This window comes from Ambystoma mexicanum, chromosome 9 (genome assembly GCF_040938575.1).
Source record: "Ambystoma mexicanum isolate Mex_15411 chromosome 9, UKY_AmexF1_1, whole genome shotgun sequence".
Taxonomy (NCBI): domain Eukaryota; kingdom Metazoa; phylum Chordata; class Amphibia; order Caudata; family Ambystomatidae; genus Ambystoma; species Ambystoma mexicanum.
Window position 1 is genome coordinate 1,498,671,409 of NC_090931.1, and position 288,358 is coordinate 1,498,959,766.

Genomic DNA, 288,358 nt, shown 5'->3' on the forward strand with positions numbered 1-288,358 from the left:
AAATGGGGGCTCCGACCACATATACATTTCTTGGCATTTCATTCGTGTTAGAATGCCTGTAAAACATTCTGTTAATTTGGTAACATATGCATGCTTCAAATAGTAAGCCAAGTATCCTTAGGGAGAAGAGATTTTACTGCGGAATCAATCCAAACATAAATCGTAGAGTATTCATATTTAACTTAGATTCCTGCTTTATTATATTGGCAGTCGTTTTTTTGATGGCCTTGACATTGCTGATACCATAACTTCACTCAACCTTGACTTCCAAGCAGTCACCGAGACGTGGCTTCATGCTGCAGCAGGGCCCTCTCTCACTCGCCATCCCAGACAAGTACTCGATCATGAGACTCTAACAAGCCAAAGATGGAGGCATCACCTTCATCTCAAAACCTGCACTAGGCCTCAGGCCTTTATCTAACCAAACACTCCCATCAGCCAAACTATTATCTGTCAAACTACCTATCTCTGCCTCCCAAACTACTACTATCCACCTCGTATACAGACCACCTGGGCCTGTATCTACATTTGAAGAAGATATTAATCTTCTCCTCTCAAACAACACTAAGCCTGGCTCAGAAATGATCCTACTTGGGGACCTCAACCTTAGGTTCCAAGATGCAAAAGACACCAAAGCTACAACCCTTGCTAGCTCCATCTCGGAATTAGGCTTCACACACCGAATCACAGAACATACTCATAACAAAGGCAGGACCCTAAACTGGCAAGCAGACCTCAATTGCAACAACGTAACCAACTCACCATGTGCCTGGACAGACCATCACTTGATATAATTCATGATAAAGGATGAAGGCAATCAAAACAACTCTCACAACCTTGCCCCCCCCCACTCTAACTAGGAATACTCGCAGTATAACAGTGGAAAGGTTGCCTCCCTTACTTCAACCGATTATCAATGCCACCAATAGTAAACACTCAGACCCTACGGTCCTAGTGAACTTGTTTAACCAAACTGTACTCAATGCCATAAACACTATCGCCCCGCTCAAACTACGTAAGGTCAAACCCTTGGCGCATCTAAACTCGTGGTTCACCCCACACCTTAGATCATTACGCAAATCTAAAAGAAACGCAGAAGCTCTTTGGAAGAGTCATCCAATAGCCTGTAACAAAGATAACCTTCTAATAGCCTCCCTTAAATACAAAGAAGCAATCCTACAATCCAAAAAAGACACCTATAATACCCACATAATTCAAGCAAAATTAAATACTAAAGAACTCTTCAATGTACTTAGAGAGTTAGAATCCACAGCTCCACCGCCAGGTACTTGCATTAAAGACACCACATGGTGCACTAACATTCAGTCAGCACCACTGAACAAAATAACCATGCTACAAAATAAAAATGAGTCCCAAAAACGTTTAGTCTTGGATACCGCCTCTAAAGACACAACTTCTCCACGCCCCTCACAAACCCTCTGAAACCTTTCAACTTCTCTCCTCTCAATACCAAAAAGGTAGAGGACATCATTTCTAAGCTAAAACCTTCAAGATGCCAGGGAGACATCCGCCGTGCGCCCATCATTAAAGAGGCAGCCAAAGAATTGGCGCTCTTCATCACCTCCCTAATCAACACTTCATTCGAAACAGGCATAGTGCCCAACAACCTTAAAGATGCCTGGGTCCTCCTGCTACTTATTATGCCAACTCTAGACCCTAGCATCCCCACGAATGATAGACCCATCACTACAGTGGCATTTCTACTGAAAATGATTGATAGAGCAGCTTATCGGCAGATTCAAGAGCACTTAGAAACTACCAACATTCTTGGCCTTAGGCAATCAGGATTCGGGCCAAAAAACGGCTCTAATTATCTTAAAGACTCAAATTGAGGAGTTAAAAGACAAAGGCAAAATCGCCCTCCTCTTCCTACTAGAATTGTCGGCAGCGTTCGACTTAGTAGACCACAAAGTTCTCTGCTCGCACCTAACTTCACCAGCACTATTTTCCAATAAAGCTACCACGTGGATCCAGTCATTCCTCAACAATAGATCAATGAGAGATTTTTCTCCATCAGCCTCGGCTGACCCCGCACCAGTCACATGCAGTGTTCCCCAAGGCTCATGCGTGTCCCCTTGTCACGCCCCTGCGGAGACCATGGTCACTGTGGCATAGATGGTCTCTTAGACGGATTGCGGCCATCTTTACTCCCAAGATGGCCGCCTCTACGGATGGTGTGGGTCTAGACATTCACCAAGGCCGCGCGGTGAAAGGACCGCCCCCCTGCTCCGGAGCTGGTTCATCTGTTCCTGCGGACAACGCGTGGATGCGTTGCTACTCTTCCACAACAGCACTTCGTGAGTTCGATACTAGGATCTATTGCTTACTAGTTTCTTTGTCATTCCTTCTGTGTAATTCTACCCTTTCATTCACCTGTTTCAGACTTGACTCCTTCTCCCAACTCTTGCACAACAGCGGAGACTCGAGTGTACTCTCTCAGCCACACTCGTTACGAGCTGAACCTCACTGATCGGTTCGCTAGTGAGAATTTCTCCCTGGCGTGCGGTACGTGAGAATTGATAGTCAGTCCCAAGTATATCGGGGGTTAGAAGAAGAACCAGAATTGACACCTGATATTATTTCACCTATTCAGAAGCAGAGATATGCGGGATCCGATCCGCAGCATTGAGATTTGAGAATCATTCTATTCCTGGGACGTCCTCGAGGTTACTCCTATCCGCGTCTCATCGGAAGACTTAAAATATAGCCCGATAAGTCGTATCCCCCTTCCAATCAGGTACTCCTCGTCTTCTCTACCCATATTCTGCCTTCTACTTACCCTTCTTAAACTTACCACATTCCTCTGTCTTTATCCAGACGGCTCCCCTCCAGCAGATAGTCCGGGTACCAAAGACCTCTCCAGACAGACGACATCTATCCAGTGACCGTCGACACAGGGTTTTCTTCCCCAGAGGGTTTCTCCAGGGTCCTTCCCCTCCTTAATCCTTGTATTGAAGGCGGAGGAAGGGTCTCAGGGAGGCACTCATTCTCTACTCCTGTCGGAACCATTTCTGAAGAAGGAAGCATAGGAGGGAGAACGACTAGTGTTTCTCTAAGGTAACCTTTCGGTGTATTCAAATTCCTCGTAATTTGTCTAATTATTACACCCCTACCCTATACAATGTATTTACAAAACCTCTGTTCGATGACTTGGGCCATCTGGGTGTCACCTACACTAATTACGCAGATGACACCCAGATACTCATACCCGTCACTGGAGACTAGACACAGACGCCAAAGTACTCAATGACATATACAGCATCATACAAGCTTGGATGGCTAAACACGGACTTTGTCTCAATGACGAGAAGACAGAGCTTCTCCTATTAGGCTTTAAGCTCAAACTCAACAAACTAGACACACAATTTGACGCATTTAATATTGATGGTAACTCTATCAAGGTTTCCAAAGATGTGAAAACTCTTGGCATCTACATCGATTCATCTCTAAAACTATCAAGACAGATTAACACTTCAGCCTCCTCTACAGCATACACATGCAAGTTAATTACGGCCTGCAGACCGTATCACTTTACACCCAACTGCATCTCCATAGCTAGAGCTCAAGTACTGTCCAAGCTAGACTACTGTAACACACTCTACCTTGGAACCAGTCTACAAAATTTGAGAAAGATGCAAGTTCTGCAAAATAATGCCATTAGGGCAGCTCTGACTATCCCTAGATCTCAACATATATCTGAGGTAAGACGCAACCTGAACTGGCTATCGGTCAAGCAAAGAAATGCCTTAAAAACCCTCTCACTTACCCACAAATGTCTTGCCAAACTCGCACCTAGATAACTGACCAAGAATTTTGCATGCAATATTTCAGACCGCCCCTGAGAGTGGCACAAGCACATTGCCTTAAAGTTCCCTGTTTCAAGCTACAAAAGCCAGTAGGGAGTAGTTACACCACCTTGCAGCCAAATTATGGAACACTCTACCCTTACCACTAAGAACTGAACATGCCTATCACGCATTCAGAAGGAATGCCAAAACTTGGCTCCTTGCCCAAGAATCCTATATACCCTCTGCCTTACGTTCTTGACTGTAAATTTTGTAATTGTTTTTTTTTATCTCAGTCAAATATTTATTTTGGAAGGTGTAAGAAATGTACTCATGTAATTATGTAATTTCTGTAAATCTCTCTTCTTCCCACTCACTCAAATGTACTGCCTGCAATCTGTGTAAAGAATTGTACTTCTGTAATTATGTAAATTCTGTAAATTTCTGTTCTTTCTGCCCATTCAAATGCACTCTTTGCAATCTGTGAAAACTTTATTCATGTCAAAAGTACCATCTGTAACATTCTATGTAAGAAAATGCGCCCAGATGCCTACGGGCTTGGAGCACCATACAAATAAATTAAACTAAACTAACTAAACAACCTATCTGTTGTAGATGTTTCTGTAGAAGGAAAAGGGGAGTTCCTTCCTCTAATAAAATCTATGTAGGAAAGGCATACGCTATATTGTGTCAGATATTTTCTGGATCCTGATGCAACTGGTTTACGCCCTCGCCCCTTCCTTTTTTTTAGGGGTCTTGTTGTTCCCATCTGTTTACTTGCCCCTCGTCTCTTCAGGGGGTCTTTGCTTTTGATTCTCTTCTCTTTACCGGTCGTGGTGTGTTGCTGTTCTCTTGCAGGGTCCTGCTTCTGCCCTGGTTTCCTTAACAAGGTCTTAGCAAGGTTGTGCCTTAGCCTCTTCCCAGGCTTCTCAGGGGATGTTGCAGAGTTACTCTCCTTCTCCCCCCCGGGTCCGTCAGTTTCCTCCAGGCAGCTTCCAGGCAGGCAGTGCTGCAGGGTAGCCCAGGCTCCTTCACCAAGGCAGCAACTCCTCCTTCAGGATACGGCTCCTCCAGCAGCTTCCAGGCAGGCAGTGCTGCAGGGTAGTCCAGGCTCCTTCACCCAGGCAGCAACTCCTCCTTCAGGATACGGCCCCTCCAGCAGCTTCCAGGCAGGAAGTGCTGCAGGGTAGTCCAGGCTCCTTCACCCAAGCAGGAACTCTTCCTCCTTCAGGATACTGCTCCTCCAGCAGCTTCCAGAAAGGAGTGCTGCAGGGTAGTGCCGGCTCCTTCACCCAGGCAGCAACTCCTCCTTCAGGATACGGCTCCACCAGCAGCTTCCAGGCAGGCAGTGCTGCAGGGTAGTCCAGGCTCCTTCACCCAGGCAGCAACTCCTCCTTCAGGATACAGCTCTTCCAGCAGCTTCCAGGAAGGCAGTGCTGCAGGGTAATCCAGGCTCCTTGACCCAGGCAGCAACTCCTCCTTCAGGATACAGCTCTTCCAGCAGTTTCCAGGCAGGCAGTGCTGCAGGGTAGTCCAGGCTCCTTCACCCAGGCAGCAACTCCTCCTTCAGGATACAGCTCCTCCAGCAGCTTCCAGGCAGGCGGTGCTGCAGGGTAGTCCAGGCTCCTTCACCCAGGCAGCAACTCCTTGTTCAGGATACAACTCTCCCAGGCAGCTTCCAGGCAGGCAGTGCTGCAGGGTAGTCCAGGCTCCTTCACCCAGGCAGCAACTCATCCTTCAGGATACAGCTCCTCCAGCAGCTTCCAGGCAGGCAGTGCTGCAAGGTAGTCCAGGCTCCTTCACCCTGGCAGCAACTCCTCCTCCAGGATAGGGTTCCTCAAGCAGCTTCCAGGCAGGTAGTGCTGCAGGGTAGTCCAGGCTCCTTCACCCAGGCAGCAACTCCTCCTTCAGGATACAGCTCTTCCAGGCAGCTTCTAGGCAGGCAGTGCTGCAGGGTAGTCCAGGCTCCTTCACCCAGGCAGCAACTCCTCCTTCAAGATACAGCTCTTGCAGGCAGCTTCCAGGCAGGCAGTGCTGCAGGGTAGTCCAGGCTCCTTCACCCAGGCAGCAACTCCTCCTTCAGGATACAGCTCTTCCAGGCAGCTTCCAGGCAGGCAGTGCTGCAGGGTAGTCCAGGATCCTTCACCTAGGCAGCAACTCCTCCTTGAGGATACAGCTCTTCCAGCAGCTTCCAGGCAGGCAGTGCTGCAGGGTAGTCCAGGCTCCTTCACCCAGGCAGGAACTCCTCCTTCAGGATACAGCTCCACCAGCAGCTTACAGGCAGGCAGTGCTGCAAATTAGTCCAGGCTCCTTCACCCAGGCAGCAACTCCTCCTTCAGGATACAGCTCCTCTAGCAGCTTCCAGGCAGGCAGTGCTGCAGGGTAGTTCAGGCACCTTCACCCAGGCAGCAACTCCTCCTTCAGGATACGGCTCCTCCAGCAGCTTCCAGGCAGGCAGTGCTGCAGGGTAGTCCAGGCTCATTCACCCAGGCAGCAACTCCTCCTTCAGGATACAGCTCTTCCAGGCAGCTTCTAGGCAGGCAGTGCTGCAGGGGAGTCCAGGCTCCTTCACCCAGGCAGCAACTCCTCCTTCAGGATACAGCTCTTTCAGGCAGCTTCCAGGCAGGCAGTGCTGCAGGCTAGTCCAGGCTCCTTCACCCAGGCAGCAACTCCTCCTTCAGGATACAGCTCTTCCAGGCAGCTTCCAGGCAGGCAGTGCTGCAGGGTAGCCCAGGCTCCTTCACCCAGGCAGCAACTCCTCCTTGAGGATACAGCTCTTCCAGCAGCTTCCAGGCAGGCAGTGCTGGAGGGTAGTCCAGGCTCCTTCACCCAGGCAGCAACTCCTCCTTCAGGATACAGCTCTTCAAGCAGCTTCCAGGCAGGCAGTGCTGCAGGGTAGTCCAGGCTCCTTCACCCAGGCAGGAACTCCTCCTTCAGGATACAGCTCCACCAGCAGCTTCCAGGCAGGCAGTGCTGCAGGGCAGTCCAGGCTCCTTCACCCAGGCAGCAACTCCTCCTTCAGGATACGGCTCCTCCAGCAGCTTCCAGGCAGGCAGTGCTGCAGGGTAGTCCAGGCACCTTCACCCAGGCAGCAACTCCTCCTTCAGAATACGGCTCCTCCAGCAGCTTCCAGGCAGGCAGTGCTGCAGGGTAGTCCAGGCTCCTTCACCCAGGCAGTAACTCCTCCTTCAGGATACAGCTCTTCCAGCAGCATCCAGGCAGGCAGTGCTGCAGGGTAGTCCAGGCTCCTTCACCCAGGCAGCAACTCCTCCTTCAGGATACAGCTCTTCCAGGCAGCTTCCAGGCAGGCAGTGCTGCAGGGTAGTCTAGGCTCCTTCACCCAGGCAGCAGCTCCTCCTTCAGGATACAGCTCTTCCAGGCAGCTTCCAGGCAGGCAGTGCTGCAGGGTAGTCCAGGCTCCTTCACCCAGGCAGCAGCTCCTCCTTCAGGATACAGCTCTTCCAGGCAGCTTCCAGGCAGGCAGTGCTGCAGGGTAGTCCAGGCTCCTTCACCCAGGCAGCAACTCCTCCTTCAGGATACAGCTCTTCCAGCAGCTTCCAGGCAGGCAGTGCTGCAGGGTAGTCCAGGCTCCTTCACCCAGGCAGCAACTCCTCCTTCAGGATACAGCTCGTCCAGCAGCCTCCAGGCAGGCAGTGCTGCAGGGTAGTCCAGGCTCCTTCACCCAGGCAGCAACTCCTCCTTCAGGATACGGCTCTTCCAGCAGCTTCCAGGCAGGCAGTGCTGCAGGGTAGTCCAGGCTCCTTCACCCAGGCAGCAACTCCTCCTTCAGGATACAGCTCTTCCAGCAGCTTCCAGGCAGGCAGTGCTGCAAGGTAGTCCAGGCTCCTTCACCCAAGCAGCAACTCCTCCTTCAGGATACAGCTCCTCCAGCAGCTTTCAGGCAGGCAGTGCTGCAGGGTAGTCCAGGCACCTTCACCCTGGCAGCAACTCTTCCTCCTTCAGGACACAGCTCCTCCAGCAGGTCCAGACAGGCAGTGCTGCAGGATAGTCCAGGCTCCTTCACCCAAGCAGGAACTTTTCCTCCTTCAGGATACAGCTCCTCCAGCAGCTTCCAGGCAGGCAGTGCTGCAGGGTAGTCCAGGCTCCTTCACCCAGGCAGCAACTCCTCCTTCAGGATACAGCTCTTCCAGCAGCTTCCAGGAAGGCAGTGCTGCAGGGTAATCCAGGCTCCTTCACCCAGGCAGCAACTCCTCCTCCAGGATACAGCTCTTCCAGCAGCTTCCAGGCAGGCAGTGCTGCAGGGTAGTCCAGGCTCCTTCACCCAGGCAGCAACTCCTCCTTCAGGATACAGCTCCTCCAGCAGCTTCCAGGCAGGCGGTGCTGCAGGGTAGTCCAGGCTCCTTCACCCAGGCAGCAACTCCTCGTTCAGGATACAGCTCTCCCAGGCAGCTTCCAGGCAGGCAGTGCTGCAGGTTAGTCCAGGCTCCTTCACCCAGGCAGCAACTCCTCCTTCAGGATACAGCTCCTCCAGCAGCTTCCAGGCAGGCAGTGCTGCAAGGTAGTCCAGGCTCCTTCACCCAGGCAGCAACTCCTCCTTCAGGATAGGGTTCCTCCAGCAGCTTCCAGGCAGGCAGTGTTGCAGGGTAGTCCAGGCTCCTTCACCCAGGCAGCAACTCCTCCTTCAGGATACAGCTCTTCCAGCAGCTTCCAGGCAGGCAGTGCTGCAAGGTAGTCCAGGCTCCTTCACCCAAGCAGCAACTCCTCCTTCAGGATACAGCTCCTCCAGCAGCTTTCAGGCAGGCAGTGCTGCAGGGTAGTCCAGGCACCTTCACCCTGGCAGCAACTCTTCCTCCTTCAGGACACAGCTCCTCCAGCAGGTCCAGACAGGCAGTGCTGCAGGATAGTCCAGGCTCCTTCACCCAAGCAGGAACTTTTCCTCCTTCAGGATACAGCTCCTCCAGCAGCTTCCAGGCAGGCAGTGCTGCAGGGTAGTCCAGGCTCCTTCACCCAGGCAGCAACTCCTCCTTCAGGATACAGCTCTTCCAGCAGCTTCCAGGAAGGCAGTGCTGCAGGGTAATCCAGGCTCCTTCACCCAGGCAGCAACTCCTCCTCCAGGATACAGCTCTTCCAGCAGCTTCCAGGCAGGCAGTGCTGCAGGGTAGTCCAGGCTCCTTCACCCAGGCAGCAACTCCTCCTTCAGGATACAGCTCCTCCAGCAGCTTCCAGGCAGGCGGTGCTGCAGGGTAGTCCAGGCTCCTTCACCCAGGCAGCAACTCCTCGTTCAGGATACAGCTCTCCCAGGCAGCTTCCAGGCAGGCAGTGCTGCAGGTTAGTCCAGGCTCCTTCACCCAGGCAGCAACTCCTCCTTCAGGATACAGCTCCTCCAGCAGCTTCCAGGCAGGCAGTGCTGCAAGGTAGTCCAGGCTCCTTCACCCATGCAGCAACTCCTCCTTCAGGATAGGGTTCCTCCAGCAGCTTCCAGGCAGGCAGTGTTGCAGGGTAGTCCAGGCTCCTTCACCCAGGCAGCAACTCCTCCTTCAGGATACAGCAGTTCCAGGCAGCTTCTAGGCAGGCAGTGCTGCAGGGTAGTCCAGGCTCCTTCACCCAGGCAGCAACTCCTCCTTCAAGATACAGCTCTTCCAGGCAGCTTCCAGGCAGGCAGTGCCACAGGGTAGTCCAGGCTCCTTCACCCAGGCAGCAACTCCTCCTTCAGGATACAGCTCTTCCAGGCAGCGTCCAGGCAGGCAGTGCTGCAGGGTAGTCCAGGCTCCTTCACCCAGGCAGCAACTCCTCCTTGAGGATACAGCTCTTCCAGCAGCTTCCAGGCAGGCAGTGCTGCAGGGTAGTCCAGGCTCATTCACCCAGGCAGCAACTACTCCTTCAGGATACAGCTCTTCCAGCAGCTTCCAGGCAGCAGTGCTGCAGGGTAGTCCAGGCTCCTTCACCCAGGCAGGAACTTTTCCTCCTTCAGAATACAGCTCTTCCAGGCAGCTTCCAGGCGGGCAGTGCTGCAGGGTAGTCCAGGGTCCTTCACCCAGGCAGCAACTCCTCCTTGAGGATACAGCTCTTCCAGCAGCTTCCAGGCAGGCAGTGCTGCAGGGTAGTCCAGGCTCGTTCACCCAGGCAGCAAATCCTCCTTCAGGATACAGCTCTTCCAGCAGCTTCCAGGCGGGCAGTGCTGCAGGGTAGTCCAGGCTCCTTCACCCAGGCAGCAACTCCTCCTTGAGGATACAGCTCTTCCAGCAGCTTCCAGGCAGGCAGTGCTGCAGGGCAGTCCAGGCTCGTTCACCCAGGCAGCAAATCCTCCTTCAGGATACAGCTCTTCCAGCAGCTTCCAGGCAGGCAGTGCTGCAGGGTAGTCCAGGCTCCTTCACCCAGGCAGGAACTTTTCCTCCTTCAGAATACAGCTCTTCCAGGCAGCTTCCAGGCGGGCAGTGCTGCAGGGTAGTCCAGGCTCCTTCACCCAGGCAGCAACTCCTCCTTCAGAATACAGCTCTTCCAGGCAGCTTCCAGGCGGGCAGTGATGCAGGGTAGTCCAGGCTCCTTCACCCAGGCAGCAACTCCTCCTTCAGGATACGGCTCCTCCAGCAGCTTCCAGGCAGGCAGTGCTGCATGGTAGTCCAGGCTCCTTCACCCAAGCAGCAACTCCTCCTTCAGGATACAGCTCCTCCAGCAGCTTTCAGGCAGGCAGTGCTGCAGGGTAGTCCAGGCACCTTCACCCTGGCAGCAACTCTTCCTCCTTCAGGATACAGCTCCTCCAGCAGGTCCAGGCAGGCAGTGCTGCAGGGTAGTCCAGGCTCCTTCACCCAAGCAGGAACTCTTCCTCCTTCAGGATACTGCTCCTCCAGCAGCTTCCAGAAAGGCAGTCCTTCAGGGTAGTGCCGACTCCTTCACCCAGGCAGCAACTCCTCCTTCAGGATACGGCTCCACCAGCAGCTTCCAGGCAGGCAGTGCTGCAGGGTAGTCCAGGCTCCTTCACCCAGGCAGCAACTCCTCCTTCAGGATACAGCTCTTCCAGCAGCTTCCAGGAAGGCAGTGCTGCAGGGTAATCCAGGCTCCTTCACCCAGGCAGCAACTCCTCCTTCAGGATACAGCTCTTCCAGCAGCTTCCAGGCAGGCAGTGCTGCAGGGTAGTCCAGGCTCCTTCACCCAGGCAGCAACTCCTCCTTCAGGATACAGCTCCTCCAGCAGCTTCCAGGCAGGTGGTGCTGCAGGGTAGTCCAGGCTCCTTCACCCAGGCAGCAACTCCTTGTTCATGATACAGCTCTCCCAGGCAGCTTCCAGGCAGGCAGTGCTGCAGGGTAGTCCAGGCTCCTTCACCCAGGCAGCAACTCCTCCTTCAGGATACAGCTCCTCCAGCAGCTTCCAGGCAGGCAGTGCTGCAAGGTAGTCCAGGCTCCTTCACCCAGGCAGCAACTCCTCCTTCAGGATAGGGTTCCTCCAGCAGCTTCCAGGCAGGTAGTGCTGCAGGGTAGTCCAGGCTCCTTCACCCAGGCAGCAACTCCTCCTTCAGGATACAGCTCTTCCAGGCAGCTTCTAGGCAGGCAGTGCTGCAGGGTAGTCCAGGCTCCTTCACCCAGGCAGCAACTCCTCCTTCAAGATACAGCTCTTCCAGGCAGCTTCCAGGCAGGCAGTGCTGCAGGGTAGTCCAGGCTCCTTCACCCAGGCAGCAACTCCTCCTTCAGGATAAAGCTCTTCCAGGCAGCTTCCAGGCAGGCAGTGCTGCAGGGTAGTCCAGGCTCCTTCACCTAGGCAGCAACTCCTCCTTGAGGATACAGCTCTTCCAGCAGCTTCCAGGCAGGCAGTGCTGCAGGGTAGTCCAGGCTCCTTCACCCAGGCAGCAACTCCTCCTTCAGAATACAGCTCCACCAGCAGCTTCCAGGCAGGCAGTGCTGCAGGGTAGTCCAGGCTCCTTCACCCAGGCAGCAACTCCTCCTTCAGGATACAGCTCCTCCAGCAGCTTCCAGGCAGGCAGTGCTGCAAGTTAGTCCAGGCTGCTGCAAGTTAGTCCAGGCTCCTTCACCCAGGCAGTACCCCTCCTTCAGGATACAGCTCCTCCAGCAGCTTCCAGGCAGGCAGTGCTGCAGGGTAGTCCAGGCACCTTCACCCAGGCAGCAACTCCTCCTTCAGGATACGGCTCCTCCAGCAGCTTCCAGGTAGGCAGTGCTGCAGGGTAGTCCAGGCTCCTTCACCCAGGCAGCAACTCCTCCTTCAGGATACAGCTCTTCCAGGCAGCTTCCAGGCAGGCAGTGCTGCAGGGTAGTCCAGGCTCCTTCACCCAGGCAGCAACTTCTCCTTGAGGATACAGCTCTTCCAGCAGCTTCCAGGCAGGCAGTGCTGGAGGGTAGTCCAGGCTCCTTTACCCAGGCAGCAACTCCTCCTTCAGGATACAGCTCTTCCAGCAGCTTCCAGGCAGGCAGTGCTGCAGGGTAGTCCAGGCTCCTTCACCCAGGCAGCAACTCCTCCTTCAGGATACAGCTCTTCCAGGCAGCTTCCAGGCAGGCAGTGCTGCAGGGTAGTCCAGGCTCCTTCACCCAGGCTGCAACTCCTCCTTCAGGATACAGCTCTTCCAGGCAGCTTCCAGGCAGGCAGTGCTGCAGGGTAGTCCAGGCTCCTTCACCCAGGCAGCAGCTCCTCCTTCAGGATACAGCTCTTCCAGGCAGCTTCCAGGCAGGCAGTGCTGCAGGGTAGTCCAGGCTCCTTCACCCAGGCAGCAACTCCTCCTTCAGGATACAGCTCTTCCAGCAGCTTCCAGGCAGGCAGTGCTGCAGGGTAGTCCAGGCTCCTTCACCCAGGCAGCAACTCCTCCTTCAGGATACAGCTCGTCCAGCAGCCTCCAGGCAGGCAGTGCTGCAGGGTAGTCCAGGCTCCTTCACCCAGGCAGCAACTCCTCCTTCAGGATACGGCTCTTCCAGCAGCATCCAGGCAGGCAGTGCTGCAGGGTAGTCCAGGCTCCTTCACCCAGGCAGCAACTCCTCCTTCAGGATACAGCTCTTCCAGCAGCTTCCAGGCAGGCAGTGCTGCAAGGTAGTCCAGGCTCCTTCACCCAAGCAGCAACTCCTCCTTCAGGATACAGCTCCTCCAGCAGCTTTCAGGCAGGCAGTGCTGCAGGGTAGTCCAGGCACCTTCACCCTGGCAGCAACTCTTCCTCCTTCAGGATACAGCTTCTCCAGCAGGTCCAGGCAGGCAGTGCTGCAGGATAGTCCAGGCTCCTTCACCCAAGCAGGAACTTTTCCTCCTTCAGGATGCAGCTCCTCCAGCAGCTTCCAGGCAGGCAGTGCTGCAGGGTAGTCCAGGCTCCTTCACCCAGGCAGCAACTCCTCCTTCAGGATACAGCTCTTCCAGCAGCTTCCAGGAAGGCAGTGCTGCAGGGTAATCCAGGCTCCTTCACCCAGGCAGCAACTCCTCCTTCAGGATACAGCTCTTCCAGCAGCTTCCAGGCAGGCAGTGCTGCAGGGTAGTCCAGGCTCCTTCACCCAGGCAGCAACTCCTCCTTCAGGATACAGCTCCTCCAGCAGCTTCCAGGCAGGCGGTGCTGCAGGGTAGTCCAGGCTCCTTCACCCAGGCAGCAACTCCTCGTTCAGGATACAGCTCTCCCAGGCAGCTTCCAGGCAGGCAGTGCTGCAGGGTAGTCCAGGCTCCTTCACCCAGGCAGCAACTCCTCCTTCAGGATAGGGTTCCTTCAGCAGCTTCCAGGCAGGCAGTGTTGCAGGGTAGTCCAGGCTCCTTCACCCAGGCAGCAACTCCTCCTTCAGGATACAGCTCTTCCAGGCAGCTTCTAGGCAGGCAGTGCTGCAGGGTAGTCCAGGCTCCTTCACCCAAGCAGCAACTCCTCCTTCAAGATACAGCTCTTCCAGGCAGCTTCCAGGCAGGCAGTGCCGCAGGGTAGTCCAGGCTCCTTCACCCAGGCAGCAACTCCTCCTTCAGGATACAGCTCTTCCAGGCAGCGTCCAGGCAGGCAGTGCTGCAGGGTAGTCCAGGCTCCTTCACCCAGGCAGCAACTCCTCCTTGAGGATACAGCTCTTCCAGCAGCTTCCAGGCAGGCAGTGCTGAGGGTAGTCCAGGCACCTTCACCCAGGCAGCAACTCCTCCTTCAGGATACAGCTCTTCCAGCAGCTTCCAGGCAGGCAGTGCTGCAGGGTAGTCCAGGCTCCTTCACCCAGGCAGGAACTTTTCCTCCTTCAGAATACAGCTCTTCTAGGCAGCTTCCAGGCGGGCAGTGCTGCAGGGTAGTCCAGGCTCCTTCACCCAGGCAGCAACTCCTCCTTCAGGATACAGCTCTTCCAGGCAGCTTCTAGGCAGGCAGTGCTGCAGGGTAGTCCAGGCTCCTTCACCCAAGCAGCAACTCCTCCTTCAAGATACAGCTCTTCCAGGCAGCGTCCAGGCAGGCAGTGCTGCAGGGTAGTCCAGGCTCCTTCACCCAGGCAGCAACTCCTCCTTGAGGATACAGCTCTTCCAGCAGCTTCCAGGCAGGCAGTGCTGCAGGGTAGTCCAGGCTCCTTCACCCAGGCAGCAACTCCTCCTTCAGGATACAGCTCTTCCAGCAGCTTCCAGGCAGGCAGTGCTGCAGGGTAGTCCAGGCTCCTTCACCCAGGTAGGAACTTTTCCTCCTTCAGAATACAGCTCTTCTAGGCAGCTTCCAGGCGGGCAGTGCTGCAGGGTAGTCCAGGCTCCTTCACCCAGGCAGGAACTCCTCCTTCTGGATACAGCTCCTCCAGCAGCTTTCAGGCAGGCAGTGCTGCAAGGTAGTCCAGGCTCTTTCATCCAGGCAGCAACTCCTCCTTCAGGATACGGCTCCTCCAGCAGCTTTCAGGCAGGCAGTGCTGCAGGGTAGTCCAGGCACCTTCACCCATGCAGCAACTCCTCCTTCAGGATACGGCTCCTCCAGCAGCTTCCAGGCAGGCAGTGCTGCAGGGTAGTCCAGGCTCCTTCACCCAAGCAGCAACTCCTCCTTCAGGATACAGCTCCTCCAGCAGCTTTCAGGCAGGCAGTGCTGCAGGGTAGTCCAGGCACCTTCACCCTGGCAGCAACTCTTCCTCCTTCAGGATACAGCTCCTCCAGCAGGTCCAGGCAGGCAGTGCTGCAGGGTAGTCCAGGCTCCTTCACCCAAGCAGGAACTCTTCCTCCTTCAGGATACTGCTCCTCCAGCAGCTTCCAGAAAGGCAGTGCTTCTGGGTAGTGCCGGCTCCTTCACCCAGGCAGCAACTCCTCCTTCAGGATACGGCTCCACCAGCAGCTTCCAGGCAGGCAGTGCTGCAGGGTAGTCCAGGCTCCTTCACCCAGGCAGCAATTCCTCCTTCAGGATACAGCTCTTCCAGCAGCTTCCAGGAAGGCAGTGCTGCAGGGTAATCCAGGCTCCTTCACCCAGGCAGCAACTCCTCCTTCAGGATACAGCTCTTCCAGCAGCTTCCAGGCAGGCAGTGCTGCAGGGTAGTCCAGGCTCCTTCACCCAGGCAGCAACTCCTCCTTCAGGATACAGCTCCTCCAGCAGCTTCCAGGCAGGCGGTGCTGCAGGGTAGTCCAGGCTCCTTCACCCAGGCAGCAACTCCTTGTTCAGGATACAGCTCTCCCAGGCAGCTTCCAGGCAGGCAGTGCTGCAGGGTAGTCCAGGCTCCTTCACCCAGGCAGCAACTCCTCCTTCAGGATACAGCTCCTCCAGCAGCTTCCAGGCAGGCAGTGCTGCAAGGTAGTCCAGGCTCCTTCACCCAGGCAGCAACTCCTCCTTCAGGATAGGGTTCCTCCAGCAGCTTCCAGGCAGGTAGTGCTGCAGGGTAGTCCAGGCTCCTTCACCCAGGCAGCAACTCCTCCATCAGGATACAGCTTTTCCAGGCAGCTTCTAGGCAGGCAGTGCTGGCTGCAGGGTAGTCCAGGCTCCTTCACCCAGGCAGCAACTCCTCCTTCAAGATACAGCTCTTCCAGGCAGCTTCCAGGCAGGCAGTGCTGCAGGGTAGTCCAGGCTCCTTCACCCAGGCAGCAACTCCTCCTTCAGGATAAAGCTCTTCCAGGCAGCTTCCAGGCAGGCAGTGCTGCAGGGTAGTCCAGGCTCCTTCACCCAGGCAGCAACTCCTCCTTCAGAATACAGCTCCACCAGCAGCTTCCAGGCAGGCAGTGCTGCAGGGTAGTCCAGGCTCCTTCACCCAGGCAGCAACTCCTCCTTCAGGATACAGCTCCTCCGGCAGCTTCCAGGCAGGCAGTGCTGCAGGGTAGTCCAGGCACCTTCCCCCAAGCAGCAACTCCTCCTTCAGGATACGGCTCCTCCAGCAGCTTCCAGGTAGGCAGTGCTGCAGGGTAGTCCAGGCTCCTTCACCCAGGCAGCAACTCCTCCTTCAGGATACAGCTCTTCCAGGCAGCTTCCAGGCAGGCAGTGCTGCAGGGGAGTCCAGGCTCCTTCACCCAGGCAGCAACTCCTCCTTCAGGATACAGCTCTTCCAGGCAGCTTCCAGGCAGGCAGTGCTGCAGGCTAGTCCAGGCTCCTTCACCCAGGCAGCAACTCCTCCTTCAGGATACAGCTCTTCCAGGCAGCTTCCAGGCGGGCAGTGCTGCAGGGTAGTCCAGGCTCCTTCACCCAGGCAGCAACTCCTCCTTCAGGATACAGCTCTTCCAGGCAGCTTCTAGGCAGGCAGTGCTGCAGGGTAGTCCAGGCTCCTTCACCCAAGCAGCAACTCCTCCTTCAAGATACAGCTCTTCCAGGCAGCTTCCAGGCAGGCAGTGCCGCAGGGTAGTCCAGGCTCCTTCACCCAGGCAGCAACTCCTCCTTCAGGATACAGCTCTTCCAGGCAGCGTCCAGGCAGGCAGTGCTGCAGGGTAGTCCAGGCTCCTTCACCCAGGCAGCAACTCCTCCTTGAGGATACAGCTCTTCCAGCAGCTTCCAGGCAGGCAGTGCTGCAGGGTAGTCCAGGCTCCTTCACCCAGGCAGCAACTCCTCCTTCAGGATACAGCTCTTCCAGCAGCTTCCAGGCAGGCAGTGCTGCAGGGTAGTCCAGGCTCCTTCACCCAGGTAGGAACTTTTCCTCCTTCAGAATACAGCTCTTCTAGGCAGCTTCCAGGCGGGCAGTGCTGCAGGGTAGTCCAGGCTCCTTCACCCAGGCAGGAACTCCTCCTTCTGGATACAGCTCCTCCAGCAGCTTTCAGGCAGGCAGTGCTGCAAGGTAGTCCAGGCTCTTTCATCCAGGAAGCAACTCCTCCTTCAGGATACGGCTCCTCCAGCAGCTTTCAGGCAGGCAGTGCTGCAGGGTAGTCCAGGCACCTTCACCCATGCAGCAACTCCTCCTTCAGGATACGGCTCCTCCAGCAGCTTCCAGGCAGGCAGTGCTGCAGGGTAGTCCAGGCTCCTTCACCCAAGCAGCAACTCCTCCTTCAGGATACAGCTCCTCCAGCAGCTTTCAGGCAGGCAGTGCTGCAGGGTAGTCCAGGCACCTTCACCCTGGCAGCAACTCTTCCTCCTTGAGGATACAGCTCCTCCAGCAGGTCCAGGCAGGCAGTGCTGCAGGGTAGTCCAGGCTCCTTCACCCAAGCAGGAACTCTTCCTCCTTCAGGATACTGCTCCTCCAGCAGCTTCCAGAAAGGCAGTGCTTCTGGGTAGTGCCGGCTCCTTCACCCAGGCAGCAACTCCTCCTTCAGGATACGGCTCCACCAGCAGCTTCCAGGCAGGCAGTGCTGCAGGGTAGTCCAGGCTCCTTCACCCAGGCAGCAATTCCTCCTTCAGGATACAGCTCTTCCAGCAGCTTCCAGGAAGGCAGTGCTGCAGGGTAATCCAGGCTCCTTCACCCAGGCAGCAACTCCTCCTTCAGGATACAGCTCTTCCAGCAGCTTCCAGGCAGGCAGTGCTGCAGGGTAGTCCAGGCTCCTTCACCCAGGCAGCAACTCCTCCTTCAGGATACAGCTCCTCCAGCAGCTTCCAGGCAGGCAGTGCTGCAGGGTAGTCCAGGCTCCTTCACCCAGGCAGCAACTCCTTGTTCAGGATACAGCTCTCCCAGGCAGCTTCCAGGCAGGCAGTGCTGCAGGGTAGTCCAGGCTCCTTCACCCAGGCAGCAACTCCTCCTTCAGGATACAGCTCCTCCAGCAGCTTCCAGGCAGGACAGTGCTGCAAGGTAGTCCAGGCTCCTTCACCCAGGCAGCAACTCCTCCTTCAGGATAGGGTTCCTCCAGCAGCTTCCAGGCAGGTAGTGCTGCAGGGTAGTCCAGGCTCCTTCACCCAGGCAGCAACTCCTCCTTCAGGATACAGCTGTTCCAGGCAGCTTGTAGGCAGGCAGTGCTGGCTGCAGGGTAGTCCAGGCTCCTTCACCCAGGCAGCAACTCCTCCTTCAAGATACAGCTCTTCCAGGCAGCTTCCAGGCAGGCAGTGCTGCAGGGTAGTCCAGGCTCCTTCACCTAGGCAGCAACTCCTCCTTCAGGATAAAGCTCTTCCAGGCAGCTTCCAGGCAGGCAGTGCTGCAGGGTAGTCCAGGCTCCTTCACCCAGGCAGCAACTCCTCCTTCAGAATACAGCTCCACCAGCAGCTTCCAGGCAGGCAGTGCTGCAGGGTAGTCCAGGCTCCTTCACCCAGGCAGCAACTCCTCCTTCAGGATACAGCTCCTCCAGCAGCTTCCAGGCAGGCAGTGCTGCAAGTTAGTACAGGCTCCTTCACCCAGGCAGCAACTCCTCCTTCAGGATACAGCTCCTCCGGCAGCTTCCAGGCAGGCAGTGCTGCAGGGTAGTCCAGGCACCTTCCCCCAAGCAGCAACTCCTCCTTCAGGATACGGCTCCTCCAGCAGCTTCCAGGTAGGCAGTGCTGCAGGGTAGTCCAGGCTCCTTCACCCAGGCAGCAACTCCTCCTTCAGGATACAGCTCTTCCAGGCAGCTTCCAGGCAGGCAGTGCTGCAGGGGAGTCCAGGCTCCTTCACCCAGGCAGCAACTCCTCCTTCAGGATACAGCTCTTCCAGGCAGCTTCCAGGCAGGCAGTGCTGCAGGCTAGTCCAGGCTCCTTCACCCAGGCAGCAACTCCTCCTTCAGGATACAGCTCTTCCAGGCAGCTTCCAGGCAGGCAGTGCTGCAGGGTAGTCCAGGCTCCTTCACCCAGGCAGCAACTCCTCCTTGAGGATGCAGCTCTTCCAGCAGCTTCCAGGCAGCCAGTGCTGGAGGGTAGTCCAGGCTCCTTCACCCAGGCAGCAACTCCTCCTTGAGGATACAGCTCTTCCAGCAGCTTCCAGGCAGCCAGTGCTGGAGGGTAGTCCAGGCTCCTTCACCCAAGCAGCAACTCCTCCTTCAAGATACAGCTCTTCCAGGCAGCTTCCAGGCAGGCAGTGCCGCAGGGTAGTCCAGGCTCCTTCACCCAGGCAGCAACTCCTCCTTCAGGATACAGCTCTTCCAGGCAGCGTCCAGGCAGGCAGTGCTGCAGGGTAGTCCAGGCTCCTTCACCCAGGCAGCAACTCCTCCTTGAGGATACAGCTCTTCCAGCAGCTTCCAGGCAGGCAGTGCTGCAGGGTAGTCCAGGCTCCTTCACCCAGGCAGCAACTCCTCCTTCAGGATACAGCTCTTCCAGCAGCTTCCAGGCAGGCAGTGCTGCAGGGTAGTCCAGGCTCCTTCACCCAGGTAGGAACTTTTCCTCCTTCAGAATACAGCTCTTCTAGGCAGCTTCCAGGCGGGCAGTGCTGCAGGGTAGTCCAGGCTCCTTCACCCAGGCAGGAACTCCTCCTTCTGGATACAGCTCCTCCAGCAGCTTTCAGGCAGGCAGTGCTGCAAGGTAGTCCAGGCTCTTTCATCCAGGCAGCAACTCCTCCTTCAGGATACGGCTCCTCCAGCAGCTTTCAGGCAGGCAGTGCTGCAGGGTAGTCCAGGCACCTTCACCCAGGCAGCAACTCCTCCTTCAGGATACAGCTCTTCCAGCAGCTTTCAGGCAGGCAGTGCTGCAGGGTAGTCCAGGCACCTTCACCCTGGCAGCAACTCTTCCTCCTTCAGGATACAGCTCCTCCAGCAGGTCCAGGCAGGCAGTGCTGCAGGGTAGTCCAGGCTCCTTCACCCAAGCAGGAACTCTTCCTCCTTCAGGATACTGCTCCTCCAGCAGCTTCCAGGAAGGCAGTGCTGCAGGGTAATCCAGGCTCCTTCACCCAAGCAGCAACTCCTCCTTCAGGATACAGCTCTTCCAGCAGCTTCCAGGCAGGCAGTGCTGCAGGGTAGTCCAGGCTCCTTCACCCAGGCAGCAACTCCTCCTTCAGGATACAGCTCCTCCAGCAGCTTCCAGGCAGGCGGTGCTGCAGGGTAGTCCAGGCTCCTTCACCCAGGCAGCAACTCCTTGTTCAGGATACAGCTCTCCCAGGCAGCTTCCAGGCAGGCAGTGCTGCAGGGTAGTCCAGGCTCCTTCACCCAGGCAGCAACTCCTCCTTCAGGATACAGCTCCTCCAGCAGCTTCCAGGCAGGCAGTGCTGCAAGGTAGTCCAGGCTCCTTCACCCAGGCAGCAACTCCTCCTTCAGGATAGGGTTCCTCCAGCAGCTTCCAGGCAGGTAGTGCTGCAGGGTAGTCCAGGCTCCTTCACCCAGGCAGCAACTCCTCCTTCAGGATACAGCTGTTCCAGGCAGCTTCTAGGCAGGCAGTGCTTGCTGCAGGGTAGTCCAGGCTCCTTCACCCAGGCAGCAACTCCTCCTTCAAGATACAGCTCTTCCAGGCAGCTTCCAGGCAGGCAGTGCTGCAGGGTAGTCCAGGCTCCTTCACCCAGGCAGCAACTCCTCCTTCAGGATAAAGCTCTTCCAGGCAGCTTCCAGGCAGGCAGTGCTGCAGGGTAGTCCAGGCTCCTTCACCCAGGCAGCAACTCCTCCTTCAGAATACAGCTCCACCAGCAGCTTCCAGGCAGGCAGTGCTGCAGGGTAGTCCAGGCTCCTTCACCCAGGCAGCAACTCCTCCTTCAGGATACAGCTCCTCCAGCAGCTTCCAGGCAGGCAGTGCTGCAAGTTAGTACAGGCTCCTTCACCCAGGCAGCAACTCCTCCTTCAGGATACAGCTCCTCCGGCAGCTTCCAGGCAGGCAGTGCTGCAGGGTAGTCCAGGCACCTTCCCCCAAGCAGCAACTCCTCCTTCAGGATACGGCTCCTCCAGCAGCTTCCAGGTAGGCAGTGCTGCAGGGTAGTCCAGGCTCCTTCACCCAGGCAGCAACTCCTCCTTCAGGATACAGCTCTTCCAGGCAGCTTCCAGGCAGGCAGTGCTGCAGGGGAGTCCAGGCTCCTTCACCCAGGCAGCAACTCCTCCTTCAGGATACAGCTCTTCCAGGCAGCTTCCAGGCAGGCAGTGCTGCAGGCTAGTCCAGGCTCCTTCACCCAGGCAGCAACTCCTCCTTCAGGATACAGCTCTTCCAGGCAGCTTCCAGGCAGGCAGTGCTGCAGGGTAGTCCAGGCTCCTTCACCCAGGCAGCAACTCCTCCTTGAGGATACAGCTCTTCCAGCAGCTTCCAGGCAGCCAGTGCTGGAGGGTAGTCCAGGCTCCTTCACCCAGGCAGCAACTCCTCCTTCAGGATACAGCTCTTCCAGCAGCTTCCAGGCAGGCAGTGCTGCAGGGTAGTCCAGGCTCCTTCACCCAGGCAGGAACTCCTCCTTCAGGATACAGCTCCACCAGCAGCTTCCAGGCAGGCAGTGCTGCAGGGTAGTCCAGGCTCCTTCACCCAGGCAGCAACTCCTCCTTCAGGATACGGCTCCTCCAGCAGCTTCCAGGCAGGCAGTGCTGCAGGGTAGTCCAGGCACCTTCACCCAGGCAGCAACTCCTCCTTCAGAATACGGCTCCTAAAAGCAGCTTCCAGGCAGGCAGTGCTGCAGGGTAGTCCAGGCTCCTTCACACAGGCAGCAACTCCTCCTTCAGGATACGGCTCCTCCAGCAGCTTCCAGGCAGGCAGTGCTGCAGGATAGTCCAGGCACCTTCACCCAGGCAGCAACTCCTCCTTCAGAATACGGCTCCTCCAGCAGCTTCCAGGCAGGCAGTGCTGCAGGGTAGTCCAGGCACCTTCACCCAGGCAGCAACTCCTCCTTCAGAATACGGCTCCTCCAGCAGCTTCCAGGCAGGCAGTGCTGCAGGGTAGTCCAGGCTCCTTCACACAGGCAGCAACTCCTCCTTCAGGATACAGCTCTTCCAGGCAGCTTCCAGGCAGGCAGTGCTGCAGGGTAGTCCAGGCTCCTTCACCCAGGCAGCAACTCCTCCTTCAGGATACAGCTCTTCCAGGCGCTTCCAGGCAGGCAGTGCTGCAGGGTAGTCCAGGCTCCTTCACCCAGGCAGCAGCTCCTCCTTCAGGATACAGCTCTTCCAGGCAGCTTCCAGGCAGGCAGTGCTGCAGGGTAGTCCAGGCTCCTTCACCCAGGCAGCAACTCCTCCTTCAGGATACAGCTCTTCCAGCAGCTTCCAGGCAGGCAGTGCTGCAGGGTAGTCCAGGCTCCTTCACCCAGGCAGGAACTCCTCCTTCAGGATACAGATCTTCCAGGCAGCTTCCAGGCAGGCAGTGCTGCAGCAGGGTAGTCCAGGCTCCTTCACCCAGGCAGCAACTCCTCCTTCAGGATACAGCTCTTCCAGGCAGCTTCCAGGCAGGCAGTGCTGCAGGGTAGTCCAGGCTCCTTCACCCAGTCAGCAGCTCCTCCTTCAGGATACAGCTCTTCCAGGCAGCTTCCAGGCAGGCAGTGCTGCAGGGTAGTCCAGGCTCCTTCACCCAGGCAGCAACTCCTCCTTCAGGATACAGCTCTTCCAGGCAGCTTCCAGGCAGGCAGTGCTGCAGGCTAGTCCAGGCTCCTTCACCCAGGCAGCAACTCCCCCTTCAGGATACAGCTCTTCCAGGCAGCTTCCAGGCAGGCAGTGCTGCAGGGTAGTCCAGGCTCCTTCACCCAGGCAGCAACTCCTCCTTGAGGATAAGGCTCTTCGAGCAGCTTCCAGGCAGGCAGTGCTGGAGGGTAGTCCAGGCTCCTTCACCCAGGCAGGAACTCCTCCTTCAGGATACATCTCCACCAGCAGCTTCCAGGCAGGCAGTGCTGCAGGGTAGTCCAGGCTCCTTCACCCAGGCAGCAACTCCTCCTTCAGGATACAGCTCCTCCAGCAGCTTCCAGGCAGGCAGTGCTGCAGGGTAGTCCAGGCCCCTTCACCCAGGCAGCAACTCCTCCTTCAGGATACGGCTCCTCCAGCAGCTTCCAGGCAGGCAGTGCTGCAGGATAGTCCAGGCACCTTCACCCAGGCAGCAACTCCTCCTTCAGAATACGGCTCCTCCAGCAGCTTCCAGGCAGGCAGTGCTGCAGGGTAGTCCAGGCACCTTCACCCAGGCAGCAACTCCTCCTTCAGAATACGGCTCCTCCAGCAGCTTCCAGGCAGGCAGTGCTGCAGGGTAGTCCAGGCTCCTTCACACAGGCAGCAACTCCTCCTTCAGGATACAGCTCTTCCAGGCAGCTTCCAGGCAGGCAGTGCTGCAGGGTAGTCCAGGCTCCTTCACCCAGGCAGCAACTCCTCCTTCAGGATACAGCTCTTCCAGGCGCTTCCAGGTAGGCAGTGCTGCAGGGTAGTCCAGGCTCCTTCACCCAGGCAGCAGCTCCTCCTTCAGGATACAGCTCTTCCAGGCAGCTTCCAGGCAGGCAGTGCTGCAGGGTAGTCCAGGCTCCTTCACCCAGGCAGCAACTCCTCCTTCAGGATACAGCTCTTCCAGCAGCTTCCAGGCAGGCAGTGCTGCAGGGTAGTCCAGGCTCCTTCACCCAGGCAGGAACTCCTCCTTCAGGATACAGCTCTTCCAGGAGCTTCCAGGCAGGCAGTGCGGCAGGGTAGTCCAGGCTCCTTCACCCAGGCAGCAACTCCTCCTTCAGGATACAGCTCGTCCAGCAGCCTCCAGGCAGGCAGTGCTGCAGGGTAGTCCAGGCTCCTTCACCCAGGCAGCAACTCCTCCTTCAGGATACGGCTCTTCCAGCAGCTTCCAGGCAGGCCGTGCTGCAGGGTAGTCCAGGCTCCTTCACCCAGGCAGCAACTCCTCTCCTTCAGGATACAGCTCTTCCAGCAGCTTCCAGGCAGGCAGTGCTGCAAGGTAGTCCAGGCTCCTTCACCCAAGCAGCAACTCCTCCTTCAGGATACAGCTCCTCCAGCAGCGTTCAGGCAGGCAGTGCTGCAGGGTAGTCCAGGCACCTTCACCCTGGCAGCAACTCTTCCTCCTTCAGGATACAGCTCCTCCAGCAGGTCCAGACAGGCAGTGCTGCAGGGTAGTCCAGGCTCCTTCACCCAGGCAGCAACTCCTCCTTCAGGATACAGCTCTTCCATCAGCTTCCAGGAAGGCAGTGCTGCAGGGTAATCCAGGCTCCTTCACCCAGGCAGCAACTCCTCCTTCAGGATACAGCTCTTCCAGCAGCTTCCAGGCAGGCAGTGCTGCAGGGTAGTCCAGGCTCCTTCACCCAGGCAGCAACTCCTCCTTCAGGATACAGCTCCTCCAGCAGCTTCCAGGCAGGCGGTGCTGCAGGGTAGTCCAGGCACCTTCACCCAGGCAGCAACTCCTCGTTCAGGATACAGCTCTCCCAGGCAGCTCCCAGGCAGGCAGTGCTGCAGGGTAGTCCAGGCTCCTTCACCCAGGCAGCAACTCCTCCTTCAGGATACAGCTCCTCCAGCAGCTTCCAGGTAGGCAGTGCTGCAAGGTAGTCCAGGCTCCTTCACCCAGGCAGCAACTCCTCCTTCAGGATAGGGTTCCTCCAGCAGCTTCCAGGCAGGCAGTGTTGCAGGGTAGTCCAGGCTCCTTCACCCAGGCTGCAACTCCTCCTTCAGGATACAGCTCTTCCAGGCAGCTTCTAGGCAGGCAGTGCTGCATGGTAGTCCAGGCGCCTTCACCCAGGCAGCAACTCCTCCTTCAAGATACAGCTCTTCCAGGCAGCTTCCAGGCAGGCAGTGCCGCAGGGTAGTCCAGGCTCCTTCACCCAGGCAGCTACTCCTCCTTCAGGATACAGCTCTTCCAGTCAGCGTCCAGGCAGGCAGTGCTGCAGGGTAGTCCAGGCTCCTTCACCCAGGCAGCAACTCCTCCTTGAGGATACAGCTCTTCCAGCAGCTTCCAGGCAGGCAGTGCTGCAGGGTAGTCCAGGCTCCTTCACCCAGGCAGCAACTCCTCCTTCAGGATACAGCTCTTCCAGCAGCTTCCAGGCAGGCAGTGCTGCAGGGTAGTCCAGGCTCCTTCACCCAGGCAGGAACTTTTCCTCCTTCAGAATACAGCTCTTCCAGGCAGCTTCCAGGCAGGCAGTGCTGCAGGGTAGTCCAGGGTCTTTCACCCAGGCAGCAACTCCTCCTTCAGGATACAGCTCTTCCAGCAGCTTCCAGGCAGGCAGTGCTGCAAGGTAGTCCAGGCTCCTTCACCCAAGCAGCAACTCCTCCTTCAGGATACAGCTCCTCCAGCAGCTTTCAGGCAGGCAGTGCTGCAGGGTAGTCCAGGCACCTTCACCCTGGCAGCAACTCTTCCTCCTTCAGGATACATCTCCTCCAGCAGGTCCAGACAGGCAGTGCTGCAGGGTAGTCCAGGCTCCTTCACCCAAGCAGGAACTTTTCCTCCTTCAGGATACAGCTCCTCCAGCAGCTTCCAGGCAGGCAGTGCTGGAGGGTAGTCCAGGCTCCTTCACCCAGGCAGCAACTCCTCCTTCAGGATACAGCTCTTCCAGCAGCTTCCAGGAAGGCAGTGCTGCAGGGTAATCCAGGCTCCTTCACCCAGGCAGCAACTCCTCCTTCAGGATACAGCTCTTCCAGCAGCTTCCAGGCAGGCAGTGCTGCAGGGTAGTCCAGGCTCCTTCACCCAGGCAGCAACTCCTCCTTCAGGATACAGCTCCTCCAGCAGCTTCCAGGCAGGCGGTGCTGCAGGGTAGTCCAGGCTCCTTCACCCAGGCAGCAACTCCTCCTTCAGGATACAGCTCTCCCAGGCAGCTCCCAGGCAGGCAGTGCTGCAGGGTAGTTCAAGCTCCTTCACCCAAGCAGCAACTCCTCCTTCAGGATACAGCTCCTCCAGCAGCTTCCAGGCAGGCAGTGCTGCAAGGTAGTCCAGGCTCCTTCACCCAGGCAGCAACTCCTCCTTCAGGATAGGGTTCCTCCAGCAGCTTCCAGGCAGGCAGTGTTGCAGGGTAGTCCAGGCTCCTTCACCCAGGCAGCAACTCCTCCTTCAGGATACAGCTCTTCCAGGCAGCTTCTAGGCAGGCAGTGCTGCATGGTAGTCCAGGCGCCTTCACCCAGGCAGCAACCCCTCCTTCAAGATACAGCTCTTCCAGGCAGCTTCCAGGCAGGCAGTGCCGTAGGGTAGTCCAGGCTCCTTCACCCAGGCAGCAACTCCTCCTTCAGGATACAGCTCTTCCAGGCAGCGTCCAGGCAGGCAGTGCTGCAGGGTAGTCCAGGCTCCTTCACCCAGGCAGCAACTCCTCCTTGAGGATACAGCTCTTCCAGCAGCTTCCAGGCAGGCAGTGCTGCAGGGTAGTCCAGGCTCCTTCACCCAGGCAGCAACTCCTCCTTCAGGATACAGCTCTTCCAGCAGCTTCCAGGCAGGCAGTGCTGCAGGGTAGTCCAGGCTCCTTCACCCAGGCAGGAACTTTTCCTCCTTCAGAATACAGCTCTTCCAGGCAGCTTCCAGGCAGGCAGTGCTGCAGGGTAGTCCAGGCTCCTTCACCCAGGCAGCAACTCCTCCTTGAGGATACAGCTCTTCCAGCAGCTTCCAGGCAGGCAGTGCTGTAGGGTAGTCCAGGCTCGTTCACCCAGGCAGCAAATCCTCCTTCAGGATACAGCTCTTCCAGCAGCTTCCAGGCAGGCAGTGCTGCAGGGTAGTCCCGGCTCCTTCACCCAGGCAGGAACTCCTCCTTCAGGATACAGCTCCTCCAGCAGCTTTCAGGCAGGCAGTGCTGCAAGGTAGTCCAGGCTCTTTCATCCAGGCAGCAACTCCTCCTTCAGGATACAGCTCCTCCAGCAGCTTTCAGGCAGGCAGTGCTGCAGGGTAGTCCAGGCACCTTCACCCAGGCAGCAACTCCTCCTTCAGGATACAGCACTTCCAGGCAGCTTCCAGGCAGGCAGTGCTACAGGGTAGTCCAGGCTCCTTCACCCAGGCAGCAACTCCTCCTTCAGGATACAGCTCTTCCAGCAGCTTCCAGGCAGGCTGTGCTGCAGGGTAGTCCAGGCTCATTCACCCAGGCAGCAACTCCTCCTTCAGGATACAGCTAATCCAGCAGCTTCCAGGCAGGCAGTGCTGCAGGGTAGCCCGGGCTCCTTCACCCAGGCAGGAACTCCTCCTTCAGGATACAGCTCCACCAGCAGCTGCCAGGCAGGCAGTGCTGCAGGGTAGCCCAGGCTCCTTCACCCTGGCAGGAACTCCTCCTCCTTCAGGATACAGCCACAGCTCTCACCTTACCCACTTTTGGTGGGTGGCACCCGCCTTGCGAGCAGCTGAATCACCCGCCAATTCCCTCATATGCCCATTCACTTCTATCGGCTCTCACCCGCCAAAAAGAAAATCGGATGTTTTCACCCACCATGGTGACACAAAAGGTTGGGAGCTATGTACAACTCCTCCAGCAGCCTCCAGGCAGGCAGTGCTCCAGGGTAGTGCCGGCTCCTTCACCCAGGGAGGAACTCCTCCTTCAGGATACAGCTCCACCAGCAGCTTCCAGGCAGGCAGTGCTGCAGGTTAGTCCAGGCTCCTTCACCCAGGCGCGCAAGCTCCTCCTTCAGGATACAGCTCCTCCAGCAGCTTCCAGGCAGGCAGTGCTGCAGGGTAGCCCAGGCTCCTTCACCCAGGCAGGAATTCCTCCTTCAGGATACAGCTCTTCCAGCAGCTTCCAGGCAGGCAGTGCTGCAGGGTAGTCCAGGCTCCTTCACACCGAGGCAGCAACTCCTCCTTCAGGATACGGCTCCTCCAGCAGCTTCCAGGCAGGCAGTGCTGCAGGGTAGTCCAGGCTCCTTCACCCAGGCAGCAACTCCTCCTTCAGGATACAGCTCTTCCAGCAGCTTCCAGGCAGGCAGTGCTGCAAGGTAGTCCAGGCTCCTTCACCCAGGCAGCAACTCTTCCTTCAGGATACAGCTCCTCCAGCAGCTGCCAGGCAGGCAGTGCTGCAGGGTAGTCCAGGCACCTTCACCCTGGCAGCAACCCTTCCTCCTTCAGGATACAGCTCTTCCAGCAGGTCCAGGCAGGCAGTGCTGCAGGGTAGTCCAGGCTCCTTCACCCAAGCAGGAACCTTACCTCCTTCAGGATACAGCTCCTCCAGCAGCTTCCAGGCAGGCATTGCTGCAGGGTAGTCCAGGCTCCTTCACCCAGGCAGCAACTCCTCCTTCAGGATACAGCTCCTCCAGCAGCTTCCAGGCAGGCATTGCTGCAGGGTAGTCCAGGCTCCTTCACCCAAGCAGGAACTCTTCCTCCTTCAGGATACAGCTTCTCCAGCAGCTTCCAGGCAGGCAGTGCAGCAGGGTAGTCCATGCTCCTTCACCCAGGCAGGAACTCCACCTCGTTCAGTATACAACTCCTCCAGCAGCTTCCAGGCAGGCAGTGCTGCAGGGTAGTCCAGGATCATTCACCCAGGCAGGAACTGCTCCTTCAGGATACAGCTCCTCAGGCAGCTTCTAGGCAGGAAGTGGTGCAGGGTAGTGCAGGCTCCTTGACACAGGCAGGAGCTCCACATCTTTCAGGATACAGCTCCTCCAGATTCTTCAGGCAGGCAGTGCTCCAGGGTAGTCCAGGCTCCTTCACCCAGGCAGGAACTCCTCCTCCTTCAGGATACAGCTCCTCCAGCAGCTTCCAGGCAGGCAGTGCTGCAGGGTAGTCCAGGCTCCTTCACCCAGGCACGGGAGCTCCTCCTTCAGGGGACAGCTCCTCTAGCAGTTTCCAGGCAGGCAGTGCTGCAGGGTAGTCCAGGCTCCTTCGCCCAGGTGTGGGAACTCCTCCTTTAGGATACAGCTCCTCCAGCAGCGTCCAGGCAGGCAGTGCTGTAGGGTAGTCAAGGACCCTTCACCCAGGCAGGAAATCCTCCTCCTTCAGGATACAGCTCCTCTAGCAGCTGCCAGGCAGGCAGTGCTGCAGGGTAGTCCATGTTCCTTCACCAAGGCAGGAATTCCTCCTCCTTCAGGATACAACTCCTCCACCAGCTGCCAGGCAGGCAGTGCTGCAGGGTAGTCCAGGATCCTTCACCCTGGCAGGAACTCCTCCTACTTCAGGATACGGCTCCTCCAGCAGCTTCCAGGCAGGCAGTGCTGCAGGGTAGTCCAGGATCCTTCACCCAGGCAGGAATTCCTCCTTCAGGATACAGCTCCTCCAGCCGCTTCCAGGCAGGCAGTACTGCAGGGTAGTGCAAGCTCCTTCACCCAAGCAGGAACCTCTCCTCCTTCAGGATACGGCTCCTCCAGCAGCTTCCAGGCAGGCAGTGCTGCAGGGTAGTCCAGGCTCCTTCACCCTGGCAGGAACTCCTCCTCCTTCAGGATGCAGCCACAGCTCTCAACTCACCCACTTTTGGTGGGTGGCCCCCGCCTTGCGAGCAGCTGAATCACCCGCCAATTCCCTCACATGCCCATTCACATCTATCGACTCTCACCCGCCAAAAAGAAAATAGGATGTTTTCACCCGCCTTGGTGACACAAAAGGTTGGGAGCTATGTACAACTCCTCCAGCAGCCTCCAGGCAGGCAGTGCTCCAGGGTAGTGCCGGCTCCTTCACCCAGGGAGGAACTCCTCCTTCAGGATACAGCTCCACCAGCAGCTTCCAGGCAGGCAGTGCTGCAGGTTAGTCCAGGCTCCTTCACCCAGGTGCGCGAGCTCCTCCTTCAGGATACAGCTCCTCCAGCAGCTTCCAGGCAGGCAGTGCTGCAGGGTAACCCAGGCTCCTTCACCCAGGCAGGAACTCCTCCTTCAGGATATGGCTCCTCCAGCAGCTTCCAGGCAGGCAGTGCTCCAGGGTAGTCCAAGGTCGTTCACCCAGACAGGAACTCCTCCTCCTTCAGGATACAGCTCCTCTTCATTCACCAGAGTCTGGAGAGAAGTCCTGGGAGCATGTCTCTGACTAATCCATGTTCAGAGTGAGCTGGCTTTGCTTTATAGTCAGGCTTCTCCTTCTGTTGGCCACTGAGTGGTGGAAAGGCCGGCTTGCAGGATTGGGTGGCAGGGAATTTCCACTATGGTCCTCCTGTATTAGGCTCCCTCTTCCTATTGCCTGTTTGTAATTCAGTTGTTTCAATCACAGTTTCACGTTAATTTCCTTTTTAAAAAAAAATACATTTGTTTATTATCCTGGTGCCCTTAAAATAATATTTGTCCTACATTCTGTAGTATCTCGTGGGTGGACGCTCACGCTGCCTAACCGGTCACCCTCATTCATACAAGGATACACCGACACCGGAGCTGGGGTGCAACACCTCTTTACTTAACAAATATCAGCATCGAACTGCCTACTAGGCGGTAGCCCCGCCCCCTTGCACTCGTGGGTCACAGCCCACTAATTCACGGCAACAGACAGAGGACTCATCCCCTAAACAAATGAACAGTGGCGACACCACAGCCTCCCGTTACTAAACATTTAGCCCTGCCCTCAGTTCATTTCTTCAATGAGGCGATGGGGTTTCTTTCTTGTTCTCTGGGGTCGACAATCCACTCTTGCCGATGGATCCGTCCATGTCTCTGGTGCCATGTCGCCTTCAGAGTCTTCTCTGTCTCCCTCATAGGAAGTGTCCCATTGAGAGAAAGTGTCATTCATGTTTGTGTTACCTGAGGATGGGGTACCAGGCATCCGTCTGAAGTGAGATGAGTTTCTTGTTATGGACCTGCGGTCTCCTTCCGCGGTGATGAGTGATCCCTTTTTCTTGACAATTATGAGTGGTTCTTCGCTGAATGGAGCTATGTTTTTATGCTGTTGAGGTTGTCGGACCACTACCAGGTCCTCTGGTGTCAGGTCACTTCCTTTGGCCCTGCGAGTGGCGTCGGCAGCTCTTTTCATGTTCTCTTTCATGAGCGTGTCTTTCTTTCTCATTTCAGTGTCGTTCTCATAATGATCTTCATCAGCTGCCACATGTGGTAGCCGCGTTCTAATCGTTCGCCCGAACATCACCTCTGATGGTGACCTCCCAGTAGTGCTATGTGGGGTGTTTCTGTAGTCTCGCATGAGTTGATATAGCAGTTTCTCGACAGGTTCTCCGGTGATGCGCGCAATTTGTGTTGTGCGTTTGATGTTACTCATGAATCTTTCTACTGTTCCGTTTGCCTGTGGCCACACTGGTGTCACCTTTCTGTGGAGAAAACCCATGTATTCTGCGAATCTTTGGAAATATTGTCCAGTGAATGGAGGTCCATTGTCGGACTTGACTACCTTAGGTATTCCGTAGGTTGCAAACATCCGATCTAGGGCTGGGATGGTGTGATGTGCTGAGGCGGACGGGACTATCTGCAGGTCGGGGTATCTAGAATATTCGTCCACTGCTACCAGTATTTACACACCCCCTTCCATGGGCCCAAAATGGTCGACATCTATTTCCTCCCATGTTCCTTCGGGCAGTGCCATCATGCTCAGTGGTTCAGGTGATGTGTGCGGTTTTACGAGTGCACACGTGGGACAGTTCTGCAGTAGTTCTTCCACTGATATGTCTAGTTGGGGGACCATAGTTTTTGTCTTATCATCCTTTTAGTGGATACAATGCCCCTGTGTCCTTTGTGTGCTAGTTCTGGAACTTTCTGTCACAAACTTTGCGGAATTACGAGCTTAGTCCCTTTTAGTAGTAGTCCTTCTTCCGACTTTGCGAGTTCTTCTTTTACGGCTAGAAGGCATGTGATGTCTTGTTTCGTGTCATCATTCATTGTTTATCAGATTTGTTTTACGTGTTTCCATTGCCCTGTTTCTAGGCATCTTAGTATGGTTTGTATTCCTTGGTCTGTATTGGATTCATGCGTTATCTGTTCCATGTCAAGCCCCTGTGGTGTGCTGCTGTGGATGACGTATCTTATATACTGATCAGCTATGGACGGTTCTGGTCCGCACTTTTCTCTTGGATGACGAGAGAGAAAATCGGCAGGGTTTTGTTCTTTCCCTGGCCTGTGTGTGATGGTGAACTGGTAGTCTTGTAGTCGAAGTGCCCACCTGGCTATTCTTGGTGGCATTTTTGCCTGAGGGTTGCCATAAATGAAAATGAGTGCCTGGTTGTCTGTTACTACTACGAAAGGTTTCCCATACAGGAAAAGGTGAAAGTGCTCGCAGGCCCAGACGACTGCTAGTCCTTCCTTCTCTGCCTGAGAGTAGGCTTGCTCAGTTTTGGAGAGGCTTCGACTGGCGTAGGATACTATGTTTTTCCCACTTCCCTCTCTGTCGTCCAGTTGCGTGAGAATGGCACCTAGGCCAACGGGACTGGCATCAACGATGAGTTCCATGGTTTTCTTTGGGTCAAAATATGCCATGTTTCGAGCGTCGGAGATGCAGTCCTTGATGATTTGGAATGCCTCCTGGCATCTGGGTGACCAGACAAATTCAGTATTGAGCTTGGTGAGGGCTCTGAGAGGTTCGCTGATGGACACGAAGTCTCGTATCTATCTTGTGCAATAACTTGCAAGTCCTAGGAAGGATCTGAGGTCTGAGGTGGTAGTGGGTTGCTCAGCTTCTCGAGTGCGCTAACTTTCTCTGGGTCTGGCATCATGCCCTTCTCTGAAAATATGTGTCCAAAGAATCGGAGTGTCCTTTTGCGAAACTCACACTTCTCCTTGTTTAGGGTGAGTCTGGCTTATTCTAAGGCCATGCAGGCTCTCATTAGCGTGTCATCATGTTGTTCCTGAGTCTGGCCGAAGACCAAGATGTCGTCGCTATAGTTCAAGCAGTTGGGCACGTGTTTGATGACGTTGTGGATTTCCGCTTGGAAGATTTCCGCCGCGGAGGATACCCCAAAGCTAAGCCTTTTGTAACGTAACAAACCTAGGTGGATGGCAAAAGTTGTTATGTAGCGGGAGCTCTTGCAGAGTTCCAACTGGTGGTAGCCTTTGTTTAGGTCCAACTTGGAGAATACTGTCGCTCCATTTAAGAGATGCACCATATCTGTTATTCGAGGAGCTTGATGTTGTTCCCTCAGGATGGCCTCGTTTGGTCTCCTCATGTCTACACATATCCGGATGTCGGGGGAGTCTCTTTTCGGTACCGGTACTATGGGGGAGACCCACGGTGTGGGGCCTTCTGCTGGCTCAATGATGTCTGCCTCGAGCAGTTTGGTCAGTTCATTTTCGACTTGCTTTTGAATGTTGATGGGGATACCCCTGTAGTGTTGTGCTACTGGTGAGACGCAGGCGTCGATGTGGAGTTAGATCTGTTTGTCCTTCAGTTTGCCAAGGCCTTTGAATAATGATGGGAAAACTTCATCGATGCTTGCTGTCGAGTCCAAGTATTTATGTACCATGAGGCGGTATAGTATGTGAATGAGTCCCATCTCTATGGCTGCCTGATAGCTTAGTATGCACTCGCTCTCGGTGGCAGCCTCTAGCACATGCATGAGGATGATTTATTTTGTGTTCCTTGTATCGGCATGATGCCATGAAGAATCCCTTGCATGCCAGGGGTGTTTTTGAGCCGTATGGATAGATGAGGGCTCGTGCTGGCTGTAGGTGAGGGGCGTTTGGTATGCTTTCATAGACTTCCTCACTGATTACGTTCACGGTTGCCCCCGTGTCTATCAAAAACTCGGCAGCTGTTTGATTGATTTGTATCCTTAATATTGGGCTGTGTTCTTTTGCCGTGTTGTTTCCAAGAGCATATAGATATCCCTTTTCCGCGGTGTTTCTTGGTGTTTCTCCGGCCTGCGGGCTCTTTCTTCCGATGATGCACTTGACACGCTGTCCAATTGCAACTGTTCTATGAGGCACCGTACATATCTCCTGGGTCTTCTCCTTGTCTTGGATGGGGTGGTTTTACTCTTCCTCCGGCCCTTTTGCCTTGTCTTCTTTCCGGTTGTTCGTCATAGTGTCTGTAGCGCCCTTGACCGTGGGGTTGGTGTACTACCCTGTGGTGTTGGGTGGGCGGGTTTTGCTCCATTTCTGTTGTGGGCTTCCCACTTCTTCCTGTCCCTCTCATTTTGCTGCGGAATATCAAGCATACAGCCTTGTAGTGGTTGTCACCACCACATGCGGAGCATGTCTGGCCCATAGCGGGGCACGTTCCTTCATGGGGGTACTCGTGTCCACACCGCTAACAGAAAGGATCACGGTTGGTTCTCACTGTCCCTTCTAACTTGTTGAGACCTTCGTGCTTTCCGTGCGTGATTTTTATTTCATCTAGGCCCTCTACTTGCGCCGCGAGGGCAGCATCTGATCGTGCCAGACGCAAGATTTCCTCTAGGTTTCACGGCTGTTGTAGTAATCGTTTGCGAAAATCAGTGCTTTCGCACCCCACTGTGATTTGCGACCTGAGGGCCTCCTCGTTGGAGTAATTATTGAAATCACAGTGTTTCATTTTTGATCGTAGTCTCATGACAAATGCGTCTATGGTTTCACCTCTGTTCTGCTTGGTGGTGTGGAATACATGTCGTTCATAGTCCACGTTTGTGTGGGGCGTGAAGTATTCCGTGAGCGTTGTCTTTAATTTGGTGTAAGTGTCTGTGGCGTTTTCCGGCATTTCGTCAAGGATGACTCGCACGTTAGATCCCACGGCATGGTTTAGGAGGTTTAGTTTCTGTTCATCCTCTGGGGGTCCGGCTGCTTTTAGGCATACTTCGAAATCCCTCAGCCACCTTTTCCATCTTGACCCGAGGGTGCCGGTGCCGGTGTCAGTGAGGTCAAAGTTTGCTGTCAATTGGGCTAGGAGGCTGTCTGTCATCTTTCTGTGCTCCGGTCTGGTTGGAGTCACTGGGATTATCAGTGACTCCCCTTCCGAGCCACTCATGGGCTGATCCTAGCTGTTTCTCCTGCCGCTATGTTGTGCTGAGATGGGCTTTCCTTGTCCTAGGCGTGGTGGGGCCCTTGTGTCTGGTGGGGGCGCTGCACTAGATGTGGGTGGCTCGAGAGGCCTACAGTCCTGTGTGCAGCAGTTCTTGGACGCCAGGGGGGGCGCTGTGCCGCGTGCTGGTGGCCCTGTGGGGCCTTGCGTTGGTGGTACGGCCTGAAGCCTTGTGGCGTGGGGGTCTGGATTTCCTTTTCGCATGTTGGAGCTTATGGCGCCAGGAAGGGTGCTGCGCCACGTGTTGTTGGCCCTGTGAGCCCTTGAGTTTTGAGACACGGACTGTCCCGTGTGCGGTGATGTTGAGCCTCCAGGAGAGGTCGCTGCACTGCGTGATGTTGGGCCTGGGGCTATCTTCTCGTCGCGTTGGGGCTTGTCAGCTTACCCTTGTTTTGCTCGTGGAGAAAATGGGACGGCCATGCCTCCACCCCTCCTCTTGGAGTCACTTTTCAGCCGTTGCCGTTGGCGAGAGGCCAGTGCTCCTCAACCTCCCGGGGATGTGAGCAGGGAGCCACTGCTCCCCCTGCAGGGGATTCAGTGCGCCTTCTGTCGTCGTTACCGTCGACGGGAGAGGTTTCCCCCCCCCCCCCGCCCAGAATGATGTTACGCGGGGAGCTGCTGCAGCTGCTCCACCCGCGTAAGACGTGTGCGTTGGATCCTTAACGGAGCTTGCGCAGGGGCTCGTTTTGACGGTGGGGAGCCTTCTCACTCCGGCCCGCTGTCTCCGGGAGTCCTCGACCATGTGAGGTCCCACAGCTCCAGTGGTGCCTGACTGCACACCATGAGCGCTTTGGACCTGAGGTGGCAGGCACGGTGGAAAACGCGTGTCCGCCTCGTCGCCAATGTAGTATCTCGTGGGTGGACCGCCTCACGCTGCCTAGCCGGTCACCCTCATCCATACAAGGATACACCAACACCGGAGCTGGGGTGCAACACCTCTTTACTTAACAAATATCAGCATCAAACTGCCCACTGGGCGGTAGCCCTGCCCCCTTGCACACGTGGGTCACAGCCCACTAATTAACGGCAACAGACAGAGGACTCATCCTCTAAACAAATAAACAGTCGCAACACCACACATTCGGGCTCAGGTTGATATTTTATTAATTTAGGTGTCCCCTTATATTTCCCAAATGTCCTCCATGGGGATTTTAATCCAGGTCTTTCCATAGGCCTAAGCATCCTTGACCTGTGCTGGTGCTGCTAAAGGAACCGTCCAAGGCCTTTCATCTGAGGTCCTGTAGCTTCTCTCTGCCAGCATCTCTCATCCTCTCTCTTGTAGAGCATACCGCTGTTGCATTTCCAGGCACTCTAGTACGGACACGCCGCAGGGTGGGAAACCCACCGTCTCTCCACATGGGGTGAGCCATGCTTGATACTGTCCTCCCCAGCGTCCCACACCAGCAGGCAGGGACAACATCACCTCCACTATTTGGGTGAGAGTCAGATAACAACCTGATCTAGCCAACTAAAAGAGGGAATCATTTTCCTAGGCCAACTTTATGTTATTTATTTGCATTAGTGGTTGGGACAGACATTAGGGTATATTAGGTTTGGACAAAGGATGAATTTTGTGTAAGACATCCTGACGATCACCAATTATGTTCTTGTGAGATTAGGGAAACCATCATCATAGCAGTAGCGACAGGAGATTCATTCTTTCCTTTAAAGAAATTGACACAGTTGAAACATACCTTCATGTCTTCATCCCATGTCTGACTTACCATATCAGTCAGGATAGAGAAGGGCCTGAGGAAGAACATGAAGAACATGAAGAGTAGGGTCCTCCTTCTCCACCAAACCCCCCCGGAGCAGACTAGACCAACTCAAAAGCACCAGCTTTGGGCCCAGCCAGGTATGAAGGCCTGCAGCACCTCAAGGAGAGAGCCCAGAGGAAAAACCCACAGGTGGTAGCAGGCAGGAGACCCCCGGAAACAAATATCTGGCCATTAACTGTGACTTCATGGTTTAGAGACCCTGCAGCCTGAGAGGAGGTTTATAGGATGAGGAGACCCCTTTCTGGCCAATTTGAAGGCACGACACACTCCTTGTGGAGGGAATGCATTTGATTTTCGCTTTATTTTTTATGGGGACTTGGTGGAACCTTGGGACAGGGCAGGCAATCTGTCTTTTTGGATTCAAGCATATTTTTGAGTGCACTATTCTATCAAGATTGAAGGTAGCTTTGAACAGGATTTGTTTATGGTTACCCCCTCACTCTCTGTCTGGCCTCCCTTGGCCCTCCTCCTACCCCCACCTGCGAGGCTAAGAACGTCGGGGTCATCTTTGACTCCACCCTTTCCTTCTCCGCCCACATCTCTGAGGTCTCTAAAAAGTCAAATTTCCGACTGCACCTCCTCAGAGGTACTCTGCCTTTCCTCTCCCTCCCCCAGAAGCTCATGGTATCCCAAGCTCTGGTTCTCTCTAGCTTGGACTATTGTAACAGCCTCTTTCTAAATCTACCTGCCTCTACTCTCCGCCCTCTGCAACTAATCCAGAACAGGACTGCGAGACTTGTCCTTGGCCTCAAGCCCTGGGATCGTATCTCTCCAGCTCTGAAATCTCTCCACTGGCTCCCAGTGGATGCAAGGATTAAATTCAAAACCCTCTGCATTGTCCACAAGGCTTTCTGGGGCCTGGGTCCAAAATACCTTCAGCTATCCCGTTTTTCTAAGAAACGAGCTGGGGGTAGATCTCTGTCTTCGGCTGGGGCCTTCCTCTGGAACAGCCTTCCTGCCACTCTAAAACTTGAGGAGAACCATCTCCGGTTCCGGAAGTACCTCAAGACCTTCCTCTTTTCTTATGCCTTTGCTCCCTCTCTCCCCTGCTGATCTGTTCTCTCTTGGCACCGTGCACCTGGCCACCTGTCACGAAACTCACAACTCACACAACGCCAGCCACATCCCAGCAGCACCATACCTGTGGCCGGAACCCTTTCCGGGTTCGCCCCTCCAGATTCCATGGTGCCGGGGTTCCCGCGTTGAGTAGGCGGCGTGCGGCGTCATGGAGACTATGGCTGCGGTGGCGCTGGGGGGGGGGCGGTCTCCACTGGCCCTACTTCCTGGTCACATGTTTTCCGACAGCACTCACGTGATGATAAGGGAGCGGCCTGCCCGGCCAATCCTGTTGCCGCTTCCCGGTTGCGCGGGTCACGTGACACGCACCACCACTCACGTGGTCCAATGAGAATACGATCACGTGACCCAAGCACTGGCTTAAAAGTACGCTGAAGCTAGTCCTCCGCGCTTCTCAGCTGTTTTCAGCATTACGAGTGGCGTACTGTGTTTCTGATCCTGATTTCCCAGCTTTACGACCTTGTTTTCTTGTGTTCCTGGATTGCCTTTGTTTGCTCCCTGGATTTGGTGCTTGGACACAGCTTCACGGACTTTGGACATTTGGCTTGCATCTTTGGACTTGCTCTCTAAGGAATTTCGGACTCTTGGCTTTGAACATTTGGATTTTGCCTTCCACAGATCTTGGACCTTTTTGGCTTTGAACGTTTTGGACTGTCTCTGGAATTTCCTTTAGGCTCAAGTTTGTTTTGTGGAGCTCAGCTGCATACCACGTCAGGTGCCAAGTTAAGGGAGTCTGGCTCCAGTGCTCTCTGATATCATCCCGCCATCAGCATTCAGGCTTGCCCTCAAACTCCAGTTATGCTAGGCGGCGGGCCCTCCATCCTGATTCACCTTACATACTAGGTAGGTCTCATCTCTTCTTCTATCTTGTTAATCTGACTCCGGTTTCTTGTCATTGTATTCACACTTACCCACTCTTTCCTTACAGCACCTGGTGCCCGTGTTCCTGACCCTTCGCACATGTGGCCTCAATAATTGGTGAAGGAGTATTATATATCTCTCCTTCACTGGTGCTTGGGGACGGAGGTATTCATAGACATCGCAGAGGTTTCAACGTGACACCACCCTCTGTCCTTCGGGCCCAGATACCTGCTCATCCTGCCACCCTCCCGCACTGCCTCCGGGCCACCCCTTGTACTGGGGTCTGTATCTGTACCCATACAGCCCCCCCCCTTTTCTTCCTGCACTTATCAGACCTACCCTGTCTGCTGCCTTAAACCTAGTACTTGCAAATTGCTGGCTGCATTACCACTGTTTGTTGCCTTTATTATTTATTTATTGTTATTTATTTTTATTTTTTTATTTTTTTAAGATGATCTAGTTTATTTGTAAACTTTTTCATCATTTTCATCTTTATCTGTAGGTAGTAAGAACTAGTGGTTTAAATTGAATCTCATGGTGTTCTTTTGTTGAGTTCCAATATAGTGCTTAGAAAGAGGGTGATTGTGTATGTATATTTGTTGTTATGTCCACTGAGTAGGGCGGCCCATCTTTCTTGAATGTTCATTTGTCTTACTGAGAGTTGAAAGAAGGCTCCAAATTGTTTACGCTGAGAAGAGAGTGATTGGCATTCCATGACCAGATGAAATATGGTTTCTGGAATTGCTTGATCCTTGCAGAATCGATAGTAGTTGTTTGTGATGTCAATCTGCCTCGTTATTGATAGGTATGAGTTCACAGGTAGAATGTTCAGACGTAATCTTAAAAATGTTGTTCTAATGATATGGTCTGGGAAAATTTGAAGATATGGAGGTAGCTCATGAATTGTCCTATTATCTTTGGTGGATTGAAGATTCTGTTTGTAGACATTCTTTTTTTGAATAGTTTATATCCAATCGTTCTGGAGAAGTTTTATTTTCGTGTATTGTGGGCGGTGAGTTAGAAGTTCTTCTGTTATCTCTTCATTTTCCATTTCCTTCCTCATTGAATGTTTCCAGATGAAATATGGTTTCTGGGATTTCTTGACCCTTGCAGAATCGACAGTAGTTGTTTGTGACGTCAATCTGCCTCGTTATTGATAGGTATGAGTTCGCAGGTAGAATGTTCAGACGTAATCTTAAAAATGTTGTTCTAATGATCTCGTCTGGGAAAATTTGAAGATATGGAGGTAGCTGATGAATTTTCCTGTTATCTTTGGTGCATTGAAGATTCTGTTTGTGTCATACCCTCTGCTCATTCCACTAGTGAACCCAGGTTCCCTTCAGCCCGACTGACCACACAACCCCCACAACTCACTTCACGCAACTCTCACGGTTTCCGGGGCTCACGTTGGCAATCCGGTTTGGCCCGCGGACGGGCGCAACATCGGCCCAAGGTTTGCACCCTGCATTCACGCCTACGACCTTTTCTTCATTGGCAGTTGCCCTGGAGACTAGGAAGCAGCACACTTCGAGGAACGCATCCTCGTCGCGTTGCCGTTTCCATCCATTCACGTGACCTGAGTCTCAGACACGTGACGCGTTCTCACGTCACGTGACCAGGAAGCGTTCAGTACAAAGGCCGTAATTTGCTTTCGTACCGCGCTTCACAGCTGTTTTTCTTTCGGAAACTCTGTTTGGCTCTTGTGCTTCCTGTATTTGCTCTTGGAACCTGTACCCGGCTTCGTCGCACGGATTGTGTTTGGATTACCCTTGGCTTTGAATTGGAACTTCAAAATTGTTACTTTGCCTGACGACCTCGGACCGTTTTATGGACTTGCTTTTGGATTGCCCCTGGCCTTCGTCCTACTGACTCGGAATTCTACGGACTCTCCTGCTATCACGTGCTCTTGCCAAGTACTAAGGAACCCGCTCCAGGAACGAGCCCAAGTGGGGTTTCTTGGATCTGCAGTTGGCTTTCCTGCTGCTTCCGTGGCATCTTGAACCTGTCCGTGTGAGTCCTAGAACCCTGCCACACCCCTAGGTTTCCCTCAGTTCTTCTGACAACACTTGGTAAGGTCTCTTGTTTTACCTACCTTTGCACGAGTTATTCCTGCTTGCCTGGTATTTAACCTACGTTTCTTTTCAGCTTCCTTGGGGTTTCCAGCACTCGGCGGCATCGGACTTCTCCACCTGTGGCCTCAAGGTTTATACAGGGAGTAGATTTATATCTCCCTGTGTGACAGTTGGGGATGGAGGTCTCACATATCTGCACGACGGTCAAGGTCTAACAGTTTGTAGACATTCTTTTTTTGAATAGTTTTTATCCAATCGTTCTGGATAAGTTTTATTTTCGCGTATTTTGGGCGGAGAGTTAGAAGTTCTTCTGTTATCTCTTCATTTTCCATTTCCTTCCTCATTGAATGTTTCCAGATGAAATATGGTTTCTGGGGTTGCTTGATCCTTGCAGAATCGACAGTAGTTGTTTATGACGTCAATCTGCCTCGTTATTGATAGGTATGAGATCGCAGGTACAATGTTCAGACGTAATCTTAAAAATGTTGTTCTAATGATCTGGTCTTGCAAAATTTGAAGATATGGAGGTAGCTGATGAATTTTCCTGTTATCTTTGGTGCATTGAAGATTCTGTTTGTAGACATTCTTTTTTTGAATCGTTTTTATCCAATCGTTCTGGAGAAATTTTATTTTCGCGTATTGTGGGCGGAGAGTTAGAAGTTCTTCTGTTATCTCTTCGTTTTCCATTTCCTTCCTCATTGAATGTTTCCCTTTTTGTAATACCGTGTTGTTGAAGGTATTTGCTTGAGCTCGCAGGATTTGAATAGCTGGGGTTTTTTGGTCGGTAAGTATTTTTCGGAAGATGTCTAGTCTTTTCCATAGTACAATGGATTCAATTGACTAAGTTGCCATTTCATATCGTATTCTTGGCATTGGATATGACTGTGGTAGAATTTTACGCCAGAATATTGTTTCAAATTTCATCCAGTTTATTGTGCGGGCGTTCAACATTGCTTCTGTTCCATATGTTAGTATCTGGATGTACTTTTGTCTGTAATAGGCAACGATGGGTCTGAATGAAAACTGGCTGCATTTCCTGTGAAGTATACATCCTTGTCTTGCAAGGGTTTGTGCAGTTTGTTCAATTTTATCAATCCATTGTTCCTCCGATTTTGATTGGTTTATTAAGAAACCAAGATATTTGAAAGTTGTCACATTTTCTATTTGGTTTCCATTAATATTGAAGCTCGGTTGGTATGTTTTTTTGTGAGTGGTTTGGTTAAGGTCATTGTCTTGGTTTTTGTAACGTTGATTGTTAATTCATTTTTTTCCATATAGCTGCTCGGAGCTGTCAGGGATACTTGTAGTCCGGTGGCTGTTTTATCCAATAGAACAATGTCGTCTGCATATGCCATGGCAGAAACTGGTGTAGAATTTATTTTCGGAGAATTGGTTTGATTGCTTCTTAGATGTTCCTCGATGTCCGCTGTGAACAGATTGTATAAAGTTGCTGCCAAGGGGCAGCCTTGCTTTAGACATTTACTGTTGGAATGGCGTTAGTGGTGGCTCCCTGTTTTGATAGTCTCACTTTTATGGAAGTTTCTGAGTAAAGTAGAATGTTTGGCTCGAGGATGTTCGGTGGGCCGTTCCATGCTCTGAGTTTTGACCATAATTTATGCCGTGATATGGCATCGAAGGCCATCTTCAAGTCAATGAATGCTGCATGTATTGTGGTGTGAGAGTTGATGGCTTCATGCTTTATTAGATGGAGTAATATCAGATTGATGTTGGTTCCGACATTGGCAGTGAAGCCTGTTTGCCTGATCGAGAATTTGCCGTTTTCAATTGCCCAAGTAGTTCGTTGTTTCAGTAGTATTGAGGCGAATAGTTTTCCAAGCAGGTCCAGTAGGGCAATTGGACGGAAGTTCTGGGGTTCGTCTCTTGGTCCTTGCTTATAAATTGGAACAATTATAGCCAACCTCCAGGAGTTTGGGATCTGGTTGAGTGTGTTTACCAAAGTTATAATGTGGCACATGAAATTCGCCCAGGCAGACGGATCTTGCTTGATGACGGCATTGGATAGTCAACCATGCCAGGCGCTCTAGACGTGTTCAGGTTTTTGATGAGCTGCATGAAGTTGTCATATTCTGCATTTACATGCCATTTCGGATCGTTTCTGGGCATTTCATCTTGAGGTTGCGTTGTTCGGGCTCCATAGATGGTCGAGAAATGCGTGATCCAAGTTTTTTGCGCAACGTTGGCTGTTAGTTTATGCTGTTTTTGCAAGTTGTCATTGAGCAAGTTCCAGAGCTCTCTCTTCTGTGTGACTTGTGTACTTTCATTATGTTTTCTGCATCTGCTTGTTGAAGGATTTTGTGTTGAGATTTTCTCCAATTGGCGTATTTCTGTTTCAGATTTTTGATCTGTGTCCTGTTTTCTGCGGATGTTATTTTCTTTAGGTGCTATATTGTTCATGTTAGGCATTTTTTCTTGTCAGCTATTTCCTCATTGTAGGTATGGCGATGACGTAAATGTGGGCGGTTTTTGAGTGTTTGCCGGAAGGGGAGTAGGATCCATTCATAATTGAGTTTTTCAGGATCTGCAGGATCTGTCAAAATGGCAGCATGAAGTTTCTTTGGTAGGTTTGCCATGGCTGGTTGTGGGATCCTTAATCTTGATGATGTGCCATCGAGTTCTAGGGAGCCTACTGGTGTTAGTTCTCTTTGTTCAGTTGGTGACCGCAGAGAGTTCCGTTCTGAGTGAATAGATTGATGTTCAGGTCCCCACAGATTATTATTTCTGGTAGTTGATGATTTGTCACGACCTTGTCGATTGCCAGGAACATTCCGTCAATGAATGCTTCCGTTGATATTGCTGCAGGATTCCAATACAGGTTTAATATTGCAACTGTTGTGTCATATTTCTTTCGGTTTGAGTGGTTCTTGATGCTCATTAGTTTTGTTAATTGGGTCCAGGGGTTGATGTTTTCACTGCTCAGTACTGTCCAGTGGGGGTTTATCTTGATTAGGGTGAGGAGCCCTGATGCTGATTTTTCCTTGTTTTTTGACGATAGCAGGGTTGAGAAAAGTAAGAAAGCCGTTGCAGGCTGGAGGTTCGCTGAGCCAGGTTTCCTGAAGGCATATGATTTGATAGTGTTCTAGATCTTGGGAGGGGTTGGTAAAAAGATGCAAGTTTCCTCTGGTATTCCACAAGCAGAGTGACCACGTGTATCCCAGGTTTGTTGATTGTTATGAATGGGAGTTTGTTGAGTATTCTAAGGATGCAGTTTCGGTGGATGAAATTTCCGAGTCGTAGGTTCTTCTGATCGGTCGTTCGGCTCTGCGTGATTGTTGTGTTTGTGGTGATTGGCTCCACTTTCTGTCAACTCCAGGGTGGTCGGTGGTGTAATTATTCATTTGTGATCTTGATTGGTGTTGCCAGTTGTCATCTCTCTCTCTGTCATCTCATCTCTCTGTCAGGCTTTGCTCTGTATTTTGGTTTGTTAGGTGCTCTTTTGGTTGTGGCAGCCCAGCATGTGAATCTGAGCTTTTGTAGCTGGGGATGTCTTGATAAGATCAGTTCCTGATTGTTAGAGTCAGCTAACTCAATGACAATCTTATCTAAGTTTAGATCGTCTTTGAATGTTATTAGGTCGATGTCTTTTGTTGCTATTTTGTTCAGGTGCGGTATTGCTCCAAAGAGGCGTAGAACATTGGTTCTGTTTAGAATTAGTGGTTCCGGTCTATTAGTTTTGTTTTCAATGTGAATTTCGTAAATTTGGTTTTGTCGTAGTGGGTTGACAAATGATGGGAAGTTGTAACTGTTTTCGGTATAGTCTTGTGATCTTGTTGTGAGTAAATCCGATGAAATTTGATCATAGATTTCCTTTGTTATTTCATCCATTGTATCACTTTCCAGGGACACATCTGAGATTTCTTCCAGAGAGAAGTATGAGATTTCTTCATAGTTATCTATTGTTGGTTGTTCATGTTCCAGAGGGTATTCATCTATTATTATGAAGCTCGCATGGCCTGTGGGTTTTATGGGTGGCGGTATGTTATCTGGTATTTGGTCTTCATGGGTAGATAGATTGAATAATTCTTCATCTATGGGTGATGCATCTGGTGATCTTCGTGGCACTTGAGGCTGTGTCTGAGTTTTAAGTCTTTGTTTTCCTTGGATTGGGTGGTTGGTAGTGTCAGTAGACTTTGAATTTTGCATTTTGGAACTGTGTGAAGTTGGTCGGTTGGTTTCACGTTTCTTAGGAATGCTCTAGAACCCGTTTGTCGTTTTTTGTTGGTTTTTGGTTGTGTTGGTTTCTGGTCATTTGAGTTTTTTTCTTTTGCAAAAATCTGATATGCCTCTGTAGGGTTCTTGTTTGCTTATTTAGGTTCTATTGTATCCAGTTGTGAGATGGTAATATTTCCAGCTGTTTCTTTCAGCACATGCTGTTCGTGAATCGGTGCTGCGACAGTTGGTTGTTGCAGTAAATTCGCAGTAGGGAGAACTGATGTTCCTTGATCGGTAAGTAGGTTCAGTTGTGAAACTGATTGCTGTGGTTGGTGTACTTTAAGCAACTGTAGTAGTTCTGTTGTTAGCTTTGTTTTTTCTTGGCGATCGCCTCTCGCTATTTCAGCTAGTCTTTGTTGCCAGCGATGTGATTCTTCTGCTTCTGCAGTCAAGCGAGATTCGATTGACGATACAAAGTTCTCCATGTAGATCTGTTTGGAGTCTATCAGGCCTAAGAGAGTTGCTTGGTCCTTGATGCTGTCTTCCATATTTTCTTGTAGTTTAAGGAATCATCGCTTGAGAAAGTATTGCAATGAGCATATTTTGTAGGTCTATCATCGTGGTCGGAATTCTCGGGTTATTGTTTTCCTCAAAGTCTTGGTCTTTTGGTGTAGTATTGGTGTTCTTGTCTTGTAAAGGGATCGGTTTTGAGTTCTTGGTTGTAGGATCTGGGGTGTAGTAGGAGTCATCTGAGTCGTAATTGAAGCGTTTTGGGAAGGTTTCTTTCTCAGTATAACCAGATTGGGGTTCTGTTTTAACGGGTAATTTTTGAGTATCGTGTGTAATACACGGAGTGGAGGTTAGCTGGAGGTGATGTTTTTCTGTTAAGTTACCAAATATTTCCTTTCTTTTTTCAATGCTTGTCATTATTGACTCAATTTCAGTAATGTCCATTGATAATCTTGCTGCCTTGATTTTTGTTTTGCTGCCGGCAGCGTCTAATGGTTGTGCGAGCTTAATTGAGTTATGAGTTTGTAGCCACGTGATTTTCGCTAGTCTTGCTTTTTCTTTCTTCGTTTGTTGAGATATCTTCCATGATGGTTTTTGGAGATTAATGTTGTCTCTAGACTCAGTTGATTGATGTATTGGGGTGTCTTTTCCAAGTATGTAGTTATTAAGGTCTTTTGTTGCCATATTATGTGTTTCTTGTGTTGCGGGAGTGGGTTTAGAAGGTGCTGTATTTCTTTGTTCACTTGACGTTTGAACTTCTGTGTTTGCTGTCTTGATTTTGTCGCTGGAGTGATTCGAATTGTTGTTTGGAAGTTCACTGTGGTCGGGTGTCGTTGTTTTAGGTTCTTGAAGGTTAGGGTTGTTTTGGATGTGAGACATTTCTTCATTGCGGGGTATAGGTAGTGGTGTTCCATCTTGTGTCGTATTACACTGAGGACTGGTCTTTGAGGTTTGCTCCTTGTCGATGGACTGGGCGATAGTATCGGTTGCCTGATTACTGGGAAGTAACAGGGAAGTGTAAGTGGTTGGAAGTGGTGGACCGTGTTGTTGATTTGCAGTACAAGGATTGTGGATTTGTGCTTGTGTTTTGATTTGAGTAGGTATTGTTTCTTCGAGGTTGGGATGATGAATAACCTCAGCAGTTTGCCTCTCAAATTCAGGTTGAGGGTTATCTTGGAGTGTGGTAACGATGTTGGGAGGGTCATCTGTTCTGAGATAATCTTCTCGTTTGCGTTCGGAGCTCTTTGGTAAGAGTTTTGCATTTCCTTTGGGATTTGGTGCTCTTTGGAATGATTGTTCTATGGTTAATTGTGACAGGTCTTGGTCAGAGGAAACAGCAGTAGCAAGTTTAGTTCTTTGTCTTGTTTTTGGCCGTTGAATGATTTGTTGCTTGGTGATTCGGTTTGTAGACATTCTTCGTGAGTTGATGTGTTTTATGTTAGGATCCAAGGCACAAACCCTTTCGGTCTCCTATCATTGCTTGAAACTGCGTTGAGATTGATATGCAGTTCAGGATCCAAGGGACGTGCCCTTTCGGTCTCCTGGGCGTTAGTAAAACGAGATCTCTGATATGAATGTAGCGTGAATTGATGTGTCTTCTTTGTTGGGATCCAAGGGACAGGCCCTTTCGGTCTCCTACCAGTATTAGGCTTTGTATTGAGATGGATGTGTAGCGCAGGATCCAAGGGACGTGCCCTTTCGGTCTCCTGTACGTAGCTGGCACCGATCTCTGCCAGGAGTGTCACGTAAGTTGTTGAACCTTCTTTGTTGGGATCCAAGGATCAAGTCCTTTCGGTCTCCCAACACGGAGGTATTCTGTTGTTTTGTGCCTGTTTGCAGCAGTGAGTCAGGTAGACTGGTGGTGAAGACCACAAAGGGTGTGCTTCTTGGTTCCCTTCTAGAGCGTTGTCTTTCGAGCTTCTCTCTGGCTTCGTATCGTGTTATGGAGGGCACTATGGTTTGGAAAATATCTCTATCCGTAAACAGTGTTCTTCACTAATTGCGTGGTTTCCTGTAAATAGAGTGGCGAGGGAGGGCGGGTTTGAGAAAGAGTTATTTTGCTCTCGTGATGAAAGTGGAGTCCAGTGAGGGTGTGTCAGTGGGGAGCGCTTCAGTGCCACTCCTCTGTCACTTCTCTGATGCCGTTGCGATAGGAGTGACCTAGGTAGGAGTAAAGGAGGGGTAAGCCAGAAAGCGTATCCGCAGGCTCGGGGGGAGACACGCTCTTGAGTTGGTTCTAATTTCTTGCTGTTGGGATGCTCCACTGGCGCTCGTTCTCACCGATCCTCGTTCATGCCACAGCGGTAGTGCATGCCTGCTCAGAGTTTCAGGTTTTATCGGCAGACGGCACTCTGCTCGTGCAGATGCTTCGTGGGCAGTAGTTGGATGGCAGAATGAAGGGGGGCACTGTGCAGTTCTGGAGATCGCAGGTCTGCAGGAATCCGGCGGCGCGTGGCTCTCACTGGTGTTGTGAGGGCGCTGATGTGGTGAGCCGCGTGCGCCTCCAGGAAGTGAGCGAGTTGTTGTGGAGGTTCGTGGCTATCTGTTGGGCTGTGTGCTCTGGTGTGAAGGCGCTGGCGTGGGGAGCCTCGGGCCTCTCCCGAGGGTGAGGAAGCTGCCATAGGGTCTCACGCTGAGGCGCTGCACTCAGTGAACGGGGCAGTGTCGGAGGTCGATGTTTGGCGGCGCCGGGGCATTGCGTCGCCCTCTGTGGATCGAGGCAGGCGCGGGGGGCTCCACGAAGGGGGTATGCCGGATGACAGCCGGGACAGAGACCGGGGGTTAGGGTCATCACTTTCTCAGTTTCCCGCTGTGCAGAGGTGATTGAGCGGATGAGTGGTAGAGGTGGTGTATGGGGCCAAGGGTTTTTAAGCAGTCGTGCTGCGGGGGGGACGGTATTCCACGGTATTCTTCTGTGGAGGGATTTCAGTGGGCCAGGCGGCGCACCCGCTAGCTCCTTTGTGAGTTTTGTGAAGGTTGAGGGGGGCTTGGGGTGGGGATGGTCGGTGCTTCTTCTGTGTGCAGGGGGGGGAGCGAGGGAAGGGCTGGCAGCTGCAGGGGTAGAGTCAGATTCTGCTGATCACGCAAATCAGTGGAGTCTTGCAATGTCGCTCACAGTGCCTGAGGGAAGCGGGCGGGCGCCGCAGAGCCCGCAGAGCCCGAAGACCCAAAGGCTCTGCGACCAACTCCGCGGCCGCTCCACGGTGTTCTGGGGATTTTAAGTTCTTAGGTGATTGCAGTGATTGCAGTAGAAAGAGGACTGTAGGCAGTCCAATGATTGTAGTCAGCAGCAGCAGCCAAAAAAAGAGTAAAACCTTCTCCAATGCCGGCCATAAAGACTCTGCGACCGACTCCGCGGCCGCTCCGCGGTGTTCTGGGGATTTTAAGTTCTTAGGTGATTGCAGTGATTGCAGTAAAAAGAGGACTGTATGCAGTCCAATGATTGTAGTCAGCAGCAGCAGCCAAAAAAAGAGTAAAACCTTCTCTAATGCAGACCCAAAGACTCTGCGACCGACTCTGCGGTGTTCTGGGGATTTTAAATTCTTAGGTGATTGCAGTGATTGCAGTAGAAAGAGGACTGTAGGAGTCCAATGATTGTAGTCAGCAGCAGCAGCCAAAAGAAGAGTAAAACCTTCTCTAATGCAGACCAAAGACTCTGCGACCAACTCCGCTACTGTTATTTATCTGTTTCTCCTCTGCTTCGCACTTTCCACTTCTCCCCCTTCCATGCACTTTTCCCCTCCCCCCTCTCCCATGCACTTGCGCATTCTTAATGTCAATGGGCCTAGTAAGATCGCTGTTTTGTTCTCCCTTGTTCCCCTCCCCTCCCTTGCCTTGTCGCGCCCTAAAACACTTGTGTACGAGAGCGATAGAAATAAAATCAAAAACCCATCATAAGGAAATTCAACTTATTTAAGTACTTGCAAGTTTTATTATTTCAATGTGCCGTTTGGTGGAATCGGTATATCTTTAGAGTGTTCTGAACATGTTTCAATCATACAAAAGGAAAACTTTGTCAAAATGCAGTCTGAAGAAGGAAAATATTTCAGTCACATAAAGTGAAACTGCCCTAGGTGTGAGCAGAGGTAGCACAGGTTTTCATTCAATATCTAGGTCACGAGATTTCATGTACCCTCTTCCTGTCAAAAACCTCTCAAATAGGGAGGCTCTCCTGCAGCTAGAAGCAGTTTACGTCACAGACCTGGTGAGCAATTTATATACCCATTATAATCATTCAGACTTTTACTGGTTCATCCCCACTGGCTTACCCCATTATCGGGGGGCTTCCTGATTCATTTATTTATTTCCTTCTTTCTGTTCCCTGGACATACCATAATGTACTGTTTTTCTGATATTGTATATGATGTGATGAATCTGACAATATCATCACTCCTTTCTCAGAGGTAGCCTCTCCCCATGTGGCCAGGGGACAGCAGCCGCTGCCTGATCCTGACCGTGCCGGCGGCTATATGAGGGAGGACCACATGGGGGGAGGCAACCCTCAAGGGTATGACACGGTATTGTCAGGTGAGAGCATATACCTCCCTTTCCCTTTTGGGGAAGTCCCCTACATATCCCAAGCCCTTATGGCTTACTGTGATTGTTCTCTTCAAACCTCTACTAATTACATTTTTCAATACTCCATGAATAAGTTACCAAGAACTGCCTATCAATCCCATATGGATAGAAGTACTGGGACGAGGAGACTGAACAGAGTAATGAAGCTCACTCTTCAAACCTCCCCCAAATCTACTAATGACATTTTTCAATACTCCACGAGTAAGCTACCAAGAACTGCCTAGCAATCTCATATGCATAGAAATATTGGGCCGAGGAGATGGAAAGGAGTAAGGAAGATCAATGAGTCCGAGAAGTACATCAAGCGCTCTAGTGTTTGCAAACCTGTGATGGTTGCCGGGCCATTTAAAAATCCTAATCAGCATGGAGAGCAAGGAGGCGCTGCCTTCGAAAGCTTCATCCTCTAAAGTGCGGACCGAGGGACAACTAAGCCACAAAGCAGCTCGTTGAGCCAGCCGGCTCAGAGGGACAGTGATGGAAGGAAGACTGCAGGTGCTGGTTTGCCGTATGAGAGCCACGACAGGAAGAAGAGTGAAGTCTGCCTGACAGCTTGTGGAGCAGAGCAGCAGTACCGAAGCCACCTGAACACGGAAAAGGGCCCAACAGCAAAGCAGGAGCCGCGAGGGACATGGGAGCAGCTGAACAAAGCCAACGAGTCTGTGAAAGGAATGTGGGACACTGGAATGCTGCAACCCATTTACCGCGGAAGAGGTGGAGAACGCCATGGAAGGCCTGTGAGTCCTGAAAAGGGAAACTAGGACATAGAGGCACTCTATAAACTTTATGGAGGACAGATGAAACCAAGCAAAATGAATAAAGGGAATTTGAGAAGTAATGTCTTTGGAATAATAACAAAGTGAATGCGAAAAATATACGACAAGATGAATGCAAGGCAAAGTCAAGTTTGCAGGTGCGTAAAGTGAATCACATGAGAAAAGCCACGGCAGAAGAGTATACCAGGCAAAGTCAATCAAGTTTGCAAGTGTGTAAAGGGAATCACACATGTGAAAAGCCCTGGCAGGAGAGTCTGTTGTGAAAAGCCTCTAGGGGCTTGCAGTAAACTGCACTTGCACTAACCGACTGAGCTATCTTGTGTGTAATAGAACTTATCGAAACGTGGAGGAAAATGCTGAAATCAGCCAGGCCTCTCGAACTGGGTGAGCCCGCATGCTTGTAAGGTGTTAACTGCGAAGGCCCTTCTTGAAGACATAAACATCTAGTTTTTGCAAGAGGCTCTACGCAGCCTTTGGGAGCCAGGCACAGTTTTGCACAGCCTTGCTCTTCTTCGCGCTGCGATTCAGGTGCACTGATAACACAGGAATGCCAAAACAATGTACACGGAGCCTGGGAGCCAAAACTGGCTGTTTCTGAGTTGCAACTTTCCAGGCGAAAACATGTTCTGCCGCAGAAAGGCTGGGCCCAGAAGATTCGCGAAGAGCTAGTACTCATAGTGATTGACAGTCAGCCCCTAATAAGAGAACTTTACCTGGGCCAGCTAGGGAGGGACACATCCTGGGCTGTTGGTGAAAAGCGCGCACGAAGAGGAACAGCGCCTGGACGACCAGCCGTGCACTATCTGGGCCAAGACTCCTAGCATCACATCCCCACTCTGGTGCAGGCCTTTGGGGGCTTGGCCAGTCCTCCCCTCCTCTCTCTCGGGGTGCCGGGCACTTCGAGTGGCGAGGGCCCTGGGTGTAATCCAATCATATCTCCATCTACAATATCTAGGAGCGTAAGTTAAATAATTGCATATTCATCTGTGACTGACAATTGGTATTATTCAGCTTGCACTTTCATTCCCATATTATTGTAAAATGCTGCTTAGTTCTCATTAGACACGGTAGAAATAAATGCAAGCATCATATATTCTGTGTGATTGGCTTTCTTCCAGAATGAGTTCACAGTGCTTCGCATAGATACTTACTTGTGTGGGAAGGTGATTAGGAGTGATTATTGCACTAAGGGCTAGCCCCAGGGAGCGTGCGGGATCCCCCTTTTCACTAAATTTGGCGTAGTCGGCAGGATTTCCGAGTACGATGCCTTTCTGGAAGAAACAAGCAAAGGATGAATGCAATGTGGTGGATAGTGCACTCTGTCAAATTCCAGGATGGCCAGCAACAAATGCCTGGTCGGGTGTGGCAGACATTTTGCATCGGTATTTGGCACCAAGGGCATGGGACATGCTTGAAAATGATGTTTCCCCGGCGGTAATTAGTGAGTGCTTGGAGAGTTTACCGCTTGGGAAATGCAGACGGGAGCTAAAAGCAGCAGGAAACATAGGCTGGTTATTTCTGCAGGCGCTCAGGAAGTTGCATGAGAATTAATTGCTTAAAGATGCGCAGATTTGCAAATTAACCAATGAGATTTCCCTGCTCCAGGAGCAACCAATCATTATGAAAGAGACCCTTGAATCGTCCGTTAAGCGGGCCGATCAGATGGAGGACAGGTGTGCCTCCGTAGCTGTGTGTGTAGGCACACACAAGCGCAGACAGCGGCGGGGCAATCCGTCAAAGATAAGGATTTGTGCACTAATTAGGAAAGATAACGCGGACCCACATTTATGGTCACTTGAAGTTAGTGACAGTGAAACTGAACAAACATTTGACTGGAATGAATCAGTTGAAGTCAGGCTTGCAGAGTTAGACTGCTCTGACGAAGAGGAGCTGGAATGTGCTCCAAAGAAATGTGTTTATCCAGCGCAGCCGTTAATAGCTAACAAGTGAAAAGGCCAAGCTGGCGGTGGAAACATTCATAATACTAGGATTGTCCGCGATTATACACAGACGGAGCTTTTAGACCTTGCTAAGTTGTTTAGACAGAGGGCAGGTGAAGCACTTTTGAAGTGGTACCTACGTTTGTGGGATACGGGTGCCGATGGGATCTTCTTAACCCCAGAAGCAAGGCTCGCATTCCTTGTTTAATTGGCTTCAGACTGCCCTATTGAATCTGTATGCAAGTCCGATGGATATGGAAGAGAATTGGGGCCTTTGGGGGTCACTAACGGAAGCGACAGATCAGCTTAGAGAGATGAGTTTACAGTGCGCACTGTACAGTGCAAATTTTGCAGGGCCTGACATGGAGTTGTTTACAGCTGGAATGCGCGCGCGCGCTTGTTGAGAAATGCTCCGAGTCATATGAAGGGAGCATTGCTTTCATTGCTGGGTCCAGCACAGGGTAAAGCCATTGGTGAAGTGGTACTGCTGCTAGGACAATTAGAAGGGCTGGATGTGTGCAAAGCAGCGCGCCTAGTGGCAGCGAGTAATGACTCAGAGAAAAAGCTTGGCAAGAATGCAAAGTCTAAAGCGAAAACTGACACGATTGAAGTCACGCGCATACAAATGTGGGTGGACCTGCTAAAAGCGGGAATTCCAAAAAAAGAGATAGACGTAAACCCACACCTGTGCTGCTTGAGAAATGGAAAAAGCTGAAAAAACAGGGATCAGGAAAACCTAGGCCTTCTGCACCCTCTGAAGAAGAGGTGTTGAAACCCAAAGTGCGAGCAAAAGGTTACCCTGATTTGGCAAAGGACAAGTGGGAGATCCCAGACCCCATTTTTGATTGAAGGGCTGGCTCTGTCTTTGAGGTACGGTTAATAAAGAGAACCAGTCCCAGAACAGACGCCCTTTTGTGCCACTAACATTGTATTTGGATGAGAAAGTAAAACATGTCCTGGCTCTATTAGACACGGGAGCTCAGGTAACCATTTTGAATGACAATCCCAGTAAATTATCTGGTCCCAGAGTTTTGGTCAATGGTTATGGGGGAGCAGAAACTGTTGCAAAAGCCTTTAATGTAAAAATGTCAATTGGCGAGGGATTGCCTTTCACAGCAAATGTCTTGATTGCAGAGATACCGTAATATATTCTTGGCATGTATGTGTTGTTGGGCAAAAGCGTGACTACCGATTTAGGTGAATTTGTGTTTGGCAATCGGAAAATCCATGTGAGAGTTGTTAACCCTGTGGTGGTTGGGGACGCAAAATGGTCCCATTTGCATTTACCTCCTCCTGCTGAGCCAGTGTGCGTGAAACAGTACAGGTTGCCAGGAGGGCACTAAGAGATTGGTGAAACTATTGAGTCATTGGTGAAAGCTGGCATAATGAGCCCGGCAGTCAGTCCATTCAACCCGCCTATCTGGCCTGTTCGCTGTCCAAATGGGGCGTGGTGTCTGACAATTGATTACCGCGTTTTGAATAAGAAGGAGCTGCCCTTAGCTGTGGCAGTGTCAGACATCATTACTCTGATTGAAAACCTTACGAAAGAAGTGGGTGAATGGCACGCGGTCCTTGACTTGGCCAATGCATTTTTCTCCACTGATATTGACACTGAATCACGAGACCAATTTGCTATCACTTAGGCAGACAGACAATTTACCTTTACTAAATTGCCCCAGGGGTATTTGCATAGTCCCACTCTGTGTCATGGATTGATTGCCAGAGACTTGAAGATGTTACAGTTGGATGATGCGTATGTTGCTCATTACATTGATGATATGCTGACCAGTGTTGAGAAAGAACATGTAGAAAAAGCTGCTGAAAAGTTGATCACACACATGCAAAACCGGGGGTGGGCCATAAATCCCAAAAAGGTACAGGGACCCGCTCAAGAAGTAAAATTTGTAGGTGCAATCTGGTCTGGGTCAGTTAAGAAAATTCCCAACCCTGTAATTGACATGGTTCAGCAGATGGCTTCACCAGCAGATAAAAAAGAGGCACAAAGGTTCATTGGGTTAATGGGTTTTTGGAGAAATCACATACCTCATTTAAGCCTGATACTGAAACCCATCTACAAAGTCACCAGAAAGAAACATGATTTTACCTGGGGCCTAGAGCAACAGTCTGTTTTTCAGCAGGCTAAGGACGCTTTGCAGAATTACATCACACTGGGCCCCATGACGAAAACTGATCCTTTTGAAATGGAAATGATTGTCTACAATGATGTTGCTGTGTGGAGCTTGTGGCAAAAGCAAGGACAGAAAAGAGTGCTGCAAGGTTTCTGGTCAAGAAAGCTCATAGATCCTATGACAAGATACACTACGCTTGAGAAACAAGTTGCTGCAGTGTACTGGGCTCTAGTTGAGACTGAAAGGATCACAGGCGAGCAACCAGTGACAATTTGCACAGAAATTCCGATCATGGGCTGGGTGCACGACACTGCTGCAAGCGGAAAAAGTGGCAGAGCACAAGACGCCACTCATGGCAAATGGAAATGGTATTTACAGCAACGTGCGAAAGCTGGCCGCACAGAGGTTTCCAGACTGCAAGAACAAATGCTGGAGGCAGTAGATCTGGATGTGATGCCTGAACCGAGCACCTCCATGGTGCTGCCATAATCTCCCTTCAAAGTCGCACCCACCTATGATAGATTGATAGAGGAAGAACAAAAGTCTGCATGGTTCACGGACGGCACCGCAAAGTATGATAAAGGGCAAAGACACTGGCAAGCTGTTGCATTCCAGCCCCACCGAGAAACACTGCTGATGAGAGAAGGTGTGGGAGGATCCAGTCAATATGCTGAACTGCAGGCGGTGGCCTCCGTGATTGAACAGGTGAAAGAGACAGAGACTGCATACATATATACGGACAGTTGGGCCACATATCAAGGCCTGATGCATTGGGCACCGGCATGGAGAAGAGACGGCTGGCAGATCAAGAACACTCCGATCTGGGGAGGGCCGGACATCTGGGAAGAGATGTGGTGCAAAGGTGAGAGGTGCAAAATCTGCATTGGGCATGTCGATGCACACATGCCCCCTGACACCTCACTGGCTGCCCTGTTCAACAACGAAGTGGATCAAATGGCAAAGATGTGCCCAGTGATAACACCTGAAGAAGCTGAGGTACTGCAAGGAATGGCGGACTGGGCACACCAAACCTCAGGGCATCTAGAGCAAACAGGAACCTATCAATGGGCTAAAAGGAGACAATTGCCCATTACCATGGATCTAGCCAAGCAAGCTGCCTCCCAATGTTCCGTGTGCTGCGAAGTGAAGCACTACCCTCTGGAGAGGAAGCCTCAAGGCCCTTTGAGAAGAGGTGAAAGAGCTGCTAGCGTATGGCAAGTTGACTACATTGGCCCTTTACCGCCAGAGAATGGAAAGCATTATGTGTTGACCATGGTAGACACATACTCTTGACTGCTGTTATCTTATCCAGTCACCCATGCAGATGTATGGGCTACCTTGCAAGGAATGGAATACCTCATCAGGCACTATGGCATTCCGGATGAAATCCAATCAGATCAAGGCAGCCATTTTGCTGAACACAATGTGCGAAACTGGGTGCTAGAGCAAGGCATCAAATGGACACTGCACATCAGTCGGCACCCAGAATCCTCTGCTCTGGTGGAGCGCAGCAATGGGCTGCTCAAGCAACAAATAAAGAAGCTGACTAAGACTCACACTCTCAAGGGGTGGTCCAAACACCTGGCACAAGCACTGTTTGAACTGAACAATCGTCCGTTGGGAAACCATCAGACCCCCTTTGTGAGACTGACAAGTGAGAAAGTGGAATCCACAAAGACTCTTGTTGTGTGGAAAACCGACAAAGAAGCAATGCTGCCTGTGCAAGCCACTGCAGGCAGCATTGGGCTTGATCTATCTACCTGTGAAGATGATGTTATACCAGCGGGGCAAACCAAATCCATATAGCTGGGTATTGGCATCAAATTGCCGGCTGGCACTTATGGACGCATTGCTGTACGATCCAGCCTGGCGAAAAAAGGCATTGACATTCTGGGAGGTGTGATTGATCCTGATTATAGAGGGACTGTTTCGGTACTCTTACATAACGCTGGTGCATCTGCAGTACCATTAACCAAATATGACCGAATTGCACAATTTATTTGTGAGCAAGCAGTTGTTCCCCTAGTGGTAGAAAGTAAGCAATCCCCAGACACTACACTGAGGGGGGAAGGAGGCTTCGGTAGCACGGGAAAAAGGTGTGGGTTCACCATCCAAACAAAAAGCCTGAGGCTGGAGAGGTGTTAAGTCAAGGTGTTGGAAGTACTTATGTTGTACTTTTGCAGAATTCTGACATGCCAGTTTATATTCCCACTACTAGGCTCACATCACAAACGTAGAGCAGTATGAAGGGGATGGGACTTGCCTTGCTGTGGGTGCTCCTGGCCGGCCAAGCAAACGCTTTCTCTGTAAAGAATGGGTTGATGCAAGACGCTACATGGACTCTGAAAATCACATGCACTACACCTGAGGCTCCAGTCCTGTGTGATAACTACAATCGCACCGTAACCTGTGAGAAAAGCGCTACAAATAAGTATCCACATGGAACTGCAAAAGTACTAGCTTGACATATTGTCAGACACCTTTTGTCACTGACCCATATGACTGGTACTTATGGAATCTTAGGCCCAAACGTTTCAGTGAATGGATCCAATAATTTGTTTGATGTTCCATGTTTCTTCTGCCCAAAGAACTGCAGTGAGTGTACTCGCCAAGATATTTTGGACTATAACTTGACTAAATGCATTTCATACGATTGTGCGTTGAAACAGCCACTACCGGATGGTAGTATGGTGTTTGTATCTAAAACTAATATTGTATATGGCAGGCATCCCACTTGGAGAATGGAATCCTTCAAGTCACACAAAGTAGAAACTGTAAACATGCTATATTTTCCAGTGGGGAGACAGCATTTAAATTGCAAACATGTAATGCACGCCTCTATCATTACAGAAGTACACTTAGACATAGATTTATCACGAGGCAATGTTTCCTTAGTGCTACCAAGCTGCTACAAATGGAGTCAATTTCTATGGCCCATTGCCAAATTGCGCGGAGCTAGGTGGTTTAGATTCCTTGATTGTGGGAGCAACGGGGGTGGGAACGGGAGCTTTACACGCTTTTGATATAGAAACTGCGCAATAAGTTAGCCACTATGGGTTCTGATGCCAGCGCTGCTATAAAACTTCTAGCCCAGTGGGGCCCATTGATAAGCCCTACCCTGCGCAACACTGCTACGAGTATTGGCAACCACTGGAGATGGCAGAATTTTAGCTATGAAGACATTTTTTCTGCCATAGGGTAGGTCAATAAGACTGCTAAAGACACATAATGCATTTTATGGCAAACCTTGTTAAATCAGCAGGTGTTGGCTTTTCGCTCTGAGTGGGGGCGACTATCCTCAACCCACTGGCACACAAAGCTACAGTTACCAGCAAACATATGGATTAAACCGCTTGCTTTTGATTGCATGAATAACACATGTCATGCTTTAATGCAAGTTAGTAGAACCGCTTATGCTTTAGAAATATGATGTCCTTTTATAGTATTATCTATGAAAATCAATGGTTCCTGGTGGGTTCCGCAGATACGAGGGGAATGGTTAGACAGCCAAAACTACACCATCCACAGTCACACCTGCATGCCCTAGGATCAGGGGTGGGTGTGTCCCCAAACTGGAAGGATTCCGGACCCATGCATGCATCCCATAGCAGGGGAGTGCACCTGGATGCAATATCACATTAATGGGACTGACATTTTCCAGATAGATCAGCATAAAGCATGCGTAGTTACTAATCATTCCTTGCTTATTAACAATTATAGGTTATTGGGGAATCCTCAAGTATTTTGCGTAGATCAGGTTGTGACTATCTTAGACATTGTTACTCACACCTTATATTCATTAACCCAGTGGTCTCACACTACTCTGCATGCCGAGCTCACGCATCTGCTTAACTGGACTCTACCCTATGGGGTGATTACTGCCCGGCTTCAAGCTATTAGACAATTTGCTCAAACTGCTTGGAAAGATTTCCAGACGCTAGCTACCTCAGTTATCTCTGCAGAGTGCAAGCTGATGATAGACAGGAACCAATTAATCAAAACTGCTGACCATCTGCAATCGGTTACTACTCACCACTGGTGGGATGTATTCACTGGATGGTCTCCCTCCTCCACTAAGCTGCATCCATTGCAGTGGCTGCTGGTTTCCCTAATATTTATTCTTATCGTTTTCATTGGGCTCTTGCGCAGAATGTCCTTCCTCTATACTAAAATGACTGCGCTAGAAAAACGCTTAATCGGCCTACAGCACACCGTACATGCTTCTAAATCATGGAACTGAGTCAGCATTTTCAGGCCTCACTTCGAAAGGGGTGGAATGTCGTGAAAAGCCTCTAGGCGCTTGCAGTAACCTGCACTTGCACTAACCTACTGAGCTATCTTGTGTGTAATAGAACTTATTTGAAGCGTGGAGGAAAATGCTGAAATCAGCCAGGCCTCTCGAACTGGGTGTGCCCGCATGCTTGTAAGGGGTTAACTGCGAAGGCCCTTCTTGAAGACATAAACATCTAGTTTTTGCAAGAGGCTCTACGCAGCCTTTGGGAGCCAGGCACAGCTTTGCACAGCCTTGCTCTTCTTTGCGCTGCGAGTCAGGTGCACTGATAACACAGGAATGCCAAAACAACGTACACAGAGCCTGGGAGCCAAAACTGGCTGTTTCTGAGTTGTAACTTTCCAGGCGAAAACATGTTCCAGAAGATTCTCGAAGAGCTAGTAGGTCATAGTGACTGACAGTCAGCCCCTAATAAGAGAACTTTACCTGGGCCAGCTAGGGAGGGTCTCATCCTGGGCTGTTGGTGAAACGCGCGCATGAAGAGGAACAGCGCCTGGACGACCAGCTGTGCACTATCTGGGCCGAGACTCCTAGCATCACATCCCCGCTCTGGTACAGGCCTGTGGGGGGCTTGGACAGTCCTCCCCTCCTCTCTTGAGGGGTGCTGAGCACTTTGAGTGGCGAGGGTCCTGGGTGTGATCCAATCATATCTCCATCTACAATATCTAGGAGCGTAAGATAAATAATTGCATATTCATCTGTGACTGACAATTGGTATTATTCAGCTTGCACTTTCATTCCCATATTATTGTAAAATGCTGCTTAGTTCTCATTAGACACTGTAGAAATAAATGCAAACATCACATATTCTGTTTGATTGGCTTTCTTCCAGAAGGAGTTCACTGTGCTTCGCATAGAAACTTACTTGTGTGGGAAGGTGATTAGAGGTGCTTATTGCACTAAGGGCTGGGATCCCCCTTTTCACTACAGAGTCTACCAGGCAAAGTCAAGTTTGCAAGTGTCTAAAGAAGCCACATGAGAAAGTCCTGGTAAGGGAGTTTACCAGGCAAAGCCAAGTCTAGGTTGTTATGGTGACAAGAGAACCCCCTCAAGGAAGACTCCTACCGTAGAAGTTTCATTTTTTTAAAAGGACATGGGGAAGGGAGATGGCTCCCCACGAGTGAACTGTGATGCCAAGAGGAAGAGGTTAAGTTTGGTTGTGTAATTGATTCATTGTGTTGGTGAAGAGAAATCTGGAGAAGGGAGCAATCCCCTGGAACTGAGAACCTTTATGTTGGAGTTACATTTTTCATTTGATTGTGAACGTGTGCGCACTTTCAAGCCCAAAGACATTATCCTTATCATATCAGAGTTGTAGAGTGTGAGGGCTAGGATAGGATTTCGGACACGGGACATTTTGTTTTGGACATCTTGATATGAGACAGACCCTTAGGTTTTGGTTGAGGTAGGGAAATACCTCTTAGGGTAGGGACAGCTCAATGCTCTGTGTAGATCCAACAGTGCAACTAAAGGAAATTATGGATGACAAATTGTTTGAAGATAACAACAAAGAGGGGGAAATATTCCTAAAGATCTGTATCCCCTGTGACATAATGATACAGTACTGAAGAGTGCAGTGTTCCTTGATGGCAGTATTAACGCCACCTCCATTTTTTGACAAGGACTTACATGTGCCTATGCAGTTGTGGATTACAAATCCACATGATGTAGGCTTACTGAAAGACGTGAACCCTGTGCATATAACACTGAAGCCAGGTGCGGTGCTGCCCAGGGTAAGGCAATATCCATTATCAAGGGAAGCAGAGGGTACTAGAAAGACAATACAGGCCCTACTGGACCAAGGGATCATTGTGCAATCTGCGCTCCCATGTAATACGGCAATATACCCTGTCAAAAAATCAACAGGGGCAATTGGAGAATGATTCAGGATTTGCGCCCCCTGAATGAAGTGGTAAAGAAAGAATTTCCAGTTGTGCCAAATCCTGCGACAATTTTATGTAGCATCCCCAAAGAAGCCAGGTATTTTAGGTTAGTGGATTTAAAAAAATACATTTTCTCAATTCCACCCTGAGTTGAGGTACCTTACAGCATTTACACAGGGCCAGGTGCGGTTTGAACACACTAGGTTACCTCACAGGTATTGCGAGAAGCGAGCATCTTTAACAGAATACTGCATGCCGATCCTGGGAATATTTAGGTGCTTAGTATGATTATCCAGTATGTGGACGATCTGCTAGTGTGTAGTGATGATGAACAGCACTGACAAAGGGACTCCATTGCACTCCTACAGTTGCTGGCCTGTAAGGGGTACAAGGTTGACAAGGCCAAATTGCAATATTGCCAACAGGAAGTGCTCTATTTGGGGCAGTTCATATCAGCAAATGGTAAAAGAATACTACCAGACAGGGCAGTGTTAGTAGCGGGCACCCCCAGATCTGCCTCAGTTAAGGAAATGCAGAAATGGGCCTGTGTAATTCCTGAGTTGCTCAGTTAAGGAAATGCAGAAATTGACCTATGTAATTACTGTAGCGCTTGGATTCTAGATTACAATAAATACACAAAGCCACTTTTACAGGCCCTTGGGGAAGCACAAAAGACAAAGGACCATAAGTTACAGTGGATGACAGAAATGATCGAACTGTTTGACAACTTAAAAAAGTCATTAGTTTGGCACCCGAACTGGCCACCCAGATTACATGCAGGAATGTTATTTGTTTTCATATTCGGATGGCCAGGTTATGACAGCAGTGTTGACGCAGAAAAGCACTATGGGCCATAAGCCATTGGCCTACTATAGAGGTACCTTGGATACAGTGATGCACGGGCAGTTTGCGTGCAAACAAGCTTTAGCAGCTGCTGCTTTTGCAATAGAGAAAAGTTCTACAAGCGTAATGGGGTGTTCAGTCACGTTGTATGTAACACATTCTTTGTTTGCCATTCTAGAATGTACAAAGTCTACCCTGACCTTTGCGTACAAAGTCTTCGTCATATGAGATCATTATATCTAGACCCCATATTCATGTGGTTCAGTGTAAAACAGTGAACCCTGCCACCTTTTTAACAGACATGCCTACTACAAAGGACTTGACGGTGCATGACTGTGCCACATACTAAGGGGGGATGATGCAATTCCCAAAGCAAGGTACTGGGCATTGACAGAGGGTGAGATACCTTTTGTTGATGGGTCTTCCATAATTGATCATTAGGTTGGGCAAAGATGGACAGGGGCAGCAGTGGTATGACTTGAGAAAGGGGTGTACAAGACGGTGGGCATGCAGAGTTTGCCCATGTATTATTCTGCAAAGGCAGCGGAACTCGTGGCGCTCATCAAAGCACTGAGAGCGTCTCACGGGTGCCATGTCACAATATATTCTGACTCGGCGTACGTTACAACAACGGTACACGCCGGTCTATCCCGCTGGAAGAGGAGATTTCGGAGGGTGGATGGATCCCCAGTGCAGCATGCAGCATTGTTAGAAATACTGATAGAAGCATTATCACAGCCATCTGTTGTGGCGGTCGTCAAGTGCGCCGCCCACACTAACAGGCCTGACAAAATATCAATGGGGAACACAGCCGCTGATGCAGCAGCCAAAACAGCAACATACCTGCCAAATGAAATACCCACTGAGTACGTTGTGACTGCCCCACCGGCAAGCAAGCATCCAGTACCTTATACAGCAATGCCGATCTCCCAGATTATCGAACTACAAGGAAGGGCACCTGAAAGGGAGAAAGAGTTGGGGTTACAGAGAGGTTGCAAGCAATCTTGGACAGCTCATTTATGGAGGCAGGAGAGCTCTGGGAAGATTCTAATGGCCCAGGAGCTACTAGCCATAGCCTTTGAAGAATTATACTACCCATCTCACATTTCGAAACAGCACATAGCAGCAGATATACAGGAGGACTAGCTTATACCAAATATTCAGGAAAGTATCACAGAAATGGTCGTACATTGCACCACATGTCAAAGTTTTAGTACAGGGATGACACTACGGACGTTATGGGGCACCTTGCCCCGCCCTACTGGGCCGTTCCGTGAATTACACATAGCCTATGTTGATATGGGTGAGCGTTGTGATGGGTCTAGGTACCTCATTGTAGTGGTCTGTCCTTTCTCAAGGTGGGTGGGAGCAGGGCCATGTGCACACCCGGATGCCAAGTGTGTGGCTGGGTTTTTGGTGCGGGAAGTCTTCCTGCGATTGGGTGTGTGCAAAGTTTTAAGATCAGACCATGGCACACATTTCTACAATGCATTATTTCAGCACGTTACATAACTACTTGGCATCAAGCACTGGATGTGTTCAATTTACCACCCACAGGCCAATGGCATTGTGGAGAGAAAAATTGGGCTCCTTAAAAGTAAGTTATCCAAACTGTGTACCATGTTGAAGAAAAACTGGGTGCACTGTTTGCCCCTGGCCCTCTTCAGTTTACGCACGCAGCCAAGTATACCACCATTTGTCACCTCATGAAGTGGTCACTGGCCGGCATATGCACACTCCCATATCCCCTGTAAGAAGGGCTTCAGACACACATAGGGCTGCACCAGTGCTAGGCAATGAGTTCAAGGAGTATTTGACTACACTAACTAGGGCCATTAAATATGTCTCCCGACAGATTGCCCCTCCCAGGATTGTGACGGCAGAAACACCAGATGCTGAGACTACTACGCTGACAGATCCCAAGCATATGACCACACAACCACTGCTGCCTGGGGACTTCATTTACATCTGCAATTTTGTACGCAGGTGGAATAACCCTTGGTTCCAAGGACCTTACGAGGTGGCGTTTTGTAGTACCCTCGCTGTTAAAGTCAAGGAATTGCGCTACTGGGTCCACCACTCTGACAATCGTAGTGCACCTTCAGAGAACACACTGGTGCATCAGTTACCTTAAAATAAGGGGTAGCAGTTCTTTTACCCCATCTACTTCACCGGCATGTCCAGGGGCGATACGTGTGCGGTGGCACGCTCCAGTTGCAGGCTGAAGATTAGCTGCTAGCTCTGTATCTTCCCTTTTTGTTATTTTCCAGGAGCGCTTTCTTCCTTCTCTCTCTCTCCCTTTCTCTCTCTTCTTCTTTCTCTTTCTCTCGCTCTCTCCTTCTCTCTCGCTTTCTCTTTCCCTCTTTCTCGCGTCCTTTTGCCTTCTTTTTTTGTGTGCAAAGTACGTTTTGTATGTTTTGCCCTTTTTCGTTGTCTTGTGTGTCTGTGCTTTCATTTCAGGAAAGAAGAAGATGGACGTGACTAATCTACATCATTTGTTAAGTAGCGACCTGAGGTGCCGATGCAGGAATGAGAGAATATGGACCTATGTTTATTATTGAGGATCGGCTATGGCTGTCTGTGTGATATTGCTCATACTGGTGGGAGTGTACTGGGGAGGGCGTTATAGGGGAGGTCCTATATAAAGGGGGCAATGAGGTAAACAGGATTGTATATTATCCAAATGGGACAATACATGTACATGTTAAGAATATGAGTAGATTTACATATATTAACACTATTGTGAACACTAACAATAATAATGGAAATTAATTTCATTACTTTAATAAGCACATTATGTCAGTGGGGGCAACAGTGAATAGATTGTTCTCAGCAAATAGGAGATTGTCTACCACTGAAAAACAATATGTTATTTCTGATAGCACTATTAAAGCGGCCATCCCTGAGAGCGTCTATGGAAGAATGAAAAGAGAAGTACGACAAAAGTATGACACGTATCAAGGGATGGGTTTTGATGTGATTGAGGATATTCATCATCCAGAGTTCACCAACTCGTGATATTCTGATACGAGTGGTGTGGGGAGGAACACTGTGAATGGAAGCTGTTCTGTGTGTTCACTCATTCCACGTATGTCAAGTGTTCCCAAGGTGTTAGTACCGCAAGCAGTCAGAATTCTAGAGGTACAATGCTTAGTTCATCTTGCTCTATGCAGAATAAAAGGAACGTTCGAAGCAGATAGTGTGCAACTGCAAATGGTGGGTCCAGATTTTGTAAAGTGCAACGACGATCCAAAAAACATCAAGTGTGTGGAGCTACTCTATCTAATGGTGAAATGGCGGAAACATGTCAATAATAACTGGCAGGACATCACACTATCTTGCTTGGCAGAAGGACTAGTAACATATAGCAAGGAACGGATAGCACGAGTAGACACTTTCTGCGCACAAATCTGGACAGAGCATATCACAAAGCTGGCGTGGATTGCAACAATGGAAAAGCCGGTGCAAGTGCACAAGGAAGAAGAATATAGGCTCTGTTTTCACAGCAAGGGAACAGTCTTTGTCAGCTCAAATGAACATTGCAATAAGACTCTCCTAATCACAGACATGAAGAAAGGAACAGCAGCGCTGATGGATTACTAATGGGTCTGTGGCCGACAAGTTTACTTGCACCTCCCACCATCATTGAGGTGCTATTGTTCGCTGGCCACATTGCACTCAGCGCTATTAGTAATCCCAGAAGAACACCGGCAGGGGAATCACTGCCTGCAAAGGGACCAACTAGTCTCCCCATAGTCAAAAATGAAGATAAGGGCATGGTGCCCACACCAGAGCCCCATACCCAGCCAGGAAAAGGACAGTTCCAACAACCGCAGAGGATGAAAACATCGAATTACATATCCAAACAGTCTTCCACATTGCTTGCTGAAATGCCCAAACAATATAGGGTTTTTAACTCAGCAGAATCCTTTTTTGCATCTTTACTCTTGCAGGGAGTGCAGGCAACAGCAAATGCCATATGTTTGCAAATCGTAAGATGGGAACTGGCCCAGCTCGCGAATGACACAGGGAACGGGTTCAATGTGATCAAGGTTGAGTTACATGCGTTGAGACTTATGACAATGCAAAATCATTACGTGTGTAAAAACAGATATTATGTTTGCCTGTTATGTTATCATTAGTAATTCATTTAATTCCTATTAGTGACATTAGTTATCCATTATCCATATTATTCAGCCATTTTGTATGCATTTGCTAGAGAAAGAGGACCTGTTATATGAAGAGGCCTTGCTTAGACTTGTTTAGACATGGTGTGATGTATGCAATTAGACACACGCATGTATGTGCACTTAGTAGGTACATTGAGACATTATGTAGCGCTTTGGTTTGAGTGAATGTTGTTAGGCACTAATGCATGGAGCTGGCTCTGAAGCCATTCAGAAGCTGTTCGTTCTGTGGAAGGATTGTTATGGTAGACTGTGAATTGAATAATGTCAACAGATAAGGCCGTAGCTATTAGCCTAGCAGAAAGAATGCATCCTTGGGCCTTGTGTTAGCAGACAGCGCAGACAGACAAAAAGGTGGGAGGCATTTGAATGGAGTGAGTGCTCTTGCACACAGGGAGTGAGGGATTTAGGTGGAGAAGAGAAGGATTTTAGCTGACAATGAGGGTGCAGGGAGACTGGCTGCAAGGGAGCTGGAGAGGAACGAGAGGCTTGAGTCAAGCTGAGAGCTTGGGAAGCTCGACCATGCAAATGGGGAGTATTGCTGATTGAGACTTAAGCCTAACTGATTGACTCGCTTGTTGGGACATGGGAGATTTGAACACACTAGAGATGGGTTGTTGACATAATGGCAGAAGGGGAGATAGGCATACACATTGAGAGTGCCATTGTGTGATTGTGTGATGATGAGAGAGAGAAATGTTAACGCTTGCAAATGGTTACTAGGCCGCATTGTTGTTATTAGGCCACAATGCATGTAGAATGGTAATAGGTTGTTATGCACAGAATTTGCATTATAGTTAGAACCCAGAAAGGGTTACAATTCGATTGTGCCAGTAGTGTGTTTATCATGTCTTGCTGTGCATGAATAAATGTATTCCTTTTTATAACTGTACTGACTTTTGTGTGTTTCATTCTTGTGTCTATTTCTTAGCATTAGGGTATGTTTGTGTGTCCATAGCACAGCAACTTGGCAGTAACACAGTAATACAGTGCACAACCGCCCTGAGATATACTTGCAGGGGGGCCAAGTGGTCCACCAACCCTGAGGTACAGTTGCAGTTTGACATGTGTCTGACATGTTAACAGCAATAGAAGGTGGGGTTTGCAAAAAGTTTGGCAATTCCTGCTGCACAATTGTGCTCCAGAGGATGCGCAGAACGCATCATTATCCCACAGTAATGAAATGGGGGAATGTTGGGACCCCCATGGCACTTTAGAGTGAGGGAGATGCATTTGATACACTATGATGGGCCAGGATGGACGGTGAGAAGGGACAACTCCCAGTTTAACAGGGCTCCACTCCGATATAACCAACTATAGTCTATCCACATAGTATAGCATAATGCGCGAGCAGCAATGCACAGATATTTTTGCGCAGATATCAGTAACCATAGGTAGAAAAGAAGGCTTGTGCGGTAAATGCGGAATTGCATGCACTAAGCCCAAAAGTGCGAGATGAGAAATCCCCAGCCATGCCCGAGCTCCCAGGAGGACAGCCCACACCCCCGACCACCACAAACACCTTTTCATTACAACAGTGTTGTAAAGATGTTTGAGAGGAATGTGCCCTACAAGGCCACGATCAGAGACCGGTGCCCTTTGACCACCAACCCCAAAGTCTTCAAATATTCAAAGAGGACTGACAGGGCCTATCGTGGAAGCAACAATCGTGTGATTTGTATTGCGAGGTGCTGGGAGCGATAAATTATCGTTCAAAATGAAGGTAAAGATATTGGAGACGGATGGCGTGGAGGGGAATGAGTGAAATATGTGTGTGCGAGGGTTAGAGCGCCCCAGAACTTCCTTTGTGTCAGTTTTAAAACCTGCCAATGGCACAGTATGTGTGATAAAATATTTGTATGGTAGGAGTATAAGTAATGTTTTCTGACCTTTGACGTGAGAAGATGATGAGCCTGCAGCACCCACGTGATGGAATACGGATGGACTGGCTGGGACCAATAGACCAGCATCCTGTATAGGTAAAGGTGGAACATGTATAGGGTCCATCCAATCGGCCGCATGGGCTTTTACTGTATGCTATTGCGTCATTATGACGTTGTGTACCTTTAAAGGTTTCTGCTTGTACCCCTTTTTGGCAGAATGTTCTTAGCAGCAGAGTCCTTTAATGTTGCTCTCATCTGCGTGTGAAATTAAAACCTTGTTATCCTTACAAGATCGACTCAGGCCTTTCTTCCCTAGCAGGTTGTATTCTCTCTGGTGAGAACGTTCAGGGACTTGCCTTCACACCCGATGGAGAGACGCAGTATCCCCTTCCCAATTATCCCTTCACCCCTTCTCATTCCATGTGTTATTTGACTTTACCCCCCCTTTCCTACACGAACACGAGTAAAGGGACTGAGCGCTCTGGGAGAAGACAGACTTAAACCCAGCCCTTCTGTGCAACATGTTCCAACATCAGAGTCAGGCAATTAACCTTAACAACTCACACCTGATTCCGGTTACCCTTCCCCGCACGGATAAAAGGCAGAGCATGAGAGCACACTATGAGCAGCAGGTCAGCAAGTGAGGCGAGGATCGAAGCAGAGCCAGAGAAGGAAAAAGCTATTTGAGGGCGCCGCTGAATCGAGGACACCAGACAAAGAGTCACAGGGAGAAACCAAGGAGAGAAGTACCCTTGACCTGCTTGACAAACGATTGCTGAGCTATTAAAGACTCGGACACAGCGCGTGTGTGGCAAAGAAGAAAGGCCTTCAGATCATGTAAGGTGCCTCTGAGATACCAGGAGCCCTCCCTGACTGGACGAGTCGGGGAGAAGTGCAGCTGCCGTGGTATCACCCTCAACTTCACGATCAGAGCTGCGAGCCAAACCTTGCATGCAGCCGTTGAGTTGAAGGCAACTGTGTGAACCGGGCTGCGTATGAGCGAAGGTTGCGGGTGGCAACAAAGTGTCACGTAAGGAGTTTGATGAAAGACGCGAGTAAAAGGACAAAGCCGATAAACTTTTAAGAAGTGAACGTTCGATACGAAGTAGCACAGTGGACCGGCACCACACAGGTGCCCAGTCGAAAGATCTCTGCTGGAAAGTATCTTGCAAACTGAACCTTTGAGATTGGATTGAATTTGTGATATGATTGAACTTTTGAGATTGGATGAAAAGGAACAAAGTGGTCAGGCAAGGGTAACAGTCAAATCCCTTGCTCAGTCAAAAGTCTTAAGTTCTGTTATTTGGAAAGAAGGAAGTTGTTGAAGTGTCAGGTCTGAGCCTGATCGAGGGGGACCTAATGTAAAAGAAAAGGAAGGGAATCTGAGCCCGGCTGAGGGAGATTGCATTGTGAAACAGAAAGGGAAGAAACGGTCGGAGCCCGGCTGAGGTAGACTGAAAGAAGTGAACTCTGAGTGTTATTATTTTCGTTGTGTTGATCCAGGCACTGTGGAAGAAAGAGACTTGATAAAGTATATGAAAACGCTATGCTGAAAGACTCTGATGTATCCTAAAGACGGCCTCCTCCTGCCAGAGAAGTCTGTGTGCACTAAGTGCCATATTGTTCATGCTTGTCCGGTGCTGAAACATGGGGAAGGGGAAGCTATAGTTCAGCAAACCTGAACTCCCACACCAAAGTTACTAGTTCTGTATTTATAAATAGATCTGCAAACAAAAAGGAAGGGTGGCAGGGGCGCGTCTCTGGATCCCAACTGCAGTAAGCTCAAACAGTCCAAACATGTTCTCCTCCTAGCATGCTTTCATGCCACAGCAATCATCAGGAAGGCTGATTGGATTCAGGTGTGCAGGGTTGAATTCCTCTGGTAAGTACCAGGATGTGGCAGCAGGGAGTTCTGGTAACTGTAGTGTAGAGGAAGGAAGGCATGGGCTTTTCCAGCACAAGGTTACAAGACCGCTTCCAGTATTAGGGCCTTCTGCGCTTAATTCTCTTCTCATGCAAAGTCTCTTGCTTCAGCGGGCCTGATACGCCAAAACAACAAAAGTTCCTTCGGTTTCTTTTTACGGTGGGCAATTCTTCTTCACCCTTGGATCCCCCTCAGCCGGGCTTTGATCCTTTCTTTTACGATAGCCTCTCTTGTTCGAGCTGAGACCATCAATTCACTGTGACATCCCTCAGTCGGGTTTATGCTTGTCATCACAATGTTCACGGGTATCATACTATTTATTCCAATTCACAGGCATCCCTCAGTCGGGTTCACATTTGCCAATTTCTCACAGTTCACCTAGTTTTCACAAAGTCATATGGCGTTCCCCTCTTCCGGGCGCAAACGCCCCTTTCACAGTTCCTTCCATGCAAAACTTTCACAATGGGTCAAAGAATTTCGACCGTACCAGGGGTTTGCCTTAACTCGTTATGACCACTTTTACGCTTCACGTTTTTCTTGATAGTTTCGCTAACCCAAAGGTTCTTTGTTAAATACTTTCTCTTTCTTTCAGGAGAGGGTACCAGTTAGAGTCTTTCAAATAAGCACCCACGTGGTGCGGGACCAATCTATTGCTGGTACTGATTTTACTGATAAAATACTTTTTTCTGTTATCTTTTTTCTTCACATACAATCTTGCCACTGCAACCTCGCACTTAACACAGTCCGGTCAACAATGAGCTTCTTTCAACTCACCGGCTGTTCTGAACTCCTTGGCATTTCTTTTGCCACTGGAGTCAAGGATGGTACCACAATGGCAACTGCTTCTCCCCGCCCTGGCAATCAGTGTGGGAGGGTTCCACGTACCGTAGACTTCTGACAAACCATTCGCCAGCTGTGATTCCTCATCTTATGCTTCTTTCATCGAAGGCTTTGCGGCTCTGGGTTAAAAAAGGCAAGGGCAACACCCTCCTTGATGTCCTTTCAGATCTCGCTGCCTTTCTCCTCCGTTTGGACTGCCGTCCTGGGATGGCTGCTTCCTCGTGCATTCAGCCTTGCTCAGAGTGTGCTTGTGTGTTCCACCTTTTATCCCATTGGGGAAGCGAAAGGATGGTAAGGTGTGTGCAGTTGTCAGTAATTGCCTGACTCTGCCTGACCCTTGTGGTGGGACATGTCAGGTAAATGGCTTGGGTATTGCTCTCTTGTCATTCACGCTGTGAGAAAGTGTTTGTGTCGGAAAGGGGGGGGGTAGAGTTTCTGAGTATCCTACCGGGCAGGATGGGGGAAAGGTGTCATAAGGAAGGGGATACTGCGTCTCACCCTTCGGTGTCCCACTTCCACTCCCCAAGGACCCCCCATCTAGGAGATGCCCCATCCAGGAGATCCCCGCTTTCTGGGGATTATGAAATGGATTTGGCCTTGGTGAATAGAGTGTACATCATCATCCAGGCATGGATGGCCACACATGGACTATGCCTGAATGATGATAAAACTGAACTTATCATCCTGGGCACCACCTCTAGCCTAAAAAAACTAGGACCCGACTATTCCTCATTCATAATCGATGGTAACAGCAGCAAAGTAGGACAAGAGGTAAAAACGCTGGGCTTTTACCTAGACGCAAACCTCTCATTTGCCAAACAGGTTAATTCTCTAGCATCTTCCACGGCCTACACGTGCAAATTGATCCACACAGCTAAGCCATTTCTCTCCGATACTAGTTGCACGACCTTGGCCAGAGCCCTCATCCTGTCTCGCCTGGACTACTGCAACACCCTCTATCTAGGATCCACCAAAGCTACTATTAGAAAAATCCAAACTTTACAATATAATGCCCTGAGAGTGGCACTAGGCATCTCTAGAAGAGACCACATCTCTGAGAGTAGCCGTCAGAACAACTGGCTCCCTACCAACGACAAAATTCTCCTAAAAACCTTGTCACTCATGCACAAATCTTTCAACAACGCTGCGCCCATCTACTTGGTCGACAGATTCCACAGATAGACATCCCCGAGACCTGCCAGAACAGCTTTCAAAGATTGCCTCTCTATCCCTAATTTCAATTGTTCCACAATCGGTGGCAACAGCTTCCCGGGGAAAGCAGCCAAATTATGGAACTCCCTACCTCCCACACTGAGAACTAACCTCCCCTACCAAAACTTCAGGAACAACACCATCATGTGGCTGAAAGTGAATGATCACTAAATCTAATAAGCAGCCAGGCTTCACTGTGAGGAGTCAGAACCTCCCCTCCACCCTATTGTACATTTGCACTTACTCACCTTACTATCACTTCTACTTGTATACATTGCTGATGCAAGCAAGCTATATGCATCATTTAGATTTTTGCTCTTGTACCTTCCATCTGTAATAGGACCTATTCTGTATATACCTTGTATTTAATACCTGTATGTAAATAATAACGCTGTTGTAACCAAGCTTCGCATATGCATGTAACTGCTGCGCCCTGTTACCCTAGGGTATGTTCACGCATTATAAATAATAAAACAAACAAACAACAAACAAACATCCTCCCCCACTGGCCCACGCCCAGGAACTGGATCCAATATTGATTGCTGTGTCCTGGCCACCTGGATGACATCCCCGGGAACTAGCTGTTGAGACACCTTCAGGTTTCTCACAAGAGCCTGCAGGATCCAATTCTCCCCCATTTTTCAATATTAGTCCTCAGTGGGGAGGAGGGAGTAACCATCAGTATGGCACGCCAAAGTAAGGCATGTGTAGCCGGGGTGCAGCCCCTCTGGAGCCCCAGTCTCCAGTTAGAGCAAGGGTGGCAGGGGCGTGACTATGCGTCCCAGCTGCAGTAAGTTCAAACAGTCCAAAGAGGTTCTCCTAGCGTGCTTTCATGCCTCAGCAATCTTCAGGGAGGCTGATTGGATTCAGGTGTGCAGGGTTGAATCCCTCTGAAAGCACCAGGATGTGGCAGAAGGGAATTCTGGTAACTGTAGTGTAGAGCCTATATGTTTTTACCTATATACCTTTCTTCATATATTGCTTCATTAATTTTAACTGGTCAACTATAGTTAAAATGGTGCTGTTATCCCTAGCCGGATGTATTTGAAATATTTTAATATTCACTCATATGGTAATTTTTGGGTCCTTTACTCGGCACCGCAATGCGTTGCTGCGCCGTGAGCATAATAGCAGGTACGCTCATGAAGCCCCGGGATGTTATCAGTTTTATTTGCCTCATCGGGTGTGCAGAGATTTTCTGCTGCGGCTCCTCGGCCTGTGTCGTATCCATATTCCGTATCTATGTCAAGCAACTCCTTATATTGTCAGAAAGATGTGTTTGCATATTAAATTAGATAAATGTATGTTTGACATAGTTGAGGGCCAACTTTAGAAAACGAGATGGCTAAGCGATTGAAAATGTTATCCTGGAATGTGAACGGTGAAAACAACCCAGTGAAAAGGAGAAATGTACTATCTTTTATTGGTAAAAGGAAGGTTTACTTTTTTTTACTGTTCAAGAAACACATCTTGAAGAAGGGGATAATGAATATATAATAAACAAGATATATAATGAAGTAATTTCCAGGTGTTACATGGGTAGTTCCATGATGGTGTGTATGTTGTTTCATAGAAATCAGAGGCTTTCTATTACTAAAGTGAAGCAGGATGTCGAGGGGCGCTTTGTAGTTGCTGATGTGTTTGTGGAAAATAGGCATTTGACGCTGATAAATCTATATGCCCCTAATTTAGCTCAACACACTTTCTTCAAGAAACTGAACAATATCATTTTGGATGAACGATTCCATGAAATGGTGTTTGGAGGACAGGGGGGTGATTTTCACACAACTTTAGATATCAGTTTAGACAAACTGCGAGGGGGTAGATCCTACTTGGAAGAGAAAGACATAAAAGAATTAGCAGAGCTTAAGTATACTTAGGATTTGATAGATAGTATAGAGAGATTTGCAATCTACTGGTAAGCCATTTACTTTATTCTCTCTGCCCCATGGGACCTCATCACGGATTGATCTGTTTCTAGGAGTGTATTTTGGGGCACAATTTCGGGCAAAATAGGAAGTATAGTAAAAACTATGCAGCAGTAGACCTTAAAATAGACAAATCAGCTGGAGGCAGAAGCAGTAAAAGTCGCCGGAGATTAAGCACATCACTATTGCTTGAAGCGGCTTTTCTTGAATATATTAATAGTGAGATACAGCAGTATTTATTAATGTTAGTTTATTGTTTGTTTGTTTATTTATTTATAATGCGCACCAGTCCCAAGGGTTATCAGGGCGCAGAGGATACAAGAAGTCTTTCAGTTTAGGTTACAAATGGTAGAAAGCATACAAGTTGTGAGAATACATAATATAGTGGATACATAGTGGGTACATAAATGCATATGCTACAAGAAGACATTATACAAGCAGGAACATAATTGAACATATACATACAAGTAGTGAGAATACACAATATAGTGGTTATATAGATACATGTAATACAGAGAAAGCTCTATGCAAGCAGGAACATAATTAAAGGGCAGTTTGAGATCTATTTACAATGCGGGAAGGGTAGGAGGCAGGTGACTTACTGGTCCTTATCTTTAAGCCAGATGATGTGATTCTGTCTAAATTTAATGAATGTTTGGTCAGCTCGCAAAGAGGGCAGCAAGGAGTTCCAGAGCTGTGCTGCCTTCACTGGGAAACTACTGCCCCCGATGTTGAATAGTTTAAACCTTGGCACAGAAAGGCAGTTCGAGTTAACTGTTCTCGTGGGCCTGCTTGAGGATTTTCAAGTTATTCTCTTAGTAAGGTAGCATGGCGCCTCATTGTTTAGGCATTTGTAGGTGAGTGAAGCCGTTTTCAGTTGGATTAATCAATAAAGAACCAGATACAGGCTTGTTTACTTTATGGGATGCTTTGAAAGATACGATAAGGGGAAAGAGAACAATTTGTGCATCCTACATGCAAAAAAAACAAAGATAGAAAAATCGTGAAACTGGAAGATGATTTTAAGGTCGCAGAACAAACATATTGGGCCTCATTATAAGTTTGCCGATCTGAGAACTACGGTACCGGTAAGCTTGCCAGTACTGTAGTTCCCAGACCAGCAAACTACAAGTTGTGCTCGCGGGTGCCTTTCTGCCCGCCAGGTCCGACCTGGCGGGCAGAAAGGCACCCGCGAGCACAACATGTCGGATGCACCGGCACAGTTATAAATGGTGCCGGTGCATCCGACCTCCCCATTCCCATTCGAGCCCTATCGGTGTGAAACAGAAAGGGAAGAAACAGTCCTAACCCGGCTGAGGGAGATCAAAAGAAGTTAACTTAGCATGTTATTATTTTCATTGTGTTGATCCAAGCACTGTGGAAGAAAGACTTGTTGAAGTATATAGAGACGCTATGCTGAAAGTCTCTGATGTATCCTAAAGACTTCCTCCTCCTGCCAGAGAAGTCCGTGTGCTCCAAATGCCATATTGTTCCGCCTTGTCCCGTGCTGAAACGTGGGGAAAGGGAAGCTATAGTTCAGAAATCCTGAACTCTCATACCATATGGTGCTTTTATCTTACACGGTTTTCTTTTTACATTGCAACACCCCACACACTTTTGTTCTTTAGAGTAAGGTTTGGCAATAGTTTGTTTTAGTATAGGCCCTTTTCATTTGACAAGACATGACTAGGACAGTATTTTCTTTTGTTTTGATGGTCATAGCTTGCTCCCATCATTAGAACTTAGGTTTAGATAGGCGTTTTTCCAACCCAATAATAGTTCACTAAACACCCTTGAACTACATCATTTGTGTCTGTCATACTTGTGATACCATGCCTTCCTTACACCAGCCATGCATTGGATTATAAGTTAATTTACAAAGCGGCTAATAGTCTGTTTTATACAAGGCAGGCTTTTTGGGGGCATGGAGAAAGGACTGGTACGCTATTGGTAAAACACCTGATAGGCATGTATGATAAGAGACACGGTTTGCCAATACTTCACACAGGGAATGTTGTAAGGAGGAAAACATGAAAAAATATGTGAGATGTTTATTTGTGAATAACTATATACCCTAGATAGAAGAGAAGACTTTTAGAGAAAGAGGTACCTCTAGAGGAAATGTTAGAAGCTATGTCCCTCATGAAAGGCGGCCCCTGATGACTTGCCCATAGAGCTTTATAGAGCATTCAGTCAGGAACTTGCTCACATAAAAAAAAAAGAATTATAGGCCGATATCCTTATTGAATGCTGATGTTAAGTTGTTTGCTAAAGTCCTTGCCCAGAGATTGAGAACTATCCTCCCTAATATAATTCATGGAGAAACAAGCAGATTTCAGACCAGGAAGATACAGTTCAGATAATCGGAGGGAATTAATTGATGCTACACATCTGCATAGGTCATCGTCAGTGGCTTGTGCGGCTGTAAGCATTGATGCAGAGAAAGCCTTTGATAGGGTCAGTTGGCCTTACGTGCGGGAAGTTCTTTGTAGAATTGAACGTGGCCCTAATTTATTGTGCCTTGCATTTCCAATTAAAAGGGGCACTAGACAGGGTTGACAACTATCTCTATTATTATTATTGATTTATTTATTTATTGAGCTATTGAGAATCTTGATTGGAAACAATAAAGAAATTGAGGGAGTGGACTGTGGAGGTTATACTTCAAATATTCTTCTCTATGCAGAAGATTTGTTACCTAACCCTGAAAGATCTTTCAAAGATTGATGGAGGCAACAGTTAAGTTTGAATGTGTTTCTGAATTTAAGGTGACTATTTCCAAAACAAAGATCTTCCCTTTTATTCCATTATGTCATAGAAATATGTTTGGTGATACAAGACTGCATTGGGCAGAGAAGGGATTTACATATTTGGGGATTCAGATTACTAGGGATGTCAATCAGATTTTATCACCGAATGTTAATTCTAAATTAATTGAATCAAATGTTTATGTAAGGAATGGGAGAGTTTGAAGTTAACGACTTGGGGGAAAATAGGAGTTATCCAAATTACTTAGTTACCAAAACTGTTATATTTGTTTAGTATGTAGACTTTCTAATCACATAATGTCTCATACTTATAAAGTGTTAAATACTTTTCTGTGGGGGAAGCCCTTGGATGTGTTGCAAAGTCCTGTAGAGAAAGGGGATTTTGGTTTCCCCTTGGATTAGAGACTACCATTGAGCGTATTTGTTACGTTCACCTCATTATTGGTTAAATGCTGACTCACATAAGAAACCTGACTGGGTAAAAAATAGAAAAAGAAAGTATTTCACCAATTCCTTTGGCTTGTTAACTGTATATGAATCCAGAACTCCACCTCAGATTTATCTTGTCATAAAGGAATGGAAAATCAATAAAACTCATTCAATTTCATGGAAATGCTGGGATATGGTTCTTGAATCAGGTCCTGGATGGAAAGAAATCAAGAGACTTTGGATTTCTTAAATTCAAATACAAGCTGGAGACTAGAGAGGTTCTCTGATGTGGTCAACTCCAAGAGATGTTTGAAACTTCATTTACAACTTTGGGTGTGAACGTTCATAGTGTTCCAGACCGGTACAGATGGTCTACATCTTCAAATCTCTCTGCCTCAACCATATACTGACTTATCACTGCTTCCAATCCAGATAGTCTGTCATCTAAGGGTATAGATAGATGGGAATTGCAATTAGGGCAGAATATATCTGATGAAGATTGGTCCAATACAAGTGCTGGGTCTTCCAGATGGAAGGTTGATCTATCTGGATTTGAGGAACATGCAACAGAAGATAATTCATTCTTTACATTGGTCTCCATGGAAAATGTGGCATGTAAATCCATGACTGGCTCGACTATTCACAAGTTCTAGGATTGTAAAACCGGTGAAGGCATTTTGGGATGATGTGCTACAGAGGATAGGAATAGCTCTGTGCCTTTCCTCCGGTTTTCTGTATTTTAGGGTTGAACAAAATAGGGATATGGAACATTCATTGTCGCTAACAAACAAATATTGAGATTGTGGAAAAACAAAGCTACACCGTCATGTGAAGATTGCATTAACAGCCCGATTGCACTGTCTGCTAGGGAAAAACATTCCGTCAAGAGGAATGATACAAACGCTTTTAATGATTTCTATGATTGAATTATCAGAACACTTAGGGCCTCATTATAAGCATGGCGGTCTGGGAACGACGGTACAGGTAAGCATGCCAGTACCGTAGTTCCCGGACCACCATACTACGAGCTGAGCTCGCGGGCTCCTGTCAGCCTGCCAGGTCTGACTTGGCGGGCAGAGCGGCACCCGTGAGCACAGCACGCCGGATGCACCGGCACCATTGTGAATGGTGCCGGTACATCCAAGCTCCTCATGCCCATTCAGCCCTATGGGGCCGAATGGGGAGTCCCTTATTGCCGGCACCCTCAAATGGGCAATTACCGGGTCCGCCGAACTCAGCATGACCCGGTTCTTTCCCATTCACAGGTGCTTGTAAAAATGCAACTCCGGCGGCAGCCGTGCCGGTTTTGCCGGCAGAGCTACCGCCGGAGTTGTAATGAGGCCCTGTTCCTGTTCTCCCTCTCATTTTCACCGGAGCTCCATCCTTACTGTTTGTTATTGTGTATAAGCTTTGTAATTGATACATTGTTAAATGATATAAAATATGTTATAAATGAAAATTAAACTGCCCATTTTACAAATTACAAAGCCGTGCAATTTGTGAGACTGTAAAAACATGTATTTTACAGTCTGTGATAAATCTTATCAAAATGACAGGTCATGTTTAACAAATGCTATGTTATGTTATGTTACTTGGCATTTATATAGCGCCTTATATATCATTGGTATGACCTCAAAGCGCTGGTAGGTTGAACACCCTTGGGAACTGTAGTTCAAGTCAGTAGAGAGAGATAGAGTCGTATGGTGCATGGGTGCACCGGATATGTGTGCAGCGGTGTAGTTGTCGGATGAGAGCTGCTTTCTAGCGATAGGTGTGGTGATGAAGATATCAGTTGGATATGTGCAGTCTGGTGGGTGGTCACTCAGACTGGGTTCTGGCTGCATTAAAGGAATGGTTCGGTCAAAAATTGTTATTGCCCCTACGGGTCGGCCAGGTGTTTTTAAGCCTAAGTCGCTCGATTTTAGAAAAATTTCCTATGGACCTTACCTGAGTTTTCGTCCATTAAACGCACACGAAAACAGGCATCAGGGAGTTGCCATTTTGTGATAATCCTATCATTTCCCCCATCGCCCTGGCTGACCTGCTTTTGCGGCACTGCATTGCCCCCCCCCCCCCCTGAGCCTGTCATCAGCAGACGCGTACCGCCCATTTCACAATGCCAAAGCACGTCTCGTGTCAACATTTGCTGCGCTTCAGCTAATGACGTGTCGCCATGGAAATGGCAGGACGCCTCTTTCCTCAATAAGTATAAACAGAGCGTTTCACAACAAACAGCAGAAGATTTTCGATTCCATTCCTCTCTCTGTGTTACTTTGAGTATTCTGTGACTCGTTTCTGTGCTCTGAACACACAATGGCTACAATAATGGCCTACATGTACGAGCCCAAGTATACCGAGGAGGAACTACTGGAAAGGGAAACATGCTAAAACGATGGGTCTTCGGACGGCAGATGGGAGGACGATTCAACAGCTGAAGAGCTTGGACCTAGTCGTATGGACGGTGTTTCCACCTGGTGAACATGCAATCGGTGCAAGCTAATGCCAACCGAAGAGGAGAACTGCTGCTGCTGTGAAAACTCGGGATGCGTGGCCTACATTTCGGAAGGCGAGCCATGACCGCAATGCATCACCGAGCTGCCAGACTTCAGGGCAGCCTGCCTCACACGGTCCGTGTTGAGGATAATGATGGTGCTTATGCACAAACTTTGCGCAACTGTTCGTCCTCGTAATCCGAGTAACGAGTAAGTATACTTTGCTTATCATGCCACTCCTATTTCATGGTCTTCGACTATATCCAAAATTACATATACATATCATTGTAACGCACGAAAGTTGTTCAATAGTGTGCAGTGTCTAGATAGCATTTGTCCGAGCAGAATGCCATTAGTTACAAGAATTGTCATTGACAACAAACGTTTATTAAACTTATCTTGGTCATTTAAAAACAGTTTGTTTCATTCCTTTTCACAGGTGGTACAGGCTGGTGGCCTATCGTTCCTTTACATGGTGGCTTCATGGGAGACTTGGACACCGCGTTCGAAGAGTAATACCCACCTGTGCCGTTCGTGCCATAAGAGAAACGTTCCCGAGTGACAGCGGTCAGTACAGGGGATTTTCTCTCGCTGTGCTGCAACCTGAACTGTACAATGTTTAAAGTCTTGTATTTTTGTGTCATCAAAATAAGATACAAAATAAAACACCACATATATTTTAACAACGGTTGTTTCAATTTTTCAAATGAATCAAGTGTGTCTCCATTCAAGGATGGACGTCAGACATCTGTGCTCGGAATGGGTGAAGTTAAGGTCGCTGTGAAGCGGGGTGGTCACTATCTAAGCTAACATTATATATTATCAATAATGCATGCACTAAATAACACTTGTTCAAAGTCTTTCAGTAGGTTATGTCTCTATAAAAGTCACACTTTTATCTATACTATCAATTAACACACTGGTTGAAGTGTGGGTCTGTGCTCACAAGAATCGCCGGTATGTGGCATTTGTTATTGATAGGCAACGATATACTGCAGTAAGGGTCTAATGTTAGTTGGGGATCTGCTAGGTGGGCATCATGGCGTGGTCAGTGGTCTGGCACATGAAGAGAATACCTTGCAGGGACACAGGGTCAGAATGGCAGTAAGTTTCCACTGGCGAGGGTGCGTGGGCAAGGACACGGTTGTGGAGATGAACGAGATATGTGCTTGGTTCAGGCTGGTTCACATGCAGGACCGTGATCTCAGAGGAAGAGTGATGTGTTACATTTATTAGCTGTTGCAAATACCTCTGGAGTTTTCCAGTCAGAGTGGGAACGAGGGTGTGGGCCATGTGCTCTGCGCGCTGTACTATCGCAGTGAGGCCTGCTCACCAAGATGGAGTGGAAAGGGGGTACAAAAATGGATGCCCCGTATCCTGCTCAGTGTTCCCATCTACGCGAATGTCATCCAAAGTTAAAGGGATGGTCTAGTAAAATTTTTTATTGTCCCTACTGGTCGGCCATGTTTTTTTAAGCCTAAGTGGCTCGATTTTAGAAAACTTTCCTATGGACCTTACCCGAGTTTTCGTCCATTAAACGCACGCGAAAACAAGCACCAGGGAGCCGCCATTTTCTGATAATCCTATCTTTTCCCCCACCGCCCTGCTGACCTGCTTTTGCGGCACTAAATCAATTCCCCCGCCCCTGAGCCTGTCATCAGCAGACTCGTACCGCCCATTTCCCAACGCCAAAGCACGTCTCGTGTCAACATTCACTGCGCTTCAGCTAATGACGTGTCGCCATGGAAATGGCAGGACGCCTCTTTGCTCAATAAGTATAAACAGACCGTTTCACAAGACACAGCAGCAGATTTTCGATTCGATTCCTCTCTCTGTGTTACTTTGAGTATTCTGTGACTCGTTTCAGTGCTCTGGTCAGCTACCTTCGCCGCTTGTAGCCCGTGTGAACACCTGTACCATCTTGGTAAATTATTTTACTCTGTTTACCACACAATGGCTACAATAATGCCCTACATGTACGAGCCCCAGTATACCGAGGAGGAACTACTGGAAAGGGAAGCACGCGAAAACGATGGGGATTCGGACGGCAGTTGGCAGGACGAATCAACAGATGAAGAGCCTGGGCCTAGTCGAATGGACGGCGTCTCCACCTGGTGCACATGCAATCGGTGCGAGCTAATGCCAACTGAGGACGAGAACTGCTGTGCCGAGAAAACTCGGGATGCCTGGCCTACATTTCGGAAGGCAAGCCACGACCGCAATGCATCACCGAGCTGCCAGACTTCAGGGCAGCTTGCCTCACACGGGCCGTGTTGAGAATAATGATGGTGCTTATGCACGAACTTCGCGCAACTGTTCGTCCTCGTAATCTGAGTAACGAGTAAGTATACTCTGCTTGTCATGCCACTCCTATTTCATGATCTTCTACTGCATCCAAAATTACATCTACATATCATTGGAACGCATGTAAGTCGTTCAATAGTGTGCATTGTCTAGATAGCATTTGTCTGTGCAGAATGCCATTAGTTACAAGAATTGTCATTGACAACAAACGTTTGTTAAACTTATCTTGGTCATTTAAAAACAGTTTGTTTCATTCCTTTTCACAGGTGGTACAGGCTGGTGGCCTTTCGTTCCTTTACATGGTGGCTCCACGGGAGGCTTGGACACCGCATTCGAAGAGTGATACCCACCTGTGCCGTTCATGCCATAAGAGAAACGTTCCCGAGTGACAGCGGTCAGTACAGGGGATTTTCTCTCGCTGTGCTGCAACCTGACCTGTATAATCTTTAAAGTCTTGTATTTTTGTGTCATGAAAATAAGATACAAAATAAAACACCACATATATTTTAACAACATTTGTTTCGATTTTTTAAATGAATCAAGTGTGTCTCCATTCAAGGATGGACGTCAGACATCTGTGCTCCGAATGGGTGAAGGTCTGGTCGCTGTGAAGCAGGGTGGTCACTATCTATCTAAGCTAACATAACATATTCTCGATAATGCATGCACTAAATAACACTTGTTCAAAGTCTTTCAGTAGGTTATGTCTCTATAAAAGTCACACATATATCTATACTAACAATTACCATTGGATTATACAGGCCTTAGGGTCTTGACCACTATAATACACCGGTTGAAGTGTGGGTCTGTGCTCACAAGAATCTCCGGTATGTGGCATTTGTTATTGATAAGCAACGATATACTATCATTGATATAAAGGCGATATACTATATATTGATATAAAGGCGGTTTGCGCCGGTGGATGCGCGCTGGCATTGGGGGCCGTCAGGGGCGCGAAAGGCCAAGGTGCCAAACTACATGTACACTTCAAAAGGTGTCCCACGCCAAGGGGCCATTGTTCACATGGTCTCCTCAGACCCCGTGTCTCCAGGCAGGATTCCCTGAGGCAGGCCGCCCCCTGCAATCCACATAAGTGTGTCTCCATTCAGCAGTCTTCCTGTGCCTTATCTGCACGCCCCAGGCCCATCCATCCCACCCCCCTGTATCAAAGGTGGCTTGCGCCGGTGGATGCGCGCTGGCATGGGGGGCTGTCAGGGGCGCGAAAGGCCAAGGTGCCAAACTACATGTACACTTCAAAAGGTGTCCCACGCCAAGGGGCCATTGTTCACATGGTCTCCTCAGACCCCGTGACTCCAGGCAGGCCTCCCCTGAGGCAGGCCGCCCCCCTGCAATCCACATAAGTGTGTCTCCATTCAGCAGTCTTCCTGTGCCTTATCTGCACGCCCCAGGGCCACCCATTCCACCCCCCTGTATCAAAGGCGGTTCGCGCCGGTGGATGCACGCTGGCATGGGGGGCTGTCAGGGGCGCGAAAGGCCAAGGTGCCAAACTACATGTACACTTCAAAAGGTGTCCCACGCCAAGGGGCCATTGTTCACATGGCCTCCTCAGACCCCGTGTCTCCAGGGAGGCCTCCCCTGAGGCAGGCCGCCCCCCTGCAATCCACATAAGTGTGTCTCCATTCAGCAGTCTTCCTGTGCCTTATCTGTCCGCCCCAGGCCCATCCATCCCACCCCCCTGTATCAAAGGCGGTTCGCGCCGGTGGATGCGTGCTGGCATGGGGGGCTGTCAGGGGCGCGAAAGGCCAAGGTGCCAAACTACATGTACACTTCAAAAGGTGTCCCACGCCAAGGGGCCATCGGTCACATGGCCTCCTCAGACCCCGTGTCTCCAGCCAGGCCTCCCCTTGAAGCAGGCCGCCCCCCTAATACCACGACATACATACGTCATTCATTCACAAACACACCCCTGTTTCTAATACTTTAAAAACCACTCGATATGCCTCATGAGAACATCTTTGTGCTTTGCAAGACAACTCCTGAACGTGCTACCTGGGAACCACTGAGATCTATGCTAATCTGCTCGTCGTCGTGCTATCCGTGAACTTCTGTGACCGCTTCGAGCATACCCATCAGTGCGCTACCTGTGGCCATCCACCTTTTCTCCCGCAACATACTGCTCTGCTTGCTGAATCCAACTGTTTGTTGGTCAAGGTAAGGCCATGTATCCTGGTCATATTTCGCAGATTTTTAAATTTCTATCTATTTGCGAGTCGAGTACCCAATAGTGCTATGTTCATTGGTCTCATTGGTATTGACTTGAATTTCCATTGCTATGCTAACAATAGATCTATTTATTTTCATCTGTGTCAATTGTCATCGAACTGCATCCTTCGGGGGTCCAGTCTATGATGTAAGCATGTTTCCTTCTCGTGCAATACAGAACATCCAAGGGATGAGTCACATGTTCAGTTTTTAGTCACATCATTTATACATTTCTGCAATTTATGCAAATACTAAGCCGCACATAATGAACTGGTATAGTTCCTGCGACCAAAACAAACCTTGCATTGATCATTGTATGATTCATTTACTTTTGTATCAAATCTTTATTCTTGAAGATTGTATAATAATGTCGATATTTACTTTTCAGATTTATCAACAATGCCTGCCTGTTCGATTAGCGGTTGCCCTTCGAAGACCCATGCGAAATCTGAAGGCACTACAATGCATGTATTCCCGAAAACTGTTGATCGAATAAGAGAATGGCTCAGACATTGCGGATATCCACTGGATGAGCTGGAAAGTAGAGTCCAAGTCTTACAGGACAAGAGGGGTGATCAATACCGCATCTGCAGCCGGCACTTTTCCTTGGACATGTACACAACATCTTGGGTAATGCAAACTTGGGGAGCTTTTCTAGCTGCACTCTTAAACCTCCGCGACTTAATACAAAAGTAATAACTCAATCGTGTCGCAATGATGTGTGTAGAGAGCGAAGACACAGAGTTCCCCCACTTCGCTTGTCAAAAATGAAACTATAAAGTTCCACACACATCCATTACTGCGCCACCAAAAAAATTATTGTTCAAAAGCAGTTATGTTTGTTCATTTTCAGCCTTATTTATTTTTAGTTGCAGCCCATATTGATGACACGTGTTTCGGCACTCTCACTTTGCCTTTCTCAAATCTGGGCAATTATTCTTATACAAATTACTATCCAAACGATCTTTTGTTGTTCATGGTTTCTCTAAATGACGTGGGTGATACAAATGGAGAGAGTCCCGTCAGACTCGTGGACGAGGTACGTCCTGAAAAGTCACAATTCCGGCATCAAGCGTCGTGTGTTTACTAGGGTAACACTTGGGTAACAAAGAAGAATAATCGGCGAACGACACGGAATTTGCTCAAAAACGCTATTCCCACTCTATTCGTCCACATTCCGCCACCAGTGAGTCAAGTGTCCGGATTTAGCTTTAGGCCTTGCGGTAGTGTGTAGGTATCCGAACGGATTAATTGATATTGTAGGTGTTCTATCCCTTGTAATAATTTCGATATTGATATGATTGTATAGTTTTTTGAATAATGACATTTACCAATATATTCTTTTTCGATTTCATAACCCACAAACGCAATGTATATATATGGGAACAGGGAACTGTGCTGTATTAAGCATTTTACAAGTATTCTGTCTCCTTACATGGTTATTTTTAATATTGGCATTTCATTATCAATCATTAATTTACCTTTACAACTTCTTGACTATCCCTTGAATCTGAAGCAAGAACATTCTACATCCTTGACGTGGTCGCAGTTATCAACCACTTCTAGCGCGTATCAGGTAATCTTACTAGGCTAATCCGCTACAGACCTGTTTTATGCATATCAAGTAATATTTTTATTATCGTGTAATCATTTTACCGAATGTTTGGTTAATGCTTTCCAATTGATATACACCTTAGTTATCGTCCACTGGTGTTTGTTTTCGGTTATAATTAGTGTTATCCATACTAATGCAAGTACTGTCTTTCAGGGAGATGCTGAAGCGTCCGCCACATCTACAACATTTCTAGATGTTCTTCAACAGCAGGAGGTATGGATACTGACAGCTCCATCGAGCGTCATCATCAGAGCTGGAATTCTTTCTGTTTGATTGTTCTACATAATGTTTCATTCGTGGTTAGCCGTTGATATGTACCTGTGCTGTCGACCCCAGGTGTGTGTTATGTTTTCACTATTGTAATCCTCACTAATGCAAGTACTATGTTTCAGGCAGTTGATGGAGCGTCAACCCCTGCACTTGATGCAGAGCCTGACATTCAAGTAATTCCAGGGGAAGTGGAAGCGGGACCATGCGTATACGAATTGGCGCTACAGCTTTCGGAAGTGCGCACTACATTTGCAACATCCATAGATATTCTTCAGCAGCACGAGGTATGGATAATGACAGCTCCATCATGCGTGATCATATAACGTGATTCCATTTGCTATACTTTCTTCCCTATTAACGCAAGTGCTGTGTTTCAGGGAGACGACGAAGCTTCCACTACAATCACAACATCCAATTTAGATGATGCAGATGTAAATAAATCGGAGAAATAAGTCGATGAAATGTGATCATATTTAGATTTTCCTTGATTCTTTTGAACAATGCATCATTTACGGTTATCTCTTTATATGTACCTGTGCGTTCGACCCCAAGTGTGTGTTATGTTTTCAATATTGAAAACCATACAAATCCAAGTACTGTGTTTCAGGGAGACGACGGAGCTTCCACCACAATCACAACATCTCATTTAGATGATGCAGATGTAAAGGAATCGTTGAAATAAGTCGATGAAATGTGATCATATTTGGATTTTCCTTGATTCTTTTGGACAATGCATCATTTGTGGTTATCTCTTTATATGTACCTGTGCCGTAGACCCCAGGTGTGTGTTGTGTTTCCAATATTGAAAAGCATACTAATGCAAGTACTATGTTTAGGGAGATGCGGATGCCTCCTCTTCAATACAACCATTCATGGCAGTCCATGCAGAGCCAGAGGTATGGATACTGACAGTTCCATCGAAATAGATCATCACTAGTCGAATACTTGTCGTTTGATTGTTGCACACAATGTTTAAATCGTGTTTGGCTATTGAGATGTACCTGTGTGGTCGTCCTCACATGTGTTTTATGCTAACAATATTTTGATACATAGTAATGAAAGTACTATGTTTCAGGGAGACGATGGAGCCTCATTCCGTGCTGTCTATGCGGATACAGAAAATATAGTCGTTGCAGCGCAAGAGGAAGGGAGGACATGCGGAAACGAATCGGAGCTACAGCGTGCAGATGTTGAAGGTCGAGTCAAAAAAGTTGCAAAGAAAAAAAAACAAAAAAAGTTTAGTTACAAACAGTTCATAACTTTAAAAAAAATGTTTGTGCTGGGGACTATTTTATGTTATTTTCCAGTCAATTCTACTACACTCCATCTTGTGTTTAAACTGAACATGCCTTTTCCAATCTCTCCTCCAGTTACCCGTGGGTGTCAGAACTATACACACACAGACAGTGAAGCGAATGAGAGATGTGGCTTGCCAGACCGTGTACACAATGGAGGAACTATTAATTGAGGCGAGGCGTGTTCAGGCTCGAGATGCTCATGTCCAATGGCCAGAACATGAATTAAATGTGTTTGGAGACTACAGCAAAGTTGCATTGGACCATAGCTACAGTGCGACCGCACCACCACAAGAAGATGTTATTGAATGTATTGAAGATAGCTCTGAAGTAGTTGCAGATCAATTTACACAATCTACACCCGCCAAAACTTTGCCGCCAAAAAACCTGTCGACATTGTTGTGTTCTCCCATCAATGTTGAAGTAATAGATGTCGAAATGACAGAGAATGAACCAGCCGCAGCATCCATAGACGCATCAGAACTTGATATCAGCGATATTACTTTCCAATGTGTTGAAATCTCCACAACATCACAGGCCGAAACAACATTGACGCAGGATGACAGTCTAATGAAAGAGAGCAAATACATTGTATTCGACAGTTGTTTGATGGAAATTATAAGTATGCTGAAATGTGTGCATTCCATTAGAGGGAAAGTATGTGGGAAGCCATTGATTAATGTGACTCGTCAAATAAAAGGCAGTAACGTCAAAATAAATGCCGCCTGTAGATTAAATCATAGGTTCTCATGGTCTGCACAACCGATGCTGGGGAAACTGCCAGCAGGCAATCTACTGTGTGCAGCTGCATCACTTTTTAGTGGCTCCAGTTTTAGAAAGTTAGAGGCTTTCTTTCAGTTTGTGGGACTCCATTTCCTTTCTAAAGCGCTGTACTACATATACCAACGTGATTATCTGTTTCCGTGCATTAGTGATGCTTGGAAAATTGAACAATTGTCTCTAGCAAGTACATTCGAAGGCAAACGATTCAGGCTAGCCGGCGATGGACAGTGCGACAGCCCTGGACTTTCTGCCAAGTACTGCACCTACCACTTTCAGGACATGGGTAGTAAGAACATTGCGAGTTCGGTGGTCGTGCAGGTAACACAATGTACATCGTCAGTGGCCATGGAGAAACTAGGATTTATAAAATCAGTGGAATATCTACAATCAAGGGGAATGCACATCGACCTCATAGCCACGGATAGACACGTTTCAATTGCCAAGACAATGAGAGAGCAGTTCCCACATATTAAACATCAATCTGACGTATGGCATCTTGCTAAATCAATCAATAAGAAAATCTCGCTGCAGGGAAAAAAAAAGATTTTGAAAGTATTTTGCAGTGGTCACATTCTATCACCAACCATCTTTGGTGGAGCTCAAAAACTTGTGAGGGGTCAGTGGAAATACTACTTGAAAAATGGCGGTCACTGATGCACCACTGTACCAACGTTCACCGCTGGACAGCAAATGAACATTTCCACCAATGTGAACATGGTCCTTTGTCCCCACAGGAGGCACGGAAGAAGAAGTGGTTGATTCCATCTTCACCGACACACAAAGCCATTGAGAAGATTGTTTTCGGCAAAACTCTATCAAGAGATTTGAGAGGACTGACAGAATTCTGTCACACAGGAGATTTGGAGGTGTTCCACAATATGTGCCTAAAGTACAGGCCAAAGCGCTTGCATTTTAGCTTTCGGGGCATGAAACATCGCACTCTACTAGCGGTCTTGGCCCATAACAGCAAAGTCGGACGTGAACAATCTAGGACTAGGGGTAAAGTAAGGATGCCTCGCTACACTAAGGTGTTTTCAAAACGAAGTAAGCAATGGGTGATCAAACCAGTCTATGATGAAATACAGTTCGACTTTGTGAAAGGCCTTATTGTTGCTGTGTTAGAGAAGCACAGATATGGAATTTTGGACGTTTCTGTGCAGAGCAGTGATCAATTGCCACCGAACATTGCGACTGTGCCATGCCCACCCGAAGCACAGCTGATTGTGAAGTACAAATCCCGGTTTAAATAAATGCAATATGATTGTCTTTTTGTAAATAAATGTTATTGTACAGTGTACCTGTAAACCTAACCCCTACCTTCACCATCATGGGTGGCGAACAAGCTGGGTGTCATCTTTGAATTCTCTCTATTCACCTCACATATGTGTATGTATATATTTTTCTCATGTTTCATCTCATGTAAATGTAAATGCTGCGCACTGTTAACAGAGAGGAGGCTTGCGTATTGCAAATAATAAAACAAACAAACAATAAATCTCACTTGTAACTCAACTCCTGTGGTACTTTATACTTTTCCTGACCTTCCGCAAAAAATTAAATGTCTCAATTTGGGCTGCAAAGCTCGCAGACAACGGGGACAAAATTGGGGCACTTAGAACGCGCCAGCCAAGCGGGCCGTGACATTTGGGAGAGAAGCCAGTTCGCATTTGCACATTGAGGCGCACCACATAGACGGATTCTAAACTTCAAGTTCTCACAGATGCCTATACTACGTGATGTTGCAAATAAAGAATGCGAAGGACAGCGCCCAGATGAGGCCCACAAGTCGCACTGGAAGTATAAGGGTCTATTGTTTTTTGACCTTGAGACAGGGACCATGCCGAAAGAACTACATTTGAAGGGAGTGCGCAATAACGTAAGAGACGATAAGGCAGAAAATTAAGAAACTAGACCGAGTTTCATTTTAGTTCAGTATACGAAAAATCGTTGTCAAGAGCACGGTCCGTTTTACAGACTACATTACGAAGAGACACAATGGAAATTTCAAATATAATGTAAGTAAATCTTTACACGCTTTTATACCGGAATGAAGATTTAATGAATGGATGCATGAATAAATGAATGAATGAAGAGCTAGGAAAAGCAAGTACAACGTGTTCGTAGTGGGCACATGGGCATGCAGGTCCACTGGTCTCACCGATCTCGGTCCTTGGCCCAGCCACTTTTCCCTGCACTGCCTACCTGCACTACGGGACTGTCTCTGTATCCTTCAGCCCCTTCTCCTGGCATTTACCTTGCACTTGCCACCAGCTGGCCCTATTATTTAATTTGTATTCAACTAACCATGTACAGCCCTTCACCATGCGCGATCAGAAAGACACCTGGCCTAGTAGGATTGTTGTCTGTCTGCCCTTGTTCCCCACCTGCCTCGTCACGCCTAGAAACACTTGAGTATAGGCGCGTTACAAATGCCATATCATATATCATATCATTCCTCACGCATGTAGACTAACTGTCGTTTATCATTGTGTGTTTGCCTCGATTTATCTCGTTACTTTTCGCATTGATTTTAGAGACGAACATACTCCATTGAACTATCCTTGCAAGCAAATAGTTTCTGATCGGCCGTAATAAATAAAATGAGTAATATTAATGAAGTTCGGCTAGCGAGACTAATTATAATTTTTGTGTTTTCATAACAGGTATTTGATCCCATTCTGCCACTGCCATCTGTTTGAGACACCGGCGGATGGATTCTTCAGCAGACACCTGCAGCTTCGTGTCAACATCTGGAGCACGATCACCATATTATGGGACGATCGCCAAGGGCCCACATGCCCTTACGCTGTACTAGTGGCTAGAAGCAACATATCAACCTTTAGGCTGGACTAGTGCCTAGTTGATGGAACAGCCTTGCGGTTCACCGTGCTTCCAAAGTGATTCTTTTTACGAAAATGAAACAAACTGTGTACCATAAAGGAACAGCGCGTGACTCAAGATGAAACGGAACAGTTATTGCGGATACAGATAAAAGAAAATAAATGGCCTACTTGATGGAACAGCCTTGCGGTTCAACGTGTGACAAAAGTGCTTCTTTGAACGAAAACTGACACCCTGTGTACCATAAAGGAACAGCGCATGACTCACGATAAACTTTTACGGATTTGCGGATGGAGATAAATGAAAATAAATGACGTTCGGAGTTCATATGGCAATTGCTGAATATTCTATAAACATTTAATGTCAAATAAATGTACTTTACCAAATTTACCGTGTTGCTGTTTGATTTTAAAGTACAGTTTCATATTCCGAATTGTGGCGCGCTGTATTGTGAGCTGATCTGTGTTGGTTTCCGGGTTCTGTGTGAAGTCGCGTAGAAGACGACTGGGCACGTTTGCCTACGCAGCACAGAAACGTCATGGAGAGAGGCGGGGAATATGAATGTTTTGATAATGTCAGGCTCAGGGGCGGGGGATATGATTTAGTGCCGCAAAAGCAGCTCAGCCAGGGCGATGGGGGAAATGATAGGATTATCACAAAATGGCAGCTCCCTGATGCTTGTTTTCATGTGCGTTAAATGGATCAAAACTCGGGTAAGGTCCATAGTAAATTTTTCTAAAATCGAGCGACTTAGGCTTAAAAACACATGGCCGGCCCGTAGGTGCAATACAAAATTTTGACCGAACCATTCCTTTAAGCCTGAGGAACGCCTATGTGGACAGCTAGGCTGGAATGTGCTCAGCTAGCTGTGTTTTATTAGGGTGATGAGGTGTTCATGGGTTTGTATTCGTAAGTGAACAGCCAGGCCGAATTAACAGGGGTATAGCTGTGTTCTAGTTGAATGATGGTGTATAGTAAAGAGTAAGCAAAGCAGTGTGATATGGTGGTTATCTGTAGAAGCGCCTGAGACAGGCACGTGGACAGGACGGTGGGGACGTACATATCTTATACTTAGTGGCATGAATATGTCGATACAGGTATAAATGGGGATACGGATATATACGGAGATACATTATATATAGGGGGATACAGATATAAGGCAACAATTTCATCCACTTTGTTTGGTTCCATCCATTCTGTACAGTTCCATCCATTCTGTACAGTTCCATCCACTCTGTCCAGTTCCATCCGCTGGGTTGAGTTCAATCTCTTCCGTCCAGTGCAATCTACTCTGTCCAGATCCATCAATGTATCTGATTCTATTCACTCCATCCATTAGGTTGTTCACTCCACTACTTCTGTTCCGTTCGTTTCATCCAGTTCCATCCAGTACCACCTCTTTCCCTCCAGTCGTCCAGTTCCATCCATGTCATCTTGTTCCATTCAACTCATCCAATTCGATCCACTTTGTCACTCTATCCAGTTAATTTAATCTACTTCATCCATTCCATTCGTTCCATCCAATCCATGCGTTCCATCCACTCCATGCGTTCCTTCCACTCCACTCCATCCGTACCATCCACTCCATCCGTTCCATCCACTCATCCGTTCCATCCACTCTGTCCACTCTATCTGTTCCGTGCACTCCATCCGTACCATCCACTCATCCGTTCCAACCACTCCATCCGTACCGTCCACTGTATCCGTTCCGTCTACTGTATCCGTTCCGTCCACTCTATCCACTCCATTTGGATAGAGTGGACTATCCAAATGATGACATTTGGATAGTCATCAAATGTCTGTTTTGGAGAGAGGAGAAGCTGCTCCCCTCTCCACGCAGATGGGGAGCAGCTACAAGTGGATCTAGGTCACCTGGCCTAAGCCCCGGCCACCTGGTGCCTTCCTGCCTGCCGCTCTTTTTCACCACTTAGCAAGCCCTGCCCACCTGGTGCCTTCCTGCTTGCCGCTCTTTTCCACCACTTAGCAAGCCCCGCCCACCTGGTGCCTTCCTGCTTGCTGCTCTTTTTCACCACTTAGCAAGCCCCGCCCACCTGGTGCCGTCCTGCTTGCCGCTCTGTTTCTCTACCTAAGGAGCCCTCTAGCCTCTTTTCCTTTGCAGGTGGGGAGCAGGTGCAAGTGGATCTAGGTCACCTGGCCTAAGCCCCACCCACCTGGTGCCTTCCTGCCTGCCGCTCTTTTTCACCACTTAGCAAGGCCCGCCCACCTGGTGCCTTCCTGCCTGCCGCTCTTTTTCACCACTTAGCAAGCCCCGCCCACCTGGTGCCTTCCTGCCTGCCGCTCTTTTTCACCACTTAGCAAGCCCCGCCCACCTGGTACCTTCCTGCTTGCCGCTCTTTTTCACCACTTAGCAACTCCCGCCCAACTGGTGCCTTCCTGCTTCCGGCTCTTTTTCACCACTTAGCAAGCCCCACCCACCTGGTGCCTTCCTGCTTCCCGCTCTTTTTCACCACTTAGCAAGCCACGGCCACCTGGTGCCTTTCTGCTTGCTGCTCTGTTTCAATACTTAAGGAGCCCTCCAGCTTCTTTTCCTTTGCAGATGGGGAGCAGGTGCAAGTGGATCTAGGTCACCTGGCCTAAGCCCCGCCCACCTGGTGCCTTTCTGCCTGCTGCTCTTTTTCACCACTTAGCAAGCCCCGCCCAACTGGTGCCTTCCTGCTTGCCGCCTTTTTTCACAATTTAGCAAGCCCCGCCCACCTGGTGCCTTCCTGCTTCCCGCTCTTTTTCACCACCTAGCAAGCCACGCCCACCTGGCGCCTTCCTGCTTGCCGCTCTGTTTCCCTACTTAAGGAGCCCTCCAGCTTCTTTTCCTTTGCAGATGGGGAGCAGGTGCAAGTGGATCAAGGTCACCTGGCCTAAGCCCCGAACACCTGGTACCTTTCTGCCTGCTGCTCTTTTTCACCACTTAGCAAGCCCCGCCCACCTGGTGCCTTCCTTCACCATCACTGTCTTGTGGCCAATGCTGGATTTGACTTTTATGGACTTCATTCATTCACGGTGCGTCACTCTTTCTCAACTCTCATGCTGGACTTCCTTTGCATCTTGTACTCATGGTGACCCTGAATCATGCTGTTCCTGAATCATGCTGTTCCCATCTTCATCTTGTATCCTGGCTTGCAACATTATGTGTTACTACTGACTTCTGCAATTGTATTCGCTCTCCATGCTTGCTTCTCCACTCTTGTTGACTGCTTAATCTCTTTTCTCTCCTCCTTTCCCTTCTCCCTTTTCCCATCTCATTCCCTTACTTTCTTCTATGCACTTACTCTATCAGAATTGTCCCTGGACCTAATATGATAGCAACCACGTCTGTTTCCTCCACCCTCCCATTACTGTTTTTTTCCTCCCCACCACCCCTCCAGCACTATCTGAAATGTCGTCAGGCCTAGTACGATAGTCGCTTGTTTTGTTCCTCCCCTCCCTTGTTGCACCCCTCTCCCTCACCTTTTGTTTTTCTCCGGCTCTACCAGAAATGTCAGCAGGCCTAGTACGGTAGTCGCCTGTCTGTTTCCATTTCCTTCCCACTCTCCCCCTCCCTTCCTTATCTATGTCTTAGCTCTTGCACTATCTGAAATGTCGTCAGGCTGAGTACGATAGTTAATTTCACATCCTTACTGTTCATGGCCTGTAAGAATGTGGTTGTATTTTCCCTTGTTCCCTCCCTTGCCTTGAAGCGCTTTGAAACACATTGTGTATAGGCGCTATATAAATAAACGATCATATCATATCATTTACTCCTTTATTCTCTCTACTCATCAACTCTGTCATTCCGTTTACTTTGTCCACCCACTCCGTTTACTCCATCCATCAACTCCATTCACTCGAATCATTCCCTCTAATCTGTCCATTCTATGCTATAATGTGGGTGAGCATCAGGTAGGACAGTTTCATTGTGTTTTGTCGTTGGGTTGCTGGGGGATTTGGACACATCTTTAGGTGGAAGTCGGTGTTATGGGAAGAGCACGTTTTAGTAGTTTGCGGAATGACAAATAGTCTTCGGTGTTCCATATAGTGGGGGCCAAGGTTGAGAACGAGGATCCTCCTATCCTGGTGGTTGGGATCACTAAAAGGAGGGTGGAGCTTGATCTTAGGGTGCGGGGTAGGAGGTAGGGTTTTAGCTTGTCTTGCAGGTATAGAGGGCCAGTCTTGTGCACTGCACGGTGGGTGATGCACAGGGTCTTGAAAGTGGCACTTCGTCCAACTGGGAACCAGTGGAGTGTTCTGAGAGCTGGAAAGGTGTGGTCTCTTGGGCCCAGTGCTAATAGCATTTTGGTGGCAGCGTTCTGTACTCTTCGCAATTTAATGAAGTGGTATTCCCGGAGTCCGAGATAAAGGGAGTTAGCGTAGTCCAGTCTCGACATTACAATAGACATAACAGCGGCAAGTCTGTTAGGAAAGGAGAGGTAGGGAAAAATGTGTCTAAGAATGTTGAGGTGGTAATGGCAAGACTTAGGTATGTTGTTGATTTGACGAGAGAGGGTTAGGCCAGAGTCTAGAGTGTATCCAAGGTTTTTTACTGTGGTAGTGGGTGGGTGGTTGGCCTATGGATGTGGGCCAAGGTAGAGGGCAGGGGAGAAGCTCAGTGTTGCCGCACACCATGATTTCGGTTTTAGTGGGGTCTAGGAGGAGGTGGTTTGTAGCCATACAACGGTCGATGTCAAGGAGGCAGGCTGCGAGGTCGGGCTGTGTTTGGGTGGGCAGTTGAAGCGGGGTGACGGGGGTGATGTTGGGGATTCTGATTGAGGGGATCAATCCCCTCAATGACATGCAGCGTTTACAATGGATGTAAAGGTAGGAGGGGTGAGGAGTAGAGGGAGATAGATGGGGACCAAGCTTGTTTTCTCCTTATCAGGGATTTCAGTGCAGTCGGTGTGTGAGAGAGGGCGGGGGGGTCAGAGGGCGATGGAGATGCAGCCACTGTTCAGGGCAAGATGGGCAGTTTTTAGGGAGGGGAAGGGATATGGTAGGTGGGGGATGTTAGGGCAGGGGATGGGGGAGGGTGGGTGTGTGTCTCTGCGGGTGGGTAGTTCAGTGGTGGGATAGGGGAGTGGACTCTGAGGTAAAGGGAGGTGAGAGGGGGGTATGCTTGCAGGGGAGTAGGTGGAAGGGACGGAAGAAATAGAGGCCTTCGGATGTTTGGCGCACCATTGGCTCCTCTGGCTTGGGAGTTGGATAGGGGGCGGGGTGGTATGGCGAGGGTTACTGGCGAGTTCATGATGGTGGGTGGAGGTTGGGTTGGGAGCGGTGGGATTGTTTGGGACGTGAGGGCGGTGGATTTTTGGGGAGCGAGGTGTGATGCGCGCCAGGGTGAAGCTCTCATTTTGGATTTAGATGGGAGGGATGGAGTCATGGCGTGGCACAGTGGCAATTATGGCTTGATCGTAATATCTAGATGTCGAATTCAACACAGTGAAACTTTTAGAGCACTTCCCAGAGTGGTTTGGTGATACTATCTAGAGGGGGAACTAAACAGTAAACCTTTAGGGCACACTCAATATCGCTTGACCATAATATGTAGCTGCAAAATCAACAAAGCAAATTTTAATTTGTGCTATGTTTTGGATCGTCATGTTCTTTGTTGTATTTTCATAATAAAGCAAGCGAAATAACAGATAAGTGTGACGCATTCTCATCTTGGCAGAGCACAAAGCAATAATTTAACAAAATGATTTGTATGCAAACACAAGTTAGTAATGCACCCTTTCACAGTTCAAGCTCTTGGCTTTTTGTATAGAGAAGATGTATTTTGAATGTACAGAGTTTGTATGGCTTCAAGTCCGCTCATCCCATATCACTTACAGTGAACACGTGTTTTCTTTATCAGCGATAAATGCAGCTAAAAAGATTTAATAATGATTTGTGTATTTTACACGTGCTGAAAGTAAGATGTGTCAAAGCCAATAGCTCTGAATGCACATATGTGAATATACATCTGTCAATAGAGCTCATTTTTGGCTCTGTGTAACAGGAATCAACAGCGTAAAAGCCTTGCGTAAGACTGCTACACTGTTGATTCCCCTCTCGCCTAATTTTCCTGCATTTGTATGGTGGAGAGCAGGGCCAAATGCAACTCGCGTTTCTGCCTTTCCCTTCCTCTCTGCAATACAACTATGCCAGCATTCGCGCCAGCATGCATCTTTATGCCCGTACAAGTGCTGGGGATCCCTATGGGCTCACCAGATTTTTGCACCATCAAAAAGCGGGTGGACTCCATAGGGATCCATTGTAAACGCTGCATGTCATGCGTACATGGCAGACATCATTTACTCTACTTGCACGGCAGAGTGCAAAAGGGAGGCCAAGAAGCGATATCCACGCTTGTACGCTGCCTTTGCCCTCCCATGCTGTACTCCGACCATGCAAAGGATTAAAATCTGGCAGTGGGGAGTAGTTTACGTTGAAGTGTTAACGTAACGGCTCTCCACCATCAAATGAGTTGCTCGGCAAAAAATAGCTCATGAGTTATTCCAAACCCTTTCAAAGCTAAGAGGCAGATTCCAGGCATATGTGTCTTGCCTTGGATGGTAAGCAGTACAAATCACAGCAGGGTTCAAAATTAAGATGTGATGACCGGGAGGTGAAAGCAGCTCCCGGTTGTCAGGCATCACCAAGTAACCAGAAGCTACAGACGGGGAATCAGCACACTGCAAATCTAACTTCCACATGAGATGCACACTTTTACTTTCTTTTTGAACATTGTGTATGCTCCATTCTAATGAAATGTGTCCTAGATGTGTACTCATTTTTCTTAATTTACATTCTGAAACACCCAAATGTAATGTCACATGTGCATGTTTGTAAGGCACCAGTTAGCCTGGAGAGCCAGAATTAGCTTCTGGTAACTTGTTTTTAAGCCAATCCGGCTCTCCTTGGGTAGACGCATGAGCTAAATAGCTCCCAGCAATTTCAAACCTTGTGACGGTAAACAAAATGACAATTCCCTTGTTTTGACAGTATGTTCTGTGTAAAGCATGCAAGAGAGGAAAAAAATAAATCCCAGTATTATGAGAACAAAAGTATTTATTTACAGTCCATCAATCAAGTGTGTGAAACAACAACAAAGAGTACTATTTCCTTAATTAAAATGTAGTGCAATTACTTACTAGTCTCACAACTGTTTAAGAACACTTGTTTTAAAATGAGCAGAGAAGACAAGACTATGACGTAACTATGAAGAGTTAATCGATTGACATATTTTAAATATTAATAATACATAGCAATAACAAATAAATATTGCATTTATTGCACATAGCTAAAAAGTGTAATAATAAAGCCAATTTCAAACTAATAAACAGATCTTTGCTGCAGCATGACACTATATGTTTAAGACTTTAGAAACACAGCTAAGAAAAAGATATTAAAGAAACAGATGTGGACTATCCAATAACATGCAAAAGTAGTGAAAAAGTCCATTGTTAGCAACATTTTCCCTAAGTAGCCCATATGGCTACCAGGGTATTGTTACTGTAAAGTAACCCATTTTGTCCTTGGGTGAGTTCACTCTCTCAGAAAGTGTCAGAATCATGTGCCTTTTCCTTAGTAGCCCTTTTACTATATTGGCAGACACGTTCTCCATGAAAAGGAGTAAAATGGCTATCAAGTTATTTTTAAGACCTGTTCGCTGGCCATTTGCTTTTTAGCCCTTCATGATGAATTTTTACAACAGGAACACATTTTGGCCATTGTCCTTCTTTGAACACAGACTCTGAGCTAACAAATTCTCTTTTGTGTAAATGCGATCCAGTTCTGACAGGTGAGGGTCCTCAAAACACTGGAATCAACATTCCTGAATTTGCTCATGAAAGTGGATTTTGGCTGGCCTCCCAAGAATGCGCGGCACTAAAAAATTGAATTGTGCATGGAAGCTGATTGGAGCGTAGGACAGCACCGACACCTCTGCTTTTGCATATCTCTAGAGACCCATTCAGCAGAACCTAACTGAGTCGCTGAAGAGATGAGGCCATCACTACAGATTCCTTGAAGTGGTGTGTGCAGAAGTCTCTTGAACCTCCTGAGGTGAAGCGCTACCTCTCTCCTGTCCAAGGGAATCCAACTTCAGGCTCTTTCTCCAGATCGAATCGAGGAAGTTGGAACCTCCTGCCTTGGAGTCCTATGTGCACCCTCCACCGGGACATAAGTGGGGGTACCCGCTGCCTGAAGAAACCAAATGACTTGCTGCAGTTGATAAGTGCCTGCACCATTGTGTGACACACTGGACTGGACTACTACAGCTGTTCTTTCCTCTAGTAATCCTCCGCTGGCCGGTCCTGCACTGCTTTGTACATCCTACAACTAAAGGCTCACCATTCTGCTCCTTCACTGCTGCAGCGGAATTATTTGTGGGAGATCTTGTGGGAGGACCTCTCACCTTGAGGACATCGTTTGTGCTGCCAAGCCATTCCCATGGACTTTGTTTACAGATCCAGGTGTCGGAACCTGCACAGCAACAAAAACAAAATCCCAAAACTAGAGTGAACCTCTGGACCCATGACTGCTGTACTTCATCAACATCTTTCGACAGCCAGGTCCACATCCAGGAGGTCTTTAGTTGTGTATCCTGTCATTGATTCATCTTATCCATGCTAGAGGGGTGTACCTACAACCCTTGTTCCTGGGACCCCTCTCTTGGACTTTCTCGACATCCAAATGCTTTCCTCTTCTTGGTATCCTGCTTCCAATGGCCTTTGTTCAATGAACATGGGTCTCAACTTCCACCAGTTGTGTCCACCATCGTCAGACTGATGTTTGCCTTGTCTGAATCGCTCCCTGAACTCTAGTCATTCATATGGACTTGAATTGGGGGCTGCCTGTAGACGTTGCCCCATTCATTTCCATGGACAAATGTTTCTAAACCCCTTAAGCTGCCTAAAATTGTCTACAAAGTATAAACTTAAACATAGGTAGTGCTTTAGATTTTTAGGCGCAATGTATTGTTTTCATATACTTCCATTTTATTTTTAAAAGTACCTACCAGTAATTTAGAGATGTCTTGATACTTAACAATGGAAAGATTATATGTTCAGTAATAGAGCATGTGGTTCTGCCTCCATTGTGCAAGCTGTACTTTACAATCCTGCCCTCTCCACTTCTAAGAGTGATGCTAGACAGCTACTATTCTGAAAGTCAAGAATCTCTCAAGGTAAAACCAGCCTAATGCTACAGGTTGGTCTTCACAAGCCCTCCCCAGGAGAACTTGCAGAAAATCTTCCCAACGCCATCTGGCTGGTCTCCAGTTCCCCACAGGGATAACAGGGAGTGTAGAAGAAAGGACCCTGCCAAGTCTGTAGGGTTTCCCACTTGAATCATGCATCCCTCCTCCTCTGATTGTTCCATTGAAAACTGGCTGCTTTACCCACTGCTCTCCAGGACTAAACAGAAACATACTTTTCTGAAAAGGCTATCGACTTTTCCAGAGACCAATCCACTGAGAAAATACAAACTGCCTTGTAATCCCGCACTAAACAATCATGGCATTTCATCCTTAGCACCCAGACTCTAGCACAGCCTAACCACAATTCTAAGATGAGAATTAAGGATAAAATTTGGTAAATGCTTAAAAATAAGTCTTTTCAACATCTTAATCTTCCACTTGAACAAACCATATCCAGTAACATTCCCCCCTCTGCTTCATGCTGCATGTCTGTCTGATTCCCATTCATAGATCTGTTACATTGTCTTTGGCAATTTAATGAATGAGCCAGATCACCTAGTGGAAATGCCGCTTGTGACATTGAAAAGCCTTAACTAATTACTATGTTTATCCTCCCATGGGAGATCTCTATATTAGGGGTCAGTATAGTGTTTTGTGTAGCACACGTTATGGCTGATGGATTGCTCCTATGCACAATCGGCCCAGAAAACTGAAAATTCACAGGACAGGCAAAGTCCTAAGTCTTTTTAATGATTGGCACACAGTTCCGAGAGAGATGCAAACTATAGGGGAGACGGCAGCTTGAGGAGTTTTTCTCTATTCTACAATAAGTTTCCATTAGTCTATAGTTTAAAACATGGCGATTGTCAAAGTGTTTTGGCTTCTGATGGCAGCAATTTCTTAGAGACGCACACATCCATTTCTGACTCAGGATAAAAGGGAGCCATGCAATAGATTGTTTTTCGGACAAGCTCAGGATTTTAGATTTCACATTCTTTCACCCAATTACCTATTGCCAAAGACACTGTTCTTTCCACCACTTTGCGGCCTTCGTAGCACACAACGATTATGCTGAGGATCACGGTTACAGCAGGAATATCTACAATTTACTATGATGCCACGCTTGGCTATATTAAGTGACTTTTGAATTTATGGATTTGGTAAAAGAAAACGTGTTACTACTGCTCCAACTTATAGATAAAAAGAAAGTTCTTTGTCGGCTCAGCACCTTTGGATTTTGATCCTATTTTTCACAGTTATGTTGATGCTCCATTGGGCAGGCAGTGTAGTAAACCTCCGTTCATACAGTAAAACCTTGGGCGGAGCCAAGAGATTCACCTCTCTTCTGAGCAGTTGAGTTGAACCCTACTGGCAAACAGCTATTTCCAAATTCTCTGCTGAATGTCTGCCTAGTATAATGCCTTGTGTGAAGGAATAGCCATATTGGTAATTTCACCCTTTAATGTCAGACTTTCCCAGTCGGCCATTAAATCATAGGCTTTGGGTAGATATGTCTCCACTTCCAGGATATCACACTGAAGAGGCACGGCTCTGGCGTCATATCACTGCAATTACTCTATCGCAGATGCCCATGCCGACTGCGATTTTGGTTTCACTTGCAATATGAATGAGCTTTGCATATTTTGTGTAAAATGCTGAGCAAGTAGCAGTGAAACCTACAAATCATAAGAGAAGTGCTCCCAATTTACATTCCACCCACTCGGGCTCGGAGAGGAAACCGGTTTCAATAGATTGCTCTACGTCATCATAACCTGAGCTGTGATGTAAATACCCATTACCGTTCCATGTGATCACATAGCTTTAATTACCATAGAAACTCTCAAGTCAATCAAGCTTTTTCTAATGAAATCCCGAATAGATGGTACCATACTGTATTTTCTTGAAATGCTCCCATCTCTCCCCCATTGCAGCTGATAACAGTACTAAGTGTGATGAATCCCAGAATGTTTTCACTGCTTCCGAAGGGGGAGACCCTTCCCATGAGGCCAGGGAGGTTAGTCCCCCTGGGGCTGGTACTCAGCGGGAGGATCTCATGGGAGGGGAAAACCCCTTTGCGACCAGTGACGACCAGATCAGGAGAACACAGTATTTCCACCAATTCCATGACCCTAAACCCCTTCCCACAGTTACCCCACTTCTCCGTCACCTCATTTCTCTTCTCTCCTACCTTCATACCCTATGTACTTTGCGAAAGCAGTTCATGGCGAAAGTAATGACACGAGGAAGATTCCTAGTGAGTTTCCACACCCACACTCCTTTAGTACTGAGATGAGGAGGAGCAGTGGAGAAATACAGAGTTACCATCGGAACTACTTTTACGAGTCTAGTGGTTCAGAGACATTAATTGGAAGAAACAGAATAAAAACCAAAAAGGGCTTAACAACAAATCAAGGACTCTGGAGGAGCCACGAGAGCCAGGAGGAACCCAACTTGCAGACAGGTGCTAACCGGGACGCCAGGGAGAAGAGGAAAGAGTCCGAGAGTAGTCCAGGACACCAAGGCGATACAACCCATGAGCGAACTAGACCTCTGGGTGCCCCAGAGATCTGGGAAGCTGGAAGCCATGCTAGCACAGAACAGAGAAGGACTGAGTCCTGCGAATGAGCCCAGCGACCGCCACCTAACCGACAACTGCACAGCCTACAGAAAGAGGTACAGGGGTAGTCAGGAAGATGGTAGAAGCTCAAGCAAGCTGTGGCACAGTTTAGAAAGCAGTGTCTGGGACCCCAAAAACAAATAAAGGGAAGCAAGGAAGTACATGGAGCTGTACTGCTGCTTGGCAGGAGAGTGAACCACGCCTTGGGAAAACCAAACTAATTTTAACTCAGATTAGCAAGTCACGTACTCACAGCCAAATAAAGAGAACTGGGACTCACTGAACAATTCTTACAGTGCTTGGCAGGATAGTGAACCAAGCCAATATCACCCACTACAGCCAGGAAGGCCTCAAGTCCATTATTCTTCATCACAGTACCTGTTGAGAGGGAACCAGATCTACCCACCAGGATTAAGGACCCACCACAGCCTGGGAAGACTCCAGGCCATTCTTCTTCATTGCAGTACCTGGTGAAAGGGAACCAGGGCTGAGAACCAGGGTCTGGGACCCCAGAGAACTGTATTGTAAGCCTGAGAATGGCTGGGAAAGGAAGACACCCCCGACCCCACCAATTATTGAACAAGTATGTACACCTGAGGAATGCTGGGGAAGGTAGACATTGCCCCAAAAGCTGAGGAGTAGTTGAGACCACACAGGGAAAACTACAAAGCTAAGAACTGCCTTTTGTCCAGCAGAAGGGAGTCATACCTCTGGACCAAGAAGACATCACTTTGACTTAGTTAGCTTAGAGTGTAAGGGGTGGATTTAAAAATTTGACACTGGACATCGGGACTTTTGCTTTGGACTTTCTAACACTAGTTATTTTAGTTGAGGCAGGGAAACCCCTCTTAGAGTTAGGGCAAGATAGGGTTTTGTTTTCCTTTCTATCCTCTAATATAGGTTTTAGCCAAAACTATGAGCCCTCTGTGTCAGTATTACTTCTGCACCCTTACATAAAACTGTCACAGATATGCTGCTCACCCCACTTTCTAGAATATCCCTGGCCAGGAATTGTCCTAATATTGTTGGGCGAGGTGAAAAGAAAACTACAAATATTGTGAGAGGAAAATGTAGTAGTAAACATTTGGGAATCCCTTCATTTTGTCACAGTATCTTTTAGTGATGCATATAGTTTACCTAAAATATTATCAAAGATTACAATGTGTTGTGAAGATGTGTATTACCACATGAATGTAGAGTTGGTCGAATGCACAGCTGGGCATGCCACCAACACCCATCAGTGAATGCAATTACATCTTCTTTCTGGTGGAAACCAGCTCCACACTGGTTATGCCAAAACATTCTCTTTCCCAGATCCTGCATACTGGAGTTGAGATGCACTTTTTTGCACACAAATAATGTGCACAGAGCCACATTCTAGAGTACAGGCATCATGGGTTATTTGTGTTGCATAATGATCCTCCAGTTAATAGCAATAATTCTTCATACTAATTGCACTTTGTGCTACGAGATCTTTGTAGATGTATTATGGTGCCAAATCTTTTTGTCTTTATTGACCAGGGTGATTTCTCTTGAAGTCTAGATTTTACATTTGTACTTGTGTAGTGACTGGAATAAGCCTTTTTGTTGAGTCAAAGCACATGCTTTGTTCTTTGGCGAGAAAGAATATTTTTCCATCCTATTGATGCCTATGTGGCAATAAGCACATTTCACGGTTTGTTCCTCAGACTTTGGCTTCTCACAGGGATAACATAGTGAAACAAGGGCTTTCTTCATATTCTGCCTCATGCATTTTCTGATGCTTATTGAGATTTTCTTTCGAACTGTAGCTTTTTTCACATTTGGCACAATGGAAAGGTTTCTCTCCTGTATGAGTTCTTTGATGTGCCATCAGATGGTGCTGGCGACTGAAGCTCTTCCCACACTCGGTGCAATGGTAAGGCCTCTCTCCAGAGTGTATTCTCCGATGCCTGGTAAAATCCTGAATCCTTTTGAATATTTTCTGACAATCTGGGCAAGTATACAACTTGATGTTGCTCTGTGCATGTGTTTGACTCTTACAGAATTCATTCCTCAGATGACTGTCAAAATCATCATGGGGAGCCACTCTTTCTGCATTAGCGGTTCCTGGATGCATTTCACACAGTTCTGTATGTGTGAAATTACGGTTGCATTGCGTAACATTTTCATCTCCCAGTTCTGTGCTATTTTCAAACCATAGGTTAATTATAGAGTTGGTTTCATTGCGTTTGAGGACCTCTGCTTCCTTTTTCCCATTGAAACCTTTATCAGCACACACCATCGAATGACCAGCCTTTCTTTTTCTGTTCCTGCTTTCATGACCTGTAGGATTGAAAAGGAAAGTCAAACCATCAGGTTTCTACATGCTAAGCATCACAAAGCAACACCATGTACACTTCGGTCAATATATAGTGCTGTGCATTGATCACAGGGCCATCCTACATTTCCCCATCCCCTCCACTCCGTCATGACAGCATGGTGCTCACTGAAATCAGATGCTTGATGACAGATTAACTCTTCCTTTCACCAACATCAGTTCACACCTTCTCAGGTTGTCAACAGTTAATGAGACAAAGTAAACTCCTGTAGTTTGTGCCATTGAGCTTTTAGAAAGAACCCTGAAACATCTGTGAAAAGCATATCTCCAGTATGGACTGATAAGCACACGCATCAGCAAGTGGCATAATAAGCAGCAAAGACGAGAAGTTGCAGAACTCGTCATCATTAACTGATGTTCCATATTGCTGATCTTTAGCCTGACAGATGGATCCTACAATGGCTGCAGCTGAGGTACGAGATTGCAAGAGGCCCTGATATTGGGCAATATGGGCTTTGTTCTGAGGCAACACTGTTACTACCTGCTTTTTTCTGTTTCCGCCAGTATTTGTGGGATCATATATTGCCACCCACTATAGGGAGAGGCATTTGGTAAAGTAAGGGACCCAAGTCTACAAAGTACTCACTGTGTTTTATTGTGTTGGTGTGCCCTCATTTTCATACAACCGCATCATCAAGGAACTCCACCTTGTTCTGAATGTATTCACGTACTTATTTTATCTAAATTTAATATTTGAAACATAAACATCCAAGGATCTGATGTCTAATCTTGGACCTATAATCCATTTTGTTTAAACAGAAACAAGGAATTAAAATCAACCAAATCCAAAATACAATTGCAGAAATTAGCCCCAAGTCAACACTGCCAATATAAATCGAAAGATTGGCAACTTGTATATTGTACAAATAATTCCTCCACTCCCAATTCACATTCTTGACTGCCTTACTCAACAGGATTCAATGTGCATTACAATACTTCATCCACTGGAGATACGGAATAGGATGCAAAAGACGGAAAATGTTCTTGTACTTTGTTGACCCTTATGTTATACAAAAATATGCTTGCAGTCGATTCAGAGTTGTGCATAAACCTTTTATGTATGTTTTAATGTTTGGCAAAAGCGGCTTGCTTCTCTGGATCCATCAGGTCCTGCCTTTGAAGTTCCTCTGGAGCTACCGAACCACGCAGACCCACAAACTCATTTTGCTCTCAACTATTTGAATGCACAGCTGAGCCCGGAACACCCCTGGGGGAAAGGGGAACGGGATCAAATAAAAAACTCAGATTCTGATCTTCCACACTTGGATAGGTATATGCATTAATGAGAAAAGACACAATAAGGTAACGAGTTTCTCTCACCTTACCTCCTCCCTTATTCACCCCAGTGGTAAGCAGGAGTACCTGAAATTCCTCTGCAGGAAGCCAACAGGAAATTATTCTGACTTGAAAGAACTCTGGTAAGAATACTTGAAGACTAGACGGTGAATTTACTTTTGTGAAGGCTTGAACTACTTCCTAAACCGAGTCCTGACTGAAAGAACTCTTAATTGCTTCCCTAAGCAGGATTCATTGAATCTCCTCCTGAGTTGCTTTCCTAAGTATTTCCAAAATTCCAGAAAAACAAACACCTCCTTTTATTTGAGATTATTACTTAGAGTCTTTGAGAGTCTTGAATCACCCTGTCAGGGTTGCTTGGACGTTTGCAGAATTTGCAGACAAGAGGTCACGCAGATAGCCTATCCTAAATTCCTTACACTATTTCAGTAACAATTTACATGGGCTTTTGTTCTGTTATATTTGGCTCAACCTTCAATCTGAATTTCATCTAAAACATTTTAATTCACTGTTGAATACTAATTATTACCAGAACTAGTCTGGTTTAGCACCTGGAGCTTGTCTTTTAAACTTTTTTTATAGAGCACTTATTTAAACATGCTACCCCGGATTGACTGCGACTGTACAGTCCCTGCGGGAGTTTGCAAGTCAGTTCATCAGCTGGACTGATTGAGCAGCACTCGCCACGCATACACAGAGGGTGTCTCACCTTCCTGCATATACTTCGCCGACAAGTCTTTAGCTTCTCCTTCACTCCGCTCTGACCAGTCATGCTGAAAAGCCTTCACTGTTGCCACCACTCTTTAGAAATCCTGTCCGGCACATGTCATAAGGAGCCTCTCCCTTTCCTCGAATCTCCAAAATGAACGCAACAAAAAAACCTTACACTCACACTCTCCAAAAAGTACATCTAATCACTGTAACAGACTTTAAACATTCAGAAGTCTGTCTTCTACAGCAACTGTGTATAGGGTTGGCTCAATATCTTTTCTCCACTAAAAGCAAGCATGCACACTGCCCCACCAGTTCTTATTCACTTGCGAGTCGGAAAAGCCAATTTTAAACAGTCTACCCAAGTGACTTTTGATATAATAATACTCCAGTTAAGAGTTCAATGAAATCTCAGCTTATTAAACTATTTACACACTAATTCTAAAGGACAATTATATTTATAATTACAGCGCTTCACTTAGCTTAGGTTTTGAAGGCGATCTCTGCTCTTCCTGCTTTCCTGGAATTGTCTTGCTCCTCTTCTTCTTCTCTGATGAAGGAAATCTTCACTGGTTACACTTCTGGCCTGAAAATGGGAGCTCAAACTAAACAGGACCTGCTCAAAGGACACATCTGAATGAAAGGCAGTTTAGAATGCTCAACCAAGTCCTTTGTTTCTTCTTCATCCAATCACAAGTCCAACCTCTTATCTCCATCTTGCCAAGGGAACACTCCAGCCTTATGAATGATTCAGGTCAAGGCCCAAACCAACAGAGCAAATGCCAGTAGAACTAAATTGAATTAACTATGATACATTGTGCCAATTACCAGGGGTAACCAGGCATTTAATGTAAGCACACTATAACACATGATGCACACCAGGGAACGGGACAACATCTTCGTCTGGGCTGACATGTTCTTCCACAATGTCCAGTTACATGCCAAATCCCATTCTTAATAAGGGAGTTGAGAAATGGAAATTTAGGGAGAGTCAGGAAGTGATACTTGTTCCAAATCTGTAATATTCTATGTATTTCCTGTTGCTTGTTCTGACAAAGTGCCTAATTGTATTGTTCACTTACTATTCCTGAATAATCATTTTGATGCAACTATTCCTAGTCTCTGGTCCATGTCTAAATCACACTAAAGATTAATAATAGGTTTAAGTATTACATCTAACCAAATAAATAAACTTGCTAAAACCAGAAGCGAGAATATCCCCCTCTACACTCGGTATAACTGAACGAACATTACGTTACAACCAACAAGTGTCTCACTATCATGTGCCGCCCCGCGCGATACTTACCTGCTTGGAGGCTTTTATACTTGTTATGAGGGTTACTCATAAGGGATACTCTAGTAGACTGCGGGTATATTTTCAAACCTTTTAATTAGCTTACAAGTATAATCAGGTCACATCAGGTACATGAAGAGATAGGGAAGTACAGAGGGGAGCCCACTGGCTTCCACCGCCCAGGCTACATCTTCCAACTGCCCTGGGTGGAATCATCTTCACACTCAACATTCCAGTCACTCTCCTAGCATTCCATTCATGACATCACACCTTGCACTCACACACCATGCATTCAGGAAACAGGGAACAGGCAGGAAATTCAGTCACAACACAGACTATATTCAGGGAGCAGGCAGAAAAGTCAGTCACAACACAGGCTGTATCCATGGTTGTGGTTGTCGGCAGGGTGGATGCAGAGGACCAAGATGGCGGGAGTCATGGTGGCGGTGTTTTATGGCAGTACAGCTATGGCGCAGATGACTGCTGTGGGTGTGGTCATCTTGTCTGCCGCAGGCATGCGTTGAGGGCCAGCTCTGCACATGCGCAGTGTGGAAAGTGTTCCCTGTTGGCTTGGAAACTGTCACAGGGATGTTCCTGCCTCGTTCCTGTGGTGGCAGGGTATTTAAACTGCTGGCACAGATGCTTGGAGTGTCTTAATGCACCAAGGGACCTTTTGGCTTTCCCTGGCCGGTTCCTGCTGCCTTTTACTACCTTCAGCTTTTTAGCCAGTCCCCTGCCTGCCAGTCGATTTTGTTGCCTACTTATTTTCTTCACGCTAGTCTTTTCTTTGTCTACCATTGCCTCCCTGTACTTGGTCACCCTTCCTGTCCCCTTTCTCCAGCCTGCCACTTGCCTGCTCTGGTCTGCCTGTCTCCAGTCTGTCTGCCTCCTTTCTACTTGTCAGTCTGGTTTATTTTTTATTTATTTGAATTTATATAGCGCACTTGCAGCCTGGGGGCATCAGGGCGCTGTTACATCATTAGTTGCATGACACAGCATTGCTTAGTGGTTACATTGGGCGTAGCAATGTTGTTACATGACATGGCATTGATTACATTCGGCATAGCAATGTTGTAGAAGGTTACATGAGCGATGATGATGCATAGAAGGTACTCAGATTATACAGTGTTGGAGCAGGTTACGGGAATATGCAAACAAAGTACATATGTAAAAGTCGGGGGGGGGGGCCTGCTGGGCGGTTAGAGCGTGAAGGGCGCACATGTTCAAGTGTTGAGAGTTTCAGATAAACAGACGTGTTTTAATTTACTTGCGGAAGGCTAGGTGGGGTGAGCTGTTTCTAAGACTGGGAGGAAGGGTGTTCCATTGGGTTGCTGCAATCAAGGTTAAGCTTGAGCCTCCTGCCCACGCTCTAATGACCTTGGGCACGACGAGAAAGTTGGCATAAGGGGTTATAGTGGGTCTTTCAGTGGTTGGTCTAATGATTCTCTGGGAGAGGTATTCTGGTGCTGTGTGGTGGAAGCACTTATGAGTGAGGGAAAGAGTTTTGCAGAGAACACGTTCTTTTACGGGTAGCCAGTGGGCTCGTCTTCTGGTGGCTGAGATGTGGTCTCTTCTGGGGATATTAATGGTAGCCCGGAGAGCATTATTTTGAACAGTTTGTAATTTGTCAATATTCTTTGTGGATGTACCTGCTAAGAGGGTGTTACAATAATCTAGTTGGGAACCGATTATAGCTCTTGCTATAGTAAGGCAGTTATCCTTCGTCGGGTAGGGCCTGGCTGCAGTAATGAGTCTGGAGTAGTAGGCACAAGACGAGGCGATGCAGTCGACTTGTTTTGTCATGGAGAGGTTGGAGTCTAGGTAGACTCCTAGGGTTTTAACAGCCTGTGAGAATGGGATTAGAATGTAATCAATGGTAAAGGCAGTATATTTGTTGTCTAATTTCTTTAGTGTTTCCGGCGATCCAACTAGAAGTAGTTCCGTTTTGTCACCATTTAGACAGAGACAATTTGAGTATAGTGAACCAGTGCAGAGATTTCAGTCCTGGAAAGATACGATCCCTGGGCTTGAGGTCAAGGACAAGTCTTGCAGTCCTGTTCTGGATATGTTCCAGAGGGCAGAGAGTGGAGGCAGGCAGATTTAGATAGAGGCTGTTACAATAGTCCAGCTTAGAGAGGACCAGGGCCCTGGAGACAGTGAGCTTCTGGGGGAAGGAGAGGAAAGGAAGAATACCTCTAAGGAGGTGCAGCTGGTAGTGTGACTTCTTAGAGACGTCAGAGATGTGAGGGGAGAAGGAGAGTGCAGAGTCGAAGATGACCCCAAGGTTTTTAGCCTTGCAGGTGGGAGTGGGAGGAGGGCCAAGAGAGGCCGGACAGAGAGCTGCAGGGAAGGAGGGAGTGGGTGTGCTGATGAGTAGAATCTCAGTCTTACTGGCATTAAGGCAGAGGTCATTGGCGGCACACCAATCCTGGATGACAGACAGTCAGAGATGAGGGAAGGAGAGGAGGAGGAGGAGGAGGCCGAGGGTAGCCTGAAAATGAGCTGGGTATCATCCGGATAGCACTGAAAGTTGGGACAGAGTGGCCGCCTCTCTTGGTCACACTACCAGCTGCACCTCCTTAGAGGTATTCTTCCTTTCCTCTCCTTCCCCCAGAAGCTCACTGTCTCCAGAGCCCTGGTCCTCTCAAGCTGGACTATTGTAACAGCCTCTATCTAAAACTGCCTGCCTCCACTCTCCGCCCTCTGCAACTTATCCAGAACAGGACTGCGAGACTTGTCCTTGACCTCAAGCCCAGGGATCGTATCTTTCCAGGACTGAAATCTCTGCACTGGTTCACTGTGGCGAGGATTAAGTTCAAAATCCTATGCATTGTACACAAGGCCTTCTGGGGTCTGGGGCCGCAATACCTTCCACTCTCTCTTCCTAAATATCTTCCTTCTCGAGCTCTTCGGTCACTGGTCAGGCTCTGGCGTGGCGGACTTCTTTCCTCTCCGACCGACCCTCCCAGGTCCAACTTGGGTCCTTCCTCTCCGACATCTTTTTCTCTACCTCTGGTGTCCCCCAGGGATCTAACCTCTCTCCCAGGTTATCACGGAGACGGTTGAGCAGGATGGCATGGTTGACAGTGCCAAAGGCAGAACAGAGATCAAGCAGGATGACGACGCAAGATGTGTTAGAGTCAAGGTTGGTGAGCAGGTCTTCACGGATGTTCAGGAGAGCAGTTTCCGTGCTTCTGGCAGCTATGAAGCAAGACTGATGGTCATGAAGACAACCAACAGATTCAGTGTGTAGATTGAGCTGGGAGATGGCCAGTTTCTCCAGGAGCTTGGCAGGGTTGGGTCTGTGGCAAGGTGGCGAGACTGGACGAGCGTTTATGAAGAGGCTGGGCTAAGTGTAGAACAGAGCTAGGTGTAAGACATGCAAAAAGCAATACAATATCAAGTGAACGCTGGCAATAGGGGTATTCAGTGGTTTTGAAATTAAACAGCGCACGGCCATACAATAGCGATGCAGGTATGCAATCCAGTAGCACATTTAGCAACAAGTAATACAGTAACAACAGCACACGGGCAATGGCGGCACTAGGTAGCCTGAATTTAACACTGAAGCTGCATGGCACAAAATGGCGTGCGGGCAGTGTATAGTGGTATACACCGCTCCGCAGTACAGTATGGTGGCCAATGATAATAGAGGGTGCTGGGTAATTGGGGTTTACAGAGCAGCAGTACAGTTGCAGGTGTCCGAAGGGTAAGGGCCGCAGTGAGGTGCGTTAGTTAAGTTGAATCGCCTTCCTCTAGGGGTTGGCCACAATGTAGACTGATGGCGGGGTTTCTTGGGGAGGCAGTGGGTGGCAGCTTGGTGTAGGAATGTACTCTTATCGCAATGTTCCACTATAGTGGGTTACTTCTCGTTCGACTCGGTCAGGCTCAGTCAGGAGCCTTAAAAGTGTGCCTTGCAAGTGGGCCGTCTTCGCCTACCGGCATCCCCCGACTGGCTGACCCGCAGCATATCACCCAATCAGGAGTTAGGAGGCCATGTTAAGGCCAAAAGGTGCTGCAATTATGGCAGCGGCCATCTTGGATGAGGTAAACCCTCGTGGATCACAACAAAATAGATGTGATATTGATTTTCTGGAAGCTCAGTTCTTTTTAGTGAAACAGGAACAGGGTGGCACATAAATGTAGAACGGAGCTGCAGGCTTCTATTAGTTGAATACAAAAGTCAGCTGAGGCAACTGAATGTTATGGTAAAAGCCCACAGGCTTACCTCAAGCTCAAGACACTGTCCTGAGGTGATGGGGGCAGTGCTGCTCTGCAGCTTGGGGGCAGAGGATGATCTCCTGCTGAAGAAGTCCTCCTTCTGAGTACCTACTTGTGCTATTGGATATCAGCATCTTCATTCTGGATCCATTCCCGAAATACACTGCGCTTCTTTGCCAGTGTTCGCACTGTCTCCACACCATGCAAATCAGGGAAGTCCCAGGCATGGTGTAGGGAAACGACTCCAGCGTGTTTCCCACTGTTTATTGTAAGAACACTCAGTGTTGATTTCTTTCAATAAAATGTCAACGGGTGCCTTCCAGCTAGGAGTTGCATCGTAACAGACTCGTCCATTATCAGATACAACGCAGAGGCGAACACCAGACTTGATAGCCACTTGCTTAACCTAGTTAGGCAACTCACTTAGTACACATCTCATTCGAGTCACTTGTTTTCTTCTATTCCTAGTCTGGGCTCCCAAAGATCGAACTTCTTACAACCACGAACCAATGGACGAGTCCACTCATAACCTCTATACTGCTAATAAAGGCAGAGGCACTGCAACACACCCAATGTGCGAGGTATCGGAACGCCGCCTGGTAAAACAGGAATGAGATGAAGCCATGGGGGTGAAGCAGGCATGCACGCGGGGTGAAATCTTACCCTATGGATTATGCAGGGAACTCAGAGGAATGCAAAAGGGGTATGGAAGGCAGTATGGCAGAGTTGATGATATGAGGACAAACACGAAGAAGGGATTGTTCAGAGACAGTTGTCTAGAGTGTACAGAAGATGCTGTGAGTTCTCTTCATCAGGTCACATTTACCATCAAAGACACCTGCAAGTGCTAGGCAGGGATGGAGTCTTCATCAAAAGGCAGGTAGCAACCTGGCCAGTAAGTGCTGGTGTTCAGTGGGGAAGAAGTACGCTGGCGACCCCATTCAAAGTTCATACAAGTGAGTAGGAGTGCCAAGAATACAGTGATGTAACGTGGCTGAAAATGTTGGGGGCGGGGGTGGGCATGACATCGAAATGAATGGGGCTCCTGCCAAATGAGTGGCACAAAATGGTGCGCCACAAAAGATGGGGGGGCAAGCACCCTTGTCCCCCCCTAAATTACACCCATGCAAGAATATACACTGAGGTCTCAGGTTGCACTGAGAATCTGCTAAGCAACGAAGGAGGATTAGTAGAAGGCAGGGACCATCAAGCCGGTAGGTGCTAAGACGGAGTGAAGCATACATGGAGGGTGGCCATGGCTAGCCCCACCAAACTGGTGGAATGGTAGCGTGGTGGGCATGGGGTCCGGAGACTGGTAGAAAGAGCTACAGGGGAGAAAAAGTGCAAGCATCGACCGCAATGCAGAGCTGTGCTGTTAGAAGAGGGGAGGGGCGGGACACATTTGCAGGGGGAGGCAAGTACAAGAGTTTCTTGGTGGCTTAGAGAGCCGGGAGGACCACAGTCTCTCCTTAAATGTCAAATGATTCCTTGATGAGCCAGTTCCGCAGCAGTTCCCTACACTGTGCGTGATCTTTCTCATTCTGCAGGGAGGTGGGCATAGCACATGCCTTAAGGTGGCTCAAGAACACACAAAAACTCTACTCCCTGTCCTTTTGTTCCTACAGGATGTAGACATGGTTTTCATGGAAGAGTGGCTTGGAGGAAGCTGGCAGGGTTGCAGTGCTTGATTTGTTGTTTGTTTGTGTAATGAAAAGGGATCATCTAGGGTGGGAAGCAGTGCCTAAGCAGAGGATTTCAGAGTTAGATGCTTAAAGGTACATGTTACTGTCAATGCGAGATGGGTATTGCCTGCACATATTTGAAAGGAGTGGGCAAGAAGGGCAATGGGATAAGTAACAGGGTGTTATGTAAGGTTTGAAAAGCCGGGCTGTGAACACACATCCTTGAATGTCTATTCCTACAACAGGAGGCAGGTGAGCAGAGGAGACACAATGATCCAGCCAGACCAAGCAATCCAGTCCAAGGCACAGCCTTTCATGCCCATGGAGGATTCCAGCCTGTTGAGAAGGATTTGGTGGTTCACAGTGCCACCCAGAAATGAATCGGGTTCACAGAATGAGGATAGCATGGTTATTCGTGATTCCAGGCTTGTTCCTTGTATGGATAGAAGAGCAGAATGTTGCTCTGATGGGCTAAATTAGGCTGGTGGTTGTGCAAAAGGTTGTTTGATTCCATCATACACTACTTTCATCAGACATTGTGGAGTTTTTATTGATGCATTCTAATGGACGTCTTTTGCCTTGTTTTGATGACAACCAGAGTAGTGACTTGGAGAGGACAGAAAATGGGAAACACTTGTGTATACTTGAAACACTTGTGTATAGGAGCGTTATAAATGCCATATCATAAAGCTGGTTTTGGGTCCTCATATTTACTGCGGAGGTACACCAGAGAAGGTGAACAGACTACAGCCCAGAACATGGCTCAGAGTAGCCGGAACCTATAAGTGGGTGTGGTAGGTCAGAAGACGAAGACCAATGGTTTCCATTTTAAAGGATGTTTATTGCAAAAATTAAAAAAAGAAGAAAACATCTTTGCCTACTTGAAGTGCTTCCCTATCCAACCCAGGAAAAGGACTCCATTCTCCCGGGGATGCTTTGCCAGCAAGCATTTCTCAGTATAGAATGTTCAAGTAGCTTCTTGCCATTTCCTGTACCGGTTCATGCAGTTCTTTCAAGGAACATCTCTGTTTGGGCTTTCAAGTTCCTCTCTCTTGGTGCTCAGGCCTCCAAATGTTTACTCTGCTTCTTTCAACTATTGTTGGACATGTTCTTTACCTGACACCAATTCCTCCAGTTTCATAACTCCTTGATTATTATCCCTTGGGGTATCCTTGTCTTCACACTGGGATCTCGATAATGTATATCTGGTGTATATCCTTCTGGGTCTTCTCGTCTTGCCCATCCCTCCTTCAGAATATTGAGGGTGCTTCTGGAATTGTCTGCGGTTCTCTCCTGTATATCCGCTCGAATGGGGAGAACCTGGTGGAAGCTTGTAGAGTTTTTTATGGAGCGAAAAGGGCCCAGGATAGTAGCTGACACTTGCTCCTCATCTTCTGAAACCAGTTTCCGGAGGAAGTTCTTTAGGATTTGGTTAAAATGCTCCACAAGCCCATCTGTCTGTGGGTGACGGACAGAAGTTCAGAGGTATCCATCTGCAGCAGGTTCTTCAGATCAGGGGTGTGCACATAAATAGGGTATCTTGATATGAGAGACTTTCCTTAGGGAATCCCACTCGTATTGAGTTACTACATGTTCCACAGTGCTTTGTATGGTGTTTGACGTTTTAGGGCAGGCCTTGTGGTAACCTGTGGCATAATCGAATACAACGAGAATGTGGTGGTTCCAACCTTGGATGGGTTAGGGGGTCTACCACATCAATTTCAGTGCAGGAGAATGGAACGTCTATGATAGGTAGCAGCTTTGCGGGTGTCTTACCTCAATCATTCCTAGAGGTCTTTTGACACATGACACACTAAACAATGTTTCTGAATTTGCTGGTGGTTGCAGGGACAGTAGAACCAACCAAAGACACGTTCCTGGGTCTTAGGCCATCTTGGGCTCTTGCCGGAAGATGGGAACGGGCTAGATTGACAAGTTTTCAGAAAAGTGGAGTTTCAATAAGTGATATCGGGTCTGGCAATCTCGATTGGCATTATTCATCGCTGAATCTGCAGGGCCCCCTTTCTCTACAAAATAAGGCCCTGCGAGTCTTCTGCCCTCTTCGAATAAAGTCACATCAAATGGAGCACACGAGACATTGTTTCTTTAGGCCTAGGGACACTCTGGTTCTAACGCGAGCCCCATCTGCCTCTCCAAGATCCCGAGTCTGTCCCCCGTGATGAATCATGGGATTCAGTCACTTTGCCCTAGGGAGGAGCCTTTCCTTGTGAGGCTAGGGGGTGAGCCTGCTACACAACATTCCCCTTAAGGGTGGCGGAAAGCTGGACCTCATAGGGAGGGACTCCCCCCACCCCCTTGGGGAGAAGGACTCCCTTTCCGATAGTAACTCCCTTTTCACTATGCTCAGAAACCCAGTCAAACCATGTCAGTTTACAGATAACTAGACTCCTCTTATATGGACTGTTGTGATGTGATAATAGAAGATAAGTACCTGTCTGGTACTGTGAAGAGTGGGAACATGGAGTGTTAAAGAATACCCGTCTATCAACTACTGGGATGAAGAAATCTCAAAGTGCTTTGGCGTAAAGCGCTATATAAACACAATAAACATAAAGGTGTTATGAAGACTACAGCTTCAACACAAAGGAAGGACTATCCAGAGAATCCCCAGTGTCTCGTCAAAAAGGGGAGGGGCCGGAGAACCAGAGAGAGAGAGAGAGAGAGACCCTGGAGTTTCAAACCAGCTGGAGGGAAGCTGGTAACCGGGAGAGAATGCTGTGCTCAACAGAGGCGAGCCGCTAGAACCCAGCAGTACCCGAGTTGCGCTGGTCAAGGGGTAGATATGACGAAGCATGTCAAAGAAATAAAGGTCCCTGGAGGGACGTTCGAGAAACAAGCAATGAATAGAGAAGCCATGACTAGGAAGGGACCATGTTACAACTGAACATAGAGTTCTTACCTGGTGGTGGCTGGCAACGAAAAGGAAAGCCCACCCCTTTCCACACCAAGACCACATGGGGGGGAAAGACACTAAAGTGGGTCAGAGCGAGAAGATGAAAAACAAATGCAGCAGCCATTCTTATGAACCACAGAGGAAAGCTGTCCCAGTGACACAGCCCTCTTACACTAGAGGTAACAGGGAGAGCGGGAGACCTGGAGGATAAGGCACATATAATGAGAGGGAGATAAAAATCCCTCTTAATAATAATGGCAGCGAATATAAGTAGTCAAGTAAGCCTACTCATCCCAGTAAAAGTGAATACATTAAGAAGAGTGTGAATCATAAGGAACTTACTCTACTTGTCACAGTGAGTGTGTATTTAGCAAGAAGAGTGAGAATCGCACGAGGCAATAGTATCTTCATACCAGTGATTGTATAAATAAGAAGATTGAGATTTGTTCAGGAACACAAACTATCTGTCCCTGGGAATGGAAAGTGAAACAAGTCGCTGTATGTTGCGAGAGCTACCCAGGAGAGACTGCAAGTGATCTTCTACTTGGCAGAACAGCATTTGCAAACTGGCCAAGAAAAACAGACGAACTATATGCGCAATAAGCCAATCTTAGAAAGTTTAAGATAGGTGACTGTCGTGGTTCTACTTCCTTGAATAAGCTAGGGACCAAGTGGCACAGACCGTACTGTATCACACAAGTTCTTAATGATCTGAACTATTCAGGCAGAATGACTGCCACAATTCCTCCCAGCTATATCACAGAAACTGGCTGAAGGCCTGGAAGAAATCTGAAAAGCATAATTTGATGGCACAGCTAGGGTTGGATGTGACTGGGACAGAGAAGGGACCTTTGTAGCCAACTTTAGAAAGAAAGACCTGACTGCGGACCAAGCCCGAGATATACAAACTTATTTTCAACATTTTGCTAATGTCTGTGTGAATCGGCAAAGCCGAACAACTTCATTCATTGCATTTTAACCACCCCAGGCAAGTCGGTTCAACTACAGGCCTTGAAGGTATTAAGGGTTGGTTTCTGTGCCACTCAAAAATAAAAAGGATTTCCTTGCTCCTTCTGGTGAAAAAACATGTATTGCTTTTCATGAAGTATTCTTTCCCAACTCTGAGTGGTTCTAAAAGACATTCCGACTTAAATCTGTATAGTGTAATTCCATCATTTGAATCTTCTATTCCATAAATTGACAGTTTTAAAAGTAACCATTCATAAGTTTCTATCATACATTCATCATTGTGTTCAAAATGTTCCAATCTTAGTGTTTTTTGAATATGGGGTTTTATCCTGGTTTATCCTCGTAATGGTGTGTCCTTATAAATGTGTCGTCCTCCCTGCATTTGTAACTACATTCATAATTATGTGGATCATCAGGAGGTTCTTCATTGTTTACTACAGTCTTTTGAACTAAAGAGTAAAGGAGACGGCGAGAGACCAGTGTGACCCTGTAAGGTCTGTGCTATAGCTCACTGGGAAAGCACTAAAGTAGCAGTTTGGTAAGTTTAATTGCATTTCCATTTTTTGCTTACCGTTTCATGGTCTGTATAGTTCAATGTCGATTATATCTATATTGCATTTGATTCTCTTTCATGTATAAATTTGGTAGTTTCTAGAGAAAGTGGAGACAAGAGACATGCTATTTTTATTCATTATGTTTTAGTTTTAATTTAAGTATGAGGCTATTCCTTCACTGGATTCAATTTCCTAACATTACTCTTACCTTGTAGTTCATTTAAACTGGATATGATGATAATACAGATTCACCGGTATCCTCCAACCGCTGTTCCGCGCGTGATTGGATTTTGGAGGATGCTGCATGATATACGACGTCACAGCATCGACATTGCTGCACAGTAACATCAGTGCATTGCGTTCCTGAGAGGCTGTGGTGATTTTGGATTCAAAATTATCTAATGTTGGTTTTCTCTTGGCGGCCATGTTCTGCATGTACAAAAATGAGCCCAAAACATGGCTCCGATACGTGGCCATCTTGGACATTCACTTTCATTTAGCGCAATGAAAGCCCATGTTTTCATGGGCTTAGCAAGTAAACATGCATTTCTGCAGTGGAGGCAAGGTCTCATATTCATGTAACTGTGAAGAATAGTTGCTGTATTGCCGCCAAAGGACAAGCCAAAAAGGGAGTCGGAGCGCTCTGCAGGTGCAGTGATAGTGGGTACGGAGAACGAAAGCAAGGAGAGAAGTTGGGTTTTTCCACTTATAGCTGGTCTATTCCACTCTTTGCTCCTCATGCTTATTTTCTGCTCTTCGGCCGAGTGCAGTCTGGTAACCCATGAGGGGTGGGGATTGAAAGTAGCCCCATAAAGAGAAGAGGTTTTCCTCTTGGGAAAGCAGAGAATTTGGACCCTGGGCGATGCAGTCTCGCTGAGAGGGAGGATGCCCCGCTCCAACCCAGTTAGTACAAGTGATCTCTTTGCCTACCTGTTGTGGGACTAAGCAGGGTCGTGGTGGCCGAGATGAAGGTGTCTTCTGCAACTATCCTAACTGACTATGTGTTGATTTTACTTTATGTATGTTATGAGTAAATAAAAGGCCTATAACGAGCCATTTATATTATCATTATAACTAGTCTTTAAGTGTAGTTCTCTGCCTATCTGAGTCCAATAACTGATTTTGCATGGGTTCGGGGAACATAAGTTCGAGTACTCCCCACTTGGCCAAGAAAAAGAAAACAATTGGCGCTGTGAGCAGGGTCTTTGTGCTGACATTGATGCCAAAGATCCCTGCCAATTTGACATATGCAAAAGATATTGGACTCGGAGATGCAATAGTTGGACAGTGAATACTGTGTTGTGAGGTATCAACGATAGGGACGTGAAATATTCATTGGGTAAAATGAGTTCCTTGTTTAGGAAAAAAGGAAGCTCCGCAGGCAGAGGCTGTCCTGAGGTGAATATTCCAGGGTGGACTATGAGTCAGTATGACAAAGTCACACAGACTTGGGCATGTGCTGCGGGCATGAGCGAGAATGGGACACTCGTATAGGAGAGGCAAGTCCAGCTGAAGAGGTGGGCTGTCTGCAACAGTTGCTGGTGGAAAAAGGGTAGGAGTGTTCGGCTCTACATAGGAGGGGCTGGATCTTGTTACATGCCTTTCGAAAAATACACCAGCAGAATGTGAAATTACAGGTGAATGTCTTGAGATTGGAAAAGAAGCCGGCTGCTGAAAAACAGATTGTATCATGATAAAGCAGACAAATATCAAGCGGTAGCCGAGCGTGCTGCTGTGCGGGTTGCTAGTTATAAATACTGAACGAGATGAGGGAAAGTGAATTCTCATAAAGGTAGCAACCGTGATTGCTACAGCAAGCGTGGATTGGGATCCCGATCAGTGGGATGGCGATGTATTCGCCAGTACTAGTACCGAGAGTGGTTCAGAGCCAGAGATGTTACCCAAGACGGAATCTGGCCGTAAAGAGTTAATTTTGAAATCTGTGATGCGTAGAAGGATGGGTTGTAATCCCAATAATCCTGGAGGAGGGATAGTGGATATGACCGCACTCGCAGATTATTCACTGCAAGAAATTGGGGAAATCGTTAATCGATTGAAGCAGAGGGTTGTTGAACCCTTGCTGAACTAAATGGTCAAGTTATTTGATGGAGGGTCGGTGGGTCTCCGCGTAGATGCGACGGATTCCACTACGTTTTTACCTTTGATGCAGGAAATCCATATTAAGGAGATTTTTTTACTTGCAGGCCCTCCACGAGAGGCCGATGGGGGAGAGGTTCAAATGTCTTTGTTACAATTGGCAGCTGAAGGATGTAACCGGAAGTATCATATCACCTCAGATTGGCTGACCGAGCAAAAGAAACGGTATACGTTAAAAGAGGCTATTCAAAGGGTGAGGGAACAGGCCATGAAAGAGGCAATTCATGTGGTTGGTGGCATTGTCTGTTTCAGCCAGAAATACCATTATTCTAACTGCCCCCCGACATATAAAAACATCATAATGACCCTATTGGTGGGAAAACGGGAAAAATAACGGAGGAGGTGGTGGTGGATGCTATTAGGCAATTGGCAGATCCAGGAGAATGGGAAAAGACAGAGGAATGACCCTGAGATCGAGAGAGGGAGGGGCAAAGTGAAAGACACACTCCTGGGAAGAGGTTTGATAGCCGAGATTCTCGCGTATCCAGAAAGGATATGTTTTTAGCTTTGCTGAAAGACGGAGTGCCAAGGAGAGATATTGATGGGATTGAAACGCTGGAAATGTATCAATTGTACAAAAAGCGGGGTCTAGAGGCGAAGGAGAGTTACAAACAAGTGAAGCAGCAAGACGTTCATAAGCAGAACAGGGAGGAGCATCCGTTTGTACCACCTCCAGAGGAGAGAGACAATCAGTCCCCAAAATCCCAGCCAACGTATGTGGGCCTGAGTAAAATGGTGAGTGCAATGGTGGAAATGCAATCTAGACACACACACACTCAAAATACGAATAGGATGATGGTCAAATCCAGGAACAACTGTCCAAATTAAGGTAGACAGACGGCCTCAGGTAAAAGTGAAATTATTTTGGCAGTCAGGAAATGTACAGGAGGTCAACGCCTTAATTGATACTGGGGCGGAGGCCACATTGATACATGGCAATCCTTCAAGATTTAAGGGGGGACATTTCACGATTACAGGGTTAGGGGGCAAAGAGACCCCTGCCGGAAAATTGATATGAAAATTGGAAGTTTGAGAAGGGATACTTACCAGGTATTAGTTGTCCCGATCCCTGAATACATTATTGGATTTGACATTCTAGAAGGGCTGACCTTCAGATTAGGAAGGAAACTTTCAGTTTGGAGTAGATGTGTTCACTTGCACCCCTGTGGGGATGGGACGATTGCCCCCGGTGCAGGTTCCGATAGCCACCAAAAGAGTGTCCATGAAACAATATTGAATTCCCGGAGGGGGGGAGGAGGGGAGATTTCAGAATCCATGAAAGGTTATGTGGAAGCCAGTGTGTTGCATTCTGCGACCATGGCTTGGAACAATCCGATCTGGTCTGTTAAGAAATCAGATAGGAGCTACAGGATGACTGTGGATTACTGTGAGTGGAACAAACCTACTCCTCCGCTAACACCGGCAGACCTTGATGCAGTGACTTTGATTGAAAATGTACACAAATATGAGGGAACTTGCTATGCGGTGTTAGAGACTTGGCTAATGCCTTCTTCACTGTACCGATTTCTGATGAATGTCAGGAGCAGTTTGCATTTTCCTGGAATGGGAGACAGTATACGTTTCAACATTTACCAATGGGTTCTATGCATAGTCCAACAATCTGCCACTGCCTGGTGGCAGAACATTTGGACAAAATTCTGTACAAGCCGGATGTGCAGATCGTACACTACATTGATGATATATTGATCCAAGGGAAAGATAAGCCTAGTGTGCGAGTGCACCTAGATCTTATTATGGACAGTTTACGAAAGGAAGGGTGAAAAATGAATGAGTCTAAAACCCAAGGTCCGGCAGAGATAATGATTTTTCTGGGAATCCAGTGGCATAATGGACATCGCAAAATGGTGCCAAAAGCCAAACAAAAGATCTTTGTGTTTTCCACTCCAAGGACTAAAAAACAAGCCCCGCAGTTTATTGGGATGTTCGAATTCTGGAAACAACGTATACCCCACTTGGGGCAGATTTTTCCACCTCTTTACAAAGTAACACACAAGAAATTCAATTGTGAATAGGGTGAAGAGCAAGATGGGGCGTTCCAATTAGCAAAAGACACCATTCAGAAAGTACTTGATCTATGGCCGTTGAGAGATGGAGAAGTGGAAGTAAATGTATCTGTACAAGATGCATATGCCAACTGGAGTGTGTGGCAAAAACGGGACAGGAAGCGGGTGCCCTTAGGGTTTTGGAGTCAAAGCTGCCTGAAGCTGGTGACAGATATACTTCATTTGAGAAGCAATTGTTGGCCTGTTATTGGGCACTTGTGGATAAAGAACAGATGACGGTAGGTCATGTTGTATTATTCCGACTAGAAATACAGATCATGCAATGGGTATTGAGCTCTCCTAAAACCCATCGGATTGGGCACACACAAGAGTCTAGTATTATCAAATGGAAATGGTACATTCAAGATTGTGCCAAGGCAGGGAAGGGTGGAGTAGAAAAATGACATGAACAAGTGGCAGGGGTTCCGTTAGTAGACCTGAAACTCGAGGGAGATGTGACAATTGGTGAATCTCCAGTTAAATGGGGAATCCCATATGGAGAGTTATTGAGTGAACAAATTGAACATGCTTGGTTTACTGATGGTTCAGACAAATATGTGGGAATTGAGCGACACTGGAAAGCTGTACCTTATAATCCTGAATTGAAAAAGGTTTTAACCACCTCTGGGAAAGGGAAGAGTAGCCAATTTGTGGAATTGTATGCTGTATACCAATCTTTGAAACAGGAGATGCCGGGAGTTGTTATATTTATACAGACTCTTAGTCTGTTGTGAATGGATTTGTGGTGCGGCTGCCTAACTGGCAGAAAAATTGATGGAAGATTCATGCTAAAGCAGTGTGCGGGAAAGAAGTGTGGCAAGACATTGCTGAGATGCTAATGCATACTACAGTAACTGTGTATCATGTAGATGCACATTGTGCAACAGATTCACTAGAACAGTGGTCCAATTCTGTTGCAGACGAACATGCAAACATTTTGATCATGGATGCGAGGGCTGACTAAGATGATTTGGCAGGAATTGCTAAATGGGCCCACCAGAAGAGTGGACAGCTCGGAGAGAAAGCTAGTATCAGGTGGGCACAGACAGGGGAATTAGAATTCCGTTAGAAATTGTGAAAACAATAATTCTACAATGTCCCATGTGTCAACATCAGAAGCAGAGATCTATTCCACATATAGTTCACGGCACGTTGAAGCGGGGTAAATTGCCTGCACAGATTTGACAGATCGATTATTTCGGTCCTATGCCTATTAGCAGAGGATGTCAATATGCGTGTACTATTGTGGACGCTTATTCTGGTTACTTAATGGTATTGCCATGCAAAAGAGCCACCCAATTGAATACAAATAAATTATTAGATCAGGTGGACGTGTATTATGGTGTTCCCTTTACAGACACAAAGTGACAATGGATCCCACTTTAAGGGAAAGTTGGTTTCAGACTATTGTCAGGAAAAGGGAATTAAATGGATCTTTCATGTCCGCCATCACCCTGAGGCTTCAGGGTTAATTGAAAGAATGAATGGATTGCTGAAAGAACAGTTGCACAAAACTGGTGAGGGTACCTTGAAAGTGTGGCGAGAACATGTATTAGATGCCGTTCAGATTCTAAATAACCGTCCCATTGCGAACGGTGAGACTCCATTAATGCGCATGATGACACAAGCCTTACAATTCAGAATCAATACATCTGTGGAAATTCTGTTGTATTGGGAAATGTCTCCTGGAGCGTTGGCTCCTTATCGTGCTACTCCTGAGCCTGCAGGGGTGGATTTGCATGCAAGGGAAGAAATCCGACTTGAACCCGGAGGCATTATTGTGATCGATACGGGGATTGGGGTGCAAATTCCATCTGAACATATGGGATTAATTGCCCATCGATCTGGATTAGCCCTGAAACGCATTCAAGTGTTGGTAGGGATTGTGGATGCGGATTATCAGGGAGAAATAAATGTTATTCTCATAAACAGTGGAGAGAACATGTTGCCTATACATACATAAGGGTGATCGAGTGGCCCAATTGATATTAGTTCCTGTAAAATTATCAGCAGTGAAGAAGGGTGAGCCTCCCACAGTATTAACTATACGTAGGGGCAGGGGTTTTGGCTCGACAGATGCAATGGTTCCAGGTGCCAAGGTATGGGTCGATAAACCTAATGGTCCGCCTGTTCCTGCGGATCTGATTGCAGCGGGGAAAGATCAAGTAGTTCTTGTTATGGAACCTGGCAAAAGGAAATGGACTCATATTCCGGCTGACAAATGTTATTTACGTGAGTGATGTACTCCGCTGATATCTTCTATTTTTACTTCTGATTTTTAGATCCTCTGTATACCGAGTGCCTCTGGGGGGTTGGTAGGGTCTGGGGACATGCTGGAGGAAGAAGTGGCAAGTGTCTCCATTCTGCCAATGGAGTCGGGGATTTGGATCAAGACTGATGCACCTCTTACCACTTTTGAGCCTGATGATGCATCTATTGCGGCATATCGCAGTTCCTGGAGGAAACGATGAGGGCAAAAGCGTAATGCCTAGCCCCTTTCTGCACTTTCCATGTCTGTGGTACAAAATAACTATCCCACCTCCTTGGGAAAACTGAGAACATATGGGTTTACCTAGCTCACAAGGTGTTGAACATTTTGTATTTTTGTATGTAGATGTGCACGACTCCGCAACTTTGGTTTTCACGTGCCTCGTGGCGATATCGACACCTTTCCTGGTGCCAAGGCATTTTTTCGGGGTCCTGCATAAAGGATTCCTTAGTTGAAAATTCCAATATACGAAGCTCCTTTTCTGTGTATGAATATCGTAAATCCTGTGCAGACACAGATCGCAAATGGAGAAATATGACGAGAATCATTACTTACAATATTACACCTGCTGATGTCTGCTATCATACGACTTGTGATCCAAACTTTGTTGACAAATGCCAACAACTGACTTTAAACCAAAATGAGAAAAGAACAGATTTTGTGCGGCGCTTGTGTGCGCGACCGGCATCTGTTTGTATTGATGTCTCTAACAATAGGTGGTGTAATTCTACTGATTTAACTGCCAGACACCTCAGCCATGTGACACATTCTACGGGTTGGTTATTTTCCTGTGGGAAGAAAACACTCATATATTCCTGCTAATATCTCGGGTGGTCCCTATACTTTAACACGTCTTGGCTTGATGCCGTTTCCCTTACGCCCTGCTATTCGGCAGTCTATGTGATCCGCCTCTTATACTGTCCTATCTCCCGATTGTAATTCTGAAACTGAAACTGAAGTATTGACATTAGCTGTTTCTTTAGTTGGGATTTGGGGTTTAGCAGCTGGGGGTTATAAAACCATAATTAAGCTAGCCTGCTTAGTAGTTAAATGGCTTAATGAGACTTTGCAGGCTTTAACTGAGCTATTGTTAGATGATAAGAATTTTAGTAAGGCTATTTTACAAAATAGAGCAGCGATTTATTATCGGTTTTTAAAACATAATCTAGGGTGTAACGCTGTAGAAGGGGTGTGTTGTTTTGACTTGGAAGATTGTTCCCATTCCATTGAGGATCATATCAATGAGTTGAGGAGGCTAGTTGCCCATGTGATACAAGATTAGTACGGGGACAGATGAGGTCAAATGTTTCCTGGATTCCCAAAGTGTTACGTTCAGCTTTAGTTTGGGTTTTCAATATTTTTTCCCGTTTCAGTTCGTTGTTGTTTTGTATTTCATGTATCCCAAATTTGTGGCATTTATTCTGCAGGTTCTGGGAAGCTCTGTTTCGCCCCTTGGGTTATGGTAGTTGATTTTCCAAGGGGTGGAGTTTACTGCATGTACGAAAATGAGCCAAAAAGCTTATGTTTTCATGGGCTTAGGAAGTAAACATGTATTTCTGCAGCAGAGGCAAGGTCACATATTTATGGAACTGTGGAGAATAGTTGCTGTATTGTCCGCCGAAGAACAACCCAGAAAGGGAGTCGGAGAGCTCTGCAGGTGCAGCAATAAGGGGTACTGGGAACGAAAGCAAGGAGAGAAGTAGATTTTTTTTCCGCTCCTAGCTGGAATATTCCACTCTTTTCTCCTCGTGCTTATTTTCTGCTCTTCGGCCGAGGGCAGCTTGGTAACCCATGTGGGGCAGGGATCGAAAGTAGACCCATAAAGAGAAGAGGTATCCCTTTTGGAAGGCAGTTAGAATTTGGACCCTGGGTGATGAAGTCTCGCTGAGAGGGAGGACGCTCTGCTCCAGACCCTGTTAGTACGAGTGATCTCTTTGCCGACCTGCTGTGGGACTAAGCAGTGTCATGGTGGCTGAGAGGGAGTCTTCTACAACTATTCTAATTGTGATGCACGTATTCTATGTTTATGTATAACTGACTATGGGCCTCATTATGAGTCCGGCGGTAAAAACGGCACGGCTGCCGCCGGAGTCATTTTTTTTGCTGCCACCTGGCAATGGGGACTTACTGGGGCATTACAGCCGCCCCAGCAGTCCCGGTAATTTCACATTGCCGGGTGCTGGAAAAAATTACTCACTATTCCCATTGAGTCCAATTGGACTCAATGGGAATGGGGAGGATGGTAGCACCGGCACCATTCATGAATGGTGCCGGTGCACCCGTCAAGATCTGCGAGCGTGAGCCATTACGCCCGCCAGGACAGACCTGGCAGACTGAAAGGCACCCGCTCCAGGAACTCAAGAGTATGCCAGTCTGGAAACAACAGTGACGGTAGTTTACCAGCACCGTTGTTACCTGACCGGCATACTTATAATGAGACCCTATGTGTTTGCTTTGTTTTCATGTATGTTATGAGTGAATAAAAGGCCTATGACGAGCCATTTATATTATCATTGTAACTAGTGTTTATGTGTAGTCCTTTGCCTATCTGAGTCCAATAACTGATTCTGCGAGGGTCCGGGGAACGCAAGTTTGAGTTCTTCCCACATGACCAAGAAAAAGAAAAACAGGGGTTAGTTAGGTCATTTTGTAGTGGAGATTACCACAATGCAACATTATGTTATATCTTTGGACTCTTCTTGAGCTTCATATTTGCTCTTAACTGCCATTTGTGCATGTGTTAAATTAATTAATTTATTTAGAATTAAATTTGAATTGTTTTAAACATTTTGTATGGATTCTTTCATTTTCATTCTTTGGTTACCCTACGTGACCAAACATTATCTAAAAGCCTTACTGGGTCTTGTCAGTCCATACGGCTTAAGAGTATTATAGTCATTCAGTTGTATATAGGTACATGCATATATTTCTAATAACATCCTATTGGTTAAATTGCAGTCAATACTGTTGGAAATAGTTACATTATTACAGTATGTACAGGTGAAAGTAAACAGAATATTCCAGTTTATGCAGATACATTTAAGTTAACCAATTTTTGTCCACATGGAAAACATTATCTGTATGTTGGTATGTCAAATACATTGCCATAGATTTATAGATAAGTGTCCATTTCACTATCCTGATTTAATCTGGTCTGACAAGTGTGCATGACGCTGAGCCACTTGGCCTCTCTCTGGCATAGATGAAGTTCTCTATTGTCACCCGTAGGTGATATATTCATTGTCTCCAGGCCTATCACCTTCAAATTGTCCACTGCTAGATTGGGGTGTTCCAAACTGTAGTGCACTGCCTTTGGGTATCTGCAGTCACTGTTCTTGATTGCTTTGAGATATTCCATGATTTGGATTTTGAGTGGTTGCATAGTGCTTTCTATGTACCATTTTATGCAGTTGCATTGGATCCCACATATAACAAATGTGGTGTTGCAGTTAATAAATTCGGGTGATTTGTCTCTGTGTTCCCTTTGGTAAGTTTATTTTGTCTTCTTTCATTATTAATGGACATATTTTCCAGTTACCACATTTGTGATTTCCTTTGACTGGTGGTATATTCCACATTGAATGTTTTCTCTGAATCTTTCGGTTTCGGAAAGCCTGGACTGATCTAGTTCGTCATTGTATTGGCTTTTAGAAATGTTATAGACGGTTGGGGATCATGGAATTTGGTTAAATCTTTATCCGGTTGTAATATATTCCAATGTCCCCTTCGAATATTCTTTACAGAGTATGCATTAGAGCTATATGTGGTTATAAATCTCTATTGGCTTTACTGTTCTCTAATCTAGTTTATGTATTGCATAGTATTTCGGTTCTTTTCTTGAGTTTTTTTCCTCTACAATGCTTTAAGTAAAATTCCGGACCGTTAACCGCTTTCCTGAAATATATGTACTGCATTGTTTACATGTTTTTGGTATTTCAAATCTTCACTACAGTTTCTTTTAATCCTCAGGATTTCTCTGTATGGTATATTAAGAATTGTGTGTTTGAAGGATTGCTTTTAGCATGTAGGATGCGGTTTCCCAGTAGTAGGGTTTTGGTAAAGAGTAGTGTGTATTATGTTGTCCTTAAAATATAATTCAAGATCCAGAAAACAAATCAGTTCTTTGTGGGAATTCAGTGTCAGTTTGAAGTTGTAGTCATTCATGTTCAGGCAGTGAAAATATTGAGTCAGGGATTTGTTATCTCCATACCATATTCGCAAAATGCCGCCTATAAAAGTATCCCAGTATGTAACATTGTTTTATGTGAAAGCAGGGTGCAACCATGCGTGTTCTATTTTATAGTGTCCCATGAATACATTTGCATCAGTGGTGCATATTTGGCACCCATCGCGGTTCCCCAGTGTTGTTGGTACAATTGTCCATCAAAGCAAAGAGCAGGCAATCGAGTCCACTTGCTGTAAAATATGTTTTATGTCCTTTATATATGATGCCAGACTGGAGGCCAAAGGTTTTAAGTGAACTTCAATGTATTATGATATCTTTTCTGTCAGTGATCCCATTTCATTTATGATGGGGCTGCATGATGGAAATCTTACATATTTCTTGTGTACTTTAGGTACAAAATAGATTGTCGTCATGATGGGAAATTAGTTATTCATGTAGATATATTCATCAACGTTAAGTAGTCCAGAGTCTCTCCAATTTATACTGAGTTTTCATCATTTTGTGTTTAGTTCTACTATTGGACAATGTCCAGTAGCAATATCTGTCATTTAGTTGGTGCAGTGCCTGTGCGACAGTCTTATCTGTTCATTATTACTATTTTTCCCCCTTTGTCTGCTGATGTGACAATTATTTCAGTGTTGTCTTTATGTTTTTTTCAAACTTGCCTTTCTTGAAATAGATGAGACAGAGAAGGAGCCTTTTTAGCCGATCTTACAAAGAAAGGCCTGACTGCAGACCAAGCCCGAGATATACAAACTTATTTATAAAATGTTGCTTATGTCTATATGGAGTGGCCAAGCCGAACAACTTTATGAATTGCATTTAAACCTGCACAGGGAAGTTAGTTCAACTACAGGCATATCTACTATGTAAGGTCAGTTGGAAGTCTGGGAAAGATGATGCTGGACCGACAGGGGATTGAGCCCTCACAAAGCTAGGGACTTTTTCTAATAGTACTGGTGCCCAAGCCAGATGGGAATTGGCAGTTTTGCATGGATTTTAGAAAAATAATTAACTCTCACTTAGACGCTTAGCCTATTCCCGACTTGATGAGGTGATAGAAAGGATTGGAGCAGCAAAGCACATTTCCACACTCTACTTAACCAAAGGGAACTGGCAGATTCATTGACTGGTACTGCTTCCTTTCAAACTTTTCCACCACTGCAGGACCTTTAACAGACCAGATAAAAGGGTCTAAATGTAATTGCATCAAATATACTGAAAGTACAGAAAAGGCTTTTAGGATGTTGAGAATCTACCTATGCCACCCTTTTTGTTTTTTTTAAATAATTAACCACTTTATTGGCCTGATGACCCTATAAACAGAATCCTCCCAAGTTGGTTTATAAGCAGTACTGTGGAGCAAACAATCCATTCTCTTCCACCAGTTGAGCTCCATCCCCATGAGGAGATGTTTGCCACTACTGAGGTTCAGGGGCAGAATGTTAGTGTGTCTTGCTTCACGTAATATCCTGGGGCTCTGTTCCAGACCATGCTCTACTCACCTGGTTGTCCTGCACATAAGATACCAACCTAGGGTCATGAGGTGGTTCCTGGACCTTCAACAGTTCTCTTTCATTCATACATAGAGCAGAAAAGCCTAGAATATATAAGAAAGTATCCTGAGATGGGTGCAAGAGGAGGTGAAAGAGAAAAGGGGGAAATAATGTGACAAGAACCATGAAGGGAAGGGAGGGACTCAGGGGGCCAGCCACCCACGCTTCGTCCCCGAATGTAGGCAGGGGACCGATACATATGGACCGATACATATAGCAAAGCATTGCTACTTTTCCCCTTTTAGGGAAAACACATTTGTGCAGGAAGGTTTAGCACTGGCCACCCATAATAGTATTCCAAAATTCTGCATAGAAATAAAAAACATTGTGTGCACGATTTTCGCTATGCAAAAACTCATTGGGTAGAGAACAGCAGATGCCACTTCACTCCCAGAGCCAAACAATAACACAGTGTACAAATCCAATATGGTGGAAGCAGCTCTTGAAGCTGTGGATCACCTGCTTATCTGAAAAATGGTTTCAGTACCTGTAGTCTTAAATCGAGTGAAAACACTGAAATGGCGCTTATCCACGGGTGAGGAAATAGTGGGACACATAAAACAGCTGAGCATAGCTCTATAGAGCACGTTAAGAGAGGAGTAAGGAGGGAGTTGGCATTTTGGCAGTGAGCATGGAGAAGGAGCTGAGGAGACTGGTGGTGAGAGGGGAGAATATCAGGTGGCAAGAGAAGAGACTAAGGGTGGTTGCAGGAGGACATAAATATATGATGCTTTACAGGAGGAGGAATAACAGGTGATGGCCAAAGAGAAACCATAGGTGGCAGAAAGAAATACAGGATGTTAGGAGTTTAAAGTAGTGGCAGGAGAAGAACACCAGGAGGTGGCAGGAGGAAACCTGTAGAAGGACACTGGCAAACAGGAAGAGGTTCCCAGCACAGTATAGGCCAGAATGCGTGGGAATAGGAAGGAACGAGAGGCCAAGCATTTCCCAAGGCGTGGTCTAGGGTGAAGCCACAGCCTGAAGGGGTAAATCCCCACTGTGGCAGGATGAACACGCATGCGGCGTGGAATCAAGGTAGGACCGTACCAGAGAAGTGTTAGACGGGTGCTGCAGATGGTCGAGATCAAAACCCCATGGAAGAGGCGATAAGACCCTTAACAGCATACCTGTGGAAACTGAGGCAATAAGGCCTGGGTAGATCTGCTTGTCCCTTAATGTGCAGCACCGCCTGCTACCCAACTCATGGCGGAGACCCAGCGACGTCTATAAAGCCTACAGGAGGGACCTGAGGAGACCACATCCTAATGCCAACAAGCCAAAGGAAGACTTTTGAGGAAAAAACTGCTTGAGGAAGAGTTCCAGCTTGTTCTCCCCCTCCAGTTCCCCGCCATCTTAAAATTCCTTATGAGCTTTATATTGAAGGAGTCTTTTTGAACTCACAAGTGAAGAAGAAAAACAGTGATCATTCTTTTGATTTGTGTTACCTGCCAAGCAGAAGCATTTCTAATTAATAAAATTCACGTTCACAACATCCTAGCATCTGCACTTTTTGTGGTTCCCGGCTCAGCTCTGTGACAATGAAAACAGATCTAGACACTGTCCAAAGCTGAAGGGCGAACGCTTGGACGTTCCCATGGACCGGTAATTGGCTGTGCAAATGATGTGTCAGGGAAGGTATGATGCTGGAAATAGCAGTGGGTGATGAATCAAGGGTGTTCAAAAGGCAGAAAAAAATAAACAGTGAGGAGTTAATGCACACAACTCTACTGAAGCACTGGTTACTCACCAGGGGGTTTGCTGAGGCTTTCCGTTCTCTTTTTGTCCCGATGGTCAATGCGACAGGGCTCACACTCCTCTTTTATGCGGAATGAAATAATTTCATGTCCTTTTATATAAATACATAAATAGCAGCATAATGTTACACAATACAGAAAAGGAGAGAAAGGCAACAATTTACATCCTAATGAAAAGGCTTTACAGTGAGTAATCACATACTCCTGGGAGATCTGGCACTTGTATAAGGTTACTAACGGGTCTGGTAAGGAGCTGTCTGCATACAGTGCTCAATCTGCACATTTCTTTTAGGGGCTTCATCATCAACTGCTGGGTTATTAATGGAACTTTAACACAGGAATAATCCAGCAATGTTGTTATTAGGCTATTTATTGAGTGCAGCCCTAACTTCGAGAAGCAATGGAGCACTTTACAATTATAGGAGGAACAAAATGGTGAGGGGAGCAGAGAAACAAGGAGGTGGGGAGCAAACAGGGGAGGGGAAGATGGGCAATTTGTCAGCAAGGCATCTACAAGCAATCAGGGGATGAAACAGTCAGGATCAGAATCCAATCTCAGGGTGGGGAGTGGAGTGTGTGTGGATCTAGGAGTACTGCAATGAGGTAAGTGGTATTGTTAACAGAGAATACAATTCTAATCACACTTTTGTTACCAAAAGGCAATAGGGTGAGCTAGAACAACAAGTCCTCCATGCAATGGAACAACCAAAGGACAAGTTACATAGTTTGTCACTTTTTAAAAAAAATGCATTTTTATTTAGATCAACATTTGCACAAAGGTTACATTGCTCATCAGGATCTGAACAGAACAAACGGGTGACCCGTTTTTTCCCCACATACTTACTTGACCCCCATCCCTACTCCTCTACTTCCCCCACTCCCTTAACAACAGAGTTGAGGGTTGGGTACGGGTCAGAAGACACTGACAACAACAACAAAAATGTCCTCTGAATATCTCCTACATAACAAAGCTTTGTTAGACAGGCTGCCTCGCCTTCGGCATTGTTAGTCCATCTTTTGATTGTTGGCACTAGGGCATGGTTAGGTATATCAATCTCCAGAGGAAACCCACAGGTTTAGGATCAGAGGGTCATTGTCGCTACACTCCAGCACACCCCTTTATTCTGGACCTTGAGGTGCCGCTCCCAGTACTCTAGGAAGGGAAGCCATTGCATGTCTATGTGTAAATATGCCCCCAGTAATGCTGCTGTGAGGCTTTACATTTCGTAGATTTCTTTGGCCTTGCGCTACCATTCGAGTTTAGATGGCAGTGCACTCCCCTTCCATTTTATGGTCAAACAAACCTGCGCTGCTAGTAACAAGTTCTTAGCTAAATGGGGAAGGACCATATGCTGTTCATCTATCAATTCAAATCCAAACAGCACCAGAAGGGGAGTACATGCCCTTTCTCTTCCCTCCACATCATGTATTCATCCCAGGATTTCCTTCCAGTAGACCTGAACACAGGGGCAATCCCACCACTGGTGCCAGTAAGTGCTAATCTACGCGCAGACTCGGCAGCAATAAGGACTAATGTCTGTGTACATTTTCGCCAAGCGCTGTGGGGTTTGATGCCATTGCATTAGAAGTCTACTGTTGTGCATCTTGTATTGAACTGATTTGGTGGAGCTCCAGACTACTCTGAATGTTGCAGCCCAGGGCCTTAACTCTTCCCTCAAGAATCACTGGAGTTTCCTTGGCCGCTTCTTTAAGGCCTTGTATACGGATGTTAGCTCTCCTCTCCGTTTCAAAAGTCATCGACTTTGGCTGGCAAGTCCATATTTTTCTGTTCGAGATCTTGGAAGCGACTTTCAGACCTCATTCCCATGAGCTCCGCTGCCTGCTCTGTGCTTTGCTTCGCCCTTGTTCTTCTTCCACAATTATCCCTGCTTGCCGGGACTTTCGTATCAGTACCTGCCTAGGGGGTGCGTGGGTCGCAGTGGCCAAAACATGTGGAAGCTCCTTTCACTGACTCCCTTTGATGTTGTCATTCAGCTGCCCCCCTCTTTTGGGCTGTGGCTGCCGTTAGAGCGTAGGATCGATTGTCCATAGCTCTCGATAGTGCGGTGTGACTGTCTTTCTTTCCCCCTGTGAGGTTGGTTATGTCCAGTCCAGAGCTCGCAGAGCTTTTATTTTTTTTCAAAATTGATTGTAATTAGCATTTTCATATGCACATTAACGAACATCAGCATAACCGTGCTCACTCAGCAGCACAAGAAAAATAACAAGAATATACATCGTCCAACTTTTTGACATGGTTTTAACTCCCTTATCCTCTCCCCTGGAGACACGATGGGCCTTGGGTAGTAGTCACTGGATCTAACACATTTTGGTCGGCATGACTGTCAGCGCTTTAACTGGGTTCCAGTCATTTGTAGGCCTCAAGGAACGGAGCCCATTCCATTTCCCTGCTTGGGGATAGTCCATGGATTGCCCCAGTGATATTTTCCATGTCAAAGAGGTCTCTGGCTTTTCGTGCCCAAGTTGTTTCTGATAGGAGGGTCTCGGATTTCCAGCCAATTGTGATACAAAACCTTGCTGCAAGCAGAAGGAAGTGAGTCATGTGTGGCAAAGTTCCCAGCGCCCCTCATGATCCTCAAGCCCGAACAGCACAACTATTGGGTCCATGTCTCTGGTGATCCCTTCTAAGTTCCTTATCCAAGCCAGTACTCCCCCCCCCCCCCAGAATGCTTGTGATTTGGGGCATGCCCACCACATATGCCAGTAGTCGGCGGGAGATCCACATCCCCTCCAACATGATGGGCTAGTCTGACAGAACATTTTGGCGAGCCTTAGTGGGTCGTACTGCCACCTGTGAAATAGTTTCAAGCCATGTAACTTGTATTGCACCGAAATTGACGTTTTATGGGCTGTTCTGCACATCGTTGACCATAGTTGGTCCGACAAGGTCTTTCTCCCATCTTTTCCTGAGGCTCTCGAGGTTGTTTTCCTGTTCCATTATCAGGGCTCTGTATAGGCGCGAAGTAAGGCCTTTACTCGAGAGGTTCTCGCCGAGTATCTGTTCGAAGTTGGTGAGGTCTCTTTGTAGATCTTCTTTCCATGTTGGCGTTGAGAGCGCCCCTTTCAACTGCAAGTACATGAACGTTTGGAGAGATTCCAGTTGTAGCCCTGATTCTAGGTTTTAGATTGCTATGCACCCATCTCGTTTTAGGAATTATCCAACTCTTTCGAGGCCCGCCTCATACCATCTCTGATAACGATTAGGATCTTGGATTCTGTCTCTGATGGGAGGGGCCGAGATACAGCTCATGGGAGAGGGCCATGCTGTGAGTCCTTTCATTTCTCTCTCATTCCACCATATTTTCAAGAGTGGGCCCATTGCAAAATGCTTTAGTATGCTGTCCAGGAAAGCTTTTTTGGGAGCCCATAGCCATTCGCCCAGTGTTAACGGCCTAAGTAGGTAATTTTCCATGGCCACCCACTGTTTCTGCTTGACTCCTCTCGGTGCGGGATAAGGGCACGGTATAGGGCCGCACGGTAGTACGTGTAGGGGTCCGGCAGACCAGTTCCTCCCTTCTCTTTTGGCTGGGTTAAGGTGCCATATGCGATGCACTGTTTCTTGCCTTGCCACAGGAACTTCATAAACATAGCTTTCAACTCGGTAAAGTGCGATGAGGGTATAGCAATAAGCAGCATGTGGTATTGGTACAGGAGCTTGGGTAATATTACAAGTTTTATAGTTTTAAGTCGACCCAGCCATGATATTGTAGGTTTACCCCATCTATCCAGGTCTTTTGTTAGTTCAAGCAATGGGGGGGTAGGTTTGCCTCGTAGAGGTCCCTAATGTTTTGATCATTTTAATCCCCAAATACGTTAAATTCTGTTATGTGGTGGGTATCCCGCACACGTGGGTGTTTCCGTCTCCAATGTTCGCTGGGGCTTTGTATGTGAAAAGAGAAGATTTTTCCTCGTTTACCTTTAAACCTGCCCATTTACCAAATTCTTTCAATGTTTGCAATAGTCTTGGTATTGACGTGCTGGGTTCTGACAGGTAAAGCATTATGTCATCAGCGAACATGGCTAGTTTATGTTCTGCATCACCCACCGCAATACCCTTTATTGCTGGGTCGCTCCTTATTAGGTTGCCCAGTGGCTCGATTGACAGGGCAAAGTGGAGTGGGGACAGGGGGAGCCTTGCCTGGTTCCTCTGGACAGGGGGAATTCATGTGAGAGCTTGTTGCTCACAGCCACTTTGCCCCTGGGGTTTTTATATATTGCTTGCACCCCTGTTAGGAAGCGCTCTCCGAATCCCAATTCTCATAGGGCGGCCCAGAGGAATGCCCATTCCACCCGGTCGAAGGTTTTTCCTCGACACTAAGAAGAGCGTGATCCCCAGTCATTCTTCTAGAGTGCTCCATGATGTCTAGTGTTTTTCTCATCGCACCTGGCCCTTGACTCCCTTTAATGAAGCCCACCTGGTCTGGGTGGATCAGGCGTGGCATTAGGTCTTCCATGCGTGTGGCCAGAACTCTCGCATACACTTTAGCATCAGTGTTCAGCAAAGAGATTGGACGGTAGGATTTGCATGTTGTGAGATCTCTTTCTGCTTTTGGGAGCATCACTATGTGCGCTATTGAGAAGGAGGGAGGGGCCTGGCCCAAGGCTTGTATGTGGTTGAACAGTTTAGCGAGGTGAGGGGACATGGTCTTCCTGAAGTGTTTGCAAAAGCCCATGGTGTATCCATCTTCACCTGGGTCCCCTCCACCCCCAGGGCAGGCGTTTGATTGCTGCTGCATCTACTTCTTCGGGGGTTATTAGGGATTCGAGGAGAGCCTTCTCTGTCTGTGTGAGGTGGGTCGGGCTCACTTTCTATATATATTCCCCCATCTCTACTTCAGCCTTATCCCCCTCTGATGTATAGAGTTTTGCATAATAGTCGGCAGATTGGTTGGCTACCCCCTCCAGGGAGTGTACCCACCTCCCCTCCCCTGTTCTTTCCACCCTCTGCGCTCTCAATCTATTGGTCAGCATTATATGTGCTGTGTCCATTTTTCATATAATTTCTGCTTCAGGAGCATCAGTTTTCTCTGGACATCGCCCATCCCCAGCGCCCCCCCAACTCTTCCCTTTTCTGTTTGAGCATTTACAGGTGATCCTCCCTATAAGAGCCCAGGGCCCGTAATCTCCCCTCTAGATCTGAGATGTCTTTCCACAGCTGTTCGTCGCGTAGCTTCCTTTCTCTCTTCCGCAATGCCCCTTGCTTCATCTAGGTGCCCCCTCCAGACCGCTTTTCCTACTTCCCAAACCATGGTGATCCCGGTCTCCCCATTATCATTAATCTGAAATTACTCCTGTATTGCTTTGTCTAGCTCATATGAGTACAGCTTGTCCTTTAGGAGGAATTTGTTGCACCGCCATTTGGTCTCCCGCCGGCTCAGCCCTTCCATTCCTAGTGTCGGCGTGACCATGTCATGGTCCAACCATCCAATTGGGTGGATGTCACTGTTTATAATTGTTGGGGAGGCATCTATATTGACCATTAAGTAATCGATCCTGGTGAAGGTTCCGTGGACCACGGATCTACACGTGTATCCTTTTTTATTCGGATTGAGTGTCCTCCAGACGTCCACCAGATCTGTCTCCCTAAGGCAGTTTTGAAAGCTGCTATAGTTTAGCCCCGTGGTGCTATGGGTTAGCCTTGGTCGTCTGTCTGTCCATTTGAGGGTCAGCCCATGTATTAAAGTTCCCTACCATCAGCAAAGGGCCCCTGGATGTATTCACTATTGTTGTGAGTGCTTCTTTGTTGAATTCCCCTTGGCCAAGGTTTGGTGTATAAACTCCCGCCAGTGTGATGGGTGTGTTCCCCCATTTTCCCTGTACTATCAGGAGCCTCCCTTCCATCAATGTTTGCACCACTGTGTTTTCTATTCTAAACCGCTTATGGAGAATCAGGCCTACCCCTCCTCTCTTTCGATCTGCAGAGTATATCTGTCCCACTCGGTTTCCTTTCAGTGGCTTTTCTTATCCCGCTATAAGCCAAGTCTCTTGGATGAATAGCAAGTCAAGTTCTGCTCTGTCAAATTCACGTGTCAAGAGCAACCTTTTATTAGGTGAGTTGAGCCCTTTCACATTAAGTGTGCCAACCTTTAGGGTTCCTATCTCGCGTCTTGGTATGGCAGGTGCTGCCATCATCAGGTTGGGTCTTGCATGGCCATCTTTCTCTGCCCAGTGAGTGCTGCGTTCTTCCTGCTGATTTGTGCCCCAAGCCTCGAGCGCGTGTGTGCCCATTCATGTGTCTCCTTCCCTTTCCCGTCCCCCTTGAACCAAATTAGTCCCCTTAACTGAACTGCAAACGTAAAGTCAACCGGCAACTGAGCTGTGGTCATTTTTGAGCGACCTAGGCTCTCTGGGCTGAGCCGCCCTCTTACAATAGAGAGCCACTAGGTTTGCGACTCACCTATCTTGGTGAGTGTCTTACGCGAGTCCCTTTTCTTCATTTTGTGTGTGTGTCTTCTTACTTTGGTACCCTGTACCTCGTTAATAGCATCATGGAGGCTTTGTTGGTGATTCAGGGCTTAATTTGGCACACTTTCTACCAGCTTTCGATAGTTTTCACCATTGCTGGGGTTTATCTACTTTTTGCGCCCTGGGGGCTTGATCTTGGCTTGGCCCGGACGGGGATCTGTCATTTTGGTCTGTTAAGGGCTTCAGGACCTGTTTTGCCTCCTCTGGGGTTACCACTCGGTATTCCTCTCCTTTAACCACAAAGGTGAGGTCGAAGGGGTATCCCCACCTATATCTCACTGCTTTTTCAGTTAGCCATGTGGTGAGGGGCTTGCATGCTCTCCTTCTGCTCAGCGTAAAGTTAGATAAATCTTGAAAGACCTTGAGCGTGGAGCCTTGGTACAGGATGTCCTGGGTCCCTTTTGCTTTTAGGAGGATTTCTGTCTTTTCATTGTAGCTCAGGAACTTCACTATGATCGAACACGGTCCCTCCACAAAAGCACAACCTCCTCTATGGGCCTTTTTGATGTGCACTGTTTTGCCCCCCTCCTTTATAAATTCATAATTTATTTGTTTGATTTATAAATTTCCTGAACTTTTCTCGACCATGGCTGGCGTTTCCCCCTCCATTTCTGCTAGGCCAGTTATTCTTAAATTTGACCATCGCGACCTATTTTCCATGTCGTCCATTTTGAGGGTTAGTTCTTATTCTTTAATTTCTATTTCAGTCATCCTTGCGTTAAGTTTCATTTCCATCAAGTCTGCATTGATTTGGTTGTGTTCCAGGTTCTCAGCCTTACTCTCAATGCATTCCACTTTTCGCCCGATTTCTGAAATGGAGGTTTGTATGTCCGATCTCAGTGCACGGATTTCCACCAGGATTCCTGCAATGTCCTTTTTTTGTGGCTGTGGCACTCATTTTGCCGGTGGGGGGGGCGGGGTGTCAGTTTTCTCTGCCCTTCTTGTTGCACCCTACCTAGACTTCTTGCTGCGGTACGCCTTATACGGTCTTGCACAGTTTTTCTGGGGTACTTGACTTGACTGAAGGGCCGTTTCCTGCTTGTCTCTCTCTCTCTCTCTCTCTCTCTCTCGAATTCCAGGTTTTTCCTCATTTGCTGAAGGCTCTCTCAGGCTATGAGGCACTCAGTTGCATATTTTTACTCCTTGTGTTGCAGGATTAGGTTGGTTGGAATTTTCTTTTTTCAGTAGTTGTAGGAGGACCCGGTTGCCTGACTTCCCTCAGCCTAGAGTGCAGCCTTGGTGCTCTAACAGTGTTGGCAATGGGCTGCTTTATTTGGTGCTGCGGTGGGTGGCCTGGTGCTCTACGCTGAGGTCCTATCAGGCCCTCTAGTCTTCTCTGTGAGCTGGCTGTCGGGGCACGCTCCAGGGCCACCCCATCATGTACCCCCTTGTGGGCACTGTTTAAGCCGCTTCTTGGGGCAGTTTATTGGGCTCTGAATTTAAGGATGCCCCCCAGGGTATGGCTGGCTGCACTTGTCGTGGTTCTCAGTCCCCTGTTCGCGTTTTCGACTGCTGCAGGGCACATGGGGGCTTATGGGGGCAGTCACTATAATCCTTTAATGTGCCCTGTGCAGGAGCACGGGTGCATAGGGGGAGGCGTCTTCTTACCTTCACTCTCGCATCCGTGGTTCCGGTGAGGTCTCGGCACCCTTGGAATGGGCCGTGCTCCCGCTCATGCTTCTCCAGTCCGCCACCTGGGGAGGCTGACGGAGTGCAGCGAGCGGGGCTGCTCATCTCCTCTCCAATTTCCGGGTCATTGGAATTTAAGGGCAGCTTTCACGCTTCTGCCTTATATGCGTGTGCTTGTCTCGCTTCGCTCTCTCCCTGCGCCGCAGTTCTGGGTGGGCAAGGGCGAGTACAGAGGGTTCCGGGGTGCTGTCCGGGCTCTTTCCACCCTTTCCGTCCCCATTGCACTCTTTCTCACAGATGGGGGGCTGCGGACCTCCCGCCTGCATTCACTTACTGGTGGTGGTTTCTGGGGCCACAGGGGTCTGGCAGGGAAAGAACCAGAGCCAGGCACGTCCTCAGGACCCGCTCCTGGCCACGACTCCCACTTGTGCGGGTGCTTTGTTTTCCGCTCTTGGTCTCCTCCACCCAGGCCTGTGGCCACGACGGGCAGTGCCCGCCCTCGGCAGGAGGCGGCTTAGGTCTCTTCTGTGGGTGCATTCCTTTGTGGGTGCGTTCCTTTATCATTGGCGCTCTTTTCTTTCAGGCCTCTGCTGTCAGCGCCTGGTGGGTGAGGGGATTGTCCCTGCGTCCTCCGTGCATTTCCTTATGATTAGCCCCTTGCAATACTTCTTCGGCGCATTAGCACTAGCTGTGAGGTCTAAAAACACTTTCTGCCGTTCCCATTTCTTAGACAAATCGGCAAATGCTCATTCTCATTCTCATTACATTAATCCCCGTTGGGTCGGGAGCCATGGATCAAGCGGCCATCGCCATTCACGCACCGTAGTGGTCTCACTCGCTGAGCTTTTAATGTGCTCAGGGCCTCTGCCCACAGTCCGGGGCCTCTAGTTTGGCCCCTTGTTCCCCTTTTAGCAGAGTTGGATTACCGTTTTGCTGGAAGCAGGTCCGTGGGGGTGCGCCTTCTTCCTCCTCCCCCCTCTCCTTATCGCTATGGAGGTACCTCTGCCTCGGGCCGTCTCACGCAGCGTCCGCCTTCCTCTATTCGTTCTGACGCTGGTAAGATCAGCTGTGTGTTGATTCTCCCCTTGCTCGTTCTAGGGCGTACACTTGGGCGTGAGCGTTGCGGCTCTGGGAATGCTTTCCCTCTTTTCCGTGTGCTGCGCTGAGTCTATCCCTCACTGCTGGGACTCCATGGCACTCACGTGGCATGGCTTCTCTTCCACTGCAGCTGCTGATCTGGTCAAACGGAGGGCGGCAGGTTGACACTCCTCTCAATGCCTGGTTCTCTGGGAGATCTCCTCCAATTTTCGCCCGGGATGGGATCTGCAGCACCACAACCGCCTCCCCCACAATTGCAGCTGCTTTGATGCTGGTGCGTGCTGGGCAAAGTTAATAACGCGGCTGCTATCTGTGGGCTCTCAGGGCGGCGAGCATTTAGCTGCCATCTCGTCTGCGCCCCCTGGTGGTCTGATTCTTTTTTTAAAAATTGTGTTATGATCAAAATAGTACATAATTAATATACCTTCCAAATACATTTCAACTATGGAAAAAAAGAATTATAAAATTGTAATTAGAGCACATATTACATCTTTCTTACATTTATCAATATACATTTCATAAAATACACACAAATGCAAAACTAAAATGTATGTCATCCCAATAATTTTATCAAATTGATAATTTCATCTAACATTCAATATACCTAATACTCTTAACATTTTCACAACTTCAGAAGTGAAGAAAGTCAATTTCCTGCATTCATGCGATTCCATGGGTCTTCAACACTTATATAATTCCATAATCTAAAGAACCTCCCTAGATATTTTGTTCTTACTTCCACCAACATAGGACATTCAACCAAATTGTGTTTCGAGGTTTGAACAACACCAACAACCTTACAAAAAGTACAGATATCGCTACTTATGTTCCGAACATGTAGAATCTCTCCAGTTGGCAAGAGATTTAACCAGAAATGCAAGAATTGTTATCTGATAATCGGACAGAGGAACTGGTTAAGATACTTAGGCAGGAGTCCCAAGGGTTTATCTACTAGTGCAAATGTAGAATGCACTAGTAGAAAATCGTATCGATCCAGTCCATTTGCTTAACTTTCTTTTTTATCCTTAGCAGATATTCCACCAGTTCTTTCCACCCCATCCCACAATGATCTAAAATACCAGTAGTATATCCCTCCATATTGGTTACTAGACTTGAAGCTTCATTATGCATAGCCACTTTGAGTTCTTCATACAAAGTATTTTTCAGGGGTGAGTACATTTTCCCTAAAAGTGATGAAACTCTCCATTGAAACCAAACTTAAAGCAAGGAGAGACAAAGCTCATATCTCAAGAAGTGGGCAGGTTCAGGACGGTCTTCCAGATTCAGCCCTCAAATCTCTCTCCCCCATAGCAAACCATATGCCACTGGCTCAATCTCTAGTTCATATAGCACCTTTGGAATTACCTTCCCAACATAAAATCTCAACAATGGCCTAATTGAGAATTTACAATATTTATGTTTTTTTCTTCTTCATTTGATAGCCCAACTGGTCTATTTTATTCTTGATATTTTTTTTCATTTTTTCATTTTTTTTTTTTTATTTATTTATTTATTTATTTTTTTAACTACAGCCTCCTTACTCGGTTGCACTATCTGGAAAGAAGCCTAGATAGATAATCTCACTCATGACCACAATTTGAATCCCATCTAAGAACCATTTAAATGCACAACCTTTGTTCTTATTCCTATGAAAACAGACAATATTACACTTCTATGACTGATAACTAAATCATTCCTCTTTGCATAAGCACTTAAGGCCGTAAGTAGCCACAGGAGACCAACAGAAGTAGCATCTATGAGGGCAACTTCATTTGCATATGCTAACCAATTCATTCCAAGCCCACCCATCTTTGGACTAATTAACGTAACCTCATGAAGGGCTTCTTCTAGAATGCAAGTTGAAATGGCAGGGAGACAGCCAATATGCAACCCTGCCTTAAATCTCTTGTAGTCACAAATCTGTCAGTCAGGTTACCAGCGGCGTCTAATCCAACTCTTACCGTTGTATTATCGTGGACATATTCCAGAATGCCTAGCAATGAAGGGAAAATATTCAAATTCTTACATTTTTGCCAAAGCAATTGTCGGTTGACCGTATCGAAAGCTTTTGAAAACAATCTATCATCGCCACATAGAGAACACGGATAAAAGAGTTCTTGAAAGCCCATATTTTATCTTTTAGTACTGACAAAATCAGGCCATTTATGGTGCTAGCCATCCCTTTCTGGTCTATAATTGCTAGGATCCTCACGAATGCCTTTCTTTAAAATAGGCATTATAATAGATTCCTTCCAAGTTTCTGGTGTTGTTTAAAAATGTCCTTAAAGAGACACGTCAGTAATGTTGACCACATATCTCTGTTGGATTTCAGTATAGCATTAGCTAACCTGTTGGGTCCTGTGACTCGAGAGGTTGAAGCCTTGTTAATGAGTTGCTCTATGTCCTCTCTCTCAAATTCTATATCCCATACTGGGTTTCTGGGTGATTCTTAACTATTTTTTTTTTTTTTATTTGATTTAGTTGCAATAACAACTTTACAATGTTTTTTTTTTTTATAACTGACAATACATATGTTAAGATCCGAGACAACAACTATTACAAAACACTTATTCATAAATAACATACAACAATTTTTACATAATTCCACATGTTTAGATGATTTATCGCCTCTTGAATTTATATGTTTTTAAACACATCAACTTGGTCTCTTAAGCTCCATGTGGAGTAAGAATAAAAAGAAAAAGAACTTCTCAGTTACTAGGGAATCACCTTATTTGATTTTTTTGTTATTATTTACAGGCATTAACACATACGGAAAGGCCAACTCAAGCAATCGCATTGTTGAAATCCTAACTGAAATCCTTCTGGAGCTAAAAATCTCGTGCCATATTTCATCAAGCGTATGATCAGCAAGATTCCAGGCTAAGCATTCAGATATTTTAAATCGTTGAGGTTCAAAGGCTTCGCACTGCATAATAATGTGTGCCAAAGTTTCAGAAATAGTTCTATTAGAACAAAATCGACAATAACTCGACTCTTTAGTTAGTAATCGTAATATTTTATGTCTCAAGCTCAATGGTGGACATCTAACTAAATAGTCTGCCATTCTTCGGTATTCTTTATGACCAAATAACATCCTGTTGAAATCTTTTAATTTAGAACATTTGTCTTGGGTCATGATCCAGTCAGCTTGGAAAATTTTGGTTTCTGCCCGGTTCGGATTGGTGAGTAATAGATCAATAGAGATATTTGCCTCCACAAGGGCATCCAATACGTGAGTTCTCCATTTTAATGGAAAAGAGTGAGATGATGTTAAAAGATACTTTGCTAAGATAGCTAAACAATCTTGTTTAAATAGACCCATAATACATTTTCTTAGAAGAACACACATTTTCCAAGTGACCTGTGATTGGATTGATAACAGACCAAGTTCAAACCTAAGCAACAAGCTAGGGGTGCTATTTGGTAGGTTAAGGATGGTTTTCTAGAATTTAGCTTCCAATTTGATCAAACAATTAGGGGACCTGGGTAGCAAGGATTCTGAACCATATGTAATTATAGGAAGTACTTTCTGCTGATAAAACCTCATTACCGGTATGCAGGAAAGTTTTCCAAATCTGGCATAAATTAATCTTGCTTGGGAAATGAGTCCTGTCAATTTGGATTGAAGCTTTATCTCAATTATCTTCTCAGATAATAGATTGTTAAAATCTACGCCCAGGTATTTATATTCAGGAACTACCTGAAGTTTCTTATCACATATTGTCCATTGGAACTTGTTATGTGAGTGAGTTGGAAGCTTTCCGAATGTAACAATTTGAGTCTTGATTTCATTAATTGTGAGGTTATTTTCCACAACATAAGACTCAAGTGCTGTCAGTAGTTTTTGAAGGCCAGAAGGAGTTTGAGACAGCAGGACTAAATCGTCCGCATATAAAAGCCAGGGAACAACATGATTACCCAGCTTCGGAGGATCTGATTGAGTTCTCATGAAATCATCAGCCATGTCAAGTAAAAATAAATTGAATAAGGTGGATGCAAGGATGCACCCTTGCTTTAAGCCTCTTGCAGTCGAGGTAGATTTGGAAAGTAAACCCTCCATATTTAGTTTGACTTGTACAGAAGTGTTGGAGTGTAATAGTGTCACAATTCTTATCAAGTTTTCCGGACAGCCATATCGTACCAATTTCCGAATTAGCAGCACTATGTCCACCGAATCGAAAGCCATGCGAAAGTCCACAAATGCTATATAAAGTGGTTGCTTCTGCACGGCATACGAATATTTGATGGCATTGAGAATAGTTAAATTAATAGCAGTGCCCATGCCCGAAACAAACCCAGTTTGAAAGGGGTCTCTTCGTTTAAACTGTAGTGACCAATTGTTTAATTCTCGTAAAATCAGCCTACAAAAAATTTCCCTGAGAGGAGGGCAATAGGTCGATAATTCAACGGGTTTTGCCTGTTGCCTTTTTTGAAAATGGGAACAATGATCGATTGAGTCCATGATGACGGGATTTTTTGATGACTGATAATAAGTTGGAAAAGTGAGAATAGAACGCCCATAAGTCAATGTTCTTTTTTAAGATGGCATTAGATAGACCGTCTGGGCCTGGGGCTCGGGACATACTGGCTTTGTTGATAAAATAATAAATATTATCCTCGTCGAATTCAAGAGAAAACGGGGTAGAAATCATATGCACATTATCATCTGCCGTTGGAGCAGCATACACATTTTCAAAATGTAGGCACCAATCAGATTCTAAAACACCATTGATGTGTGAAGATAGTTGGGACGAGGTGGTGACTGAATTTAGTAGTTGCCATAGTTGTGCCGTGTTTTTATTTTTAATTTGAGTTAACATGAGTTCTCCATTGTTCTGATGTTTGGTGATTTTGTATTCTTTCAACCAATTTTTATAACTGGTTTTGATAGATTTCAAAGCCTGTGTTTTTAGAAGTAAAGTTAGTTTCAGGGCTACTCTTTTTTGTGATCTGAATAATGCCTTCCGAGTGCGAACTATGCTATCAGAGATTTTACTTATTTTGGTATTGATGCTTGGTTGTGAAGCATACAATTGCATTAGACTAAACGGAGATATGTTGCTTAGTTCAGAAGATGACACAGATGTTTTATAAGATTGTAGATGGTCATAATATGAAATCAAAGATTCATGTGACCATTTCAGTCGATTTAAAGAATTATTAATTTCATATTGACCTTTGAGTACATGTCTTGGTACAGTTGAAGCAAGGCGTAGGTTGATCTTAAAGGTCAGAGGTCGATGATCGCTGTTTTGTGATGCTTTGACAGCAAAATTATTTTAATGTGCAAACAAACTTCTCGAGACAAAAATATAATCAATAATGGCTGATTGTTTTTGCCTAAACCAAGTGTCATGAGGAGGCGAATCAGCCGTACTCGTACCATTTAGCATGATTAAGTCCCAGGATTTCATGAATTTGTTCCACATAAATGCGCGTTCATTATCTTTCACTTTTTTCTTATTTACAAGATGTACATTTAGATCGCCAGCAATGATCAAATGAATAGTTTCATATTTCAACATTGCATTCTCCAGAACAGATGTTAAGTTTTTGAAAAACTGAGCAGATGTTATGCCTATAGGGTTCCAATATATATTAAGGCATGCAATCTTAATCAAGCTGATAGTGACGTAAGAGCATTGTATGTATGCGTTAGAAGAGGGTGTGGAACAGAGCTGAATGCCTGCTAAAGAGTTCGAAGCCGTGAGCAATCCTGACATGGGTCTGCCAGCTGGATTTTGCTTTTATAGCTGGATTGAGCAACACATTGTAATTATTCCACGTTGGTGTAGTGGAGAGCCATGTTTCTTGCAAAATAATTAGATCGTAATCCCCCAATATGCTCTCCTTGTTGTTAATTAAATGAGTAAACCCTCGTGTGTTCCAGCTCAATACTGCTAGCTCTACAAACTCTTCATTACTAGCTAGTTATACTCTAGTCATATAATTTTGTGCTTTATACATAGTTTTTGTAAGGTCAGCAGGATTTCTTGAGGTGTATGGTTGAAAACTGAGTGCTGGTTTCAGGCAAGATTTAATTTGTCTTTGATTGTTTTCATTATGGGTAAGTAAAAATCCCAAGTTAGACAAGTCCTGTCGCGCAGCCCAAATAATGTTATGGATGACTAATGACCGGGACCATATCAGGACTGTGGTGTTGTCATCTGCTATTGGAAATTCAATTTGGTCAAGAGCTTGTGACTGAATTTCTTGTAATGATTTCACGTCGGCAAAAAGTCTTAGGATGCTTTGACGATTCATGTTGTATGACAAACCTAAGTCCTGTCGGCACGAAAGTGTCACAGAATGTCTGTTTTCCACCTTTACTATCCGGGTGTTAGATAGCATTGATGTTTTGCCTGAAGAAGACTTTGCATTTGGAACAGATTGCAGGCTTGTCAAATGTCTTTCATTTGCTTGTTTTGGGGAAAATACCGTCTGTGATCTGGTATTGAGTTGCCAGTTAGGGAGAATTCTCTGTTTAGGCTGAATTTCCTAACCTAGTGAGTCCCCCAGCAGGTTTGCTGGATTTTTGGGGTTTATTTTTTTCTCCTGCCAAGAGTGAGACTCTTTTACCCTCACTTTTGGACATGACTTGAGAGTTGTTCTGTGACTTGCTATGTGCTTATGGGCTATGGGGTATTTTTTCCCCATAGGCCATCATTGGTTTTTGAATGTGTGTTACACAGCACCCTCAGTGCAGTAACACAGGGGTGTCATAGTGACCCCCAAACATAGACTCCACACCCTGGGACTGACTACTGTCTCCCTGGGTCTGTAAAGTCACCATTGACTTTACTAGTCTTAATTCAGGAACTTAACCAGTACAAACCATCATACTGTGGAAGTACTGGTAGGGGCAATTAGATTGCCCCTGGGTCTGTTGTCGAGGGGGTACTGTCCCGTCCCCCCTCGCCGAGTTCTGGCTGGTGGCAGTGGATACCACGAAATATCCCACCGGAATATTTCCCAATGGGATTTCCCATTGATTTTAATGCACCACTTTTTGGTGCAATGTTAAAGATACCGCCGGTTTATTTATTTAATATAAATTCACCGGTTGGGATTTTTTGAGAGAACTCGCTGCCAAAATGGCGTCTAGGTTCACTTCAGTAACCCTGAACCCGAGTCGAGCCTTTGTTCCACTTTTGGCGGGCTTCTGCATAGAAGCCCTCCAAAGTGGTGCCATTCTGGCTGGGTACCACAGGGGGTGTGGGAGGGGGTTTAGGCACTCTGGACTGAGTTGCCTTGCCAACTCATGTCGCACTCTGGTGTGATTGGCCCAAGTGGTGAGCCGCCCCGCTCACCACTTAGCATGTTTGAGTGACAGCTAGGCTGTATGAATGGAGGTTTGCTGCATAAAAGCAGGGTTTTTGGGACTGGTTCTTCAGAAGTCGCCACAGGACCCAAGAAGCCGAAGAGGGAGAAGCCGAGCCGACCTGCCAAGACGACACCACCGGTGGAGCCCTGCGGAACCGTCTCACCACTTTTCCCAACGACAGAGGAGATCTCCAGCCGGGAGAGTCTTCTTCCCTTGACTGGTGGGGACAACCAGTTTCTGCCTTCTTTTCGCCTCCCTGAAGCATCTCGTGGCCGCCTTGCCTGTGCCAAGCACCCCGGCAACCGGGATACCACTTTTTACCTCAACCGCGAAAGAGGGGTAACATCCTTTTAACCGGAAAACTCCACGGCTGGTTTCTTCCCTGGTAGTGCAACGACCTTCAGCTTTCCTCCACGTCGAGATCTTCTCTTCCTCTGGACGATGCCGCGACTTGCACCCACTACCAGGAACAACTGCCACCGCTGGAGGATCCTTTCCATTTTAAAAGGTACCGTGTTCCGCCCGGCTTCCCTTGCCACCGATTGTACGGGGTAGATTTAGCCCTCGGCTCTCGAACCTGGGTAAGCCTGGGACACCCTAACTAAACTTTTCTAAACTTGGTAAAACCTTTTCTACTCACCTGTAAAGACTTGTGACATTGTGTGATCTTGGACATCTTTTCGCCTGGCTTTCCCTAGAGTGGGCCTGGCAACCGAACCTCCTTGCTCTGCAATAGACTGCCTTTCTAAACTTGCTGTGAATCTCTGAAAAGTGTTTTACCTTGCTGTTTTCATTACTTCTGCTTTTTCCCTCCCTTTTTAACTAACTTGTTGGAGTGCCATCGAACGTTAAGCGCTCACCTCTGTTTGGAAATAAGTGGTGTTAACTTAGACTTGTCCAACAAATAACTAGGGATGTACATATAAGTAATAGTGACTGTGTTTTGACTTGCTTACCTTTTCTGTGCTAGTGTAATTTATGAGTGTGTCTTTTAAATAAATAATTATATACTTTTACACCTAGCTCTGGTCAGTGTTTGCTTGTACTACTGTGCCTCTGTACCTATTATGTATGCTCTATATACTGCCTAACTCTTCTTGAGGGAAGTCTGACTGCTCAGCCACAGCTACCAGGTAAATCTGGGTGGTACGGACTGCTACCAAGTGGGTTTACTGCCAAACACCTGTAGTCTTAAATCTTTTGCAGTGGTCCCAGAGGGAACTGCACAGGTTTCTGCCTAACATTGCCACAGACGCACAATAGAATCTCTGATTTCATTCAGATCTGTTTGTAAAAAATTATTGTTACTAGAGTGGTTTTGGCTCTTGTTTTCAACACCAGAAGGAGCGAAATCAGCAAACGAGACTCGCTTTACTGGGGTGTTTGTTTTGCACTCATCTTTAGCATAGTGTCAGAGTGAGTAACAGTGGAGCATTTGGCTGGGCCATTAGTTATAATTGGAAAGATTGGTGGTTCAAACTTCCGAGATTCAAGATACGAGTCACTTTTGTGTCTTAAGGCCTTTCTTTATGCTGCCAAGTCTTTGCCAACCTCATTATTATCTATTTTCTGATCACCAGAGATGACTGGTATGGGATTCAAGAGCGCATCAGAGTTTTTGTCATGTACAGATTGCTGTTTTTCAGCCAATTTGATGTGTTCATCTAGTGGGGGATGGTCTGCAATTTTTTTTGACAATTGAATAGAATCTGCTTGTTTATTTTTTTTCCTCAGATTAGCTAAGGCAACCTATTTTTTCGTTATGAGACTCGCAGCCACTGTCGATCTCATATTTGCTTTAGCAAGAGTGTTAGTAAATTTAGTAGAAGAGTTTCCTGGTTTCTTCGCAGATTTTTCATTTTTTGTCTTTTTTTTTGTTCTGAAAGTTTATTACAGTTCTTCTTTTTTGACTTGATTATGGCTTCGTTAGCCACTTTCATGTCAAAAACAGAATACGTAGGTTGGGATTTATGTCCACAATCTGACTTTTGTTCCCCTTGCAAGAGCAGCAGTTCGCGTGCTGATAAATGGAAGTGGCTGTTGCAATTTTTTCTTTTATAATACCTTCAACAAACGGAATGTCCGATTTGACCTTTTGTTGGCAATTAGACATATGGGAAGGGAGATGTATTTGTGAGTCCAAAATCACTTCTATGATTTCACAGTCAGGGTCTTCAATTGTTTGGGTGGAAGCACAAACTCCTGTCATGTTGGTTTTTAGATTTCCATCTTGTTTCTGAGCCAAACACTGTGTTATTTCATTTTGATGGTCAATAATGTGGATCAATTTGTTATATATGTCATTGTGCCTAGAGTTCGCAACTGAGTTGCGTTTCTTTTGATCTATTTCCATGGCTTTGATATTCTCAACCACATTCTTCAATGAACCATCAACAGTTTCAAAAAGTTTCGCAAGAGCCATAAGGGCGATGTTCATAACTTCTAGAGTTAGCGTTGTAGATTTCGAGGAATTGAATACTTTTTCTGAGCTCAGAGGGGCGTTATTTAGCCTCCGTGGGGTTGGAGGAATATAGGAAATATCTAGCGTGGATATGCTGCTTTCCGATTGTTTAAACATCTCAGGAGATTTAGATAAATTAGAATCAACTGCTCTAAACGAGGTACTCATATTGTTGACATCTGAGATGTATGTAATTTCTTTTGAGATGCCAATCGTTTTGGGGGCTCCTAAAAATGGGCCACCTGAAGAAACATTTTCTAGCAACTTACTATCAGTTAGTGGAATAGGCATTTCTGGTAAGTTGATATTTCCTTCGGCATGCATAGGAGTATCTGGAATAGGCACAGCATCTTTAGCTAAACACATTATGGAATCGGCTGGCACACATACAGCAGTATCAGCAATAGTGCTTTGTAAACCAACCTTAGCCATACACACTACAGAGTCAATCGGCAAACTCATTTGATGCTAAAACCAGAGGCACAGATGCAGCAAGAATCAGACTTACAGCAGATTTACTCTTCACTCCAAACCCATAGTTCCGAATGTCAACATTGCTTTTGATGGGCGTTTTCAGCTTTTCCTTTGTTTTCATTTTATTTTTAGGTAGTAGTTGTTTAGGAGTTGAACACTTTTTGTCGCCTTTGCAGAGGGTCGTTCCTCTGGGAGCGCCTGGGATTCTGACATAATCCGTTGGCGTATATCAAACGGCATCTCCGTTGTAAGACGATATGGTTCGCTGGGTTTGCGAATCATTTGAATCCGCACACTACAAACACCACACTTGGTGGAAAAAGAATGGAAAAGAAAAATAAAATAAAAAAAAAAAAAAAAGGTGGCGCTTTTAAAAGTGGATCGACTGAGCTACCAACTGAGTGGGTAGAACAGGGAACCCTGTATCGCCCCGGACGCCGCGGCAAAGCGGGACTTCACGGGGCTTCCACGGGTGCGCGCTCGTTCCTGTTCTTATAACCCGCCTTCCAATCAAGAGTGAAGGCTGTACAAACAGAGAGATTAGGCAAGTTTGAGTATCAATACGTTTTTTAAAATAACTTTAAAAAGTCAATGTGGTGAAACAATTCACCTCCTGGATGTTGCAGTCCGTTTCAGTAGTACCAATGCAAATAACAGCTTGCAGGCAGCAGAAAAGCGACTCCGGGCAAAGCGGGACTTCACAGGGCTTCCACGATTCTTAACTAGTTTAATTTCCCCGTTCATCGTCATCCAATGTGAGCGTCAGTTGATTTCACTCACCCCATTACCCTGGGAGTCAATTTGCAAATTAGTCATATTATTCATTATTGACCAGAAATTCTGTGTATTATTATTGGAGAGTGTATTAAGCATTACCTCCCCATATTTTTGGCCCATCAGGTATCCATGTGTATGCATACATTGTTTTCATGTTCTAACTCGCAGTATTTCTCATAATTTAAAAGATTCAATCTTAGCTTGCGTATCTGATGACGTTGAATTTTCTTTCTGGCCCATACCACTCTATCAAATCTATGTGTATAGGAAGTTCTCATTGATATGGACATTTAGGTGCCTAATTTTCCCATGTAAACTACTTCAAACCTCAAATTTAGCATACCTCCATCAATTCTTCCATGGTGGCATTATTGGAAAGTTCTTCTAATTTCTTCACTAACCTAGTCCCACCACTTTAAAATTTTAGGATCCGGTTGCCTCCACAGTTCACAGCCAGATCACTATGATAGAGAGAGGCCATTTCTTTTTGCATCCAGCATAAGTGATATAAGAAGAATATTATGGTCACTTAGGTTAGTGTATTTCACGTCAAAAGAGCTACATAGGTCAAACATATCTCAAACATATCTCTCGTGAGGATTACGTAATCAATGGTAGATGACTGGGCCTCCCCTTTCCAGGTTGCGCCCCCCCTCCCCAAGTCCCCAGTCACATTACCATTGGCGATCATCATATCCCACTATAGAAAGAGGTCTCTACTTTTTCCCAATGAGGCTATTATGACCTTTATCAAGTTTACAGTTATTAAGGCCATGTGAATTTAGGTCATCAATGAAAAAAACATGGAATTCACTGCTATACTGCCATGTGCCCAATATCTCTGATATTTCATTCATAAATATGTCCAATTCCAATCCTGCTGGGTTCCAGTAAAGGTTTAAAAGGAGGACGCAAAACTTCCTTCCATTTTTTCCCCCCAACTCTATGGAGGCTGCCATAATACCAGGTACATTCTCTGACACTATAGACATAGATATCATTTCAGAATTTCTAGTTGCTAACAGCAATCCTCCCGATGGTCACCAGCCATTAAATTTAAGGGATGGTTGCTCGACTATAGTGAAACCATCTAGCCATATTTTAGTAGAGAGACATGTTTCTTGAAATAGGACTATATTGCTAGTGTCAAAGATTTGATTTGCTTCCTCATATTTGATAAAGCTATTAAAAGCTCTTGTATTCTAAACTAGTAAACGTATTTCGCCTACTATCAAAGATCATTATTACCTCCAACTTCCTTTGTCAAGTCACACTTTAGCATGTCAAGCAACCACCAATTCCATTGTGCACCACGAATAGTTAGATTTCTCAATCTTTCAATAAAGGTTCTTCCCTTTTCCACCTCATTGGTTATGTTTCCATCATCAATCTGGGAATCTTTAACCCGTTCACAATTAATCCCATCCGATATATTTTCATTCCTTTGTAGCAAGGAATGCATTTCTTTCCTTTCTTGCTATTTCATACATCCTAGTTTAAGGAATTCCGTTTTTACATTCAACAGGATTCTTATGTGTTACGAAGTTCGTTGGTCGTGTAGAGTATGAACTACCCCTCTGTCCCCAAGAAACACCCTGACAACACCTAAAATACTGTCAGCGTGATTATTAAGGCCACAGGTGGAAGTCCCCAAACCAGGACGCGGGACAGCCGGAAGAATCCCTTGAGCGCTGTAAGGCAAGGTACAATGGTTATGTAAGTATGAAAGCAAGACACAATTACTTGTATGTAAATAGCAGATACTAAAATACCTGTGAGGACTTGAAAGAGGTGTGAACCTCCAGACTGTGGCGGGACAAGGCTGTATGGTATAGCAGGCAACCACCTATTGTAGGACCGAGGTCCAACTGGAAACACGTGGAAATCCGAGGTCAGGAACTTGATGATCAAATGTTCCAGCGTCAGTGAAGGGTGAAGCAAAAACAATCCGTGTACTAAGCGTAGGTCGGCAACAGGCAATCCAATGTTCCGAAGTTCCAGAGTCAGAGAAGGGCTAAGCAAAGATGATCCGTGGAGCAGGCGTAGGTCGATGATAGGCAATCCAAAGTTCCAAAGTTCCAGAGTCAGAGAAGGGCTAAGCAGAGACAATCCGTGGAGCAGGCGTAGGTCGACAATGAAAACAGGTCTGTAGAACGAAGAGAGTGCGTCACGTGATCCTGATTGAAACAGCTGTGAAGCAACGCCTTCGGTTTCCGAACTCTTTTTATCCCTGGAAAGGACACACGTGACAACGTCACGTGGAAGCGAACCGAAAGCGTTGCCGCGTTGCTAGGAAACCAGGGTCACATAGTCCGTGACGCGCCGGGCAGCACTGATCTCCGCGGAAGATACAAGTTCCTGGATTGCAAAAGTCTCCACTTGGTTTGCCACCGCAGTGAAGGGCGAAAAATGCCTGTACCGCCAAACATGCCACGCCGTGCCCTGCCGTGTGGAACGTGAGTGGGAAATGCTGTGCAGGAATCTGAGCGTGTGTGCCGGGAAGCACTGATAGTGGTAGAAGCGGAGAGGCGTGTCTTCGGCTGAGTAGGAAGCGGTGTGACAGAATCCCCCCTCAAGGGCCCACGACCACGTGGGCTAGCAGGATTGTCCCTATGAAACCGCGACACCAAAAGCGGGGCCCGGACATCCCGAGAGGGAACCCAGGAGCGATCCTCGGGACCATAGCCCAGCCAGTCCACCAGATATTGAAGGCGACCCCGATGGTAACGGGAACCAAGGATAGCACTAACCTCAAATACATCCTGGGAAGAGACAGAGACCGGGGCAGGCGGGACAAGGACACGAGTGGGAGCAAGGTACGGTTTGAGGAGAGAGGTATGGAACACCGGGTGGATCCGCCAGGAAAGGGGAACAGAGAGCTTGAGAGCCACGGGATTCAAGATTCTGGCAATCCGGTAAGGGCCCACAAAACGGGGCAACAGTTTGCGGCAACCAGGGATCCTCAAATGTCTGGTCGATAGCCATACCCGATCGCCCACCTGATATTCCGGAGCCTTCGCCCGCTTACGGTCAGCCTTGGCCTTCATCACCGCTTGAGCTTCACGGAGATGAACCAATGTCTGAGTATGCACAGCTGCAAGATCGCGCACACAGGCATTAGCAGCAGGAGTGGCAGAGGGGAAGTCAGGTAGCGGCAGGGTGCGAGGATGCTGCCCATACAGAGCATAAAAGGGGGAGAAACCAGTGGCGGAATGGCGGGAGTTGTTGTACGCGAATTCAGCGATATACAATAATTTGGACCAGGAGTCTTGGAACTGAAGGGACAGGCACCGCAAGTACTGCTCTAGAGCCTGATTCACCCTCTCGGTCTGCCCGTCGCTTTCAGGGTGATAGGCCGAAGAGAAGCGGGCATCTATACCCAGGAGTTTAGTGAGAGAGCGCCAGAAACAGGACGTGAACTGTGATCCACGATCAGAGATGATGACCTGTGGCAAGCCAAAGAGACAGAAGACAGCTCTAAAGAACAAACGAGCCAGGGTTGGGGCAGACGGTATACCTGTGCAGGGAATAAAGCGGGCCATTTTTGTGTACGAATCGATGATAACCCATATTGTATCGTAGCCTTGTCTGCGGGGCAGGTCAGTGATGAGATCCATAGAGATGGTGTGCCAAGGCCTGGGAGGTACCGGCAACGGTAAGAGTAGCCCTAAAGGCCGTCCCCTGCGTGTTTTGCATTGGGCACATATGGAGCACGTGTTGACGTAATGTTCAATGTCTTTTCTCATGGAGGGCCACCAGCACCAGCGTTGTAACAAGTCTAATGTGCGTTGTTGCCCTGGATGGCCGTTTATTGCCGCATCATGTGACCAAGCGAGTGCTTGGTTGCGTACGTCGCATGTAGGGAGGAACAATTTGCCCTGGATGAAAGGTAACCCTTCGTGAAGGACAACGTCCCATTCGGTGAGTGCATGGGGATTTTGGGAAACCCATTGTTTGATGTCGGTAAGCATGGTGGGAGACGGCGTACACATACAGATAACATGGCCTTTTCCCAGTAGTGTGTCAGGGAACAGAGGTAACGACTCCCCGCCAGGAGAACGGGATAACGCATCAGCCTTACCATGGATGCGACCTGGTCTGTGTTTGACTACGAAATCAAAGGCGGCAAAAAACAAATGCCAACGCACCTGCCTGCTGTTTGCACATTTTAGGGAGGCTAAGTCTTGTAAATTTTTGTGGTCTGTATATACCACCGTCTGGTGTTTTGCCCCCATTAGATGATGTCTCCACGTTTGCAGAGCGTCCTTGATGGCCAATAACTCTTTCTCGGTTACAGTATAGTGTGATTCGGCTGCCGAGAACTTGCGTGAGTGATAGGCCACTGGATGCAAACAACCCGTGGTTGGGCAAGGCTGGGACAGTACTGCTCCTAGGGCAAACGAGGAGGCGTCTGCTTCCAGAACATAAGGAAGGTCGGGATCGGGGTGTTGCAATACCGGGGCAGAGACGAACCTGGCCTTGAGTGCTTCGAAGGCCTTCTGATGTGTAGGGGTCCAAGAGAATGGGACAAGAGGACTGGTCAAAGTGGTCAGAGGAGAAACGATAGAAGAGAAACCGGCGATGAATCGCCGGTAAAAATTAGCAAAGCCGAGAAAGGACTGGAGTTGTTTGACGGTGACGGGAGTTGGCCATTCAGTGACAGCACGAACTTTAGACAGATTCATGGACAAGCCTCCAGGGGAGATGTGAAAACCCAGAAACTCCACTTCCCTTGAGTGGAATAGACACTTTTCCGGTTTAGCAAACAAGGCGTTTGCCTTGAGGCGAGAGAGTACTTCTCTGACATGCCCGACATGTTCCTCCAGGGAGGATGAGTAGATCAAAATATCATCCAGATATACCACCACGAACGTATCCAGGATGTCCGAGAATACGTCGTTGATGAATCGTTGGAACGTCGCAGGAGCATTACAAAGCCCAAAGGGCATTACTGTGTATTCGAATAGTCCCTGTCGGGAGCAGAACGCTGTCTTCCACTCGTCCCCAAGCCGGATACGAATCAGGTTGTACGCCCCTCTTAGGTCCAACTTAGTGAAGATAGAAGCCTTAGTCAACCTGTCCAACAGCGTGGAAATGAGCGGAAGTGGGTACCTGTTTTTTATGGTGATGGAATTCAACCGTCTGTAATCCACACATGGACGTAGATCGCCCTCCTTCTTTGGCACAAAGAAGATTGGACTGGCAGCTGGAGAACAAGAGGGCCGTATGTGACCCAACTGCAAAGCCTGTTGTATGTATTCTTTAAGAGCTTGCTCCTCTGACTGTGACAATGAATAAACCCTACCTCTGGGAATGGGAGCCTCCGGAACCAGATCAATCGGACAATCATATGGTCTATGCGGGGGTAAACCCTCAGCGGTGACTTTGTCAAAAACCATATGGAAATCATGATAGGCAGCGGGTATGTTAGCTGTAACGGCCCCCACCGTGTGCGACGACGAAGGATTAGGAACGATGCCGTCGATATGAGTGGCAGCCATGGCACCAAGGATCGTGGCAGGAGTGGACAGCGGATCAGCTTCGATGAGACAAAACCGTTGACACACCTCGGATTCAAACGTGATTTGTCCGTTTCCCCAGTTGATCAATGGGTTGTGTTGCCTTAACCAGGGAATTCCCATTATGATGCCGAACTGTGGTGTATCGATGAGGTCAAACGACATGGTTTCTCTATGGATGTTTTGTATCACTACTTCCATTGGCGCAGTCTGGAACCTGATTGGGCCGGAGGACAGGGAAGTGCCGTCCACGGCGTTTACCGGCTCTGGATGCTTTTTCCTGACCAGGGGCAGATTGAGACGATGGGCCAAGGGAATATCGATGAAACAACCAGTGGCCCCAGAATCAACTACAATATGAACTGTGTGAGCGATCTCCCTAGTGGGTTTTAGTAGAGCATGAAGTACCACTGGTCTGATAGGCCCGAAGATGGGTTCAGAGGGGGTCATAGACAGGCTCGCCGGTACCCCCTGTATCATGGGCGAGCCTTCTGAAAACCCGAAGTTTTGTTCTTGGGGCGTCGGGGGCATTCCCTTACAAAGTGTCCGTTTATCCCGCAATAAAAACAGGCATTATTGTTTCTTCGCCGTTCTCGTTCGGATGATGTTATCGGACTACGGATACCGCCTACTTGCATGGGTTCAGCAGGGGTGGTAAGAACGGAAGGCCCAGATTGACTAGAGAACGTAGTTTCGGCCCTTCTCTCGGATCTCCTTGCGTCAACCTGTAAAGCGAGATCCACCAGATCCGAAAATACCGAGGGAAGGGCAGGAACCACTGAAAGGGCATCCTTCATGGTGTTGCATAGGCCGCGATAGAATACGATTGCTTTCTTCTCCTCTGGCCAGGATGTTTCAGCAGCGAGTTGATTATACTTAGTAATGTATTCTATCAATGATTGTTTACCTTGTGTAAGATCCAGGAGTTCGAGATCCCTTGATTGGGCCTTATAGCGCGTATCAAAGACTTTGGCCATTTCTGATACAAGAAGATCGAAATCATACAGAGCGGGATGATCGCTTTCCATCATTGGATTCGCCCAAGTGGCCGCAACCCCAGACAAATGGGACAGAAGAAACGCGGCTTTTGTAACAGAATCAGGAAACGCTAAGGGCCGGCACAAAAAATGTAATTTGCATTGATTAACAAATGTACGATATTTCCGGGGATCCCCCTGGTAGCGTTCTGGTGCAGCAAGAGGGACGGGTGTAGGAAACCATACAGGAGTGGGTGCAGGGGCCGTGACAGGTGTTGGCTGGACTGGGGGAACTGGGTCCCCGAAATCGGCATCTGCGGGTAATGGGAAACGCGTGCTCTGTAAGGCGTCCAGGCGGTGATGTATGGCCGTCGTGGCGGTAACCATGTCGGTCCTAAGGGCCGCCACTGCCTGCAATAAGGCGGTCACTGGATCCCCGGCGGAGGGATTCATACTCCGGACGACCAAAAAGGCTTCACAGTCTGTTACGAAGTTCGTTGGTCGTGTAGAGTATGAACTACCCCTCTGTCCCCAAGAAACACCCTGACAACACCTAAAATACTGTCAGCGTGATTATTAAGGCCACAGGTGGAAGTCCCCAAACCAGGACGCGGAACAGCCGGAAGAATCCCTTGAGCGCTGTAAGGCAAGGTACAATGGTTATGTAAGTATGAAAGCAAGACACAATTACTTGTATGTAAATAGCAGATACTAAAATACCTGTGAGGACTTGAAAGAGGTGTGAACCTCCAAACTGTGGCGGGACAAGGCTGTATGGTATAGCAGGCAACCACCTATTGTAGGACCGAGGTCCAACTGGAAACACGTGGAAATCCGAGGTCAGGAACTTGATGATCAAATGTTCCAGCGTCAGTGAAGGGTGAAGCAAAAACAATCCGTGTACTAAGCGTAGGTCGGCAACAGGCAATCCAATGTTCCGAAGTTCCAGAGTCAGAGAAGGGCTAAGCAAAGATGATCCGTGGAGCAGGCGTAGGTCGATGATAGGCAATCCAAAGTTCCAAAGTTCCAGAGTCAGAGAAGGGCTAAGCAGAGACAATCCGTGGAGCAGGCGTAGGTCGACAATGAAAACAGGTCTGTAGAACGAAGAGAGTGCGTCACGTGATCCTGATTGAAACAGCTGTGAAGCAACGCCTTCGGTTTTATCCCTGGAAAGGACACACGTGACAACGTCACGTGGAAGCGAACCGAAAGCGTTGCCGCGTTGCTAGGAAACCAGGGTCACATAGTCTGTGACGCGCCGGGCAGCACTGATCTCCGCGGAAGATACGAGTTCCTGGATTGCAAAAGTCTCCACTTGGTTTGCCACCGCAGTGAAGGGCGAAAAATGCCTGTACCGCCAAACATGCCACGCCGTGCCCTGCCGTGTGGAACGTGAGTGGGAAATGCTGTGCAGGAATCTGAGCGTGTGTGCCGGGAAGCGCTGATAGTGGTAGAAGCGGAGAGGCGTGTCTTCGGCTGAGTAGGAAGCGGTGTGACATTATGACAAAGGAAGATTTCCAATGAACCTCCACAAAATCTGTTCGAGTCTCATATGGGAAGCTGATATAGTCTATATCGAGGGAGGAGATTTCTCTCTAAGGCTGTAATTTCCTGTAATTTCCAAATAGTCATCCTGTTCAGGGCTATATCTAGATTTAGTTGTGGACGGAGTTCAAAGTACAGCATCCTGCTATCCTCGTCCCTTTTAGTGCTACGGTCCTCCTCCCGGCCCTCCTCTTGTACACTCTGTACTGAAGGAATTTGGCAATATTTTTTTGCCAAGTTGTCAAATCCTTTTTTAGGTATGTTTCTATCCCTTGGTGCAAATAATTTAACCAGACACTCTCTGTCCCCCCTATTCCACTCCAAAATAGTTGATTGCTTGAGGAAGCCGCTAATTTGACCAGAAGCACTAATTTGAATTGCATTCCCTTGGGTACTTGGGTTAGAGGCCAGAATTTCTGGACTTTTGTTTTATTTGTGAATTATTTCCTGTAACTGTTGGAATTTGAACTACTCACTCCAACATATTAAAAATTGCAGCCCATATTTCTTTATTCCCTGGTTTTCCCCCCCATTTTCTGATGGAGTTGGATTTATATCTTTGATCTTTTTATTAGTATCAGAGGGTTCAAAATTTAAACCACTTGGTTTCTGTGAATCAATATCTCTGAGGGTTCACAAATTGTCAAAGTCAATATGCGCAAGGGAGGCACTTCTGAGTTGTGTAGTCTGAATGGCCGTATCATTAATCACAATATCTCTAACAATTGTAACATCCTTAATTCCTGCAAAAAGTTTTTCATTTTGTTGTCCATTTAAATGCTGACTAGTTAAATCTATGCATTCAAAACACCCCCTTTCTGTTTGACTAGCCATAACCGACTGTTGAGAATGGGGATGAAATAACAAGACTCCCTTAGTCCTTTCTTGAAGTCGACTCCCAGCATTAGCGCAATCATCCTCTTTGTGTTCTTCCGATTGGAGATTTCTAAGGAACTTTCTAGAGTTACACATTTGTTTTTTCTCCCATTTTTTGATTTTTTAAATTATTTTTTTTAATGCATTCTTAATTCAGGGAGATCGTCTCTAGGCGCTTCTGATATTATGTCATCTCTTTGCATATTTGCAGATGTATTAGTAGTCTGGTCAATGTCCACAAATTCTACTTGCTCAACAATTTTTGGTGGAGAGAGAACTCTTCTCTCTTCTATAATTGTCTGCTCTCTAGCATCGAATGCTAATTCTTAACATTATGGACATTTTCCATAGTACCCACTTACTTATCACATCTAATTATAGCAGCTTGTTTCTGGTTAAAGGCCCAATTACTCAATATATCAATCTTAACATTCAGCTCAGTCAAGATTAATGTATGGGCTTTTACCTCAATTCTAATGTTGTCATAGACTTCTACAGATGCAAATCAATGGTAATGAAAGCTTTATTCGTTTGTCTACTTCCCTTTTATGCAACATTTTAGGGCCACTTATATCCAGTCTCTGAGCCAAATTACTTTTAGTTAACATTTCCACTAATTATTAGGGACAATCAGGAGTTACCTAACCATTAATTGATGAAACCTCTCCATCCATAAGCTGTATATTAGACTTATCTGCCCGGACCATCCTTTTCATTAGTACTAGTCTGGTCAATAACAAAGGCAACACCTACCAGTATACTATTGCCAGTTAGATTCCACAACACTTCCGTTAGTCATGCTCTCAGGGGTTCAAGTCATCTAATTTCCATACTAGATACTAGATCCTGCCTGAGGAAAGGAAAGGAATCTGTGATCTTCTGGCCAGTGGCAGGTGCAACTCTCTGTGGCAATGTTTGTCTTGGCGCAGAATTTGGTTTCCCTAAGGCTTTTGAAGATGCACCTGTACGGGTCATACAGTTTTCCGGTGCCTTCAAATGATGTGTTGAGTCTCTCTGTATTCCAAGGTCACAACAGATAGATTGCACCAGCTCACCCTCTGTTTGAACCTGCACTTGAGACGGATTAGGAAGAGTGTTTGCGTTTTTATCACTATTCCGATAGCGCTACTCATATGAGACGGGCCCCAGAGAGTCTTCCGTGGCCGGTGATTCCAAAGCACATGATTTCTTTGCTGCCTAGGTCTGGCCAATGCAGGTGAAATATTTGTATTATAGCCAACGGTTTTATTTGACACACTATTATCTCACTAGCTTAAGTACAATATGCACTAGTGCAGATATACCATAAGTATATAATGTGGTTATTAATAAATATGGTCTATCCCCTAGCATAACAAAAGGCAGATTTCACATCGACCCTACTTAGACAATGTAATCATAAACCATCCATACAGTGCATATTAAGCATAACACTCTATATAGAGACTATAGAGAAGAAAACGAAGAGTAGGCTTGCTTGTTTGCGCTTACATTTCGACTTATGAGAGCTCAAAGGTCAGCGACCCGCAGTCATTCTCTTATAGTGGTTTAGTCGACAAGTCAGGTCTTCCAATGCGGCAGATCTACATGCAAATAATGACAACCATGGCCAGCACAATGATCGCTTAAATCACACAGGGACTCTGGAGTCCAGTATGAACTTAAAGAGCTCAAAGCTCAAACACCCCCAATCACTCTCATTTAGCATTTCAATCGCAATATTATGACAAGATGACAGAGCTATATACAAAACATCACCAGGAGTGCACGTACACTAATCATATGAGTCACACAATGATGCTACAGCCAGATTTTCCCTTGTAAGAGCTTAAAGCTCCAAGACCCACAATCGCTCCCTTATAGGAATTTAAACAAAATATTAATTACAGTTTTTCTTATAAGAGCTCAAAAGTTCAAACCCAACAGTCGCTCTCTTGTAGTAGTTCAAACACAATATGGATTTCAAAATTTTTTGGAACCCATATATTATTATCCCCCCAACATCCACGCATACACGTATATGGTTATATGGGATTTGAGTTTCAGTTCCAAAACAAATAATCCAGGAAAAGAAAAATTAATTCATGTCTTCGGAGTTGTGAGAACTCAAGGGCAAGGACCCAAACTCAGTTCTTTAGTGAAACTACTAATACAGTTGCCGTTCCCATGGTCGGTACGATTACAAGGGTTGCAAGTTCAACAAAAACAAACAATCCAGACCGGGGAGTCAAAGGAGATCCCAGGCAGATGCCTGCAGTCACTCCTTCATCGGCAATGCTGCCTACCATGAAAAATGCTGGCTTAATAACCGCAAATGGACACAGTTGGAGATATTGAAATTCAGATACCGTAGTCAAACGAAGGAGCACAGAGGCATCCGTCCACAGCCGCTCCTTCCTTTGTGCCGGCTTACAATAAATCAATACAGGAATAAGTGACACTTAATATACTGTTACTATTTTTGTCCAAGTCCAGCTTGCAGCAGGGCAGCAGTCCAGAGAACACAGAACACTTGGCTACAACACTTTGCGTGATCGTTTCGTGCTGGCTGCTGTAAGGAACTCATGGTGGCAACAGTAGAGACATACACAAGTGATCAAAGTTCAAGGGTGTTTATTAAACTTTATAATGGGTGAGATAAATGCCTAATCTAAACCTAAATCTAGGCTATGATATGATATGATATATGATATGGTATTTGTAACGCGCCTATACACAGGTGTTTCAAGGCGCGACGAGGCAGGGAGGGGATGAACAAGGGGAGACAAAACAAACGATCCTACTAGGCCAGGTGTCATTCAGATCGCGCAAGTGCAGGGGTGGGGGAGGGGGGGAAGTGCAGTAAAGGTAAGTGGCGTAAGTAATAAATAAAAAAGGGCCAGCTAGTGGCAAGTGCAAGGTAAGTGCAGAGCAAGTGCTGGGGAAGGGGGGGGGCTGTAGGGATACAGAGACAGTCCCGTAGTGCAGAGGGGTTCCAGGGGATCAGTGACTGGGACCAGGACCGGAGGCAGTTTAGAGTGGTCCAGTTGCAGGATCAGTGCAGTTTAGTGAAGAATTAATTAGCTGTTCAGCAGGGGAGAGGGAGAGAGAAAGCAGAAGCAAAGAGGAAGGTTTTGAGGTGCTTCCGGAACCGGAGGTGGTTCTCCTCAAGGCTAAGTCTCCTCCTTGCAAAAATCTCTTGCCTTCGAAGGCTGGCTGATTCAAAGAAAAACAAATAAACAAAAAGTTACTTCGGTTCCTAGAGCGATTGCTCTTCACCCCTTGGATCTCTATCTGTCAGGCTTGGATCCTCTTATTGCCTTTTCCGTTAGGATCTCCCTCTGTCGGGTTCCCTGCTGTCTTTCTTTAACACAGTTCATATATTTGTAACACAGTTCATGCATTGTTCATTTTCATCAGAAAGCAAGGTTTTCTTTCTCCTAGCATCCCTCCGTCGGGTTCACACTTGCCACAAATTACAGTTTACAACTTTATTGGAAAGAGGGGCTCCCTTCCCCTACCTTTACTTTGGTAACGGGTCAGAGACTTTCGATTGTAAAAGGGATTTGATGTAACCCATATAGGACCACTCTGATGCCTCATGCCACCCCTTCCTAGGACTTCTAGTTCTTTTAGTTTTAAAGAATAGGTCCTGATTAGAGTCTTGCGAATGAGCACCCACATGGTGCTACACCCATCTGTACCTGCACCTCAACTAAGCTTTCTCCAAAGTTCAACACATACACACAATCTTTGTCTTTCAGATTACTCGCGTTCAATAATGTTGCCACGTGCAACCTTGGGCTCAACACAGTTCGGTTTACTATCAGCTTCCTCCGACTCACCGGCTGTGCTGAACTCCTTTGGCTTCTTTGTTGTCTGGATTCAAGGCTAGTACCCCGGTAGCCAGCTTGCCTCTCAGCATGCGTTATCAAAGCGGGAGGCCCCCCCTCCATGTACCATTGACGCCCGCTGCTTCGCACGCCAGCTGTAATGCCCGGTCTTATGCTTTCCCTTTCTGAGGCTTTGCAGTTCTGAGTTGAAAAGGGCAAGGGTGATTCCCCCCTACGTCGTCCTTCCAGGTCTCACCGCCTTTCTTCTCTGTTTGAACTACCGGTTAGGTGTAGCTGTCTCCTCGTGCGTTCAGCCTTGCTCGAAGTGTGCTTTCGTGCTACACCTTTTATCCCTGTGGGGAAGTTAACGGGCCGTCGGATGTGCGTGATTATTGTCAATTGCCTGACCCGTCCATTGAGACATGCCAGGTAAACGGCTCTTGTAGTCCGTTGTCTGTTACAGTGTTAGAAGGTTTGTGTGGGAAAAGGGGACAGGGGGGTAGAGCTTCTAAATAAATATCCTACAGGGTAGGATGGGGAAAAGGTGTTACAAGGAAGGGGATACCGCGTCTCAACCCTCAGTGTCCACTTCCACTCCCCAAAGACCCCTCACCCAGGTGATCCTCCCCCACTGGTCCAACCCCAGGAACTGGATCCAATAGCGATGGCCATGTCCTGGCCACCTGGACGACAGCTATCCAGGGACTAGCGGGTGAGACACCTTCAGGTTTCTCACACTGCTGGCTATGTAGTGCAACCTTCTTAGCTGTTAAAGGATCAGCCTCAGCTTGCATACACAAACCTTTCTTCAAATCTTTCGTTAACGTTTTGCAGCACTCCAACACAGAACACTTGAATCCAGCACTTCGCACCTGGAACCCTTTTGCTGGTATCTTGTTAACGGTACACAGGATTTTTTTGTGCGATCTTTCCCTGATTGGGAGGCTGTGCAGGGCAAACAGTGCTGGTGTGCTGTGTTCAGGTCAACCTGCAAGGTCGTGGAGAAGCAGATAGTGGCCCCTCAGAGACCATCAGTGGTAACAATATCCTGCTTATACCTCTTTATTCTTCGAGACCAGACTTCTCACTCTCATTACTAGGAATTACACCTGCAACAAGAATTTAATGGATGCAATCTTTCTCCCAGTGATTCTTCATCCCTGTAAAGACTGGGGGGGGTCTGTACCCCTGCTCTCTATATGGCAGAGTAGAAGCACAGAGCACCCTAGTCAAGATTCTCTATATGGTAGTATGTATGAGCAATCAATACTTAAGTTCTCGGAGGTGATGCAGGCTGGTTCTTATGTACAGTATAGTCCCCAAACCCCCACAAAGGAATGTCCACACACTATGTTATGTGCTAACACAGTTCACTATATAGAAATAAGGTTCAATATGTATATACACAAATTAATAACACTTTGTACTTTGTATATATTTGCCATATTAGATTTACCAATGTCTATGTAGTAGGACACTTAACGATTGACTCCTTTAAAATGCACCAACTGCTGACAGTTCTAATGGCATACAAATCAAACAGTAATGTGTATCAGCATAGGACATAGGAAGGAAGAAAGTTACGTTAAACAATAGTAGAATGGTTCTCTTGCTACTAAGACACAGTTCTGTGTGAGGATCCTCTCACCTGGGCAACCTGTAATGACGTGTATTGACAAGCCCAGTCCATTAATGTTTAAATAGTTGTGTTTCCTGGTCAAATTGTTCCACTACCCCAATGTCCCTGGGTTTAGCAGAGTTTCTTCGACGGTTCGTCGACTGATCCCTCGAGGGTGGACTTCCTTTAAAGCAGGAGCCATGGGTCGACACATCGACATTATCCGGCGAGACAAAGCAGTCGACGGTGATGGGAAGGGAGTCCTTCATTTCAATGTTCTTAGGCAAAAGGTGGACCTTTGCGGCTCCGGTCGTCGAGCGGCACAGCGTCAAGCTGTCCCTGCTTCTGGGAAACACGACTCGACTGGCTTCCAGCGGGTATGGAAATCCTCTGAACCTGAGTCTATGGCAAAGGACTTCGATGGCCTCGAGGTCCTGGTGCTTTACTTCAAGATTTCTCAGCTGACCTTGTCTCCGGTCGACAGCCTTTTAAGACTGACATCCAGGGTGCCTTGATTAAGATTAGCTTTTGCACGATGTTCCCTCATAGCTCAGGGAGGGCTCTCCTAGCCAGATCCTCTCCTGGATCAGTACTTGACAGACTCAACAGCTTTCGGATTGTGTTGACAGAAAGCTGCAGCAAACCTTCCGGCTGGGCTTCAAGGATAAGCAGCTTCAAGTTTCAACTTCAGCTTCTGACAAATTGGTAAGTGAGAGGTTGCCAGATACACAATGGTCCCTCATTCATACTGCTGAGCCCAGCTCAGTCAACAATCAATCAGTCAGAAGGGCATTCGTGCAGGCAGGCAGCCAATCAGGCTCACAGTGCATTCAGGCCATTCACTTCAAACCAGACATCCATAACAAGGAATGTGGATTGGGGCAAGCACCCAGCCTTTCAGCACACCACACTGCATCATTGTTAGTTTCAGGCAGGGCTGTCTCATTCGTTGTTTTACACACAGAGCTACCAGGCACCCATTACATGAAGTACATACACTCCATTCACCCAGGACCCACCGCAAAGGAGTACCCACAACATACAGTCACTGGGAAGGCTCCAGCCAGTCTGGCCTGGACTTTCCCACAATACCATATATGGTTCTTCCACCCAACAGCCAGTCAGGGGAAGGGATAGAGTCAGGGCTTCCCAGGACTTTGGGAAAACAAGGTAACAGGTAATGGAAACCAAGAGGCCACATGGGCCATCTTGTTTCCTATAAGGAATCCACCGATTCCTATGGCAGGGCATGGGTATCCCAAAATTGATGATACTCAGACCACCTGTCAAATTCAGCTTGGAGCTGCCACCAGCCCACAACCTGCCCCCAACCATGGGTGCCATAAGGGTATCCCAAGGGTCTCTGTTCACCCCAACCAAAAAGAGGAAGAACTGCACTGCCAGGAGTCCCACATGGACTTCTGTGCATAAAAAACACAGAACACACATAAGGGAGTACAGGACAAGGACATGGAGGCCCTGTCCCTCCAATGCATTTCCAGCATCACAATCACTCCATAAAGGATTCCAGGTGTAGACCACATCTCAAACATTTATAGCCACTAGGGGACAATGGAACAGCTCTGCCGAAGGCATCCACAAGAGAGCCCCACTCCCCCTTCCGTTCTGTATTATAGCGATAGTGTTCCTCAGGTTATGGATTACATTTCCAGGGATGTTAGCAAGGAAGACAATCAGCTAACGCTTGTTGGCTATGATCTCTAGGAGAGTTATGTTGCATCTCTTGTCTTGGTCATCACAGTGGCCGCTCACTACATGAATGCAAAATCAGCGGTACAAAAGAAGATTTAACATTCAGTCACCACGGTGAACCTTTGGCCCAGGTGACGCCCTATAAGCACAGTAAGATGCCATGCAAAACCCATAACAGGTTCCAGAGAACTCCATATGGTACCACAAGCAGATCTGCAAGGCCACAACCAAACTAGGAGTACTGAACTCTCAACACCTAATGTAAACAGTTAATCTTTAGCTGTGCCTCTGGCCCTTGACAGAATCACAATGCCATCGGCATTAGCACACCAAATGTGTAACTGATAATGGGGTTGAAACTGAAGAAAGTCTGACCAATGTCTCGAACCCTATTCAGGCAGGAGGCGGTAAAGCCCTTCCAATCAGTGTCTCAAGGATGGCAACATGTTAATTCCACCTGGACACATTGAGCAATGACATTTCGCAGCTCTGGAGAGACCTCAGAAAGTGATGAATAAACCAGGTGGTGTGTAGATGGATGGGTATGTATCCCACTGACTTCTCTTTCAGCAGCCTGTAATCCAGGTGTAGAAAGACACAGATGGAGGTGGGCTTCCACCACTCTGATGAATTTCACAGAGACCCTTGTTGGCAGTCCACATCAAAAGGCAGTGACCCCACCCATGAAAAGCTCAGCCATGTTTTGAAACAGTGGGTACATGGAAACATGAATCTGAAGGTCAAGGAACAGCGACAAACCATCCTTCAGCAGCACCCCGAGGAATCAGCTTCACCATTTTGAACGTGTCTATGCAGAGAAACCTCTTCTAAAAAGGTTAACTTCTAGGCACAATCTCAGCCATGCCCCTTTCTTGTGCATGAGAAAGTACTATGAATACAGACACTTCCCAACCTCTTGTGAGGAAACTGGTTGCATGGAACCCTTGAGTAAATCTGCCATCTACTCAAATAGCACAGTAGCCTGGGGAAGGGAGAGAGAAGGGGAAGGCTTGCTGGTTTCCAGTCCATAAATGGAAGGCAGTATCTGCTCAACACTCCTTATCTTACCTGGTTCAAGGTTAATCGCCTGACCTCCAAGAGGAGAGGTATAATCCTACCCTCCACGGGTGGAAAATGATAAAGAGCTCCTTGTTAAAGAGGTTTGTGGTCAGAGAGTCCTTCAGGAATTATAGTGGCAGCCACTGGAACCTATTGTGATTACCAGATTCCAGCCTAAAGTCGCCCGCTGTGTGGCCAGGGGAAGGCAGCTGCCACCTGATCCTACCCCTGGGTGTGGTATCAGAGGGAAGGATCACATGGGAGGAGACAGCTGTCAACGGGAAGTGGTAACTCAACTAGGAGAGACGTGGTAATCATTCCAGATATATTTCCAGATATTTAATGGCATACTGTCAATGTACCAATCCCTCCAACATCAAGGTTCCAGAAACCGGTTACAAAGAACCAGTTAAACAGAGTTCAGTTGATAACTTAGAGGCTCAGAAATTAAGGAGAAACATCTGAATTTTGCGATTCTATCCTAAAGAGAACCTCTTACCGTAATGTGAAACTGCAGACTCTTTATCCAGGCCCCCCTTACTCTGGCAACTTTTAGTCTATAGAACAATCTAGTGTAATGGAAAATAATAGAACAACTTAATATCACTCTTGCTCTTAGGAACACTAATCCCATAATGCCAGATGTACTGTGACGAAGAAGAGGAGAATGGGGACTTACGAGTGTGAGTATCCAAAGGTGTGGTCTATTCATTGGCAATTAGAGCACCCGAGTGGGATATTTAAGGCCCATGATAAGACCCAGATGAAGAGGTTGTGTTGTGATACAGTTGAAGCAGAGGAAGAAGCAGTTTGTATTGGTGTGGAAGGCACAGCAGAGGAAGCTCGAGCCGTCCATGGTGCAGGTGCAGCCAAGGATAGAAGCTTGCCAGCAGAAATCACCCCAACGGGTGAAAATCCAAAGAACTGCAGAGTATGCACAGAGAGACAGCTTACTAAGGAGAAGCCCAGCTGCGAGGAAGGCACGTTACTAAAGCAACATGAAGCAGACTGGAGAAGCCGCGGGAGATCAACAGAGCGTCTATTGCTCCCAGAGACTGCCGCATCGCGGACCTGAAGCTTGCCGAAGCGGGATAAGGGACAGAGTGACATCCGAAGCACCGCTGGGAGACCTGACAGCTGGTAGAACCTGCCACGAAGAGCCAGTGAGTGTTCAGAGAGTGAATGCTGACTCTGGGGCACACCATGAATGAAAGCTGTCACAACTTAATGTTTTTGAATACCCAACACTTCATGAATCCAAGTAGAATGAGCTTAATGAATGTCAATAAATGAAAACAAACGAAGATTAAATGGCAAAGAAGAAAGTATTTGTACAAATATCAAGAAGGGAATGGTTGGAACAAGTATTGCCTACAGCCAAGATGTTGTCAAGAGACTTCTAACCAATAATGCCTAATATCAAGAAACTACAGGCCTAACATATTAAGACAAACCCAGGGAAATTGTCATATTCAGCATTACCAACAGCCAAGAGGTTGTGAGAGACCCTTAATAATACACCCAAGGCATATGTTTCCTTTTAAGAGATATAGTTATGTAAAAGCTGCATCTCTCAATGCCATCAGTCAAGCAATTGTGAAACCATGTCCGAAGACTGATGTGGAGAACACTGGAATCAAACCAACAAGTTTTAAGCTAGTGGTGGGAGTTTTCTTCCTGACAGGTGAGTATAACAGGAAAGGGCTTATAGTGGTTAGTCCTGGTAGGCGAGTGGACCAGGAAAGAAGTTGGTGATTTGATAACCTTTTGCAGAAGAGTTGTGGAAAGAATCCTTGTGGAATGAAAATAGCTTGTATGCATTCTTCAATGTCTACAAACCATTGCATCAATAAAGCAAATTGGTGTTTGCAATCCTGACAAAAGAATGTTATTTTCAAGAAGAAGTATTGAGAAAGAGTAACGTGTTATTTTGACAAGAAGAAGTTTTCTTTGATAACAGAACAATTGCATTAAGGTTTAGAACTTAAGTGTGTTGGAGAAAGTCAAGCATCTTTGAACTTGTGTGTTGGGAGAGAGCCAAGCATCTTGGAAACGGGATATAGTGGAAGACATTGGGGCTCATTACAAGTATGCCCGTCCAGAACCAATGGTGCCCGTAAGGTTACCAGCATCGTTGTTTCCAGACCGGCCTACTACAGGTCTGCCTGATGGAGCCGCCGTGCCAGACAGGTCTGACCCTGCCGTGCACAGCGGCCACGGTAGGCAGACAGTCACAGAAGCACCGGCACAGTTAGCCACGGTGCCAGTGCTTCCGTGGTCCCCACTCCCATAGAGTCCTATCAGGAATGGGGAACAACATTTTACCGGCACCTGACTTTCGGGCCACTGGAATTCTAATCCCCCGGTGGCACCAGGAAGTCAGGCACCAGTAAATATTTATGGGTCTGGTGGCAACCCGCCGCTAACACCGGAACGGTAACCGCCGGACCCGTAATGAGCCCAATTGTGTCGTTTAAACTATCAACCAGTTGTGGTAAAAAGGGTATTGGTAATTTCTTCAAGAAAGACTCTGTGGTTGGAAAAGACTTCTCTATTTCTCTGAACAGAATTATAATACGAGTATTCCTAATTGATCCACGGGAAGTGAATACAACCCTGGTTACAAGGAGTACTTCCAAGACTCATTTGCAAAACTGTTTTTGTTGACTCAAAACTCAATCATATTTGAGGGCCAGAAGGATTTTGGATATTAGAATGGTTTTCTTTAGTTTTAGTTTGCAAGACAGGGACCTCTGTTAGGTTAGGGAAAGCGAGGCATTTATCAGAGACCTTTCTACTTTGAATACATGGCAAACTTTGAGAAACCTTTACCTTGTGTCTCGCATTTGTGTCTCGCATTTCTGACCCCTCATACTATGCATAGGAGGAGTCTTTGTGGGGTTCATTTTTAGGTAATCACTAGACATCCAGGCCTGAAAGCAGAGTTTTAGTCGACAAAGGTTATTGACAGAACGGACCTTCAGGTACTGCCGAGTGTCAGCATATTGGTGAATCTGCATGTCAAGGATAGCCAGGTGTTGCCCAATGACTGCATGCAGGGGTTGCAGATGACTGGGGACAGGGTGGACCCCTGTGAGAGACTGCAGGTTACAGGGTGGCACTGCAAGAGCTAGTGCATGTCCATGAGGTAGGAAGCCAACCCATCCACTGCAGTTAAACCCCAAATGTCTGTTAGGTTTACTGACACGTGATTTGTTGCCAGCAGTATTGAATGTGGTGGAGAGGTCAAGCAGAACAAGCAGGCAAGGATGAACTGTGTCCATGATGAGGAGCGTCTCATCCATAATCTGGATCGCTGCAGTGTCAGTGCTGCATCTGATGCAGAATCGGGATTGCTAGTTTCTCATGAGGTTGCGCTTGGAGAGTCTTTCGTGGCACTTAAAGACACATGCCTTGTCAATGCTTTTCCTGATGATGGAAGGTGTATGTGTTGCATTATAACTTGGCCAAGTAGTTTGGGAGCAACCCCCATCACATGTGTGAGGGATCTTGCATGTGTGAAGTGGCAGAATGAGGGGGGGCGGGGAAAGAGTTACCATGCAAGACTGCCAGAGTAACAGGCAGACAGAAGACCATGGGGTGAGAAAGGGGAGGAGTGAGATGCCGGTGTTCTTACCAGGATGAGAGTGGTTTGGTGATGGGTGTGAGGCGGCTTGAACTGCTACGACAATGCAGATCAAACTGAGCAGGCAGGAAACAGGTGACAATGGAAACTGAGACAGGTGTGCTGAAGGGAGAGTTCCAGGGGGGCAAAGATGGTTCTCACAAGGGTCTCCCTTGGATAAACAAAGAGGCATAAGGAACAAAGGAGATACTGAGCAGGATGCAGGGATATAGAGGATTATAGGAAAGCCCATGGGAACTGATAGCTTCATGACAGAAATATTTAATAAGTGGCACTGCTATAGTCAGTTCTTCAATTCTTATGGTAAGTAATTAGTCCATTTCCTTCTGCCCCATGGTTGAGTGGATGGAATGTCTGTGCCATGTATGGGGCATTGTACCATGTGGTTTAGAGATTTCCCCCTGCCAACACCAAGACACTGAACAGCTTGGGGGCATTTCTGTCTCCGACTATATATGATATGATATGGCATTTATAACGTGCCTATACACAAGTGTTTCAAGGCGCGACGAGGCAAGGGTGGGGGAACAGAGGGAAGACAAAGACAACAATCCTACTAGGCCAGGTATCATTCAGACCGCGCAAGTGCATAGAAAGGGGGAGAGGGGAAAGTGCGGGGGGGGAACAGTGCAGTACATGGGATAATAGAATAAATAACAATAAGTAAAAGTACAGCCAGCTGGTGGCAAGTGCAAGGGTAAGTGCAGACATCAGGTGTCAAGTGCTGGTAGTGGGACTGTAGGGATACAGAAAACAGCCCCCAAGTGCGGGGGTTGCCAGGAAGGCAGTGCAGATGAGCGACTGATGGGGAGGGGACCTGGGCCCAAGATCAGAGGGTGGCCAGGTAACCAGTGCAGTTTCAGCTTCAGCCTGGAAAGTCAGCAGCGGAGAGGAGGAGAAAAGGCCGAAGCAAGAAAAGGTTTTGAGGTGCTTCCGGAACCGGGGATGATTCTCCTCAAGTTTCAGGGAGACAGGGACGCTGTTCCAGAGGGAGCCCCCAGCCGAAGAAAGATCTGCCACCAACTTGTTGCTTGTAGAAGCGACTGACCCTGGGGGAGTTGGAGGCGGATGAGCGAAGAGCTGGAGAAGGAAGATATTTAGGAAGAGGGAGTTGAAGGTATTGAGGCCCCAAACCCCAGAAGGACTTGTGGACAATGCAGAGGGTTTTGAACTTAATCCTTGCAGCCACTGGGAGCCAGTGCAGAGATTTCAGTCCTGGAGAGATATGATCCCTGGGCTTGAGGCCAAGGACAAGTCTTGCAGTCCTGCTCCAGATGAGTTGCAGAGGGTGGAGAGTAGAAGCAGGCAGATGTAGAAAGAGGCTGTTGCAATAGTCCAGCCTAGAGAGAACCAGAGCTCTAGAGACAGTGAGCTTCTGGGGGAAGGAGGGGAAAGGAAGAATACCTCTGAGGAGGTGCAGCTGGCAGTGTGACTTCTTAGAGACATCGGAGATCTGAGGAGAGAAGGAGAGTGTGGAGTTGAAGATGACCCAGAGGTTTTTAGCCTCACAGGTGGTAGCAGGAAGAGGGCCAAGAGAGGCCGGCCAGAGAGCGACAGGAAAGGAGGGAGCGGTGTGCCGATGAGGAGAATCTTAGTCTTACTGGCATTAAGGCAGAGATCATTGACGGCACACCACTCCTGGATGGCGGACATACAGTCAGGGATGAGAGAGGGAGAAGAGGTGGCTGTAGATAGCCTGAAAATGAGCAGAGTGTCATCCGCGTAGCACTGGATGTTGGGGCAGCAGCGCGGCAATGCAATGGTCAACTGCCAGTTATTGGTTGAACAGCCAGGGAGAGAGGTTAGACCCCTGAGGAACACCACATGTAGAGATAGAGATAGAGGAGAAGGAGGACCCAAGTTGAACCTGCGAGGGTCGATCAGAGAAGAAAGAAGTCAGCCACGCCAGGGCCAGGCCGGTGATACCGAGGTTGTTACAGAGATGGTGGAGCAGGATGGCATGATTGACCGTGTCAAAGCCAGACGAGAAATAGAGTAAGATGAGGACACGGGGTGTTGGAATGAAGGTTGGAGAGCGGGTCTTCACGGATGTTCAAGACAGCAGTTTCCGTGCTTCTGGCAGCTCTGAAGCCAGACTGATGATCATTGAGACAACCAACAGATTCAGTGTGAAGATTGAGCTGGGAGATGGCTAGCTTTCCAGGAGTTTGCCCAGGAAGGGAGTGATGGAGATTGGGCGATAGTTAGCCAGGCAGGGTGGGTCGGCAGAAGGTTTCTTAAGAAGAGGGTGCACAAGGGAGTGCTTCAGGGGGGGAAGGGAAGACTCCAGTGGCGAAGACGTGGTTGCAGAAGTCGGCCAGAGCAGGGGCCAGGGAGTCAATGTGGTCCTTGATGGTTTTGGAGGAACAGGGATGAACCTGTTTTGACGAGACTTTCATAGATCAGACATGTCTAGAAACCTCATCTGGGGAGAACAGGGGAAAGGTAGAGAAGGAGGGAGGAGAGGTAGCCAAAGAAGGGCCAGAGGAGGAGCCGGGAGAAGGGTAAAGGAGGAGAGAGAGTCCTGAGTTTTAGAGATGAAATGAGAAGCCAGTGCCGTGCAGAGGGCCTGGGAAGGGACAGGAGAGGTAGAGACTGCCGGAGGATTGACCAGTTCCTTGCACATTTTAAAGAGTTCAGCCAAGTTGTTAGATGCATCAGAGACCCGGGCTTGGATGTGAGCTCGCCTCTTGCTGAGGACAGAGAGCCGGGACTATCCACATTCAGGAAATGCAGGTATATCCGGCCCGGCTAGAAGAGCATGCCTCGCTGCAAACATGACATACAGCAGCCCCAGATTGTAACATGCTGAGTTCATGCCATGAATATTGCCTGCAAAGTGCCAAATCAACAGCAGAAATCAGTCAGGTTCTTTCACTGCCCACTCCCAGTCGTGTAAGAGATAACTGAATTGTTAACGCACCTGTGATGGGGTCTGTTCCAATGCTTGTGCCGCTTTTCTTGACTCCTCCACCAAGATGACCAACACAATACGAATCTGAATCCTCATCTTCCATCCAAACAAAGGTCAGTTTTGAGAATGGAAAGCAAGAACAACAAGTTACTGACTGTACTGGGGTGCAGAAAGAGGGGCATAAAAAAACTAAAACATTCTTCAAACGTTACAGTTCAACCTTTGAAAACTCAGTTTTGTTAACATTGTCCAGCACATTTAAGTACCATTAAAATGCTCCCTTCTGTACAGAAGAAATGGTTAATGAAGTATCCTGTCTGGAGGATTGTGAGGCAGCTTGAAGACCGGGCAGTACTCTGTGGTAGCTGAATAGGAGGCTTGACTAGAAGAAGTTGTTATGAGTAGAAGCGCATAGGTAAGACTCCATCATAGGCAAACCACTACATCGACCAGCCCTCCAATCTGCACCAACTGACACTCTTGAAACACTCACCACAGACCACTGACACTACACCCACAAATATTCCAGGCTCCCTCCACATGCAGAAAAGCAGGGATACTACACACCTCTCTTCTTTTAATATTGTACACAGGTGGGATGTGGCACCTCACAACCCGAGTAACCAACAGCAATGCACACACATCCAAGCAGCCTCCTCGCCGTTTAAACCGCTCACAAACCCTCCCGCACTCAGTGGAGCACTCACACAAGGAACAACACCCACACACAACCAAGTAAGCAAGCAGTCACTTGTGTTACTCCAACCACCAATCAGCAACAGACTGCCATAAAAGCCATGACAATCTCACCCCCAACACACAAACATTTAAAAGAAGGAAACGACAGGACAGTGCATCACAATCCACACAAATCTGCACTTCAAGGGAGCAGTATTATCGGAAGGTGTATGGACATAGGGCAAAGTGCACCCATGGCCACATGGAGGGAAATAAACACGCACAAGACAATGAAACTCCAAAGGAGATTCCAAGAAAAACAAGCACAATGCATGTAAAGTAGAATTGGTATGCACGCCAAAACGAGAGTAAAGCAGAAGGAAAGTGGTGCAGGCACTGCTGCAATTAGACGTGAACATGAAAATGAAGGCTACGGAAACCAGAAGCACAGACATGCCCAAGAACATGAGTTTCACTCCCACACTGTGATGAATCCTACGGATCCCTCACTGAACCCCTGCCTCCTCCCGGGTGGCCAGGGAAAGGCAGGCACTTCCTGATCCTGACCCTTGGGGTGGTGTTCTGCAGGAGGATCACCTGTGAGGAGAAAAGGCCCAGGGAAGTTAGAGGAATTCGTGGGATGAGACACAGGATTTACCTTCTACTAAGGAAGACCTATCACAAACGCCACGGTATACAATCGCTTGTTGCCACAGTAACCCAACTGTTCTACATGTTGAACATCTGAATGTGGGAGAAAGCAGCTAGAGCTCCTGTGATACAAAAAGGAATAACACTTTGCGGACCCATAGAGCTAGAAACTTCCCCAACTCAAAAAGGAGGTAATGGAAGGAAGTGTGTGAATAATAACAGCCAAAAGTCTAGAAAGTCTTATTCCTCTTTCCAAACAAGACTGATAAATATTGTGTGCAATACTCCTTTATTTAATACTGTAGAGAGTGAAGATCAAATCATCAAAGTAGAAAAGAGGAGGCAAACTAACTTTGTTGGCATGGACTTAAAGTCCCATAATTCCCTCAGCACTGGGACGAGGAAGAGGGATGCAGAGGAATACTGCCGTAGGAGCAGTCCGCTAATTAGGGTAACCGTCTTAGGGAGACTGAGAGGCTTAAAAAAGCCACCTCAGGTGCAGGCACTAGAAAAGCAAAAACTGCAGAAGCAGTTGGAGCAGCAGGAAAGGAGGAAGCAGTGCGGACCATGTATGCAGAGGAAAGTAGAGCTGGAGGTGAAAGAAGACGCCGGGACCACTGTAAAACCTAACGCAGGGGGGGGGGCCTGAGAGAGTCTTTGCCTCAAGTGATCCCTGGTGCAGAGGTTGTGCAGCAGGAAGCAGCAGCAGGAAGCATAGGAAAAAGGAATGCCCTCTTTAAAGGCTTCAGGTGGCTGGGTTGCTGTGGCTATAGTATTGCATGGTAGGATAAGGGACAGTGAAGGCTGAAGGGCACAGTCTGTATGATTGGATGGTGGTATAGTGGGCAGTGAAGGCTGGAGAGCACAGTCTGTAGGATCGGGTGGTGGTATAGTGGGCAGTGATGGCTGGAGGGCACTGGCTGTAGGATTGGGTGGTGGTATAGTGGGCAGTGAAGGCTGGAGAGCACAGTCTTTTATTGGGTGGTGGTATAGTGGGCAGTGATGGCTGGAGGGCACTGGCTGTAGGATTGGGTGGTGGTATAGTGGGCAGTGATGGCTGGAGGGCACTGGCTGTAGGATTGGGTGGTGGTAGAGTGGGAAGTGATGGCTGGAGGGCATTGGCTGTAGGATTGGATGGTGGTATAGTGGGCAGTGATGGCTGGAATGCTCTGGCTATAGGATTGGATGGCGGTATAGTGGGCAGTGATGGCTGGAATGCTCTGGCAATAGGACTGCAAGGTAGGAGAAGGGACAGTGAAGGCTGGAGGGCACTGGCTGTAGGATTGGATGGTGGTATAGTGGGCAGTGATGGCTGGAATGCTCTGGCTATAGGACTGCAAGGTAGGAGAAGGGACAGTGAAGGCTGGAGAGCACAGTCTGTAGGATTGTCAGATGGATAACGGAACGTGCAAGCTGAGTCACACATGTCTCTGTTCCCATGCCTGATGTACTGCAAATACAGAACCTACTGCCCAAAGTTCACAGCATAACATATAATTACATAACATTTTAAAACAGATACCTTTCAACATACAAGATCCACATTTCATAAATATTCCTGTGCAGTGTTAGTAAGGAGGCCAACAATGTCTGCCAAGCCAGCAGTAATATTCTGTTCACTTACCTGAAGACAGGTTTATAAAAGGTTTTCTCTCAGGTTCTAGAGGCGCCTGTTTTTCACTGGCTCTTAAAAAAGAGACTGTATTGACAATAAGTGGACCTGAAAATGAAAAGACCAGATCTTGAAAACTCAATGACATGGAACATTTGGAGTAACACAATGTGGCATTTGTTTAGTGCTGTGTCTGGGTATCTGCAGGCAACAGACTCTCAGAGCATTTTCTCCTTTTGAGGGACGTTTATTCATTTACTAACCTGCAGTGGTTTACATTCTCCTTTCTGTCAAATAATTAACGATGAAACACACCATCTTAACAAACTCCAAGAACACCTGGCACCCCATAAAGGGCACGTGGCTCGAGATGCCCCCATTGTGCATATCCCAGGTCCTCTCAGGGCAACGCTACCCTGCACTGACATTCTACAAGCCTTAGAACTCACCCCACATTGACCAGAGAAGGCACCCTGCCACAGGTAATGGCCTGCTCCCCCAGATTATGGCACCCGCAGACTGATTGCTGAACTACTCTTACCCCTCATGGTGTCAAGACAAATAGATTGTTGAATTTAGTGTGTGCTACATCCCAGATATTGGGTGTTGCTCCCCATTTACCGATTGTTGCTTTTCCCCTGGGTACTGCTACTTTCCATAAATGTATTGTTGCAGCCCTTACACTGCTCCCATATGTGGATTGTTGCAGCCCTTACACTGCTCCCATATGTGGATTGTTGCAGCCCTTACACTGCTCCCATATGTGGATTGTTGCAGCCCTTACACTGCTCCCATATGTGGATTGTTGCAGCCCTTACACTGCTCCCATATGTGGAGTGTTGCAGCCCTTACACTGCTCCCATATGTGGATTGTTGCAGCCCTTACACTGCTCCCATATGTGGATTGTTGCAACCCTTATACTGCTCCCATATGGGGATTGGTGCTTTTCTTATAAGGCTTCCTATATGCCAATTGTTCAGTTCCTTATGCTACTCTATATATTGATTTTTGCATCCGTTATACTGCTCCCCATATGTTGATTGTTCAGTTTCTTATACTGTTCCAATGGTTACCAGACATTTTGTCGAAAAAAATTGGTCGACCAGACAAATGGTCGAACCAATTTGGTCGAAAACCAAATGGTCGATTTTTTTTTTCACCCCTTTTTTTTGGGGGTCCCCCCCCAACCCCTTTTTTTCTCTAAAACCCCCTTTTTTTAAAAAACGAAAACCCGAAAAATAAATATATAAATAAAATAAAAAATTCGACCATTTGGTTTTCGACCAAATTGCGTCGACCAAATGTCATTCGACCAGTTTTCAGTCGATCAAATGACTGGACACCTGTTCCAATATATTGATTGTTGCGTCCCTTATACTGCTCCCCATAAGACTGAGTCTCTTTATGCTGCTCCCCATATATGGATTGTTGCGTCCCTTATATTGCCCCCAATATATTGATTGCAGGCTAATTCAGCATCAGACAGGGGGACACACCTACCAACTACAAGAGTAAAGAAGGGGGGGCAGTGGGGGCAGCTACATGGGAAATGACACAGGTATTCTAAGCCACAGACACCCCATACAAAGGGCTTCACCGGGAACTGTAGGGGGTAATGATCCATTGGGTGCATATACTGTCCTATGATTAGCTAAATAAGGTGAAGGGTAAAATGAGCGCCATCATAAACACACAAAGTGGGAAATTCCTCGGGCGAACCTTGATCTGAAACCCATGACCAATATGACAGGGATCTGCAAAGGAGGGTGGGGCTTAAGCTACTCAATGCGAGAAAAAACATAACTAGAACAGGGTGATTTAATTACAGGGTAGTCAGCCAAACAAGCCGCCCTGGACGGCAGCGCTGTACCAGTGTGCCAATCACATGACCGCTGATGCCCATCGGCAGGCAACTGTGGGAGAGGAACACTGGATGGGGTGGTGTTCCTGGGAGAACAATCAGACAGTACGTTCTTGAGCACTGGGGAGGTGGACAGCCTCCAAAGTATCTACCACAGAGTTTGCAAAGGTCATCATCTAACAGGTATCATGTGAATGACCCCTTTCCCACCAGCTGCAGGGTGTCTTGTGTTCTGTTCTCAATGGTGCTGACCAACGGCAGTGTATTAAAGTTCCGGCAGTCAGCACAAATGTTACTTCAGTAATAGCAAGTGGTTCCGGGTGGGGTGTGAATACATGTGGTACCACTGGGGGGGCATTGTAATGGGAAACTGTTAATCTGTTTGCTTCAATTACGCTTCACTTATCAATGTAAACTTTGAGGAGGTGATGTCTACGAACCAATGAAATCCCTGGGAAACATAGAAAAAGTGAATTCTCCAACTTGCAAGTGTTTCAATGGCTTTCCGACCATTGGGTTTCTTGGTATAAAACCACTGTTCATATTCCATTCAGATCTCAGCCTTTCGATCAGAGCCTATCCACTGTTCTGTTTGATTTGTGCTCACCCATCTGTAATAAACAGTGTTGATTCTTGCCCAGTGTTTGCTCTACTTTTTGAGTATGCGTTTTTCATTATGCTCCAATTGGTGGACCCCTAATTACATTTTTGGAGGCTCCAGCGAGATGTCTCGGGGTATCAAGGCTGCACTCCCTGGGGGCGCAGGGCTTGCGACCGCAGACCTGTTCACTGCGTATCACAGAGGAGGCTCTGCAGATACCGAGTTCGCAAATGCCTGCCAGGTCCCGAGCACCGTCCCGCACTCAGTGGAAGGGTGAGCCTGCGGTGGAGGCTCAATACCGAGGGGGCTCGAGAGTATCCAGGACGGGAGTATAACTCTGCAAGAAGACGGTGCACAATAGTACATGCCTATGGAGGGGGAGGGATATGTTCTTTTTATTGTGTATAGGAGGCGTTCTCAGAGAGGGGAGGACGATCGGCTGTTGTAGTGTAGCATACCACTCGATAGGGTGTGGGTGCTGGCGTGGGCAGACCTGCGGTAGAGCAAGAGGTGTGTAGTGTGTGGTGAACTCCGTTCGAGAGGAGTGGGGCATAATATAGTTGATTGTATAGTGCGGTCATTGGGGTACAAGTTAGCCTTAAAAAGGGTCTTGTGTGTTGTAGTGGAGTCATTCAGTGGTGAGAGCTTGTGGTGGACAAGTAGTGGATATGCTTCCTCTTGCCCACGGGCTCAGGGTCCTCCCACGGCAAGACATGTACAATGATGGTACTGCCCAGACCTACTGTGGAAACAACTGGCTGTAATCAATTAGATTCCAGGGTATACGATGGCAGTCCCCGCCAAATGCCTCTAACAGAGGCAAACATGTTCCCTTTGCCAAAGCTTGTACACTTTAGAATTTGTTTATGCTCATCTGCCACTGGGAACAATCACTAGTATGCTTCACTGAAACCCCCCTTACACCAGAGTCAAGCCTTTAATACTTTGTTCCCCACTTACTAAGAAATTAAATGCTTGCAAGCCCCATCAAAGTATTGCCCTATTCCAGATCTATATTTCAACCTGGCCTTCTGCCCATTTGTCCAGCACCGAACAAGATCACCAGTTTGAAAAGAATTTGTTCCAATAAGAAGATCCTATTATTTAAGCTAGATCTGTGATGGAATATCAAACAACATTGAGGCAATCTTAAAATATCCAATATGACAGTCCATAGATTCCTGATCAAACGTACCCAGTGAGATCAAGGCCTGGTGAATTTCCTTCATCACGTTCCTGTACAGGTCCCTCTGCCATTCTTGCAAAAGCTTCCACTCCACGTCGGAGAAACAGGCCGAGGCATCACGGAAAGCAACCTGTGAAGTGAAATAGAACATACTGCACTTAGCCACATAATTCATTCAAATATAAAACAAAGCCTTATTCAGACATGAATACATATCCATAAAAGAAATGTACACCATTAAATTATAACTTGGACAAAACAGCAACAATAAATACAATAGGTCATAAAAATGCTTAAATCATAAAATATGATAAAGGTCTGAACTAATAAAATTAAAGTCGGTAAAATTGGCTTCTGCTCTTACAACCTCAGGTACAGTAGTCGCTTTAAAGGGTACTAGTACATCAAATGAGTTTATCTGGATCCTTGTACTGGGACAGAATACTATAAATTGAATACCAATTCCTCCAGAACAGCAGGCAGGGGCAATGACTGGAAGATAAAATTTCTGTGTTTACATCAAACCTGTCAACAGGAGAAGGTTTAAACGAAGGCTGATATTCAACACTCTCTTCCGATCATTCAAATTCCACCACAAATATGGCTTTCATAGTAATATTATCTTATGGTAATGACAATAATAGTAATCTTTAATATTATTATGCTATTTATTGAGCGTGGACCTAGTTTAAGGAAACAATGGGACGCCTAGGGGCAAGTAGACACCTAGGAAATCAGATCATAAGAGAGCAATACAAGGGAGCGAGGAGCTACCAAATGGGGTTGGAAAGGAGGGGGAATTAGGCAGCCAGAGCTCTACAAGTCACCAGGGGAGAAAACAGGGGGTGTAGGCAGATTACCCAGTCTCATGTTAGGAGGGGACCTATGTGTTGAGAAGAAGCCATGCCTTAAACTTCATAATGTATCAGTCTCAAGTTAGGAAGGGAGTGGGCCTGGGTGTTAGGAAGGATTAATAATTAGGTGTCTCTGCACTTCATGTATGGGTTACATCCTCAGTAGACACTTGGAAGATTAAATGAGCAGTCCTAGAATACCCCCAACTGGCGTGGCCTCTGGCGGCAACTGGAATGCGTGGATTGCTGCTCCCAAAGAAACGCACTGAGCACAGGTAGTGGAGTTTCACCTACTTATGAAGGATGTTTAAAGACTATTTACACTTTAAATCAACAGCATCACAATAGACCGTACTAAATGTCAACAAGGGATTTATTCCACTTCAAATTTGGCAGAAAGCATTTTAACAGGTCGTGGGAGTGCGTTGCTTAGATAGGTGACCCATTCTCATCTTACATTTGCCTTTTACAACCTTAGTAGGGTAACCAACGTCTTGTATTTTCCAGGACAGTCACAATTCTTTGGACTTGGTAGGAAGAATTTTGCCTGTTTGCTTTCTCCATTGCCTGCATAAAGTGGCCCGAAGCACTGGTGGACGACGGGCAACTGTAGAGTCCGTGACCATCTTAAAGCAGCCCTGGTCTGAGAGGACCTGCCAGTGTGTTGCTCCATCCACTCTCTTCTTCTACCGCCAACTATTCTCACTCTTCTTTAGACAGCCTGCTTGAAGCTGTGACCATCTGCATTCTACTTGCCTGCTTCTTGTCCCGCTGTAAAGAAAGTCACCCAATTTGCTGTAAACTCGATCTGCAGGACTGATGTATTCTTTGAGTTAGGTCTTTCACTGCAGCCAGGGTTTGATAGGTTAAAACATCACTCTCTCACATACTCACTTATATCTTCAATAGGTGCGCTATTATTAAAGATAGCCGCGACTAACCTTATGCAGCTGGCAGTAAGGAAAGGCAATGCCATCTGCTAGTTTTCCTTCCAATGTTTCACTTAAGCAATAGAACCCAAGGAGGGGGCATTACCAGTCTAGTAATGCCCCACAGCGTCATTTACAAGCCTGAGCGAAGCTGGAGATACAGTCCTGTTCCCAGTGCCAGCGTGGGACACTGCTGCAGCAGGTAAGTGGGAGGAGGAAGGGGGACTTAAATATGTGGAAAGGTGGGGCGGGGGAAGGGATGCAGGGAGCGGACATACCAGATTTCCTTGTGAGAGAAGATGGCGGCCTCCCGCTCCGAGGAGACTTGGAGCAGGGTCTTTCCCTGTGTGGTAAGGACTCCATTCCAAGCCTCCTGATATGCTTGGAGGTTGCCACACACCTCTCGTCGGGTACTCATTTAAAAAAAAAAACATTCCTAATATGACAACTACTTGCCTTTTGCTTTATGTAAAATGCCAGTAATAACCACGTTTTAGAAAACGTTTCAAATACACATTGGAAAAAGAAGCATGCAATAGGCTACAGTATATTCCTGCTGCATCCTCCGGTGGTGCAGAACCTGGGACAGAGGAAGCTGGGGGACTTGTGCAACCCATTGGTCTTGGTGGGAGAGAGGCTCACAGACTTATATACCCTTCTGCCAGCAATACTTTCCAGAGAGGGAGGAGCGAAGCCTGAAAACTGTTAAACAAAGGCATTTTCCCCCAAAATTACCAAAACAGTCAGAGGGTACCGACACCCACCACTGCAAACACTTCTGATCGATTCTGACACGCTAGGACTATCCAGGAGCTGTGCCAGGACCTTTCTACTTTTTCAGTAAAAAAAGGGGGCATGAGATTCAGGGGGGCCCACAACTGCCCCTATGTTGGCAGTCAGCTTCCCTATGATACAGCAATATGGGCCTTTCATTTGCCTTTCACACTGGACTTTAGACCTACGCTTTACAGCGCCGATTACCAGCTGCGTTTTCTGGAGCACTTCAGGTTCTATCAGAACTTTCCACAAACGTTGCAGACAATTCATATACATTACAAAGATTGAAAGACCTAAAAACTTCAATATCAGGAATATATTACAATTGTTTACAAAATATTATAAAAATACACTGAATAAGAATTTCACTTTCCAATCCAGATTTACTTTACCAACTATTCACAGCATATCAGGCCATCAAACACTAAACCTAATGTTAACCTCTTCTCTATTATACACAATTAGCGGGATAGGGCCATGTGCAGAGAATGTGCCTTGAATGTAATGCTTGGGCCCCCGTTTTGACCGTTCATTGAAAACGGGGGCCCGTGTAACGTTTGTCCCCCACCTCCATTGTTAAGGATGTGGGAGATACCTCCGCAACCCCCTTTTGACCTCCTTACCAGAACATGAGGAGCGGGGACAACCCTGCAACTCCCACTCCTCATGCTCAGGTAAGTAGGTCGAATGTGAAGAAGATAAAAAAGGAACTCCATTTGTAGGTCATAAAGGGAAAACTATCAATTTGGGTACTTCCCAATATTACCCTTGGCCTTCCTAGTTTTCGTCTGGATAATGTGTCTATGCACCCACCGCTCCCCCTCTCCAAACCCAGATAAGGATAGCGGTCGACGTATTCCAGTTTACCCAATACAGTCTTCAATAAAGGCCTATTCATTTTCTTGCCACAGACCACCACCCCAACTTTAGTTTTCTCCACGTTTATTAACAGTTCATCATCTACTGCATAGGTGGCCAATTCATTCACTATATTCGACATACCAGAAGAAGGTTGGTCAAATAACAGCAAGTCGTCTGCGTATAACATCGCCGTTAGCAATGAGTCTCCTAATCTTGGAGGGCAACTGGCCTTATCTCTCCTAAACTTGGGTAAATCCACTGTGTATAAATTAAACAATAGGGGAGCCAAAACACAACCTTGCTTGACTCCCCTATTCACCAGCACAGGTTCTGAAATGATGCCTGAGGGATTCAAACGTATGCAGGTTTTGTTATTGCAGTGTAACTCAAAGATTATCTGCAACAACCACGGAGGAAATCCCAGCCTTGTATGTTTTCTCCATAAAATATTCCTATTTACAAGACCAGAAGCGGATTTAAAATTCACAACAAGAGTAACATACAAGCATAGGCTATTCGCACCATTGCCTTTCCCCAGAGCCCTATATATCAAAGGGTCAAGTGCCCTGATGTTATGCCCTATGGAAGATCCGGCCCGAAGACTGGTCTGAAAGGGGTACAAAACAAAGTCTGCAAGGAACTAGCCAATCCTGCTGAGGCCTCCTCTACCATTGCACCCACCCAGGCCCGTTGCTCAGCCCTGGCTGCACACTTCACCTCAAAACACAAGATATCCTATCGTCTCTCTCTCCCTCCCTCCCCACCTTATGCACCAACATCTCTTATAGCTCCCTTGGCCAACCCCATCACTCCCCTTCTTCTCTCTTCCCTGCCACACCTGAGGAGGTCACTAGACAAGTCCGGTCTATGAAAGCCTCTTCCTCCAAACAGGTGGATCCCTGTCCCTCCAAAACCATCAATGACAACATGGACTCTCTCGCCCCAGCCTTGGCCGACCTCTGCAGCCTCTTATTTGCCACTGGAGTTTTCCCCAATGCTCTTAAGCACTCCCTTGTGCACCCTCTCCTCAAAGAACCTTGTGCTGACCCATCCATTCCTTCAAACTATTGACAGATCTCTTTCACTCCTTTCCTGGGCAAACACCTGGAGAAGTTGGCTATTTCCCAGCTTAGCCTCCACACTAAATCTGTTGTTTGCTTCCATGACCACCAGTCTGGATTTAGAGCATCCAGAGGCACAGAAACTGCTCTTATGAACACCCGTGAAGATCTGCTCTCAGATCTTTGTCCTCATTCTACTCGACCCGTCTTCTGCCTTCGATACGGTAAATCACAACACACTAATTGCACATCTCTGTGATACACTGACCATCACTGATCAGGGCCTGACGTGGCTAACCTCCTTTCTCTCTGACCGCCCATCCCTGTGGACCTTTCTCTCCCCTATCAATCTCTCTACGTGTGCTCTCCCCTAGGGATATAACCTATCCCCCTGGTTTTTCAACTGCTACACGGCCCATAGGATAGCCACTTTCACATCCAACTTTCAGTGTTAAGGGGATGACAAGCAGCTCTCCTTCAGGCTACCCTCTGTCTCTTCATCACTCATACCCGACTTTCTGTCTGCAATTCAGTCGTGGTGTGCTGCAAACAACCTCTCCCTCAATGTCAGTAAGACAGAGATTGCCCTCATCGGGACCCCTGCTCCTGCCTTCCCTCTGGCAAACCTCCCTTGGCTCTGCGCCTCCACCTATCAACGAGGCAAAATATCTAGGGGTCATCTTCGACTCCACTCTCTCCTTCTCGTCTCACATCACGGACATCTCTAAAAAGTCCCACTACCAACTTCACCTTCTCAGAGGTATTCCACCTTTTCTCACTTTCCCCACAGAGGTTTGCTGTCTTCAGAGCCCTGGTCCTCTCTAGGCTGGACTACTGCAACAGCATCTTTCTCAACCTTCCTTCCTCTACAACTCATCCAGATGAGAACCGCAAGACTTATCCTTGGCCTCAAGCCCAGGCACTGCATTTCTCTGGCACTGAAATCCCTTCACTGGCTCCCCGTGACTGCAAGGATTAAGTTCAAAGCCCTTTGTATTGTACACAAGGCTTTCTGGGGCCCGCGCCACTCTATCTGCAATACTCTCTTCCTAAATACTCTCCTTCCCGAGCCCTCTGCTCGTCTTCCTCCACCTCTACTGCTGCTCAGTTTTGCTTACTGGTTACTGGTGTACGTTCAGAGCCTCACAGGTCCCAAACCTCTGTCAGAAGTCTCCTGCACTTGCCTCCCAGCTTTGCACGCAGCACAACTGCACTTTAGTTTCGACCCATGAGAGTGGCATCTCTCTACGCTTAACCCATGTTCTGACGGGACTGGGCACACTTGGTCCCTACTTAAACCCCCACCCCAATGCACTTCCTGTTCTGTGCACCTTGATCTGAATGTACACCTAGTAAGATCGTTTGTCTTGTCTTTCCCTCCCATGCATGGTTGCCCTTTGAAACACATAATAAATAATCAAACATCATGTAGTTTCACCCATTTATTAAGTTCTTCCAATAAGAGGGATTCAAAGATTTTCCCGTCACGTCTATCATCGACAGCACTCTGTAGTTATCAGTACACAAGCGACTGCTTTTCTTGTGAACCGGAATCAGAACCATCTACTACCATGAGGGAGGAATTTTGCGATCCTCACAAAAATTCTTAAACAGATGACGCAAAGGCAGGCCCAGTTTGCAGGATCTCTTTTAAGGATCAGGTTGGCAAGGCCATTGAGCCCAAGGGCCCTTGAGCTTTTCAATTTGTTTATTGCACCCAGTATCTCCTCAGATTCCATCTTCAATTCCCAAGCCCTTGCGTCCATCCCACAATAAGGCTCAATTTGAGCAGAAAACTTAGTCAAAGTTATAAAACGTAGCCAGGTCTCAGAGAGAATAGGATTGAGCAAACTCACCTTGCCCTCTCTAGCGGATGACAAGATTTGCACTAAAAAAAAAAAAAAAAAAAAAAAAAAACACACGCCTGTTACGGCTGCACATTATCATCACAAATCGCTGCCATTTACCCTTCCTAATAGATCCCTTATAGTGCAGTTACCATTTATGGTAATCCCATGTGTTACCTCAACTGCAAACCCAGCAGATTCAAACATAGTCACAGTCCTGCACACCTCTCTATGCAGCTTGCGTTTGGCATTTAATTTCAAAAGGCTTACCATGCTGGCCGTCCAACATCCAGCTCACTGAAGCTGGTACGCACCCTACCTTAAAAGCGCAATGGCGGAGCCAATCCTCATCTCACTAGCTGAGCATAAAGGGGATAGGATCCGATCCATGCCACCTCCCTCAAACAGGCTTGAACAAATCTTGTCAACATTCCAACTGGACTAGTTTAGCCAGTTCCCCGGTTTATGGAAACATGACCACATTTAGGACTATTTACCTCCCCACGCTCCAAGATAAGTCACGAATGAGCATTGCGTGGTCACTGAACCCTGTGGGCCTGATCGCCAAATCGTTCACACATTCAAACAACATATTATTACCAGCAACATAGTCAAGAGTGGCCCTTTCACGCCCACTTACCCAAGTGGGCCCACCCGGGATATTACCCTTCGTTCGTCTATTAAGATTGCCAAATCCCAATCCTTTAGAAATACCAACTATTGATTTCCACAAAGGTTAGATTGCTTACTACTCATGATACACTTCCCTGCCACATTTTTATACTGTAGAAGCTTCACATTGTCTAAACATCTGGCATTCCAATTCCCACACAGTATTACTATCTCAGTAGCCCTGTGGTTCAGCCACAATGATCAAGTGACTTTGATGTAGACCAAAATGTCAGCATCTGCAGCATTACCAGGGCGGTCATAAATATTGAAGATCAATAGGTGATACTCCCTCCCGTATTAGGAATCAAACCCTCCACCGCCAAAACATTGCCCCCAGAATCCATCGGCATCATCTTTGTAGAGCTCCATACATTTTTCACATCTATAATTAGACCGCCACTTTGGCGACCCAACACACCTTTCTTAGCAGGCAGGTGATGTATACAATAATATCCATGTTAAGCAAAACCATCAACATAGTTTCCTGGAGAGAAAACATGTCTGAATGAAGGAGTAAACCAAACAAGCCACAGCGGAAAACAGGTGGGAGTAGCCTGTCGAGTTCCAACTAATAAACTTAGAATTTCACTTGTTTCGATCACCCATACTCAGAGGAACACTTTTAAGCCACTCCCACCCTTGCACATTATCAAATAAATTTAGATGGACCCTGAATGGGAGGTGTAGTCGTAACAACTTGGGTAATCAGCTGCTTACACTTACATTTACACTGGGTGCATTCCAGAGGGGTCTGGGACACTAACAATGCCTTATACAGTCTAAACCCTAGGTAAACCAAAGAAACTTTACTTGAGCGTAAACAACAATGGATTCTAGTGGCAATACAACCCTCAGCTCTTAGCAGCTCAATAAACTCAAAATCACTTGACTGCAACAGGCGGGGTGAAGGAACCCTGGCAAAAATAGAAGTATTTTCTCAGATCCTTAGTAGAGCCAACCCCAATCACAACTGTTATGTGCTCTAGAATAGATGTGTTAGGTGGGCACTCCATAACGGTCTGCCATTGCACAGCCCTCATAGCAACGTGCTCATCCAAGTTTTTCTGATGTCTGCACACTGAGGACCAGCAACAATTCGCTCTAACTGTCTGCACCGTAGTTCTTTACTACTGAGGGTTCATGCTTCTGGTTACTGACGTTGCTCTCTTTTCCCTTTACCAGCCAACTAGTAAGCATGCCCACGGAATTAGCCATTCTTTTCCACCTCTTCGCCTCCCCTTTCCTTCGTTTTTATTCATTTATTTATTACCTATAGTAGATTTGGTCGTAGAATGAAGTCGATGATCCGACTCTCACCCCTCTGTTTGCATTGTCCCCTTTTTTCTTACTAGCTTAACCTGTAAGCGCTTTCGATGGGGACAGCACCTCGACAGTTTGTACTGGGACATGGTGTCCTTGCTCCTTCTCCAAAGCAAAGACAACTGGATCTGCAGAGGCACACTGGGCACTCCTCCTTCGAGGCAGGCCCATTAACTCGGGTTCCGATTGCCCCGGCTCCTTTAATAGTAAACTACTCGGTTTTTTTAGGTCCTCATGTATACATCCACACAGCCTAAATAACGTCTTCAGGGCAAAGTGCAAGATCAGGCTTTCGAAGAGTTGCAATAATTACTCAATGAATGGTCGTGGGGTGGGTACTGCTACAGCTGGGGCATTATCACAATCGGATTCAAAAATTAAATTAGGGCTCGCCGACAACCTTTGAGAGTGGGCCTTCATAATCAGGTGAGGATTTGAGGTACTGCGAGCTGGAGGTTCAGCTGCCTTACAAGCCCCTGTCTGCACTCCGGGTGCTGGCGGTCGAGTTTGGCTAAGCAGGGCATAACACGATTCAAGAAGAGAGTTATTATCAATATTGTAACTCTCTTCCTGTGAGATCCCCACTCCTTCACTGCCGGGAGCCTGATTAGGGGGGCGATCCACCACCATCACTGATGCAACACTTGCCCAGGCGGTTGAATCTAACTCACCTTCCCGATGGAAGAAGATGGTGATTTTGCCTTGAGAGCCTCATTTCCCCAACTGCGCCTGTACTTGCTTTTCAACTACCAATTCCGTGTTACTGGGAGGGAAGACTTCACATACCCCCTCGTTATTTTTATTTTTGGGGGCTCCAATATGGTTTTCCTTTTCTCAAATCATAAACTTTGTTTTTTCTTGTGACCTTCACTGTCATCGTTTAGGGAGAGAGGGGATTAAAGACCTCTCCCTGCATACTGTCAATGGTTTAAACAGTTATAGTAAAACATTTGTACTTACCACAGGCACCGTCATGCCCCCTTGGGAGGATAAATGTCTGATTTATAAAGTTCACGGGAGACTCAAAATATCAGGACGCTATGCCGAAGGATCTTCACTCCCCTGATGACCCCCAGGAGAACCAAAGGAAACCATTTTCGCCACACCACTTGAGCATACCACGCAGCACTACCGCACTGCAGCTTAGTTCTTGTAGCCGACTCGTGAAGGCTCCTCCTCCAGTAATTGCCAAGGAAACAGACTGATCACCGGAACCACAGGAAAACCACTTGGCCACACCACTGGAGTTACATGTTGGCTATTTGGTGGCCATTAACCTTGGGTCCATTGGGTACTCACCATCATGCTGAAATAGGAACCCCGAACATCTCCAGCCAGCCCCGACTATTATCCATGGTAAGCTAGCTACCTGGGCGATGGTGGCATGTAACTATATTGTGGGGTTTGCATGCACGTCCCTTGAAAACACAGAAAAGGGTGTTGATGTAAAGAGCAAATCACAATGGTCCCAATTAAGGCTTGCTCCAGGCCAGCCCTGAATGAGAAGGTCATGTCCCAGCCGGGCTCCATGGACCAGCCCAGGTCATTTTCCCTCAAGCTCGGTTTCTTTGCGACATAAACCACGCTTGAAAAGAAAAACACTGACAAGTCTGAACTGTTAAACGTATTGACATTAAAGTACGTGAAAATGATGTGTTAAATATGTATGCGTGCTTGCACACGTTATTCGTGGGCTATTTTACAAGATGCATGACTTTTGAGGTGAAAAAACGGTTCTGTGATATTTTAGCTTTTTGTTGGTCACCTACCAAAAAGACTGATTTTTTCGGCCGATTTTCGGCGGCCCACAAAATGCGGAAATATCGGCCCCTGCATATACTTGCGTGCGGCAGAGGCATGACAGCTTGATTAAAGACGGTCTTCCTAAATCTATCCCTTTTTTCCGATCATATTAAAACCACTTTTTCGCTTAATACCGAAAAAACTATAGGCCATTATACAGAGATGAGCGATTGTGTTGTGTGAGTTATAAGACAATGAGCCAGTCCTGGCTTTCAGGCTCACTAGGTATTGCATTATGGTACTTGTAGTCCTTCAAGTGTGATTTTTTTAGAATTGTCAATTAAATGAAGTATGACTATCTCCAGAAAGAAACGTTTCAAAAGAAAGAAAGAATCTTGCAAAGATGTGGCATGTGCATGTTTAGCAGTAGTCACGTAAATGGATTTAGGGGATGGAATAATGAATACTGCAAGGTACCACTTGACCACAGGAGATAAAGTGCCCATATTTGTACAGAAGTAAAACTCCCTCTACCTGGCAACACTTACATTAGGAGAACCCTGGCGTGACATTTCTATTTGTTGATCTTTTCAGGTGAATCAATGATGAAAAACTGCTCCAAGAGCAAACGCTAATAAGACGCCAAACAAGAGACTCTTCAAAGAACAATGTCACGGGCTGGCTTTCCGCTCTACTGCACATGCGCAGAACCCGAAACACTGCCACAAGACCCTGCCCTGTGCAGCGGCCTCACCAGGCACGGGACCGTTGCGGAAGCGATCGCTTTAACAGCTATTGCGCATGTGCAAATATGGTAAACTTACTTAGAGCATGCGCAGAGCCAACGGAGCTGTAGCCCTACTGCGCGCGCGCGCAGAGGGCGAGACACTAGGTGGACGCCGGCATTGTTGGTCCAGCGGCAGTGAGTGAGTGATTCCCCGCCAGCGAGAGAGCAGAGCACGCGCGTCTCCCGGGAGGTTCTGCACCCGTGGTAAGTAAGCCCTGCGGTTATTGCATAGGACCCGGCGACGTTGGCTCGCCGCATGGGTCTAGGATGCGATACTGGGATGCAAGGGGCGACTGGTGGGGGAGGCGGCAGAAGTGTGGGCGGACCGGCAAACAAAGGGTGGGCCTTGCACCGCCAGGAGGATAAAGGTGGGGGGACAGGTGTGATTGCTTTGGGGGGGGGGGGGGTTCTCGTGACAAGAGGGGGCATTTGGGCTCTCAATATTGCAGTAATCTGTGTAATCCCCCCCCCATGACCTAAATAAGAAGTGTGTGTCGCAGACCTGATTGCACTCGCCTGGGAGAAACTGCTGGAGATGCTGAGGGGCGGCGTTCCCGCCAAGTGGCAAGAAAACGAGCCCCACACAATGTGTCACATTGACCTCTGACATTAAAGATGCGGGGGGGGGGGGGGGGGAGTTGGACTTGGTCATACCCACTACATTTGAAAATAAAAAAACCCTTGGATGTATGCCTTTCCCACTGCCACATGTCACAAAGGTTAACTATTTTGATTGTGCGATCGACTATGTGTTTAAACTGCTCTCAAAAAACCTATTTACCATTTGTACAGTTCCCTTTTGCATTTGGAAACACTACACTACTCCAGAAAAAGGCATTTGAGTACAATTCTATTTGACTGGCGCCCATGACCTTCAACGGCGGGGGAGAGAGGGAGCAGGGGTGTGTGTGCGGGGGCGGGGACGGGGATGGGGGAGGCCTGCCATTCCCCTGGAAATAAACTGTGCAGATTTGGCTGTAAATGTGATGACATTTGCTATAATGTCATCACATTTTTATTATGGTTCAATTTTGGGCTAGCATTTTAAAACTATGGCTTAGCTGCGTTAATTTAGTTGCTATAATCCATCTATACATGTTTTTTTTTTATTGTGCTTCACTTTTTGTGCTAGCGGTGTGGACCCATAGCATAGCCACATCAATTTAATTTGCTAGAAATTAGTCACAAAAATTGTGTGCTAGCAGTTGAATCCACGACATGGCGTCATCATTCTCTCGCAGTGTGGTTCCATAGCATACCTGCAGCAATCAGTGTGTAGATCCACAGAGCAGTTGACTCAAGAATTCTACAGCCAATCTAATTGTGCTGCCAGTATAAGACCAAGAGAACAGCTTTATCAAGTTAATTTTGTATTATTGTCATTGTGCTGGCCATAAGTATTGTATTTTATTTGTATAGCGTGCCAAGCCCTTGTGCTTCTGGGTGCATTTTTTACATTGGTATAGCATAATTAGTTACATAGTCATACAGTAGGTAATTTAGAGAGGATAACAATTAAACAGTAGAATATATACAGGTAGGAGTGTGATGCATTAGATGGGTATACGTGAGAGTTCAGTGTATAAGGTTTAGCAGTGTGGAGGCTCGGGTGAGTTTCTTGATTTCTAAAACTGTGGAGGGTAGGTTCGGCCTTAAGTGTTGGTGGTAGTGAGTTCCACATTTTGGCTGCAAGAACCAGGAAACTGTCTCCTGCTTTTTAGAGCTTGAACCTAGGTAATATTAGGCAGTTGGAATGTGGAGGTCTGGTTGGTCTGTCTTTGTGTGAATTTATCACACAGGTACTTGGGAGCTAGGTTGTGTCAACGCATGTGAAGCCAACGCATAGCTACTTCACTCTCATTGTGCATCAACTTTGCTGTCTACCCGTATGAAGATCCTCGCCCCATGGAACCCAGTATGTAGTCAGTTAATTTCCTTTACTCACAGTTAACCCCTTCATGGATAGCCTAACCCCACTGATCCTTTCACTACAGTCTCTCATTTGCATTCTCGCGTTCCCTGCAACATTGAACCCACTACTTTGTCCATCCGACCTTCTTTACTCCACTCATTGCATTAATAGTGGTCCATAGTAGAGCTAGCCGATATACTGCCCCATCCCCATGCATCTAAGGGCATAGTTGGCAATTTCCAAAGCAACAGTCTTTGAACTCAGACATGCTTATTAATCCAAAGCCCTAAATACACCACTCTGCTCAATTTCAAGACTTTTGCAGCTTTATCACACAAGGAATGCATCACACCTCCATCCCCTCAATCTCCCCATAGCATCGACAATTGTGTTCCATGAAAGCAGTGAATCAACATGGCAAGACAGCACAAAGACCTCAGAAGGCGAAAGAAGACAACAGTGCATACATTTGGAAAGGTGTATCTGCTTTTAGCAAGTAGAAAAACGCCATTTACATTGTCTTACATTTTGATCTGTGAGCTGAGTGATTAAGGACTGTTTGTGAGGGTTCTGCATAAGCGGGGCAAAAGAACGTGTGTAGCATATCAAGGAAGAGTTTAGAAGTGGGAAAGGAAACCAGACCTAAAGCTTGTTTTTCCATCGGTCAGTCTTATTGAGAGAGGATTCTGTAAGCCAACTTAAGCAAATAATCTACAGTCAGAATTAATAAGAGATACACGTCTAAAATGTTTATTAAGTTTCAGAATCTTTGTCAGAATTAGGGAAGTGTATTAGCATAAGAACCTCTGGAATTACCAGCATTTTCAAAGAAGGAACCATTTTCTATTCATTTTGGAGACAACAAACCCGAAAAAGGAGTACAAAGTGAATGTATGGTGAAACCGTCTGGGGCCTTAGCCCCTTTTTAAAATCTTAATTTTTTTGGTTTGTGAAGTGGTTTTGTGGTAAACCTTCCCCAAAGAAAAAGAATAATCATGATTTACTCTTCAAAACTCATCTAAACAAATGTGTCCATCGAAGTAGCCCCGATCATCATGGGTAAAATGGACACATATCCAAGTTAGACTTGGCAGAGGTGTGCAAGATAATCCTATCCCAAGAGGCCGGAACACCCCCTTCATGCTTGATGACTGCAGTTACATTTCAGATATCAAGCAAGTGATATATCAACCTTGTTTTAAATCTGACAAATGATGTGCTTCTATTTCAAAACAGGTCCACCAGATCACTCAGAAGAAATTGTGTTAAAAATCAACCTAGTGTGTAATAAATGCATGCATTTCGGCCCCAGGGTTTTCATTGTTTTTTGGGGAGGTTGAATTATTTGCTTGCTTCAGCATGAATCCAATATATTCCTGCCCCCCCCTTTTTTTATTTGCAGCAAATTAAATATGACCTTTAAGGGCTGCCTTCTAATTATACCAAATAACCACCAAAGTTATCTTCATTTTTATCAAGATTAAAAAAAAGTTGACCGGTTGTCGGAGAATCTACAAACCATTGTCACATGGGAGGGCATTTTTTTTAACTCTGCATTAGAAATATGTGGCATTGAAAAGGTTCAAGGCAGATGACCACAGGAGCATGTTCAGACAACGTGATGCACTCAATCTGGGAATCGACCAAGGCAGAGATCTATTAATGCATATATAATCAATACATGATAGTATAGTCCTACATTATATTGTGGAAAATAATTCTTTTATGGAGAACATTTTTAATTGATAGAGGCTTTGATCTATATGCAGTAGCGGTTATGGATAATGTAAGTGGATTTCGAAATCCGCTTAAGAGCAATGTTGAGGAGGCTCTCCAAAATGTGGGCGTCTCCATTGAATTGCTGTTGTCTAACCCTTCGAAAGTAAAAAAGATTTTGAAAGGCAATGACTTGCAACAAAACACAAGAATAGGATCGCAGTCCAAAATCTACAACCAGACGTACTTCATGTGGACATTTTTTCCATAAACTGGGGTTATTTAGCTAAATACCCCAGTAGAAATCTATGCAATGTTTTTATGGGGTGTAGGATAAATGTGTTGCAAACCAATTTTATTTTAATAGTCAGAATATGCCATCTGATACGTGGAAATGGTGCAGATTTTGTAAAAATGTGGGAATGAATGAAACATTGGAGTATATCTTACTTGTGTGCTTCTGACTCAACAAATTTTATATTTCGGACAATTTGTTGTTTCCACCCATTATGTTAATAGAGTTACTGTGGTACCAAATGAGGCATGGAAACTCGACAGCGTTAAGGGTACAGGTGACTGCTTTTTTGAAAAATATCCGTGACCTGTATTAATGATTTGTTAGTCGGCTGGGTTTGATCTTAAGGAAAAATCCTTTCTGTGTGAACTTTTATCATTCTTATTATTGTTAACAAGAAGCGAATATACGTATGTGAAAACGGCCATCCCGGCTGTTTGTGCTGTTATTTAATTTTATTCTGGGAATGCCTTTTTTGTTTGTTTTGTACGACCTACTGAGATTTTAATATTAACGTGAGATTTGCTATACTGTTATGTGATGTTTTGGATTAATGCTTGAATTTATATTTTTGGTAATATTTTGTAAAGGTTTAAATAAACCAACACAAATGAAGATAAAAAAAATTAATTATATAATTGAGTGAAATGGTAACTCAATGGGCCTCATTACGAGTTTGGGGGTAGGCATGCCGTTTTTAGCGTCATTGCTACCCCCAAACTCTGGTCCAGGTCTCGCAAAACGGGAATTACCGGGCCATTCTGACCTTTGCAGGCCCAGTAATTCCCATTCACTGGACCCGGTACGTCCCCATTCCCATTGAGCCAACATAGGGCTCAATGGGAATGGGGAGGATGCGAACAACGGACCCGTTAATGACAGGTCCATTGTTAGCATCCTGTTCTGCTAGCGGGTGCCACTCTGCACGTCTGGTCTGACCAGGCATACAGAGCGGGGCCCGCTGTATAACTCGTAATGTGGCGGCCCGGTATGAACGATGCAGGCCCCTTACCGGCACCGTTCATACCGTGGCCGCCACAGTCGTAATGAGGCCCAATGTGACTGGGAGGAGCTAAATGCAATGAATCTGCAAGACCCAACTGTGAAACAATATATAGAAACTGAGAATTAATATTTAGTTTTCCTATCCATATATGTACCATAACATTATTACAATTCCCACAAAATATTAAATTGGGTAGATCACATTGCAATCAGTATTTTTTCAGATTGGACAACTAAACTATCGGGTATAGTGGGACCATACATATTCATTAATGTAACCACTTCAAAGTCTAACAGTTTGATGAGAACCCATTATCAGATCCACTGTGCAACAATGTATACTTAAGAGACGTATTAAGATAGAAACACCATTCTTTTCCCAATCGCAGTGCTAGATAATACTCACCCTCAGAGTTTTGCTTAACTTTGCTGATTCTGTTACATATACATGCGTTTCTTGCAAACTGGCAAGGATGGTTTAGACCTAATCAGATGGGGTCAAACCTTTTTGTCTTTAGCTGAGATGTTAGGCATTTATTTATTGTTTGCTTGTTAGGCACTTATCCAATAAGAACATACCGTTTGAAAGCGCCCACAGGGAGGGAAGGGGAGAGGGAAATACATTAAGCATTACAATATAATGTTTAAGAGCAGAGGGCGGAAAGGTAGGGCGGCAAACCTAATATGCCTCGTGAGTTTCAGAATGTGCAGTGAGGAAGAGGGAATTTGGGTTAAGAGCTGTGGAGTCCGAGCCCATGGCTGGACCATGGGAAACTTGCTATAATGTTGAGTGCTACACGGCCTGGGCCATGAGAGGTGTAAGCGCGAGTCTCCAAAGAGGGTATGCAGACGCAGAGTGCTGTGGAAAGAAAGGAGCTGGGAGGAATTGGTGTGGGAGGTCAAGGCCCTGACTATGCATAAGGGCAAAGTAACCCATTCAGCAAGGGTGAGATTAGCAGAGGAGAGAAGGAGGAAAAGAGAAAAGTCTTAAGGAGCTTCAAGAATTTGAGAAGATTATATGCTCGAGGGGGAGGCTATTCCAGAGGAGGGAGCCCACAGACGAAAGTGATCGACCCTCCACTCCCCGTCCTCTGTTTAACAAAAGGCTTTACACACAGAGTTGGTGCCAGAGGAGCAAAGTGGTCCAGGGGGAGAGCATTTGGAGAGATAAAATTGAAGATAGTGTGATCCCCGGGCTCAGACAGCATTGTGGAGGATGCAGACGGATTTGAATTTAATCCGTGCAGCAACCGGTAGCCAGTTAAGACTTTTTGGTACAGGAGATATGCGGTCCCTGGGCTTGAGGCCAAGAGTCTCGCTGCCCTACTTTGGGTAAGCTGGAGGGGTTGCAGAGTGGAAGAAGGAAGGTTTGGGAGGGAGTCGGAGAACAAGGGCTTGAGTAACAATGAGCCTCGGAGGGAAAGTGATAAATGGTAGAATTCCTTTTGAGAAGGAAGAGCTGATAGTTGGACTTCTTGGCAATGTCCTGAGTGGGAGGGAGGGGAGAATGGAAATGGAGGAGTCGAAGATGACTCCAAGGTTTCTGGCTTCAGTTGAAGGCGCAAGGGGAGAGCCCAAAGAGGAAGGCCAGAGTGAAGGGAAGGAGGAGGAAGCCTGGGTCCCAATGGGAAGGAGCTCAGTTTTACAGGCGTTGAGGCAAAGGTCGCTGGAGGCACACCAGGACTGGATGGCAGAAAGGCAGTCAGGGATGATGGAGTGTGCAAGAGGGTCGGCAGCGAGTCTAAAAAAGAGCTGTGTCATCTGCGTAACACTGGAAGTTGGAAGAGAAAGAGGAGATGAGGCATGCAGGGAGAGTAAGGTAGTTATTAAAAAGCCACAGGGAGAGTATGGAGCCCTGAGGGACACCACAGGTGGAGATGGAGAAGGGCTCATATATGACATGGGAGGAGCGGTCGTTGAGGAAAGGGGACAGCCAATTTAGTGCCTGTTCCAAGATACTAAGTGTATTGTGTAGACTTTGTATGCGGATGTACTTCATATTCCACAGCATGCATTACAAGATTAAGGTAATGGAATCAAATGTCAAGAAGTTATTTCTAGCGCATTGGCATAATATATACATGTAAACCTTATACCAACAATAAGGGGAACACATGGTAGTAGGAAGTATTTTAGCTTACACCAACGTTACCATAAGATGCAGAAACACTTTGCAAAACCGATTAGTTTACAGCAATAATGCAGCCACCAGTATTCTAGCCAAGAAAACGGGCAAATAAGCAGTTGTGAACCCAATGTAACAGTCCACCAATGCCATTGCCTCACTCCACCATAATGAATGTCAATAGAAAACCCATCTCTCGGTGAGACACATAGTTGTATTAAAGCGCCTGCTGTGTGTCTTTCCACTGTAAGTAGAAGGGATTTGATATCTGAGGGAAGCCAAATATGCTTTTTACAAGTACAAATAAACGGTTACGATCCAATGGGTCCTCAGATGTGGACGTACAAGGACAGCCAAAGCCATACTGAGCATTGCGCTGTTTCAAGGGTGGTCTGTTTGAATAGCCGTGTTAATAATTATTAATAAAAACCCTGCCCTTGCTACAGAGAGTGCCGTGTCAGAATCCATCATACAGACCATTTTAATGGAATAGAAGCCCCCAAAACATTTATGGGAACTACTAATGCTAAATATTAACTATTAGACGCCAGGTGGCATTCGTTTGAACACCGGTCGGAGAAGTGGGGAAAAAAGGAACAGCAAGGGTGAGGATGTTTCCAATGAGGGTATGCACCTTGAATTGGTCCTTCCAAGTCTCCAGAAGGATACTTAGAATTTGGGGGCACGGTAAGGAGGGGAAACAAAGAAATCCCAGTAGACTTAACCACTTGCACTATATAGGTGTACCTGACTATTCTCTTTTTTACAAAACATGCTACCTAAGTTTCTGGCCCTTTCTACGACTACATCTGTTCAACTTGGTTTCAAGTAATTAATATGGCCAGTGGGAGAAGTTTCCATTAAGGGGCATTTAGTTTTATTATCCAAACATGATGTTAAGTTGTTAAAAACCCAAGTCGTCCATTATAAAGAAAAACGCAACGTTTTGCCTTCCTTTCATTGTGGAAGTTAGTTTCCCACAAACAATCTGATGTAATTGGCACATCCCATTTGGTATGCGTTAACTTTATTATTTTTTTTTTTTAAAGCCAGACCTGCATTTCCATTCTAAAAGTTAAATAATACAGTATTACTGTTTTGCTACTTTAAAACCTTGCGTTGTCAGTGTTTTTCAGTAAAGCTTAGGTTAGTGTATGTAAATCTCATAGTGTAAGCTATATTTCATTTGTTGGGTGGGGTACATCCTCTTAACAGGTGAACACTTGAAAATGTACATGATCACACGGCCCAAAGCCTTTGATGGCAAACCTAGTTCTGTGACCTGTTGATGGAATTCTCTGTGCAACTGCTCTGATCCCACCTCCTTAACTTTTTATCTCATCACCCTTTTGCTTTATACCAGTTACCCTAAAAGGGAGATGCCTGCAGAACTAGAATAATCCACCTAGTTTGGCCAGTTCTCTGCCTGCTATGCCATACTCTCTGCTTAGTCTTTCTTCTTACATAATGAATACACAAAGCTAACTAGAGGTTTACATGAAACGGTGAGCAATCCATCCAGTCTATTCATCTACAGATCCACTGCCATACCATCCAGATCTCGATTGCTCTACGATTATGATTGCATTATATATTAGCACCTGCGAGAGAGAGCTGGCCAATCCAGAGCGGGGTACGAACGCGAAATCTGCAAGTAGCTGCCCCCATTTCATGTCAGGCCTCTGTCCTTGGAGGCAGTGCCCCACACTGAGACCCCACTGCAGTGTTGCACCTCTCCCTGCCCACACACCACCTTGCTCACCTGCAGGTTCTAAAAAAAGTTTTTCCCAAGGCAAGTCCAAGATGCAAGCGCTCAAATCAAGATTTGACTGAAGAGTTGAAATAACTCTTGGCCATGGCAAAAGTCTTTCATTTCAGGGATCGGAATTAGGATTTGATGACTAGGAGCAAAAAACAGCTTGTGGCATTACCTGTTAGGCAGGACCTATCAATGGGGATCCAGGAGACAGTCCTTAGTGCGCAGCAAATTTATCATCTGCGCAAGATGCAAAGGCAAATCTTTTTAAATCTTAACACATGGCTATCTTAGTATTACACCACTTGCCTGGGGAGTCAAAAGTAGCTCCCAGTAGCTGTTGGTTCTAAACTAACCAGGCTCCCCTTGGCTAACCAGGAGGTAAATGGCTCCCAGCAACTTCAAACTGCATTTCATAGTGATGGGCACCTGACAGCACCCGTAAAGCATGGGTCAGGTTGTGTCTATACCAACGTCCCTATTCCTAAAGCCACTGAAAACCTGGATCTGCATATGGACCAGTGCACAAACATATTGACTTTGTACAAAACTGTAGAATGGCTTGGGCTGTCTTTGGAGAAGAGCTGTTTTACAAGCTTGCCCTGATAGACTACACCCCAAGAACTTAACAAAATGCTGTTAAAGGATAGTCTCAAGGGGTTTGCTATGGCCTCTGGAGTCCCTGAAGATAGTTCCAACTACTCTTGGCCTGTAGCACTGTGAGGTCAAAACTGAACATTTGCATTCAAAATATTTTGATGGTTGAACCATTAGCCAATATTTCCCAGTTAACCCTGAGATGTACAAGTACTTGAAACCATAGAATATGGCTTAAGTAGGTACAAAGCATGAGTGTCTGATGGCTTAAGACCGGCCCTGCTCCCCTGTTGCCACTATCCTGTATAAAGGTAACGTGGCTTCCCTGATATTCAGGCAATATGACCCGATGACATGGCGAAACCAAAATAACCCTGTGCTTAGGATGGCTGCAAGCAATGTATTGTGTTTTCCTAAATGGGTCTGTGTTGAGAAAATGCATATTTTGATCTTTGCTGTGAAAGAATGTGCACTGTGCCTTCTGAGTTTAGTATTTTATCTTGTGGTTTGGATTGTTTATAATGTTTTAATATTGCAAATATGTATGCTTTGTAAGGTCTTAAGATTGTGCCTTTTTTCAAGAACCAGAACATGATAAATTGAAAAAACAAAATATAATGGCCAGGAAAGACTGATGGACAATTGAGACCCCTTGACCATGGTACTTACACCTCCTGCCATCTCTCTCTTCATAGTAGTCTTCTAGTAGAAATTGGTGAATCTTTGAGACCGTGTGTGTGTGTGTGTGTGTGTGTGTGTGTGTGTGTGTGTGTGTGTGTGTGTGTGTATATATATGTATATATATATATATATATATATATTTTAGTGCTGTAATGCTTTTGTCAAGTCACATGGTGCCGGTAACCCTTTTTTGTGTCCCTGCATCTACAGTTGCTGCCTGTTCCTATGTGCATGTGATCTGTCTTTCCTCCTCCTCTCCACTCAGGGTGGATTCCAATGATGCCACTGACCTTGGCTTCTTCCACCTCAGTGTGAGAGTTCCTAACGTCCATGTTAGCCTGCCCGTTCTCCAGTATCCCACAAATTATTTTGGGCAGTGCTGGCGCACCTCCTCTCTCCGCATAGCTCTCCTAGGGCTCGTTCTGTATGTCTTTGCCCCTCTCCTACTCCTGGGCATGAGTGGTAATGAACAGTGAGGACACCATGCTTAAATTCAGGTTCATGGTACAGTGTTGCAGTGAACGTGTGAATGCGTGTTCTACTGTCTTAGAAATCTATCTAGCTGTTCTTAACACCAATTGTCAGTACTTGGCTTCAAATGCCTCCTATGTGGACATAAGGATGGAAATTGGAAGGAGAGTTCATCTTAATTCCCAGAACGTTTCCTATGTTCCTAAATGTTTTTCTGTGGTGTATTTTACATGCAGTAGAAGGATAACCTTTCGCTTTAATTCTACAGGTGACTAGCATGGTGAGCAAAAAGAAGGTGATGGTGACGATGATTACAGCGTGCTAGAACTGACCCCCAATCAAGACTTGCATGGAAGACAGAGAAGACGCTGCCTCACTTTGGAACGGAAACCCAAAGCTAGAAGCATTGAGGAGAATATCTAGGATCAGGAGTGCTGAGAACTCTGCGCTTGAAAAAGTTGTCTTCAATCCTGCACACTTGATTCTATTTCATTAAACACCACGTTACGTGACCAGACCTATAAGCCCAAAGAATCATGGGAATGAGAGGCTTCCTAAATGGAAGCAACGTGCACAGGTAAACTGGACCCCCGTGCAAGTATCAATCTCAAGAAGAAATTCCGTCCCACAGGACTGATCGTTATTTACATGATATAGAAACCCTATCCTTGGGAGGAGTATCGGGTCTAAGTGAAATCTGAAGGTTTATTGGGAGACACCACCTTATTGGTGCATATTTTGAAGTAAAGGTTTTATATTACAACAAAAGAATAGACTTCAAATAAGTGAGGATAACCTGACCAAATCATTGTGCATGCAAAATCAAAGTATGCCGACACAATACACAAAATCAAGAGAGGCTCTAGTTTTGGCATACTGATAATGCTAGCATAAGTAAGAGCAGTCGTAACTAAATTTAGAGATTACATGTTAGCATTATCCATGTATGCCTTCACACTAGAATGAGGTTTGTTCTAAGCATTGTATGAATTTCTTGTGAATCCAGACATGGAGATGTTAAAAACTGAATATCCAAACTATACAGGCATGGAAATATTAAAAACTGAATATCCGAACTATACAGGCATGGAAATATTAAAAACTGAATATCCGAACTATACAGGCATTGAGATGTTAAACCCTCACTATCGGAACTATACAGGTGTGGAGATGTTAAACCCTCAGTATCAGAACTATGCATGCATGGAGATGTTAAACCCTCACTATCGGAACTATACAGGCACAGAGATGTTAAACCCTCACTATCGGAACTATACAGGCATGGAGATGTTACACCCTGGCTATCGGAACTATACAGGCATGGAGATGTTAAACCCTCACTATCAGAACTATTTTAGTTATGAACGCATTCTTATTCCGCATGAGCAAAGGCACACACAAGAAAACCTTGGTCCATGCACTGAAAATCAGGGAAGATTCAGCGAGAAAATAAATCTAATTTACCATGAGAGTACACATCTGGGAGAAAAACGTTTTCAGTGCACTGAATGCCTGAAAAGGTTCACAAGTAAACGCCACCTTGCTGAGCATGAGAGAGCTCACACAGGGGAGAAACCGTATCAGTGCAGTATATGTCCGAAAAAATTCAATAAGAAAAGTCATGTTACTCGACATGAGAGGACCCACACAGGGGAAAAACCGTATCAGTGCCATGAATGCGAGAAACGATTTGGTTGTAAAAGCACTCTCACTCAGCATGAGAGCACACATGCCATAGATGAAGATTTTCAGTGTACTGAATGTGAAAAGTGCTTCCGTTCCCAAACTACTCTTATTTGTCATATGAAAACTCATGTGGGAGAAAAACTTTACCCATGCACGGAATGTGAGAAAAGTTTTACTGAAAGAAGGGCACTTTCACTGCATGAAAGGACCCACACCGGAGAAAAACCTTATCAGTGTACTGAATGTCTAAAGTGCTTCAGTTATAAGTGGTCTCTTATTCAACATGTAAAAATGCACACAGGAGAAAAAATTCAACATGGAAGAACGCACACAGGAGAAAAACCCTATCAGTGCACTCAATGTCTGAAACAATTCAGTGGGAGAAACCACCTTGTTGAGCATGAAAGATCTCACACCGGAGAAAAGCCTTATCAATGCACTGAATGTTTGAGGAAATTCAGTAGGAAAAGTCATCTTACTCGGCATGAGATAACTCACACTGGGGAAAAACCGTATCAGTGCACTGTATGCCATAAAAACTTCACTCAGAAAAACACATTAACAGTACACGAAAGACTACATATGGAACCCAAGGTGAATCCAGAAAAGAAATATCAGTGCACTGAATGTCACATGTGCTTCAGTCGTAGGCGCGCTCTAGTTCAGCATGAGAGAACGCATACAGGAGAAAGACCCTATCCGTGCCTTGAATGTCGTTGGGAATTCAGCAATAGAAGCGCTCTTGCCCAGCATATAAGAACACACACAGGAGAGAAACGCCATCAGTGTAGTGAATGCTTAATCAAATTCAGTAGGAGAAGCCAACTCACTGTGCATGAGAGAACGCACACAGGAGAAAAACCGTATTGTTGTAGTGAATGTCAAAAATGCTTCAGTTTCAAAACCACGCTTATTGTTCATGAGAGAACACACACAGGAGAGAGGCCATTTGAGTGCACTGAATGTCAGAAGAAATTCAGCCAGAGAAATGGTCTTATTGAGCATTTGAAAACGCACACCGGAGAGAAGCCGTATCAGTGCAGCGAATGTCCAAAGAAATTCAGTAGGAAAAGGAAACTTGCTCAGCATGAAAGAATACACACTGGAGAAAAACCATACCTGTGCACGAAATGTAAAAGATGCTTCAGTTTTGAAAGCACTCTCATTCGCCATCAGAGAATTCACGCTGGAGATGAAAATTATCAATGCTTAAAATGTAACAAAAAATTTGGTCGGAAACTCTCTCTCATTCTACATGAGAGAGCACACATAAGAGAAAAAGCCTACCAGTGTACTGCATGTCAGAAAATGTTTAAAAAGAAAAGTCATCTTGACCGGCATGTGAGAACTCATACAGGGGAAAAACCTTATCAGTGCAAGGAATGTCATAAAAGCTTCAGTCAAAAAAACACATTAACGTTACATGAGAGAAGACACATGGAATTTAAGGTTAATCTAGAAATGGAGGCACCTACAAATCTCAGTAAAGTGAATGGCGGACATGATTCAGTCATAATACCTAAACCCTGTGTTATTCAGCATGCGTGAATGTCCTCTACAAACTGAACATCTGTGAGCTGAAGGGTATTTTATTAGGGTCAATACAAAACACTACTTCTGTTTGTATGATCCCCAGGTTCTCTGGTGGATCTGGAAGACGCTGGGTGGGTTAGTTGGGGAGTAGAGGAAGAATGCAAGTTTCAATTGCTCTTATGTTGATTGTTGCACACTGGAAGTAGCCCCGAGAGCGGGTGAGTCTGTAGGGGATGCATGTCAAGTGATGAGGTGTTTGCGGGCAGAAAGGATACCTCTTGTGCCTATTACGGTAGCAAGCATTAGCTTCGGTGAAGGTATGTAGGTTTTGTTCTACAAGTGTGGTGTACTGACTGCCTTCTATGGAAGGTGCAGTTCCGAAGCTGTGTGGGGGTGGCATGGTTGGTTTGTATGTTGTGTTTTTGAGCACACGTGAGTGATTACTAGGGATGGTTAGCAAAGGTGCAACACAAATTGCTCTAGCTGCAATAATCCAAACAATGCATCTAAAGGGCATAGACCAATTTATCTAGCTGCAAAATGAAGGAATCTGATGAACTTGGTTAAACAATACAAGCAATTTATTGTGTTTTCCTGTGGAATTTAGTCTAGTTCCAACAATCGATGTAGCAATGCACACAATTTAACCAGCTGTAAAATGAATTGCTCTGTACAGTGAGCTAATCTAGTGTTTTAATCTAGGTAAGAAAAAAATGAATCGGCTTTAGCCATCAATATCGCCATCCATAAAATGAATCTAGCTGTACACATCAATCTGGTCAGGTAATCTAGGTTACACCACAATACATATAGCTAGAAATGATTAATCTAGCTAGCAGCCAATGTACAGATGCATAACATTAAGCTGCAATAGAAAGGAATGGATTTAGCTGTGCTAGTGAAATTACTCTACACAGTTGAATTGATGCCGTGCGAAAAATCATTTAGGTTCAAAAGAATGAATCTAGCTGCAATAATAAACCCAATGAGGAGCTGTTAAACCAGGGCATCTGTTGAAATGCAGTGCAGCAACTAATTCAACATGATCCTTTTGATGCAGGTCAATGGGGATGTCCCAGTAGAAGAGTCGTATGGAAAGCTTGATTTCTGCCACCACGAATCCTTGTGTTTCTATTTTTCCGAATACATTCTGATGTCATCCCACTATTTCCTTTCCAAGCACATGCCCAGATTCCCTGCAGGGGCAATATCCTTCCCAAACCTTTTAACATGCCTTCTTTAGGGAATGCTAAAAGGCTGCAGGGAAAGAAATCACTAGGCTCTTCGTCCAGCTTCAGGGTAAGCATTTAAATGTTGTACACTTTCATTGGACAGCCGTTTCTTTTTTTTTATCTGGAAAAATTTTTACATTTATTATTTTGATTTCCATCTGTTTTTTGTTTTGGAGGAAGCTAATCAGCCTGGGTGGTGCCCTCTTCTAGATTTAGATTTCTGTAAAGAAGCTGGTCATGCTGTTTCTTTCACTATGTGATGGGCAGTCATCGGAGAAAGAATAATGTGCGTGGACAGTGTGACCAAAAGATCTGTTTTTCCCAGACAATAGTTCCAGATATGAAATCCCAGAGGGCCATGAGGTGAAATTGGCACACAAATATTTCCTGTCACTGATCAAGCGTTAATCATTGCTTATTCCTGTGTGAACATTGGAGGGATTTAATATTTCTTTAATCTACCCCGCCTGGTACTCAACCAATTTTATAACTAGTATTGCCATGACATTTATACTAAAATGCTGCCAGAGCAAAATGTGTATCATTATTGTAATACGATGTGTTTTGGAATACCTCCTCAGACTTGTAGTAAAACTTAAGAGGGAGTTCCTACAGTATTGAATGCAGCAAATTTAAACCAGGGAAAGTCCTGGGCAAAATGCACAGCGTCCTGTGTTGACCCTTGAACTGCTCAAATAGGCTACATGTGTAGCCGCACAACCAAAACTGGTTTGGGAATTGTGTTCTCCCAAATCAAATGTTAACGGCTAATTATGAAAACGAATGCTCAGGAATAAATATGTGCTATAAATAACACTAAGCCTCAGTTCAAAACGTAGCAGAAATCTAAAAGGGGAAAATAAACCAAATCTCTAAAAATGATCAAAATATATTTCCAGTAAAATGTATCAATACCTAGACGAGGTACGTGTGTATGATGCAAATGGGCAAAACCAAGATACCCCAAAAGTGTACTTCATAGTGAGATGGAATCCGACGGACCGGAGACCAGGAGGAGCCTTGTCAAGAATGGGTGGAGGGCAGAGACCAGGAATCGTGGGAGCGTAGCGAGCCCAACAATGTCTTATAAGGGTGAGCCTGTAAGGGGTAGGGGTACGAGCACACGGCACTGCATCAAGGATGCTCAAGAGGAGAACAGTGATGAAGAAGAGGAGGTGTGGGAAAGAACCCCATCGGCATGAGCTCATTGCTACCCATTGAGGAAAGTGAGAAAGGGGCAATGGGGAGCCACTGCAAGACCCTAAGAGGGGGAGATGTCGAAAAAAAAGACCTCCACTCCCAGGTATATTTAGCCTTCCCTCTCTTAGGGGAAGTAGTGGGGTGTTTACAAGTGTTATACAGCCATGTACACACTGAGTGTTCATGCACTTCTGAACCGGGGAACCCAGGAGCAGTGTTCTTTTAACAGAGCAGTAGCCAAACGCAGTCATTGGCCAAGGACACCAGAAAGAAGTGTGGGGGACTCTCAGAACCTCCAGGACTGTGAGCGATTGTAAATGGATTATCTCCACTGTGGAGGAAACCTGGACAGAGACCTGCTGCCCCCCACACTGTTGAACTCAAGAAGAAGCCACCCTTCTATTGTTTAGTTTTACCTTGCTTTGGCCCAACTCTGTAAATAAACCTTCATTCAAATGTGCCTTCTCGTGTCTGCCTTGTGGTGATCCTACTCTGCTCTGTAACAGGTTGCAGTGCTGCATCCTGGCCTGGAGGTGTTTAGGTACAATCGACTTCAGGCAACGTTTAGGGTTGTCAAGTCAAGAGGCCTCCACTTCTCTCCTAGATGTGAGATGGGTCAATATGTTCTGCATCTTTTGCAGTCTATGGTCTTGGGATTTGGGAGAGGCCTGCGTAGAGAGAATTCCCGTAATTGAGTCGTGTTAAAGAGCGCACTGAAGACTATGGAGCCATTTTAATGGCAGTATATATGGGAAGATTTGTTTGGGTGTTTGTGCACATACTGGAATAGCTTACTCACTGCAGAGTTGACCTTTCTTATTGTGCTGTGATTTCTGTAGAAGAAAGATTGTCTGCTCAGGACTTTGGTCATGAAGATGTTGAACTTTGATTCTTTTATGATGCACCGACCACTCAATAGCTTTAGGACCTCCAGATAAGATGTTGAGGTGGGTGCTGAAGAAAAACGCACAGGATTAAAACGAATACATTTGATGTTCATGTTCATTATTGCTTTGCAATGACTGAATTTCCATGCATTTAATATAAACCCTACTGGATTTGAAGACTGGGATAATGCTGCTTGCTCCTTGGGTAATTCACATATACTTCTGCCTCATCAGAGCAACAGGAGTCCTGACACTGTGAAGCAGACCACACCATTGGGTCCTCTACCACAGGTCGGCCAAATAGCATTAAAAAGGCCAAAAGTAAATCTGAAATCCAGAGGCCAGCTCTCCTTCCATCACGGGACCTCTGAGAACATCCCGCAAGATCGAAGATGCGGCAGCCAGTCCTGCAGTAAAATGCAAGCAAGTGGGGACATAGAGTGCAAAATCCAGAGTGATTTTAAACAACGATTGAAACCCGTCATCAAAAAGTCTGATGCAAATGCATGGGTGGTTTGCGTGTCTGCAAATCTCCATTGTTGCATCAACTAGACTCTAGAATCAGTTTTTCTTCAAATTTAAAAACAGTTTGAAAGAACATAAGAGGGCACACTGGATATAAACATCATCAGTCAACATAATGTCCAGAAAAATCATAATCTAGCTGACCAGAAAATCATGCCATTAGAAATAGTAAAGCATTCTTTCAATGATCTGAAGAGGGACATCGGTCTTCGGAAAAGCAAACTCTCAATACCTGAAGAGCAAAGTCTGAAAGCCCACCGCCAGCCCCCCAACAACAAGTTTGTTGAAGAATGCAGGATTAAATACCATGACCAGCCATATGCCTATTATAAACTCCTTCAGCTAGACTGAAGCACAGTTGACGCACATAAAAACTGGAGAATAAATTGCCAAAACACACCATCTTACGAATGCCCAGTAGCTCTCTAAAAGACCACAGCAAAGCTCCGGCTATACACCAGTTTTTCCCTATGTAGCTTTCAAATCTGAATGGCCAGAAAGTAAATTGAGGTGTGAACAAACACATCATTTCAAACCCAATGGGCAATTTCCAAAAAGTATTCTTTCCGAATCTGCGTAACTGCATAACAGAGGCCCAAAACGAAATTTCTAAATCACATTCTACAAAATGAGGAGCAGGAAGCACACCTTCAAAAAATAGAAAGTAGAAATAAATTGTCAAACAAGTGGATTAGCAGAAAGTAGAAGACATGTTGAATGCACAGAAGAAAATAAGTTGACCTGAATTTGACACAAGTCTATAAAAAGCAGCTTGGGCATGCACTTGTTATACAAAGCAAGTCCATGCAGATTGACCCTACATATATGGAGACGATTTTCCCCTCCTGATTTCTGCTTACTAACTTCTCATATCAGAGGGGCAGCTTATAAAGAGATGCAGCAACACTTGCCAATGGCCAGAGCTCTAGTTTTCTCCTTTGACTTTATAATTGTATATGCTCTATTCAGTTCCTGAACACTGGCCTTCAAACAGTCCCAGGGTACAAACACAGCACTAAAAGTTCCTATAGCACATCTCGGGGGGAGGGGGGAATGGTCCAATTCTATTTCCACTCCACCTGAAAATGATTTGATTAATTTACAATCAAAAATATATATAAAATCTCGTATAACAGAAACCAGATAAAAAATAAATTGATTTGCGAGTCGTCTTGTGCTTTTGCAGAAGAAATAATGTTAGGCCAATACCGCCAGTTGTCACGGAGCGTAAACTATCTCAATTAGTGAATTGTAAATTAAAAATGAAGCCGCTCTGCGTGATGCTTTGCTATGTGTGTAGTAGAAAGTGCATGACATACGCCCGGCCCAAGAAATAACTGCTAAATTTATAGTATCAGTTATTCTCCTGTATACATACTACATGACTATGGCTTCCCTTGATGCATCTAAACGAATGCATACATTTCTGCTGACAGTGGAAAAGCGACCTTGGCCCCTCTTCAGAAGACCTGCAAAGTTCTAAGAAGAATCTTGAGTATGGGGGTGAGTTGTAACCATACTTACCTGAACCCCAAACTCTCTTTTAAAAGATTGGTAACTTTTAGAAATGTTTAGAACTGTTTGCCTTTGCCATTGCTTGTTCACACAATCATTCTGAAAGTGGGGGACAGTTTTATTAGCTACAACAACTGTCCTCTACCCCTTGGAACTCTTCGTTGAACCCCTCCACTAACTTTTCCCTGTCTCACAAAACTGTGTGGCACTTTGGTGAACCTTTGGGAACAAAGCCCCACACATCTTAGGGATGGACTTTTAAAGTTACTGTTGTATCTCTGTGGACCTGCAGTGCTGCATACTAATACTTGACTTCCTTTACGGGGTTTATTTATTTTGCCCTATTTCAGTGATTATATGTGTGTTTTTATTTAGTCTTTTTTCATAGTGTAATAGGAGCATGAATAAATAGGTATTTTTGTAACTGTTTGTTTAAGTGTGTTCCATGACTTTTCCATCTGTACTCTTCGTGGACTCCTTGGCAGTCTCACCCCTACAGCTCCCAGAGTTGTCCCTGTCACTAAACTAGGTTGGTCTTCTATACAATTGTCGAACGGAACACCCACCACTTATTTAATTAGTCTTCTTTGGGCGTCCTCAGCAAAGGACATGCCAAGACAAGGATCTCACCAGTTTGTGTCTGTAGTGCCAAGGGCCTGACCCACTATCCAGCATTAAAACTATAAACTAATAGCTACTACTCGCCAAAAGACGTCACCATGTGGCTCTTCCCTACACCGCCCATCCCCACTCTCACTAGGGTTCGAATGACCAAGTGCCTCGGGCAGCCCTGACAAGCTACCCTAGTGAATCTCATCAATATTGCCCATGCCCCCATCTAACACCCAAGGACCACATGCCCTCTCATGTTGATCAGTGCTTGCTCAGCAGTCACTCGCGCTGCTTTGATTGCTGACCTCTTCTCATACAACAGCTTTGATGCACTCTACATCACTGAAACATGGTTTAGCCCCTCCTCCCCACATGCACTGGGGAGGAAGAATGGCTCGGGGGCAACGCTTTTGTCTTGGAAGCAAGACAACGCAGCGCAACACAGGTTTGAATCCCGATCCCGCACTTAGAAACCACTCGTTGGTATTAAGTGCATTCTAAATTAACAGTTATGCTTTTGATATCCTCGTAGCCCAGGGCTACTGCATCCAATATGCCGACTGTACAGGAAGGACCGGAGGCAGAGTGGCTATCATCCACATGAGCGATTGACCGTACACCATCATCCCCTCTGCCAGAACAAGCTCATTTGAATCACTAGCCTGCCGGTTCCCTCTATCGCACAAGGGATTCATCACCTTCCACCTCATCTACAGACCTCCTCACAGGAATGACTTTCATTGTAGAAATCTTCAGCTTACTCTCCCATGCCAAATTAGCACATTCAAATAATGTCTTTCTCGGTGATTTTAATGTCACAGGCTGACAAGCACACTTCACACCAACCACTTCCATGGACCGTAAGCACATTTTGCTCCCCCCCACGCACAAAAAAGGCAACACCCTAGATTTAGTTTCACATCATTCCCCTGCATCACCTAAGCAGACCCACTCCAACTTGATAGGTTTCACCACACCGCCATCCCGTATCAGTCACCCACTCGACTACGGCTCACAAAGGTCAGGAAAAACATCCCCTCACTCAAAGCCGCTCATTCAAAACCTTCCCAGTCAATGAGCTAGAAGCAAACTTTAAAGACTGCCTTGGGCCTCCTAACATTATTCTGCAACGAAACTAGTGGGCACTCATGCACCCTTAAAATCCACCATGGTTGAAACCACTCCATCTGCCACATGGTAAACCCCTGAACTAGCCTAAACAAATGCTCAATCAGAGCCCTAGAGAAACAGTAGTGGAAAACCATAACTCGGGAGACCTCACCAACCTCAAATCTCTGTGCGTAAACCATAGGATTCTGATTGCCGAGGCCAAAGCTGCTTACTACTCCACCGCCATTGCGGCAGCCTCTAACGGGAGCGCAGCCCACTTTGAAGTAGTAAAGTATTGTACCAAACCGTCACCTGACCCCAAGGTACCAGCAACTCAGGAAAAATTTGACAATCAACACATTTTTTTTTAAATTGAAGACAAAATTCAAGAGACCATCGAATCAACCTCTCACAGCATTGGCATCCTCTGCACCCCGGCATGCACACTGCCACCTCTTGACCAAATTCTCTCTCCTCTAACCTCCCCCCTCCCATACCCTCCTCAATTTCCTAAAAATGATTGCATCCCTGAAACCTACTTCTTACTTTTTAATGCCGGCTCCTATCATTAAACATTTGACAGGCCTGAAGCGCAATGTTCTCCTCTGCATCAACAATGCCTCCTTTGCAGAAGGACCATTAGCGGGTACACTCGAGACTGGTCCATCTAAAAAAAAAATTGACATTGCTTCACTCGTCCGAAGGCCTCCGGGCACTCTCAAGGCAGACAAATGGAAAACCCAGAGGGTCAGCCAGAGTAGATTACACTACACTAAGATGGCAAAGAGACTACCCTATTTCTTTGCCAAAGAGGAATGTCTTTAGGTGCTTTTTGAAAAGAGCAGTTAAGGCACCCTCTCTATTTGCATTTTTAAAGTGCTCGCGGTCATCGAGTAGCTGTTACGGGAGTATGTCTTAGATGCATATTTATAGCGCGCTTAATACCCAGAGGTTTCTAAGCGCGGACCCGGGTATCGAACCTGTGTTGCTTTGTGTCGTCTTGCTTCCAAGGTGAGCATGTTGTGGCTGAGCTATCCTCCTGGGACACTCTGGTGGAAGTGCATTCCACAAGGCTGATGCCCAAACATCAAAGTTGGCACCTCAAATTTTTTAAGAGTGGCTCGTGGTTGATCGAGTCTGGCAGTGCTATTAGAACGTACGGTATGTCTAAAGGGAGTCTTCTTAACTCAAGAAGAAAGGTAAGACACTTCATCCTGAAGACACCTAAATACCATAACTAGGCCCTACAACTGAATCCTTTGCTCAACTGGAAGCCAGTGCAATTACTTCCGGGCTTCAGATACTTGGGATTGATGCTTCAGGCCACACACTGCTCGTACTGTGCCATTTTGTGTGACCTGTAACTTTCTAATGTTAGGCTGGGAAGTCCCAACCAGCAAGCTGTTGCAATAGTCCGGTTTTGTGTTTTATAATGGCAGCAGCGATACAGGTTTGATTTGCCTCTGAAAGGGTGGGTCGAATCTGCCATACGAAGTGGACATAGTAGGCACAGGAGGATTTGAGGATGTTACATGCTTCTTGAAAGATAAATGGCAATCAAAAAAGACTCCCAAGTTTTTGACAGAGTCCGAGACTTTGATAGTGCTACCAGAAATCTTAAAATTTTACATTGAGTCTAGGTTTTTCATTTTTTGTTGAGTCGCTAAAATGAGCAGCTCTGTGTTTGGAATTATTGAAGGTCAATGAGTTTGTGGCAATCCATGATGATATTACTATGAAAACTTCATTAATTTTTTCAGAATCCTTTGCGTAAAATCTGGAAAGTTTCAATACAATCTGGGTATCATCTGCATAATTTGTGAATTGTGTCCCTAAGGAAGAAAGAAGATCACATATGGGTCTGGGGTATATGTTAAAAAGCAGTGGTGATAAAGAAGGAACCCTGTAGAACTCCACTTAAAAGACGTTCTGGATAATTGAGCGTCCTCTATGACCACATTTGCGGTTCTAGGTCCAAAAAAATGACTTGAACCAAGAAGCGGCAGAGGGTGTACATCTGCCAACGTTGAGTCTGTCCGCCAGAAGGGAATGAAAGACCAAATCGAACGTGGCAGAAAGATCCAATAGCAGAAGTAATGCCGTACCGCCATCCTCAATAATGCTTGCAATGTTGAATTTTAAGTCCAAAAGAGCAGTCTCTGTCCAATGAGTGGGGGCGAATGCCAGACTGTTCCGAAGCGAGAATGTCATGTTGCTCCATGAAGGTTTGATGTTGATTATATGCAATTTTATCCAATATTTTAGTGTGAATGGGACATTTGTGATGGGCCTGTAGTGGGCTGCATCCATTGGGCCCAGATGTTCAATTCTTTTTTTTTTTTAGTAATGGTGTGAATCATGCCGCTTGAATATTGTCCTCAACATAAGCTTCCTGGAATGAGCGATTAATACTTCTAGTAACCCAGGGTACAAGTGTCCTAGAAAAATCCTTGAATATGGAGGCGGGAAACATATCCCCTTTACATGATCTTGGTTTCAGCTTGTGTACAACCCCCATAACTTCCTCATCTGATACCTCTTTAAAATTAAATGATGGAGCCCCAGGAATTATAATATTACTGTAGGGACACATTGGGCCTCATTACAACTCAGGCGGTAAGGGTTTTACGGCGGCGTAAACAGCGCCGACCCTTACCGCCTGAGTACGAGGTCCCTTAGCGCCATGGAGGTTTTAACACCTGTGTTAAAATCCATGGCGCTAAGGGACCATGGAGTTAATTACGCCACCGTAATTTACGGTGGCGTAATTAACACCTTCCCCACTCCCATTATGCCCTATGGGGCAAAATGGGAATGGGGAAGGGTAAATGGGAAAATGGGGATTTACCGCCCCGCCAAGGTTGGAATGGGGCGGTAAATCCGCCAACCACCATGGCGTAAACGTAGTTTACGCCATGGTGGTAAAGTCACGGCCCAGGCGGTAATTTACCGCCTGGGTCGTAATGAGGGCCATTACATCTGTATTCTGTACTATTTTCACCTGGCCAGAGATATGTTGTGTTTTCTGGATACATCCATTGTGAATACATTGACATCAATCATTATCAGTGATCATCTGTGATTTAACCATAGTCCCCTTTAATTTCTGTAAAATGGCGAACAGTTCTTTAGGTAATGATTTTGCCAATTCCATCATAGCATTCAACTTGGTCTCTTTTGCTTTAAAGACAGTAGACTTGAAAAGTTTAGCTTAAAATATTTGTACGCTGCATGATTAGTATCTAAGGAGTGTTTTCACCAGATATGTTCAGCTTTGCGTTTGGCCACTCTAGCACTTATAACCTCTGGTTTATACCATGAATTAGGTACAGAAAACTTCTTCCTGATTACAGATCTCACAGGTGCTAGTGTATCAAGAGCTTGATTCATGGCAGAGATGGATGAACTCCTCAAGCGGAATATCGTCTTTCAAAGAGGGTAAAAGTGGGGTCACTGGACTCAAGCCTTGTGAGTCACTTTCCTGCAATTCCTATTCTGGGCAGATGTTTTTTTTTTGTTTTGCCTGGGAGTTTCTATTAAGTAGATGAGAAAGCTATATCTCAAAAGATAGCGAAGTGTGATCTGACCAAGTACGTCATTTACCAATATGGGAGACCATTACTGTTTTCTCGATAAAACCCAGTCCAAGATATTACCTCCTTTATGAGTGGGAAGTTTAACATGCTTAGTTAATCCCACAGATTGAAGTGTTTGCAATAACGAAACTGCAGCATAATCCATGGGGTCATTTGTCCATAAATTAAAATCGGCAAACACAAGGAGGGATGATTGATGTTTGGAGATGCTCCTCAAAAAGGCAAGAGGTTGTTCCACAAACTTTGGCGTCATAATGGGTGGTCTGTACAGTAAAAGTAGGCTAACATACAACCTCTTTTGAAAAAAATAACCCTAGATCCAGTCGACATAGTCAACTACAGGCGCTGGAATCGAACAACCCCACCTCCAAAATGACTGTTGGTCATGGTTCTGCTGAAGGTGTAGCATGGAGACAGCCACCATCCAGGTGGTGGATGAGGCTCTCCAAATCATGTATAAGGGCATTGCATGCTTTTTCGTCGTCCTTGACTTCTCGGCTGCATTAAAAACAGTCGACCACTGCATCCTTCTCTCCGTCCTTGCTGACAGGATGGGATTCTCTGACACTGTCCTGAATTGGTTTACCTCCGATCTCTTTGGCAGACACCAGGCTTTCCAGATGAACTCATTGTGTTGTAACCGACTCCAGTTCTCCATCGTCTAACCAATCCTTTTAAACCTTTACATAGAGCCTCTGGGAGCTCTCAAAGATCCCCATATAGCCATCCAACAATACGCAGACGGATACCCTGTGTCGCTGTGCGCGTACATCAAACCGTAAACGGCAGGATTTGTAGGTGCAGTTAGAGCATGAAAACAGAAAAAGGTAGATGGCTAGCTTGGACAACGTCTTATTCCACTACATAGAACATGAACGGCAGGAAAACATATACTGCCAGGAATAAACATAGTTTTCAGGGTGTGTAAGGTAGAAATGAATGAGAAAGCTAAACTAAATTGAAATCCATGGCATGGTGCCAGATTGGCACTGTTTTTGAACTTATGTGAATGGTTAGGCCGTGAAAGGAAGCCATTCAAGTGCAAATCAGAGGGCAACATCCAAAGAGGTGCAGCAGTTATTCAGGGCAAAAGAACTTCATAGCCACTGTGAATCGAGACTTTGGAAAAACTGTGAGACGTGGGAAATAGAGAGCCTCTGAGCGCTAGTCGGTTCTCTTCTCACCCTTCTGATGACTACCCCACTGTATGAAGCATGAATGCTGGGTATCCTACTCCTGATCGATGCATTGACTTTGCTCATGTATTAAAAGGGCAACTAATCCTGACGCGGGCAAGTGATCCCAGAGGATAACTTCTGATGTCCTGAGGCAATTCAAAGGAAAGCTCAGGACTCTTAAAGCCTGTCCCTGACACGTTCTGTTTGTTCTTCGACATGCTTTTAATGAGCAGGAGACTCAGTTTTAGAGACTGATCGAAATATCATGCAATGGTCGACATTAATCTAGCTCCATTTACTAAACAAATATGTGGAAACGCCCGATCAATGGTAAATCAGCTTCTATGATATGTGATGAATCCAGGAAATTCATCCCCTCTCCCTAGGGGGGGGCACCCCCCTTTGGACCAGGTTGTGTGGACCCCACATGCTTTTATCCAGGAATGTGAAGTGCTCTGCTCTGGATCAAGTTGTGCCTTGTGTGCCTTCTCCAGTATCCTCTCTCCACAAAAGGAACAGACATAACACGCATGTAGTCAGGGGTTGTAAATGAGTGTTTTATATACTCTGATAGCTAAATTCTTTTCTAATCAAACTAAACGTTTTATAACACTTTAATAACATGGTACCTTCAGGGAGGCTTCTCGGCAGGTGGATTTTGAGGATTTCCGAAGGACTTGGTGGACTCTTTAAGGTCCCAGCAATTCACACTTACCATGTCAGTACATTAATATAGACTATGGCCCTCATTACGAGTTTGCCGGTACCCTGCTGTTAATTCTGGCTGGATACCGGCAAACTGGCCCTACCGTTTCTGCTGCCCAGTATTACCAGGATATTGTGGACGGCGGAGACGGCCGCAATTCCCATTCCATGGAGTGGGATGGTATTGCGCTGCTCTAGAAAAAATGCCAGTGCTGGAACTACTGGCATGTATTCTGCAATTTTGTTTCTGGACCGGCAAAGTCATCATTGGAGACTTTTCTGATTCTCAGCAGAAAGAGTCTCGGGGCGATGTATTAATTAGGAGTGTTTCAATTTGATCTCCTGTGCAATGTAATTATCATCACAGATAGTAAAAATAGGAACAGAAAAGAAAGGTTATTTGTGGTACCTTAGTCAGTATTAAATTATATTTTCTAAGCAATAAATAAAAATGAGTTATCCTGTAGCACGCACCTGTTTCATAGTCCTCTAGATAAAACACATCTGATCCCTGATAAAAGTTGCCCGCTCACTTGTCCGAAGAAAAGACGGTAGGCAAGAGACTGGAATGGGAGGCACTGGATCAACTCCCAGCACCACAGGACGGCACTTCCCTGATTAACATGGTGTGAGAGCGGTGCGAGCACTGGCCGGGAATGCCACGTAGAGTGTCTGGTAGACTGTAACTGGGATACTGGTGGCAGAGATCCAGCAGGTAGGCATTCCAGGTAGCAAAAGGTAACGCCAGACGGAGGCACCAGGCTGGGACAAGAAACAGGAGGCTGGAAAAGAGAAGAAGCCACACTGATTGTAGTGAAAGATGGGGTACAGGACAAGGACCCAGGAGAAGGGAAGGAGGAACAAGGTAGTGGGCAATGGGGAGCTCAAGGAGAGCACAAGAGTCAGGAGCAGCCAGGCCAGTAAAAAGGGAAAGGAAACGGGGCAGACAAGATAAAATCACAACAAATGCAAGAAACTGGTACTAGTAGGCTACTACCAAGGCGAAGGCACGATAACTAACATTGTTGAGGCGCAGTGAACTGGTGCCTGTGGAGGCCTGATATGGTGGTGTGGTGAGAACGAGGCTTTCACAGCAAGTGGATGCTGGCACAGAGTCTGGGGGACTGCGCATGCACAGATCGTCAAACACAGTCGTCCGCGCAGACCGGTAAACATGGCTTTGCCCAGGGAGCTAGAGGATGAAGCCAAACTCACCAGAGAAAGGCGCCACAGGGAGTAAAGCCTCCATGACAGAACCCACCGATACCAGTGACCTTGGCGCCCCCAAAAGGTGAACGGCGCGACAATGATGAACGCCAAGGGAAAGAGACCATGCTACCTCCCCAAAATGCCTGACCAGAGGAGCACTGCCTGAAAAGAGAAGGTACGCTGTCATGCAGGCACAATGAGAGGTGGGTGGCAAGGTTGAGACAGACACAGATGTGGGGTGAGAACCAGATAACACTGAGCATGAGGCACGTCTTCTTACCTGTCGGGGGTCCAAACAGATATCGTACAGGAAGAGTGGAAGAACAGCATAAGAATCATTGGAATGTAAGCCCCGGTAATGACCAGGAACAAGATTTGCAAGTCTCTATAACCCCAAGCTTATCGGACGCTCTGGACTGGTACGCAGTGTATGATAAACCAAAAGAGAATGAACATTGATTTCAAGTGTAAAGCTAAAGAACACGTGAAGAAAGGACACTGCTTTAAAATTAACTTACAATCCAAAGCGGGGACAGATGAATGAGACATTACCGCGACTGCGCAAAAAGGGCCAAGAGCCCCTTTTCTTGAAACCTAATAATGGGTCCTGTCATGACACTCGCCCAAAACCCCCTCTGGCAAACCCATTGGCCAGGTGGGGTCAGAACTCGGACCTCTAGAGCCTGGCATCCTCTTCAAAAGCCCTCCTGGGGCCAGTCCTGGCGCCTATGGCGCCAGGCTCATACACCATGAAAAACAATGTGCTTGGGAACTACTTTATTGTATTGTCAGCCAACATGGAGGCATCCACATAGCTTGGTTCCTAAGAACCAAGCTATGCGGTCTAGTGTTTTGGGTGTGGTAGCCTAGGGACTACTTTACCTGGACTATTTTGTTGGGGCTATTTAAACCACACCCGAGCAAGACTACACTCTTCGCTTTACTTTGCAGCTTGCAACGTGACGCTCACTGTGTCCAGCTATTCCCTCGAACCTCGGAGAAGCAGAACCTGCAAGGAGAAAAAAGGAACATCATTAGCAGCAGCATTTTACCTGCAGCCTTCATCTTTAAACACTCGCAGCTACTGAGAACAGCTTCCTCGAATCTGCACGCCTCCCGGACAGAACGACCTGAAAGAGGAAGATAGAGGCAACATTAAAGAAGGCAGTAGAGACATTTACAAATTACGAACTGCTCAAAAGGCTTACCTGGCTGGTCGCCTCTCGGCTGGCACCACTTCGGACATTCCACTTGCGCTGAAGAACACCGCGACCTACAAGGAAGGAAAACACAGGTTAGCAAAGGCAAGACTTTGCAGCGCATAGCGCTTACCACATCATAGCGCTCTTAATGCGCCATCATTTACCAGCGGGGCTCAACCAAGCCAGTTCGCCGCGCTGAAGCTCCGCATACCTAAAGGAGAAAAAAGTGACATTTTAAACAAAGAAAGGCATGCAGGATAGCAACAAAACTAAAGACCTACCTGAACAATATCAAACGTGCCGGTGTCGCTGAAGTAACTGGACCGCACTGGCCCATGAAAGACAATGCGCCCCTGCAAAGAAGGCGGGACGGAGAGCACGCCTAATTCTACCACAAGGCAGAACCTTCCCCGCAGACCACATCAGGGCAAAGCTGAGAAGCATACCAGCGAGTAACCAGGCTGGGTGGCGTCCCTGTGGATACCAGGTGAGCGTAACAGGTCCAAAACCAACCACCATTCAAGCATTGGGTGGGAGGCCATAGTTTTAATTGTGTTCACTTCTTTTCTGTTTTAGTGGTAGGGAAGAGAATCGGGTTAGATTAGGTTTCTAAAGGATGGACTGGCTTTGTTGTAGGACATCCTGACCAGCTCCCTTTTTACTTCTTTTTTGTCCTTTAGGATTGGGCAAAGGCAAACGGGGTCAGATATGGCTATTTTCAATAAACTGCCACGTACTTCAAAGTGCCACTGTATCCGTCTCCTGATTCCGACTTACCACCTATATTTGTCTTTACTATTGTGGTCCACAGTGAGCCCCTTTCAGAAATATTGGTGGCGCGTTTGGTCCCGCGATACAAGGATGGAGAGTCGTGTCTGGTAATGAGTTTGGTTTTTCTGCCATCTGCGATGCTAGACTGCATGATATTGAGGCTCAACCACGAGAGTGATTAAATATCAGAGTGCCGTGTTTGGTGAGTCAGAAGGAGGACACAGACTCTGGTCAGGAATTTCACTGATTATTTTTATTAAACAAAAAGAGCAATGCCTACCTTTTCCCTATGCTATAAGGTGTCCATAGCTAACAAAGCTGGCCAATACCTAGACATTTACAGAGAAGACACCAAAACTTTGTGTACTGGATACCCCGATATTATAGTAGATGGAAGACCATGGAGACAGAAAATATTGCTCCGAAAACCCCAGGTCATTTCACTAGCATCAGATATCTTGTGCAGGGGTGAAAAGTGAGCCAGTTTGGTGAGGGTATTAAAAGCCATCATGATGACCGTGTAACCTTTGGAGGGAGGTTGATGATAAAATCTGTGGCTATTATCTGTCTCGTCTGCCATCAGTGAAAGTCCAACTCCAAATCAGTCCACTGTGCAACCTAACGTGATCTGACCATATTGCTACCATAACAAAAAAACATTCGGGAGAATGACTCCCTTCTCCTGTAGGTTGGTGTTCTTCCCAATTTAACTCAATACGTTATTCGTTAGTAGTTCAGGGAAACTACTCTTGTTAAGTCACACAGTTTTGATAGAGCGTTCTTCAAACCTCTATTCCTCTCTTGCTTTGGTCTACCCATCTGTTCCTTATGACCTTCTTCGCTTTTGTTTGTATTTATCCTTTTCCCCTCACAGGGCAATGTTATCCAACACTTGTTACTGTTAAGGACGCTTCACGTCCGTCTTAGTCTCTCTCCATCCCTTCTCTTGCTGACGCAGTGCGTCAGAATCCCCTTCCTGTTTCCGCTCTGCAATAGAACACTGTGAGTCCTCAACACACGACGGCGAGCACTTGAATCTCGCTGACTCTCCCTGTCTCCACCTCTTTCCTTTACTGTGCTGCCATGGGGCTTCCCTGGCATAATGTTGTAGTCCTTTCTTTCTGTTTTTGATTCTGTATTCCTCCCAATAGGTTTCTCTTCATCTCAGTATGAAGTAGTATTTCTCTCAAAGGGATAATTTGAATTTCTTGATCACAATAACACATCTTGGTATGTTCTTCATATTTCTCTTTACTGAATAGTTAAAAAGTGTACCATTGCTATAGCTCCTAGGGAGTTCTTTACAAGAACGGGAGCACTTGTCCCCAAAGGGGGGGAAGTGCTTGCCTCTACCCTTAGTGAGGGTACTGCAGAGTCGGCTCAACTCCCTAGCATCACATGGAAATGCTCCCCCTTGAGGAGAAGTGACAGATTCCTGTGAATCGTCACATGTGCTAGAGGTATAAATGCCATAAGTATGATGCAAGTGCCTGCTCCATACATGCATCAAATGCCAGGAACCAGCCTCCAGGCATGGAGGAACAGGGAAGCAGGAAGGGAAAGAACACAAGAAGTGCAAAAGGTGCAGGTAAGCATCCACAGCAGTACAGAGGAAAAGGCAACTGCAGCATTGCAACACGCCGGCTGCCTCAGCGAGAGTAATCAGCACCTAGAAGGTTCAAGCCTAGAGCGTCTAGGATGTGCTGTCACTAGGGTGGCCATCTTGGATGGGGCTCGCATTCTATGATGTCCCGGCGTGCTGTGCCACTGGGGCCAGAGGAGCATGTCCCTGAGAGTATGAGGACCCAGGCCCTCTGGGATGAAGGTGATAAAAAGATCAGAGAAGCACAGGTGAATGGAGGTGAGAAACCAGCTCCCAGGTGCAATCACAGATGCAACAACCTTTCAAATGCATCAGGTATCGTAAAGAGCCCCGATGGTACCTGGAATCATATATACGTGTGACTTCATACTCAGGACAGCCAACACGAAGTATGCAAATGCATCCGAGAACGACAGAGGAAGGGATCAGGCAGATGTTGCTTGAGCAAAGAAGAATGAAAACCAGATGTATCCGGTGCCAAGCGACTAGTAACTTGAGCTGGAAAGCCACTGGATTGACCACTTTTGATGATTTTGAAAAGGACCCAAAAAACAAGGGTCCAGCTTCGACAGAACCAGATGTCTAAATTGGTGCTTGACAGACAGCCAAACACAGTCCCCTACATGGTTCACTGCAGCTTCTGATTGATGCCGGTCGGCTTGTGTCTTGGCAGCATTCTGGGCAAGGTGTTTCCAAGCAGCAGCATGCCCTTGCCGAATGTTAGACACCATTTTATCAATGGATGGCGGTGCAGTGACTGGACCAGGGATGGTGGAAAACACCTTTTGGTGGAACCCATAGGAATATAAAAAAGGGCGAGTCCTGATGGAGGAATGTAAGGCGTTATAAACCACTTTGGTTGTAGACAATAGATCAACCTAGGAATCAGAGAACATCAAGGAGAAACCTAGTAAGTACTGTTCTAATGTTTGGTTCAAAGGTTTGTTCTGCCCATTGGACTGTGGGTAAAAAGTAGATGATAAAGCACACTCAATACCTAGATATTTACAGAGCAGACACCTAAAAGTTGATGTGTACTTGCTACACCGATCTGATACTATAATAGACGGAAGTGGAGACAGAAAATATCTCTCAGAAAAGCCGAGGCCATTTCACTAGCATCAGATATCTTGCGAAGGGGTGAAAAGTGAGCCAGTTTGGTGAGGATATTAAAAGCCATCATGATGACCGTGTAACCTTTGGATGGAGGGAGGTTGGCGATAAAATCTGTGGATATTGTCTGCTATGGTTCAGATGGAAGTAGCACCCTGGTGGGATTCTTGACAACACACATGCTACAGGTGGAAAACATAGTTCTGCATGTTGTGCTTCACGTTGGGCAAATTGTCAAAGAAGTGTTTTATAGGTGCACAGGGCTCGATATTGTCCTCCTAGAACACTGTCATAGCCTAGAGACATTAACTGTTGCCTAAGGGAAGTCGTGGGTATCCTCAATCGTTTCTCCTTGAACAGTAGACCATTGTGTGTAACAAGCCTATGACTAAGACTATGCCAAACAAGGCTACGACTTGGACCAACCCCGATTGAGCCGGCTCCCCGCGTGAACACTGAGAGGGGCTGCACTATGAACAAGGAAGACTGACATGCGGAACACCTCAAAAGGTTAACTAAACAAAAGAAGCAGACAATACCTTTCAAATACCATTCATAGCAGAAACGTGCAGCGGTCCTAAGATTCAGCGCGTAATCGAAATCAGAGGACCTAGATATTAAACTACCAGGTCTAAAGTTTGAAGTATCTCGACATAAAGACTAAAATTGGTTTACAGCCGAAATACTAAAGAAGGAATTTATTGCATGAAGATACACAGAAAATAAGGAGTGACTTCACTGTTTTTTACAACAAAAATCAAAAACTTGAGTCCGACCACAAAAGCATTGGAAAATAAAGTGAATACCTGGGGTTTTCTGAATTTATATCAACCTAAAAAACAGCCTCCTGTCCTGAAGAGGGCCACAACTAGAACAGCAGAACACCAGGGATGGTGTTGATGCAAATTGTTGCCGAAACATATGTAGACATCCTGACACAAAAATAGATGTGCCTTTTGTTGCAGCGTTAAAATTCTCATGCTGCGCATTTAATGCCTTGGTTTCCCCGAACAGAATCAGAAACTTAAACAATTGTTTCTGGAAAGGTGTTTCATAAAAACTGTCACTTTACTAACCCTAGACACCACGAATAGAATATGTGTGTATTTGTGCTGGACTTTTTAATTTTATGTGTTCTAATTTGTTTCTAAAGTCTGGAGGTGCCTTGTGGAAAGCACCGACCATTTACAGAAGTGTGTAATTCAATCTATTAAAATATTATGTTTTGTACTTCGAATGCTCTCTGGACAATGATATGTCTCTATGCGACTCTTAGATAGATAAGAAAGATTTCTATCAAAAAATCCCTTGTTCCCTGACCCTTTTGCAAGGAGGACAAAAAGAGGGGTAATTGAGCTTCTGTTACTTTTCCTTTCAAGGCTACGACTAAGACTATGCAAAGCTCTCTAGCATTGCCAGCACTCACTTTGTTACCCTGGCCTATGATACTGCTTGCTTCCTATGTTGCCATACTATGTACTAGCGCCATGATACGTACGGGTCTGGGAGCTGTAAACAAATAAAACAAATAAACAAGGTCATGTTGAGATGCGAGCAAGTCAGTCCCCTTCAAGTGGTTTCCCGAGGCCTGCCGGATGCGTTGTAGGAGGGTGGTGATTGAAAACACAAAAGTCTTGTCATGTAATATAGCATCAGGCAGCAGAGGAATGGTGAGAGACCTTTTGGTCCTACGCGAAGGACCAAAAGGCAGAATCAGTGACAATCGACCAGTGGGAAGGACACCCCTTTTTTAACTGCCAGCCGTGTAATCGGAAATACGTACAGTATGTAACCCAGATAAGGAACAGTGGAGCCGTAAAACAAACCCTTCCCAGGTTTCACTTGCAAGCAGTGGCCGAAGTGTATGAAAAGAAGTAGTGGACCTATGTTCCCTGCTGGCCTGCACCCACTCCCCACAAAACCCATCCCCATGCCCCCTGCCCCCGACAATACAAACCCTCAAACACATGCACCCGCAATTTAAGGGAACATTCTCTGTAGTGCACTGAAAGGGCAAGTTTCAGATTCTTCCTACACTTTTTTTTTTTAAATGAAACCATTCCAGAACAGTTTCTTTAAAAGTATAGGAACAGTAAAACTTAATTTAAAAAAGTAGAGGCGCACTGCTCCCAACCGCTCCTGCTCACTTAGACCACTGCTTGCAAGTGATTGTCCTGTAACCGCTGTAGAACTTCCTAAACATTGGATTCCTGTTCCTCGGATGTCCTGGAGAAAATGAGTATGTCGTCAAGATAACATGGAGAAGAAAAAGTCCTAGGCTTGTATGCCTTCGGTGTGGGCCGCACACCCCAGATTCCCACTTGGGGTTAATCAATTTCTTAATGAATCTTTATAAACTCAAAAACAGACTTTGATATTTTCTAAAAATATACAGGCCGATTCATGGAATAAATGTGCGCCGAAAATTCCGGCGCAGAGGGGCCTATACGTGCGCTGCGCCGAAAAATAGCGAAAAGCGCAGGGAAACCAGCGCACGTCGATTCATGGAAGTCCGTGCGTAAGAAAAGCATAGGACGTGCGCTGAAAAAGTGCGCGGCGCACGCCGGCGCACAGGTCAACCAACGGCGTGCGCCACGGCCACTGCGCTATCACTCCGAGCGCAGCGCACAGCTCTAAAGTAGGCGGAACACAGGGCGGGACACTCGGAATGGGGAATAAAATGGGGCACAACACTCGGAATGGGGAAGAATGTGGGCGGCACGGGGAAGTACAGGAGGCAAGTGCGCGGAACGCCCACACGCTCTCCGGCAACACGTATTCATGGATTCGAACAGGGCAAAACGGCGCTCGATCAAACCAGCGCACAGGCCCAAAAACGTACGCCACAAGTAAGCAGGCGGTAGCGTCCCGACGCACTTAACGAAAGTGCGCCAAAACCTGCGCCAACAAATACCACCCACATACAGCAATGGGCCATACCGTGACCCCAAAGGACAAATGAGGTGCAAAGGTGTACGCCATTAACACGGACACCCACTGTTCAACAATTCGCGCGTGTGTGTACAACGGGTTGCGCGAGAAGTCACTCGCGCGATTGCCCTGGGTATGTGTATCCCGGGGTGCGGGGAAGTCCCACACGCGATTGCCCTGGCCACGTCGATATCAGGGGTGCGTGTGAAGTTCCACACGCGAAAAGCCAGGGTACGTCAATTACAGGGGTGCGCGGGAAGTTTCACACGCGAAAAGCTAGGCTACGGGAATTCCAGGGGTGCGCGTAAAATCCTACACGCGAAAAACTAGGGTACGTCATTTACAGGGGTGCGCGGGAAGTTTCACACGCGAATAGGCTGGGCGCGTGTATTACAGGGGTGCGCGGGAAGTCCCACACGCGAAAAGCCAGGGTACGTCCATTACAGGGGTGCGCGGGAAGTTTCACACGCGAAAAGCTAGGCTACGGGAATTGCAGGGGTGCGCGGGAAGTCCCACACGCGAAAAGCCAGGGTACGTCCATTACAGGGGTGCGCGTGAAGTTTCACACGCGAAAAGCTAGGCTACGGGAATTGCAGGGGTGCGCGGGAATTTCCACACGCGAATAGCCTGGGCGCGTGTATTTCAGGGGTGCGCGGGAATTATCACACGCGATTTGGCTTGGTACGTGTATTACAGGGGTGCGTGCGAAGTTACACACGCGATTAGGCTGGGTGGGTCCTGTCACCCTCGACGGCCCCTGCAGGCAGCCCACAAAACAGGGGACTACCCTGCACACCTGCTCATGTCTCCCACCACCCCCACCCCCCACCATCCAGGGGCAGCCTCCACCAGGCCCCCACTCATGTCTCCCACCACCCCCACCCCCCACCATCCAGGGGCACCCTCCACCAGGCCCCCACTCATGTCTCCCACCACCCCCACCCCCCAGCAGTGCAGGGGCACCCTCCACCAGGCCCCCACTCATGTCTCCCACCACCCCCACCCCCCCGCCACCAGGGGCACCCTCCACCAGGCCCCCACTCATGTCTCCCACCACCCCCACCCCCCCGCCACCAGGGGCAGCCTCCACCAGGCCCCCACCCATGTCTCCCACCACCCCCACCCCCCATCAGTGCAGGGGCACCCTCCACCAGGCCCCCACTCATGTCTCCCACCACCCCCACCCCCAGCAGTGCAGGGGCAGCCTCCACCAGGCCCCCACCCATGTCCCCTATCACCCCCACCCCCCAGCAGTGCAGGGGCAGCCTCCACCAGGCCCCCACTCATGTCCCCTATCACCCCCACCCCCCCGCCACCAGGGGCACCCTCCACCAGGCCCCCACCCATGCCCCCCACCCCCCCGCCACCAGGGGCACCCTCCACCAGGCCCCCACTCATGTCACCCACCACCCCCACCCCCCCAGTCACCATGTGCACCCTCCACCAGGCCCCCACTCATGTCTCCCACCACCCCCACCCCACCGCCACCAGGGGCACCCTCCACCAGGCCCCCACTCATGTCACCCACCACCCCCACCCCCCCGCCACCAGGGGCGTCCTCCACCAGGCCCCCACTCATGTCCCCCTGCACCCCCACCCCCCAGCAGTGCAGGGGCACCCTCCACCAGGCCCCCACTCATGTCTCCCACCACCCCCACCCCCCCGCCACCAGGGGCAGCCTCCACCAGGCCCCCACCCATGTCCCCTATCACCCCCACCCCCCAGCAGTGCAGGGGCAGCCTCCACCAGGCCCCCACTCATGTCCCCTATCACCCCCACCCCCCCGCCACCAGGGGCACCCTCCACCAGGCCCCCACTCATGTCTCCCACCACCCCCACCCCCCCGCCACCAGGGGCAGCCTCCACCAGGCCCCCACCCATGTCTCCCACCACCCCCACCCCCCAGCAGTGCAGGGGCACCCTCCACCAGGCCCCCACTCATGTCTCCCACCACCCCCACCCCCCAGCAGTGCAGGGGCAGCCTCCACCAGGCCCCCACCCATGTCCCCTATCACCCCCACCCCCCAGCAGTACAGGGGCACCCTCCACCAGGCCCCCACTCATGTCTCCCACCACCCCCACCCCCCAGCAGTGCAGGGTCAACCTCCACCAGGCCCCCACTCATGTCCCCCTGCACCCCCACCCCCCAGCAGTGCAGGGGCACCCTCCACCAGGCCCCCACTCATGTCACCCACCACCCCCACCCCCCCAGTCACCATGTGCACCCTCCACCAGGCCCCCACTCATGTCTCCCACCACCCCCACCCCCCCGCCACCAGGGGCACCCTCCACCAGGCCCCCACTCATGTCACCCACCACCCCCACCCCCCCGCCACCAGGGGCACCCTCCACCAGGCCCCCACTCATGTCCCCCTGCACCCCCACCCCCCAGCAGTGCAGGGGCACCCTCCACCAGGCCCCCACTCATGTCTCCCACCACCCCCACCCCCCCGCCACCAGGGGCAGCCTCCACCAGGCCCCCACCCATGCCCCCCACCACCCCCACCCCCCCGCCACCAGGGGCACCCTCCACCAGGCCCCCACTCATGTCACCCACCACCCCCACCCCCCCAGTCACCATGTGCACCCTCCACCAGGCCCCCACTCATGTCTCCCACCACCCCCACCCCACCGCCACCAGGGGCACCCTCCACCAGGCCCCCACTCATGTCACCCACCACCCCCACCCCCCCGCCACCAGGGGCGTCCTCCACCAGGCCCCCACTCATGTCCTCCTGCACCCCCACCCCCCAGCAGTGCAGGGGCACCCTCCACCAGGCCCCCACTCATGTCTCCCACCACCCCCACCCACCTGCACCAGGGTCAGAACCCTCAATGGGGATGTCAGTGTTGGCAGCTAGGCCTTTGGTGGTTACGGATGCAGGGTCACACTCCGCGACATCTGATCCTGTTCCTGGGCCAGCAGATCAGAGGGGGAATGCAGTCCTGCAGCCTCAGGCAGTGCCGGCACAGCAAGGCGCAGTCCGCCTTGCCCCAGACAGGTGTGGTGCCCGCCGACATGGTGGCCGTACGCCACCTGGCAATACCGTATGGGAGCAATCCATTTACGGTATGGCTACCCAACAGGCAGCATCATCCGAGATGATGGCTCAGGCCATGGATAGGGTGGCCACTTCCATTGTCCCCCCTGAAAGGCTGATGGAGCGACTAGAGCAGGCAACCGACTCCATCTGCCAGTCACACAGGGAGGACATGTTGGCGTCCAACAGGGACAGGCGGGCGGCACTGGCGACTCTGCAGGAGGCCTTCTCCATAGAGTCCCAGGGCCACAGGGAAGCCCTGAGGCAGGAGCTACATCAACTCAGGACGACTCTTGTTGAGCTAGAGGCTTCAACACACCAAAGGACAGAACAGCAGCTGGAGCGTCTCACCCGTACGCTCTCAGCTGAGATGCAAGCAACGAGGGCGGAGGTCCGGGCATCCCGTGAGTTGTTGCATGGGGACCTCCGCACCCTCATCCTCCAGAACGAGACCTACCACACCCGCATGCTTGCAGCCATGGAGGAACAGAGTAGGGCCTTGCGTGGGCTGCCTCCCATAGTGCAACCACCTCCGGATGCAGCTGCACAGGGTGATAATAGCGACAGCAGTGATACTCCCACAATAGGGTAGCCGTGTGGGCCATGAGCCCATGGAGGTGTTTTTTTTCCCAGGATCAACACAGGTGGTTTCTGGTGTGCACCCTGACCTCGGACCTCCTGGGTGGCCTCCCCAACCCCCCCGGGCCCTTTAATGGCCATTTTTGATTTTCTTTTTATTTTTATATTTTTTAAATTTTCATTTTTATTTTTATTTTAATATTTTTCCCAATTTTTTGGGGACACATTGTTGGCTTCCGTGGTTCCTGTGGGCATACGCTTCATTGTGGCTGGGCACATGCAGGCTTGTCATGTATTAGGTTCAGATGCCTGGGGTTGAGTCACACACACCCCTCCAGCTTCCCGTTTCCATGGGCTTGCAAAGGGTGTGCCCAAGTGACATTGAAGTACATGGTGACATTGGACTCCCACTACATGTGTGGGTAGTCTAGTCAATACTGTGTATACATTCCTAGTGCATATTGCTGTTGTGTTGTACACTGCATGTTGCATTGATGTGTAACTCATCATCTGTGTCTGCCTCCCAATTTGCAGGTCCCTTCCTCATGTCTACACAAGGCCCTCTAGTCTGGAGATGGGGTCCTTGTTGGCAGCAGTGCACCTACAACTCTACATGGCACCAACACTGTTCAGTTGGAAGTGGTGGGAGTGCAGGCATATCCAGGTGGTGAGACAACTGATTTATTACATTACTGAAGTCATGTTTATGGTAGTACGTGCTCAAGTATGTTGTTTGTCCTGCATTACAGTGAGCATTTCAGGTGTAGGAAGTTTCAATTGGGGACACTGTACATCGCAACACTTGTCACGTTGTGGGGATTACTTTGTTTACCTGCACATAGCATGACATGGCACGGTGTGTTGTGTGGCGGTGCTGGGGATGGGTTGGGTGACATGGCACTGTCCTCTTGTTGCATTTAGCAAGTGGGTATTAATTTTGGCTGCTTGAATGTGTTCCTTCACAAAACTGCATTGGTGTTGTGTGTGGGTAGGGATGCACACATTGTAACACTTCCAGGTGAACAATCTCAGGCTGATATGCTTTTCACGGTTGAATCTCCAGACATTCAGGATCAGTGTCAGGTTGAGTCATCATTGATTGTCAGATGGAATGTGCCAGGCCAGTGTGCACTCCACAGGGGAGTGAATACTATGTGAAGTAATTAGCCACTAGCTGTGTACGGGCTGCCTCCCCTCGTGCCCTTTCCCCTCCCATGCGCAGCGGCTGTGCATGTGGTTGGGGATGTGGGGCCACCACCATGTCCACGGGCAGGCCCCGGCGTGTTGCAACGTTGTGCAGGACACATGCTGCCACTATGATCCTGCACACTACTGGGGGAGCGTATAACAGCTGCCCGCCAGAACGGTCAAGGGAGCGAAAGCGTGACTTTAGCACTCCGAATGTGCGCTCCACTATGCCCCGGGTTGTAATGTGGGCTGTGTTATATCTTACCTCGGGTGGCGTGGTGGGGTTCCGAATTGGCGTCATCATGTGGGGGCTGAGAGGGTAGGCACTGTCCCCTGTGGAGGTGGTGATTGGTATCATTGGTGGGGTTGTGACCTTGCTCAGTATCCAACATGCATGCATGTGCAGTGGCATACATACTCACCGAGAAGCCATGTATCGCCATGCCGCCCAGCATCTATGTCCCGGCATAGGGTGGACATTCGGTAAATGAAGCTGTCGTGGGTGGACCCGGGATAGTTGGCATATACTGAGGTGATGATTCCCTTGGCATTACATACTACCTGCACGTTGATGGAATGCCAGTGCTTGCGGTTCCTATAGATGTGCTCTGATGCCCTGGGGGGACGTAGAGCCACATGGGTGCAGTCGATGGCACCTAGCACTTTGGGGAATTGTGCCACTCCGTAAAAATCCAGGGCGGCAGCATGCCTTTCAGCAGGTGTTCTGGGCAGGTATATGTGCCTGCGGACTGATGGGCGTGCAGTGATGATGTCCAAGACCTGGTGTAGGCAGCGTGACTGGGTGGCCTGTGACACCCCACCCACTATGGCACTTGTCCGCTGAAATGATCCAGTGGCTAAGAAGTGCAGTACATTGAGGACCTTCTCCAGGGGGCTGAGTGCTTGAGAGCACAGGGTGGGTGATGTGAGGTCATCCTCCCACTCACTCACCAGGTCCAGTATTATGTGTGGTGGAAACCTGTACCTTCCATACACCTGGTCATCAGGCATCCCGAAAAGGCTGGTTCTGGGTGTGAATATTCTGGCCCTGACTCTCCTCCTCCTCCTCCTTTGGTAGCCCACTGCCACTGCTGCTAGGAACGGTATGTTCATCCTGGCATCTGGCTTGTTATTTGAAAAGTGCGCAAATTAATGCTTTGCGCGTGTTCTAGGCGAGCGTGTGACCCGCGCACCCCTGGAATCTAGTTCCCACTCCAATAGCGTGTGGAAATTCCCACGCAGCAGCCATACAGGTGAGCTGACGTACTTGCGTGTGTAAGTGCCCGCGCACCCCTGAAATACACGTACATAGGCCAATCGCGTGTACGCGCACTTTTGTCCAATTACACGCAATGAAATACACGTACATAGGCCAATCACGCGATGACACTCTGACGTGCAGTATTTCCACGTGTGTTCCGTCATCACGTGCTGAGTGGGGAACGCCCGTGCGGGTCACGTCAGACGCGCTTACGCGCTGAGGGACTCTGGTCCAACAGAATCGCGTATGCGTGCTGACGCGCTTACGCGCTAAGGGCCTTTCCTCGGATTTCACGCTGACGTGCAGGATTTTCACGTGCCAAATCACTCCGTATCAAGCTGGCCACCCGAAAACACACGGAACACCACGCTCCTGCCCAGAAGGCAGAGTTACTGCCCCCCAGTGCCCCGAGCAGCCTCCCACGTGCTATCTGCTGCTGCTGCCTGCCTGCCTGCTGCCACCGTGCCCTGCCATTTGGTGCCTGCACATCAGCCATCTGCAGGGGTCCAGTTGCTGTGTCCACCCCTGCTGGAACTGAAGACTCCCAACTGGGATTACATCGCTCCACAGCCCAGCCCCAGGACCCAGTTGCCCACCCACACCTGCCTCTGGGGTTGCCATGTCGGGCACTTCCACATCTGGCACCAGTGGCAACCCCAGGCCAGAGGGGCAGAGGGGCACCAGCTTCACTGCCACCGAAGTTGGTGTCCTGGTGGAGCATGTCCTGGGGCAGTATGATGCCCTCTTTGGATCGTCCCGCGCCAGCAAGGAAGGACGGGAGAGGATCTGGGCCGACTGTGTGGTTGCCATCAACGCGGAGGGGGTGGCAACCCGCAACGTCCAGAAGATCAAGAAGTGCTGGGAGGACTTGAGGTCCAGGACCCTTGTGAAGGCCCGGCGCCTCGTGGAGGGGGGCCGGGGCCGCATGAGTTCCATCCAGAAGAGGGTCCTGGAACGCGTACGCCCAGCGCTCCACGCCCAGGTCCTTGAGAGGGAGGCCCGTCTGGAGTTGAGCGGTATGTGTCCAAGCATTACTGTGTGAGACAGGGCATGTTGCGGTGTGCTGGTTCTATGATACTTGCCTGTATGTGTGCCATGGGCCATGTATGCATGTATGTGTGCAGGGACATCATGGTAATTTATTTATTTATTTATTTGCATTTATAAAGCGCACAGAACTGCCCTGGGGCATCGTGGCGCTGTTACAGCAGACTTAGTCATGAACACAAGCATAGGAATGTGTTTACAGATGTAAACCGAGTTACCGAGTACATTTCACATTGGTAATAAACATTGAGCTTAGAGGTTATGCTATGCTGTGGTTACAATGCAAGCATGAGAGTGCATGTGGAAGACTTTAGCGAAAATGCATGTGCGACCAGTGATGTGTGACCCACATGGTTGTTGCATGTGTTGAAATGCGGCATGGGGAGCCCTATGCAGATTTTGGACATGAGAGCATGCCAGTCTCTGTACCTGGACATGGATGGGGGTGAAGGATGGGTGCTGATGCCAGGTACATATATGGTAGCCATGTCTGTGTGCCTGACCTGCGTGTCTGTGACTTGTGCATGCCATGGATGCATGACACATGTGTGTGACAATGCACAGATTCAGTGACGCACCCAACTTACCCTTGTTTCGCCTGTGTTCGGTGTGTTTGGGGCCAGATGGATGTGACTGAGGTGAAGTGTGTGCATGTGATATGCATGAGCCATGATGCATGTGAGTTACATATCATTGAATGTTTCTAGAGTCCATTGGACATGCATGGAAATGTCCATGGCATGCACCATGCCTGTTACTGTGTGTGTTTTGCCTGGACTGACCCATGTGTTGTGGAGGGACATGATGGAAGTGTACTTTGACAGTGGTGCTCATCTGCTATTGCTTCCTGTCTAGGGGACCATTGTACAGTAGCCTGATGCCTGTGTCCTTTGTCTCCCTCTACGCAGCGGCTAGTGAAGAAGAGGGCGGAGACGGCGCTGTGGAGCAAGGCGGCGGGGATGCCCCCACGGCTGCAGCGGAAGGGGTGGGTGAGCCCCCACAGGGGCCTGCTACGGCGGGAGACGGTGAGGAGCCATCCAGGTTGGTGGTTTGCACAGAGGAGGAGGAGGCCGACACTGGTGCACACATGGGGCCTGGTGGGAGCATCCCTGCTGGTGCAAGTGGTGCAGTCCAGGGCCAGGGCCAGGAGGCAGCACAGGTCACCGTGGAGGGGCCTGTGCATGTCACTGTCCCTGACCCTGTGAGTGCACCACCATGCACCAGCAGGGATGCCCCGTCCCAGGCCCGTCCGCAGGTAGAGGGGATGTCCATGTCACCTGACTCCCCTCCACCTGCGGACGTGGTAACCCCTGGCCGCGTGGAGAAGGTCCTGATTGGGGTCGCGATGCGCACGGCTGTGATAAGTGATGACGTGCGTGCTTCCCGGGAGGAGCACGCACGTCATCACGAAGTGCACCGTGCCGACGTGGCCCAATTGGGATCGGCCATGTTCGGGGGTTTCCTGCATGTGTTGGCCAATCTGACGGCCCTCTCCTCCTCTGTGCAGGCTATCCACCGGTCGTTCTCCTTGCCGTCTTCCGGCCCAGATGCCACCAGGGCCCCCTGTGGACCTGCCCCGACCAATGCAGCCAGCTCGGTGGGGATCCCATCCCTGCCACAGTTGGGAGTCGGAGGTCCAGCAGGGGTGGACAACACAGCAAGTGGACCCCAGCAGATGGAAGATGTGACGGCATCATCGGGCAGGGCACGTGCACGACGGCGTCGGTGGTTTCCATCAGCCTGGATGCCGTCGTGCTGGCAGAGGCAGTGGCGTCGGAGGCAGCAGCGGGCTCGACGTGGGAGGCATCATGGCTCGGGGCCATCAAGATCAGAGGGGCAGGCATCGGCCGGAGGGCAGGGCAACCCTGGGATGGTGGTGTGTTCCGTGTGGGAGGAGTTTGGCCAGCGGATAGGTGCGGAGCGGCAGCGGGCGGAAGAGGAGCGGCTCGCCATGGTCAGGGCGGAGTTCTCCATGCGTCGGGCATTGAGGCGGGCTGAGTGCCTCGAGGAAGCTCGCAGGGAGTTTGAGGTGGACATGGGGTTGTCCCTGCGAGACCTCGGGGCCAGGACAGAGTCCCGCCTCCAGGACATCGACATGGAGTTCGATGATGCCCTGGCCAGCAACATCACCAAGTGAGCCGCAGGACTTGCCCGCTGCCTTTGTATATAGTTATTTAGTTAGTTAGTGCTAGGTTTCCTTTATTTATTTTTATTATTTTGGACCGCTCGGACAATGGCCACTTTTTTGTACATATATTTTTCATTAGTTAGTGGTAGGTTTCATTTTTGGTGTTGGGCTCATGGACCCTGGAACATTCCTGTATATAGTTTGTTTTTTTGGGAGATACATTTTTTTAATTTCTTATTGTTTTCACCATGACGTAATGGTTTTTCATTAATTTCCTATGACATGATATTGCTTTGGACAAAATCATTTTAATTTTTTATTCCTTTGTTTTTTTGTTTATCACTTTTGTTCTCGGACATGGGCCATTTATTTACTTAGCCACATCGTTGTATGTTTGAAAAGTTCACTTATTTTTGGTATTTAATACATTTTTTATATTTTCTTACAATTGTGTTATTTTCTCATTGGTTTGTTACATGTCATGATATGGGTTTTGACATTCACTTGCACCCATTGTGTATGTGTGTGTGACAGACATGTGTTCTTTTGCATACTTGGCATTGGGGTTGTGTCATGTGATTGCATTCACTATGTGGGTGGATGCAATCCTTGCCTGGGTGTTTGTGCTGGGTATGCTGGCCATTACTGCCATGATTGTGTATCGTCAGGACCTGGGGCCAGGGGGACATGTGTGGGGGCCTGCTGGCAGGTTCCCCACAGTGCTGGGGGGTGGGGGTGGTGGGAGACATGAGTGGGGGCCTGGTGGAGGGTGCCCCTGGTGGCGGGGGGGTGGGGGTGATAGGGGACATGAGTGGGGGCCTGGTGGAGGCTGCCCCTGCACTTCTGGGGGGTGGGGGTGGTGGGAGACATGGGTGGGGGCCTGGTGGAGGCTGCCCCTGGATGGTGGGGGGGTGGGGGTGGTGGGAGACATGAGTGGGGGCCTGGTGGAGGGTGCCCCTGGTGGCGGGGGGGTGGGGGTGATAGGGGACATGAGTGGGGGCCTGGTGGAGGCTGCCCCTGCACTGCTGGGGGGTGGGGGTGGTGGGAGACATGAGTGGGGGCCTGGTGGAGGGTGCCCCTGGTGACTGGGGGTGGTGGGTGACATGAGTGGGGGCCTGGTGGAGGGTGCCCCTGGTGACTGGGGGGGTGGGGGTGGTGGGTGACATGAGTGGGGGCCTGGTGGAGGGTGCCCCTGGTGGCGGGGGGGGTGGGGGTGGTGGGAGACATGAGTGGGGGCCTGGTGGAGGGTGCCCCTGGTGACTGGGGGGGTGGGGGTGGTGGGTGACATGAGTGGGGGCCTGGTGGAGGGTGCCCCTGCACTGCTGGGGGGTGGGGGTGGTGGGAGACATGGGTGGGGGCCTGGTGGAGGCTGCCCCTGGATGGTGGGGGGTGGGGGTGGTGGGAGACATGAGTGGGGGCCTGGTGGAGGGTGCCCCTGGTGACTGGGGGGGTGGGGGTGGTGGGAGACATGGTTGGGGGCCTGGTGGAGGGTGCCCCTGGATGGTGGGGGGTGGGGGTGGTGGGAGACATGGTTGGGGGCCTGGTGGAGGGTGCCCCTGGATGGTGGGGGGTGGGGGTGGTGGGAGACATGGTTGGGGGCCTGGTGGAGGGTGCCCCTGGTGACTGGGGGGGGGTGGGGGTGGTGGGTGACATGAGTGGGGGCCTGGTGGAGGGTGCCCCTGGTGACTGGGGGGGTGGGGGTGGTGGGTGACATGAGTGGGGGCCTGGTGGAGGGTGCCCCTGCACTGCTGGGGGGTGGGGGTGGTGGGAGACATGGGTGGGGGCCTGGTGGAGGCTGCCCCTGGATGGTGGGGGGTGGGGGTGGTGGGAGACATGAGTGGGGGCCTGGTGGAGGGTGCCCCTGGTGGCGGGGGGTGGGGGTGATAGGGGACATGAGTGGGGGCCTGGTGGAGGCTGCCCCTGCACTGCTGGGGGGTGGGGGTGGTGGGAGACATGAGTGGGGGCCTGGTGGAGGGTGCCCCTGGTGACTGGGGGGGTGGGGGTGGTGGGTGACATGAGTGGGGGCCTGGTGGAGGGTGCCCCTGGTGACTGGGGGGGGTGGGGGTGGTGGGTGACATGAGTGGGGGCCTGGTGGAGGGTGCCCCTGGTGGCGGGGGGGTGGGGGTGGTGGGAGACATGAGTGGGGGCCTGGTGGAGGGTGCCCCTGGTGGCGGGGGGGTGGGGGTGGTGGGAGACATGAGTGGGGGCCTGGTGGAGGGTGCCCCTGGTGACTGGGGGGGTGGGGGTGGTGGGTGACATGAGTGGGGGCCTGGTGGAGGGTGCCCCTGGTGACTGGGGGGGTGGGGGTGGTGGGTGACATGAGTGGGGGCCTGGTGGAGGGTGCCCCTGGTGACTGGGGGGGTGGGGGTGGTGGGTGACATGAGTGGGGGCCTGGTGGAGGGTGCCCCTGGTGGCGGGGGGGGTGGGGGTGGTGGGAGACATGAGTGGGGGCCTGGTGGAGGGTGCCCCTGGTGACTGGGGGGGTGGGGGTGGTGGGTGACATGAGTGGGGGCCTGGTGGAGGGTGCCCCTGGTGACTGGGGGGGTGGGGGTGGTGGGTGACATGAGTGGGGGCCTGGTGGAGGGTGCCCCTGGTGACTGGGGGGGTGGTGGGTGACATGAGTGGGGGCCTGGTCGAGGGTGCCCCTGCACTGCTGGGGGGTGGGGGTGGTGGGAGACATGGGTGGGGGCCTAGTGGAGGCTGCCCCTGGATGGTGGGGGGGTGGGGGTGGTGGGAGACATGAGTGGGGGCCTGGTGGAGGGTGCCCCTGGTGGCGGGGGGGTGGGGGTGATAGGGGACATGAGTGGGGGCCTGGTGGAGGCTGCCCCTGCACTGCTGGGGGGTGGGGGTGGTGGGAGACATGAGTGGGGGCCTGGTGGAGGGTGCCCCTGGTGACTGGGGGGGTGGTGGGTGACATGAGTGGGGGCCTGGTGGAGGGTGCCCCTGGTGACTGGGGGGGTGGGGGTGGTGGGTGACATGAGTGGGGGCCTGGTGGAGGGTGCCCCTGGTGGCGGGGGGGTGGGGGTGGTGGGAGACATGAGTGGGGGCCTGGTGGAGGGTGCCCCTGGTGACTGTGGGGGTGGTGGGTGACATGAGTGGGGGCCTGGTGGAGGGTGCCCCTGCACTGCTGGGGGGGTGGGGGTGGTGGGAGACATGGGTGGGGGCCTGGTGGAGGCTGCCCCTGGATGGTGGGGGGTGGGGGTGGTGGGAGACATGTGGGGGCCTGGTGGAGGGTGCCCCTGGTGACTGGGGGGGTGGGGGTGGTGGGTGACATGAGTGGGGGCCTGGTGGAGGGTGCCCCTGGTGACTGGGGGGTGGGGGTGGTGGGTGACATGAGTGGGGGCCTGGTGGAGGGTGCCCCTGGTGACTGGGGGGGTGGGGGTGGTGGGTGACATGAGTGGGGGCCTGGTGGAGGGTGCCCCTGGTGACTGGGGGGGTGGGGGTGGTGGGAGACATGGTTGGGGGCCTGGTGGAGGGTGCCCCAGGATGGTGGGGGGTGGGGGTGGTGGGAGACATGGTTGGGGGCCTGGTGGAGGGTGCCCCTGGTGACTGGGGGGGTGGGGGTGGTGGGTGACATGAGTGGGGGCCTGGTGGAGGGTGCCCCTGGTGGCGGGGGGTGGGGGTGGTGGGAGACATGAGTGGGGGCCTGGTGGAGGGTGCCCCTGGTGACTGGGGGGGTGGGGGTGGTGGGTGACATGAGTGGGGGCCTGGTGGAGGGTGCCCCTGCACTGCTGGGGGGTGGGGGTGGTGGGAGACATGGGTGGGGGCCTGGTGGAGGCTGCCCCTGGATGGTGGGGGGTGGGGGTGGTGGGAGACATGAGTGGGGGCCTGGTGGAGGGTGCCCCTGGTGACTGGGGGGGGGGGGGGTGGGGGTGGTGGGTGACATGAGTGGGGGCCTGGTGGAGGGTGCCCCTGGTGACTGGGGGGGTGGGGGTGGTGGGTGACATGAGTGGGGGCCTGGTGGAGGGTGCCCCTGGTGACTGGGGGGGTGGGGGTGGTGGGTGACATGAGTGGGGGCCTGGTGGAGGGTGCCTGTTAGGGTTGGCTCTTATACTTGCATGTGTGCTGAGCCAGGATTGATGTCACCATCAGAATGTAGGCTGTGAGTCTGGAGTGTGAGATTAGAATGTTTGGGGTTGAATGGGTTCTAACCCAGGCAGTTAGATTATGTGAGCCTGGGTGGTGGGAGCCAGTGGGCTCCTGTCCCTTTCCTCTTTATCTCCTAATGACTTGTTGACATCTGATCCTGTAACCTAAGAAGCTAATAAAGTAACCACTATGCGTACCTGGCCTGTGTATCCTGAGTGTCCCTTGGAGTGAACCCTATGACCAAGAGCCGGTCATAACAATTGGCGACGAGGATGGTCCAAGGTATGGCGAAGGAGGACCTTGGAGTGGACACCAAGTGAAGCAAAAGGAGATACAGGTACCTGTGTGATGTCATGTGAGAGAGGAGAAGAGACTCTGCTGCGGGGGTGCAGGCAAGAGGACAAGTGAATGAAAGGAGAGAGGGAGAGCCCACTGCCCCCCATAGACTGTTTGCGCCCACCACCCAGGGCTGTTTGAGCCAGTCCACCAGGGCTGGAAGGGGCAGCCTGTCAGAGGAGACCCCTGGGAAGAAGGAAGAGTGCCCTGTTTGAGGCCAGGAGTCATTAGAGGCTGTCCAAGAGTCTGGAGAAATGGAAATCACCCAGGGCTGGAAGGGACAGCCTGTCAGAGGAGACCCCTGGGAAGAAGGGAGAGTGCCCTGTTTGAGGCCAGGAGTCATTAGAGGCTGTCCAAGAGTCTGGAGAAATAGAAAGCTAATTGTGGCGGCTGGGACTGTCATAGGATGTTAGTTACGCCTGTTTGTTCAATCTCTGGGGTTAGCGGAACTCTGCTGAGAGTGAGGTGTGTCTTGCTGTTGTGAAAGTGTGTGTTGTTCTTTATGCAAGAGGAGGAGGTGTTAGGGTTGCTTTCTCTAAGTGTGTGTTTAAGGTGTGTTTGTTTGTTGTAGGAAAGGAGGTGTTAGGGTTGGCTCTTATACTTGCATGTGTGCTGAGCCAGGATTGATGTCACCATCAGAATGTAGGCTGTGAGTCTGGAGTGTGAGATTAGAATGTTTGGGGTTGAATGGGTTCTAACCCAGGCAGTTAGATTATGTGAGCCTGGGTGGTGGGAGCCAGTGGGCTCCTGTCCCTTTCCTCTTTATCTCCTCATGACTTGTTGACATCTGATCCTGTAACCTAAGAAGCTAATAAAGTAACCACTATGCGTACCTGGCCTGTGTATCCTGAGTGTCCCTTGGAGTGAACCCTATGACCAAGAGCCGGTCATAACAGTGCCCCTGGTGACTGGGGGAGTGGGGGTGGTGGGAGACATGGGTGGGGGCCTGGTGGAGGGTGCCCCTGGATGGTGGGGGGTGGGGTGGTGGGAGACATGGTTGGGGGCCTGGTGGAGGGTGCCCCTGGTGACTGGGGGTTGGGGGTGGTGGGAGACATGAGTGGGGGCCTGGTGGAGGGTACCCCTGGTGACTGGGGGGGTGGGGGTGGTGGGAGACATGAGCAGGTGTGCAGGGTAGTCCCCTGTTTTGTGGGCTGCCTGCAGGGGCCGTCGAGGGTGACAGGACCCACCCAGCCTAATCGCGTGTGTAACTTCGCACGCACCCCTGTAATACACGTACCAAGCCAAATCGCGTGTGATAATTCCCGCGCACCCCTGAAATACACGCGCCCAGGCTATTCGCGTGTGGAAATTCCCGCGCACCCCTGAAATACACGCGCCCAGGCTATTCGCGTGTGGAAATTCCCGCGCACCCCTGAAATACACGTACCCTGCTGTAATCGCGTGTGGGACTTCCCGCGCACCCCTGTAATACACGCGCCCAGCCTATTCGCGTGTGGAAATTCCCGCGCACCCCTGAAATACACGCGCCCAGGCTATTCGCGTGTGATAATTCCCGCGCACCCCTGAAATACACGCGCCCAGGCTATTCGCGTGTGGAAATTCCCGCGCACCCCTGAAATACACGCGCCCAGGCTATTCGCGTGTGGAAATTCCCGCGCACCCCTGAAATACACGTACCCTGCTGTAATCGCGTGTGGGACTTCCCGCGCACCCCTGTAATACACGCGCCCAGCCTATTCGCGTGTGGAAATTCCCACGCACCCCTGAAATACACGCGCCCAGGCTATTCGCGTGTGGAAATTCCCGCGCACCCCTGAAATACACGCGGCCAGGCTATTCGCGTGTGGAACTTCCCGCGCACCCCTGAAATACACGTACCCTGCTGTAATCGCGTGTGGGACTTCCCGCGCACCCCTGAAATACACGCGGCCAGGCTATTCGCGTGTGGAACTTCCCGCGCACCCCTGAAATACACGTACCCTGCTGTAATCGCGTGTGGGACTTCCCGCGCACCCCTGAAATACACGCGGCCAGGCTATTCGCGTGTGGAAATTCCCGCGCACCCCTGAAATACACGTACCCTGGCTTTTCGCGTGTGGGACTTCCCGCGCACCCCTGGTATTCCCGTAGCCTAGCTTTTCGCGTGTGAAACTTCCCGCGCACCCCTGAAATGGACGTAGCCTGGGATTTGACGTGTGAAACTTCCCACGCACCCTTGAAAATCACATGGGCCGCTTGCCGTGATGGTCCAGGGTTAGCGCAGCCCCTTGCGCTGGTTTGTGATTTTTATGAGATTTCCCAGCGCAAGGGGCGTTCCTGGGGGCGTAACTGGCGCTGCAGCGAGTCGCTGCGCCACTGTGCGCCACGGCTGCCTGGGGAAACTAAAATCCATGAATACGCTGTGCGCCGGATTCGGTTTTGGCGCACGCGGCTGGCGCAGACTATCGCACGCGCACGCTGTGCGCCAGCCGCGTGCGCTACTTGTGCGCTGAATTCTATGAATTACCCTGATAGTTTTTTTAATATTCAAAAATGGTAATTTCTTAAATTCAAAAAGTTACAAGCTTTATTGGTTACACTTCACCAATACAGCAGTTGCTAAAGGCTGAGGCAAATATTACCATATAAACATCAAGACACATCCAAATATTAAGATCAGAGTTCAACAGTGCACAAAAACAGATTGTTAAAAATTGAACAGGGCACCCACAAGGACAGACAAATATTCAACAAAAATTTAACAGTCAAGAGAAAGAGAGAAAGATCTCATCATTCTGTCTGTTCATGATATTAGCTTAATTGTACTCAAGACCAAGCTTTAGTTGTTATGCCTTGTGTTCATTAGCATTCTTCATTCATGTAATCAAATATAGACTTCATTAGGTATTAATAATATTGCTACGTGACACCCTCGTGTTCAGTGAAATACTATTGTTCCTGACTTACAGTGCAACCCTTAATGTGCTAAGGTGCGCTTTCACAAAATATAACTAGTGGGGATGCATTGTGACTGTGCATAAAGACATGCACCTAACGTCACTGACCTGATTGCCGAGTTTTACATTAAACATGGTCGGTGTGCGTGTTCCTTTCTTCCATTGAACGCTGCGTGACAGTGGAGAGAACGGTTATGTTAACCCCAGCTGATTAACCCCAAGTGGGAATCTGGGGTGTGTGGCCCACACCGAAGGCATACAAGCCCAGGTCTCTTTTTTTCTTCTCCATGTTGACTTTCTGTTCCCTACACAGTGGCACAAGATAGTGGGCTGCACCCTACTAATGAACACTCAATTGACACGATTAACAACTACCTCAACAAAGGAAGATATCAGTAAAGAAGCTGTGCACTCTCGCCTCTCCTTTATGTTGTCAAGATAAACCACAACTGATTGGAAAAGGCTATTCGCAAAGATGTGGCCCATGAACCATTAAAAGACTGCTGGTGGTGTTAGAAAGGCCAAAGGGCATTATTATTATCTGTTATTTATTATGCCCCACGGGAGTACAGAAGGTGCTCTTCTATTCGTCTCCCATTCGTACCCATATCAAGTGATATGCCTGACATAGGTCCCGTTTGGTAAAGATAGTAGGGGACCTAACCACCTCCAGAATCTCCGTTATCACTGCCTCCAGAATCTGTGTTATCACCGCCTCCAGAATCTCTGGCATCAGTGGCAAGGGATATTTGTCCCTAACCGTGACCTGGTTCAGTCCACGTAAATCCAAGACTGATGGTGGTGTTAGAAAGGCCAAACCCTGCCACGCACCCGCACTACCTCCTGCAAATCCTTGCATTCTGTAACCCTACCGCACCCCCCGAGGCCCCCTTTTACTTCACTTATCAGACACCCCCGGTCTGTGCCTTAAACCTAGCACTTGCCACTTGCTGACTACACTACCATTTGTTGTTGTTTTTCCTTCCTATGCTCAGCACTTTCCACTCCCCCTCTTGCACTTGCACTTGCACATTCTCAATGTCAATGGGCCTAGTAAGATCGTTGTTTTTGCTCTACCTTGTTCCCCTCCCTCGCCTCGTTGTGCTCTGAAACACATGTGTATGAGCACGATACAAATAAAACATCAATATCGCTATCAAAGCGCACTACCTGTTATTTATAATGCCGCACTGGAGTACAGAAGCTGGTCTTCTATTCGTCTCCCATTCGCATCCATATCAAGAGATATGACTGATGTAGGTCCAGTTTGGTAAAGATAGTGGGAGGGGCCCTCACCACCTCCAGAATCTCCAGTATCAATGCCTCCAGAATCTCTGACATCAGTGGAAAGGGATATTTGTCTTTAACCGTGACCTGGTTCAGTCCAAGAAAATCCAAACATGGACATAGTTTCGATGTGTACTTTTTGGGACAAAAAAATAGGGGTGCTCCCCTTAGAGATTTGGATGAGTCAGTAATTCAAGCTTTTGGTAAGGTATTCTTAAGACTACTTTCTCAGGGACAGAGAGCATGTACATCTTTCCAAATGGTACCATCACTCTTGGAAGTAGCTCAATGGCTCAGTTTTCAGGACGATGCAGAGGTAGTTGCTTAAATGAGGAATGGGCAAACAGGAGATGTAACAAAAAATATATTTCGAATGTTGCCCAAAGTCTGAACATCTGGTTGCCGATGTACAACCAGGGCTACCACTTCTGCAGATTTTTTGATGTCCGGTAAGCAATGCTTCATACCGTACGGAGAGCCCAGGTATTGGCAGTCCAGTTGAGATATGGATTGTGGGTGTACTTTACCCATTTGTATGGCCTCACTGTGGGTTGTGGTTGGACCAACCTCAGGGACCATAGTCTGTGTGTGGGAGATTCAAAGAGTTAATTTAAAGATGCGTGTGTGCGTTTTGCCAGATTAGGACGTAGGTGGGCTTGAAGGGGCCCCTGAGGGACCCTCGTGTATGGAAACAAGGCACAATCACCACACACAAACTGATATGCCAGACACGAGGTTGTATTTCCAAAAGCTAGGGTTTATTGCAAAGCAAATAATCTCAGTTGGCGAACTGGGACCCACGCCCCGCGACGTATGTTTCCAGACCCCGGGGGACGCAAGAGAGAGAGAATCGTACAACAGTTACATATATACAAAACAGGCATCTTACAATCAGTGGTGACACATTCAATACTGCTCATAATGTATTTCCTTTGAATTGGGTATGATGATTGACAATTGTGACGAGTATGACACCTTCAGACATTTATGTAGCAACAGTTTGCAATTTCATGAGTCTGCAGACACAATTCTATGTTATAAGATCACACTGCTTCTGTTCTCTGCAAGCAAGCTGCGTGCAGGGGAGAGACATATTCCAGGCCTTGCTATCTCCTAGTTTCTATTTGTGTACTGGGGGTCAACTTGCTCTCCAGGGCTCAGGAAAGGGGGGCCGCAAAGAAGAGCATAATTCAAGCCATTTAATGTTCTCTTCTAACATGTCTATTGTATTAACAAGACTAGCTGGCACCTGTGTACTGATTAAAATGCCTCGCTGCTTACTTCCAAGGACTTGGGAGGGAGGAGACCGGGCATTTCTGTCTGGGTTGCTGTGTTATGGTTCAACAAGTCTCTCGCAGCCTTGCGTTATGCATGAACAATAATGTACTAGTGGAGCAGAATACGTTTTCAGCAAAGCGGTTTTAACGGAAAGCAAAGGCAAACGTTAGAAAACAAAATGGCGATTTCAGTCACTTCAAAATAGCTTCATTTTAGTCAAGCTAATGGCTATATATTTCTAATACTAAACACATGAGGCGGTTGGTCTTCGGCCAACAAAGTACATTGCCTCATGATTGAGGGGTGTCTACTTTTTCTGGACTGATAAACCCTCCTTTTGGCCGTATGCCAAATGCCTCATCCGTACATTGCATCCTCTTCCGACCAAGTATCTGATTCTGAATCTTGCACACTACTGGTCTCCTCCTCATTGTCATCAATATTGATTGACATGAATTCTTTTACTGTCTTCAATTCATCATTACCGTGAGTACTTGATTTAGTAGTGCTCTTTTTTTCTACCATCTGTACACACTCCTCGCTTATTTCAGTACATACTATGGGTAAGCAGTATATGCAACAACAACCTGTCATGAATATTCCTAGCACTGCTACTAGGATCGCAAATAATTTCCATCCCCATGAGCGTAATACCTCCCAGAGCCAGGAGCTTATGTTTAGTTCCCAACTTCCTTTAGGGGGGTGAAGGTCAGAGCTTAAAACTTGCAACTTTCTTATCGCTTCAAAAATCGTAGGGGAGGAGTCACTTACAAATACGCAACACGCTGATCCCATGATTTTGCAAACTCCCCCACGATCAACCAGGATAACATCAAGAGCCATTCTATTTTGGAGTGTCATCAATCTAATTCCCTTTTCCTCTAATGTCATATAGTATAATATATCTATTGCTCCATTTATTGTTTTCTCTAATATTCTGGACAGGTGTCTTTATTATAGGAGTTTGCTTGGCCCCAAAATGGTATGAATGATTTTGCTATGTCCTCTGGGATCAAACCTCCTTCCTAATTTCGCCGTGGTCTTGACCTGGCCAATTTTGCTATATCAGCTGTGCTTGAAAGGAATACCCCTGGGAACAAAAATCCCAAGTAACAAGTACCTCCCCAGTTTCTAGGTAACCAGGGATACACTTTTTCTCCACATATAAAATAAACAGGATCACCTACATAAACTGGCTCAACCTCCTTATCAAGGAATGCTATATTCATACATCTAGTGAATGTCCCCACCGAATAGGAACCCTTTTTTCTCAGGCAAAAGGGGACAGAGCGTGGACTGTAATTTACTGTATAGGAGGGGGGGCACTGTATCTTTATTTCCTTCTGGGTTCATATGAAATGTAATTTCAGATGATTTATAGGACACAAATAGTCTGTCTTGTGGCATCACTACTGGTATGATCAGTTGTGCTTTTTGAAATATAGAACAACCTACAGGTTTTCATAATAATCTCTTCGAATTCATTCATATTTGTTCTATCTAATTGACCAGTGTTACTTTCGTTCCATTTCCCATAATATAAAGCACTCAAGGATGCGTAACATGCAGAACTCAATGGCAACGGCTGCACATACCAACCAATTTCTTTCCCACCATCTGCGGCAAGTGGGCACATACCCAGCAATTATTCTTTCTCAATATTGAGTGAGTCATATTCATTATTAGCAGTAATGTGTTATTCCCATAACCTTCCCTGTGTCTTTCTTACATTGGGGACAGAGTGTAAGCAATTACATGAACCGGGCTTTCAGTAGTGGAGATGTTTCCAACAGGCAAGAGTACTTCTAAGGGGTGTATTTCTTCCAAGTACCATAATACCAGTACAGTCATTATTGGGGCTGATAAACTCAATACGCACATCACTATCGTTAAGATTAGCATACAGTTTTTTCGGCAATTCTTTTTGTGTAACCTTCCAGTCTCTATATTTAACTCATTATCAGCAGTGGTGCAGGAGGGGGCAAAAGCTGGTTCCGGCATTTTTCTCTCGCTTTTCATCTTCTCCACCAATGTTCGTCGTGAATGTCTCTTCTCGCTGCACTCATTCGAATGTCAATAAGTTCACTAAATGTCAACGGTCTGTTCTGCCAGTTCTTAGCGGCCTGGATTGCTATACGTTGGGCAAGATCTCTGTGCATCTGCACATTGCTCAAAGAACTCCAGAGCAGTTAGCAATTGCCTTCGTACTATGTGAGCCCCTCTTGTCCGTAAGGGGTGATCTGCACATGGATTTTTAGCACCGAGGAGTCTCACTCCGATTTGCACAACCCTCACGCCGCTCTCCTCTGGGCCTCCGGTTCCTACTTCATCCGCAATAGGAAACAGAGGCAACAAAGATCAAAAGAAATGAAGATTTGATCACTCCTTCCGGTTCCGCAAATTATACCTCCTTGATCCTGGTATTGTGTGATCAATAAATAGTGCGGGTGCACTTCCAGACTGGAGCTCGGAGTCAGCCTGTGGTGCAGTGACAGATGATGGTGGGCGCCAAAGTGATGATGCAGATTTCATTTAAGGCTGCGGCGCAATGAAAGATGATGGGCGCCAAAGTGGTACACGTTTTGTGTCAGCCAGCAATGATACAGGTTCTGCTGGACAACGTTGGGGCACTCTTTGCCCTGCCTCCTTTTATAGCAGTCTTTTCAGGCTTCGTTCCAGGCTTTATTTCAGGATCAGACAGATTTTGTGGCAAAACAACTGGCAACAGAATCTTTTGTTTCTGGGACCGCTGTCTATTTCTGGTCGTCTCGATCAGGCAGTTTATCAGACGGTGATGGGACCTTTTTAGCGTGCTTTGCATGTATCCACGCTTCCCTTCCGTCCACACGGATGGCAGTCTGCGTTGTTAAAAGTATCTGGTAGGGTCCACACCATCTGGGTGCAAGTGATGTTTTCTCTCAAAATTCTTGATCAGAACCCATTCTCCGGGTTCCAGTGAATGCCCCGGACCAGTGTATTTGATTGGTAGAGCCTCCTGCACCTGCTGATGAATCAAACACAATTTTTGAATTAACAGATTACAATAAATACTGAGCACAGGGTATTCAAGCTCCCTTAGCCGCTTTGGCTGCGGTGCACACCAAACAGTCGCCGGCCTCCCCATCACTATCTCGTATGGGGAGAGCCCAGTTCTTGCCTGCACAGATGTGCGCATGCACAGTAACGCTAGCGGTAATGCATCTACCCAGCTCAACTTGTTTCCTGCACAAATTTTGCTTATTTTGGCCTCCAAAATGCTGTTGTGGCGTTCAATAAGACCAGCACTCATGGGGTGTCTAGAACAATGGAATCTCTTGTCAATCTGCAGACCGGCGCATATCTGTAACATCACTGCGCCCACAAAATGCGGACCATTATCTGACCATATGACACGGGGCAGACCAAACCGGGAGAAATACTCCTTTAACATTACTTTTGCAGTGCTCATCGCGGTGCAGTCTTTTAACGGATATGCTTCCACCCACTTACTGAAAGCACATATAACCACTAGGACATACTTCAAGTTTTGGCATCTCTCCATCTCTATGAAATCAAAATGGATTACCTCAAATGGCATAGAGAGAGGGCCGAAACTGCCTTTTGGAGTCATTCTTCCCTTCCCCACATTGTGTTGTAGGCACGTGATACAATTTTGGACCAGCCTCTCTGCATTTTTCTTTGTGTGTTCTCCCATGCTGTGGCTAGATGTTGAACTATCTTCTTGGAACAAATGTGTGTAGGGCTGTGGGCCATCGTGACCATTGCAGTTACATAAGAGTTGGGCAGCATCCAATTTTTACTTTTCATGTCTACCCAGCAACCTTCTAGATCTAATTCAGCAGAGCCCTCAGCCCACCATCGTATTTCATCAGCAGTGGCCTCTGCCTGCATCTCTTTGACAGTAGCAATTCCATCTTCTATCATGCAGGGCAAATCCTCAGACTGTACTGTCAACATTTTGGTATTCAAATCAGTGGCAGTTTGCTTCGCAATCCTGTCTGCAAATGCGTTTCCCTCTCCCACTTTACATGTTACTTTTTTATGCGCCTCGCATTTCACTATTGCTAGGTGCTTCGGACACGTAAGTGTAGACAGTAACCGTACAATAAAAGGGCCATGTTGAATTCTGGCCCCATGTGATGTCAAGAAACCCCTCTGAGCCCAGAGTCGACCAAAGTTATGAACCACGCCAAAGGCTTATTGGCTGTCAGTATATATGTTTACATTCAACTGTTCAGATATCTCACAGGCTCTGGTTAAAGCTATTATTTTCGTGGCTTGTGCAGAGTTGTAGGGGATTATTTTACTTTCTACAATACTCTTTAACGTAGTGATAGCATAGGCAGCAGTTGATGTGCCATCAGGTAATTTAAAACAGGAGCCATCACAAAACAGTTCTCCATCTGGCTCTTTTTGTGGGGTATCTGTTAAATCAATTCTTCCTTTCGTTTCTTTCTCAGTAACCATTAAACAATCATGAGGAGGTGATTCATTCTCACCTATTTCTTCTGTGGGCAGTGGCATTAATTCTGCAGGATTCAAAGCGATACACCTCATAATTTGGATGTGTGGCGCAAAAAGGACAATTTCGTATCTAGTCAATCTAGCATAGGTGAGGTGTTGCGTCTGCGTTCTATTTAATAGAACGTCTATGGCATGTGGCACCATCAAAATTAAGGTGTGCCCCAATACCATTCCTTCGGTTTGTTGCAACAGCTCACAAACAACGTGGTAGAGCGTGCGCTACAGGGTCCAGCGTGGAAGAAAAATAGCTGCATGGCCTATTTCTTCCAGCTTGTTCCTGTGTCAAAACAGCCAATGCGCAGCTCTCACTTTCATGTACAAACAATCGGAAAATGTTCTCATAATTTGCTGTGCCCAAAACTGGAGCAGAACACAATGCAGTTTTGAGCAGATCAAATGCTCTCTGACATTCTTCATTCCACTGCAAGGGCATCACTGTCATGATCACGGCCAAAACTCCCAACAGAAGCCCCAAGAAAACCTGGTCCTGTGTCTACCATTCATGGATGGAGCGCAGACTCAATGGTGAAGGAGCAGGCAAGGGAGACACTTCCTGACTTCCAAACATGGCCGCCTCATTTGTTCCTGAAGTCACTGTTTGGGTCTAGGCAGTCTTTCTAACTCCATACTTAAGCCCTTCCCCTCGAGTGCTCCACGCTTCGCGTCTTTCTGCTTTTGCAGTTAACGCTTATCGCGGTCCGCTCTGTCCCCGTTAAAACCTGCCTGTAACTTCCACAGTTTCCTCAGCACCTCAGTTTTATCATTTCCTTGATTACGTTTGGTTTAGTTTCCAGGTTTCCGTCACTGCATTCATTCCGCAGTTCAGAGTCCTCGTTCGTAATTCCTGTCAGTCAGCTGTTCCAGTCACCGCTAGCTCCTGACTGATTCTCGGCTGCCCTTGAAGTGTGTTAGGTGCTTAAGGCGTTTTTCCAGTCAGAGCATTTTCTCACAGCAAGTATTTCCTCACATTTGTTGTTTCCTTGAAGTGTGCCGTAGTGTATTCTGAGAGTTTTCCAATTACTGCACTCTTGCACGGCAAACGTTTCCACACACATGTTGTTTCCTTGAAGTGTGCCATTGTGTGTTGAGAGTTTTCCAGTCTCAGCATTTTTACACGGTGAATGTTTCCACACACTTGTTGTCTCATTGAAGCGTGCCATAGTGTATTGAGAGTTTCCAGTCACAGCAACTTACTCGGCAACCTTTCCACACACTTGTTGTTTTCTTGAAAAGTGCCTTAGGTATTGAGAGTATCTTATTGTGGCATTGTGTTAAAGTTCCTCAAGGGCACCCTCCTGCTGAAGCTAGTCTCACATTCCACTTCCAGCCCTTTTTCACTCACACATAGTAGCATGTTGAACAGACGACTCTGAGTGTTCTTGGGTGGTTTTATTTTTGGAAGGGTAGCAGTGTCACTGGTTGTTCTCTGTAATTCCCATTCACAGTTTTCTGATACTTCTCTAGTCAGGTTGTAATTAAATCTTGCTCATACACGCCCTCCATTCATCAACCTCAGTCCCTTCTTCAGAACAAGCGCCCCTGCGCTGAAGCAGGATGGAGAGCCCACCATAAAAAGACAGACGGTAAAGAGAAGGTGTATAATATTACTACTGCAAACACATAGCTAGTGCCCTTGTTTATGAAAGTTTGAAGTTGCTTAGGAGAATTTCTGTGTGTTTATAGGAATCCAGCTTGGTATTAAGGTTTAGATTAGAGAATAGCATTGCTTTCTGAGAAGAGTTCGATGTTCTGACTTGAGTGGCGTGTAAACCGTTGAAACCTCTGTCCTCAAGTGACGCACAGGGGAACTAAAAGAAACCCGCTGTGCGACCTTTGGGGCCACAGGTGGGAGATGTTACTTCCCGGATCCACGGAACCTCTGGAACACCAAGGCTGCTGTCAAAAAGAACGAGGTTAAGTACAAGGCAATTACAGTATATAATCACGATAACCAAAGAATCTGAATAGCCTTACCTATCCGGTGTTTGGAAAACCCAGGAAACCTAGGAGGGAGGTTCGAGGCTCAGATGAGGCGGTCCCTATAACATGAGGACCGCAGACAAGTGTGGATGCAGGATGAACCACCTGTAAGACTGAAGGCGTGACTTGAATCCCAAAATGGAAATGGCATAGAAGTTCAACAAGGTACCAAGGATGATCCGAAGGCAAGTCAGGTTCGTGTCCGAAATCCAGCAACAGGTAAACAGTTCCAAGCAAAGGTACAAAGGGGTAATCCGAAGGAGTCCACGAGAGAGTTCCAAGATCAAGGTAAACCAGAAAAGCCAACCAAAACGTAATGCCAAACACGGTCTGAAGACAGCTGAGAAGCAATGAGTGTTCCGTGTCTCAAGCCTTATATACTGTGCGTTTCGGGGTCATGTGACGTCCACCAAGGTCACGTGAGGAACGCCACTCTGGATCACGTGATCGGCGTGGAGATGTAACGCCGCCCCTTCTGCTGTATGTTCTCCATGGCAACTGCCAGTGCAGGAAGGGTTGCAATCGAGCCCGTACACCATACCTGGTACAGAGCTTTCGGTCCTTTGGGTAAACCGAATCACATGAGCCTCGAACCCTGAAGAGAGGTGTTGGTGAAATGTGAGCTGTATTTTGGTGTGCAGTGGGCCGTTGTGCAGAGGATCGCCTAACATAGCCCCCCCCAAGGGCCCACGACCCCGTGGGTAGGACGGGTGATCCCTATGGAAGCGAGCCACCAACCGAGGAGCGTCAAGATCCAAAGCGGAAACCCAAGAACGCTCCTCCGGTCCATAACCCTTCCAATCCACTAAATACTGGAGCCTACCCCTAAACCAGCGGGAACCCAAAATGGCCGACACTTCAAAAACATCAGGGGAGGCCAGGGACACCAGAGCTACAGGGGCCCGGAGACGGGAAAAATGAGGACAAGGCTTGAGGAGAGAGACATGAAAAACAGGCTGGATACGCCAAGAACTCGGGAGAACCAGACGAAAAGCACCAGATTCACAACCTGAGAGATCACATATGGGCCAACGAAACGAGGCAGAAGTTTCCGGCAACCCACCAGGCGAAGGTGACGTGAAGATAACCAGACCCTAGAACCCACCACCAGGGGAGGAGCAGCCAGGCGCCTGCCGTCAACATGAGCCTTCATAGAAGCCTTTGCTTCAGTAAGATGGACCACAGTACTAGCATGAACAGCAGACAGATCCCTAAGACAAGCCGTGGCCGCAGGATTCAAAGAGACAGAAGCATCAGGGACAGGCAAGACCTTGGGGTGTTGCCCATAGAGGGCGTAGAAAGGAGAAAAACCTGTAGCAGAATGAGCCGCGTTATTGTATGCGAACTCAGCAAGCCGTAAGGCGCTCAACCAGGAGGCCTGTTGCTGCAATATAAGACACTGAAGATACTGCTCCATAGATTGATTCGTCCTTTCGGTCTGCCCATCAGTCTCAGGATGATAGGCCGGAGAATACCTGGTATCGATGCCAAGTAATTTAGTCAATGATCTCCAAAAATGAGAGGTGAATTGGACCCTCGATCGGATACAATGACCGAAGGGAGTACAAATAACACGAACACATGTTCAAAAAACAAGTCTGCCAAGACTGGGGCCGAAGGAATACCCTTACAAGGAACAAAACGAGCCATTTTTGTGAACGTGTCCACCACCACCCAAATGGTGTCAAAACCTCGTATCTTGGGGAGATCGGTCACAAAATCCATTGTCAGTGTATGCCAAGGTCTTGGAGGTACTGGAAGCGGAAGCAGCAGCCCAACTGGTCGTCCTCTTCGATGTTTAGCCTGAGCACAAACAGCGCATGAATTGACATAGCATTCCACATCGCGCTTCATAGAGGGCCACCAACACCAGCGCTTTAGGAGATCCAAAGTGCGCTCTTGACCGGGGTGGGCATTAAAGGGAGCATCATGAGACCACTCAAGGGCCAAGTTACGAGTGTCAGCGTGGGAAGAAACAGACGTTCATGCACGGAAGGCAAACCATCAGAATAAACGAGGTCCCAATCCCGGAGTTGGTCGGAATGATTGCTCGTCTAAGCTCGTACAGAATATAACAATGACAAAGAGAGAGTGCAGAGACAAATCACATGACTCTTTCCAAGAACCGTATCAGGGAAGGTTGGCAATTCGACCCCACCCGGAGAACGTGACAAGGTGTCCGCTTTTCCATGTGAGTTTCCAGGACGATGCATAGTGTGGAAATCAAAAGCGGAAAAGAAAAGATGCCACCGGACCTGTCTGCTATTGATGCACTTTAAGGAGGCCAGATCCTGTAGATTTCGATGATCTGAGTATACAGTGATTGGATGCTTAGCCCCCAGAAGATGATGGCGCCAGACACGAAAGGCATCCATGACAGCCAGGAGTTCCTTCTCCGTTACAGTATAATGGGTCTCAGTATTGGAAAACTTACGGGAGTGGTATGCCACCGGGTGCAACTTGCCTGTTGTAGGACATGTCTGAGACAGTACCGCACCAAGAGCAAAAGAAGAGGCATCCGCCTCAACTATGAATGGAAGATCGGGATTGGGGTGCTGGAGCACCGGTGCGGTAGTGAAAGCGGTTTTCAAAGCCTCAAAAGATTCTTGATGTTCCTTCTGCCATCGATAGGGTACGTGAGGGCTGGTCAGGGCCGTGAGTGGGGCTACAATTATGGAAAAGGAGGAATTAAAGCGTCTATAAAAGTTGGCGAAGCCCAAAAAGGCCTGCAAGGACTTGAGTGTTTGAGGAACTGGCCAATCTAGGACTGCTTGAACCTTGGATTCGTTCATGGATAAAGCCCCAGGGGTAATGTGGAAGCCCAGAAACTCAACAGACGTTTTATGGAATTGATATTTCTCGGGTTTGGCAAATAGGGAATGTTCCCTCAGACGGGACAATACTTCCCGGACATGCTTTACATGGTCATCAATATTCTGTGAAAAGATCAAGATGTCATCCAAATAAACAACCATGTACACGTCCAGAATGTCCCTGAATATGTCATTCATAAAACGCTGGAATGTTGCCGGGGCGTTGCATAGACCGAAGGGCATGACTAGATATTCATACAAGCCGTAACGGGTGCAAAAGGCAGTTTTCCACTCATCGCCTTCGCGAACGCGCACTAGGTTGTATGCGCTGCGAAGATCCAGCTTGGTGAAAACAGAAGCATGGGATAAGTGGTCCAGAAGAGGTGTGATTAATGGAATTGGATATCTATCTTTTTTTGTGATAGCGTTAAGACGCCGATAATCCACACAAGGACGTAAGTCCCCCTCTTTCTTAGGTACAAAAAATATGGGACTTGCAGCTGGTGAAGTAGAGGGGCGGATATGTCCAAGTCGTAGGGCGTTCTGTACATACTGTTTCAATGCTTGTTCTTCAGAGGGAGACAAAGAATAAATCCTGCCCGAAGGAATGGTGGAATTAGGGATTAATTCAATTGGGCAGTCATATGGTCTGTGTGGGGGAAGTACCTCGGAAGAACCGCGATCGAAAACTGATTCGAAATCTTTATATTCAGATGGAATCCCTGACACCAGCCCCCCCCCCAATGGTGTGGGAATTCACAACCTCTGATCCATCACCATTCAGCGTGAGTTGAGCAAGAGCTCCCAATGCCCGAGAAGGAGTATCTGTTGCTTGATGGGTTGGGAGACAATAGTTCTGACAAATCTCAGACTCGAAGAGCACCGTGCCTGATTGCCAATTAATCAGAGGATTGTGTTCACGTAACCATGGTATTCCTAATATGATACCGAATTGAGGTGTGGTGATCAAGTCAAAACTTAACGTCTCTGTGTGAATGTCTTGTATGGTCAATAATAGAGGTGCAGTTTGGTGTCTAACGGGACCAGAGACTAGTGCAGTGCCATCTACAGCCTGAACAGGTTCAGGTCGGGTTTTTACCACTAAAGGTAGATTGAGGGAATGGGCTAATGCAATGTCTATGTAGTTCCCAGTGGCACCTGACTCAATTATGATCGTGACTGCATGAGAAATACCCGTAGAGGGACAAAGAGTGGCCTGTACAAAGATGGGCTGGACACGAGCAAAGGCAAGAGGGGTACCCGGAGATGAAGACTGAACACTCGACCTGGTCTCCGGATCTAAGGTCGAGCCGTCCGAAAAACCTGACTCTTCTTGGGACGTCGAGGACATTCCTTAACATAATGTCCCGTGGTGCCACAATAAAAGCATGCATTATCCACCCTTCTACGTTCTCTCACAGATGTTGTGATAGGGCTACGTAAACCTCCTACTTGCATAGGTTCTTCAGTACTGGAAGCAGGGGTACTGACAACTGTAGGGTGGGAAGAAACCCCCAACTCAGCTCTGCGCTCTGATCGCCGTGCATCCACCTGCAGGGCAAGATCCACCAGTTCCTGATACTGAGTGGGCATGGAAGGAATTACTGCTAAGGCATCTTTCATTGCGTTATTCAACCCCCTATAGAATATGACCGCCCGCTTGCTTTCTGGCCATGATGTCTCGGCGACCAATTGGTTGAACTGGGTGATGTAATCTATCAAAGTCCCTCTACCCTGGGTTAGTTCTAACAACTCCAAATCCCTAGACTGTGCCTTGTGTCTGGTATCAAAGACTCGAGACATCTCTAGAACTAACAAATCAAAATCATAGAGAACCGGGCTATTGTTCTCCAATAAAGGGTTAGCTCAAGCGGCAGCTGTCCCGGCCAGATGGGAAAGGGCAAAAGCGGCTTTGGCGGTGGTATTAGGAAATGCCAGGGGTCTGCACAAGAAATGTAACTTGCACTGATTGATGAAAGTCCTGAACTTCTTGGGATCACCTTGATAGCGTTCAGGAGCAGCCAAAGGGGAAGGGGTTGGGAGGACCACCGGAGCTGGAGTTGGGGTACTTGCCAACGGAGGCGGTGTGGCTGAAGTGCTAGCATCCCCGAATTCAGGGTCTGCATGGAGAGAATGCTGAACACTCTGTATGGAATCTAACCTTTGGTGAATCACCGTATTAGCAGCGGCCATATCTGCCCTTAATACTGTAATCGCCTGAACTAAAGCAGCTATGGGTTCTTCCGTGGACCCCTGCATTGTCTAACACGACTATATGGCTTCTCAGTCTGTTCTGACTTGAGTCGTGTAGACTGTTGAAACCTCCGTCCTCAAGTGACGCACAGGGGAACTAAAAGAAACCCGCTGTGCGACCTTTGGGGCCACAGGTGGGAGATGTTACTTCCCGGATCCACGGAACCTCTGGAACACCAAGGCTGCTGTCAAAAAGAACGAGGTTAAGTACAAGGCAATTACAGTATATAATCACGATAACCAAAGAATCTGAATAGCCTTACCTATCCGGTGTTTGGAAAACCCAGGAAACCTAGGAGGGAGGTTCGAGGCTCAGATGAGGCGGTCCCTATAACATGAGGACCGCAGACAAGTGTGGATGCAGGATGAACCACCTGTAAGACTGAAGGCGTGACTTGAATCCCAAAAAGGAAATGCGTAGAAGTTCAACAAGGTACCAAGGATGATCCGAAGGCAAGTCAGGTTTGTGTCCGAAATCCAGCAACAGGTAAACAGTTCCAAGCAAAGGTACAAAGGGGTAATCCGAAGGAGTCCACGAGAGAGTTCCAAGATCAAGGTAAGCCAGAAAAGCAAACCAAAACGTAACTCCAAACAGGGTCTGAAGACAGCTGAGAAGCAATGAGTGTTCTGTGTCTCAAGCCTAATATACTGTGCGTTTCGGGGTCATGTGACGTCCACCAAGGTCACGTGAGGAACGCCACTCTGGATCACGTGATCGGCGTGGAGATGTAACGCCGCCCCTTCTGCTGTATGTTCTCCATGGCAACTGCCAGTGCAGGAAGGGTTGCAAACAAGCCCGTACACCATACCTGGTACAGAGCTTTCGGTCCTTTGGGTAAACCGAATCACATGAGCCTCGAACCCTGAAGGGAGGTGTTGGTGAACTGTGAGCAGTATTTTGGTGTGCAGTGGGCCGGTGTGCAGAGGATCGCCTAACATTCGAGTGGTGTTCCAGCGGAGTTCAGGTAAGCGTTATAATCACAGCATCCTTTTTCATCAATGCCACCATTGGCTTCACAATCAATGCAAAGTTTACAATCCACTGCCGGCAATAGGAAGACATGCCTATTATAGCTCTGACTCCTTTCTGTGTCTTTGGAATAGGCATACCAGAAATACTCTCACTTCTCCCTGGCGTCAGTCTTCTCCCCTCTCTCGAAAGTAGGTAGCCCAAATAAGCCACCTCCTTTCGACAATATTGGAATTTCTTTAAGCTTACTTTGTGGCCATGTGCTGCTAAATGTGTCAATAATAAAACAGTACCTTTTTTACAAATCTCTTCTGTATCAGCAGCGATTAATAGGTAATCTATATAATGTAACAATACACAACCTGTCGGTAATTCTAGCATATCTAGCTGTTCTTTCAATGCTCTGCTGTAAATACTCGGACTCTCTGTGTAGCCGTGTGGAATGCGCGTGAATGTAAATGATTGTCCTCCTAATGTGAAGGCAAACAGATAATTACTTTTCTTGTGTACTGGAATACTGAAGAAGGCATTTTTCAAATCAATAACACTAAAGTACTGTGCCGAGGCAGGAATCATTGTCAAAATTGTAGTGACGTCTGGAACCAATGGGAATTGAGGATCTACTACCTTGATTAGTGCACGCAGATCAATTATGGAACGATATGGTACCTCATTACCTCCTTTCTTATACACCGGGAGAATGGGACTGTTACATGTACTGCCTGTAATCTCTTCAATCACCCCCAATTTTACCAAATTGGAAACAATACTTTTCAATCCTTTCTCTCCTTCTGCTGAAATTTTGTACTGTGGAATACGCGGTAACGTTACTCCTTCTTTTAGAGCAATTTTTACTGGCTCTATCTTCAAGCATCCCAAATCATTGTCATTCATCACCTATATACAAGTTGGCACTTCACTCAATTCTCCTGGCAAAGGTTTGGACAGAAACTCAGATACTGCTACATTCTGTGGCGAAATTGTCAAGAACACTCCATCAGGAGTGCAATGGATAACTGCAATCAGTTTTTTCAATAGATTTAACCCCAAAAAGGTTTTCCCCACATTTTTCTGTTAAGAGACAATATTCAGTGAATGGACCTAATGTCACTGCTACTGGTTGGGACACTGGATTGATCACTGGGGTACCTGCAAACCCTACTGAAATATTTCTTTGCCCTGACAGTGGCATCTCCGGAACCAAGTGATGGTCTTTTGCGCCCCCGTATCTACGAGAAAGCTATGCTCTCTATTCCCGACTTTCATTTCTACGTAGGGTCCTTTTTGATTCATGGGAATAGACACTGTTCCGACCCCTGTCTTGGGCTGTCCTATTGAGGAAATAACACATCATCCGATGTGTAATCGCTACTATTACTATAGTACGTATTTGCTTGGGTATCAAAAATGTTCCCGCCCCTTCCTCTATTTCCATTTTGCTTGTTCTGTTGGCTCTGATTCTGGGTAAAAGCAGTCTGATTCTGAGCTTGGTTCTGATTCTGGGTACCATTTCCTTGGCTATTTTGGTGCTGCTGCATGTGGTTTCTATTCCGCCCATTTCTTCCTGGATGCCCCCTATGCTGTCTTCCCTGGCCATACCCATTTCTATTTTGTAAATGTGGACACTGAGCTCGCCAGTGACCTTCCTCTCTGCAGTACGCACACCGATTTAGTCCCAGAGGGCCTCTATGCATGTTCGAATTACCTCTGCCTTGTGCGTTTCCTCTCCCTCTATTGTGTCCCGCCACTTGCTGAAGTAGCACCTCAACCATTGTTCGTAGTGGTTCTATTTTCATTGGCAAGGGGTGTTCATCAAATATCTCATGTATTTCCTTGTGGGAATACTAGGATCTGAAATCCATCTTAGCGCCTCTCGTATACATACTTTTAGTTTATCACCCGTTTTGTCTTGGTGACGAGGGAAATCGCCGCTGTACATATGGTGTCACCACCTCCCTCGTAAATCTCCTAATATCTTTACTCATTTTCCCCGGTGTGGCAAACATTTCAGCATATTCGTCATCCAGTTCATTCTTAAATTCAAAAACCCTCTCTACATGCTCCCTTATTTCTTCATCCCTCTCTCTACAACGGGCTAATGCATTCAAATCCAACAACTGTTGTGGCGGTAGCCTTCCAATTAACTGTTTCCATCTCCCCGTTAAATATTCCCCCATGCATTCCAACAATACCTGTCTTTCATTGCTCCTCCTGAAATCATACATCGAAGCTAGTTTTGACGTTTCATCATTCCCGTTTATATACATCTGCTTGTTCTAGCAACTCTCATTTTCTCTCTTTGCTGATCGCACTACGGGTCACTCTAGCACATCCACTTTGTCCGGTCCCTTCTCTTGTTTCAATGAGTTCAAGTTCAATTATTGGAGGGGCGGATGAGACAGAAACAATCTCTTGGGAGGGAGGTGCAGATGGGACAAGGGGAACGGGAAGTGACTGTTGCGGCGCTGGCTGGCTAATGGGAGGCGCTGATTGTGTGGTCTGTGGCTGTGCTGGGATTTGATCAGTAGGGAGGGGCTGAGCAATAATCACTGGCACAGTCTTTTTAGTCTCTTGGTCCTCGCTTTGTTTCAGTCAATATTTTATTTATCAATTCTTCTGATGATTGCAACTCTTGTTGTGGTTATATATACTCAACTGACCACGTCTATTTGATTTTCTCAAACTATCATTCCACTCCTCATTTTTCTTTCACTCTTTCTGCTTTCGACTTATACCTGCGCGCGCTCTTCTCTCTACTTTTCCAACGAAGCATAGCTTCCCTTCTCCAGTCCCTAAGGATATCAAATGCTGCAGGACGTGTTTTCTTTTTCATCAACACCTTCTCCAAGAAATCTATCCTCATAATCTCAAAACTCCTGTGATTAGGCCACTGCAGATCTTCCTCTTTTCTGGTTTGCCTATGCCAATTCTCACAAAACATTATCGGCCTTACACCATACTTCACATACATCTCATACGCCGGCGACCCCTCGGGTGGCGCAACCTGGCCAGTTTCCAAAGATTGTCTACCGCAGCGGAAAAATCCCACTAAGGTGGACAATACCCCAGGCATGTTTCAACCTTACCCTCGCCTAATCAACCTTACACTCGGTGTTTGATTTAGCAAAATCAACTCTCAACCAATATCAGGGTTACTTTGAATCGGGGCACGACTCACCTGATCAGTCAAATCGTCTTTCAAGACGCGATTCGTCCGTATATTGACGCAACCAATAATCGTTGTGTCTCCGTATCTTGGCTCACTCTGCCTCGTTTCGGGACCCTCGCCTCCTTGTTCTCTGGCCGGCCACGTCGATCAAGGATCAGTTGTGTGCAGATCTGCAAAGGAGTCTCATCACTTTCACAGGGGCGCCCCGAACACCTCTTGATCCCGGCTTGATCGTCCCGCCCTCGCTGTTCTCTCTGCCTTCCTTATTTTACAATGTACATGATGGAACAAGTGGCGGAGGGTCTCTGTTCGGGCGCCATCTTGAAGGGGCCCCTGAGGGACCCTCGCATATGGAAACAAGGCACAATCAACACACACAAACTGATACGCCAGACACGATGTATTCCCAAAAGCTAGGGTTTATTGCAAAGCAAAAAGTCTCAGTTGGCCAACTGGGTCCCACGCCCCGCGGCGTGTGTTTCCAGACCCCGGGGGACGCAAAAGAGAGAGAATCGTACAACAGTTACATATATACAAACAGGCATCTTACAATCAGTGGTGACACATTCAATATCGCCCATAATGTATTTCCTTTGAATTGGGTACAATGATTGACAATTGTGAAGAGTATGACACCTTCAGACATTTATTTAGCAACAGTTTGCAATTTCATGAGCCTGCAGACACAATTCTTTGTTATAAGAAAACACTGCTTCTGTTCTCTGCAAACCAGCTGCGTGCAGGGGAGAGACACATTCCAGGCCTTGCTATCTCCTAGTTTCTATTCATCTACTGGGGGTCAACTTGCTCTCCAGGGCTCAGGAAAAGGGGGGGCCGCAAAGAAGAGCATCATTCAAGCCATTTAATGTTCGCTTCTAACATTTCTACTGTATTAACGAGACTAGCTGGCACCTGTGTACTGATTAAAATGCCTCGCTGCTTACTTCCAAGGACTTGAGGGAGGAGACCAGGCATTTCTGTCTGGGTTGCTGCGTTATGTTTCAACAAGTCTCTCGTGCCCTTGCGTTATGCATGAGCAATAATGTACTAGTGGAGCAGAATAAGTTTTCAGCAAAGCAGTTTTAACAGAAAGCAAAAGGCAAACGTTAGAAAACAAAATGGCGATTTCAGTCACTTCAAAATGGCCGCACTTTAGTCAAGTTTATGGCTATATATTTCTAATACTAAACACATGAGGCGGTGGTCTTCGGCCAACAAAGTACATTGCCTCATGATTGAGGGGTGTTTACTTTTTCTGGACTGACAGGCTGGCTAGGCTCCAGTAAGCAGCCCAGAGGTCAGGCATATGGGCGGATGGTGTTGTTGGTTTAGGATAGGGTGCTAGTGCCAGAGATTCCATGTGTGCCCAGCTAGACTGACATTTTCCCAGAGTAGGATAAATCGGGACAATAGAACATCTCCATAAGGGCAGTTTCAAAACCTTGGTATTGATCCGGGAAGGAGCTGTTGGCAGTGACCAAGGGTGTAGCCCAGGCTAGGGTGTTCTTGCTCATCTTAGAAATCATGAAACCCACCTTGGATCTATCTGTAGGATATAGATGGGTTTGGACGGAGAAATGTACAGTACAGGCATCCAGGTATTCATGTAAATTCTGTGGGTTACCCTCAAACGTTTCTATAGAAGCAAAGGCAAAGGATGGGGCCATTATACAAAATCTAATAGATTTCTCTTTACAGGTTCTTTAAAAATATACAAAACATAAATTTAAAAGAAAGAACGTTTTAAATTATTTGGGGATCTCTAGTAGCCACCATTTGGCAAAAGGACATGTGTTCAGACTTCAAGGTTTGTACCTCTGTAGTAAGTGATTGGTCGGCTTGCACCAATTCCTGGATTTAAGGGATCCATCTCCAGTTGGATAATAGATAGGCGCTGCAAACTTTCAGAGGTTGGCTTTACCTTGCTTCTTGGGATGAGTGGTGTACAGGTACAGTCGACCCCTATCAGAAGCCACTGTGCTCCCTGGGGATAGAAACAACCAGAACCCATAGTGGCCCTGAGGTGTCGTACCACAATGAGGGAAATCCCCAGACAGGGGAAAACTCCTCCAGAAGGCGGTGGAGCAATGACTTCAGAATCCAAATGAGGCGCTGGTAAGTAGCATCACAGATGAATTCCAGGTCAGCAATGAGGTTAGGAACCAGTTTCCAGGCAGCAGGCAAGGAGGAACAGGGAAGCAGGATGCAGGTAAGGAAGAAAGCCAGGGAACAAAGCCATGGAAGGCATGCAAGAGCGAGGAAGTACAGAGGGAACAGAGATGCCTCCACGGCACAATGGAAGAGAAAGCAACTGCAGCATTGCCACAGGACGCCTGCCTCTGTGAGAGCAGAGCACTGGCACTCTGCTTAATCAGCACCTAGACCGCTCAATCCTAGAGCGTCTAGGACAGGCCGTCACTGCGGCGAACATCATGGAAAGGGCATGCATTCTCCGACGTCCTGGTACGCAACACCACCTTGGCCAGAGGAATGCGTCCCTGACACATAGATGCAAGGACGTGCAAAAATGTACAAAGGTCAACACAGTCCCCCTCCCTCTCCTTCATTCACTTTCCTCCCTCCAATCTTTCTATCTCTCTTCAAGCTTGTAACTTAGGGGTTCTCTTTGACTCCTCTCTCTCATTCTCCCAACATATTTCCCACACCTGTCGCTACCACCTCTTCAATATCCGCAAAATCCGTCCTCCTCTCACTTTCCACGCTACTAAACTCTTAATCTCCTCCCTCATCTTCTACCGCCTCTTCTACTGCTCCTTCCTACTCTTTGGGCTTCCTACTTCTCACCTTGCCCCTCTTAAATCCATCTACCACTCTGCTGTTCGTACCCTCTGTCTACTTACCACCCGTGACTCCATCTCTACCTCCCTCTCTTCCCTTGGCTGGCTTCCTTCTCACTCCCAACTTAAATTTCAATTTCTCTGCCTTGTCTTTAAATCTCTCCATGGTCTCGCTCCCCTTTATCTCTCCTCCTTTCTCTCCTTCTACTCTCCCTCCCGTTCCCTTCGGTCGGCTGACCACTTCCTTCTCACTGTATCTCCCTCCCCCTGTGCCTCCTCCCGTTTCCGCTCCTTCCAACTCCTAGCACCTCTACACTGGAACTCCCTTCCTCTTGCTATTAGCTCTACCCCCACTTTCACCTCATTCCGCTCTTCCCTTAAATCTCTCCTCCTCCATTCTCCTCCCTGAATCACCTCCCCCCCTCCTGCTTCCCCCCTCTTCACCCTATTCTTTCCCCTATCTCCCTCCTCCGTCCCCCTTCTCACCCTTCCCCTTCCCTCCTCCTACCATTCTTCACCACTCCCCTCCTATCCACTCCCTCTCCCCTTCCCAACCCAATTTAAAGTTAATTGCTCTTTTCATTGTTTTGTCGATTGATTCATAATGTATTTGCTTCAACTGATATATTGTTTGTTTATGTATTATGATGTTCAATTGTACAGCGCTTTGGCGTAAGGCGCTTAATAAATCAATAAATACAAATACAGTTAATAAATGTGTATGTCTGAAATGTGTGCAACTAATTAACGTTTAGCAGCTCCATATCAACATGTTACATCTGGTGGGATGTGATGCCAAAAATACTGTGCCTTGATTGTAAGCAATTTGCTAAGTCACAGGATGTTGCACAGGCATTTAGCCTCCTCAAACGTGATCTATGGTCACTCATATATAGTCTCACTAGGGCATGTATAACGTGTAATGATATTACCATGTTTCTGTAGTGTCTGGATCATTTGGGGCACTCTTAAGGGATTATTGTGTAATTAATCTAATAGGATGAGATGTGTTTGTCTGAGTCATTGAGCAGACCTCTGTGATCATAAACACTGCTAAGAAACACTTTGCTGCCAACTCCACCTCTACCTCAAAAGCTTAGACAAATGTAGTTAACACATTTTAGTTTTTTTGTGCAACACACCTTGTACGAAAAACAGTGTGATTCATGTTTTCCCTCCTGCAAACATTTGTTAGATAATATGGATTGTGACAAAACCGGTTTGCACTATTTTGTATTATCATCTATTCCACAGATGACAGCCCACCCCCTGATGCACTGGGAGGTTGTAATGTTTTATGTGCACATGCACAAAGACTGAAACACGAATCACATGCACAGACTTGGGGGGGAGGGTAGGGGCAGCTGGAACAGGAGTAACTATTATGCGCAAGTGGGAGTTTGTGATGTTTCATCTGCACATGTGGAGACGCTGAAACATGAATCACATGCAGGGTGGGTGGGGGGTGTTGCGTATTACTACGCTGTTGGGCGCATGCATGAGCCATAACAAGGCTCACGCATGCGCAGTGTTAATAAACACGGCCCGTGCGCCAGTTCGTGCCGGGGACCGCAACCATCCACACGTCTCTGGCGTGGCTCCTTGAATGAATGAATTAATGCATGCATGCATAGCGAGTGTGTGCGTGATTGCGTGGGCCTCCCATCGCCCCCACGATACCTAATACTGGCGACGAGGACGGCGCGGGAGCCATCCTCCGCTCCGGCAACGTTCCAGGAGAAGAACGTTGACTTGCGTTTACACGAGTCCACGCGTATGGCCGGCGGCTATCTTGGTCAACACGTAAAAGGCAGTGGTAGCGGCCCGTGAGGGTGCTCGTGCGCCACTTGCACTTTTGCTGTGCCCAGCAGCAATTTTTGGAAATCCCACAGCCCTCACTTCTACAGGGCTGTGGCACAAGTCATCAGGAGGAGAAAAGGGTGCAAGAGAAGCACCACATCGAAAAGGGGACTCGGCACACCAGCCCAGCAGGTGTCCAGCAAGTACTGGTGAGTGCTATTCATCAATATGGGGGAAGAAGATGACCAGGATGGTGCAATTGCCCCATCCCACGCAGGATGAACAGCACGCTAAGCCCCATGCCTGAATTTGATACCACAGGCCCTCCATCTAAGCTGGGTCTGAAATGGCTCCTGTGGGTGAAACGGCTAGAAATGTTTTTCATGGCTGCAGGGGTCACGGAAGATGCAGAAAAAATCGCCATCGTGGTATACTCGGCAGGGGTGGAGGTACACAAGATCTATGACTCGCTGACGATCCCTGTGGCCACCTACGTTGCGGTGAAACAAGCATTCAGGTATTACTTCCTCCCCATGGCAAATGTAGACTTTGACAGGTTTGTCATGGGCGCGGAGAAGCAGCGAGATGATGAATCGTTGGACAAGTTGTGTGCGCGACTCCGATACCTAGCAAGCTCTTGCAGATGGGGTAACGAAGAGGAGATGGTTCGTAACCAGTTGCTGCAGGGGTGCAGCTCTGGAAAACTGCGGAGGCAGGTTTTGAGAGAACCTGGGCTAACCCTACAACAAATGCTAGACATGGGGAGAGCGTATGAACTGGCTGATGCCAGGGGGGCGAAAATGGACACTGCTACTAATGCAAAGAAGGAGGAAGAAGCTTTTGCAGTCGGTCGCTATGCACCTGGGAAGACAAGATGGGCGCCAAGAGGTGGAGACCCACCCACCGGTCACAGCAATGCTCCATCCTGCCAATACTGCGGATATGACCTGCCACATGTAGGCGAGTGCCCCGCCAAATCTAGAACCTGCGGCAGGTGTGGCACTCCATGACACTATGCGAGAGTGGGCAGGGCAACAACACCAGTTGCAGCGTCAAGAGGTCCGGAGAGAGTTGGCAGAGGCACCTCTAGGAGAATTAGGGGTGTGTCGTCCATTGAACAGGGCATGCAAGACTTGAACATCGCAGAAGAAGAGGAAGAAGAGGACGAAATCTTCTTCATCTCCAGTATTGCCAAAGGCCCAGGGAAGCGGCGTCAGCCCAAGTGCACAGTGAACATTGGGGAAACACCCATGCCGGTCCTGATAGACACTGGAGCATCCGTCTGTGTGCTAGCGACCGAGCACTACAACGCGTTGCCTGGCCCACCAGGGTTGACAGAGTCCACGGCACGCATATATGCTTTTGGTGGACACACTCCACTCCCCATTCAGGGGGTGTTCGTAGCACCGGTGACTCACGGACAGACCAGAATCAAGGCAAGATTCTTTGTCACAAGTGTGAGCCCACACTCACTCCTAAGTTGCGCTGCCGCGGAAGCGCTAAACCTTTTCCACTTCTCATTTGTGGTGTATTGCACTGATCTGGAGAACCTACTGCAACGGTTCGAGACAATATTCAATGGCATAGGAAAGCTGAAAGCGGATCCAATACGCCTCCACATAGACGAGTCAGTGAGACCAACAGCTCTCAAACACCGTCGCATCCCGTTCCATCTGAGAGCACAGGTGGAGAAGGAGTTGCAGTCCCTGGTTGACCGAGACATCATCGAGAGGGTGGAAGGCCCCACCCCGTGGGTCTCCCCTATCGTAGTAGCCCCGAAGCCTAAAGAGCCCGGCGCGGTGCGCATCTGCGTGGACATGAGGCTACCCAACGTAGCCATCAAGAGGGAACGCCACATCGCGCCCACCTTAGATGACATTGTCGGGGGACTCCAGGGAGCAAAAATATTCTCAAAACTGGACCTACGATCTGGATATCACCAGTTAGAGTTACACCCCGAGCCCAGATACATTACGACCTTCACAACTCATGAGGAGTTATATCAATATAAGCGGCTCAGTTTTGGAGTCTCATCCGCGGCGGAAGTCTTCCAAAACGCCATCAGGGGGGCTCTGTCAGGACTCCAGGGAGTGATAAACATGTCGGACGACATCCTGGTCTTTGCCCGGTCGGAAGCAGAACATCTGAAGCGCCTAGAGAACACCCTGGAAAGACTGCGCACTCTAGGTCTAACTTTACACAAAGAAAAGTGTGAGTTTCTGAAAGACAGGTTGGAGTTCTTTGGCTTAGTTTTCCATGCTGGAGGGATTTCCCTTGATCCAGAGAAAGTGAAGGACATCCGTGAAGCCGCGCCACCAACATCTCCAGCGGAGATCAGGAGCTTCCTGGGGATGGTGAACTATTGCGGTCGCTTCATCCGCGACCTAGCCTCGCTATCGGAGCCCTTAAGAGCGCTCACCAGGAATGACGTCACATGGAACTGGAGTGGAAAAGAGCAGCGGGCGTTCGATGACATTAAGAACCCCCTATCCGGACAAGAGACCATGGCTTACTTCAACTCGGACTCAGAGTCAGAAATTGTGGTCGACGCCAGCCATGTGGGCCTAGGAGCAGTGCTTATGCAGGCGGACAATCAAGGAACCATGAGGCCCGTCGCTTATGCCAGCAAAGCCCTCACCGAGACGGAGAGGAGATACTCTCAGATCGAGAGGGAGGCCTTGGCCATACTGTGGGGGTGTAAACACTTCCACATTTACATTTTGGGGAAACCGGTCATCGTGGTGACGGATCACAAGCCCCTAATCCCAATTCTATCAGGGACCTCGTCCAAGCCACCACCTCGCATTGAACGATGGATGCTCTCACTAATGGAGTATGGGGTCAAATTACTGTACCGCCCAGGAACACTCAACCCGGCAGACTACCTGTCCGCCACCTGGGCTCGGGGAGGCTCCGAGACTCCATTGAAGTGGCTGACTGCGTTGAGGCCGTACATCTGGCTGTCGAATCTGCGCTGCCCATTGCCCTGGCCCACCAGGTGATTGCAGAGGAATCAAACAAGGACGAAACATTCACCAAAATCAGGCAGGCGATAGCGAGCGGGGAGTGGCGTGAGGTCCTGCAAGACAACTCCAGGAGGATCATCGGGGCTCAAAAAGACCTGCAAGCCCTCTGGAAGGCGCGGCACGAGCTGACGGTGGCGGACGACGGCCTCCTGCTGAGGGGTCACCAGATTGTGATCCCGAGAACATTAGTTGACAAAGTCCTATATCTGGCCCATACTGGCCACCAGGGGATGGCCAAAATGAAAGCTTGTTTGAGACTAAAGCTCTGGTTCCCGGAGCTGGAAAGCAGAGTGGAGGAGTTCGTGAAGAACTGCATTCTATGCCAAGCTGCGAGCCCGGTGGAAATGGGGCTGCAGATCCAAGCCATGGTAAGGAGCGACCAACCATGGGGGACGGTACACGCCGACTTCGGGTCCACAGGCCGGGGAATGTACTTTCTGGTGGTAACCGATCAATGGTCACGATACCCCGAGGTTGAGCTAGTCGAGTCCACTGCCAGCAAACACACCATCATGGCGTTGGAGAAAATGTTTGCCACGCATGGGTTCCCAAGGGAGCTGTGCTCGGACAACGGTGCCCCGTTCAAAGGGCAGCAGTTTGCAACCTACTGTGAAGAAAGAGGGATAAAACATCGGAAGGTCACACCCCTCTGGCCAAGAGCAAATGGGGAGGTAGAGTGATTTATGCGAACGTTCAACAAGGTGTTCTGCATATTGATGAATGGAGGGGAAGATCTAAGACGCGACCTGTTCGAATTTCTCAGAGAGTACCGCTCGACCCCGCATCAGTCCAGTGGGGTCGCCCCGGCAGAGGCGCTCTTCAAATGGGTGCCAAGAGGATTGTTACCAGAAATCGGAGGTCGACATCCGGGAGAGATCAACAACGAACAGGTGCAAGCGGAGAAAGCCACTCAGAATGAAAGAGAGACCACCAGGAGGAGGCTCCCCAAGAAAGACATTGCCGTGGGTGACACCGTGCTAGTGCGAAACAGAAGGCCGGAGGGAAAGTTGTCACTACCATATGAGACACAGCCACTCGGGGTGACGCACGTCAAGGGGTCTATGGTCACCGCCGCCAATGCACGAGGGACGGTCACCAGAAACGTGTCCTTCTTCAAACGCATAGGAACCGCGAGTCCGGAGGAGACAGTCCCACCCGACCCGGAGCAGAATGCCGAGTCAACGCTGAGACACGATGAACCGCCCGAGACTCCAGGGACGCCCGGTGCACCTCCGGATGAAGCACGCAGGTACCCGAGCCGGGCGGGCCGCAGGTCGCCGCAGAGGTTCCAGGACTTTCTTATGGACCCTGCTCCGTAATCAGTGGTACACTGACAGTTTAAGTTGTATTTGATTGTTGTTAATTTTATGTTTGTTCATGTTCTTTGTTTCGGGGGAAAAGGAGGGATGTTGCGTATTACTATGCTGTTGGGCGCATGCGTGAGCCATAACGAGGCTCACGCATGCGCAGTGTTAATAAACACGGCCCGTGCGCCAGTTCGCGCCGTGGGCCGCAACCATCCACACGTCTCCGGCGTGGCTCCTTGAATGCATGCGGAGCGAGTGTTTGCGTGATTGTGTGGGCCTCCCATCGCCCCCACGATACCTAACAGGGGGGGCAGCTGGAACAGGAGTAACTCCTATGCACAAGTGGGAGGTTGCAATGTTTCAAGTGCACGTGCGCAGAGGCTGAGACACGAATCACACGCACAGACTGGGTGGGTGAAAGCTGGAACAGGAGTAACTATTATGTGCAAGTGGGAGGTTGCGATGTTTCAAGTGCACGCGTGCAGGGGCTGAAACACGAATCGCACGCAAAGAATGGGGGAGGGTAGGGGTAGCTGGAACAGGAGTTACTATTATGTGCAAGTGGGAGGTTGCAATGGTTCATGTGCACGTGCACGTGCGTGGAGGTTGAAACACTAATCAACCACACTGAGGGGGCAGCGGGAACAGGAGTAATTATTGTGCGCAAGTGTGAGGTTGCAAAAATTTATGTGCGCGTGCACAGAGGCTGAAACATGAATCACACACACAGAATGGCGGCATAGCTGGAACAGGAGTAACTATTTTGCAAGGGGGAAGGTTGCAATGTTTCATGTGCACATGCGCAGAGGATGAAACTAAAATCACATGCACAGACTGGGTGGGAGGGTAGGGGCAGCTGGAACAGGAGTAACTAATATGAGCAAGTGGGAGGTTGCAATGTTTCCTGTGCACGTGCACAGAGGCTGAAACATGAATCACACACAGACCGGGTGGGTGGGGGTAAGCTGGAACAGGAGTTAGTATTATGTGCAAGTGGGTGGTTGCGATGTATCATGTGCACGTGCGCAGAGGCTGAAACACAAATCACACGCACAGACTGGGGGGGAGGGTGGGGGCAGCTGGAACAGGAGTAATTATGCATAAGTGGGAGGTTGCGATGTTTCAAGTTCACGTGTGCAGAGGCTCAAACATGAATCACACGCACAGACTGGGGGGAGGGGAGCGGCAGCTAGAACAGGAGTAACTATTATGCGCAAGTGGGAGGTTGCGATGGTTCATGTGCACGTGCGCAGTGGTTGAAACACTAATCAACCACACTGAGGGGGGCAGCTGGAACAGGAGTAACTTTTATGAGCAAGTGGGAGGTTGCAATGTTTCATGTGCACGTGCGCAGAGGCTAAAACACGAATCACACGCACAGACTGGGGGGAGGGGAGCGGCAGCTGGAACAGGAGTAACTATTATGCGCAAGTGGGAGGTTGCAATGTTTCATGTGCACGTGCGCAGAGGCTAAAACACGAATCACGCGCACAGACTGGGGGGGAGGGGAGCGGCAGCTAGAACAGGAGTAACTATTATGCGCAAGTGGGAGGTTGCGATGTTTCATGTGCACGTGCACAGAGGTTGAAACACTAATCAACCACACTGAGGGGGGCAGCTGGAACAGGAGTAACTATTTTGCAAGTGGGAGGTTTCAATGTTTCATGTGCATGTGCGCAGAGGCTGAAACACGAATCACACGCACAGACTGGGGGAACGGTAGAGACAGCTGGAACAGGAGTAAATATTATGTGTGGAACAGGAGTAAATATTATATGCGCAAGTGGGTGGTTGCGATGTTTCATGTGCACATGCGCAGAGGCAGAAACACGAATCACATGCACAGACTGGGGGGAGGCTAGGGGCAGCTGGAACAGGAGTAAATATTATGGGCAAGTGGGATGTTGGGATGTTTCAAGAGCACCTGTGCGGAGGCTGAAACATGAATCACACGCACAGGGTGGGTGGGTGGGGGGGCAACTGCAACAGCAGTAACTATTATGCACAAGTGGGAGTTTGCAATATTTTATGTGCGCGTGCACAGAAGCTGAAACGTGAATCACACACACAGACTGGCGGGGAGGGGAGCGGCAGCTAGAACAGGAGTAACTATTATGCGCAAGTGGGAGGTTGCGATGGTTCATGTGCACGTGCGCAGAGGCTGAAACACGAATCACATGCACAGACTGGGGGGGAGGGGCAGCTGGAACAGGAGTAACTATTATGTGCAAGTGGGAGGTTGCGATGTATCATGTGCACAGAAGGTGAAACATTTTTTATTTTTCATTGTTATAGCTGAAAAATTTCAACTTTACATTTCAAATAAAAACAGAAAAAGAAAAAAGAAAAGTAGGAAAAAACATCTAAAACATTTTGGTTACAAAATTTTCCAAGTAAACAAGAGAAAAATGATAAAACAAGAGAAATCACAACATAAGAGATAAGAAAAGAAGTCACAGCATAAAATTGATTTCCTGTGCAAATACAAAATGGGGCAAGAATAATACCATGATATGATATGATAGTTTATTTATATAGCGCCTATACACAATGTGATTCAAAGCGCTTAAAGGCAAGGGAGGGAACAACAGAAAATACAATTACATTCTTACAGGCCATGAACAGTAAGGATGTGAAATTAACCATCATACTTGGTCTGACGTCATTTCAGATATTGCAAGAGCTAAAACATAGATAAGGAAGGGAGGGGGAGAGTGGGAAGGAGATGGAAACAGACAGGAGACTACCGTACTAGGCCTGACGACATTTCTGGTAGAGCCGGATTAAAACAAAAGGTGAGGGAGAAGGGTGCAGAAAGGGAGGGAAGGAACAAAACAAGCGACTATCACACTAGGACTGACGACATTTCAGATAGTTCTGGAGGGGGTGTGGGGAGAAAAAAAAAAACAGTAATGGGAGGGTGGAGGAAACAGACGAGGTTGCTATCATATTCAGTCCAGGGACAATTCTGATAGAGTAAGTGCATAGAAGAAAGTAAGGGGAGGAGATAGGAAAAGGGTGAAGGGAAAGGAGGAGAGAACAGAGAGTAAGCAGTCAAAAAGAGTGGAGAAGCAAGAGTGGAGAGCAAATACAATTGCAGAAGTCAGTAGTAACACATAATGTTGCAACCCAGGATACAAGATGAAGATGGGAACAGCATGATTCAGGGCCACCATGAGTACAAGATGCAAAGGAAGTCCAGCATGAGAGTTGAGAAAGAGTGACGCACCGTGAATGAAGTCATTAAAGTCAAATCCAGCATTGGCCACATGACGGTGATGGTGAAACCAGAATGTATCAGGACAGACTCCTGCAGAAGTAGGCTGGAGGAGGTTGGGGGGGGTGCGGGGTAGAAGAATCAAGCAAAACAGGCAACACCTGTGTGCGAGAAGGGGGGGCACAGGGGAACATCACAGGGACACAAGAGGGGGTAGCGATGGCCTGTGGGGAAAGAGGGGGTAACATATGTTGGTGCATGCTTACCTGCTGTCTGAGCAGGGGGTCGGGCACTGGGTCCTCCTGGTCCGAACAGGTCCAAACAGGAATTGCCCTTTTCTTCATCTGCCCTTCACTGCAGACACCCTTGATCTAAGTGTTAAGAGCAGGAAGGAAGAGGCAGGGCTAAGAAGGTGGTGGTGCTTAGACCAGGTGACCTAGATCCACTTGCACCTGCTCCCCATCTGCAAAGGAAAAGAGGCTGGAGGGCTCCTTAAGTAGGGAAACAGAGTGGCAAGCAGGAAGGCACCAGGTGGGCGGGGCTTGCTAAGTGGTGAAAAAGAGCGGCAAGCAGGAAGGCACCAGGTGGGTGGGGCTTGCTAAGTGGTGAAAAAGAGCGGCAAGCAGGAAGGCGCCAGATGGGTGGGGCTTGCTAAGTGGTGAAAAAGAGCATCAGGCAGGAAGGCACCAGGTGGGCGGGGCTTAGGCCAGGTGACCTAGATCCACTTGCACCGACTCCCCATCTGCCATGAGACAAAGAACACTGATTTTTTTGTTGACAGAGCATACAAGTTTCGAGGCTCACTTTAGGTTTCTGCGTCTGGCGCACCACTGTTCTCTCACAATTTGAGACCACACAACAGCGCTAAGGATCGAATTCTTACTCTAACAGAATAGCCAGAGTAGATCATGTGCCACAAAGAGGTAGGACTTTTGACTTCGTATTGATCTACAATTGCTTTAAAGTGCTGTTGGCGCTGCGGTAACAGTGCTTTACACTCAGTCAATAGGTGCTGTAGATCTTCTCTTTTAGTGTCATCCAAGCAAAAACAACAAGTGTTCAGGGCTTCGTTAATCTTCCTGCGCATCAAAACCTGTCTCGTCGGCCATAGATTCAATCTTAGCTATAGAAAGTTATTTCTATGGGCCGTAGACGGAGATTGAACCAAATATGCTTCAGGTATGCTGTGTTTTCTAAAACAATAACCCTCTGGATCGTGTCTCGATATTTTGCACACTGCTCACAATTATGGCCCAGTCCATGGCATACAGTCTGGTTTTGACTTGCATGGGATTGTGAGGCAGGGTTGTTAAATATACATCTATTTCAGCCACAGTCTGAACCACATGGGATCGCCATTTACTTATAATCGGATCAGTTGATGTGAACACATAATCAGCAAGCAAACCCAAAACTGAGTTATTTTCAATGGCAATAATGCATTTTCTGAATTTTGCGATCACATACCAAGTATATCTGCTGTACAATGAGATAAGACCAAGTTTGTAACGCATTAAAGGAAGAGGTGTGCAATTAGGCAGGTTTAAGACTCCACGCCAATATTTTCCTTCTAACAGGGACCAGAACTCCTTGGTCAAGATGGGTCTGGTTTCAGCAGCGTATAGCAAAACGGGAGTGTGCTCTGTTGGTAATAGGTCAACGCAGGCATGGCTGAAAATTTGCTGAATCTTCTTAGAATTATGTTAGTTTGATGTTTAGCTGTGTTGACCTTATCAATGAGAAGATGTTTATAGATTTCCGTAACCCCTTGACTAGCTATTTGGACGCCCGAGTAGGTGTAGAGGGGAAAAACCTGCAAGCTTTGCTCTCTAAGAGTCCAGGTTTTGCCCTTGAATCTGAGCTTGCCTAATACATTAAATTCCATGATCTTCGATTTATCAAGATTAATGATCAGGAAATTGTCTTGAGTGTATACAGCAAGCGCCTCCAACGCATTTTGAAGTCTCTTGGTGTTTTAGAGATGATGACCTAGTCATCCGTGTGCATTAGGAATAGTATTCTTTTCTGATCCAATTTTGGGGGATCATTTAATATGTTTTTAAATGCCTTGCCTACATCAGAGATGAAGAAGTTGAAAATAGCGGAAGCAAAGGTACATCCTTGTCTGACTCCGCGACTAACATTGATTGATGGTGAAAGTTTGCCACCAGCAGACAATCTAACTTGCATCGTGTTGTTGTCATGTAGGTCTTTCATGAGAGAAATTATGTAACGCTGACAACTTTGTTGCATTAGTTTGTGTATTAGCAATTCTCTGGAAATTGAGTCAAATGCAGCTTTCAGGTCTATAAATGCCATGTACAGCGCTTGTTTTCTGATTCGATGACTGTGAATGATTGATGATAAAGTCAGAAAATTAACGCGCGTACCCATCCCAGAGACAAAACCTGGTTGAAAAGGATCTCTAATGCCTTCGACACAGGTCCAGTTGTTAAAGTCCCGTAACATAAATTTAGCTAACAACTTGCCAGCGGCGTCCAAAAGAGAGATGGGCCTGTAGTTGTTAGCTACAGACCGATCTCCCTTTTTGAAAATTGGAATGACTATTGCAGAGAGCCAAGAGGAGGGAATCTTATTAACAGCCAGAACTTTGATTGAAAATTCTTTTAAGAATCTTTGCCCACATTTCATCATTTTGCTTAAACACATAGTTGCTTAGCCCGTCATGGCCAGGGGTGCGAGAGTTATTACGTTTTTTAATTTCTAGGAGGATGTCCCCCTCATCAATGAAGCCTCCATTAGAGCATGAGGTACCTGCCCTATCGGACTTTGATACAAGGTAGAAAAATGTGTAATCCAGTCTGACTCACTGACGCTATTGATCTGGACTGATTTTTGGGTTGAGTTATTCGCAATATTTATCAAGGCCCAGGTTTGCACTGAGTTTTTACAACGAACACTTCTCAACATGCTTTCGCCATCAGTTTGCAAAATCTGTATTTGATGACTACGCATCCAATTGCGATACTGACAGTGCAACACACGTAATTGCATGTTTGTTCGTGCAATTAGAAGCAGCCACAAGTTTTTTGTTTTTGTGCAAAAGCGCTTTCTTAGACTGAACTAAGGGGTCGAATTTGTGCCGCTATTGAACTTGTGAACGGGAGATTACCTTCTCATGATAGCAGTGTAAATAGGTGGTATAATCATTGTTCGACGTAATATCATTCTGATTGTAATTCGCCACCTGATTGCGGAAGGCCAACAGAGAGTGAGGGTTCCAACTCAGTCGTGTTTGAGCATTGTTGACTGTCATAGTCTGGGGGAAGCTGACCTGATCACTGTTAGGAGGCCCCAAGTTGACTGAACACGCAAGAATTAACATGTTGTGGTCACTAAAAACTTGGGATAATACTCTAAAACTCGTGGCCACCTCAAATATGCTTATGTCCACGAAAGCATAATCTTTTTTTTTTTTTTTTTTTTTTTTTTTTTTTAATAAAACTACAGTTCGATACTTAAATCGAACTTTTGTTATAATTGACCTTTCTCGCATCTCATCCGTCCTCTCCAGTGTTTATTCACAGTGTGATCATTGTGCTGGTGATAAGTTTGGATCACTGTTGATTAAAGATTTTTCTTTTCCTTATCACAAGTAGTATTACAGAGAATCATGGTTAAGTAGTCAATTATCCTGCATGATAGCTTAATGTTATGGCCGGCGCTTACATATGACCACCAATCATTCGTGTCATAGTTCTGAGGTTTGAAGCTAGTTAGGTGCAGGGTCCGCTGTGTGATTGTGCCTGTGCAATCAAGTATCAAGTGCTTGAGGGACTCTATTTCGCTCGCATCACAGAATCGACATTTGTTGTCTACAGTGTCTTTCTTTTTTCGTATCCATAGCATTTCTCGATTGTTTAGGGCGTTCAGCCTACATTTTAGAAACATGTTCCTGTGATATCGTGAAGGACAATTTAGAAGGTATTTTGGTGGCTTGTGTAGTTTTGTTTCCCCAAGACCTAATGGAAGACTCGTTTTTAGTTTCTTGCGTTTTTCAATGTTATGCATCCAGTCCCATTCTTCTAATTTTTTTTTCGCCTGTTGTGGTCGATCGATTAGGTCAGATTGACTTATATTTGCGGAGTTCATTATGGCTTCAAGTTTTTTTTTCCAAATTTGGATTAATATTGCTTGGGTGTCGTCATTTCTGATCTTGAAAATTTCGTATGCTGGTATTTTTTTGCTGCAGTACATTTTCCTAATGGTGGAGAGGGATTTCCAGATCACTGTCATATACAGCGAATTAAGTGCAAGTTCGTATCTCAGAGCCACTGTCGAGATGTAGTGAGGAAGCCTCAAGGCGTGTTTCCAGAAGATCCCTTCTAGTCTTTGCCATAAGCAAAAATCCAGGTTCCAACCAGCTTCAGCTCCAAATACGATAGTTGGAATGACCTTCTGTAGATAGAAAGTCAGTAATGGTGCAATTGTAAATTTCCCGTATTCGTGATAGATTTTTGCTCCTTGTAATCCAAATTTGAGAGTTCTACTGGTTATGTCATTGACCCAAGCTGTTTCGCAGATGGAATTGTTGAACATCACGCCCAAGTATCTTATGGACGATACAATATTGAGTTTATCACTTGCAATTCGCCATATGAATCTTTTTCCTGCGTTTTTATTGGTATGACTGATGCTCATGATTTTTGTTTTGTCAGTATTGATCAGCAACTCATTTGATTTCATATATTCATTGAGTCGAGTCAAAAGTCGCTGTAGGCCAATCTGTGTATAGTCGATTAGTACTATATCATCTGCATAGATGATATGTTTGATTTGAGTGTCCTTGATCCTTGGCGAGAAACAGGGTACTGAGTTTAACCATTTCGGTAGGTCGGCTATAAAGATCTTGAATAGTTCTGCTGCCAGTGGGCAGCCTTGCTTGACGCCTTTATGAGTTGTTACTTGTTGGCTCAACTCGCCTTGTTGATTTAACCTAATCTGTATTGAGGTATTGGAATGGAGAGCTTTCAGGGGTTCTAGTATTGTTGGCGGACATTCCCACTTTCTTAGCTTTGACCAGAGTTTCTCACGATTTATTGTGTCAAAAGCTTGCCTGAGGTCTATAAAGGCAAAGAAGATTTGTCTCTTTGTGCGCAGCGCCTCAAGTTTTAGTATGTTTAGCACAAGTAGATTTACATCGACTCCGGCTTCCTCTGTGAAACCTGTTTGACGAACATCGTATATTTCTGCTTTGAGGGCCCATGAAGTGAGTTTCTTTCGAAGAAAGGAGCCATATACTTTCCCGATTGTGTCAAGTAGGGCGATTGGACGATAGTTCATCGGATCGTTCCTATCGCCTTTCTTATAGATAGGTACCACAATCGCCTTTAACCATGACTCCGGAATTTTCTTTTTTTCTGACACTATTCTAAACAGAGATTCCATGAACTTGGCCCAGTATGTTTTGTTTCCCTTCAACATGATATTTGAGATCTGGTCGGGGCCTGCTGCTCTTGAGTTTTTTAGCTTCTGAATTGTTGTTTCAATTTCATCGCTTCGAGGTGTTACGTCCCATGGTAGATCTGAGACGTTTTCTTGCGCTTGTGTGTCTTCATTCGGGATTTTGTATATTTCCCTGAAGTGCTCAACCCATTTGTTGCCATCAATCGGATTTGATATTGTCGATGTTGCTTTTGTATTGCCTTTATTTAGGATTGTCCAAATATCGCGCGTGTTTTTTGTAATCAGCAGTTGAAGCATCAGCTCCGCGCGATTTTGTTCTATTATTGCTGATTGTGCTTTTAACCAGTGTCGATATTCTTGTCGTCTTGTTTTTACTCTAATCGCGATATTGTCTGGTGATAGCTTTAATTTCTTGATCTGCCGCAAATCTTTCCTCATGATTTTTTTTGCTTTTGCGATAACGTCGCTGTACAGATGTTTGTTTGAGTGCCCAATTACTTTGGAATTTATGACTTTCGGTCGACAGTCCGTCAACAAGGGAGCATAGTTCACGATGTTTCCTTTATTTATGTCGGTGGTGAGTTTCCCGATTTGTAAATGGTTAAGCCTCAAGCGATTTCCCGCTGCGTTCGATGTAATTTGTACATCAAGTTTTTCAGGAACATCGCCCCAGTCGGTCTCTAGGGCTAAGCGGAGTAGATCGTGGTCGCTTTGAGGCATTGATATGATGTTAAGGGAATTCACTTGGCCAAAAAGATTTCTTGAGACCCAAATGTAGTCTAGTGTGTTTTGGCTATATGGTCCGTGCCAAGTTGGGTTACATGGTTGGTCTCCTTTGGTTCTCCCATTGACCATGGTACAGTTTCTTATAGCGAGGGCGTCAAACCAGAGCTTTCCTCTCTGTTCAACCTTCTCGGGTTCCTTTAACGTATTTGTTTTTGTGATTTTGTCAAATTTGTACCAGCTACAATTTAAATCACCACATACTATGATGGTTAGGTTGTTATATTTCATTGAGGCTTCATCTATTAGAGTTGTTACTGAGCCGATGAAGCTGTGTGTCGAAATCTTGGCAGGGTTCCAGTAGCCATTTATTAGCAGTAGAAATTGTTTCGCCTGCGTTGTTGTGGCAGATATTTGTATCAAGGTGCTTTGAACAAAAGGGTTTGGATTTCGGGATTCGAGCGGCGTCAGCCAGTTGTTGATCTTCAGTAGAGTAATTAAGCCAGAGAACGGCCGGCCGGTTGCATTTTTCCCGGCAGGATTTAGGAATGTAGTGAAGCCGTCACGAAATGGCCGTTCACGTATCCACGTTTCTTGTAGACATACAGCGAGGATGTTGTTCATAGGTACCTCGAAGTTGTTAAATAGATGAGTAAATCCTCGAGTGTTCCAGGATAGCACGATTTGATCCGTGCTCGTCTTCTTCAATCATTGTTAATCTTGACTTCCTTGATGGGATTGAATTTCGGACCTGATTTTTCGGGGGGAACCATGTGGCTTGTTTCCATTATGTTTTGTGATGGAATATACTAGGGATTTCCGCAGGTTTGCACATTGGTGGTCCAGGCCTACAATTTTTTCACGAACATTGTTCCCCAAGATGTTTTGTTGTGATTCGTGTTCAGGTTCCAGCGTTAAATCGAAGCCAAAAATTAGAAGATCTTCTGTGGCTCGTAGAAGCATGTTTTTCACCGCTGAAGAGCCGATATGTAAGAGTACTTGGTCTGAAGTTAGGTCGGTTGGATACTCGACAATTTTTATGTCGTCTGACAATATTGTCCGTAGCACTGGAACGCATGCGAACAGTTTCATGACGTTTGCTCTGTTTAAGTTGATCTCGTTGTCGTCAGATTGGATATTTTGGAGTCGTAGTTTCCAACATCGGTTATTATGTGTTTGATTTTTGCTTGAATGTACTCTGGATGTGTAGCGAGTTTTAAGGTTTTTTTGATTAGACGTTAATTTTGGGTTTAGCTTGGATATGTGTGGTGACGTTGGCCTCTCGGCTAGTCTAGTCATTTCTTTTTGTGGAGCCGGTCTGCTTGCTTTATTGTTAGTCAATGTTTTGTGTTGTTGCCACGTGCGAGATCTCGCAGTTTCTTTAAGTTGAAGTGTGATTGTTGGCTCATCTTGTCCATCGCATTCCGCTGAATATGTGGAGAGATCACATAGATCAATTGTCGAGGCATTCACAGAACTATCGCTATGTGGTTCTTCGGATTCGAGACGCCGGCGTTTTGTGGATTGTTTATTGGACACACGGTTTTGACCATCATTTGAATCTTGGTTGGAGACGTCATTAGACTTCTGTTTAGAAGTTCTTGTTGTGCGTTCAAACAATTGTGGTTTTGTGGGTGTTGTGAGGTTCCTTATGAATTTTTTCACATTTGGATTTTTTACCTTTGTTTGACCTTTTTTGTTTTCTTGAAGTAATGGATTGTTTCCTTGTCCTGCCGTTCTAGTAGATTTTTCTGTCCTGGAAATAGTTTTGGATGAACCAGTAAATATGTTAAATGAGTTCTTTGTGATGTTGGGGGGCATTGTAAATGACGTATTCTCGCAATTATTTGTTGCCACTAATGGCATGTGAACCTCTGCTATCGTGGAGGATTTGCCGGCATCAATTTGCGAGAGGGTTTTTGCATTTGTAGTGGCATCACAGCTTTGCTGAAGCTTTCCTTCCGATGACTTAGCATCGTTTTTCTCAGGACAATATGAATGCGACGTTACTTGGGACTCGGGTTTTTTGCTGGGCGCTGGTGGAGATTGATTGTCATGAAGGATCGGCGCCAGTGGTCGAAGACACTCGGTTTTTGGAGACGCGGTTGCCAGACTAGTTCCTTGGTCTTTTGATCTCTTATGATTGCTTTGTGGCGGGGCCGTTTTTGGCAAATTATCTTGCTTCAGAACATAATCAAGGTTTTGAGTTTGCTTGTCCGCCTTTTCCGAGTGGTGGCGCATCCATTTGACAGCCTCGAGCAGACCTTCCATTAAGGTATCGTTTTGGCAGTGATGTCTTGCGGCCAGATCACATAGCCGTTCCTGCCAACGAGTAGATATGTCTGCCTGTAATTCAAGTTGTTTTTGTATGGAGCTTGTAAAAGATTCAAGTTTGTCCATTTTATTTGTTAAATTTGTAAGCATCGCTCCTTGGTCGCTTATTGTCCCGTTCAGTGATTCGTAGAGTTTAGTGAAAGGTAGTAGGACAATTGATGAGGCAGCTACTACATTAGTGTGTAATTGAGTTAAAGTGGCAGCAGATAAGCATAATCAAGGATTGATGTAAGTCCTCCTCTCTGCCATGTTATTTGCGGAGTCGTGTCTCCAGGTAATATGCCGTTGCATATGTAAAGGCCTCTACTTTGTACTATCAATCGGCATCTTAGACAGGCCAAGTTAAATTTCGGATTGTTTTCTGGCAAGATTTGTAGGTTCAGATCACCCATGACAACGATGTTAGTAATGTCGGAAGCTTCCGAGACTTCATTAAGTAGGCACTCTAAATCACAAAAGAAATTGTCATCCGACAACCCATTGGATTGCGATAGATATTCAAGATTGCCACTGTTCCTCCCGGGAGGATAAGTTTGATGAGTAATAGGTACGGGTTAGGAGCAGCCCACCAGCTGAGTTGCCAATCTCTATGGTTTTTAATGGCTACTAACATGCCAGACGAAGGACGGCCCTGTGCCGAGGCCTTAGCTGAATGGAACACTATTGAGTGGCCTTCCCAAACAGGTTTTCCCTTTAACCATGTCTCCTGTATACTTACACAGGGTGGCCACACTTTCGCCAAAAAGATGTGAATTTCCACATGTGTTCCAACTAATTGTTAGAATCTCATGTTTACTTTGTTTCATTCTTAGTTATGAATTGTGATTAAAGTTGGCCTTGTCAGGAAAAAGGTACTGAAGTGGTTTCTCATTATTTGACTGTCTCACTCCATAGATGTTATTGTCAATTTTGACTCTGTCAGGGTTTATGGCATTACTTGGAAGAATTAGGTTGCTCTCTGTGTCCAGCGTAAACGGATTAACCGCTAGAACAAAACCCAGAGCAAAGATGTCCATCCTTGCCTGCCACAAGGCGTTTCTTATAAAATGGGATTGTAGCCATATTCTAGCTATTGAATTATCGTTGCACTGGACAAAATCGACTTGGTCAATGTCCGCCTATGTTATACCTTTCAGCGCACTGATCTCATCGAAAATAGCCAGAATACTCATTCTGTTCATTGTGTAAACAGTAAAAGGTGTAGGATGACACTTAAGGATTAAGCGATAGAAATTAGCAGGTTTATTGTTGACCATATTTGCTTTGACTTGATTTGTGCTTGAGCTCGGTGTTTCAGTGCCTCTTGGAATGAAACTTGCTTTTTGGGAGTAGGAGTTGGAAACTAGAATCAATTTGGACACTTGTTTCTTAGGCAGTAATGGGGCCTGAGCCAAAGTGTCCAAATGTGGCTGATTGCGGTCAAAATAAGTTTGCACCGCTTTAGCGATTTGATTGACAATTCTGTGACCCATGTTTGCATGAGCCTCCTGGGCTTTAGGATGGGTTGCCAAATCGACGTACTTAGACGCATAATGTTGTGGAGGGGGGAGGCATCAAGGTTTAAGAGACACTCTCCCATGCTAGTCAAAGGCCCGTTAACATGACATGTCTCAACTTGTGATTGTCGGAGGTCCACCAAGGGTTTGTGTACTTCTCTTGACACCTGTGGGGGAGACACTGCATACATAGGAATCAGTGTGTCTACTTCTTGATTGTAACACACCGCAGATGAGTGTGTCAAATTGGTCACAGTAGGTGTTTTGAAAGGAACTCCCAGAGTCTCAACATCAATGATTTGAGTGGATTGTGCCAGTGTGCATGGAGCCTGACTTACCACAGGTGTTTGAGGTTGTTTAGGTTTAGTATGCCCATTTGTACGTTGGAAATCAATGTATTTCTGAATAGATCATTCGATTTGCTCACGAATGTCCCTCAGAACAAGACTGCTACTGGCTTCCTGAATTGGGGGTAACACTCCTTTATAGATGCGGTGAATTGTTAAACTACCAGCCACTACTCCAGGAAGACCCACTTCCGCGACCATGGCCACTTCAACAGAGCTCGCCAACGTAGCATCTGGAGTCTCTACTTTGCTTGTTTTTACAGCAACTGGAGGGTCAAAAGTGCTTGCCTTGGTGGCATCCAGAGTGCCAATGGAGTTGGATGTTACATCAGAAATAGACATTATTAGTTTGTTCAATCGTTGGTAGTCCTCCACAGTAGAAACAGTGGGTGGAGTCTGTGTTAAATTGGTATGTAGACTAGACAATTTACAAGCATTTGTTTTCAGTGAAGACCCAGTGTTCACTTGCGGAATTAAGCGTTTCAACAAATATTTCAGATTGGCTCTGGATCGCAAGGGAGGAATTGTGTGATTCTTCAATTTCTTAGTTGAACCTAGATTCCCATTCCTTCGCATCGTGCCTGTTTTGATTTGGAATAACCTATAAAGGTACCTTTTTGCTTTTGTCCAAATGCCTTTCATTGTCTACGGGCAATTCTTGATTTTGAACCGTTATAGATTCATCAGCTTCATGACACATTACAAAATTTTCAGCCATCACACTTTTAGAACAAGAACTAGTTACAGGTTGCGTTACAAGGTTAATAACAGACTTGTTCATGCTCATATTAATTACATCCACAGAGAGAGCCATTTTGATATTCAAATCTTCAACCTTTGATTTTTCACACAATACAGGCTTTACTAACTCAATTTCACAGTCAATAGCAATGGGCTTTTGTACCAGAGGATCATAAGCTTTGACGTGTTCCTTCGTACATTTAACTGCTGTTCTTTGGCTCGAATGATTTACATCTCGTAACATATTCTCGCTCATCCAACTCACGATTAGGTCAATCTCTTTGGATTGAGCCGAGATTTTGTAATCCAATGTTTTCAAACAGTTTTACCAGAGCATTGATTGTCATGTTCAAAGCTTGTATAGTGATTTCTTACAAGTTGGAGGGTGGAGAAGACAGTGGATTTTGAGTGGGACTTGGTGGTTCACTTTGGCCCTCCCTGGGTAATGGTGCAAGTGACAAGTGAACTGTTTTACTTGAATTGTCAAATAGGCTTGGGGACTGGTATAAACTGTTATCATTGGTGCTTATTGAGGAAGAAAAAGCAATTATGGAATTGTCGCTGATGCATGCACTGCATTGATCTGGACATTTGGGTGGATTAACAGTAGATGCAGACTTAGAGGCATTTGCACTGACATTATGTACTGAACTTTCCAAACTGCTGCCAAGATTTGGCACACGAGTGATGGCATGGATGCTATCACTGTCTACCTCATTTGTGGTTCGCAGCTCCACCGAGGGCACCAGTTCTAAGTGACTTAGCGGTGACTTATTCGGCAGAGCCTCCACCTCCAACAATGGCGTGTCAGTAATCGAAATGCTTTTGGACACTGTGGGTGGGGAACCATCAAGAGGCAATATGTCATTTACCACCACCACTGCTTTCACATCAAAGGAGGTCACACACGTGGGTTTGCAAAAGTCTTGTATATCCCCGGCACAGGATTTCTTTTCCCCACAATCAAGCATAGAATCAACCATCTTGCATTTGAGCGCACTCGTCGAGGAGTGACGAACCGGGGTTGATTTTAAGGTAACGGACATGCTGGTTGTTCGCAAGGTCGGAGGTATAAATGTTATACACCATTTGCTCCTTTAAAACTCCTTAAAGCAGACGGGCAAACCCAATGAACGTGGCCTCGCGTGTACCACCGTTTCCAGTTCTACTGTGTTATCTTTGGCTCGACTGCCCACAAGGCCCAACCCGACAGGTGCAGTCGAGCAACACAAAGAGCAATTAAACAATAGCTTGGTAGCTGAGGCCTCACATGTGCAACCGTTTGTGATCCAGCAATGTGAGAATTTGCTCGACTGCTCAAAGGGCCTAGCCCCGCAGTCGCAGTCAAGCAGCACAAATAGCAATTTAGTTGTAGCTCGGCAGCTATAGCCTCACATAAACCACTGTTAGTAGGTCAGCAATGTGAAGGTTCGCTCGAATGCTCAAAGGGCCTAGCCCCACATTCAGTCGAGCA

General features: G+C 47.5%; 2 protein-coding genes across 4 annotated transcripts; one reads left to right on the plus strand and one right to left on the minus strand.

Moving 5' to 3' along the window:
* Positions 1-97,539: 97,539 nt before the first annotated feature.
* On the minus strand, positions 97,540-193,574 carry LOC138489310 (zinc finger protein 354C-like). Of its 3 annotated transcripts, none has more exons than XR_011274776.1 (7): positions 193,424-193,574; positions 182,821-182,941; positions 179,175-179,270; positions 176,231-176,317; positions 132,284-132,382; positions 106,670-107,221; positions 104,477-104,609 (listed from the first exon to the last, which is right to left on the minus strand). XR_011274776.1 is itself a non-coding variant. In XM_069617010.1 (6 exons), the coding sequence occupies exons 1-6, from the start codon at positions 193,445-193,447 to the stop codon at positions 104,005-104,007; spliced, it is 1,032 nt and encodes a 343-aa protein (XP_069473111.1). In that variant the 5' UTR covers positions 193,448-193,574; the 3' UTR covers positions 97,540-104,004. The 3 variants fall into 3 exon arrangements, 1 of the variants encoding a protein (XP_069473111.1); XR_011274777.1 differs by having other exon boundaries at positions 106,670-107,257; XM_069617010.1 differs by lacking the exon at positions 106,670-107,221 and having other exon boundaries at positions 97,540-104,609.
* Positions 193,575-193,715: 141 nt separating this feature from the next.
* Positions 193,716-210,332, plus strand: LOC138489311 (zinc finger protein 271-like). The gene is made up of 2 exons (XM_069617011.1): positions 193,716-193,866; positions 204,489-210,332. The coding sequence occupies exon 2, from the start codon at positions 205,229-205,231 to the stop codon at positions 207,452-207,454; it is 2,226 nt and encodes a 741-aa protein (XP_069473112.1). The 5' UTR covers positions 193,716-193,866; positions 204,489-205,228; the 3' UTR covers positions 207,455-210,332.
* The last annotated feature ends 78,026 nt before the right edge of the window (positions 210,333-288,358 follow it).

Excerpts from the sequence above, each read along its gene's own strand:
- LOC138489310 (XM_069617010.1), bottom strand. The coding sequence starts at position 193,447 with ATGTCACGCCAGGGTTCTCCTAAT. Across the intron at positions 176,318-179,174 it reads TTTTATAAACCTGTCTTCAG|ATGAGGATTCAGATTCGTAT; the intron begins GTAAGTGAACAG and ends TTTGGATGGAAG. Across the intron at positions 132,383-176,230 it reads TGGAACAGACCCCATCACAG|GACATGAAATTATTTCATTC; the intron begins GTGCGTTAACAA and ends TTTATATAAAAG.
- LOC138489311 (XM_069617011.1), top strand. The coding sequence starts at position 205,229 with ATGGAGATGTTAAAAACTGAATATCCAAACTATACAGGCATGGAAATA.